Source organism: Bombus huntii, chromosome 11, assembly GCF_024542735.1.
Source record: "Bombus huntii isolate Logan2020A chromosome 11, iyBomHunt1.1, whole genome shotgun sequence".
Classification (NCBI taxonomy): domain Eukaryota; kingdom Metazoa; phylum Arthropoda; class Insecta; order Hymenoptera; family Apidae; genus Bombus; species Bombus huntii.
The window spans coordinates 3788014-4012944 of record NC_066248.1 but is presented as its reverse complement, the minus strand read 5'-3'; the positions used below and the strand labels follow the sequence as shown (position 1 = coordinate 4012944).

General features: G+C 34.8%; 27 protein-coding genes, 3 long non-coding RNA genes and 1 other non-coding gene across 81 annotated transcripts; 17 read left to right on the top strand and 14 right to left on the bottom strand.

Annotated features, from left to right (window-relative positions):
* Nucleotides 1-1877: 1877 nt before the first annotated feature.
* LOC126870873 (protein aurora borealis) lies at nt 1878-4599 on the bottom strand. The gene is made up of 7 exons (XM_050628981.1): nt 4346-4599; nt 3908-4193; nt 3500-3788; nt 3351-3436; nt 3070-3270; nt 2756-2975; nt 1878-2648 (listed from the first exon to the last, which is right to left on the bottom strand). The coding sequence occupies exons 2-7, from the start codon at nt 4181-4183 to the stop codon at nt 2140-2142; spliced, it is 1581 nt and encodes a 526-aa protein (XP_050484938.1). The 5' UTR covers nt 4184-4193; nt 4346-4599; the 3' UTR covers nt 1878-2139.
* Nucleotides 4600-4779: 180 nt separating this feature from the next.
* Nucleotides 4780-9473, top strand: LOC126870865 (mediator of RNA polymerase II transcription subunit 25-like). Of its 3 annotated transcripts, none has more exons than XM_050628963.1 (15): nt 4780-4930; nt 5529-5662; nt 5751-5796; nt 5886-6013; nt 6096-6315; nt 6390-6981; nt 7066-7382; nt 7502-7686; nt 7750-7912; nt 7992-8177; nt 8251-8445; nt 8613-8798; nt 8894-8953; nt 9043-9156; nt 9253-9473. In XM_050628963.1, exons 1-15 carry the CDS (start codon nt 4928-4930, stop codon nt 9391-9393), a joined length of 2670 nt encoding a protein of 889 aa, XP_050484920.1. In that variant the 5' UTR covers nt 4780-4927; the 3' UTR covers nt 9394-9473. The 3 variants fall into 3 exon arrangements, with proteins under 3 accessions (XP_050484920.1, XP_050484922.1, XP_050484921.1); XM_050628964.1 differs by lacking the exon at nt 4780-4930 and adding an exon at nt 4937-5247; XM_050628965.1 differs by lacking the exon at nt 8894-8953.
* Nucleotides 9474-9695: 222 nt separating this feature from the next.
* LOC126870859 (phosphoribosylformylglycinamidine synthase) lies at nt 9696-16269 on the top strand. 3 transcript variants are annotated; one of them, XM_050628942.1, is made up of 20 exons: nt 9696-9849; nt 10502-10780; nt 10859-11000; nt 11070-11220; nt 11303-11693; nt 11768-11880; nt 11958-12218; nt 12296-12369; nt 12458-12614; nt 12699-13045; nt 13119-13355; nt 13452-13577; nt 13646-13873; nt 13936-14134; nt 14226-14491; nt 14560-14776; nt 14852-15031; nt 15104-15265; nt 15347-15628; nt 15876-16269. In XM_050628942.1, exons 2-20 carry the CDS (start codon nt 10512-10514, stop codon nt 16049-16051), a joined length of 3978 nt encoding a protein of 1325 aa, XP_050484899.1. In that variant the 5' UTR covers nt 9696-9849; nt 10502-10511; the 3' UTR covers nt 16052-16269. The 3 variants fall into 3 exon arrangements, with proteins under 3 accessions (XP_050484899.1, XP_050484898.1, XP_050484900.1); XM_050628941.1 differs by lacking the exon at nt 9696-9849 and adding an exon at nt 9910-10388; XM_050628943.1 differs by lacking the exon at nt 9696-9849 and having other exon boundaries at nt 9910-10780.
* On the bottom strand, nt 16163-19963 carry LOC126870876 (alpha-N-acetylgalactosaminidase). Of its 4 annotated transcripts, none has more exons than XM_050628994.1 (8): nt 19338-19963; nt 18797-18958; nt 17634-17808; nt 17385-17559; nt 17218-17312; nt 16792-17151; nt 16554-16718; nt 16163-16471 (listed from the first exon to the last, which is right to left on the bottom strand). In XM_050628994.1, the coding sequence occupies exons 2-8, from the start codon at nt 18955-18957 to the stop codon at nt 16283-16285; spliced, it is 1320 nt and encodes a 439-aa protein (XP_050484951.1). In that variant the 5' UTR covers nt 18958; nt 19338-19963; the 3' UTR covers nt 16163-16282. The 4 variants fall into 4 exon arrangements, with proteins under 4 accessions (XP_050484951.1, XP_050484949.1, XP_050484952.1 ...); XM_050628992.1 differs by having other exon boundaries at nt 19434-19962; XM_050628995.1 differs by lacking the exon at nt 19338-19963 and adding an exon at nt 19114-19330.
* A 1639-nt stretch (nt 19964-21602) lies between these two features.
* On the top strand, nt 21603-68247 carry LOC126870860 (uncharacterized). Of its 3 annotated transcripts, none has more exons than XM_050628945.1 (9): nt 21603-22000; nt 52438-52654; nt 54640-54743; nt 55104-55295; nt 56777-56919; nt 57377-57503; nt 58549-58721; nt 58800-58995; nt 59166-68247. In XM_050628945.1, the coding sequence occupies exons 2-9, from the start codon at nt 52486-52488 to the stop codon at nt 61803-61805; spliced, it is 3744 nt and encodes a 1247-aa protein (XP_050484902.1). In that variant the 5' UTR covers nt 21603-22000; nt 52438-52485; the 3' UTR covers nt 61806-68247. The 3 variants fall into 3 exon arrangements, 2 of the variants coding, with proteins under 2 accessions (XP_050484902.1, XP_050484901.1); XR_007691455.1 differs by having other exon boundaries at nt 21604-22000; nt 58549-58995; nt 59166-62010; nt 62084-68247; XM_050628944.1 differs by having other exon boundaries at nt 21604-22000; nt 58549-58995.
* Nucleotides 68248-68955: 708 nt separating this feature from the next.
* On the bottom strand, nt 68956-71616 carry LOC126870885 (charged multivesicular body protein 2a). Of its 3 annotated transcripts, none has more exons than XM_050629029.1 (5): nt 71476-71616; nt 70287-70485; nt 70046-70221; nt 69825-69959; nt 68956-69727 (listed from the first exon to the last, which is right to left on the bottom strand). In XM_050629029.1, exons 2-5 carry the CDS (start codon nt 70452-70454, stop codon nt 69523-69525), a joined length of 684 nt encoding a protein of 227 aa, XP_050484986.1. In that variant the 5' UTR covers nt 70455-70485; nt 71476-71616; the 3' UTR covers nt 68956-69522. The 3 variants fall into 3 exon arrangements, with proteins under 3 accessions (XP_050484986.1, XP_050484987.1, XP_050484985.1); XM_050629030.1 differs by lacking the exon at nt 71476-71616 and adding an exon at nt 71102-71207; XM_050629028.1 differs by lacking the exon at nt 71476-71616 and adding an exon at nt 70702-71047.
* Nucleotides 71617-71746: 130 nt separating this feature from the next.
* LOC126870867 (DNA topoisomerase 3-beta-1) lies at nt 71747-76254 on the top strand. Of its 2 annotated transcripts, XM_050628968.1 has the most exons (14): nt 71747-71895; nt 72036-72178; nt 72263-72457; nt 72532-72699; nt 72773-72901; nt 73003-73121; nt 73206-73406; nt 73476-73680; nt 73762-73944; nt 74020-74229; nt 74298-74515; nt 74599-74823; nt 74921-75182; nt 75280-76254. In XM_050628968.1, exons 1-14 carry the CDS (start codon nt 71805-71807, stop codon nt 75484-75486), a joined length of 2556 nt encoding a protein of 851 aa, XP_050484925.1. In that variant the 5' UTR covers nt 71747-71804; the 3' UTR covers nt 75487-76254. The 2 variants fall into 2 exon arrangements, with proteins under 2 accessions (XP_050484925.1, XP_050484926.1); XM_050628969.1 differs by lacking the exon at nt 71747-71895 and having other exon boundaries at nt 72267-72457.
* A 130-nt stretch (nt 76255-76384) lies between these two features.
* LOC126870863 (lutropin-choriogonadotropic hormone receptor) lies at nt 76385-114128 on the top strand. Of its 11 annotated transcripts, XM_050628954.1 has the most exons (15): nt 79553-79673; nt 80764-80911; nt 81018-81240; nt 103399-103470; nt 104572-104643; nt 104911-104979; nt 105781-105924; nt 106728-106868; nt 107445-107510; nt 107612-107755; nt 107835-107906; nt 108218-108510; nt 109868-110047; nt 110136-110330; nt 110517-114128. In XM_050628954.1, exons 3-15 carry the CDS (start codon nt 81152-81154, stop codon nt 111911-111913), a joined length of 2934 nt encoding a protein of 977 aa, XP_050484911.1. In that variant the 5' UTR covers nt 79553-79673; nt 80764-80911; nt 81018-81151; the 3' UTR covers nt 111914-114128. The 11 variants fall into 11 exon arrangements, 9 of the variants coding, with proteins under 9 accessions (XP_050484909.1, XP_050484911.1, XP_050484917.1 ...); XM_050628960.1 differs by having other exon boundaries at nt 104572-105005; XR_007691457.1 differs by lacking the exons at nt 79553-79673; nt 80764-80911 and having other exon boundaries at nt 80974-81240; nt 110517-112023; nt 112338-114128.
* LOC126870891 (uncharacterized) lies at nt 77038-78524 on the bottom strand. Its single transcript, XR_007691469.1, has 3 exons — nt 78377-78524; nt 77269-77394; nt 77038-77184 (listed from the first exon to the last, which is right to left on the bottom strand). It is a non-coding gene; the product is annotated as an uncharacterized LOC126870891 (long non-coding RNA).
* LOC126870889 (uncharacterized) lies at nt 98542-103389 on the bottom strand. The gene is made up of 2 exons (XR_007691467.1): nt 103105-103389; nt 98542-103017 (listed from the first exon to the last, which is right to left on the bottom strand). It is a non-coding gene; the product is annotated as an uncharacterized LOC126870889 (long non-coding RNA).
* LOC126870870 (stromal interaction molecule homolog) lies at nt 112917-131408 on the bottom strand. Of its 6 annotated transcripts, none has more exons than XR_007691462.1 (12): nt 131183-131401; nt 129563-129702; nt 129374-129493; nt 129181-129293; nt 128985-129100; nt 128735-128904; nt 128519-128662; nt 128273-128440; nt 127916-128180; nt 127634-127708; nt 114895-122188; nt 112917-114151 (listed from the first exon to the last, which is right to left on the bottom strand). XR_007691462.1 is itself a non-coding variant. In XM_050628974.1 (11 exons), exons 1-11 carry the CDS (start codon nt 131388-131390, stop codon nt 121656-121658), a joined length of 2052 nt encoding a protein of 683 aa, XP_050484931.1. In that variant the 5' UTR covers nt 131391-131408; the 3' UTR covers nt 114223-121655. The 6 variants fall into 6 exon arrangements, 4 of the variants coding, with proteins under 4 accessions (XP_050484931.1, XP_050484933.1, XP_050484934.1 ...); XR_007691463.1 differs by lacking the exons at nt 112917-114151; nt 114895-122188 and adding exons at nt 122773-123029; nt 123684-126608; XM_050628974.1 differs by lacking the exon at nt 112917-114151 and having other exon boundaries at nt 114223-122188; nt 131183-131408.
* A 413-nt stretch (nt 131409-131821) lies between these two features.
* Nucleotides 131822-137502, top strand: LOC126870869 (protein cramped). 3 transcript variants are annotated; one of them, XR_007691460.1, is made up of 13 exons: nt 131822-131876; nt 132225-132310; nt 132634-132696; nt 132803-133188; nt 133316-133579; nt 133646-133849; nt 133930-134120; nt 134219-134713; nt 134797-135102; nt 135189-135518; nt 135597-135707; nt 135781-136593; nt 137300-137502. XR_007691460.1 is itself a non-coding variant. In XM_050628973.1 (11 exons), exons 3-11 carry the CDS (start codon nt 132984-132986, stop codon nt 135883-135885), a joined length of 2211 nt encoding a protein of 736 aa, XP_050484930.1. In that variant the 5' UTR covers nt 132155-132310; nt 132634-132696; nt 132803-132983; the 3' UTR covers nt 135886-136111. The 3 variants fall into 3 exon arrangements, 1 of the variants encoding a protein (XP_050484930.1); XR_007691461.1 differs by having other exon boundaries at nt 135781-136672; XM_050628973.1 differs by lacking the exons at nt 131822-131876; nt 137300-137502 and having other exon boundaries at nt 132155-132310; nt 135781-136111.
* A 2484-nt stretch (nt 137503-139986) lies between these two features.
* LOC126870890 (uncharacterized) lies at nt 139987-142819 on the bottom strand. Its single transcript, XR_007691468.1, has 3 exons — nt 142685-142819; nt 140202-142586; nt 139987-140130 (listed from the first exon to the last, which is right to left on the bottom strand). It is a non-coding gene; the product is annotated as an uncharacterized LOC126870890 (long non-coding RNA).
* LOC126870882 (ETS-related transcription factor Elf-5-like) lies at nt 142424-146293 on the top strand. Of its 3 annotated transcripts, XM_050629017.1 has the most exons (8): nt 142425-142571; nt 143968-144123; nt 144189-144321; nt 144645-144899; nt 145052-145123; nt 145210-145296; nt 145374-145569; nt 145647-146293. In XM_050629017.1, exons 3-8 carry the CDS (start codon nt 144243-144245, stop codon nt 145756-145758), a joined length of 801 nt encoding a protein of 266 aa, XP_050484974.1. In that variant the 5' UTR covers nt 142425-142571; nt 143968-144123; nt 144189-144242; the 3' UTR covers nt 145759-146293. The 3 variants fall into 3 exon arrangements, with proteins under 3 accessions (XP_050484972.1, XP_050484974.1, XP_050484973.1); XM_050629015.1 differs by lacking the exon at nt 143968-144123 and having other exon boundaries at nt 142424-142571; XM_050629016.1 differs by lacking the exons at nt 142425-142571; nt 143968-144123 and adding an exon at nt 142839-142941.
* Nucleotides 146294-147460: 1167 nt separating this feature from the next.
* On the bottom strand, nt 147461-150315 carry LOC126870872 (protein arginine N-methyltransferase 3). Its single transcript, XM_050628980.1, has 9 exons — nt 150147-150315; nt 149948-150075; nt 149312-149665; nt 149057-149226; nt 148832-148990; nt 148576-148763; nt 148272-148498; nt 147825-148184; nt 147461-147749 (listed from the first exon to the last, which is right to left on the bottom strand). Exons 2-9 carry the CDS (start codon nt 149958-149960, stop codon nt 147640-147642), a joined length of 1581 nt encoding a protein of 526 aa, XP_050484937.1. The 5' UTR covers nt 149961-150075; nt 150147-150315; the 3' UTR covers nt 147461-147639.
* A 404-nt stretch (nt 150316-150719) lies between these two features.
* LOC126870878 (uncharacterized) lies at nt 150720-152846 on the top strand. Its single transcript, XM_050629007.1, has 8 exons — nt 150720-151122; nt 151257-151503; nt 151561-151686; nt 151755-151857; nt 151929-152052; nt 152127-152292; nt 152375-152503; nt 152565-152846. Exons 1-8 carry the CDS (start codon nt 151006-151008, stop codon nt 152738-152740), a joined length of 1188 nt encoding a protein of 395 aa, XP_050484964.1. The 5' UTR covers nt 150720-151005; the 3' UTR covers nt 152741-152846.
* Nucleotides 152847-152865: 19 nt separating this feature from the next.
* LOC126870871 (fidgetin-like protein 1) lies at nt 152866-155586 on the bottom strand. Its single transcript, XM_050628979.1, has 2 exons — nt 154833-155586; nt 152866-154749 (listed from the first exon to the last, which is right to left on the bottom strand). Exons 1-2 carry the CDS (start codon nt 154985-154987, stop codon nt 152952-152954), a joined length of 1953 nt encoding a protein of 650 aa, XP_050484936.1. The 5' UTR covers nt 154988-155586; the 3' UTR covers nt 152866-152951.
* A 129-nt stretch (nt 155587-155715) lies between these two features.
* Nucleotides 155716-159579, top strand: LOC126870884 (DCN1-like protein 5). Of its 5 annotated transcripts, none has more exons than XM_050629025.1 (7): nt 155716-155850; nt 155929-156021; nt 156250-156462; nt 156922-157057; nt 157189-157555; nt 157625-157832; nt 157913-159579. In XM_050629025.1, the coding sequence occupies exons 4-7, from the start codon at nt 156933-156935 to the stop codon at nt 157996-157998; spliced, it is 786 nt and encodes a 261-aa protein (XP_050484982.1). In that variant the 5' UTR covers nt 155716-155850; nt 155929-156021; nt 156250-156462; nt 156922-156932; the 3' UTR covers nt 157999-159579. The 5 variants fall into 5 exon arrangements, with proteins under 5 accessions (XP_050484982.1, XP_050484981.1, XP_050484984.1 ...); XM_050629024.1 differs by having other exon boundaries at nt 156102-156462; XM_050629026.1 differs by adding an exon at nt 156102-156161 and having other exon boundaries at nt 155796-156021.
* Nucleotides 159580-160081: 502 nt separating this feature from the next.
* LOC126870864 (protein unc-45 homolog B) lies at nt 160082-164995 on the top strand. Of its 3 annotated transcripts, none has more exons than XR_007691459.1 (6): nt 160082-160380; nt 160604-161035; nt 161172-161501; nt 161591-162031; nt 162129-163903; nt 164781-164995. XR_007691459.1 is itself a non-coding variant. In XM_050628962.1 (5 exons), the coding sequence occupies exons 2-5, from the start codon at nt 160613-160615 to the stop codon at nt 163755-163757; spliced, it is 2823 nt and encodes a 940-aa protein (XP_050484919.1). In that variant the 5' UTR covers nt 160082-160380; nt 160604-160612; the 3' UTR covers nt 163758-164477. The 3 variants fall into 3 exon arrangements, 1 of the variants encoding a protein (XP_050484919.1); XR_007691458.1 differs by lacking the exon at nt 164781-164995 and adding an exon at nt 164199-164477; XM_050628962.1 differs by lacking the exon at nt 164781-164995 and having other exon boundaries at nt 162129-164477.
* On the bottom strand, nt 163924-166518 carry LOC126870875 (cell division cycle 7-related protein kinase-like). Of its 7 annotated transcripts, XM_050628988.1 has the most exons (9): nt 166428-166518; nt 165990-166183; nt 165709-165916; nt 165541-165634; nt 165303-165445; nt 165127-165241; nt 164718-165048; nt 164479-164597; nt 163924-164351 (listed from the first exon to the last, which is right to left on the bottom strand). In XM_050628988.1, the coding sequence occupies exons 2-9, from the start codon at nt 166027-166029 to the stop codon at nt 164229-164231; spliced, it is 1173 nt and encodes a 390-aa protein (XP_050484945.1). In that variant the 5' UTR covers nt 166030-166183; nt 166428-166518; the 3' UTR covers nt 163924-164228. The 7 variants fall into 7 exon arrangements, with proteins under 7 accessions (XP_050484945.1, XP_050484944.1, XP_050484943.1 ...); XM_050628987.1 differs by having other exon boundaries at nt 164718-165241; XM_050628986.1 differs by having other exon boundaries at nt 164479-165048.
* Nucleotides 166519-166540: 22 nt separating this feature from the next.
* LOC126870886 (mitochondrial import inner membrane translocase subunit Tim22) lies at nt 166541-167887 on the top strand. 2 transcript variants are annotated; one of them, XM_050629033.1, is made up of 5 exons: nt 166541-166735; nt 166847-167162; nt 167235-167419; nt 167503-167575; nt 167644-167887. In XM_050629033.1, the coding sequence occupies exons 2-5, from the start codon at nt 166919-166921 to the stop codon at nt 167724-167726; spliced, it is 585 nt and encodes a 194-aa protein (XP_050484990.1). In that variant the 5' UTR covers nt 166541-166735; nt 166847-166918; the 3' UTR covers nt 167727-167887. The 2 variants fall into 2 exon arrangements, with proteins under 2 accessions (XP_050484990.1, XP_050484988.1); XM_050629031.1 differs by having other exon boundaries at nt 166819-167162.
* An 889-nt stretch (nt 167888-168776) lies between these two features.
* Nucleotides 168777-170937, bottom strand: LOC126870880 (septin-1). The gene is made up of 6 exons (XM_050629010.1): nt 170509-170937; nt 170152-170344; nt 169809-170067; nt 169364-169729; nt 169180-169284; nt 168777-169109 (listed from the first exon to the last, which is right to left on the bottom strand). Exons 1-6 carry the CDS (start codon nt 170530-170532, stop codon nt 168977-168979), a joined length of 1080 nt encoding a protein of 359 aa, XP_050484967.1. The 5' UTR covers nt 170533-170937; the 3' UTR covers nt 168777-168976.
* A 307-nt stretch (nt 170938-171244) lies between these two features.
* Nucleotides 171245-174519, bottom strand: LOC126870883 (eukaryotic translation initiation factor 4H-like). 4 transcript variants are annotated; one of them, XM_050629020.1, is made up of 6 exons: nt 174382-174519; nt 173525-173695; nt 173176-173426; nt 172891-172938; nt 172702-172830; nt 171245-172624 (listed from the first exon to the last, which is right to left on the bottom strand). In XM_050629020.1, exons 1-6 carry the CDS (start codon nt 174411-174413, stop codon nt 172479-172481), a joined length of 777 nt encoding a protein of 258 aa, XP_050484977.1. In that variant the 5' UTR covers nt 174414-174519; the 3' UTR covers nt 171245-172478. The 4 variants fall into 4 exon arrangements, with proteins under 4 accessions (XP_050484977.1, XP_050484978.1, XP_050484975.1 ...); XM_050629021.1 differs by having other exon boundaries at nt 173209-173426; XM_050629018.1 differs by having other exon boundaries at nt 172702-172938.
* Nucleotides 174520-174820: 301 nt separating this feature from the next.
* LOC126870861 (myb-binding protein 1A) lies at nt 174821-179567 on the top strand. The gene is made up of 10 exons (XM_050628946.1): nt 174821-175129; nt 175234-175431; nt 175503-175901; nt 175978-176564; nt 176668-176780; nt 176865-177388; nt 177456-178106; nt 178193-178441; nt 178517-178950; nt 179034-179567. The coding sequence occupies exons 1-10, from the start codon at nt 174953-174955 to the stop codon at nt 179452-179454; spliced, it is 3753 nt and encodes a 1250-aa protein (XP_050484903.1). The 5' UTR covers nt 174821-174952; the 3' UTR covers nt 179455-179567.
* A 272-nt stretch (nt 179568-179839) lies between these two features.
* LOC126870866 (CCAAT/enhancer-binding protein zeta) lies at nt 179840-183298 on the top strand. The gene is made up of 4 exons (XM_050628967.1): nt 179840-181496; nt 181568-182192; nt 182287-182697; nt 182797-183298. The coding sequence occupies exons 1-4, from the start codon at nt 180390-180392 to the stop codon at nt 183267-183269; spliced, it is 2616 nt and encodes an 871-aa protein (XP_050484924.1). The 5' UTR covers nt 179840-180389; the 3' UTR covers nt 183270-183298.
* On the bottom strand, nt 183259-185581 carry LOC126870887 (chromobox protein homolog 1-like). Its single transcript, XM_050629034.1, has 4 exons — nt 185455-185581; nt 184957-185064; nt 184636-184873; nt 183259-184547 (listed from the first exon to the last, which is right to left on the bottom strand). The coding sequence occupies exons 2-4, from the start codon at nt 185050-185052 to the stop codon at nt 184321-184323; spliced, it is 561 nt and encodes a 186-aa protein (XP_050484991.1). The 5' UTR covers nt 185053-185064; nt 185455-185581; the 3' UTR covers nt 183259-184320.
* Nucleotides 185582-186069: 488 nt separating this feature from the next.
* LOC126870879 (isocitrate dehydrogenase [NAD] subunit gamma, mitochondrial) lies at nt 186070-187711 on the top strand. Of its 2 annotated transcripts, none has more exons than XM_050629008.1 (3): nt 186070-186220; nt 186332-186560; nt 186722-187711. In XM_050629008.1, the coding sequence occupies exons 2-3, from the start codon at nt 186345-186347 to the stop codon at nt 187658-187660; spliced, it is 1155 nt and encodes a 384-aa protein (XP_050484965.1). In that variant the 5' UTR covers nt 186070-186220; nt 186332-186344; the 3' UTR covers nt 187661-187711. The 2 variants fall into 2 exon arrangements, with proteins under 2 accessions (XP_050484965.1, XP_050484966.1); XM_050629009.1 differs by having other exon boundaries at nt 186097-186251.
* A 1043-nt stretch (nt 187712-188754) lies between these two features.
* Nucleotides 188755-194979, bottom strand: LOC126870868 (probable ATP-dependent RNA helicase DDX10). Of its 2 annotated transcripts, XM_050628970.1 has the most exons (14): nt 194832-194979; nt 192934-193286; nt 192104-192303; nt 191844-192035; nt 191486-191758; nt 191224-191345; nt 190945-191146; nt 190709-190871; nt 190448-190631; nt 190194-190370; nt 189888-190102; nt 189617-189813; nt 189134-189531; nt 188755-189024 (listed from the first exon to the last, which is right to left on the bottom strand). In XM_050628970.1, the coding sequence occupies exons 3-14, from the start codon at nt 192197-192199 to the stop codon at nt 188892-188894; spliced, it is 2352 nt and encodes a 783-aa protein (XP_050484927.1). In that variant the 5' UTR covers nt 192200-192303; nt 192934-193286; nt 194832-194979; the 3' UTR covers nt 188755-188891. The 2 variants fall into 2 exon arrangements, with proteins under 2 accessions (XP_050484927.1, XP_050484929.1); XM_050628972.1 differs by lacking the exons at nt 192934-193286; nt 194832-194979 and having other exon boundaries at nt 191844-192004; nt 192104-192247.
* On the top strand, nt 193304-201754 carry LOC126870857 (collagen alpha-1(I) chain-like). The gene is made up of 18 exons (XM_050628938.1): nt 193304-193756; nt 194689-194895; nt 195010-195326; nt 195446-195940; nt 196080-196587; nt 196717-196958; nt 197038-197235; nt 197318-197785; nt 197846-197890; nt 197967-198425; nt 198516-198677; nt 198775-198936; nt 199008-199385; nt 199472-199741; nt 199840-200453; nt 200534-200742; nt 200827-201011; nt 201103-201754. The coding sequence occupies exons 1-18, from the start codon at nt 193618-193620 to the stop codon at nt 201460-201462; spliced, it is 5418 nt and encodes a 1805-aa protein (XP_050484895.1). The 5' UTR covers nt 193304-193617; the 3' UTR covers nt 201463-201754.
* A 410-nt stretch (nt 201755-202164) lies between these two features.
* On the top strand, nt 202165-202237 carry Trnav-uac (transfer RNA valine (anticodon UAC)). The gene has a single exon. It is a non-coding gene; the product is annotated as a tRNA-Val (tRNA).
* A 2364-nt stretch (nt 202238-204601) lies between these two features.
* On the top strand, nt 204602-220763 carry LOC126870914 (COUP transcription factor 1-like). Of its 2 annotated transcripts, XM_050629106.1 has the most exons (9): nt 204602-208254; nt 209535-209671; nt 212700-212842; nt 212994-213109; nt 214313-214498; nt 214631-214744; nt 214828-214991; nt 215081-215327; nt 215415-220763. In XM_050629106.1, exons 3-9 carry the CDS (start codon nt 212712-212714, stop codon nt 215642-215644), a joined length of 1188 nt encoding a protein of 395 aa, XP_050485063.1. In that variant the 5' UTR covers nt 204602-208254; nt 209535-209671; nt 212700-212711; the 3' UTR covers nt 215645-220763. The 2 variants fall into 2 exon arrangements, with proteins under 2 accessions (XP_050485063.1, XP_050485064.1); XM_050629107.1 differs by lacking the exon at nt 209535-209671.
* The last annotated feature ends 4168 nt before the right edge of the window (nt 220764-224931 follow it).

Below are 224931 nucleotides of genomic sequence, written 5' to 3'. Positions count from 1 at the left end.
GATAATCTTGTTGCATTTTATTCCTTAAAGCACTAAAAATTATTAAAATCTCCTTTGATCATTTATTTAAATTTGTTGTATAATTAACAAAATATATAATAATAATACTAAAAAATTTTTCATCAATCCTTTTACAATATTTATTTTCTTTTTACATTTTTTTCTATAAAATATGTACCTAGTTTTAGTTACATTTTGTTAATTTAGTCCCCTCATTTTTATTAAATAAAATGATTGCTACTTTTGTCCAGAACAAATATTACCAGCGCATCCAATATTGATACACGCTCTATGTTTTGCAGCAAATTTCGTATTGACGAAGACATCAGGCTCTTCTTCGACTAGTTTTTTGAACCCTCTCCGTCTTGCTCTATCGGCATCAAACGGAATTTCTTCAACGTATATATCCGGTATTTTCAACGGATAATTCGGGGGAATTATATTTAGAGGATATCCGTCTCTTTGTGATAATTCTTTACAAACTAATACTAAAGCAGCTATATTTACTGGTCTCGGAGGAGTATCCAATTCACTTTCCTCGAATATTTTTTCAGGCAAACAGAATTTTGTGCCCGTCTCTGCGGCTCTTCTTTCACTCTCATCCGGATATGGTACTTTTGTACATAAAAATTCATTAAACGAACCCGTATTCTTAAATAATAATTTCTTCTCAACAATAGAAAATGGATTGATCGTATATGTCCCGAAACATATCATTCTGAAGAAAATACTTATGTAACCAGTTGGTTTGTATTCCTCGTCCACGAGACCAAAAGTGTTTTTTATCTCATATGCTTTTGGTAAGTGAAATAGGTCGTTGTCTGGCATCATCACGTGGTCACAAAGGCAACCTGGTATTGGGATTACTGAATTTCCTAATGGATCCTTTAATACTTCCTCGGGGCAAATAACGATCTCTCTGATTTTGTATACATCCAGTAACAATGGTTTCGATCGCATTTTTTCAACCAGTTCGCCAGGATTCCTTGTGAACAGGTATACTTTACCGACGTTGAAGTTCACAGTATGCATCCCCTGCCCGCGAATTATTTCCTTCGGTCTATCCGGTTTGGTCAAGAGGAAGTTACTTTGAAAGATTCGAAACAATGGCATGTCGATAAATTGTAGATCGACGCCTAATTCATTCGGCGAAATTTTCTGCAATTTCTCGGCGTACAAGGTAACAGAATCGACGAAGACTTCTAGGATGTATAGCTTCTTATCTTTTACAGAAATGCAGGCTTTGAGATTCGCGTTCATGTTAAATTTGGAAAATATTTTATTTTCATGAAAGAAGTAGCACGAAAGTTAATTAACGGGATAGTTTCGAATTTATTTAAAATTTTCTACATAAAATCAGCTAAAATGTTTGCTTGTGTGTTAATGTTTCGATTAAAAAATGATGAAAACAATTGAACTGAAAAATTGATAATTCGCCACGTTTTATGTTATATTTCCATGATTAACACAAGCACATTCAGTTATTATGTACAATCATTATAAACATAATCGGTGATAATATATTTTACATCAAACTGATATTTGTCGTAATTATTTTCATGCAATGCTTTATATTTATCCTTCTCTATCTATTGGTTCCTTGATTTCGAATGGATTGTTGTGTATTTTAATATGGAAAATATATAACACGTGTATAAAACATGTATATATTATATGATATGATATGATTACATTATACATGTGTATATAATATGTATATAACATGTGTTAAATTTCTACCCACTTCACTCAAATTCTGATACTTGCAATGATAATACATGAAATGAAATATATTGTTATCATTTCATGAATTATTATACATAAATGCATTTTTGCATCCATGCGTAAAAAAATATGTTGTAGATGACACCAGGTAATGAAAAATTAAAAATTATATTAATTATTGTATATTAAAATTTTTACATTATAAATTTTAACTAAGAAACAAAACATATTGACATAATAAAGTAAGATTTTAAATATGAGCAATACAAATGATAATATTATCTTTGATTGTATATGAAAAATTGTGTCTTAAATTTTTTCTAAGCATTTGAGCAGGTTATTTTTTCTAATTTCATTATCAAAAATAAAAAATATTCTTGGATTATATATTTTTGCCATATAAAAAATATTTATTTAAAATATATGGGTATCCCTTTCCCTATTTGATCGTGATGGAGTAGAACTAAATATATTTTTCATGTTCTCTCTCCACTCGGGTAGACGAAGTTCATCGTCACTCATTAAAATTCGATCTCCCCAGTAAGCCTTTTGCTTAGTCGGAGTAGTGCTACAACTATCAGTAACATTCGCTGTATTGCTCATACTGCAAGTTTGATAACCAGTGTCTTGTATAGAATTCGAAACGCTCTGCTGATCAGAAATACCTAGCATCGCGTTAGTCTGTTGGATCATACAACTTTCGTTTGTACTCGTCTTGTACAATTTAAACGTGTTGGTAGCATTACTGTATTTAACATCAAATTCTGTAGTTTTGTTTTCGCAATTATGCTCAACGTGAATTGAGTTCTTTGCTAGGACTTTTATTTCTGTATGGGTATCATCTTGAGTACTCGCAGATTCGCTTTGTAAATTTAAAAGATCACCTGCCTTTTTGTCTGCATTTATTTTGCTAAGAGATTCATCTAAAAGATATATCATGTAAGTATTATAAACAATAACATTATTTTAGTAGTATTTTAGTAAAGGATAATTAAATATTAAATATTATTGATGTGGGTGAAATAATTACCTAAAGAGTAATTGTTTGATAGATCTTTAAGTTGCATATTAGATCGATCTATACTCATGTCCATACTGAAGTTCAGTCGAGTAACCGAACGAGATCGAGATTCCCCGCTTTCATACGACATGTTATTTACTGTACTGTGTATGGGAGATATACTAGGATGCGATAAATTTCCTGTGTCTATTTGCGACGCGTTGTAATGACAATTTTCATTTGGCGAGCACTAGAAGGAAAGAATTTGATAATTTTTGGCTTCAAAACTCACATGTGTAATGTGTGTAAGATAGATAAAGATAATTAAAAAAGCTGTAATTTACCTTCAATGATGTACCATGAATTAACATTCCACTTTGTGGAGGACTGGAAGATAATACTAAAGATCCATCCATTTTTACTGGCGACGATAAAGAGATTGAAGAATCTTCTTCATTATCTACACAATCATCAAGATTAGAGAATAACTTCCGTCTTAAAGAGTTGTTACTCGAATTTGCATCGTCACTCTCAACATTTTGCTCCTAAAACAAAATAAGAGACGTTTAAAGGCGGAGATTTAATATTTAAGTAGTTTAAATGATGACTTTAGCTTTGTATTTACTTGAATGAATGTAAGGTAAGGTTTTAACATTTCCATAACATGAGTTGGCAATTCAGATGGAAATGTTAATACTGTTTGACTCCATCCTAAAGCAATTAAAATCAAAATTAAACTATGAAAAATATTCCTTGATTAATTATAATAAATACCATCTTTTTTCAATTTGGAAGATTCTGAATTCAGTTCACTCGAACCCTTTATATGAGTATCTACATTAACTATTGTTCTATTCTCTTTCTTCTTTATCTCCCATGGGCTTGGAATTATTTCATTTTTATTAAAAAATTGATCAATAGCTGCTTGAGCTTTTATTTCAATCTCTGGGTCTACACAATGTATTTGTTGCATAGGAAATTCTTCTATTTTCGCTGGCTGTATTAATGCCAACTCATCCACACTCCATGCAAAGTCTGGTGATTGATGAGATGGATTTGAAACCTAAGAATGTTATTAGCAGTTACACATAATCATTAGGAAATAATATAAAAAATGATTCTATTAAATCATTTTATAAAGAAACTAAATCTTTGGTTTTAATAAAAAATTTAGAAAATTACCTTACTGAACACAGTTGGACTAATCACAGATAAATGCAGTCTATTAGTTAAATCAGTCTCAAATGGATTCCTTGCTATAAATTTTGTTAAACCTGAAGGGGGTGTAATGTGATTTGGAAGCACATTAAAGGAATTTATATTACTTCGATATGTTGTGTGCTTTGAACTTGTATTATACTGCTTTACAGGAGTTTTATAAATCACAGGACTCTTGGTTGACAAATTTTCACATTCGTTTCCATTCTTAATTGGTGTTGTCCACTTTAGATGCTCCATTCCAATATACCTATAATTATCCATTAAATTCAATTTGTACTTAAATTATTTATCACTATTATGAAATTATTGTTACGAAACATGTTTTTTTTATAATACGTATAATACGGAAACAATATTTTTATTTATAAAAGACATTTAGAAATTATTTGATAAACTTACTTATGTTAGTCTCTATCTTTTAACGTCTTTTTCAAGCTCGTTCTTCTAATTTCTGACTACAAGAACGTACAAATGGTACAAATATTTTATAGACTTCTCTTGTCGAAATATTAGATTTAATTTACGTATTCCGATTTTTACATTATAATAATATTACCCTAATTCGTAAATTTGTATACAGTTTGAATTATTTTAAAACGTACATAATCAACAGTCATGGATAATGTAAGTATATACTAGAAGATAACCGAAGTATAAACGTTGAATACCAAGAATAGTTTGATAATTTCAATTAAATTACTATGCTCTGTCCATGGACTTATCTGAAGACACGTAATCCCTACCTAACCCCAATCTAGGGGAAATAGGTTACATTCATAAGTCAGATTATTCTTGACATCGTTGCAGGAATTCTGTTAGTCTGCATTGTGTTAAATCACCTCCGTGAAATACGTATATATACAAATTTGAAGATTTTTTATTGTATTTAATTAAAGTGTTTTAATTTGTGTTAAATCCCTAGAATATTTATCACCAAACTAGTGAAATAAATTTGGGAACCATCATCTTAAAGAAATTACAATGGTTTGTTCTATTTCATGTTTAAATGTTCTGTACAAATCATTTAATAATAATAATAATAGTAATATTAATGTAATAATAATATGTTAACATATTTTATTTCGTATTGTATTTGTGATACATATAATGAAATTAATTAGTACTTGAAAAAATTATACATAATAAACAAACGTAACCTATAGAACTACAGACTTTGTTGATTGTTTGACAAATGATCAACTACAATATTGAAAAAATCCTGATTTTAATATTAGCAAATATTAGTAATGAATGTGAAGTGATATAATTGTTGATGTCAATATTTATCTGGTAAACTTGTTGTAAGTCTCACACTACATGCTATAATGCTATTAATGTAATTTGCAATTAGTAGAAGTAGAATATTAGATAAAGATTTGTATTAAAAAGGTCTCAATACATAATTATTGTGAAATAAATTTTACTATTTTAAACGTATCAAAGATAAAAATTGTGTTATAAACATATTATTTATTTCTAATGTGATGTTTGAAATAGTTATAATTTATGCATTATTTTTAAGTTAAAAATAATATATCACTTATTATATTCTTTTGTATATACTTTTTCTGATATTTTAAAGAGTGGAGTAAAAATGGTTGCTGGCCCTACAGAACATGGCATACAAGCTGATGTAATATTTGTGATTGAAGGAACAGCTGTTAATGGAGCTTATCTTAATGATTTGAAAACAAATTATCTTACTCCTACACTTGAGTAAGTTATGTTTTCTATATTAGATCATATTGAGTATTTTTTATTTTGTTTATAGATGCTTATTAATTTAAGACATTATATTATATAGGTATTTCAGTCAAGGTGGTATTGAAGATAGAGAATATGTTTCTGAGGTAAAATAATGATATTAACCATTTTTATAATATTTCTTACCTTTTTAATTTCTTTGTTCTTATATTTAATAATAAAAATCATTTTTTAGCAAAATAGTACAACGTTATATGGAATAGTAGTATATCATGCTGCTGATTGTTTACCAGCACCATGTACAGAGACTTTTGGACCATATGCAAATCCTCATAAATTACTCCTTGTATTAGAAAAACTAGAGTATGTAAAAAATGTATCAGATTTTTAATTAATGAACTTTTAATCTTATTAATGAACATTGCTGATATTCTTGTTTGAATAGAATGGTTGGAGGGAAGGGGGAATGTTTTGCCAATATTGGAGAAGGACTTGCAACTGGACTTCAATGTTTTGAAGATCTACAATTAAGACGTGAACCAAATACAGCATCGCAGAAGCATTGTATTTTGATTTGCAATTCTCCTCCATATCAGACAGTCATACAAGAATCATATAAATTTGCTGGACACACTATAGAACAGTTGGCTTCCCTCTATCAAGAAGTATATTGCAATTAATTGTGTGAATAGAAGTCGTCATTTAAGCCTATATAAAAAAATCATTTTTTTTCTTTCAGAGGAATATTAATCTTTCCATATTATCACCTAGAAAAATACCTGCCTTATTTAAATTATTTGAAAAAGCGGGAGGAGATTTACAATCGTCACAAACCAAAAATTACGCTAAAGATCCGCGACATTTGGTCCTCTTACGTAATTATAATTTAAAAGAAAGACCTGTCAGTCCAACAATTGGTGGAGCTGTTCATACTACACCAGGTACTGCTGCACAGATTCCATTGAGCCCGTTGCAGAGTAATGACAGTCCAAATACAAATCAAGTGCAACAGAATATTGCACAACCAACTCAACCTCAAGGTCCTCCATTTAGAGGTCAAACTCCTCAAAATATCGCTTCAGTTCATCAAACAGTAGTACCAATGGCTGCTGCGATGAACGCTGGTCGACCTCCTTATAATCCCCCAATATCCGCTCCGCCAACTTATCATCCTAATGTAACAAGAGCAGGTCACCCTAGATGGAGACCTTTCGTGACACCAGGGGCAACAGGTCCAACAAATACGCAAAGTAGTGCTTTAATAGCGCAATTAAATCAACCACCTCCTTCAATTGGGCTCAATGTAACTCCATTTGGACAAAGAATGGATGGTAAAAGTGATAGTACTTTGTAAAGTTTTATTACTTATCCTTGTTTCAAAAGTTAATGTGTTAATGTATATTTTATATCTTTAGTGACAAATAGCAATGTTATGGCTGCAAATGCACAACAGCAACAGCAGCAGCAACAACAGCAGCAGCAGCAGCAATTAACTCAACAACAGCTAAGATTAACAATGCAATTACAACAACAACAGCAAAATGTCCAGCAACAGGCTCAAATGCCAATAACAGCTCAACCAACGCACGGACAAGCAGGACCGCAACTCACAGTATCCTGCGTGAGCCAATCTATGCCAACTCAAGTACCACAAACAGTTACAGCTTCGCAGACACAGGCACCTGTATCGTCGGTTACTCAACAACAGCAAGTAACGCACTCTCAGACACAGGTATTTTAAGTTGCTTAAATTATTTATAAGGAGAGACTGTTTTAATGCTGTAATGTTCGAATGTTGATTTTGAAACGAAAGGAAAAGATATGAATCACATTAATATAACTGTTTTAAAGGGTAATGTAACAGGTGGTACAGTAGGACCAGGACCACAAATTAGTACACCACGTGAGAGACAAACGATATGGCAAGGTATTATTGAATGGGTTGAAAAAGCTAAAACAACTCCAGATGCACCAAAACAAACTAGGCATCTTCCATGTCAAGTTTCCGCAAATTCCAAAGATGGAGATCCAGAATTGTAAGTTTTTGTGGATGTTAATAATCATAAATTGTTATAAATCAATACATTAATATATTATAGGAAAGCTGATACGTGGCCTCAGAAATTAATTATGCAGTTGATGCCCAAGCAGTTAATAGGAAATATTGGTGGAACATATTTGAAAAATTCCAAGTCCGTTTTGTTTCATCCTACACCTTGCGAAGCGTTAGAATCGTTAACAAAAGTTATGAATTCGGGATTTGTTAGTATATTACACTATATCTTTTCAGTACAATAAAATGAAAAAAATATCTTTAATTACTGATAAAAAAATATTTCAGGCAGGTTGTGTTCATTTCACATTCTTGCAAGCAGCTTGTGATATAAAAGTACTTATCCTCCTCTACACGGCTGAAAGAAGAACCTATTTGGGATTTATTCCAAATGATCAAACAGGTTTCGTAGATCGTCTTCGAAAAGTGATTCAGCAACAAAAAACATCGCATGCTTCTATGAGACAAGGACAAGTAAGTAAAAATTTATACTCTAAGGTATATTAAATGTTTCTTGATATATTTACAAATATAATTACTATATCAGGCTGGAGCTGCTCAAGGAAACGCAATAGCTGGCACAATGCCTACTACAGGTACTTCTCAAGGAGGTATACTTATGTCACAAACAAATACTATAGCTATGGGAGGAGGCCAAATAACTCAGAACGTAGTTTCTACAAATGCTCCACAACAAACATTAACTTCATCTGCTGGCCCTCAGAATCAAATAAACATGCAGGTAAGGTTTACCACATGTATACAATGAAGTAAAATGGATTTAAAACATATATAATTAGCTTTATATATAGATAATATATTTAAAGAATTATGAGTTAGAAACAAATGCTATCTATATAGATATACACAGATATCAAAATGAAAATAAACCATTCTTTTTATTGATAGAGTGGTGGTATTACTGGTCCCCAAGTGGCTCCAGCTTCTGGTACGATGATAGGACAACAAAGACCACCATTTGATGACATAGAAATAGCTAGGCAACAAAATTTATTAAAAATTCAACAACTACGGCAAACGTTAGAAGCTGCGCAGCAACAGGAGGCGCAATATAAGTCACAACTGGAAGTAAATGTAAGCCAATAAATATAACAACAAAATACGGAAAAAAACAAAACACATATTAAAATAAATTTCACAGAATTCATATAATATAATTAACTTTATAGATTCAACAGAATCTAGAAGTAGCACAGCAACAGGAAATGCAATATAAACAACAGTTGGAGGTGAACTGTTTTTTAGAAGTTATCATACATTCTGTTGTATAGCTTCGCACAAATAGGGAAACGAAATAAACGAATAAAATTTGTTACAGGCTCAACAAGCCCAAAGAGCACTAAATCCTGCCGCTATGACGAATCAGCAAGCAAATGCTCCAAGGTTGATGAGGCCTGTCCCGAATATAGGTCTTAGGCATTTATTGCAACAAGTATGGATTATCATGTTCATTATCATAATTATGAATTGGTAATTGTATATCAGAGTTAAATTATATCTGCAATTAAAAATAATTTGGATTTTGTAGCCACAACCGCCATATAGACAGGTACTTGGATTACAGCAACAAATGGTTCCTAGAGGGCAAATGGCGACAAGAGCTATGGCTCCTGGTAATCCACAAAATCAGCAATTCGAGGACGTCTCTAATTATGATTTCCTTGGATAGATAATTTAAATAAATATTTTTTTTATGGAAATTCTACTGTAAATATTCGATTAGAATAAATTACACATCGAAAAATACAAGAGCATTTTAATGGTCTTTACTTCCAATATAAATTTTATAATATTTATGTATCTCTAAATATATACACGCATATAACAAAACAATTTATAAAATATACATATTCATCTTTATACGAAAAAGAGAAGTTACTACATATATATTAGGATCGATAAATTAAATTAAAATATTGAAATATTCTTTTATTACTTTAAAATTTTTATCTATATCAAAATTTTTAAAAGCATGTGGTAAGAAACAGCAAGGTTATGCATCGTTTCATTAATTCCGTAACACGTGGAAACCTGTTGCTTGAAAGATCAGAAAATAAAATACACTCTATTTGTATATATTGTATATATTGTATATATGTTGTAAATGAAATATCGTTAATAGCAAGTAACTTTACTTTCAACTATTATTTCGACGATATTTAATACTACATAATTTAACTTAAAATTCTATTGTGCAATTCGATTATTTTATTTGCGTTTAAAATATTTTTGACAATAATATTCTTCCATAGAACTTTATACCCTTGTTTCCTTTTGTTACATGTTTACGAAAATGTATTTTTCTTTTTGTTTATAGCTAGTACGATAACGTCTGTTTTGTAAAACATGACGTAAATATAATCCAAATATTATTATTAGTTTCGTTTAAAGATTTTAAATGGTATCAATATCTATATTTCATAATCAAAAATATTCAAAAGTATTTAATTTTAATTTATTTTTAACAATAAAAAATACAATTGAAATATATAATTTCAGTAGAAACAGAGAATACTATATTGAGTAACATGCTCTTTTGACCTCAACTCATATTTTTGATATTATTGTTATGATACAAGCATACTATTTTGCAATTATTACACTGATAAATTGAGATAATTCAGTGACTCGCTTGCCAGTTCACTCTAGGGGGTCTTAATAATTGTAATTAATTATCAGTTTAATATATCATATTATATTGTCACGTTTACTACTCTTATCCTTTTGTATTGTGTTTTTTAATTCTTTTATGTACTTTATCATTTTGTAATTCTCAGTTTTTAGATCATGGATATTATAAGGTTCTACAAAGTACCTGGTTTAAAGTCAGGTCAATTTAAAAGCAAATTTAACAGTCTTGTTCAAATAACAAATCTGATTAGTGGTTTGGAAACTGAATTGTGTTACTATATTGAAGTTAAAGAACCTCTGAGTGAAGAAGAATTGGCAATCTTAAAATGGATTTTAACTCCTCCTTTGGAATCACAAAGTTTGAAGAATTCCAGTGCATTTGATAAAAAATTAAATAACTGCTTTATTATTGAAATTGGACCAAGGTAAAATAAATGATAAAAAACTAACTATTTAACAATAATATTTAAAATTGAAATTAATTAATTTTTATGTTGTTACAGATTGAATTTTTCTACAGCATTTTGTAGCAATGCTGTATCAATTTGTAGATCTGTGTATTTAGACAAAGTAACAAGAATTGAAGCAGCAACTAGATACTGTATTAAATACAATGGAGTAATTGATAAAGAAATTGAAGATGCTGTGTGTAAATAGAATAGTATTTATTGAATATAAGAAATATACATCTCTTACATTTGTTTCTTTATTTAGATAACAGATGTACTGCATGACAAGATGACTGAATGTAGATATATGAAACCAATAGAAACTTTTGATCATGGATTTAGACCAGAAAATTGGTTTGAAGTTAATGTCTTGGGAGATGGAAGAATAGCATTAGAAAAAGTAAATTCGAAACTGGGTATGTATTCAAAATGAAATATAATAAAAGATAATAGGTAACTTAAATATCATTTTCAATATTATTTGAACATTTTATTTAGGTTTAGCATTTGACAATTGGGACTTAGATTTTTACACAGATCTATTTCTTAATAAATTAAAGCGCAATCCAACTAGTGTGGAGTGCTTTGATTTAGCACAATCTAATAGTGAACACAGTCGTCACTGGTTTTTCAAAGGTCAAATGATTGTTGATGGTGAAAAGATGAAACAATCTTTAATCGATATGATTATGGAGACACAAAAATATTCCAATCCAAACAATACGATTAAATTTAGTGATAATAGTAGCGCAATTAAGGGCTTTCAAACAAAAGTTCTACGGCCAATGAAGACTTACACATGTAGTCCTTTCTGTTTGGAAAATGTAGATCAAGATTTGATATTCACTGCAGAGACTCATAATTTCCCAACTGGGGTTGCTCCATTTAGGTAAATAATTTAGAAATTTCATATAATGTACTTCACTCTATGATATGTTTCATAAATATTATTTCAATTTACAGTGGAGCTACAACTGGAACTGGAGGAAGATTGAGAGATATTCAAGGAATTGGTAGGGGAGGATATTACATTGCTGGAACGGCCGGTTATTCCGTTGGTAATTTGCATATTCCAGGTTTGTACTTTATATAGCTTATTTACTTTTATAAAAATAGAAAAACGTCTTCATTAAATTGTCAATCTCTTTCTTAGGCTATAATTTACCATGGGAGGAAAAGAATCTACAATATCCCAACAATATGGCTTCTCCATTAGAAATTATAATTGAAGCCAGCAATGGAGCATCCGATTATGGCAATAAATTTGGAGAACCAGTCATATCTGGTTTTGCTCGTTCATTCGGTATGACGGATGAAGTTGGTGTGCGACGTGAATGGATTAAACCCATAATGTTTAGTGGAGGATTGGGTACCATGGATGCCAATATGTCTCAAAAAATTTTGCCACAGAAGGGTGAGTAGAAAATAAAATTTAAATGGTTTTTTTGTACAATGACATTAAAAGAAAAATTAAAAATTTTTGTATATCAGGTATGGAAGTCATTAAAATTGGTGGTCCTGTTTATAGAATAGGCGTAGGAGGTGGTTCAGCTAGTTCTATTGAGGTAATTTTATATTCCAAAGAATAATGTAACTGATTAATATACATTCTTAATGATCCATTAAAAATTACGAAATCTATTATTTTGTTAGGTGCAAGGTGATAATAAATCAGAATTAGATTTCGGAGCCGTACAAAGAGGTGATCCTGAGATGGAACAAAAATTGAATAGAGTTGTTCGTGCTTGCACTGAGATGGGACAGCAAAACCCAATACTTAGTATACATGATCAAGGAGCTGGAGGCAATGGTAAATAAACATTCTTAGAAGATCAGGATATAATTAGATCGTATATTATAATGTTGAATCATTAACTGTTTGAAATTACATTAGGCAACGTCCTAAAAGAATTAGTAGAACCAACGGGTGCAGTAATCTTCACAAAGAAATTTGACTTAGGCGATCCAAGCATTAGTACATTGGAATTATGGGGTGCCGAATATCAAGAAAACGACGCAATTCTTTGCAAATCAGAAAGCAGTAATTTACTTAACGAAATAGCAGCGCGAGAAAAGTGTCCCATAAATTTTGTAGGGATTGTCACAGGAAATGGGAAAATCATTCTTTCAGAAGAGGATAATTGTGATTCATCGAAATATCTAAATGAGAATTACGAATATAAATCGAGGCACCCAGTCGAGTTAGATTTAGAATTAGTACTTGGAAAAATGCCTCAAAAGGTGAACATGGAAATATAATAAAATAAATTAAATATAATAATGTTTAAGTAATAATCTTTTTGTACTTTTATAGTCTTTTAATCTGCAAAGACAAGTAACTCAGTTACCTGCTATCAAGTTGCCCGTAAATCTAACTGTACAAGGTATCTTAGAAAGAGTCCTACGATTGCCTTCAGTAGCAAGCAAACGATATTTAACTAACAAAGTTGATCGTTGTGTTACTGGACTAATTGCACAACAGCAATGCGTTGGTCCTCTGCATACTCCCCTTGCCAATGTTGCTGTGACAGCAATATCTCATTTCTCTACGGTAAAAAATATAAAAAATAAACAAATAAGAAAAATAAAATCAATCAAAGTTAAACAAAAATGCAGCAAACGTAATATTATGTGTTTTATCCTACAGGTTGGTATAGCAACTTCTATCGGAGAACAACCGATAAAAGGCCTCGTAAATCCAGCAGCTGGAGCCCGTATGACTGTAGCAGAAGCGTTGAGTAACTTAGTTTTTGCACAGATTTCAAATATACAGGTAATTTATGAGTATGTATTAATTTAATAAATTTTTATTCTTAGTATAACTTATTTTTATATATTTAGGACGTTAAATGCAGCGGAAATTGGATGTGGGCTGCTAAATTACCCGGAGAAGGTGCAGCTTTATATGATGCATGTTCTGCTATGTGTTCAATTATGAATGAATTAGGAATCGCAATTGATGGAGGAAAGGATTCTCTTAGCATGGCTGCACGAATTGGGGAGGATGTCGTCAAAGCGCCTGGTACACTTGTGATTTCTTGCTATGCTCCTTGTCCCGACATACGACAAGTAAGTTGAAATTACTTTTACTTTTCTATTTAATGTTATTTTCTATTATATTTTTATTATAGGTTGTAACACCCGATTTAAAAGCTCCTGCAGCTGGAAAAAATGGTTACATATTATTTTTAGATTTATCAAATGGAAAAAGTCGAATTGGTGGCACAGCTTTGGCTCAGGTTTATAAATCCCTCGGAAACGAAGTTCCAGATGTACAACGCGTTGACATGTTAAAGAATGCTTTCAAAGCTATTCAACAATTAATTGCAGGTGACTTAATAACTAAAGTAATTTATGAAATTTATTCTTTTATTTCAATGGAGGAAATTACTAGTATTTGAAATATTTTTCACTACAACAGAGGGAAAAGTACTAGCAGGTCATGATATTAGCGATGGTGGACTTATTACATGCCTGCTTGAAATGTGCTTTGCTGGTATATCTGGAATGAACGTGAATATTTCTCATAAATCAGGATCTCCTATTGAAATTTTATTCACCGAAGAAGTAGGATGGATACTAGAAATTGATTCAATAAATTACAATTATGTTTTGGAAGTATTTAACCAGTTTGATGTTCCTGTATATTTAATTGGACGATCGGAAGGATTTGGATTGTCATCGAAAGCATGTATTTTATACATTGCGTAAATTTACAAAATTATGTTTATGTAATAGATATTTTATGTCCTTAGATAAAAGTTCAAGTACAAGAGAAGATTTTTCTGGAATCAACAGTATTACCGCTAATGAGTCTATGGGAAGAGACGAGTTATCAATTAGAATGTCGACAAACGAATGTTGAATGTGCACTTCAAGAATTCAGTGGATTACAAGATAGAACTGCACCATGCTATAAATTAACATTTAATCCTGACGTTAGATCTACGGCAATTTACAAACATTTATCTTGTTAGTAAAGATTTAATTCGATGTAAAATCTAAAAATTGCTGGATCGTATTTATATTTGTTTGCCATTTTTTCAGCAAACATTCCAGTTGCTGTAATAAGAGAGGAAGGCATAAATGGTGATAGAGAAATGGCAGCATCTTTGATAGATGCGGGTTTCGAAGTTTGGGATGTTACAATGCAAGACTTGTTAAAAGATAAAGTCACATTCGATAGATTCAGAGGAGTTGTATTCCCTGGTGGTTTTAGCTATGCAGGTAAATTATTAATAGATTAATTTTTGTTTTACAAAATGGAAACGAATAAAAATTAATTTAAATTTATTTCAGATGTTTTGGGTTCTGCTAAAGGATGGGCTGCGAGTCTTTTATTCCATCCATCTCTTCAAAAACAATTAAAATCATTTATTTCTCGAAAAGATACGTTTAGTTTAGGAGTTTGCAATGGATGCCAATTAATGTCTTTGTTAGGATTGATAGGAAATGAAGACGGTACTATTGCATCATTAAAAGAACATGTTTATAAAATTATTAAATACAATTAACGTTTTTAATTGCTTTTTTGTGTTGCAGATGATATTAAAGAACCAGATATTTTTCTAAGTCATAATGTATCGGAAAGATTCGAATGTCGGTGGAGTACTGTTAGAATTGATAAATCGCCATCGATTATGTTAAATGGAATGGAAAATAGTGTCTTAGGTGTATGGGTCGCTCACGGTGAAGGAAGGTTTACGTTTAGAAATAATGAGGTTTTACAGAAACTAAAGGAAAGTCATTGCTTGGCTATTAAATATACTGATGATTATGGTAATCCAACCGAACGATATCCACTTAATCCTAATGGAAGTACAGGTATTATTTGATTAAATACTTCTCTTAGATTATATAATATTAAAAATAGGGGTTAGCTACATAACATGATTCGTCTTTAAAATCTTTCATGGAGTTTGTCTTTTTATAAATCTACAAAGATACTTTAATTTTGCCTTATATACAACTATTCATTTGCAAATAATACAAAAGAATAATAATAACGAAATTTTATCTGGTTATATACAATTAATCCTGTGATCTATATAATATTTATGATTAATTACAGAGGGTATTGCTGGTATCTGCTCTGCGAATGGACGACACTTAGCAATGATGCCACATCCTGAACGCTGTTCACAAATATGGCAATGGCCTTGGAAACCCTCTAATTGGGAATATACTATTTCGCCATGGCAACGCATTTTCGACAATGCATACGCGTGGTGTGTAACAAAAGATTGAGACAATAACTTTTTTTTATAATATCTTGCATTAATGCAGTCACTGTGTAAATAATGTAATCATATATTTTCTAAATAATCTATATCACGTTGTTTAACAAATCATAGAGTATTACAGATTACAAAATTCTTTATTTCCTACTTTCTTAACAAAGTATGGTAACGTTCTTTTATCAAATATTACAAAAAGAGAAGTAAATTACAGATTAAATTCGTTAACGCTTAGTTCGTATTATTTAAATGAGTTCTGTCTAACCTTGAACAATTGATTTGATGGCGTAAATTGCGAAAATTGATTTGTGGAGAAAATATCCTCTAAGTGTAAATCGCACCGTAATATCACAACTCCAGAAGGATTAACTTTGACTTTTATTTTTGTTTGCGGCGTTAAAATGCCATAATTCACATCTTCATATAGATCCTACAAATATGAATGGTTACCTTTAACATTTTATTACAAACGGTCAAGCGAAAATTTGTATTAAGTTTTTGTAATTACATACCTCTACATTGTATCCTCCAGGATATTGTAATCCGAGTTCTTTTAATGTAACGGACACATCAGACGGCGTACCATCCGTTCTTCTGTTTACGAACGCTATGGCGTAAGAGTAGTAATTCTGATAAACGGGAGTTATAGGTCTTGCCCAAATTTCAATACCTTTGTGCTGAAATTATAATAAAGTTCACATACATTCGAGTTTGGTGTCAATTATTCACATAAGAAATGAATTTACTAACTTTATAAATTCGTCGACCCTGTATACCTAACGGGTCTTGATCTACAGCAATGATTTTCCTATTTTGTAAAATAGCTTTGTACTCGGGCCTAATTGTTCGTAGATCAACGGACATTAATAGAGGCGCCGCTAATATTGCCCATAACGCCATTTGCGTTTTGCTCTGCTCATAACTTAGTCCAAAATTTCCAATAATTAACATATCAGGATCATTCCAATGGCCAGGACCAGCATTTGGTACAATTGCATCTTGATTATTTCCATAATAATCTATTATGGTCTCTAAACTATTCCACGAATCTTGTATATCATCAAAATTTCTCCATAAATTACAATGTTCTGTTATAGCAGTGAAATTTGGCTAAAATTTTGTGCAACTTAGAATTTTATAGCTTTCAGTCTACAATGATATTATATCAGTACCAACCTGCATGCCAGCATAAATTTGATAAACTGGCCAACTGCAGGAATATACCATTGGCCGACCAGTTTGGTTTAAATAGAATCCAAATTCAGGATATCCTATAATTTTTCATGAATTATAAAGTTAGATCTCTTTCAATAAACATGTAATTATTGATGTTTTAATTATACCTCTATCCATTTCTGAAGGATGTGAATAACATCCATCTAATTTTACATAATCAACATCCCATGATGCAAAAGTAAGAGCATCAGTTTCTAAGTACCCCAATATTCCAGGATATCCAGCACACGTGTAGTTACCAAAATCCTCATAAATTCCAAACTTAAGACCTTTTGAATGAATCTATATAACAGAAATACATAACAATAAGTTTGTAATTCTTGTGGCAAAAAGTTGAATGGTATATTAAAACTTACATAATTTGCAAGATTTTTCATACCATACGGGAATCTTTGCCTATCTGGCACCAGCTGACCATTAACACTTCTATCTTTTTCCAGCCAGCAATCATCAACATTGATATATTCATATCCAACTTCTGCATAGCCTTCTGCTACAACAATGTCTGCCATTGTACGAAAGAGCCGATCACTATAAAGTATAAAAATATATTCCTCAAAATTTTAAACAGATTCATTTCTGTTAAATTGTAATTTGCAATTCATTATATCTTAAAATATGCTTCACTTGTAATATATTAATCTTTTGTTACTAATAAAACTCCTTGGACTAAGATACAGATTTATATAATGGTTATAACATAGCTCTAAGTTAAGTTATTAAGAATCATTCTTAAGGTCAGATAACGATGAATCATATTTAATATCTTGCAATTTATTCTAATTGGTATCTTGTGAATTGAATAACTATAATTTCATGATTTCAGTATTTCCACCTTTGAATATTTTCAATATGATATTTATCTTTTTTTAAATGTTCTATTATTATTGATGTTGAATAGTTTAATAATGAATATAATAATAAACAAATTACTATAGATTTAAGAAAAAATATACAACTTTGAAAGTGTATTTGATATTATAAATAAACACATTACACAACAAAACAATTTAAATGTATATTAAATTAAAAATTCTTCATATGTATGTCTATAAATACAAAGAAGCTAAAAATTCCAATAAAATATTTTTGACATACGTTTTTTGTGACCAAAAGCATTTCAAAATGCAAAAGTATTATTGCATTATATTTACATAAATAATGAATAATATTTTATATTCAAAACAACATTAAAACAAAAAGAAAAGTTTCAATGTTTGTATATTTACAATCCAAAAAGAATTCATAAGACACTTATAGATCATATTTCATATTTTTTCTTGCTACCATTAACAATTAGAGTTTGTAATATTAATCTGTAGACATAAAGCTATATAACAAAGATGCTAATGAAGTTTCACTTTATCTTTAAGAATCACATTATAATGTTAAATATCATTCAGATAGAGAGTAGATAATGCTCCAGTGTATAACATACTCACAAATATTAATTGAAACAGGCTTGCGAAATTCAATTAAAAAAAATGTGCAGAAATAAACAAAAAAGAGCAACGCTTACCTGATACAATTATCTGGATCATTTTTGCAGTCTGTGTTACACCTGAATCGTTCCCAGGCAAGCCAGCCCATGGGCGGTGTTTTCACCAGACCATTTTCAAGGGCCAATGTCAAATCTGCCACTGACACAATCAAACACCATATCCATATAATCTGCGACATTCTGCAAAAACGAACACGTTTCTTTCTAACTATTTGAAAAGAAAAACTTTCCACCAATTTTTATAAAACACCAAACACTAAATTATCACTGATTTTATGACTCCGGTAGCATAATGCTTGGAAAATCTCGAATAATTTAACAAAAAGAAGAAACACCGTCGGAGTCTAAGTAGCAAAAAGATCTGATCATTAGGAGCAAAGCAGCATCGCCATCCACATCCTGCACGGCTGTTTGCAGACTGATCTGATATAAGACCTCCAAGCCAGGAGTACTTTCACCCAATGCCCCATTTCATTTTTACACACAATCACCGCGTGCTTCAGTAGTGTGAACATTGATTTCCTTTCGTACACATAACGAGGCGGCTTCGTATACTAACGCATTAAATCGCCGTTGTAACTATTACAGTGCAATTACGCCTAGCAAAGACAATCGTAGCTATTTTATGTCGCGAATCTCCTTCATTTTTGATTACCTCGAGCGATCGTTGTACTTTGCAAGTGCTATATGTAAGTTTCATGAGGATGAACTACATGATGCTGTTACGACTTTACAGTGGGGACACTATGATTCGGCACTCGGCAGCTTTATAGTTTTAACACGTTCCATGCCGCCATGAACGGCTGTCAGACGTCAATATTTCTAGCGCATGTAAAACAATTGACGGAATGTATCTTCGATGGTACACGTGGATTAATTTGAATAGTGCGACATTCAACATATTTAATAACAGAATTGTGTGAATGCGTGTACTGTATCCTTAAAAATATGTATGATGAAGTTATTAAATTATATCGCATAGCATTGTTGTTGCAATAAGATTGCCTCGCTTGTTTGTACCAGTCTTTAATCTTTCGGTGCACATATTCTATAAATTCTTTTCAACTGAAAATATTTGATTTTCAATTACAAATTATTGTTATATTGAATTGAAGGATGTATTTTTCGAGATATTTTAATGGGAAAAATCTATTTTGTGGAAACATGATAAGAAGTAAAGAGAAAAATAGTTGTTACGTAATAATCTGGTGATTAAACGGATGAATGGTTATTAACTTCGAGCCTCGAAGTTCGAGGAAGCTGACAAACGTTCATTCGAGAATTACAGCGGTTTACGACACTAGGAATGTTCGTATACGAGTTGCATACGCGAATATAAACTTGACATTTCAGTGACTGAGAGGGATAACGAGTAACGAGACATGTTGGATTCCAATATAAGGCGGACGCTTGGAACGTGCAACTTTAAGATTCGAGATTATTAGCTTGGAGAATATGTGAAAAAGTTACAAAAATGAAACATAAAGAGATGTTGTAAAGATTATATAAAAGAAATTGTTTGCCTTGTATGTATCTACAAAGAAATGTCATGTAGTTTTTTATCTATTATTTATTTTTTAATCATCGTGCAAGATAATCTTTTATGAAAAGCAAAAATGTGTTTAAAAAGTGATGGAGGCGTTATTTGGAGCCCAATTCTTAGTATCCACCGGTTTTACGGCAACTGGCAACGTAACTTTCCATACTTTCATTTTGATTATTTAATCGAATGGAAAAATCAATAGTAATAAGATGAATTCAGATATCCTTTTATCGACTGATGATATTGTAGTGATATCGATTTAAAAATATTTTCTAATTAAAATTCTGTAAACAAGAATATGAAGTAAAATAATGATCCTAAAAATTTTAATATTGCGAACGAAAAGAAAATTGTAAATAAAAAAATTATATGAAAATATGGATGCTTTTACAATCGTAATAAATCGATAACAGGATTGATTTTTAATACATATTCAAATGATAATCAGTTTATAAATCTTTTTAAGAGATTTTGATGATATATTAAATTTCTTCTTATTAAGTAAATAGTTGGATTGTTATTATATAACCATTATTATATGTGATCTAAATAAACTCGATTTAATAAACTCAATCAATAAAATCTTTGGCGTTTATTATTGATACTTATTATGTCATTTATATTATGTGTATCTTTGAAATCCATAGGATTACTGAATAACGATCTCAAAAGGAGCTTTTAATATTCGCCTTGGTATCTTTCACTTCACACACTTACTCGTTATAGCACAATGATTTTGACACAAAACGCATGTTTAGACACCGCGTATCGTTTATATACCTGGGAATTTGTATCGATAAGACAAATTCACACAAACAATTGTTTCGCTATCGCATAATTTGTCATATTTTGTAGATAACAAATTTTTCTATCGTGCTGCTATTTATTTCTTACAAAACGATAACGATAAGAATAATATTTGAATTTGTTTTGTTTCATTCATATAGCAAATAAATTATATTTATTTTTAAACTTTTCTAAATATATATCGAGAGGTTGATAAATCATTGCAAACACAATACGCGGTAGTTTATCAAAGTGAGAAAAATAATACCATAGATGTTAAAAAAATAAAACTTCGCATACTACATTCTTTTGCGTATTATACACATTCCGTATATTTTTGCTTTTTTAAGTTCCCCATAAATGTGTAAAAATCCGTAGTCTAACAATAATATTTTTCAAATTATTGGATGATTACGCGAGCGAGATTCGAATGTGGCGCCGCGGCGCGTCACACCCCCAAATTATTTATTGTCCATCTCACTCGCGCTATGCCTTTCTTTGTTTAACCTCTTCCTTGTTCCCGTTCGGTCGTTCCCAACCCCCAACAATCCCGCAGCCACCGTCTAACGCGGGGCTGCTGGAGGGACAGTCGGTTTTACCTTGTAAACGAAAACGTGCTCGCCGCACTCCGGTCGCGCAAATTTTTCTCGTGTCGCGTGTCGAACGTCAATCGAACCGCTTATCAAACGGTTCATCGGTTTAATCCTGCCGATGCGACATGTCATGTGAGTAACTCGTCGCGCGTTTCTGACGTGTTATGGCGTGGAAGTGGTGGCGAACCATTGCAGTGGCATCGTTCTCGTCCGACGACACCGGGATATATTACCGCATTGACGATCAACTGTGTTGAGCCTCCATGGGAACATGAAGATACCACCCCTGTCATGACCCAGGTACGCGTACATCTTCTGATTTTTCATCCTTTGTCAATGTATGCCGTTGCTTGCCAGATTTCGTAACAAGGGTTGCGTTTTATTTCGTTAGGTGCTTTTCTTTTTTGCGATTCGATGCTACATTGCAAATATATCAGGTATACAAGCTTCATTAAACGATTAATAAAATGTTTCGATATCTAAGATCGACGTTGATTAATTTGGTTTTCGATGGATGTCACAGTGACGTTTCAAATGTCATGTTGACAGATTTAACGAAGAAATGTGTTTTAAAAAGGTATTCAGTTAATCTTTAGATTATAAAAATTCATGGTATTTTAGGTTAGCTAATTTAAAGAAACTTTTTATGGTTAGTAATTATATGTAGATCGTGTGGTAGGATGCATCTGCAATCTGTTGGTGCATCACATAGCGTATAGGGGCATCTAGGAAGTGTTTCACGAGATCAGTGACTCAGGGATGGTGTGTTTCTGTCTATTATTTTTGTTGAATTCGAGCAATAGTCGGAGCTCGATGTTATGCGTTATCGTAAAGGGGCTGGGCGTTCTTTTGAATGGTAGATTTCGGTGCCATTGACGCGCAAGGAACTCGGACAAATCGCATGAATGGGTAATGGCGGCACCCCAGGACAATAATTTTAGGTAGTGACATAAGTACGTATAGCGCTGCGATCGTTCCATTGATCTGTGTTACATCGAAGTCCACATTTCCTGAGTCTAGTAAAACGTTTTGCAAATTTCCATTTCGCTTTACAATCTATGTATGGTTCGACTTTATGCTCGATTAAAATAATGCAAACTTTTTTACGATTTTATGAAGTTATACCGACAGTATATCAATATCGAAGTAAGAATAAAATAGTTACTGTTTCAGGTTATATTTGTGCTTTTCCATCGTCCAAAGATTTCTTAAGTTTGGAAGAATTATGAAAAAGTTGTTAATGCACAAGAATTTCCCGTTTCAATTTCTTTGCCGAAGTTTCTCTTGAATTTTTTCGTTTGTTGAAACGAGAGCGAGATTGGGACGTGAAAATTCGTAGCCGGTTTAACAATTACTATCGGTCAATTTGTCAACTGCGTAAAAGTTGGTCGCATTTGCTTGCAGTCATGAGCGTCCACCTTGAATTACTTTTTATTACAGTGCTGCGCGTGTGTGATGTACGTAGCACACGTATGACGTATGACTTTAACGTGGTACGTAATTCCTGTGTACTACGCGAACCATGTAAATTATTCAGAAGTAAAAGTAGCTTAAATATGGACGTATCGTTCATACTGGCAGAGTAATAGCGACCGTTCAACATGAATCGAACGATATTCTTTTACGCAGTAATTCAACAATTATATAAAATTCTTCTTCGTATCCGTATACTAACAATCTATTTAACTTGCGGAATATGCATTAAGAGGTTCGCCCTGAGTATTCTTGCAAAAGAATCTGCTATTCATTTTTTTCTATCATGATCCGGTTCTGTTCTACACTTTTTCCATGGATGATTTTGCTATGTTCGTATGTATGATACGTATTAAAATTCGAACTGTGGCGTTTCTGTATAATCGAATATGGAGAAAAATACTTGATAGCTGGACAAATAAGTGGCGTTATGCGCGATGACGTTCTTCGTTCGTAGCCCATTTCGGCTCACTATTTACCATATTTTATCTAGGGCGGCGCGGGTAAATCGATACGCGCTACTTTCATTCATGGCTGCTTCCCCTCACACGGTTAGCACGTTGCCTCTGCGTACCACCACTGACGAGCAACCTCCACAACCCCTTATCCCCACTATCGGTGCCACCACCACTATTTTGCCCATTAGTGGCTATCTCTGTTGCAGTGATTCTCAAATTCCTTCTCCTTTCTTGGTAGAATTCCTTCTCCTTGGCGCTTGATGACGTCATGGAATTTAGTCCTACGCTGTACTTATATATACGTATATATTCATGTATAGAAAGACCAACGTATTGAAATCGACGATTATAAGTATACAGAAAAGTTGATAATTTTTTTTATAAATAAACTAATCTATTGTATATGTTATTATTCAATTAATTTATATACTGTCGTGCATTTATAAGAAAACTATCAGCTTCTTTATATTACTCGTAGCTCATCATAATTATAAATTAACGAATTTCTAAGAGATAATTATACATTTCAAAATCGGATTTAAAACGATTTTTAAAATTTGAATGCTTAAACATTTGAATGATCATTTGAAGATTTAAAAATGGAATAATTATTATGGAAAATGAATTTAAAAGTTGTTTCGTGGAAATGAAATTGGAAAACAAAGGCACATCGTCTCTTCAGAATTTAATGAAAATGTCTTATGATTTTCACGAAGCCGATTCGGTCGGTTTGAAAATGCAACTTTGTTAACAAGCTGTTAGAGCGAAGCCAGCGAATCGGGTCATTACCGCGCGGTAATTTGTCAAATTACCTTTACGAACCAGGCGTGCTATGGATCGTAACGTTTCGCACATAAACTTTTAGTCTTTGCTATGTTAAGTGCACGTAATTCGTAGATTTTCACGGGCAATTTTCTTCAAGAAGAAATTAGAAACAAACCTCCGAGTCGACTAGAAATTAGATTAACTTTGAAAGTTCGAGCAATCGGAGATTCAGATGTTCGATTACTTGGGAATTCCAAAAATTTGATAATTCGTGAACCGAAAATTTATGAAACCAAAAATTTCCGAGATTTAAGAGCTAAAAGATTTCAAGATTCAACGATTGAGATTATCCAAATTTTGTTGAAGTAAAAAATTTGAAAATTTGCGAATTGAAAAATTTAGTAATTTGAAAGTTAAAGAATTTGAGATTTGAATGTCTCTCTAATTTTTGTAACCTTCTTCTAGACAGAAATTCTCTATACATAAATTCTGTGAATAAATTGTCTTTAAGCAATAATTCTCTGTCAATGGAAATTTTCTTTGGTAGCGTCCCATCGTGACGATTCCTAGTCACGAGCCTGTTTAATATTATTCGAAGGTATTCAGAGAATCAGACGGGCGGACAGTACGACCGAGATTATAGATTACATTTGCAGATTCTATTTGCATACTAGGTTAAGAAGGGCTTCTGTTAGTCTGTGTTCAATATCGTATCACGACTGAAAAGAATTATCCTTCGGTAGGAAATCTCGTTCTCTTCGATTGTCTCTTCTCTTACTTTTTTTCTTTGCGTTTATCGTTTATCCGAACGATATACGTAACAGGTAGCTTTCAATAGGGCTAGGCATTTAAACATCAGCTTTCAACTGAAACGTAGCGCAGAGAAATAAGAGGTACTTATAATGCTAATGGAATAATCCGATGCTTCTTCGCGAATTAGATTAAATCCGAGATTCCAAGTATTTCGAGTGTTCTCGTTAATCCCTTATTCTCTGTATCGATGTTCGAATAATTTAGTAGGTCGTTTACGAGCCAAATTATAAATAATTCTTGGCGATCAATATTTAACAATATTAATTATTTACTCTAATCGATCATATATTAACTTAATAATTATAATATAATTAGTAAGCGTGTAAATTAACTTTTTAATTCACTCTAGTTTTAGTAATTATTTGTAGTTCAAATATCGTTTCGTCTTATTTTTAGTTTCGCTTGCATAATTTCACGCGAGATAGCCGAATATAATAGAGATTATTTTTTTTAATTAAGTTTATATTACCTGACTTATAAAAGGAATTTCATTTCGTTTAAAATTAGTAAATTGCTAGTTTTTCACCAATTCGTATAGTAACGTAATGAGTAATAAAAGTGAATTGATAGTTGTATCCGCTCGGTAAAGTACAAAGTAGCAAGTTGAGAATCAACGTTCTGCTACCATGTTGATATCACTACCACGTTCACCACCTACGGGATCATCCTCGTTGGCGCATGGTTGCAAGAACTTTCCAGCACCACCTCCGCTACCATCGCTACTAACGATGAAGGTGATGATCTCGTGATTTCGAAGCTTGATTCTCTCGTATACAATTTTCAATCGCTTCCGACAGTTTATTAACGATAAAAACACATTATTCAAACGTGTAGCATATTTTAGTCGGATTATAGGTAAAATATATCAATAGAAAAATTAATCCAGAAAATCAGATTATCATCTAGTATTATTTATCGATACAGTAAAATTATAGAACGCTACCAAACTCTCAACGACGAATTCGTCAAGCTGCCTTACTACTCACTCTTCGCGATATTATTTTCGAATGATTAGAAAGTCTGTAATATCCGCACATCGTACTGACACATGTATATTATAAAACGAATAACAGACATAGTTCCAGATATAGCGAAAGAAATACGAAGAAAGACAGTGTTTCATTTCCATCTGAATAAACCTTTTGAGACTTATACATATGCATCGAGCTTTTGTTTAACCGAGGCCACGTACGTGTACGATATTTCTCTCGCAGATATCAAAACATTTTCCAATATCATCTGTCTTCTCCGACGCTTATAAAATACACTCTGAACAGATAAAAACGAAACATAAGAGAAATAATTATTCCTTGCCATGATCCTCCTATGTTTCTCATATTTCTTATCTGCCAATTACGCGTTTAATAACTTTTTCTTCTACTTCTCGTCTCGTATTGAACAACGATAAGACGTCTAATTTCACTTGTGTCTAACGTTATTACGCTTTTTAATCGTCACATTTTTAAGAGATATTGACATTTAAGAGATCGCTGCGGTCAGTTTGATGCTCCTTCAAAGAGTTCAAATAAATAATATGGTTACGTATGGACGAACAACGTGTCTTCTGTAACGAACGTAATCTTCTCTAGGGATTGATATGACTCATGCCAGGAAGTTGGCTCGAAGCCATCGCTATACACCATATCGCATCGCCGGGCTACCCCCACTATTCGCTACCGTCACCACGTCACTGCTGACGCCCCTTTACACCCTCGCAGCCGAGTATTTCAATCGTTCGTGGCTGGCTGAGTCTTCCACCCACCCATTCTCCCACCCTTCGCTCACCCTTGCCCTGACCCTTCTTCGTCTCTGTTTCCTCGTCATCGGATTACCACCCTCTATTTCCCTCTCTCTCTCTCTCTCTCTCTCTTATACGTTAGCTATCCCCTTCTCTGACTCAGTCGTACACGCGATTCACCAACGCTCTCTGTCTTCCTATTTTTAGAACAGCCCGCGCGGAATAAACGGCCCCATAACCACCCTGTTCTCGCTGGCTGCACGGGGGTAGAATCGACCGTTGAAACTTTGATTTTACTTCTACGGAAGTTTAGTAGTTGAATTATTGGGGCGGATCAGTTAAGCGAGGGGAAAAAGCAACGATCGAGATATAACGAACTTGAACTACTTAGGGTAGAATTCCAGTTACAGCTTATTACGATCGCTCTGGCATTTCTTGCAACTCTCGATAAGAGCAACCGGCTGATAACACAGAAATACACGGAATACACAGAGGATGGAAAGTTTCCATTGTCGAGTTCGATTTATTACCAACGATTACGATATCTGTACAATTTGTATCTTTCGCGAAAATGATATAACAAATTTATTTGAGAAAGGTATCAAGTCGCAACTCCTACGCGTTGTAACTGCTGAATGTAATTCAGCAATGTAATGTTACAACGCATTTCGAAGTTCGTCGCTCCGTGTAACGTGTGAAAGTTACGAGATAAGATAAGAAAGGTACGAATTTGCTGCGAACTCTTGTCCTTTCTCTTTTATCTATTGCTCAAGTGTCATGCTCGATATCAGCAGCCGTAGTTTGATTACAACAGGCGGATTGTTTTTATCTGTTTTCACTTCTAATTTCGCTTTTACCTAATTTTAACTAATTTCCTTTTGGGATTCACTCATTATCATAATAATAGGCGATTAACGACGTTATCCGTGATTATCACAACCAGATGACCAGTTCACTGATTCTTCCCACTGTCTGTAATTTGTTGTTGTTATAGCAAACGATAAGCCAAGTTTCGTTTCAACAAATAGAATTCGTGTCTTTCGTGTTGGTATCTTGGAGTTCGTATTTTGTGAATGAACGACGCGTGGGAAAGGTGTTCCGTTAAGGTTGGTCAGGTTTCTTTAATCTGATCTCCTGGTTTCCGTAAGAGCAAGAACCACGTGCGAGGGCAAGATACGGTCAGATTATAGCAATTAGCAATATAGCAATTTGAATCGAAAATTCAAACTCCAGAACGAGATGACGTTATCAAACAATTTTCGTATTTCGGTTGTTAATTGTGATTCGTTTCTACCGAAGTGATAACGATTTATTATAATATTACTGGAAATAAGAATCCCTGGCTGAAAAATATCTTACCGAAAGAAATCGCACGCAGAAAGACAAATTTGTTTCTCAGTGCGCATCACGCATACTTTTGAACTAACTTCTTCATGAAAGCAATCGTATCGAGCGTTGCATCTTGTTACTCGCACATCTGTATTTACATTGGAAGGGGGGGGGCGGATCTGGTGGGTAGTTTGCAATTCCGAATCGATTTTATCGTATCGCTATAATAACAGTACGTGCGTGCGTGAATCAGTTATAAATATAGAGTTGCCGTGTTCAAAGATTTCTCGAATGACCCTCGTGTTATATGTTAACTGCGTTCCTCCTTCTTTTCCTTTTTCTATTCTCGTAGGGCCATTGCGTGGGTGTAACATTCGAGGGCGTAATACGTTCGTAATATATCGCAGAGGGGGTGTTGGAAAAGAAAGACACGATAGAACACGAAATTAAGGATAATAAATGTGAAACGATCCGTTTATCAAATTTATCAAGTTTAGTCAACTATACATGATTCGCAGGATTTGTCTGACTTAAAGAAAAAAAAAAAAAAAAAAGAAAAATGTATTGCCATTCACCACAAAAAAGAAAAGAAAGAAACCAACCTTTCCATCCAGGATGTACTTCCGTTTACAGAGATAGGTTTTATAAAGCTACAATATTTCATTTTTTCGGTCGTTTATTCAGTCGCGATCACGAGTCGAACCCAGTTGCAGACTTTAATCTCGTCTTGAAACGCTCTCCTATTGTGCCTGGTGGGTCCGATTAGAAAGGATACTAGACTTTTTTCCTGTCGATTCAATATGCTCGCGGCCACGATGAAAATCTGATTGCGAGGCTCACCGTGTATCTAGTTGCAGCAGTGTCACCGCTTCCGTCTTTTCATACTTTCTATCGTATCATCTCGTTTCGTGGTTTTCGTCTACAGCTTGGAACAAGTACGCCGTGATGTCGAATCGAACGTAAAATTAACCATCGTCGGTTGGAACTGGGTAATTTTGGGGAGGAAAAGGGGACCATTAAGGAGGATGATCATCGTTAATGATTGGATTTACCAGACAGGAAATTGAGATTATCGGGAATAGATTAGATTGCTTTGTCGAATTGTTCCTCGATCACTTTCTACTTTACAGTCTCCGTTGGTTGAAATTGAAGTTACCGATCGATTTAGTCAATTAATTAATTTAATTAGCCACCGATCAAATTATCGATGTAGTTCCCGTTGCCTTTCCGTATTTCCATTATTATTATATTATTTTATTTTTCATTCTCAGCTAGCGAAGCATTCATGCAGAAACTCGTAGATCAACGAGTGATTAAATATAGATATTTTTATTTTTTATTCTACCAGCTCGGAGAATTATTTTTTAATACTCAGTTTTACATCTCGCATATTTTTGAATTTTTGATTAAGCGTCCAGACAAATGAAATTCGATAAAAAATCGTGGAAATTCGTTTCTAAAGCAAATCGGCGAGTAATAAAATTGATAAACAAGCTGAGTGGAAAGTACTTAAGAGTAAAATTTCCAATTCCACGGTACGATCTCTCGTTCCTGCCTCGCAATTAATTTTCTACCGAGCATCCAGACTAATTAAATTTAATTATTAATCGTGGGAAATGAGTTTCAAAATTCGTTTCTAAATAAATTCGACGATCAGATAGTCGCTATTCGTGAACTAGGAGAGATAGAGGGAGAACGATCGGACTATATCGTAACTACGGTCTGAGAGTGGAGAACAGTAGAACACGAGCGTTCGTGATCAGCCACATTGAAAGTGCCTCGCCTATAAAGGTCAATTCTCCTGCTTTGAAATTAATATCTTGAGCGAAGAAACGTAGCTCGTTGGCCCATAAAGCCAGCCTTTTTTCGAGCAATTTCAACATTCAGTCAAAGGCAACCTACATACCTCTGTACAATTTCAAAGTGAAATTTTCTTGTTTCGCTTGTTTGTCGCTTGACTCGGCTATACAGAGTTTCACGATTTCAAAGTGGCTTCGAGGAACAAAGTGAAGGAAGACAATGGGCACTGCCATATTTGGGACGTTGAATATCTGAAAAATCTGGTCGGAGAAAGACGTATAGATTGTTAGAAATTTTGTTACGCAACGAACATATCGGATCGTGAATTAATTTTGTATTATGATTTGCTACCAAATCTCGACTCTTTAGTACGTATAGTAATGTATAAGTAATGCCAGATTTGATTAGATAGGCGATCATTAGGCAATTTAACTAGATAGAAAATTATTCGTTTATTTCCTATGAAAGTATTGGTATTTATTTTGTACGAAAGATCGAAGCCACGTTATTTTTATTCGACACTGAAAATACAGCAAAATTGTTCTCTAAATCGGTCGGTTTATATTCTTTGTTATTTTATTACACCATCAGAAAATTAAATAACATTATCTGTGATACTGATAAAATCGCTTCGACGTCAAAGCTTACACGTTGAATCGGAACGAACGAATTGGCAGGAATTTAAGATAGCGAGCGTCTAAAATTTCAGTCACATCGCGTGAGTCATTAGTCGTTCTTGTAAAATGTACAATCTTCAATTCACCTCGCTATTTCATGCTGTAATTTGCCATCTCGCTATACGTACATAGTATGAACCACTATAGAATATGAAGTCTCATTAGTTAGTTTCATCGCTCGTTTACCAATGGAGAAAGTGATGTTACGAGCGATTACTCTTCTTTATGCCATCGAACCGTACAAGACAGGGTTTGCTACAATCTGCCAGTTAACGCACGTTAAAGACGATAATTAAGATCGTTCGAGTAACAGCTTCTCGAGTTGTACGAAGACGAGGTTCATCCTTTGCGAGGAATACAAATTGTACTGCAATCGTTCCAACGTTTCAATAGATATGTTTTATGAACGAAAGCAAATCCGATGTTACAAATATGGGAAATTACGCGTATAAGAATCGTATAATCTGCTCATATAATCCAAAATGCTGGAAGTTATCACTCGAGCGTTATTAAAATCGTTGTACAATATTTTAGATTTTAGATCGAGGTCGAACGCGTTGCGTTACATTCGTGATTGTCTCGTAATTGGAGGAGTTTTCAACATTTGAAGGTCGTCATTATGCTTCATTTCTCTTTTTTCATTTAATATGGAATCGCGTGATTTTCTGTACGTGCAACGGCAGGAAAGACAAAAACAAGGCCCGTGCAATCAAGGTTATTCTGCCAATTAAGTAATTGCTCGTGATTTCGTTAAGCTTAATCTGTCCCTCGTACGATTATCAGCAAACAATCTTGGCTGGATAGTGCAGAAACTCCACACCGTATTTGTGCATTTATATTTCCAAATACAGACAAGATATTAATCTTAAAAATGAAATCGCAACCAGATATTTAACATTTAAAAGTGCAACAGTTCGAAAAAGTTAAAGAGAGTCGTTAACGATTTTCCATTATATTTATCTCAGGCACGCGTGCTTCACTTTTCTAAATTACCTTTTACAGTTCATTTTTCTAAATAAAAAAATAAATAAATAAATAAGAAAAAGATAAATCGGTCGACAATGTTCTTTGATCCTACTTTATCTGTACACGTGTACGTTTAAAGTTCCCGAGTCTCTTCCTACAGTTCTCTTTCACAAGCAACGTAAGACAAAGAAAATCAGAAAATATCGCGATGATACCAACGCTATATAACATCGTGTACGCCTAATATTCCCGAAGAAGCAGAATCGATCCCAAAACATCGATCCTTGAACGTTATATAGGCCGAGGACATTCTTTTCCGAGAACGAAAGCAGTTTTTAGAGAGCGATCTATTCTTGCGCGTGAGCCGAATAGCGCCAGAGAAATTGTAATAATCTGCCGCCAAGTGTACCAACTGAAACAAAAAGGAGGCTCTACATCAATCGTGCAACGTTAAAGCAACTGCGTTTCAACGTTAGAAATAGCAGCGGGTATTTTTCAAGGTTCAAAACCGTTCCTCGTTGTTCCATCGATAAACGCCAACTAAATTAATTCGAGTGACTCTCATCCTACGCGGTTTTTATTTTTCCTTCTTTTTTTTTTTTTAGCATAACGAGTTATGACACGTGGAAAATGTCATGATCGAAATGTCCACCGGTATTTTTTTTCTGCCCCACGGTCGGTTAAGATCATTTTTCTGAGAAATTCCATCCTTTGTCCTTCGTCCAACGTGTTTTCGCGTTTCTTCGCCGCGGTTTATTAATAGTTGTAACGTCCACCGTGAAGTTTTTGTCGCACCATTCACGCAGACGACGTTGAAAAACATAGCGGACGTGGATCTCGTTTGGTGCATCGATGCATTGTTGAAGATTTGAGGGGGCAGCCTGACGCGTACAGTTCATCTTGACATTGAATTTCAATCAGCCTGGATCGTTGGCGAATTTGGAAATTTCAATTTCAATGTTTTGCCTCGCGTGTGCTTATTTGGATATTTTTACTGAAATATTTAACATCGAACGTGTAAATCGGAGGATTTCGACTCTTTAAACTTTGCATTTTAAACGTCGATTAATCGAAATAAATGAGACTTGTTTCTCCATTCGACTGTATATTTCGTAAAATGTGCCAATGTAACGTACGTTTATTCTAACGTTGCCAAATTTTAACAGAATTCCAGACGAGTCGCGCGTTACGTAAGAAATGGAAAGAGGGGAAGCTTTAATGAAGATTTCGTCTTATCTATCTATCGTGTTTTGAAATTTATTGCAAAAGATTAAACGAGATTTAGTACGGATTTTACAAGTCTGTTTTTAATGCAAATGAGAGAAAAAGATGTTACGACCTGACGAAAGAAACGGCTACTCACAGGCACGTGTTTCTCTTTTCCATATTTAAGTTGATGCTGTTAAATAACGATCAACCGTCTGCAGGATTCTGTATCAATGTTTGCAACACGCCTTAAAAATTCCAATGTATATCGTAATTTAGAAATTCAAAGTCGAAGATTTGAATTTAATTCCGATTCATTCGAATTGCAAAAAGTTATGTTTCCAGCCAACGTATACTATTTTCAATAAGAAGATATTTTCTAGAGAGCTGTCTCTCTCTAATTAATTCTGTTACTAGTCATTAGACGAAATACGAAGGAGCAAGAATGCACATAATCTGCAGAAATATATGAAATACCCGAGATAAATCACTCGTTACAATATCTACACACAATAAGTGACAAAAACTTGTATCTATGTTCGATCTCTTTAGCTACGTTTATGAAAATATGAAATTGCATAAACATTTGTAATCTCCTAATCCGCGATATCCAGCACTTAGATTAACATTCACGTATCGAAGCTTCAGAGGCTATAGTTTATATAAACAGAAAGAAATAATCAAGCTTCTTACGAAATTATTTTCTCCAGCGTAAAAAGATTAGATACTGTATCTAGCATGTTGCAAATTAGAAACGATCCACGAAGTATACCGTCATCTTTAGCAAATCTCATCTTCGTCGTCAGCCTTCGAAGTCAGCCGTAAATACACCGTTGTCAACCATAAAAATCCTACAAAGGAGGACGAAAACATCAGCGTCCGATCTTTTGTGACCCACTTGGTGGTGTCCTTGCACCTGCGATGGAATGTGGGTCGAGTCGAGCGCCTCGTCTGGATCCCTTCGAAATTCAATTGCCATTCGTTATTCCTCGGCTAATAACTATCCTACACGATGATTTCTCGTAGCCTCACCTCAGACGAAACCAAGATCGAGGAAACGGAACGAAAAAAAAAAAAGGAAAAAGGGAGGATCGGCTATCACTTCCCGCTGGGCCATCGCTTTACACCACGTTCACGGGTTCAACATACGTACTAATAATTTGTCGTCCTCTCAGAATTTTCAATTCTGCGTTCGTGCCTCGAAAAGAAGAAAATATTTATTTATTCTTTCGACCTGACAGCCTGGAAAAAGGAATTGGCTTACGTATACGTGTACGTAACTACCATTCATTTCCATGTGGATCTTAGCGGGTGCAAACATCTATCCACACTCTTACCCCATACATATATATCCTCTCTTACACCTGGTGCTACAAGTTAAATATATATCCTTATTTCTGTTCATCTATATACGTTATTTTTTCACCTAATCTGTCGTATACTATCATACATCTACCTTCGGCTTACAATTAATTCCTTGCCTATCTGCAGAATCTTCTTCCAGAATCCTGGCATTCTCGTAACGATAATAAAAGTAAGTGATTTCTATGATTTCTTTTTCAAGCTAACTACTAGTTACAAATCTAACCTTCTAATCTTCAGGCTAACTACGAATACAAATCTAACTTTTTTATTTCACTCGTTTATTTCGTTTATCGTATGTTATACAACTTCTGTGATCATCTTTGACGATGTAATCATCGTTGGCGTGCTGCACAGCATCTGCCACATCAGAGGCATCGGAATGCAAAATTTAAGAAATTTCACGAAGATGTTTACGTCCCGAAAAAGTTCTACTCCCATGTAACCAGTGGCTGATGCAAAAAAAAGGTCTAGAAAAATCTCTCGCTGTTGTCACACGAGAATTCCCTCTTTGAGCAGCCTCTTATCATCGTTTCAATTTTTTACAAGCATAACGCGTGCACGCGTTCCGAGATGCTAACATTCCTGAAAGGGTTCACTTGCTGTTTACCGTTTGTTCAGTTGCTCGTTCAGGTTTCTAGAACTGGAATCTGATTCCACGTTTCTCGCGTTTCGATGCAATTATTCCATCTGCCGATACACTGGGTGACCGTGCTTACAAGCGAAAGTCCAGTCCATTCTTCGCTTGTAGTTCGTTCGAGACGCTCCACCGCCCTCGTCATTCTCGTTCTCTCCTTTCCCACACCTCGCATTCGCCTTGCCTGCAGTGCATGTTTGTTTATTTAAACGAAAAGCAGAATAAATGCCTTTGCTGTATGAGACGACAAAGCAGGAGAAAGTTACTGTTAACATATGCACATATGTTACATATGGGTTTAAAGATACGGATACAGGCATAAGAATAAGTTAAGGTATACTTCCAGCGAGTGTTTTAAGGCTTCTAAGGGGACTAAGGTTCGTCCAGGTAGATTTACCGTCGCGTGGGAGGAGCTGGTACGATTTAGCACACGATTAGAGCAATTAAAATAACTATAAGTTGCGCGGCCTTGATTACATATAATTAGACAACGGATTGTTACGCATTCTTAGGTAATTTAAAGATGTAAATATGTAGAAAATTCGCGTGATTGTGACTATAGAAATTATTAGCGTTGCGCCTCCGACCAGTAGAATAACAATTAGTCTGTGGACATTTATAGGAAATAAAAGGTAATAAGGATACCAAACAAAGCACGGAATATGCAAAAATACGTGAGACATTGAAAACAAATTGGTGCTTATAATATCTATATAAATGCATTTATGTAAATTTTACAAAATATCTACAGTCTAATGATTATATGTATTTCTTTTTATTATTTTGAAATATGTACAGTGCTGTCTTGTTAGTAAATGGCCACGGGACGTGACCTTATCTGGCCAATTATAGAGGGAGATATTTCTAGGAAATTCCAAGTATTTCTCTCTTCTGGTGCGGTTCACGGTATACCTTCACCCTCTTGCACGTTAATTTACAAACCAATATCAGAATATTAACAAGCTGATAAATTACACAACTACGTTTCTCTTAAATTTTATAATTTCATATCAAACCTTCTCGACCAGGTAACTCGTAAAAATCACTATCCCTGTCAGTAAATTTGATAGCGTCTTAATAGAGAATCTGCTAATACCAATGAAATATTGCTATTATTAAATCGATCGTGCAAAGAAGCTCCGATATATCTTTTCATTCGACGTACATAATTTCGAAGGACGCTTTCACAAAATTTATTTCAAGAACAGACGGGGATAGAGACAGACAAAATCTTGGCCAATGTTTAACTCAGCGTTAACGTACTATGCTGTGTATCCAGTGTGGACGAATCCTTAATGGAACGGAGGTCCTTCGATTTTGCACCATGCAAACTCAATTTGTTCGCCATATACCGGCTGACCTAGTTCAATGGTTACTCGGATTATGCGATATGATATGTACATGCGTATAACAGTTCGTAGAAGTATACGCCCAGTTTGAAGAGAATGAGAATATCGAGCCAGAGAGAGAGAGAGAGAGAGAGAGAAAGAGAGAGAGAGAGAGAGAGAGAGAACTTACAATTTCTAATAAAGATTTTCGACGAAAAGATGGGCTAACGACGAGCCAAGGATGTTGTTGAAGATTCCTCTTGATCTTGTTAATCCTGTTACGATTTATTTATCTCTGTAATATATATATATATTTCGATTTATCTGTGATCAGTAAACAAGAAAGCTTTGTAATATTTTAAGAAGACGTCTAACATCTACGTTGAGACGCGAGATCATGCGTGTCAATAGAAAAGCATAATTGGATCGATAATTGGATCGAAATCGTAATAAAATTTCTGTTTTAAGAGAGAAGAGAATTTCCTGTAACTTCATGGTGATACTTAATACCTTAGGTGTTCTAATAAAAAGAAGCGAGATCGAGACAAAAGAAAGACTTTGCAGAGCTACATACAGCGTACAGCTTAACATAGTTTAACAGTTTAGTACGGTATCTGCTATAGAAAGTATTCGAGCTGGAAGAAATTGATCAGAGTTGTTGATTGATATTTAAAGAAAGGTATAGCGATTAAATTGAAGGATATCGTTTCATTTTACTGTGGCGTTGTAATTAACCGCGTCTCGTGAAACTGAAAGAAATCGCAAGATCGTGGGTGAAAGTGGCGTCGATTCTTGCGACTGTTGCGTGAACAAGCGGCCGATCGGTGAGGACAGGTCTGCTGCTCTCAAAGGTTTCTTCGTTGCATAACTTTGTAACGATCATTTACGATTACGTTTATAGTTGGACGAACGAAATCGTCCATATTTCGTTACGATTTATTTTCACGTACGCTTTCGCTTGCCGCGTATAAATCTTCTCTTTTTTTTTTTTTTATTCAATCTAACTCTTTCACTTTGTTCCATTAACTTAAATTTTCATCCAGTTTTTTTTTATTTCGTTTTATAAATCCAATACATAACGTAACGTATGTTGTTTCATATTGTCTGATCTATTGTTTTATTTTATTAACCTAACGTTTAATCTCCATTTTATGCGACCATTTCGATTTTCAATTCGGTTCTTCCATTCTATATCGTTGATTCAATTTCTGATCTAGTTCCATCGGTTTGTTTTATATTATATTCACAGGCGCTCACGTACAATTACGTCTTCTCATGACCTATATCTGGTTGACGTAAAATTACGTCATTCTATAAGACAGTAGAAAGATGTAAGGCAGGCAATGGGCAATTGGTAACCCGTACGAGCAATAAGATCCTCATCATGAACAATGGTATCGTAGTGGGGCAATCTGTGAGTGTAGAAACCACAGATCCCGTTGAAATAACAAGATGGCCCAGAAATGGAACGCGATGAGATGACAAACGTCAAACTTATAGAGATATTAGAGATTCCTCGATATTTTTCGTTTTTCCTACAAGAATGCAACGTTGTAGATCGATGCAGATCGTAAAGATCGATGAAAGGTAAATTGATGATGATTTATGAAAATTCAAAAAAAAAAAAAAAAGAACAGGTATACTTACACAAGTAATAAATTTGAAGAAAATACTTGTCTACGACGAGGAATTAATTTACATAAATTATGACGAAATGATTTAGTGGTGATATTTGAACTAAACTATACATAGATAGGAACCGACTCGAAAATACACAATTTAGATAGAAATACATTAGAATTAGATAATCTTTTTTTCTTTTTCTTTTTTCAATTTGAAACAATAGCTAGTTACGATAACGTTTGTGATTTGTATCCCTTTGTTAATAAGACTCGGTTAAAGACGACATAAAGTGAAACTTATTTCTCGAAGCATTCTAGTTGTCAACTATTTTGGCGCCGTAAAATGGTAGCGTCTTCTAGGGTAGTGGCGTTACGACGCTTTAACGCTGCTAATAAAGTAAACTTAACGATTCCATAGCGCTTTAACGCCTGTACACTGTGATTCACTTAGAACGCGCATAATTCAGCCGCCGTGAAGGAATATTTTACTATCGCTTAATCGCGTCGAGTGTGCCGTGATTTATCGTCTGTTAAAATTGTTGCCGCTTCGCTCGACCGAGGAAAAAAGTCTAAACACGAAGAATATTAATTTTGGTCACCTTGAATCAGCGTCGATTCAAAGGCGGCAGAAAAAGCAGAAGAAAAAATGAAACAAGGAGCGACGAATCGATTCGTTTACAGGGTGACTCAGGAGATGAAAACCTTTCGAGAAAATTAGTTTGTTTTTTCAGAAAAATAATCTCGAATCGTAAATTATTTCAGCAATAATATAGTATCGTTAAACGGACAATTTGTAAATATTTATACAAATTCGCATTAAAGAGACGAAGCTTGAACAGAGATTCCTTGGAAGATTTTTTCCTGTGAATTTTTTGGAACGTTTCTGTCGTAGATATAATTTCGGAATCTGCTGCATGATCTTTTTGCTAATAGAAAATACCGGAAGGTTCTCGTGTTTTGAGTGTTTTGCAAACTTCGAACGATCTTGAAATGTTCATTAATTTGATCACAAAGAATGTGCTATGTACTTTGAAACGTCTTGTATAGCTAAAAATATTCTTCCGACTGCAGCAGACTGTTAGCCAAACATCAACGTCTCGTCTGTCCAATTAACGAAAGAAAGGAACAGAAAAAAGTTGACAGAATCGATCTCTGAAAGAATAAATTTACACAATACATAGAAACACATTACCGGTTAAATTATTTAATTGCCAAATCACGTTGATCCAATAGTTTTTTTCCAGTCGGTAAATAATACCTCTAGTCACAAAATTGAAAATTAAATACCGTGAGTCAATATTAGGCTGATCCTTATTCTTGCGCATGCAAATATGGCGCAAAGTATTCTGAATACAGATATTACGACTTACAAAATCCAGAAATAGCGAATAAATTATCACGAATAAGATATTGGCAACGCTAGTAATAAGACGTATCTTATTATATTCTACATGGATTGCTATGCATATAATATGCACAGAGAAGCACAGAACAAGCAAGCAAACTCGAACGAACTAATAATATTCCATACGATCGTTGGAAACCACTTTAACGTTAGCTACGAATGTTTAGTCAAGAAACAGTTAATTATCTGAACCGTATTCGTTTTAATTGCACGAAAGATTTTGAATTATCGTATAAATATCATTGATAAGAAAAATTCGAGTTAAATCGTTGGAGCATCGATTGAAAAATTGCCGAACGACTGAAAAAGTGATCGGAGTAAAACGATAAATGGAAAACCGTAGGAAGGAGAAGAAAATCCGTCTCGACGTTGTGTAAATTGTAATTAGGTTAAAGTTGCAAGTCGGAGGCGTCTATTGCGTTGGAACTGGGACTCGATCGACGAAGGACGTCTATAGAAAAACGGGTAAAAAGGACCTCGATACAACTCCGTCGCGTAAATAGGTGACAAACTTGAAACTCGTCGGTGAAATCGTTCGGAAGAGACATACCATCTCGAAACGGATCTCCGCGAGATTTCATCGATCATTTTACCGCCCTATATTTTTCTACAATTTCTACAATTTCTCACGATCGTTAACATTCGCAGAATCTTTCAACTTTATCTCTTCGTGGACGTTGAATCGTCGAGAAACCCGAGAGACTCTGTTTCCGCGATGTGAATTATGGATTATGCTATAGTTACTTCTTCGTCGTAATAATTGTTAAGAATCGTAATCGATTCTCTCTCGTTCTGAAGTTTAAATTTTTCTGAGGAAATTTCGAATGTCCTACTTCTATTCTTCGCTTAATTTGATTGATTTATTTAACCGCGGTAGGAAAAACCACTTTGCTATCTTCGATACAGAGGATAAAAGTATAAGTTTCAAGACAAACCAAACGCAAAAATTCAGTAAGCGTGTTACAGAGTGTTTTAACGAACCGATGGATTGATCAAATAGATGAGTCGTCGTATGTACAGCGTTAGAAGGAATAGCTGTGCGATTTACGCAATTAAAATAGCCATATGTTATACGGTGTTGTTCAGAATGAAGCAAATTGTAATTCCTTGGTCTTCTACAAGCAGCGTTTAGAGGAAACAGCTGAATCACGTCAGGTCAAGGTATTACGCCCTTGAATATCTTACAATCGAGCAAGATATCAAACATCATCCTTCTACTGCTCAGTGGCTGAAGGTTCAAGTTGCTAAGAACAACGTCATAAATGTGAGAAAAAGGAGGTGCGGGACAGCCACGATGTTCAGCAGTGTGTCTCAGGAATTTATATATTATAGTGTTATAATATAATATAAATATAATACATTTATATTAATATATAGATATTTAATTATTTTATTTATCAATTATTATTGATTAATATTAATTATTTATATTATATAATATAACTATAATAAAACTTCTTTGTTTCGACAACTTTTAAGAATCTCGATAATTGCAATTTTTGTGCGAAATCCAATTACTTCAAGTGAAATAAATATTCGAATAATTTTATTTATCATAGGAAATTCATCTTATTTAACCGTGTTCCGACGTACAAACAGATTCGTTCTCTATAAAGAAAATAATCGGAGAATTACACCGTCGATCTTGAAATCGTGTTTCAACGTGGAGCGCGTGCCTGAAACGTTTTCCGCGCTATCTTGCTCCTATCTTCTCCTTTCTCCTCGACACTTTCACTATCACTTGCAACAGCTGCGAATTCTAGCTTACCCTAGGTATTTCTATTCACTGCCTCCGGACGTAATACGCGTCGTCGTTGCCGACGAGCCATTACGCACGCCTTTTGTCACAAGGAAACTTTTCAACGCGTTGCTTCTCCATAGCTGATCGACGTATAGAAACCTTACAATTATTGGCTTGGCAACTAAGTGATTGCGGATTTTGTCATTATCATCCAGTGACAAAGGCCGCAATCACTTAGTTGCCAACTCAATACATATCTCTGCTAAGATTGCTCGTGAATTTCATTCGAAGATTACTTACGTCACGTTTAATATATAAATCCCGTTATGGAATTATTTAAGTAGGTTACATTTACGTGAAATTCACGTGGAATTTACGTGGAATTACGTGGTCTCATCGGCGAGTTGTAATTTATTTCACGAACAACGTCCGTCCAGAAATCATTTCGTCGTATCGTGACGGTGAAAGCGTAAATGGAGTAAAAGCGGTTTTTCTTTCAAACGCTCGGGCTATCGTAGTGAGGATCGAAGCTCGAAGCGGATTGAAGGATCGTGCATGGAAATTGCGTGCGTGTTTCGGCCGAGAGTGGCCAATACAGCGTGCGACGGTGGTCCAACGTGCGTCGTTAAATTAGTTAAACTAGCGCACCAAAATTAACCCGGTTATGTGAAAGAGGATATCGAATAAATTCAACGCGCAGCCGCGTATTGGTGGCGTCAGTATATGCGCGTATGTGTGTGTGATAGGATGTATCAGTATACGTGCGTTAGTGACACAGAGCGGTGAGGAAGAGAGGAGAAGAGGAAGAATATCATGAATGAAGAACGGAGAAAGGCACACGATCACAGGCGAGTTAAACAAAAAGTAGAGGGGAAATAATCGAGAAATAAGATTAAGAAAAGGAAACGACCGAGTGGAAGCTAGTTAATAAAGCTAGCTGATAAAAAATAATAGAAGATTTTACGGCGAAAGACGCGAAATCGATAAGAAAAAGAGAGTGAAATGGGAGCGACTAGGATAAAAGGAAATGTTAAGGTAAAGATCCTATGGTAACCGGTTATGTTTTGTAATAAAGCCATAATTTAGTAGAGTACTGGCAGAACAAGCCCCGGAGATTGAAACAAAAAGGGCGTCGCAAGATGAAATGGACAAAAACGAGAACGAATAAAAAGTGTAATAGAGAAGCGGACACGCGTAAGGCGAGACAGGGAGTTTAGTTGATGAAATGGACAGAAGTAAGAGAGATTCATAAAGCGTAATGGTGGAACAACCGCGCAGGGTGGGAGAGGAAAATTCTGTTGATTGGATAGGTCACGGAAATATAAGATTACAAGCAGTGGCTGAAACCGGGGACGGTTGAACCCCAAGGTACTGTATTTGCTGGAATAAACTGGAATGAGAAGGAAGGTGACATACAGAGAATAGCAGAGTAATATTTTACTTGATAGAGCAGAGTGTGAGCTAGGAAAAGCTGCCCATAGAGGATAACAAAGAACTAGGAGCACCAGAAAGGAAGTTCGTGTACCAGAATCAGAAGAACTGTAGAGAGTGACAAGTAATCGCAGAAGCTGGAAGAAGATTTCGAAAAAGAGAATTTCCTTACTAGTATACGTTTCTCGCAAAGTCTAACAAGAAATCGACAAGACGAAGAAGAAAGAAATTTTGTAACAATTGACAGAATTTCGGTGCTGGAAACAGACAGTTCGACCACTGCATTATATGCTTGAAAATAAGAAAGAAAATCGCGTAGACGAAGAACGAAAGATTCTATTTCTACGGACGGCTTGAAAAAGACAGTTCGATTACTGCTGTATGTTTCAGAGTAAGAAGAAAAATCGCATAGATGTCAAGACGAAGGAAGAAGGATTTTATATCTAGAGAAACACAGTTTCGATTACTACTGCGTCCTGCAAAGTGAGAACGGTCTGTATAAAGAGTAACGTACGGAAAATCAGGAAAACTGAAAAAAAGGAAGATCTTGATATAACATATTGTTGGTGCAATGAGAGATTCATTGTTGGTACAACAGAGAATCGTTCAGCTCTGTTCCATGCGAAGCTCCATTTTTCAGCATGTGTCTGCACAGGACCACGATGTCTCCGATAAAGAGGGGCAGAGACGCGTAAAGCAGAAGCTGGCCGTGGGTTGGAAAGAGATCGAGTATAGGCGGCAGTGAGAGAGACAGAGAGAGCAGATAGATAGAGGGAGAGAGAGAGAGAGTGAATAGCGCGGTCGAAGCGAGGGAGCGACAGAAAAGCAGAGAAACGAGGCCTCCTCCGTTCCCTTTGAAGGCTTGCTACCACCTGCTACCACCGCCGCCTCTATCGGTGGCTGTCTGTACAGAGAACAAGCGGGGGCGGCGGTGCAGCGTCACGAATGGAGAGCAGTGACGCTGTTCACGGTTCCACGGATTGATCCTGCCGTTCCCTGTTCTTGGAAACGGGCAAGTCGAGGAGAACTCGAGGAGAAGCAAAGTGTGTACCGTTTACCTTTCACGGCGGATTTTTGTGATCCGTGCACTCGTGGTGCGCCGCTGCATCGATTCCGGGGATCTGCCTCTCTGATTACACGCCGACAGTGTAACCGGCGGTTTCGCCAACCACCGATAACGTTTCCGTACGTCAGAGATCCGATCTGCCCGTTATTTCGTGCAGAGTATGAGCAAAGGAACGATTCGTTGGACGAGGCAGCCTCCTTTCGGTCGGTTTGTCGTTGACGTCGAAACAGGAAGACAGGCGACCGTGAAATCAAAGACGGACGATTCTGGAGCGTGAAGTTGTAAAATATATTTCCATATATGGTAGCGGATAGGAGCAAATAGTAGCAAGGGGAAACAGATTCCAAGGAAGAGTCGTAGAAACGAGAAACTGGAAGGATTAAATAGACGCTGAGATGATAAGAAGAAACAATAGCTACGGTGAGAGACAAGTATAAAAAGAATGATAAAAGACAAAAGATTGTAGGGTGAGGATGAGTTATAAAAAGAAGGAAATATGAAAAGATTAAGTAGAAGCAACCGTAGTAAAAATAAGTGGATTCTAGAGGGAGAAGATGCTGTGAAAAGGAGGCAATTGTAATAGAAGATAAAAGATCGTAGAGGAGCCGTGGCAAACTTATGATTTAGTAGAATACTAGTGAAAGAAACGCGAAGATTGAAATAAAAGGGGACTTCGAAGATGAAACGGAGCAAAATGAGAAGGGAATCCATAAAGTGTAATAAAGAAGCGCGGGGATTAAAGAGAAGAGTTTTTAGTTGATGAAATGATATCATACGTGTTCAATAAGGACACCGTTGAGTTGGATAAAAATCGGATTAGATTTTTTACTTGCTTGGATAAGAATTTATCTCTGTTCGATTTTAGAATCGAGAAGTTGTTTGATGTTTAATGACATCTGTTCGTCGAACTGTCGACCGAATCAGCGGATGGGTCTGTTTGAACGTTCCACAGACTTTGATCGATGTGCAGACAGTAAAATGCGAATTTATCGGTACGCGATAAGGAGATGAAAATACTCGATGTTGATCAAATATCGGGATGTTTGTATCGAACTTTTGTAAATAGTGGATTCTTACGATGATTACATTAGGTTAGCGACGAACCTCTGACGAAGATTTTACTGAACATTTAAAATATTGGATGAATGGAAACGCAGACCAATTAAAAATCGTCTGAAAGATGATTGTCTTTTAATTTAAACCTTAACTTTAAAAAAAAAAGAATTGTTAGGATCATGAATTTACTATCAACTATGAAACAATTACGAACTATTTCATTTATAAAAAGCCTTTAACGAAGATTCCATTAAACGTTTAAAAGATCAAAGAACGCGATATCAGCATTTTCTCTAAAGCGCATGAAAAGGAAAGAAAAATTCACGAAATTTATAAAGAGTTAACTGAACATTCGTAACACCAAAGCCCCTTTAAAAATCAATTCAAAGTCGTGAAAAATCTATTAAAGAAAGGTCGCTAATTCCAAGCGATCATTCGTTGCAGGTGCTAAAACATAGGATAAAAGAAAAGAAGAGAATACGCGAGATTAAGAACAATAGAATTTTTCGAAGAAAGAAGATTTTCAAAACGATCGCCTACTCATCGATGGGGAAGAGCGTCGTCGACCTGATGATGTTCCTGGACGTCTGCCAGCTGTACCTTCAAACGAAACGGAAGTCGCGGAACTTGTGCACGCTTTGGGCCATCGTCACGTTCATTCGCACGGAAGACACCGGTGAATTTCTACGTTGGTGCCGAGCGTACACAGTTCCTTATCTACGTTACAGGGACAACTATGTCAGTTCTAGCGCCAAAGAAAAGCAGAGGGTCGATAAACTGATTCTGAAGGTTCTGCAAGAGTTGTTCTATTGCGGATGCATACCACCATCCGATATCGGTCTATGAATGAAATTTTCTCACACATATTTATAAAAATGTTCTACCGTACATGGTGGATTATTTTAACGAAGATTTTCCTGCTCGGTATCTTCTTCTTGGAGATGTAAGTGTGTACGTTTGTTAATAGCCATTTTTCCCGAATTTTTCTGTTTTACGAATTTTACCAATGATCAAACTCTAAATAAGAATCGCGAATCCAGAGAAAGAGAGAGAGAAAGAGAATGAACAGGTAAAATGTTCACGAAGGAATCGTTACACGATGATTATTATTTTATTGGTGGTAGTTTGCAACGTCTTCGTATCGCATCGTCGACGATAGACTCATTTAGACCCTTTTTGATTAAACTGTGAATGGAATTATTTCATATCGGTTACTTAAGACCACTCCTTTTTTTAATCAATGTACGCTTACGAATTTTCCTAAGTATAATTATTCAAAGACTACTACGTATCTTAACAAATATATACATAGATGCATAATCGTTTCATAATATTTCATAAATGAGAAACGTAGTGCTCAAGAAGGCAGGATAGTTGAGATTGTGTTCGATGCACGGAGAGCGTCGAAGAGCAGTGTCGCTCTCGATTTTAATCCCTCTGGAGGATCGATCTACCTGTGGATTGCTCTTTCAATTCGACGTTTCTCCCTTCTCAGCTGTTATTCTTTTCTTGCGTCGTTCTTCACGTGCTCGTGGCTCGTACAGCCACGAGCGGACGCGTCTTGCAGAATTCCTCTTTCGTTAATGGAAAGACCACTCGACCTGTTTGTGTCGTCCATGTTGACAACGAACGTCGACGACGACCATTTCGACGAGGGTCCTCCACCGTTGCCAGGAACAGAAGCTTTAGAAACGTTGCTCGAAGGAGAAGAAGTTATTGTTCGATGGTCGAGCGTGGTAAGTTTTCACTAGTGGCGCATTCACGCGAAATACGAGAGGAACAGGCTTAGCATGTCTTGTGCAATTATGCGGTATTTCTGGCTCATAAATGGCCACAACGATTTCAATTAGGTTTATTATATCAGATTTATATTAGATTCGGCTATTGGATTCTGAAATACTTGGTCCTTTCGTAGTTCTATATTTTACCTGATAAATATCATCGATGTGACGTTTACGATACTCGATTACATTTATTACAAGCACCGTATCGGTATCGATAGAAATACCAATAACAATTAAATATTATAATTCGTAATTATATGTATAATTAATTAACAATTACATATACATAATTATAAGTTGAGGTTTTATATCTCAGAATAGAGAGACTAAACGTGTGGATGAATGTATTATAGAAATTTTTTATTCAGAAATGTTAGAACTTAGAATTTCCAGTGGTTTCTATCCTATGTGATAATACATTGATAGATGGATTTATTACAGTGGATTAAACAGAAAACGATGATTGTTTAACTTGGACTTAATACAGTAGCGCGATATGACAACTCTCGGTTAACGATTCTTGACTCTCGTCTCTTCCGGTGGCTAAGTGAACGATCAACGGCTGCGTTGCCGAAATATATCGATTGAAGTTTTCCGACCCTTTCGGCTTGTCGCCATTTGCGCTTTATCATCGATATTGTCTGTATGTCGGCGATCTTTTCGCAATCGCTTAGTTGCCGACCCAATATAACGGAGGAACAGCTGCAAAGAGAATCGTCGTGCCAAAAACTAAACACTAGAGAAGACGTAGAGTTTCCCTAGAAGTGAGACCCACTTGAACAGATATGATTTACGAATAACGTTCAGGTATAAAGTATTTGAACTATAACCGAGTTATTAGAGTCTCGAAGAATCTTTGGAAGCTATTAATTATTGTTACGAGTATTACGTTAATTGCTCGCCTTTCGTTAAACGAAGTACTCTAATTGCCTCGTATTCCTCTTTTCTTCGAATTCAAACACCTCTATACAAACTTGATTGAACGTTCGCCTAAAGTTTACATGGCCGTTTATTCGAAAGAAAGTACAATTAATCTCCACTGCGATCTAATCTTCACAATGAGATCTGCTACGTTATTTCTATATAGCTGTCGTAATAAATTTAGCTGTTTTGTTGTCCGATTCGCGATCGCAGAAAATGTTACCACGCTAAGATATTTAGATGGAGACATTGCTGCAATTACGAGATCTAGAATACAGTTTCACGATCGTTCCAATCGTCGTCCTTCCTTTGGACAAACTAATATTGCACGCCTGGGGAAACTCATAGGAAAAAACAGCGTTGATTGATCGATGGATTGACGTATATGGAGCATTTCTCTTTGGACGCGATAAAACCCGTTCGTATTCACAAGCAGATATACTCTCGGTATCTCGGTTTCCCTCCCGTACCTTTTGTTCGGTTTGTCAAACAGCCAATTATAGATAGTCCGATCGATTTTTCAAATCAACACTCTGACGCGTTGATGATGATTCCGTTCGACGAAGTTGATTGGTAGAGAGCCGAAGAGTAAGATGATTTTATCGCCTGTCTTCTCTCCTCTTCTCTTCCCTCTTTTCCTCTACACATTTATGGAAAATTTAAAACCACGAAAGAACACGTAATACCGTTTATCGTTGCATCGATTATTAGTAATTTTCTCGATTCTTGATTTACGACTAGACAGGATTTGAATAAAGTTCCATCCATCGGTAGCGACGCTATGGAACGCGTAACTAAGCAAAGTCCTTGCCATACGATTCATCGATTCTCGATCATCGTCAAACCGAGGAAACTAAGGAGGAAAATAAATAAAAAAGCAGAAAATAATACACGAGGCGATAGTAACAGGCGCAATGTCGCACGTAGCGAAGAACCTCACTGCACGCGATCACGTGGCAATATCAATTTCGAGCGTGGATATCAGTTTGGAACGTACGTTTAGTCGAACACCTCCTCTTCTCTTTTTCAATGTCCAAAGCTATTGTTTCGAACTGGATTCGCGACAGCTGTCGACTGATAATCTCGTGCGTGCAGCTCAGTTGCACTGGTCAATACGCGATTCATTAGGATGTAGGCCAACCAGCGACGATTAATTAGGTCGAACGTGCTACCTGTAGATTCTGGCCCGGTGTGTTCCGCCAAAACGCTCCACCGACTATTCCCAATTTCACGGTTTTCAATTTTTGCGAAGCGACGATCGGAATAGAATCGCTTTTTAACACGGTTGCAACAGTCGAAAAGTTTAACGACCATAATGGGCGTATTTTTATTCTCGTTTCGTCATTCTATGATTTATGTGAATATTTCGTTGCAGTTCGTTGGAAAGGTGAACGCGTTTTGGTTACATCAAAAAGTAAGATCGATTAGGCTTTGACCGTGGATGTGAACGAAAGTCGAGGACAGATATGTTCACGGATGATTTTCCTTGAATTCGATGAAAGAGCTTGGAGGCTCGGCGTTTAAAAATATCTTAGGTCCTCTTAAGGATGAACCTCCGGTGAAACATACACGGAATACGGAAGTATTTGGAGCTGTTATTTTAGCGTTAACGGAAGTACTTGCAGACGACTATTTTTAACCCTCCTTTGCGTCGTTCTTTTTAAAAAAACGCGCCTCTAGACTCTTGCTGGCATTTTTAAACTTTAAAGCCTTTTAAACTTTAACCTTTCCGCCGGCTCTGCCGCTTCACCGCGGAATATTTTATACGTTACGTTGCGTTTCTGTATTACGTTTTAATCGGCAATCTATCGGAAATTTCAATTGTACGTAATAGGAAGCGTTTAATTTGATAAAAAAAAAAAAAAAAGAATTTAATCGTCCTTGGATTCTCATGTGAAACGATTTCCATGCAGAAGATTATACGAATATTTTACGAAGATTATACGAACATATTTTTTCATATGTTCAATTGTTTCAGAGGCACGATAAACTCCAGTAAAATCGCGTTTTCCGAAAGTAACGTGTTCCAAGCGATCGTCGCTATGTCGACTTTTATTTTCTACGTTTTATCGAATAGGACAATATTTTAAAAACAAATAACGTATATACGAAGTTGATTAAAAAAAAACATGTTATTCATGTATGTAAAGAATGTTGTATTTCATTGAAATTTAATAAAAATGTAATTATACAAATCCACGTATTGTGTTCTTGAAGATTCTTTTTAATTGAAAAATACTTTTACGATCTTCGTTATCAGTCATCGTCGGAATCGTCGCAAATCGCGTTGCAACGTCTTCGTTTTCATGCAAGTAAATATTCATTTTCAATCGTTGAATCACGTTCGATCTTTTCAACGAATCTGTTGCTTTGTTACGCGTATTTGCCGCGTTATATCATATTCGCGTTGCAAAAACTCGCGTTATACGACGGTTTACTGTATTTGCAATAAATTCCTTACGAGATATTCCTCGTACAGCATCGACGATCTACGATACGCGACTAAGTAATCAAGTTTAAGCGGATTAATAATTCATTTCCATGCGATTCAATTATCAATTGAACCTTTCTAAACATAACTTGAAACGATGATGTTGATATCACGATTGTTTACGAGTCTATCGGTATATCAAAGAGAGAAATATTCGCCACGAAATCACGAGGGGAACGACGTAAGATACGAGAATTTATTGGGAATAAGAGTGGTCGAAGGATGTTAATAAACATCAACGATTTCCTCACAACTTATCGAGGTGGAACCGTGTAGGGAGCGCTTGGTAAATGAAAGTGACGAGAAAGTACGAAACCGGTACCTTTGAAAACCGGAATCCATCGTCGGCCGCCGATTATGGAATATCAATGGATGACCAAATAAAATTAAAGCCGTGCTTCGCACGACTGCAGCACTGAAAACGAAAGCGATCCCACTCGGAGGATTCGAAAAAACTGGCAGATTCGTAGCTGGACAGCAGAGGAATGTTTATTATAAATTAACAGAAAAGACAGTACGATAAACACAATATTGCAACACTCTCACAAAATCGAATATAATATCGCGCTTCACGAATTCGCTTATCACTATTTCTACGTCACAGCAACACGATGAACTTCTCTCGACCACGATTAATTCAACTCTGACAGCATTACCACGCTCATTTTTCCCTCAACAAACCTTGGTAACGCTCACAACACTCCTTGACAACATTAACATACCTTAACAACGTTTATAAACAATCAGCCACGTCTTTCACTAACGTCACACCATCGCAAAATGGTATCTTCTTTGTTCCGGTCGAAAAAATTGATAGGAATTTGACGAATGTTCGGGACGAAAATTCCGACGAAACGTTCGATCAACGAGATCAAACTTCATTTCTTTTCCTAAACAAAAATTCCCGTGGAAAATATCCGTAGAATATTTAGAGGCGTGGCGAGATACGCGTAGCTGTCCTGCGCTCGAATAATTTAAACCGATCCTTTGTTTCCATTCATCGTAGGTGATAAGACGGAAGACAATGCGACGCGGAGGATAGTTTTGGCGAATAAACGTAACGAGCAAGTGAAAATGCACCGTGACACGAGTCGAGAAACCCGCTGCGCAGAGTTTCCGAGCTTCCGTGTTATGAGAAACCGTCGCGTTATTGTTAACGTGGGACGACAATGATAAATTTCGTACAGAATCGTCGCGTGACCTTGCGTAGGTCTTTTATCAGATTAAAAAAAAAACGCAGAGGATTAGCGAGGTAAAATTAGTTGCAGCGGTTTTGGGTTGTGTAATTCAAGTTCCATCGTAATTAGAAATCAGGATCAGTTTTATTTACCGGCGGTTATCCGGTCGCTGCCAGTGACTGTACAGACCGTTTCAAAACAAGCGTAACGTGAAACGACAAGTAGAAAACCACGGCAAGAGCAAACAGTCCCTCGCCTTTTGCTGTTTCCTTCACTCTGTCTCGTTTAATATCGATCTACATATTTTTTCAATTTGAATTCACAGCTTATAAATTGTTGAGGTTATTCGATGTGTAAACACGTGGATAAATTGCAAGGCAGAAAATATATTTAAATAGAAGCGTAATTATAAGTAAGGATACAATTTGAGCTGGTCCAGATCCGCACGCTAGTGTCGCGTAATTTTTAGGGTTGGTTGATGAAAATAAAAATAGCTGAGTCGTAACACAACTATTAACTTTGTTTTAATTAAACTTTATTATGAATTCAGCAATCACAATGTAACACACACTGAATTAACATAAATCACAATTCACTCCAACCACGTTATGTAAGACTTAGTTACAACGATACGTTAAGTACGCCACTTATAAGGGTAGAGACCGGTATAGATATGTTGACTATTCTAAGGATATAGAATAAGTGAGCTTTTCTGGCAATACTATGTCTGAGGAAGGCTAGGGGTGGGTGTGTCTAAGGACAGGGGACTATCGGATTTGTTGATGACAATTTTGGTTAAGGAAGTGAGGGCAGTAGACACCGTCTCCGATTGGATAATAAGACGGTTGGTGGACCAGGAAGGGTTTTAGCCGCCCTCGCGAGAAAGTTGCTAACGGAACATACCAGATGCGAAGAAAATCAACTTTCTAAGCTAACACGTGGTAGACAATAAACGTAAGGGGAAATCTAAGACAGGAAATACTCGCTTGGTCCGAAGGACCTTAACTATGAAAATGCCAAGACCCCTGGTGGGTAATTAAGACTATTGAGGGTGCGCACCAAGGATATGCAGACATCTGGGTGCCATCCTGTTCGTGGTGTTTACCCGATAACTAAAAACCCCGAAGCCAACGTCGCCTGTCTACCGTTTATGGTCTGACTTCGTCGCAGTCTTTTGTCTACGCGCTGTCGATGGCTTCGGTGCTTGAGAAAACTAAAAAGACCAGACGTAGAGTTTTCTTATAAGTGGTGTGACCACTTCAACATAAATAATATAATTGTAATAATATAATAATCTCGCTATAATAATAAATAAATAAATACTATATACAGAGATATTTTCAATGGATTTCAAGTAGAAGCGTTGTAGGTTTAGTCTCAATTTAGTCTTTTCGTACAACGACGAAATTCCTTGCACTCTGTCAAGTTCAAGTAAAGATATTTTACTGTGAAATTTATGGATCGATAACGAGTGACGATTTTGTTTGCAGTTTCGCGGACACGCGTGTGGATGAGGGTAAACCATCTTAGCGAGAGGGATGTCTGAAAGCGACGGAGAGCAAGTAGCTCGGTCGGTGGCCTTGGAGCAAGCCTACGTCCACGAAGTTTACGAGCAATGCGCCGAAAAAACGGTCCAGAGTCGACACTGGCCACGAATCTATCAATTTCTCGAAGAATTGGAGCCGGGAGCCCTTGTTTGCGATATTGGTAACTTCACCGACTTTTCACACATCGTATAGTTTCCTTTGAACGAAGATATTAACATTTACCGTGTACAGGGTGTCCTACAGCTTTGTCGGTATAGTCTATGTACACGATAGAAGAAAAAATGTTATTATCGTAATCGCTGTGGTCGCTTAAACGTGTCGCTCAAAGATTCATTGAATGGTTGTATTTAGTAAACGAAGCAGGTTACAAGAAGCTCGGAGAAAAGTGAATAGAGAACGGTATATGGAAATAAACCGTTCGATTGAATTAAAATGAGGTTCTGGCACAGACAAAATCGGTAGGAAGAAAATAATGGGAAGTCAAATAAAAGAAGTAGCACGATGTACAAACGAAGAGGAACTGTGTCAGGTACGTGAGAGAAAAAAGTCAGGATCCTTCGAGCACATGCTAAAAGACTGCTCGATGTACGGTGAATCAAGGCCAGAGATACCCAGGAATAAAAACAACGGGCGAATCACGAAAGCGAGCATCGAAGAGGATGTAAGAAGATTCCACTGCTTCGTACAAAGCGCAACGAGAATTTTTATTTCTAAACTTTCATTTAGGACAATGTGATATTAATTACGCTGTACCAAAGAAAGATTGTTACCTATACATTTTTTCTTTTCTTTTTTTTTTTAGGAAGATTGTATAATTTGAATAACAAGTACAAGCATAACACGCACGAGGTGTTTCCTTATGAAAAGATAAGAACAAAACATGGAAGAAAATTTGTTCGTTTAAGCCTTAGTTCGAATATTTATCAAGTATACTTGACTGTGGCAAAATACGAAAGGAAAAGCAGCGAACTTGTGGTTACCACGCTATAAGACAATACTGGGACACCCTGTACAATTTACATATATAATTTAATGAAAATATTCTGAGATTTTTGTATCGGAAACGAACAATTTAATCTAGCTGCTCGTTGATCTCACGAGTCGATTCGCAGATTTTTCAGTCTTACCATAGCCGCGCCCCATGGAACGTACACATACACACACGCGCGTGCACAGCCCATTTATAGACGCGTGTCTTTATTCCTTCCTTTGGCCGCTTTTTCCCCGCCTCTTAACTCCGGCTACTTGCGCTTTCACATGATCAATTGACCTCCGCACGGATGTATCAACGCAAGTTCGTGTAAATCACGTACAGGTAACGCGTACGCTTGTCTAAGTTCAAATGCAATGTGGTCGAACGATATGTCGCGTAGCCACCTTTGAAATACCGTGGGATACGTTCTCCTTGGATTACACAAACTCATCGACCAGCGAACTTTGAGGCCGGGTTCGCGTACCGTGTTCCGCTTCTGAACCGCTTTTCGTTCATCGTTTCAACTACCGGTTTCACCCGTCGAATTAGTCATCGGTTTTCCGGTCTGTTTCTTACAGGCCGATCAGCTGATCGCATTACCAAACCGGAATTCCTAGCAAAACCTTTGATTTCGCTGGTAACTATATTGCGGATTTTCCTGCAATTTCGTATTTTTCTTAATTAAAGAAACTAGCGCGTAGATTCATTTCGCTGATCATATATAGCAGAGAACGTAGTTCACTCTGAATATTTTCCCTGTCTTTGCATGGTACGCGTATTTTTTTACGTTCTCAAATCTGCCGTTTTACGTACGTTTTTACGTTCTCAAATCTGCCGTAAATGCAGTAAAATCCCCGCGGTTCACTCGTGATCAATTTAATTTTATTTTCTTGCTGCCGCGCTCCTAGAATCTATACGTTCCGAATCTTATTTCCGTTTCAGCGAGTGGCAAGACTCGATACTTTGAGGGAAACTTCGTGTAAAGCTTGCCATAAAATTGATACACGCGTGTCGGTAATGACCCGTTCCATTTGTGTTCCATGTTAGGAAATTTCGTAGCGATAAAAACACACGTTTAATCGCAAACGACTGAAAGAACGCAGCTGCAGATACGTTTATTTGTGAAACTTTATTAGACATCGTTAGCTAACGAGTCGATCGCTCTTATTCAGGTTGTGGCAACGGGAAGTACCTGAACGTTAATCACAGCATCTTTAAGGTAGGAGTGGACCGGTGCAAGCGTTTCACGGATATCGCGCGTGAGAAGGAAAATGAGGTGAATATATCACTTTAGAAAATATAAATATCGAGAGTACATAAAATGGAACTGCAGTCTAATACCGGAAACAAACTCTTGTATCCGTATCCTGCCTCTAACGACCTGATTAAGCTCTAATCATAACGAACGTTATTAATTGTATCCGGGATAGGTCATCTCGCGATTATTATAATGTCTTTCTAATTAAATTCTATCTTACAACTGTACGTAATAATATTGACAACAAGCGAAAAACTAATATCATTGTCGCTAATAGACTGTGTCTATGAGGCATTTGAATTTTCGCAGAAATGTAAAAGAGAACGCGCGTAGTGTTTAGAAAATAGGCGAGATATTAATTCGTCGTTTACATTGCAGGTATTGATCTGCGATAATCTAGCTCTGCCGTTTCGAGATGAGAGTTTCGACGCGGTCCTCTCGATCGCCGTGGTGCATCACTTTGCCACAACAGAGAGGCGGGTTCACGCGTTGAAAGAACTCGCAAGAGTATTGCGGATCGGCGGTCGACTGGTTATATCGGTATGGGCTATGGAACAAAAACACAGGAGGGTAAATAAAACGTAACAAATCAAATATTTGTATTGTGTTGTGTTCGTTTATCGTATCGAGGCATACGTACCTATTACAATCTCTTGTGTACGCTTCCTGCATCTTGCTCCTATTAGGTTGACCCAAACAACTGTTGTATTACTACGAAATGGATCATATGTGATTCAATAAAATAATATAATTTGAATAGTAAGAGAACATTTTGTTCTATTACTAGAAAATGGATAATACATAATTGAATAAAATAATGTAAAAGAAAGAATGTCGTGCATCTATTATTTCCTTGTAAAAGGAAAGAAACTTTGGGATACCCTAATATATTAGTTTATTCCTTAGAGCCAACTCTTAACTCGTTACGCTATTTATCCAAATGTATATCTATATTCTGTGTTTTAATTTACTATACAGATTAGTATGTGTCTTCTACGTGGTCAGTCTTTGGTATTTCATCCCTGTTCATCCCCCTTTTGGTTTCTCTATTCGTTCATGCAGTGAACTGGTAACTTCGTGTAATGAATAAAATATTGCTTTTAAAATAAATAAAATAACGGAGATAGAAAATCAAACGAAACATTGGACGTAGGAAGGTAAATAATTCTTAACTATTTCTCATAAAAAAAAAAAAGAGAAAAATTACAAAGGGGCAAAATAATGCGATGCTATAATATTCCATGTGTAAATTTTATTTTATATTATTTCTTCGTATTTTTATTTTCATTTCAAAGTCCCGTATACCATCTGTTTCAATTTATTTTTTGTTTTACGTTTCAAGTTAAAAGCAGATATTTAGTGACACAAAAAGCTTCAAATGTATGGAATTGTGTATAGCACGTGGAGCGTGTAAACGCGCTTAAACTTCGGATTACAAGCTATTCGAAGGATTTGCGGATATATAGGCTATTCGATTCAGCTTAAAAATGTCGTCATCCGATACGATTGAATTCAAACGGTATTCGAACATGCCTATGAAATACACCCACGCCAAGCATGACGGTCAATCGATACGATTATTCCAATGCACATAGTCAAGGTAAACCGTTCGAATCTATCGCTATTAAATCTATTTTCCAGTCCAATCTTTCGTGCACGTACTTCGTTCATTTGGTTATGAAGCTTTTTAATTACCAACGCTGGATATCCTTTTATAATTACTTCTATCTTTATTAATATCCCTTATCCCTATTAATACTTTTACAGAGTGACCATATTAGCAATTTCTAATAAATTTAACCTTTAAAGGCTAGCCATGGGTAAAACTTCACCCTAAGTAAATTTTATCTCAACCACTGCAAGTAATAACTTTCTCTACTTTTGACCTACAATATAAAAGAAACGTATCAGGTTGAAATTTCACTTATAATAGCGTAAACGCGATTTCCTTTGACGATAACTTTCAAGGTGAAAGATACGTATCTTAATAAATAGTAGCGAGTAAAAAATATGAATATTAATAAAAAAAAATTCGTTCTTTTTGTTTGCAGTTCGAGTCTCAAGACGTGTTGGTACCATGGCCGAAAGCTTACTGCATGAACTCGGTGACAAATAGGTCGAAACGTTCGAGCGCGCCACACGCCACTGAATTATATTACAATCAGAACGCTCAAAAATTCCCATCTTCCAAAAGGTATCTAATCGATTCAACGATCCAAAGAGGCTAAAGGAAGAACGCGCATTGCGCTCAACTTAATTCGTCTCTTCATATTTTAGTACTTCTGTGCACAAGCTGAGTCGTTTACGTCACGTTGATCGCTGTTTTACGCTTCCGAAATATCCGCCAAAATTACTCTGACATATTCGTCCAATCCGTTGTACAATCGATCTTAAGTCAGAAGATGTAAAAGATCTTTGAGGAAAAATAAAAATTCCTAGAATCGAGAAAATTCACGAGCGAAGGTTCGCTCGGAATGTAAACGATCCAGGTTGCCACGAGTTAATTATTCGAAAACTTTGACAGTGCTGCCAGATTGGTAATTTACGAAAATTACATCTCCATCGTCTACCCTAGTCTTCCTCTCTTCTTCCGCTTTCCAGAGCCAACATGGTAACCTCGATAATTACTGCTAATGGGATTCTTGTTTCAGGAACAGCCAACGAAAATGCAAAAGCAAGAGCTATTGGATCGACCCGATATTCAGCCCATCACCGTCAACCAGCAGCCTATCCAGCCCGAACGAGACCTGCTACAGTTTTTTCCGTCGCGCTTTGCAGGTAACATAATCTACGTACCACGTTCGTGGCTGGAAACTTGGCTGCCGGAAGAGATATAAATTTCGTTGATTAGAACAGACTGCAAGATGTTCGTGCAAATTCATATTTTTATAAGTACAATCAAAACAACAAAATATACGGCAAAGAGTAATTCGTCTATTATTGTAACGAATATGTTCTATATTTGGAATATTTCTTGTATTAGATAAAAGCCACTTGTCTACTACTACTATACCGAGAACCTGTGAAAAGATGAAACGAAAGAAAAATGTATATTTCGCAGAAGAGCATCAAAGATGATGGGGTCCAACTTTCCAGCCACGCATTACGCTCACGTTTCCTTGAACAGTTCCCAGTTGTCACGTGTTATACAATCGCGTGCAAACGCTGAGATTGTTTCTCCTTCTCGTTTTCTGTATTCCTTTTTCGCCTGTTTTTTTTTTCTTTAAACTTTCCGCCTGCATGTTGTTGCGACACGATAATTTCTAGTAATAGGTGGCTAAATTGTTGCCAGGCCTTATCGATTCCGCGCGCAACCGTAACGATGCTCGGTACCGAAAAAAGTAGGCTAACTGCTTGCAGAATACGCTTCGAATGTAATTGGAACGGGCAAAATGCAGCGAAGATCGTTTGTCAGCGGGATGCCCGAGTAATTTTGCCTCTCGTTGTTTCCTCGTGGATGTTGGATAATCGATTGAACGAGATCTTAGGAAGGAATCTTTAAGGCGACTGTCTTCTTGTAATTTGGAAACCTCGAGCATTCCTGTTTCCTTGTTTTTTGAAAATCAGACGAACGATTCAGAATTGTAAATTTAATTAGTATCTCGTTTATTGAGATACGACGTTTCATGACATCTTTTCTCTTTTTATAGATAAGTCATTTCTGAGTGACCTGGGAAAGCCACTGACTTGAGAAACGCTATATTGAACGCTTTACAAACGGCTTTGTCTAATATACGCATCTGCTCATAAATATTAGAACATCATCGTACAAGACTCGATAGCCAAGCTAAATTGCTAACTGGAATTTCTGTTTTTTTTTTAGAAATTAGCAGGAAGTAGACGTGGATCTGGCAATCGACCTTGGTTTCTTGACAGTTGGCAGAGTGGCAGTGGGAAAAATCGTAAAGACTACGAGCAAGAAGAACCACCGGACGTGGACGAACTGCCCATCGAGTTACGCCGCGTAGAGGATGTTAACGTGACATTGAACAAACAGTCAGACTCTCTGAGTATTAAATCTAAGAGTCTGGGTGATATTTTGGAGATTCAGCGACTGGACCTTGTACGATCTAGATCCAGTATTCCTGGTTTGTGCTCCGTGTTGACGTCCGAATTGAATTTGGACGGGGAATCGAGGACGTCATCGTCGATGAGTGGCTCGAAGCCACGGCTAGTCAAGCAGAAGACTCACCTCGTGGACGACACCGGTTTGGAACATCCTGATAACACTGCCATTCAAGAAATATCTAAGGACATTCCAGACTTTCAGGTTCTAACCTATTTTTAGTTCTTATCGTATCAAGCTTTGATATTTTAATTTAAGTTATATAGAAAAAGTACAATTACGCAAATTTAGCTTAGCTATAAATTAATTTTTGTAGATTTCGAATTTTAACTACTGGCTAGAACATTAATATCTTTGTTTCGTTCGACACTCAGATAACACCTGGTCATAATTCGAAGCGGGGAAGCATCCTGAAACAGAGCTCGATGAACGAGGAACTAATGTCTATCGATAGGCTAGAAGAGAAAGAAAGGGTACGAAGGAACATAATGAAACAGGCGTCCCTGAACGAGGACATTATCTGCAAAGGGAAAACCTTCGAATCCCTTAGAGACTCTCTCTATTCCGTAAACGCGACAAAGAGATTTCAACTATTGAAAAGTGGCCTTACGAACAAGATTAAACAATCCACGACTAACATCGAGGTATCCGGTATATCGATCAAGAACGGATTCGTGAAGATCTTACAAGGATGGAAATCCACGGAAAATGAAACGAATACAACTAATACGTCGACCGACGAAGCGTCTAAGATGATGTACAATGACTCGAAGGTTCAGTCTGTAACTGTGCCGAAAAGAGAGACGGAAGTGATCGAAAGGCGTTTGTCTCGCGAGGACGGTTCGGATTCGTCGAAAGACAGTAGTTTGCAAAGCGACACAAGCGTCGATTCCGAGGACAGTTTCGCATCCGTGATTTACGTGCCAAAGCAGGACGCACAGCCAACGATAGAGGCTATTATTCCAGCCTCCAGTGGTCATCAGCTGGGAAGCATCTCAGCGCCCCCTTCACCACGCGTCAAACATCCTCCTGATACATCTAACTCAAGATTGAAGGTCATTACCATATCCCCATTGCTCAAACAGTTCTCAGCTACTAGCAAGTCTCTACCTCCACCTAGTCCACCTGGCCTATCCCCTTGTACTTTAAACCCCGTATTTAGCAGGCCACTCTTTGGTTCAACCACAGTCGCCAACCAGCAACAGGTATCTGGAGACAATACTGTTAACACAAAGAGGACGGAGGTTTTGAACAATGGCTGTCATCAAACAATCAATGGAGACTTGCAGGGTAATAAAAGGAATATCGAAAGTGAGATTTGTGGCAGGACTAATTTCTGCGAAGAGAAGAAACCTAGCTTGCAGTCTATACGCGCTTATAGATCTATGACTGAGAGTGTGGAGATTGAGGAACCGAAAACTGACAAGGACACTGCTCCACTTTTACCTACTGTTGATGATAGTCCTGACGTGTCTTTGCACGAGAAAAGTACCTTTGAAGTCAATAAGGAGGAAGAGAATCGTAAGGCCAGACTAAATCAGATCAAGGAATTGCTGAAACAGAAGCCTGGTTTTGCAACTCGAACCAAACCGTCGTTTCCTCTGGTTAGAAGAGCTTCGACGACAGCTAGTGGTCGTTTGGAGGCTGTTACCAAAGTTCTACCACGGTTGCTTTCGTTGGAATTATTCAATCCTGAGACTGATGATCTGGATAGCGATTCCAGTGGAGTGTCGTCGCCGGATTCGGTAGGTTCTGTGATTAGCGTAATCTCTGATGAGAAATACATGGCTAAGAAGGATAATACTAAGTCAGAGTGTACCGAATCCGAAGTGCTAGATAGCTCGGCTGAAAACGTGTCTGATCCCAGTGATGCGACGGCTGACGAATCATCAGGGTACGTGGCTGATTCCAAGGAGGATGAAACGAAGACAACAGGAGACAGTAGTTCGTCTCAGTCTTCTAGACTTCTAGAAGCTGCAGCTAACGTCGCCAATTCTCTGGAGGATACTGTGGAGACGGTCATCACAAAAACGCACACTAAATCGTACTCGACGCAAATAGCACAACAGGAAAGCGTTGAAAGTTCAGCTAGTAGCGAAACAAGAGTCAGAACGAAGTCGGATATTCAATTGCCAAAAGTGGAGGATACGTGGAACGAAGAATGTCGCAAGCATCTGATAGACTTTACCGAAAAGCTTAGTGAAAACTTGATGCATGAGTTGGACGAAAACAAGAACGATCAGAAGATTTTAGATAAACCATTCCTATCGAGGAAAGACTTGGACAAACGCAACTTTGAACACCTACCTCCTTACGACATTCCATCGTCGATATCTACCAAGTCGAAATACAACGATTTATCCAACACGATCGCATGGCTGAGTAACACTAATAATGGTTTCCATGAAGAAATGCATAGGAGCACTTCAGACGACATAATGGATTTCGTGATGGTCTCCAATACCGGGGAATTCATGAACGAGAAAGACACATCCTCTTTGGACAAACAATCTTCGGAGAAACCTTATCTAAGAAGCGCAAACTCCATAGAGTCTAGCGATATTGGCGAGTCCATCGATAATACGATCAGTTTCAGCGACGGAAGCCACGCGGAGTCCACTGGACGATTGTGCAGCAGCATGATGTCGCTATTATCAAACACCAACGAATACCCTAAATCATACGCTGAGAAACGAAGACTCCAATTACAAAGGAGGTCCGCCTCCGAGGAGACGCCACCTAGGTATCCAGACAATAGCAAACGCAGCACCGATTGTCTGGTAACCACGACAGGAAGTAACGATTCCCTGACCGGATCATCGTCCCAGGAATCTTTACCGTCCGATCGCGGAGGTGGCGCCATTACTTATCATCAGTACTATCACGTGTTCAGGGAGGGCGAGCTGGACCAACTGATCAACAAATACGTGGAGAACTTGCATATTATCTCGTCTTACTATGATCACGCGAGCTGGTGCATCGTCGCGGAAAAGGTGCAGGTCTGGACTATATGACTCGAGGCGGACGCCCCTGTCCCGTTTTCACGCGGAGCGTCGCGCCTCGTGCGTCGCCACGCCGCCGGTTAGATCGCTTATCGGGCAAGGATAATCAGTTCGTGAAGCTCGCTGAAACTTCGTGAAATGCTTCTCGATTCATTTTACGCGGGCACACGCGTTACGATGAAGAGTAGGCTAATTTCTTTATTATTAAAAGCAAGAGGTATGGTTGGTAGCTAATGAAAATACGTATACAATACTTAAATGAATTTATTATCGCTTTTCTTATTGTTTAGATCGAAAGTGATTACATTAGCTAGCCATGAGTTATGGTCGAGTCCAGATAAGCGAGTCACAAGTATATTAGAATTTTAAAATTGATTTGGAAGACTATGAGAAGACTGGATTTTAACCAAAAGAAACGAAGTATAACTTCTAAGCATAGATTTTTGTTTCGGCCAGTTAATCTATTTTTCATCTCAAATCTTACTCCTATCGAAGCATTGTGTATGACTTACATTGAAGAAGAGTATTTTGCTATTTCGAAGTTAAAGTTAATTATATGATGAATTCTATTGATCTGCAATTGATACCATTAGCTATCTACCAGAAACAAGAGAGGTTAGGGCAAGATGTTAGATAAAGCGAGTTATAAAAGATTTGGAACGAGGTGTAAATATGTAAAATAAAAAGAAAAAAAGATACGTTTCCGACGTAAGCGCACAGATCGGTAAACAAAGGATAATTCATCAGATAAGCAACACTACTAGAATAGCGATTTGTATCATTCGTCTAAGTGCTTGACCAAATGTTTCTTCTTTACTTGTTGGTTCATTGTTTTATCATTGGAAAAAAAGTCTCCATTCTAGTCTCGAGTTTCGATTACGTGATAATATGTAGCTTTAGTTTAAGAGTTAGATCTGTGGTTCCTAATCTTTTCATCGTTCAACTCGTCGGCCACTTGTGATCATTCTCCCATAAAAACGGACGCTATCTTTTCCGTTGCATTCTATCTCTATAGTTCGACTATAATTCCATTGTAGGCAGCAGCGTTGCTGTTATCTCTTGATTTATCTCTGATCATCCTTCTCTCTATTCAGTATTTTTTGTTTTTAGTATGATTTTATTTAATTTTTTGTATAAGTTCTTTTTCCTATAATATTATGGTAATAAAAGATTCTATTTATTTCTTTTTATAAATAAATTAAGTGTAACGCGTTTAGAGTTTTTTTAATGCTATTATTTATTGTCATGTCAATATAAAAAGAGAAAGGTGAAACAACGGCGGTAGGGAGAACTGCCCGACCTTGAACATACCAAGAACTGTTCTCTAGTGTAGTCATTCAATTTTCGTCACTCTTTCAGACGTGTAATGTTATCAGGAAGTCTTTCGCTGAATTTCATCTGTCTACAATTTCATAGTTCGGCTATTCCTTTTCCCCTAAGAATGGCATAAAAGATACTTCTGTGACGGAACATTTAATTATAGAATGTAATAATAAGTAGGCGCGTTCTAGTAAGGTTAGGAAAATGAAATACAATTATTCCGCCACGATAGTAATTCTCTTATGTCGTTCTTAATTTAAAAATAAACAAAAAAAAAAAGAAAAAAAAGATATGCGACAATTGCAACAATCATGGGAGACTTTCTTTTTACAATAACGTAAATAATGTAAATAACGACGATTCTCGTTTGACAAGTATTTAAGTATTCACTTCCAGGTATAAGAAACGACGCTTCAATAACGTTCATTTGCCACGCATGTCTCGTAGATAGCGACAAGTTCGTATTATGAAAACCGAGAGTTTAGGGTAATAAATTGTATAGGAACTGCTGTTCCAAAGTAAACGGATGTTATTGCGTTATTACCACGAGGAAATTCAGCTGACGAAACAGGAAGATACGCTGCTTAAAGTTATTGGAGAGTCATCCACTTTGATGCTTAGAAAGCTATTGGACGTTTAGTGAAAATCTGCGACTATTATGGGAACGGTATTATAATTTCGTTGTCGACATTTACTTTATTTTTGACACATTAGAGAAGCCTAACTCTGTTTAAGACTGTTCTCGGGAACAAATTAATACCTTCATTTTTGAATTTATATAAAATTATATAATTTATGTAAATTATTTTCAGGAATGCTATTACATATGATATTAATGGTATTACAGTGAATTAATTAGTTGTTTCAAACATTTAAAATATGCATATATCGATCATCGTGATATTTAATATCTTAAATATTACAAAATGTAAATATTTAAAACGCATGGTAAAAGTGAGACACCCTGTATATAGAAGCTAGTTCAAGATCTTTTTGTGGATAGGATTGCTCCAATTACTTCAAGCAGAATGTTTACTCTTTAAAGTAACAGACTATAAAGAAAAGATACGGTTTGTAAGTTTCAATTGTAAACAAATGAGAACAAATTGGATGAATATATTCGAAAGTGAAATTAAAGGAGAAACACGTACAACAGATGGTTCCGGTTCACTACAATTTGATATCAAGAAAGTCTAAGAATTTCGATAAAATTACGAGAATTTATCGTGAATGAGATGCTAATTATTAGAAAGTTACACAAAATACATACGTAGTTACTCATCGATATTGAAATCGAATTTCGCTAAGGTGAAATCTACTTTATCGACAGAAGATGTAAAAAAATTGTATAAAACAGGACCAAAGTTCAAAATATAGAATACGTTTGTTATTGGCATCGTAAATCGGAGTACAAAGTATTGTATGTTCAACAAATAGAAGACTCTCCGACGACTTCGAATTCACTAGATTCAAAAGGGTAAAAAAAAATGGGAAGCGAGAAACATCTCGGAATTCTGTGCATTTGTAATACCGCAATAACTATCGGACCATTCGAAAAAGAATATACCACGAGATAGCAGAACAACAGTTGACCCTTTATTTAGGAAAATTAGCGAAATCTAACCTTCATGATTCCTTGCTTTTTCAAGGATATTCACGACGGGACACGACTTCTAGAAACCAAAAGATTTTTCGCGACTTTTAGGGAAAAGTGTCGCGAAAGTTCATCCATAGATGCGTTACATTACGGAACAATTAGTAAGGAACAAATAAACGGGTTAAAATATCTCGACCCTATGATACGACCGGACTGTATATTCCATATATGCATATATTTAACAAAAACAGTACTGACTGCGAAAACCTTATAGCTAAAAGGAACAAAAAAAAAAGAAGAGAAGAAAGAAAAAATATACATATACATACACGTAGTTCGTGAAGTTGTTGACTTAACGTCAAACCAATTTACAAAAACGTTAAAAACCGTAGATATCATATAGTGGTATATATGATCGCGCACGTACGAAAAGGATTAAATAATTCTTAAAAAAAAGTAAAGTTTTACGGATCCAGTGATATTATATTTCACATGTTATGACGAGCATACTTTGCTACACTTTTTTTTGTAAATATCTTACTGAAAATACAAAACCAATACATATATACATAAATACGTGTATACATATATATATCGGCAATCTTCTTACAATTTTGTGAATGTTATCGTGAAAGGTACTGTCTTTAAATGTTAAACAATGATCAGTCATTCTTTTATTAAATATATTCTTCTCTTTGTTAGGAAACCATTTCATCGATAGGTTCACTTTGATTGTTCCTTGTATAAAGTTTGTATAATTGTAAATTGCCTTTTATTAACTATATTAAAACTGAATTTTATTGTCACAGTTAATGTTACGATTCTCAATACTTAAATGAAAAAAAGAAGCGTACAAAGATATTGTTTTGAAAGATGCGACATTTGGTGACACTAGCGCCATCACGGATCATAACTAGTGAAGCACAATCGATAAAATCGGAATTCTACGTAATTCGCGATTTTAATCGAAAGCCTAATTGTTGCTCACCTATGTTACGAACGTTCACGTTCATTTCCAGCAGTTATATGACGCGTTCTTTTTTGTTCTTCTTTTCCATAATATAGTTGTAATATTTTATTTGTAAGTTTAACCAACATAATGTACGATCCATATAGAAATGATATGCAAAAATAGATCTCGAAAGCGAATGGTCAAGTACATGAAGTAAGGTTGTAAAAAGGGACAGTTAAATCAATAATTGAAATGCGGATATGCAAATTCTAAAGAAAAATGAAGTTTCTTTTTCATCCATTAAATATTATGGCAAGTATTTTATTTTGAATGTTTTATATATTTTTGCAACTTTAAATTTTCCATAAATGTATAAACATTCGTAATTTAATAGTAATTGCTATTATAGATTGAACATGTGCGAATTATTGTTTCTAACTTATCGAAAGAGAATTCTATATACAAAATATTCGTATTTACCACGATCTTTAGTTAATATTTTCATATGTGCGTATAGTCTTCCTCAATATTATTATTATGTTATTATGCTCGAGCGATCAATTTCCGTAACGGAAATTTCTTCGGTTCGATCGAATCAAAAATATCGATATATTCGCACATGTCTACCAGTAGATAAGAAATGATTTTAGGTTTTCTATTTCCAGCGCAGATTAAAGAACGAACAAAAAAGAATACGAGGAAAACTGTCAGATTATAATGCTGCATCTAGAGAAGGCTGTGTTTGACATAGCTTAAATATGTATATATGTTACGTGCATGTATATGATATACATACACGCATACCAGTGCGTACACAAAAAGAACATTGCGTACAAAGGAGAAAAACATACATAATGCACAGATTACACACCGTATATAAGGTCTAATAATCCCACACTTATATAGTGAATATTTAAAAGGAAAAAATGAATTGTTCTTCGCGCATATTTATTCCCCTTCCATCCAACGAGAAGTGTATAATTATTATTGCGATAATAACATGAGGTTCAGTGTTGCATACAACTTTCTATTACATTATAGCATCTGGCGCATTATTCCAGTAAATACTACGAATCATTCTGAAAACTTTCCTTTGGTATCCTGGAAACAAGGAACAAATATGTATTTTCTATTGATACGATTTTCTTTTCAATTTGTTCGTTTCTTTTTTACTTCCTTTGTTTTATTTTAGATTATAAGATCAGTGCAAGATATACCATATTAAATCGTACTTTTAAGACAAAGAGCAGTTTGTTTCTTGTATCCTTGTTCCATTTGAAGCTTCTCAGATCGATTCTGATTAATACGCATTATAAAATTGTACTCGATGAAAATGATAACTATAGAAATGATGTTATTTACGACAGATCCGTAATTGCGTACCATGAAAGAACCACAGTTAGTAGTAGATGTACTCAAAGCGAATTAAAATTCCTGTTTTGTTTCCTCTCGATCATTTCCGTTTATCTGCACGAATATCAGGGTAATAACCTCACTACGTGAATTTTTCAACGGACGTCGATGAATATAATGGCAATGAACTTAAAATGATTTCTCGATTATGTCCTCTCGCATGATTCAATGTAATGTTGCTTGTGGAAAATAGTTTTTCCGCCAAAAGTTACTGATGTTTAACCAACAAACATTTTAAGCTCATGTAAGACATTCAACTATATATAAGCGAAACAGATCCATCCCCGACATTACGAACTTGCAAATGTTTTATTTTATTTAATACTTACTATCATCTTATTATTAAACACCTATTATCTAATTACAATACTTCATGTGACTATCGAAGTGTTAACGATGGGTGCGAATTTTTGAAAGCGTTTAATTCTAAGTGAACATAACGGGGAACGTTACAAGACATTTCTTCGGTAATTACGATTCTAGCTTGGGGTACGTTATGTTTGGGCGGTACCTCTGAGATGTTTAAAAAGATATTGACAATATATATACATGTGATTGACAGAAGGTTCCATCACAATTTTGTAAACTACATCGTATTTCTATAGGGTTTACCATTTGGAGAATGTAGGAAGTATAAAAGGGCGCGCGAATTTAATTAATTGCATCGAATTTAATCATTGAATCAGAGAAAGAGAAAAACGATAAATTAACAGTTTTAATAACACGAATAATAAGCTAACAGTTTATTGTAACTGTTTTAATTTTCAAAATGATTAATAATTGGGAAAGCTGCATGTAACTCGAAAAATTCGCGTGCCCACGAAATGTCCTTGTTCTTCCGCTTTAGTAATATCGTATAAAATAGTGTTTTCCTTTCTTTTCTCTTTTTTCTTTTGTCTCTCAATAACACCGTAAGTACATGCGGTCCAGTTACACGTTACATAAATACGTTTATTGAAACTTTCTATAACGATACCGAATTATCGATTCAGTGCACTTCGATCAATTAATTAAACGTTCGTATTCATTTTGAACGTCTAGCTAGGCCATGTTCGAAACCAGACCAGACTACTATTTTATACCTGTATTTCACGATCAAGATATTAAAATCATTATCCAATGCGCATTATTATGTGTATGTACATTTTGTTTAATAGAGATAATATTTCATATTTCTCACAGAATTATTGACTATGATACCCTTTGGAAATGAATACTACTCCAGGCGATTTTGAAAAATATTAATCCGTTTTGTGAGTTTTTAAATATTTTCAGTAGTAATACAGAAAAATTATTTTAATTGCTTTAATTTAGTTTAATTTGCCAAATTGTTTTAATTTATTTAAAATGGACTGTTTTCAATCTCTCTGACCGGTTGTTTTTAATAGTAGTTTTTAGAGGTAAGTTATAATATGTTTAATTACTTATATCAGCAAGGTATTAAAGAATGCATTTTAATTATGTCTTTCGTTTATTTATAATTACCAATAGTTTTAATTGTTGTTAATATTTTCATTATTAAGCGATTTACTGTATGTATATATATATATATATATATATGCGTGTATGTGTGTGTGTTATCCACATATTTAATACATCATTGCACAATCTTGTTTCACTGCATTTCTATCAACAAATTTGTTAATACATAATACAGATTACGTTGTTGTAGTTAATACAATTTATAAATAAATTTTATTAATACGGTTATTATGCCTGTGAACAATATATAATTTTTACTATTACATAATTATCAAAAGTAGATATATTATGAGGCACTGAAAGATTAAGTTTTGATAAAAGCAGTGAACGAACTTATTTATTGTACTCCTTTTGAATATGCGAGCATATAATTTATATGCTGTTTTTTTTCATATAAAAACTGCTAACATATTTCCTTTATTTACTTTTACGGTAAGTGTACAATATTTCCTAAAAAAATGAAAGCGTATATGTACATGTACGTAAATTACAAATTTCCCAAGTAAATCTATGTACATGCATTTATCAAAATATAATAAGTAAGTATCTTATCATAATATATTTGATAAGCATTTTAAGTATAAGTTATCCACTTTACAAAATTATCCTGTGCAAATAAAATATGCACAGAAACTTCAAGATACCATCTTAAAGTCCTTTCATTTTTCTTTCTTTTTTTATAAAAAAAGTAACAATACAGATTAATACATAACGAAGTTATATGCCTCTGTTTCTTCATCATTCATATTTCATGAATTCATAATTGTTTTAAGCGATAGAAATATAACATTCTTCTTATTTTTTATAAATCGATTATTTAAGTGAACGGATTGAAAAACAAGTGCTATGATGAAACATTCATATCTCTAACTAAAATCGTAAAGCAATCCTAAAATTAATGCTTATAAAACCAATTCTTTCCTTTACATCTTTTATACATTTGTCATCTATATAGAAGTGTGTTCTTATTCACGTCTTAAATTTTCAAGCCTAGCTTGCAGATCTGCATCCGCATCTGTCAAATTTCCACCTTCGTCATTCCCTGTCGCAGTCGCAACTGGTTGCTTGGAATTTGATACATTTAATGAACCGGATGCTTGAGGTAAACCTGACAATTGATCTGTCAATTGGAGACCCAATTCGTCCAAAACTTGCGACACAATGGCATCACTGTATAAACAGTATAAATACAATTGAAATATTCAACGAACAAAAGTGAATACTTTTTAGAGATACAAATATTTTTATTTAGAAATTGCAAAAATACCTTTCCTCTTCATCACCCTCATCTTCCATCGCGTCATCAATAGCATCATTCATAATTTCCTCTTTCATATCCATTATTTCTGACTGCTTTTCAAACTCTTGTAATATTTTTTGTATTTGAGGAAGATTTAATTGTCTGTACAATCACACAATTTTCATGTATAGCAAGCAATAAAAAATTCTTTCTAATTCTAATTTTAAATGAACAGGACAAGTACTCACTTGTTCATATTTTGCATGGCTCTTGTGACTCCCTTCATTGCTTGTGCCATTGTGTTTTGTGAACGCAATGTTTGAATCTTTAAAGAAACTGCTTGGATATTTGCTTTCATCAACATAAATTTTTTCACATAACGTCTAGTTCTTACAAGATCTTTAGCCATAATCTTCACTGCATCCTATCAAAAAGTAAATAAATATCACCCAATAGTATACAAAACAAATTCAAACAAGATCAGATTACCATTTGCCCATCTTTAGCAAGTTTCTTTATATCCACAATGATCTTTTTTTCTTGTTGTTCCATCCTCATTCTCTCTCTGTCAAGATCTCGCATAGCTTTGTTTAAAGCTCTCTGATTTTTCCTGAGCATCTCCTCAGGAGTAATACGTTTCCCAAATAACCACTCCATGATTACAGTAGAAATATTATTGCAACTTCACCTATTAAAATTAATATTGATGCATAAATCATAATGAAAGGTTATGATTACCTTTGAGCAAAAATAAGAATAATTAATATTTGAGAAAAAAAGACATAATTATAGAAATAATTGATAGAAGATGATTAACTTTCAAAGAATCGATTATATATAGACATACAGAGAAAATATATTAATATTTATCTTATAAAACAACAGCTTTTAATGCAAAAATTACCCAATTATATTAGAGACTATCTCGGAAGATATGAATAAAGAAAATTATAATAGAATGCTTGATCGTTTGAAAATGACGTTTTATAGGTTAGGAAGTTTATATCAAGATCAGGAGTTTGATTTGACAGACTGAATGAGTCACAAAATAATAAGTCACAGGTCAAATATTGTTACAAATACTACTGCATATAACTGTGTATTACAGATCATTTTGACTCTGACATTTTAGTTTTTCTTAAAGTATAAGAGATAATATAACGTTATCATGATATATCGCACGAATATCGTATGAATATGGTTATATGGAATTTACGCATCACTTCGCTTCGTAACGATACCATAGAATTACAAATATATGTAAACAATCTACGTATATTAAAATATAACCGCATGCAACTTACAAGACTGACTTTAGAATGTTAATTTGACAATTATTAATGTTATCATAAAGAAATTTTTTATTTTTATCCTTGCATTTTACTAATAATACTGTAAATTGTAAATTAATTTTTTTTAATCAAAAATAAAATATGTGGTATTTAAAGACTGTGCAAAATTAAAAATTTATTTAGGAAAAATTGTGGAATTTTCCTTGGTACTTTAATAGTTTTAAAATTGTTTTAAGTAGTTTTAATCTAATTCGTGAAACATAATGTATCAATATAATTATGTGAAAGAAATAAAATTCCAAGTTTATAATTAATCGAGTTAAACTGTTTCATAAACTAATGAAGTTGAAAAATATACAGGATGGCGCAGCTAAATGAGATCATACCTGATCAGTGATCATGTACATATTGCGTTGATAACTTCACTTTACATTATAAAAAAAATATTATTATGTGTCTGCTTATACTCTTTATCTTAATTATTGTTTAGAAACCGCAACTTTATTTCTAACTGAAAAGAAACGAAGTTATAAAATAAAAATAGTTAATTTAAAACATAATGTAACAATTATCAAAATATTTTGAAATGAATATCATGTCATGCGTACAGTGTCGCATATTAAGCATCTCCAAATGTATGATGTCAGAATCTCTTAGTTAAAGTTAATAATATTTTCTTGTAGAAACAAGTATAGAGATAAAATATTCTACAAAAATGAAGACGGCTTTAATGGTGGCTGAAAAACCATCTTTGGCAGCTTCGTTAGCCAATATTTTAAGTAATGGTCGGTGTACATCTCGAAAAGGTAGGTTATGTTTTTTTGAAATTTAATACATAGATATAATTTTATGATAAATATTATAAATTAAAAAGATAAAATTTACAATACCATGATTCATAGATACCTGTATTTCATAATGCACATTTTAATAAAAAAAAATTTAGGTTTAAATGGATCTTGTTCAATACACGAATGGATAGGTCAATTCAGGTCTGAAAATATAAATTTTAAAATGACCTCTGTCTTTGGTCATGTTATGACATTAGATTTTATTGGCAAATATAATAACTGGGACAAGGTTGATCCTGTAAGTAAAAAATGTTTAGTCTTGCCATTATATTTTATTATATTATTTTATTGTATTAGTAACATACTACTTGTTATGTTTAAGGCAGAGTTATTTTCATGCCCAACTGAAAAGAAGGAAGCAGTTCCTAGATTGAAAATTCCTTTCCTTTTAGCTAAGGAAGGAGCTCATTGTGATTATTTAATATTATGGCTAGATTGTGACAAAGAAGGTGAAAATATCTGTTTTGAAGTTATACATGCAGTCCAGCAAGGAATGAATAGGAGACTAAATCCAAATGTAAGTTTGCTTAATTTTAATCTAATTATTCATATTAATTTAATGAAACTTTATAAATTTTATATGTGTTACAGGATATTTGGAGAGCAAGATTTTCTGCTATTACGGAGAAGGACATAAAAGCTGCATTGGCAAACCTGGTAAGGCCAAATGAAAATGAAGCAAAGAGTGTTGATGCTCGACAAGAAATAGATCTACGAATTGGTTGTGCTTTTACAAGGTTCCAGACAAAATTTTTTCAGGTAGAATGATATTAAAGCAGTTTTTACTGTTCATATTATATATTAATTTAATATTTCTTTTTTTTTTTCATAGGGTAAATATGGAGATTTAGACGTGTCTCTTATTTCCTATGGTCCTTGTCAAACACCAACGTTAGGATTTTGTGTGCAAAGGCATGATGAAATTCAAACATTCAAGCCAGATCCTTACTGGGTTCTACAGGTATAGTATTAAAATAAGTGTCTTATCTTGGCTTATAACTTTCCCTTATATGTCAGAATATAATTCCTCTGAGGAAGAAGATAAACTTGAATGTATTGAAGGTTACAGTTAAATCATCCGATGGTCAAGACATTATTTTGAGTTGGAGCCGCGTGCGATCTTTTGACAAGGAGATAGCAAATATGTTTCTGAGTCACGTGAAAGAGTATGATCAAGCAACGTAAGTTTTAGATATTTGTATGTACGAATATTTCGTGTTAATATTAAAATAATGTAACAATGTTTATCCAATTAATTATTATAGGGTTATAAGCGTAGAAAGTACAGAAAAGACGAAATCGCGCCCTATAGCTTTAAATACAGTAGAGTTAATGAGAATAGCAAGTTCGGGTTTAGGAATGGGTCCCCATCACGCTATGCAGATTGCAGAACGTCTTTATACTCAAGGATACATAAGTTATCCTCGAACTGAGACAACATTATACCCAGAAAATTTCGATTTGCTGTAAGTCAAAAGCAACTTCAAAATTTATTTATATTTTACTTATATGTATGCAAAAGTATCTATATTTAGTGCAGCATTGAAGCAACAGCAGAACAATCCCGATTGGGGCGATCAGGTTCGTAAAATATTAGCAACGGGTATTAATAGACCGAAAAAAGGGCTCAATGTTGGAGACCATCCTCCTATTACTCCAATGAAACATGCTACTCGAAACGATCTCGATGGTGATACATGGAGATTATATGATTATATAACTCGACATTTTATAGCCACGGTAAATATGTATTGCTAATTGTATATCTTATATATAAATTTTTATTTACTTTAGAGAGCTTAAATATTTAATATCTTGCAGCTGGCTCACGATTGTAAATATTTGAGTACCACGGTTAAATTTGAAATAGGAATGGAAGTATTTACGGCGAATGGTCATAGTTCAATAGATCCTGGATATACTAACATACTTACATGGCAAGCACTTGGAAGCAACGATACTTTACCCAGATTTACACCGGGTGAAAAAGTTAATATACAAGAGGTAGTAAATGTAGAAAATGAAGAGTGCAAATACTTTAATCAAATAATTTATAACTGTGTTTTATAATTTTTGTAGATGAAGTTAGTCGAATGTTATACACAACCCCCAGATTATTTGACAGAATCTGAATTAATATCACTTATGGAAAAACACGGTATTGGAACTGATGCCTCTATTCCAGTACATATAAACAATATATGTATGCGAAATTATGTTAATGTAACAACTGGTAGAAAATTAGTACCGACATCTTTAGGAATTGTGTTAGTTCACGGATATCAAAAAGTATGTAGCTTTTTACATATATAAGGAATAATAAGTTACTTCTAGTAATATGTTTGTATTAATATTAGATAGATCCTGAGCTAGTTCTACCTACAATGAGATCCGCGGTAGAGGAGCAATTAAATCTAATAGCTTTAGGCAGAGCAGATTTTCACGCTGTGTTGCAACATACCGTTGAAATTTTCAAGCAAAAATTTCATTATTTTGTAAAAAGTATCGAAGCGATGGATCAGTTGTTTGAAGTTTCATTTTCTCCTCTTTCTGCGTCAGGAAAAGCTCATTCCAGGTATATTTTACATTCCAGTAAATATATATGATTACTTAAATATTTATTTTTTTCTTTTATTGACAATACTTTCTTATATTCAGATGTGGAAAGTGTCGACGTTACATGAAATATATACAAACAAAACCGTCGAGAATGCACTGCGCACATTGCAACGAAACGTACAATCTCCCACAAAACGGGAATATTCGAATTTATAAAGAATTAAAGTGTCCATTAGACGACTTCGAATTGCTCTCATGGTCCACTGGTGCACGGGGAAAAAGTTATACATTTTGTCCATATTGTTACAATAATCCCCCATTTAGGTAATTTTATTCTTGCGGACAAATAGGATATAGAGAACACATTCAATCTCGTATTATTTAAATACGTACTAACTATTGCATGAATCATGAATTCCAGAGATATGAAAAAGGGAATGAGTGGTTGCAATTCTTGCACACACCCGACCTGTCCACATGGCATGAATTCTAATGGTTTATCGAGTTGTTTAGAGTGTAATGCCGGTATACTCGTCCTCGATCCTTCGGCTGCACCAAAATGGAAACTTGTGTGCAATCGTTGTGACGTTATTATTCATTTATTCGAAAATGCTCACAAAGTGACGGTTGATACGGAGGTGTGCGACTGTGGGGCTCAATTAGTTACCGTAGAGTATAAGCAGGTAAAGAATAATCAACCTTAAACGTTACATTCTAATTGGAAAAGACATTTATATTCGAAGAATATTAAAATGAATTTTTCTTTTGTTTAAATGATAGGAAAAAAGCAAGCTTCCCAATGAAGCTACGGAGATGACTGGTTGCGTTTTTTGCACACCAGCTTTCATGGCTCTTGTGGAAAAGCATCGTGCAGTCGCCTCAAAACCGGTTACAACTCGTGGCCGTGGTCACGCTAAAGGTCGTAGTCGGGGTAAACCCCGTCCACCGAAAGATAAGATGGCACAATTGGCTGCGTATTTTGTATAATTGATTCCATTTGTAAATGAAGTACATAGATGACACTAATCCTTCCCTATTCACACTTTGACACCTTCAATATATCCCGAAAATAAATCGAACTCTATTTACTACCTCAACGACTCATACATTATGTTACTTTTTTTTTATAATCTTTACGCATTTTACAAATACGACATGATTTACATTATCACACAACAGTATTATGTTTTGGATAACAGATATTACGAAAGTAAAAATTTATGTTCTTATGAAAAAAAATATATATATTCGTGTTATTGAGTGTTGAAAACTTTTTAGACATTTTATTTATCCATGGAGGGAAACTAATTGAAATTATCGATTGCTATCGCTGCATGTTTTGATGTATAACGTAGAGAGGGCATACCATACATTTTTTATGAGTCTTCAGTAAAAAATCAAAAACAAAATAAATTATTATATAGAAAATACAAAAATAATGTATAAAAAGTACGTAAAGATTATTAAACAAGCATTGAACAAAATTATGCTTCCATCTATAAACATTTTCAAATTTTGCAATTTATGGTATCTATTGCCTATACTCACATATTGTATCTTATCTTTTGATAGCAGTTAACCCTTTTATATTTGATTTTATTCGGTTGTATATAATTTAAATTTCATTCCTTGAACATTATTTACTATATTCGGCAGAAAGAAATACGTACAACGTAACTCCTTGTTTTCCTTTAAATCTATTAAATCCACTTATGAATACTTTTTACGTATTTAATAAAATCTTTAACGCGTTGAGTACGCTTTTATATATAAATGCATACAAATCCTCGACCTATTAATTATATATTCTCCGAAGAAATACCACGCGGTATACGATCTTCCTCTTTCTATTCTGCCATCACCAGGTCAACATCCGACCATCGAGACATTCTCAATCGCCTACTCAATCACCCTGAATTTAAAAGAGACGAAATAAAAGAAAAAAATCGATCGGATCTCTATATACGGGAGATCACGAAGTGCCGATTGCCGCGAGTCTATTACAACTCGAACAGTATCGGTAGCGGCATTTTACGGAGAAAGTTGATTGGCTCGAGGCGACGAACGCGGTGATGGTGGGGGAAGCGCTTCCAACAAGAGGGCGGATTGGTTCTGTTACGCACGTACCCGCGCTGTCAGTCGGTAAACGTACGCCGTGCTGTACGGTTTATTCGTTTGTAATTCGGTCCTGGGGCAAGTGTTCGCGCGTGTTATCCGTTTCGCGAGCTTAAACACAACTAACGTAAGCTCCTCAACACGCCGCGCGTACTTACGCTTCTCTGTATGCCGTGTCGTTGTGTCCGTCTTTTCGCGCGTCGAGGGGATCGTGGTCCCAATGTGATAAATGTAATAATGCAGTCTGACAAATATAATGCAGTGAAGTGAAACGTGTCCTGGGCGCGGCGACTCCGGCAGAAGGAAGGAAGAGAAGCCTAGTAGAAGCTGGCCGGCATGTGCACGCAGTCCAGCCGCGGCATCACCACTGCTGCTGTCATATTGGCGATGTTCCTCTGCCGGATTTGCTCCGCCGAGGAACAGCCAGGTTCCTCTAGTGGACCCGGTCTCCTGGAATCTTGCAACGTCACTGCCGACGGACGGGAGTTCTCCTGCCGCGGGGCTGGATTCCTGTCCATCCTGGAGCCTCTCGATGTCACTGTACTTCCATCGACAGTCAATCTTACTAAACTGTGAGTATATACACAATACACATGGCATATGAATAAAAGAAATATAAGAGTTTTGCGAAGGGACAATTTTAAAATTCGGTACCTTGTCAACCACTTTCAGATCAAGACTGCATTGCCATTTGACTTTGAGACTGGTTAGTGAAAGTATTTGAACACTTAATCATAGAGAACTGTTATGTGTATATTGCGTGTGTTATATTGGACAAATCTGAAACAAATTTGAAAATCTACATAGAAACTATAAGATATTTAGTGCAAGCATATATTTTGCAACGGTCATAAAAGTATTTATATAACACACGTAATACATATATGAAAGTTTTACTATGGCAAATGTTTATACACTTTCGTAAGTTACTGTCCGGGTATTTGCATTGAAAAGTTGAAAGAAATTTTTTTTACCTAAATCACATTTAGGTTATTATTTCGCCGTAAAATAACTATAATAGATGATGCAATTATTCGTACAATTCTTTTTGAAATCAGTTTATAATTTATAAACATTTATATGTTTAATTTGTTAACCGAAGAGGACGAATTAAGTTGTTATTCTAATTGTAAATAAATAATTTCCTTTGTTCAGACAAATCTACGAAGGAAGCAATATTGTATAAAATCTGCTCTTAACCAGATTTTCGACGCAAATACGCTATTGAGGCATGTCTTCTCGCGTATCATTATTTTGACAACGATATATTTCGAAGCGTATCGAACTCGAACGATGCTTCCAAGATCGTGTTTCGCTGTTGTTTCCTTTTTCGTTGCGTCTCTTTCGTTCGCGCGGCTTTTCGAGTAGTGTGGTCGCGCGGTTGCACGGAGGTCCTTCGAACTTTTGCCTTGAGAGTTTGAAAGGTTTGACATCGGATGAGGCGCTGAGACCTTGACGCGTTAACATTTTGAGTAATTGCCAGGAGCGCTTTAAGGACTTTAATTTAAAATTCACGTTTAGAAATTGATATTAATTGATATCATTGGGTCCTTTGGAATCGTAACAATTTAGTATTACATCAATTTTAGAATTTCTAACTTCACGCAATTATATAATTAATATCTATCACGGAGAATGTAAGGTATAAAATTAAATTAAATACACCAAACTTCAGTAATCTAATACGATAAGTTGAATTACGATAAATTGAAATAAATTAAATGAAAATATAGGTTATGCGAATGTACTTTGAAACAATTACCACGTGACTGGTCGAGAAGCGCGCAATTATTCAAATGTCCAAACTATCTGTCAAAACTAAAACGTATCTTTCCAACTCCACTCTCTTCTCGAAACCACTCCCTTTATTCACGTGTTTTCGTGCAGCTAGTATCAAGTTTCAAAACAACAATTTGCCAACCGTCACGTGTCGTTATTAATTTTTCCTTTTTACTCTCGGCGCTTAAAATAGAGATGTCGCCATTGTCGTCGCATCTAGTATTTATCTGCACTTTACTTGTACTGTGCATACAACATATTCTTATAATTTTATATTAACCTGTTAATCTGAAATGACACGTTTCTATACGAGGTATAATCGAGAAAATTAATCGCATCTTTGAATACGGATGGGATTCGTACAAGGCGATCAGAAACGAAAGAATGAAAAAAGTGACATTTGCAGTTTGGTTGCGCGCAGGAAGCGAGAGAAAAACGAACAACGAGGTAATTGGAACTTTTTTCTGGCCTGGATTCCATCCGAAAGTATTCTTCGGGACAAGTTGGCCGTAGTTTTCCGTGTGTACAGTCGGAAACGTCTGTTCGTCTGACTTGCTACGCTGCATACTACTACGCGAGTCTATTTCCGTTTCGTCTGTTCGATCGTTATTGCTTCCATACTTTCATATTACAATTATTACTTCCATTATTGAAACTGTTCATTTAAGATTCCTTTGAGACATTTACCAAAGTAGTATTTTCGTAGACTGAATCTAATTGTAGCTATTGAGTATTATCGAAATGTTCATGGAAGATATTTCTGGGAAAGATAAGTAAATTAAAATTGTAATGGAACTGGCTGCAAGCTGACCTAGAACGCCACCGGAAGTGGAAGAAAATATAACTGTGCAGGAAATAGCGCACTAAAATGTCGATTTTATAGAGTGCATCGTAAATTACGTTACCATCAAAATAACCGACTCTTATCTACTATGTGTTTACTAAATCTTTGATCCAACAACTAAAAATTATTATTTACTGCCGACCAAGATAACTTAAAATTCACAGTGTCGCATAATTCTTGTCCTATATTTTCCTTTTCTACTCTTTGTAAATTATTAACGAATTTTTAACATCTAACCTCTAATTGATCGATCAAGTAACCTCTTCTACTCTATCCCTATATATTGTGTTTTGTAATTTGTTTTCTAGGTAAATCGTGTATAGAATAAAATTAAGTTGAATTCAGAGATTTCATCAAACTTTTAAGATACGGTAGAGGATAAAATAATAAAAATGGAACTGTGCAGAAGTAAAGATGCAAGGAAAATCAGGACAAGGTAAATGCACTTCGTCAGAAATCTAATATAAAATTCCCGGTACGGTAAACTACTTTGCAGAAAATCACTGTCAGGATGAAAACCTGCGAGAATAAGAATTCCCGGCAACGAACATCGGGATGACGTTAAGTCTCCAATCAACACGATCGAGGGAAAGGGCTTTCAACAGGCTTGTAGTGATTATGTTATTCAGAGATAATATTGGTCGATCGAAAAAGTAGAAAGTGAAGCGGTTCAGGGAAGTTTCTTAATCGGGCAGTTGCGTTAGCTAAATTAAAGCTTCATGCCGTGCATGCTTCTCATCGGTCACGCGAAGTTAGGCTCGCGTGTTGCGTGTGACCGCGGAATAACTTAGACGGGTACACGGCAAACAAATAAGGCTACAATAATTTCAATCTATTATGGAATCTCGGCGAAAATGAATTATAACGTTATTAAATCATCGTGATGCTTAATGTTCTTAAACAAAAACATATCTTATACTATATTTACTATATATACTATACTATATTTACTATATTTTATCACAGGAGGATGATTCTTTGATACTCGTTTTGTTAAAAGCTCTTTTAATATTCTAATAATTTTATGATCTAAATTTAGTTAAATCGTAAATATTAAGCTACGTAGAGAGTTTGTTTACGTTTTCTTGAAAGGACAACTGTTACCACTAGACTGCAGATTCTCATGCGTTCATGGACAATTTGGAGATACACAAATGCACAGAATATACATAACATACAGACACGTAAAAAATGTTAGTACGTATAGCGTTCTTCATATATATATATATATATATATATATATATATATATATATTTAATGGATAAAACAATTTTTTATCCATATTACAGTTTTTCAATGATATCCGTAAAGATGTGAATATAAAATTTGCACAAATATCTGCAGCCTGGTCGTTACTTTTATACGTAGACCACGAAGCAGGAACATGATAACTTATCATTGATAAGTCACGTTTCTTATTTCTTTATTTTACATACATACATATACATATATGTATATATATATATAGATTTTGAGAAATGTTTCAAATTGTATACCTAATCAGCATCTTCGTGCCTCGTTATAGGATCGGTGAAATCTCAAAGCGTTTTATACAATATGTACATCAAGATTTTCTTTGGCTAAATGTTGCAATACCTTGGCGAGTCACCGCAGATGCGACATAACGACGTTTGATGATCTTGTGAAAAAAAGCTAGTAAAACTTTAGTAAAGGTATAAATTCAACCTAATTATATAGCTGAATACACCGTGCATCGTATACTTGTCGTCATAATGCATCGAGGCAACGAGTGCTCTAGCCATAAAAGTCTGTCTTTAGGAGGTAAGATAAAACGAAGGAGAAATATAAACGAGAGAGAGAGAGAGAGAAAGAGAGAAAAGGGAAAGAGAGGAGAGGAGGAAAAGCAGCAGCGTGGAGCATTAAAAACGTCGTCCCGGTGGAGAGCCATAAAAATGAAATCGCACGGTACAATGACGAACGCTTCCAAGAATACAGGAACGTGGCATCAAAGGCGCGGGATAGCATCTTCTAAAGGCAAAAGGTATGAAGTATAATCCGTACAAGTACGGCTGATGATCGCCGACCTACATAGCTAGACGTTGATCCTTCTCGACTCGAAGACAGTCGATATTTTATAGATCGTGGTTTAGGATCAAGGAAACGGCGAGGAATCGAGGAAATGAGGAGTCGAACCAACGGAACTCGGCATTCACCGAGTGCCAATTCTTGCAGAAACTAAGGGATATTCTACGGTTCGTCCACGTTCGTTCGATCAACATTTTCGTTTGTGTGCTCTTCAAGGAGGAAGTCGTGGCCAAATTAAAAAAGGAGCTGCGAAATTCGCATTCTTCTCCAAATGCGAATTTTTTCGAGAACCAAACGGTGTACGTTCGTCTACGATTTGTTCTCTCGTCTATCTGTCCGCGTTTGCCCAAAATTTTCGAAAATTACGTGTGTTACACAACGAAAGAAACTTTTCGGACGATCTAATGTTAGCCCCCGCTATTATATTACATAGCATCACCGTATAGTATCGTTGTACAGGGTTCTAACATTTACTTTCTTATTTGTACTAAACGTCGTGTATCTTAGGTTCGAATGTCTATTGATAGACCATGATTAACAGATTTTCATACATTTATGGGAAATTTGATAGTGCGTCACTTTAGACACATCTATAAATCTACACAGCGTGAGGAAATATATGAGATGCAGGAAGTACGACGCTTTCTGTATTAGTTGATCGATGAAACAATTTTCTACAGAGTTTCAATCTGTTTAATTGTATTCTCAAAAACGCGAATTTGCATAAAAATCCGCTGTCGAGTTAGAAATTCGATAGATTCAAGATAAAGTCCTGAAGAATATTTTCCTATTCTTCGCTTTCTTCGAGATGTGTATTCCTGTTTCCTCGAAGTTCTTCTCGCGGAACATAGTGTACCATTATATCTGTTTTCAACTTTCGTTTTTTCTCTAGCGGAGTAGAATTTCCCATGCGACTTTCCACGATGAGATCTTCGTTTTAGACAGAGTCTCGGCGAATCTCTCTCTTTCTCTCTTTGGTTTTGTTTAAGACCGTTTTTATAAAAGTTTTCTCTACAAAGGTAAAAAGCGAAAGAAGTTTTCTCCAGGCACAGCGTTACCGGAGAGACAGGATTAGTTCATTAGGAGTTTTTCCCGCGGGCGAAACGAGTGTCTAAAGTCACTTTTTCCCTCCACGACTTTTTATCGCGTCTCCTCTTTTCACGAACAGCGGCGAGGAATTTTCTAAAATAAAATTTCTAAGCAACCTTCTTGCCATCGTCTTTCGGCTCCTTTCCTTTCCTATTTTCTTTCTTTGTCGTTTTAACGAAACGACTTTCCTTCTCTAAAAAGTTTTCGAAGGTTCCTTCCTTTCGCCGTGATTTTTTCTTCCACCGCGATCTTCTTACCACGACCGTAACTTTCTTCACAATGATTTGATCTTCTTTCAATTTCGCGATATTCTTCTTTTCCTTTCCCCTCCCCCGCCCCTCCTTTTTTTCTTTTCACCAAGGAAGTCGGTTGCAGGAAAAGGCCAGAGGAATAGAAGGCGATAGCGCGGAGAAGAGGCTACTTGAAAAGCGAAGCAATTTATCTTCCTTCGTCTGTGGAATCGCAGTTGATTAATCGACGCAGGTCGTCGAGATTAATTCGCGCTCTACCCAGGAAACCAGAGCTGGAAATTATCGCCAATTATTGATTGTCAGCAGTCGGTAAATCGACGGAGAAACAATGCCATACCTATTTCTGTATCTAGCTCTGATATAGCGATTCTATAGCTGCAGTTGTCATAAAGAAAATACAAAGATCACGTCTTTTAACCGTGCATCGTATTTTTGTATTATGACCAGATGTATCGTGACCAATAATATTCAGAATTTTTTCATTTTCCTCGTATTCTTCTTTAAATCTCGTTTCGTCTAAATTTTAAAAAATCTTAAAAAATCAAGTAACGCGTAGTGTTAAAAATTGCTCCATAGCGATATCATCTAACGACGAATTCAACGTATTTTCAGACATCTTTTTAAACAGTAAAAAATATAAAAAAGACTGCATGCACTCGAAGCTTAAGAAGCTTGCATTTTGAAGAGGAAAAATTTATATTATAATATATACAAATAAACAAACACGTGTACTAAGTATCCTTTACTCGAATAATACGACAGTATTTCGCTTACGAGGACTTTGTGGCTCCACTGGCGTCTGCGGATTACCAGTTAAGAATCGTTGCATTAACTTCGTATCCTCTAGTTTATTTCGTTTCGTTATCCTAAAATTTATCAGCCAAGGCGTCTGTACGTTTGTACGCTATAGCACTGTGCGCGAGTATACGTTCCCTTGTTAATAATTCCTTGTTCTTATGCCAGTCTTTGGCACTACGTTCCAGTTGCTGGCAAAGTTCTAATTAATTCGTAAAGTTCTTTAAAGTTCTCTAATTTACGCGTTCTTTAAGAAATCTGTCAATCGAACCATCTTTTGTGAAACTTCCATGGATAATCAGAGGAGTTAGAAGTTGATAGAGCAGAAATTCCTCAAAGTGCACGTTAAGAGCGTAGTCTTTACTTTCACATAAAATCGACCTGATCAACGTCGATCGTCCTTTCTTCGTGCCATTTCTCTGAATCTGTGTCCTTCAACTACGAACCTTTAGAATCCAGTCCTTAAGCGACTTTTACGCTCTTCCGTACACCGAACAGAGTCGAACAAACTCGTCGCTGGATCCAATAAAATTTCACTGTCCACGGTATCTTTCCCCATCCTTCGTCCCCGTGGAAACTCCAAATGCAAAATCTCCACTGTGTAAGCACCGACCAGCCAAACGTTTCTCTTAAATCTTCGAATAATCGATTTCGCAATTTGTCACCGGAATAACTGGTAACTGTGAAGATCGAGAAAAACTCGCAAAAAAAAAAGAGAGAGAGAGAGAAAAGTGTTACATAAATTTCCAACGAGGGAAAAACCCCCTGGCTGGCAATCGTTCCGCGATCAACAGTTGCTCCATTTATTACGTAAAGACGGTTCTACATCGGCTCTTTCAACGACCGATATCTCGGCGTGCAGTTAGGCGCCGATTAATCTCGTTCGCGCTGCACGAAAAATAAATCAGCGCCGTTTTTAAAAGAGAGAAAGAGAGAGAGCGCGCTCGGTATACGCCGCCGCAGTGCACGCTTTTACATCGATGAGAATTATTTATAGAAAATGAGAAGCAGGTTCGAAAAGCACAGCGTCGAAGGCAATGCCGTTTCATTCATCCTTTCGTCGAACGGACGTGAATCTTTTGCTCCGTTAATTACTCCCATTTAGTAGAGCTGTTCGTTCTAATTATAACGCGCTCCTCTTCCTTCTTTTCACTTTTCCTCTTCCTCTTTCTCTTTCTCTTTCTCTTTCCGCTTCCGTTCTTCTTTCTCTCTTCCTTTTTTCTTTTTTTTCTTTGGTCAACTAATGGAAGGTAAATAAGAAGCTCGGACGAGTTACGAAAGCGGAGAGACATTTGTGCGGATCGTCTCGTTCGTAATGCAACTGTTACGCATTTCGTTATTTATTTTTCTTATTAGAACAGCGCAAATACGCTTGCCACGATCGCTCCGGAAATTGCAATTTCTCGTAAGGAAAATCGGCTGAGAACGTTGCACAGAGGATGAGAAATCTTCATCGTCGGTTCATCGCAAACCATTCTCATGTTTGCGCGTTTCTTGCGAACTTTTCTAAACTATGCGATATCTCTTTGGCAAAGTTGTCGAGCGTTATCCGTCCTTCGCTTGGCGCTTATTAGCTGCTGAATACAATTCTCATAGTTACGATGCTTGTCGAAGTTCGCTGCTCTATGTAACGCGCGATAGATGAAGCATACGCTTCCACCAAGTCGCTAGGGATTCTTGTGTTTGTGTAAAATTTTACATTGTTTGTTTAAAGTTAAAACTGCGCTCTTTGTTCTCTTCCTTTCGTTCGAATTATTGGATTGGCAACTAAGCGATTGCGGATTTTGTCATTAGGTGGTATTGACACCAACACATACTTACCTTCTTCTTGCTGATTACGTATTCTGAAACATCGTGTATGTACGTTATACAGGGTGGTTGGTAACTGGTGGTACAAGCGGAAAGGGGGTGATTCTACGCGAAAAAAGAAGTGGAAAATATAGAATAAAAATTTTTCGTTCGAGGCTTTGTTCTCGAGAAAATCGACTTTGAATTTTCGGTCGGTACGCGTGCACTTCATCGCGTCTCGTTGTAACGGATCTCACTGTGGATCGTTGTCTCGATTGACGTTATTTTTTAAATTTTTTAATTTTTATTCCATATTTTCGACTTCTTTCGGCTACCACCAGTTACCAACCACTCTGTATATATTTTTATTTATTTATATTTATTGTTATTTTGCAGTTGTTTGGGAAATAAATGCGCTCTTACTTGTCAACGACTGAGATCCGAAGTAACAGTTGCTTTAAATACTTTTTGAGCGAGTGATTGAGCGGAAATTCAGTCTCATTTAAATGGAAACCAGTTATCGATGAATCCGAAAGAAACTTTCCAAAAAATAGTAATTTTCGATTGTTCCGATTGCGGATAACCATTATGAAGGATTAAAATGTTTTTTGCCTACCAATAAACGTTATCGACGACAGGAATTTCATTTCGGTTGCCAGTAATCGATATAAATGACCGGGATTTTTTCTGCTTCCCGGTGACCATTATCGATGGCCCGAATTTTGTTTTCGTTACCGATAACCATTATCGATGGCGAAGAATTTGTCTCTGGTTACCGCTGACCAATATCGACGACAAACATTTTTTTCTGACTACGTTCGATCGTCGTTAACGGTACTGATAATTGATATTCGTCGACAACACAGGAAAACTTGTATATTTTATTGAGCAAAAAATCGCCATGAAGATATAAAAAAAAAGGATAAAATCAAAAATATAGTTTAGTACAATATTTTTACTACGAACGACTATACGACAATATTTTTCACTTATAAATTATACCTATTTATAATAAGTATTAACTTATTGTAAATAAACAGCCATGTCACTACGCCATGCCAGAAAAATTACTGAAAATTCTCAACGCGAGAATTGATTGTAATTTCAACAAATAAATAAAAAAAAAAAAAATTCCTCTTTTCATACATTTTCATAGCATCTGCTCGATAACATATACAAGTTTCATAGTTAATTCTTTTTATATCGTAAATAAGTATATATGCTAATTCTAAGTAACGTTAACAACAATCGACAATATGCAGGAAAAATGTTTATCACCGATAACGGTTACCGGCAACGAAAAAATACAAAATTCGTTTATATCGGTTACAGTACGGTGACTAAAATCAAATTTCCCTCGTCGATAACGATTATCCGTAATCGTTTTGAAAAATTGTAATCGTTCGTAAAGACTATCACGGGTAACCAAAATTGTTTGATCAACCATACTAACTCTCGTACCGTAACATTGAGCATTTCTCTTGCAACAGCTATCTAGGTATCCGGACAATAAAATACTCGGATTAAAGGACTTGTACAAGCAGATACGAGGTTCCCTGGTAGAAACGAACGAAGAACACGGTTCTCTATCAGTCGATCAATCTCCAAAATTCGCTCCGCACATCCAGCAACTTGTAACTTTGGAAAATCTCACGCGTAATATTTATCGAGTTACGACAATAGGAACAACGATATTCAGTTGATGGTCGAGCTGATATTAAGAACGTGAGCGAACGTTAAAGGAAAACGTTAAAGGAATACGGAAAAAATGGAAGAACGAAAGGAGGAAAAATGGTACTCGCCGTTTCCGGTTAGTTGGTCGTTAGGATTCTCGCGTTGCACATGTATTTTCACGCCGGCGACAACTTTTTATTCGCCAACGACTTTCACGCTCAAGTGGCTGCTCCAGGTCGTGGAGTTCGCGTCGATTCACGACGCGGAAACGAATCTCGTGCAACGTTTCGGGTCAACAGCTCGTTCGCCTAAAATTGAACCTGAAGACGGAGACCCGTTTCCTCGATAGGAAGCTGCGAGGGTTCGTTAATTGGCCGAACGTGTTCGTTTGCGACAACACGCAATCCCACGGATAATCCGGGGTAGTTTCTCAATTCTTTCGTCGTTGAATATTCATCGAGTTTGTAGGAAACAATTCGTTGTTCGACGATCGTTCACGATGAAGGTACATTTCTGCTGACTTTTCGTTAATTGCGAATAATCGCCACATTCGACGTTGATAGATGAAGATCGTAGCGTCGTAGAATTAGGAGAAGTTTAGCGAAAAGCGAAGACCGCGGAGGAGAGACGCGATAAGTCAGATTCTCTGTTCTTTACAGGGCAGTGGTCCTGAAATACGAAATTACCATTTTTAGCTATTTTACGCGAGAATGTGCTTCGGCTCGCAGTGGAACGTCGCGCGGATTTTTCACATTATTATTAGCTCGCTCTGTACTTGTGTAAGCGAAATACGAAAATATGTAAATCGAACAGGCGTACGTGCATCTCGTATTAGTAGGAATCGTCCTGTTCCAAAGTCGCGTTATCGTTAGCTTCGTGGTAATCGATTAAATGTATATTCGCAGAGAGCGCAACGTTAGCCGTGGAAACGATGGGAAAAAGGAAAAAAGATTGCTCGATCGAAGCATCCAATTTACAAATACAATTTATAAAAGTCTCGAAATTAAACATCGCAAAATTTTCGCAAACACCGGAAGATGGGATAAGAGTGAGAAAAATTTCGCCAAAACTCCTCCGCAACTTCTTCTCGACCTCTTCTCGAATCTTCTCCGATCGAAGACTTGGAACATCCTCTTAAATACGACGATACGCGAAGAACAAAGGAGGAAATTTTCCAAAGTTCATTCAGCCGATAGTTTCCAAGAATATCCGGGAGAAAATAATGTTTATGAATAGCGGCAGCGATCGAACGAAAAACACTGACACCGGTGGGCAATCATCGGGGAGAAGTGGCGTTTCGAGCGCAGCGAGCGTGACCCAAGAAAAGTGATGTATCCGGTACAGATGTGACACGAATATTTCCGGATTACCGGCTCTCGATCGTCCGAGAGTCGGTCGACACGCCGAGATTCTTTCTCGTCGGGATCGATCCCTCTCTCCCCGACCATTTTATCAAGGGTGACAAGCCTCAAAGCGAAACGAAAATTCATTTGGCAAACGTCTGCGCGCGTTTCTCGCGGTCTTGCAATTTTTCTTTCTCTCTCTCTCTCTCCCCTCTTTGTTCCTCTTCGTCTCTTTCTTTCTTCTGGTTTCTTTTTTTCCTTCGCTTTTACCCCGTTTTTCTCTCGTGCACGATGGAATCTCGATAACCAGAGACGACGTTCGCTCTGACCTATATCGCGACTCGTCACCCCGATGGAATCTGGCGCAGAACGCTCGATTTCGAAGGAAATTCACTCTCGTAGGATCGCGTTCATTCATTAAGGTATTTGTAGCGCGACAATATCAAAAGTAAAACGTCGAGGGGCAGAGAAAGAGAGAGAGAGAGAGAGCGCAGAATTCCTCTAAGAAGAAATTCCTTGGCCGTTCGTATTTCCTACGCGCGTGCACTGACAAACACGTCGCGTTACAACGTGCACGTCGCTGCTTGGCATTGATAGCGTTACGAATAATTTCGAATTTGCTTCTACCGAATCAAGAAACAGGTCTACGTTACGTTTCCATTTTTACCTGTTGAAATTTGCTGTATTTATAATTCCGTGGGTTTTGCGTCACATGGCCAAATTACCACTTACACCGCTATCAAGCTGGCCTTAGTTCTCCACCAACGTTCGCTCATCCTTGGTTGTATCGCTACAAGTAGAAGGTTTCGTAGCGCTTTGGCGAATAGCGGTCGAACCTCTGCTATAAAATTTACGTGGCCACTGTCAATGCCAAGCAGCGACGTGCGATCGCGAGAAGCAGATACGGTAACGAAATTTTCGTTAGACGAAAGCGAAGCAACTGCGTTCTTCGACGTTGGTTCCTTTGCGCTGAGAATGAAGAATCGCGTCCAGAAATGGCGTAAAGATAATCATTCTCGAATATCTCGTAAAAATATCTTCTTGTCGTTACATGCGCCTCTTCAGGATAGTTTAATTCTGAGAAGCTGAGAAGATTTCTTTTCGTACGATCGTAAATACGTTGTTTCGTTGTATGACACCTTGTATTCAAAATTTTGCTATCTCTTCGTACTCAGACTTTCGTTATTTAGTTTCGTTGGTCGGTTTTATGCGATATCTCCAACTTGGTTCAACAGGAATGTCTATAAGTATGCATGGTAGTACATGTCTCAGGGTATATTGAGTTTCCAGCCTTATGTCGTCTGACATTTGAGTTCTGGAATTTGTTATATAGGTCAATACTGTCCACGTACGCTGTACGTACATGATATTTAATTTAGCTACGAGTAGGTATCGGCGTGGACGTACGTGATCTTTACTTGATTGGCAAATAACGTATCGTCGAGCAAGTGTTTCGACGAATTTAGTCGCTACGTTACCGAACGACTCGAGGTTTGAATATAATCGACGAATGAGAAATCTCTGACCGATCTTAGGAATTGCGTAACTTTCTGAGAAATTTACAGTTAATGTAACTCGAAGCAATTTTACTTATCATAGTTTTACATAATCTCTACTCCACTTACGGTTGACCTAATTTCATCACCATCTTTGCGATTAAATACTTGTTACGTAAATCTGCTGAATTTCTTTAAATAACATTCTAGATAAATAGTTAAGAATAACAAACAGAATAAAAATACATGCAATTACGATACACAATTGTAAATATAATTCAAAACGCAGCTGTTAATTAATCGTCTAAAAGACACTAGCCTCTAACGAGAACGATAAATTCTTCGGTATGAAGAATTGTTAAGAGAAAATCATAAGAATTTAAATCACGCGTTTAAGAACGCGTACGCTATCGGATACGAGACTTGTAATGAAAAGAAAAGAGATTCGATCGCGTAAAAGAAGAAGGAAAGTTGCGAGTACAACGTAACGAAAGTTTCGTATCTAATAAAATGAAACAAAATGAAATGGAAGGAAATAAAATGAAAGAACACGTTGTAATAGAATATAAAAGACGTCGTTCGTTTGACGAACTGCTTCTCCGATCAAACAACGAATAAAATATCCTTCCAGTTCGTTGGAGTGTCGATCGCGCAAACTCTCGTTCTCCGCTTGCCCAACGAAGCGCGCGAGTGACTGTAATCGAAGAAACAATAATCTCGAGACTCGGCTTTTACTTTCCCCTCACGATATACGTAGTCGTGCTGCTTTACAATATGAGCAATGGAGATGAGAGCAGAGAATAAAAAAAAATCGTATCTCGTTGTAGCCGAGAGGCGAAATTTATACGGGGGATCGTAATAAAATTTCTTTAAAAAATATTCCTTTTCCGTGGAGGTAAATGGGTCGAATTTGGCAACGGTCGCTGGAATTACTTTCACAATAACGTCATGTACACGCGATCCACGTCATGGACGTGACCGGCGTGATTAATAGTCCTTCACCGTTCCTTTTAGATGTTTACGCTCGTCTATCGACCATCTGGCCATAATAATAAATAATCTGAACATCAGTGGGCATTTTTTTTATTTATTTCGATTGATCGACGAGCCGATTCACGAACCATTAGCCCTTTCGTTGTGATCGATATACAGGGTGGTTGGTAACTGGTGATACAAGCGGGAAGGGGGTGATTCTACGCGCAAAAAGAAGTCGAAAATATGGAATAAAAATTAAAAAATTAAAAAAATAACGTCAATCGAGACAACGATCCACAGTGAGATCCGTTACAACGAGACGCGATAAAGTGCACGCGTACCGACCGAAAATTCAAAGTCGATTTTCTCGAAAACAAAGCCTCGAAGGAAAAATTTTTATTCTATATTTTCCACTTCTTTTTTCGCGTAGAATCACCCTCTTTCCGCTTGTACCACCAGTTACCAACCACCCTGTATATTCAGAAATATTTAGACACGTAGCGCAGTGACTATAATAGCCTTTTACATACAGTGAAAGTACAAAGTTGGGTGACTATAGTCACCTCTGTAGTATATCACGAATCGTCCGTATTAAATGATTACTGTCATCTTCGTTATACAACAACATACACTGGACACCGAACGACTATAACGATATTTTTATGCAGCGAAAGCACGCGGTTGAACGACAATAGTCAGCTCCGATATATTACGAATCGACTGTGTTAAATGATTACGATCATCTTTATTGTACAAGACACACTCGAGACTGAATGCCTTTAATCATCTTTTTATGCAGTGAAAGCACCTGGTTGAATAAGAATAGTCAGCTCCGCTATAATACGAATCGACTGTGTTAAATGATTACGATCATCTTTATTATACAAGATACACTCGAGACTGAATGTACAATCTATAATCATTTTTTTATGCAGAGAAAGCTCGTGGTTTAATAACAATAGTCAGCTCCAGTATATTACGAATCGTGCACGTTAAATGGAAGTTGATCGACTATAGTCACCTTTAGCAATAAAAGGGTTAAAAATGAGACAGCGTTTCTTTCTCTTTAATAAGAGGGCGAAGTGACATGCTTATTTAAAGGTATCGGATTGAAACTTTCTCGGCCAGTAACAAAGTGATTCGAATACCAGCGGTGAGGGCGTGACTGGAATATCAAACGATCGTTTGCACTCTCCTCTTTTCACTAGGGTCGTCCGGGATGAAACGTAAGATCTTTAGAGTTTGAATCGGGTTTGAGTTAAACGATTTTTTATTTTCTATTCCGAGATATCGCTCCCCTTCTTTCTTTCAATTTTTCTTCCCCTGCTCTTTTGTTAGAGCAGATTGGCAACGTTCGTAAGTATCGTTTGGTCGTAGCACGTTCGATGCAGTTTGAGAGTTTGCCGAGAGTTCGATAAGCAGGGGAAAAAAGAATTTTCTTCCTCCCTTTTCCTTTCTCTCGGTCAAATTAATGGGACTTTTAAGTATTTCCCTCTGCCGTGGTACGTTTGACATTGAGTTTGAAATTAATCGGCGAGGGAGAAGAAAAACGATCGTCGATCCTGCGTTCACGAAAGAGACGTATCGATCGATGCCTATCAACTGTCGTCGACGAAAAATTAACGCGAGGCGACGTTAATGAGTTTTGGCTTTCGCCCGTGAAAACTTCCAATGCCACGTCACTGCTACTTACCTGGCCACATGATTCATCCACATCGTATAAATAATCTTCTTACAAGGTTGTAACGTCTCTCTTCGCAGACAAGCGAATAATAATTAACGCAATTTTCTGTCCGCTTGCAAATATCGGAAACTTTAAAGGCACACGGTACGAGCAAGTTAGCGTTAGGAGATCAGCCTCGAAGATTCGTCAAGCGACGAATGGTATCGTTACGATTAGACGTTAGACGATTAAACATTAAAACTCGAAATTCGACCAAAATTGCTTTTCTTCCGTAATCGTCGACCTCGTTTTGTACAATTTTTTACGAATTTTTACGTATTGTTCGATACAACGGTGTCGATCCGGTGAAAATGACCGGTTCTACGATTTTATAAACGTGCCAAGCCTCCTTCAGCGATCACTGTGCCAGATGTATAATACATTTCGTCCAATAAAAACGTACCACGTACCGTGGAATTCCTTTTGCAAGAAAGTAATAAATCGATAAATATAAAAGTATTCGATTATTACGTATTTTCTAAACACCGGTGGTTCTTACCGATTTTGGAAAAAATAGCCTCGTCTCGACAATCGGTAGTTCTGGTGTTAGCCTGTCCATTCAAGAAGAAAGTACCAGTGCGTTTCGAGTATCCGTGATATTATCGCGAAATTGTAAATTATCGTAAAATTCAACTTTTCATCGTGCACAGATCGTCCCACTGGCCACTGCGACCAGTTCAATACGCGTCTACGAAGTCACGCGACTCTTCGTGGATCCTCTAATTCGTCCATCCGACGCGAAACCGATCTCCAGTAGATAGAGGAACTCCTGGTCAGACCCAGCGCCCGTTGTCATACGGTAGCTTTTATATCACCGCGAAAGTTTTCGAGTATTATCGTGAAAAACGACCGGTCATAAACAGAAGACGGATCACTCGGTCCCTGTCCTGGTGAATTCTATCCTCCTCCTTCTCCTCCTCCTCCTCCTCTTCTCAGACATTTTCCAACTGCTGTTACGCGTTTTTCTCTCTTGCACGATACGCGTAATCTAATATCTTGATCGTATGGCGTAATACGGAGGACCAGAATGGTTCTACCCGGTGTAATATAAGGGTCGTTATCGAGCGAACGTTGACAGTAAATTTAGAAGTCGGAACAGAATGGCGCATTAATTCTCGTGAGTAGGTTTTTTTTTTTTTAATTGTTTGATCCAGACACGCGCTTTCTCTGCACCCGGGTTTATTTCTCCTTAGATCCATATCGTAAATCACGCGATACTAAATTTACAGCGGGCTAACCCGAAACACGATAAATTCACAGTTAGATAAATCACAGACTTAAGAATCTAATATTAAATGCCTGGTCGATTTCGTAGAAATACTCGTTAAATCGTCGGGCTATGAATCGAATCGTTCGAGCTTCGTCGTTATTCCACACATTTTCATTAACGTTCATACTCGTTGTTTGGGAATATAATATCTCGCGCGAACGAGACGATCGTTGTTAGAAAAGTTGTTCCACGTTCCGCAGAATATATTGCGTCTGTTTACGAGTACGCGCGAATTATCCTTCGTCGAGATTGTCCAGAAGATTTATTTTATTTATAGGATAGTGTAGATCTGACGTAAAACACTTCTTAGATAGAACAGCGTAGATTTTCCTTCGTTCTACGTAAAACTCTTTTTTTTTTCTTTTAAATAGATTGGTAGAAATCCTCGTTCATTTTGTATGAAACTTTTCTTAGATAGAATAGTATAGATTTCCATTCGTGTTACGCAAGACTATTGTTTTTAAATAAAATAGCGTACAATTGTTCGTTCGTTTTGCGTACAACTTTTTCGATAGAATAGCGTAGATGTTCATTCATGGCACAATAGCGTACGTTGAAACGAGTTCAGTGATCAGCCACGTAAGGTCATTCGAACGTAACACATCGTCTTAAATTAGCGAGATCTCGAGTAGTTGTGTCATGTAAATCGCGGGTCATTCACTAGCGAAACCCGCGTGATTCTCGTACACGCTGGAACTAGATCGCTCGTTTATTGACCGTGAATCGTTCTATCATATTGACGAAGATAATAATAATAATATTTCAAAGCATCGAGGATAAATAATAACGTAATAAATAAATAACGTATGACGAACTGAAGGATGGTTCCCCTGGTAAATCGTGAAACTAACGTAACATTTGCATTAACGAATTAAAGTAACGTCGTATTAAAATCCAGGCAAGAAACACGACGAAATTTATGAAACGATCTATTCTCTAAAGCCTTTCAACAGTCAAAGCGACGAACTTGTGTTAATTCTCTTTATTTTATTAGATACAGTCGGATTAGGAATAGATGATTCACTCGCGTGATTTTCCTTACAGTCTTCGTATTGATCTCTGTAAGTTTGAATTTTCTATTTGAATCTTAATCGATTCATATAGAAGAAAAAACATATTTTTCAACAAGGAATCGATTTTGAATTTCACGGAGCTGTTGGCCGTGTACAGGATGAATTCGACGATCTACTACACTGTAACTTCGGGACGACCTGGAATTCGGAAATTTCGCTTCCACCAAACGAAACAACATCGAGAAAGTTTATCGATACAGCGTGTTTACCTATAGGTTTTCCACGGTGTCGACAAATATTAAACTAAAAGGGAACGAGTAAAGCGAATATCTTTCAAAAATGATAGCCGACTACGCAAGAATAAAAGAACAAAAAAAGAAAAGATACACGCGTTCTGCTAATTGTCGGAGATACGAGGTACTATACACGTTCAGATATTTTCAAGTAACTGATATCCTTGCCGAATTTACAGATATGTAACGTTTAAAAATAACGTAGCCGCGTACGCGCGCCGATTAAAAATTCTCTCAGTGGCGATTATTATACGTTCTGTAAGTACCGTGAACGTTCGATTACGGCACTTTTAAACGTCGCTTGTCGCCGCAAGTTCGATAACTATATCGGTTGCTTGAAATTATCCGAACGTGTACCTCGTATCTTGCTGAATGAAACTAAAGCATAAAGTTTATGTCCTGCCTTTTTGTTTTATCTTCCGAGGTTAGCGTGATCGGGTATCGTTTTCTTTTAAATTCTTGTTTCATTCAATTTACGGCGACGATCAGTCCGTGAATGGTTTAAATATCACTTGATACAGAAATATTATACCGACAATGGGCTTTCTGCTCGTGTCTTTTCTCCCTTCGCAGAAAATCATCGCTCCGTTCGACTCAAGCTACGATAACATAATGAAAAGCGGATGGAAAATCGGTATAGTCCTCGAGCCGGATAAACTACCCTCCAGCGATCGATCGTTCGAACACAGTAGGGGGATCATTTCCCTTTTACTGCAGTAAGCTCGTAAAAAAGACGGTGGCTGCATTATTTGTGGAACAACGCGACATACGGGAGAGAGAAAGAGCCAAAAAAAGACCGAGATAAACCTATGATGAAAAGTAGCGAGACGACTACGATTGGAATAACGATGACACCCGCCTCCGTTCCGCCTCCGAATGACCGATCCCTCGTCGTTCCCGGGTCCTCTTGTTCCTCGCTGTTCTCCTCTTTTTTTATTTTCGACCCAGTCGGAAAAAATTGCGATCGATAAAAGCCATTTTTCGAGAACGTTGTATCTAACGTACCGTTTTTATTGCCAAGCGTAGCAGTTACCATTTTCGTGGAAATATTGCCGCTCAACGTAAAAATTCTTCTAGGATTATCCGACAGCGATTCCACGTTTATTTCGATTATTTTCCACATTGTCCGCGAAGTATTTCGTCGAAGTACTTCGACGACGTAGCGTTATCATAGCGTTTTTTGAAATTCAATTAACTGCTGAAGCAGGCGTTTAAAGAGATGACGAGGAAGATAAATTGTCAGAGAAAAAGCAGCTAGTTCCGCGTAAACGCGTCTCTCGTTACGATAAACTCCTATCCGTGGCTCACCGCTGCTCCACGCTACACGAGACGCGCGAAAGAAAAGTTGTCCGAGCATTCGCCATCCATTTCTCTCCCCCGATCCGAGAAACTAGGATTTTCTCTTGCAAACGATCCCCTCCGCGAAACTTCCTCTTGAAAAAGTCATCGAACATTCCCATTGAACGCAAACAGCCTTCCTGTCCTCTTCGTGAAACTCCGCGAAACCTTTTCTTGGGAGCTAAAAAACTTTCATTACCGAGGCAAAGATGCTGGAAGAAAGGCAAACCTCGCAAAGAGTTCACGTTCTTTCTTCTCTCTTCCTTTTTCTTTCTTTCTTCTTCTTTATTCGAGCGACGTTCAGTCGACGCGAAAAATCAATGCATCCTTTTCGTTCTGCTTCGTTTTCGACGAGTCTCATCTCGAGCTTGCGTCGGATGGATCGATGTTTGCTTAGCCGAGCGTGAAACAGGTCGGATAAGAAGAGCCGACAGAATGATTAATTGGCGGCGATTATGAAAACGTACGACCATGGGGGCCGAGTCTTTTGAAATTCATAAACGTCGTTGTTCTTCGTGTCTGGCCATCGTCCGAACGAAAAACAGCCGTTGACGAGGAAGCATTACGAAGGAAAGTTTTCGGATCGGGCAATCGCTGGTTGCGTGTTACGCGAAATATTCGTCTTTTGCCTTTCTTCCTTCTCTCGCGAGCCCTGTCAGTAATAACATTCGCAAATGAAACAGTCATTTCGTTGCAACTTGACTCTATATTATAGCAGCCACGCGTACTCCGTGTTCGACGAGTATACTCGTCATCGCTTACTTCTCGCGACACGTTTTAGGTACACGTTTCTCAAAGTTTTCAAAGAGCTCGCGACAAACAACTGGTTAAACCGTGGAATCGCGTACATATCGTAGTATCGTAGACAAATGGCTAGGAGATATTGGGTGGGCCATAAACAATGTCGCGAGAAAGGCGAAGTGCCGACTGGTCCATCAATTTGTCGTCGGTCCTTCAGTCGAACAGTTACTCTGAGAAAGGACCTACGTGACCCTGGCCTTTGAAAAGACAAAGGGATGCTAAGCTAAGGGAAGACAAAGGGAGAAAGACGAATTAACGATCAGTGTGAGTTGAGAAGTCAAAGTGTTGTGAGCGTTGGAACCGTGATGACGAGAGTTGTAAATTAACTATTTACTTGTCTTACTTATAGCACATTACTGTATTTAGTCCACGTTATATAACCATCGTTTCCTGTTCAACCAACGCCTGTTTAATCCACCTTAAATAAATAAATAATAAAATCCTACAATATGAATTCCCAACCAAGCGTATACGTCAGAGTTGCGCTCGGTTACGATTCGCTGAACAAAAGGATTCGGAGAGTGTACCCGGCTTATTTCGCAAGTTTTTCTCGTCGATTAGCATAAAGATCCGATAAAACTCGATACTGCTCGATTCTTTGCATTCCATCTAACCTAGATTCGGCTTCGTGCTTGATTTTGGGCACGTTGTTTCCAGCGGAGGTAGCTTTTCCGTTCTACCATCTTAGCGTAATGAGCGTGACGAACGGGGTTAATCGCGCTATTAAACGCCAGGCAGCGAAACAACGTGCAAAAGTGGCGTAAATGTATGTTATTGTTTTGTCAAGCTACGAGACCGTATTAGAATAGATAGAGGAAGTGCAGCGCATTTGGAACACTGTTGGTAATTTCGAATACCAAACTACCTAAAAGGCTACTAACTTTATCCAACTCGTGACACCGCAAACGATAAGAGCGAACGATCTGTTAACCAAAGACATTGGCCGACGAATCGTAACTTTGATATTTCTTGAACTGAATCTGCAGCAAAAGGCCAATTTATGGTAAATTAAAAATAAAAGAAAATAACGATTTCGTTAGGGTAACGCAGATGTAATTCGGAACAGCGATGTTCCAATTTACCTTCGCTGTATAAGTTCAACCAGTTAACTGCGGAATTTAGTTTCAGAAATTTCTCGTGTAAATAAATATAAACGACGACGTGTATACTCGTCAAACGTTAACTGATTAAAAAACGAGATGATAATAAAATTACTTTCTCCTACGATTTAATCAGTCACAAAAATCGCACAACGTAGGAACTAGACTTGATAAGTATCAGTTCTAGGTCTTCAAATTTACTTGCGGTAGATACAGGTGTAACTTTTGCGCTCATTAACCAGTACATTCACAGTGTACTCACGAATTTCACAAGAAACACTGCACTCTTCGTCCCTTCTGTCCTCGTAATTTTTTTTTTTTATTTATTTATTTAAATTTTACAATTTGTCCAGTAGGACATTCCTCGTAATTCGCATCGCGAAAGAGGCCTACAACATCCTCCTCGGTAGGTTTCTCTTCGGAATTCCGAATTCGTAACGTTAAAACGAAACATCAAAAGCCTACAATTTCACGTCACAGTTTGTACTCTCGAGAGCAGTAGGAAAAAATTGTTCACGAAGCCGTAGAATTAATGCACGAACGGATAGATTATGCGATTTATTAACTTTGTAGTACTGACAATTATCTTAATCACTTAGCTGTTTTTGACGAGTATATTCGTCATGAGGAAACGGCAATATTTTGTAATTTTTCAATCGAACCAGAGTTTCATATACTTTTTGCTTTTCGCTGTTACCGAAAGTTTGAAACGTCCAAGTTTATTCATTTCCCGTATAATATAAATAAATATAAATAAAACGTGGTTTTATTCGTTCTTCCATCCTCTGCCATAATTTTTTACTCGTCTTAAGCAAGCTGATATTCCAAATATGCAGCACTTTCTCCATTATCCTAGAAGACTGCTTCGTAAATCAGAAGCACAGAGGGAAGCTTCATAATTCGAAGGAGAAGAATAGTTTATCATACTCGAATTCCTTCGAAGTTTTCGCTTTTGCTACTGAAAAATTCTGTGAAATATTTTTCCATTAAACATACCGACCAACTATGGGGAACAGCGAGTAATTCCAACATAGAAATTCTTCGACGATTCCAATCAAAAACTCTAAGATCTTTGATAGATGCACCTTGGGACCATCGGATTTGTTGGTGACGATTTTGGCTAAGAGACTGAGGGAAATAGGCTTCGTTGTTAATTGGTTAAACGAAGGTTGGTGGACTAGGAAGGGTCTTAACCGCCCTCGAGAGAAAGTGGTTAGTGGGAGGAAAGTTGCATCGTGCGTGAGAAAAACTAACTTTCCCTTGTCAAGCCGTAGTAGACAATGGTCTTTAGAAATGATTCGGAAAACAGATGTTCGTTGAGTCTGAAGGACCTTAGCTGGCAAATTACTGGCATTTATGACGGGTCCTTAAGAATATTGAGGTACGCAGCGAGGATGGGCGGACATCTGGTTCCCGTCTGGCCCGCGGTGTGTGACCTGGTCTAGGTAGAGTGTCGCCCCACGTAATAATTGATAATCTGATAATCGGTAACGCGTGTGTGTATGAAGTCATCGGATTTGTATCGCCTGGGATAAAATTCGATTCGTTTGAAATCCGACGTTATGGGATTTCTATTCACTTCGTTGGGCTCCAGCAACCATTCACGATATCCCTCTTTTTCTCCGCGCTCTCGTAAAACATCACTTTTGTTCCACTTCCATCTAAGATTTCGTACGATCGATCCAGCTTAACCAACGGGAATTCGTCTCACGATTTAAGCAATTTTCATATTATCCGTGCGATCTCCCCGATCTAATAAAACTTCGCTCCGCTTTCGGTTTTTCAGCAATTTCGACGGCAGACGCCTTGCTCGGCGCAGACACGCGTGTACGCTTCGAAAAGATTCGTATCGCGAACACAGAATCGACGAAATCGAATTCTCTGGAATGCCGGAAATGAAGTAAAGAAACGGATCAAGGGATCCGCAGGAAGTTTCATCCTGTTAAATAATATCTTTGTCTTGCATAAGTTTGGCAGAATTCGCGGATGCGCCTGCGTAAGTTAACTCGATCGATGTGTGGAAACACGCAGGCCACACGGAAACCACACGGAACAACGGAGCTTCGCTTTCTTTTGCGTTTCTTTTTCTTTTTTTTTTCTTTTTAATATTCGCTTTTTAATTGGTGCTTTTCAACGTTGTTCTTCGTTCGACGTTCGATTAAGAAATAGAGAAAATGGAAGAAGAAGGCACATAGCGTTTTAAATTCGTAAAAACATTTGAGCATGTGCGAACATCCTTTACGAATATATCACAAGCGTTATATGGAACATTTTGAAATTTTCTTAGCACCGCAACGAGATCCGGCTGTCGTGATTGTATCGATAAAGTTTGGGACAAATCTGAAAATGTACTTAGGAGGTGCGCAACAAGATATTTATATATTGTACGAGTGTAGCAAGTATACAGTATGTTTCCAGCGACTGGGACGAGCCATATAGCGTTAAAACGGTAGAACATAGGCATTTTCATTAGGAAAACTCGAACGGTTTCGAGTGATACGTCACGTGGCGCACGTGTTTTTTTCCGAAAGTGGAGGCGTTTCAAAGATTTCGAAATCATCTCTATTTTCTTATACGTTATTTTACATATCATTCGACGCATTTCTTCGTTCTCTGCCAAGATCTATCGACTTCAGTCGGTGGTCAAAGTATCGATGAAAAAAACCATCGGAGATTTGCTCGTTCTTTTGCTTCGTTTTGGAGAAAATCGGGGGAAAAGGAACAAAGATCTTGTCTTAGCTTATTTATTTACATCTATTTATTCGTCTTGCCATCGATTATTACTATTATTTATAATAATATATTATTAGTTATAAAATAGTCGTCTAGAGCAGTCATTGTTAGACGTAACGCTCGCATTGCTGCGACAGATCAGAATTTCGAACGACGATAAGACGAATAATTCGCGATTCTCTTTAAAATTTATCAAAAACCAGCAGATCTCTCCCCGTTTATTTTTCTATTTCTCTCTCTCTTCTTAGTTTATCGCCTTCACACGCGGTTCTAAAGTTCCGACATTTAAATCGGAGACACCCTGTATATACTTTCAGATTGAGCTGAAATTTTTCCAACAGCAGTAGTCGCGTCTCGTTGCGTAGCGCCGATAAAATTTCAAGATGCTTCACCTAGCGAGCACGATATTATCCACGTTGTATTTCATTTTCTGTATCTTCCTCACGTTGTGTCTTCCATGGTAACCGTTGGAGAATACTTTCGCCAGATACCGTCAAGCTTCGAATACGATGGAAATTAGCGAAAATACCGGCGTTGCTTCTAGCAGCCAGGACACTAAGCGCATAAATCGTCGAGTCACGCGTCAGCCATTTAAACAGACGGATACACTCGAACAGTCATTCTATATCCGTGGTGTTCAAGTGGCTGCGTGCTCGATATCGGCGAATTTATGCGGCCGTTAAGGGGTAACCAGCACGTAATTGATACTATACCGAGGATAATATGACCACCGTTCGTTGGAAAATCACTTTACGGCCGTGTAAAACGAACGATATTTAAAACGACGAACGACAGAATTTTCGCAGATTTGCTGTTGCCGCGCGAGAGGCTTACGCTTCGCCGAATTGTATCCAGCTTGCAGGTCGCCGTAAAACACGGTGATTGGATACGCAACGAGGGGGATGGCGTACAAACGTAATTGTATGGAAATTTCTACGAATTCTTATTTTTCCTACCCTATGCTCGCCATACGATTTTCACGCTTACTCTACGATATCTCTTTCGAGCAACGATTACGTTAGGTTGTCCCAAAGCTTTCTTTCGTTTTGTAAAGGAAATGTCAGTTGCATAACATTTTCTCTTTTGTTGAATTTATTATTATTATTATTTTAAAATTCATTATCATTTCATTGAACCATGCGGTGACCATTTTCTTCTATTACCCTGTTCCGTTTACGTTTCACAGATTAGGTTGTCGGATGAAGTAGCTGCGCGCAGATAGCGAAAGACACTTTTGGGACAAGCTAATAGTATAAATTATATTCGTACAATTTTCATTACGATTGACAGTAGCAGCGCGCGAGTTTTGGTAAAGTGATTCAAAATCGACGAGATACTAATAGCCAAATTGCAGATGTTTACGCGTATTTTTGACCTGGGGGTTTTTTTAATTCCCAGTTCCAAAAGTCTGCAAAACGCGTGTTATGATATAATACGTAGAAGCGTGTGAAATAATCAAAGTACAGCAAACTTATATTTAGTGGATAGAAGGAAATTTGTATCCTTGTTTTATCCTAAATTTTAATCCTTCGAGAAATCCGCATCGAACGCGTTGAACATTTCCTCGTATCGTTGAAGGTAACGAAGATATCGTTCTTTGACGGAAAACCGAAATTTCTATCGAAATTGCTGCACGCTCGTGCGTCACGACGTATCGTACGACGAGATACGTAAAAATTCGTTGGACCGACAATTGGCACGACGAAACGACGAAATACAACTGGTTTTGAGACACCCGGTATGTAGAGGGTGTCTAGAGGAGCGCACCGAAGTAGAATCGGTCTGTCGTAAACTCGGCGCGTCTGTCCTGTCTCGTGAGGTGGGTGTGAAATTGGGAAGGCAGCTAAGCAGAGGAGAGGATTCGTCAGGAACGTTTGACGACGGTTCACGCTTGAAAATACAGAACGTACGTGACGGCGGCTAATAAATTTTCAGTTTTACGGGTCCGTACTATTTGCATTTCTTTCTTCGTTCCATTACCCGTCTTCTCCTTCCTCTTTATTTTCCTGACTTTATATCTACGTTATATAACAGGGCCGGGACAAACGACACTAAGGACAAAAAGAAAAATTACAAACAATTCCCCTTATCGTTATCGAATATCTCGGCTAATCCGACTATCGAATTGCCATACATACGCTTTGTGTTATGCAAGTTCCATTTTTGTCGCGGATAACAGACCAACGAATAACGCGTTGGACGTAACTTCGTTAGATTTTCTGTTACTTATGTCGCTCGTAATCCGGCTGTTGTGTAATAATTACAAAAAGCAGGGAACAAACACGACGAACAATTCTACTCTTCTATTCCTCTGCTTGAAACGACAGGCTAACACGATCATTTCACTTCACTCGTCACTTTAACAATATATTTAATAGTATGTATCGATACAGGTGTTTGTATTCATTGTACCATTCGTTGGATTGTTGCAGAGACCTAACGAGCAACAACATAACAGACATTCCAGCCCGTGCCTTCCATCGAATTTTCAATCTTGAAGTGTTGTAAGTACAGAGAGGAAATGATAGATTTCCCTTATACATATGTATATATATCTGATACATATTATTAGACACGTGCACTATTGCAATATATATATTTGTTGAAAATGACAAGGTGAGCTCGTGCTCGCCATCCAAATGCAGATGCGCTAGTTACAATAAATAGTAACTAGAAGCTAGTTCCAGATACAATCGACAGATTTAATCGATAGGTTCGAGATGTTCTTTCGATTTTATCCCTAGTCCATGTAAGAAAGTGCGATAAAGGTTTTTCGACTCAGAACGGTAGATTTATCCAAAGAATAAAATAATAGCTATTGTGATCCTACCTCTGAATACAGAAATAACAACAATATTTATACCTTAATTGCAATAATCTTGTCCTAATTGCAATAGTGTACGTATCTAATACTATGTATCAGACTGCCCCAAAAGTGTCTTTCTTTTACAAATATGTCTTTTGCAACAATGCACCTTTCTACAAACGAAGCCTAATCTATCAAATGCTGTGATTTTTGTCTTATTGGGTTGGCAACTAAGTGATTGCGGATTTTGTCATTAGCTAGCAATGGGTTGGGTTGGGTTGCCAACCCAATAAAAGAACAAATGTGGTGCATCTATTATTTCTTTACGAAACGAAAGAAACTTTTGGCTGAACATAATATACCGAAAACTATCAAGCGCCAATAATTATCTAATTATTATTTTATTCGATAAGTTACGATAATAAGCAAATACGTGCATCATCATACGAACAATAAATGTAACGCCTAATTTCTTCAAAACGCTGAAACAACGCAGACATTGTCCATTTACGATTGTTAGAACGATAGAACAAATCTATTTAATGGGAATGCAACGATCGATATACAACGCTTCTAGAATAGAGTCGTTACAATCAAACGTATCCGCTAGAGTAAGTGAACTCTACTGGACTGGTGCGCGTCGTTAGACAAAAGAAACGAAAGTTCACGTAAGAACGATAATAAAAGAACAATTCGCTAGATAGGTCAAGAATACGAATATATCCACCGTTTACCCGACAACAATTTTGTCGCTTGTTTTTTTCACACATTTTTAAACGTATTTTACTGTCTTTTCCAGATTACTTCGACGAAATCATTTGCACACGATCGCCGACGATGCATTTACGAACTTAACGAGCCTTCGAGTATTGTGAGTGTTCCACAAATCGCACCAAAAATTCTTGCAAAAAAAGAAAAAGAAAGAGAGAAAAAGCAAAACGAAAAAGAAAGATTACTCTGTGTTCGTAAGAGAATTTATCGCTCGAATAATAAAAAGAAAAAAGACGGAGACCGGATGATCCGTTATGTGCTAAAAAAAAAAAAAAAAAAAAAAGAGAAAAGAAAAAAAGATAAAAAGGGATCACGTGTAGTGTCCGCGGATCTTTTTTAAAGTTGTAATTCTCTGTCTGCTTTGTAGGGAGCTCGATGACAATTATTTAACAAAAATTCCGACCGCGATCGTTAAGCTCTCTGGCCTTGAAGACCTGTAAGTGTGCATCGATTAAGTAAAATGTAATTTGACAACTTTTTTTTACATTCTATGAATACTACTTCCTTATCGAGCCGCGTCTCCTTCGACCGGATAGTTATATCATCGCGATTTTATCTCCATAATGAGAGATTTCCCGTTTTCTTAACGAAAATTGTTCGCCTAAGCGTACCAACCATTATCACTCTGCATTGCTGGGAAATCTTATCGGGACCGCACCTTGAGATTTAAATTGAACAATAAAAAGACTTCTAAACTTTTTCATCTAACTTCCTGCTTTATCTTTTGTCTCGTTTTTTAACTGAAAGTTTGTTACTGCGGCGAACAAACTTCCCTTCGCAAAGGAAAATAGGACAAAGAAAATGTCGTGTTTTAATAAAAAAAGAGAGGAAAAAGCGAATCAACGAAACTCGTTTCTCATCGGTGAAAAGAAAATAAAGAATCGTAATTTATCTGGAAGTCAGAACCGAAGAATGCTGGAACAAAAATTCAATGTATGTACTATCGGTAATGTCACGCGCAAAATTTCCAAAATTCATCCGAAACTAAAAAAACGATCAAAGCGATTTATGCAGAGTGATCATGATCGTTATGATTCCGTGGAATATCCTTTTCCTCGATCTTTCTGCTTTTCTATTGCCGATGTATGGTTAAGAAGATAATGACAAAATTTTAAAAATTGCTGAAACAAGCGAAACCGCGAAAGAGAGATCGACGCCGGTCCTTTTGTTTTCCGTTTTCACCGAAGGGAAGGAAGCCAAGAAAGTCGTATTCGTGTATGTTCCGTCGGTTCCGTAGGTCCCTGTCGAACAACCGGATCGAAACACTGGAGGAACACGTGTTTCAGCGTGTCACTAATTTATTGTCGCTCGATCTACGCGGAAATCCGATCAAGGAAATACACGGCAACACCTTCCGCAATCTATACAAGCTCCGTAAATTGTGAGTATAGATCTTTCTCGAGACGATTTGTCAGCTGTTAACCAGTTAGCCGTTGCGACTACTTTGGAAACTTTGAAAAGCGTGCACCTAAAACGTGTCGCAAAAAATAAACGATGACAAGTATACTCGTTATAATATAGAATTAAGATGTTTTATTCTTTAATTTTATTACCGACAGAGCTCGTCATAACACAAAATATTGCCGTTTCTTCACGACGAGTATACTCGTCAAAAACAGCTAACTGTACTTAAAAGTAAATAAATCTTATAGCGATTCTTGTGGTCAGACACGAAGATCCGACTCTTTTCCATCAGAGATCTCATAATTATAATAATAGATTCGGGGAATAATTGGACTATTGATATACAAGAAAATAAGTATCTATATTTTAAAAAATATCCGCGTATTGTCGGTAAAGAAGATAATTAAACTTGTTTCTCGAAGGAGAAGGACAATGAAAGAGAAAGAATTAAATGAATTTAAAAAATTAAATTTGGTATACGTGTGGGACAACGTGTTTGAGAAATAAATACAGATACAAATTTAGAAAACAAAATTTGCTCGAACTTCAACTTTCGACCATGTATTATAAAAGAAAATTAGAAATTTGATATACTTCAAAACGAAGTTAAGTCGAAAGCTTTTATATTATGCTTTAACAATGTAAATAGAAAATATTTCCTTTGGATCAATATCATGCGAATTTCCAAGTCGAGAATAACTAAGGTCTAAATCTGCCAGTTTATCGCTAAATAGAATCCAAGTCTGTTAAAAGAAATGTAACGTAGAAATTATTTTCTAGGATTCTTTCGAATCTGAAAGAATTACGGATATTCCCGAATCTAAATGGGACAAAATCGCTGGAGGTATTGAGGTTAGATCGAGCACAAGTGACGAGCGTTCCAACAAGTCTGTGCGAGCAGTGTCCAAAATTGAAAAGTCTGTAAGTGGATTTCGATTGTAACGCGAATGATTAATGCAAATAAACGTACGACAGGATGTAGAATATCAAAGACTGAAGTATAAATTCACCGTGGTAGTTTAATGCGGTTGAGGCAGCATTCTATTATAACGAATTAATTGCACGTCGATATAACTTGATTAATGGCAAATTAAATTATAATACGATGAGAAATTGATGAAGTTAAACTGGCGTATAAATTCGTTGTGCCGCATCAAACTGTCTGGTACGCATACATCGATATGGAAGAAATTACCATAACATAAAGTTATAATAATAAATTATAATAAAATTGTGTTATGGTAATTTATTTCATATCGATTTAGTCCGAGGTATCTTAAACGAGATTCCACTATAATGGATTGCCGTACTAATGTAAAGTGGGTAGAATATCAATCGATTCAAAATAAAATCAGATTCTATGGATAATTAATTCGTAATTCGACCTTGCACCGAATTCTCCTTTTATAAAAATCGTTCGATTGTTTATTTCAAAAATGTTATTTCTTCCCCTATCGAGATTGTTTATTTATTGAAATTTATTTTGACCGTTTCCAGCGACATGAAATCGAATTTTCTAACGGAGATGCCAAATTTACGAAATTGCAGCGAACTGAGGGTTCTGTAAGTATTGAGAAAGCAATAATTAAGTAGTTGGGTAAATACGAGGTTCGCAAAATTAAATATTTATTTTATACATAAAAAGGAAACATCTCTCTTTCCAGGGATTTGGCCAGTAACGTGATTCCTTCATTGCCAGATGAGCCGTTTAAAGGTCTGAACATGTTACACGACCTGCTTCTGTCGAACAACAAGCTGCAAGTGATCCCAAGCGACGCGTTCGTCGGGTTGTCAAGGTTGCAGGTGTTGTAAGTGTCGTCTCTCGCAATTAATCCCGTGTAGGTAGTTCACCGTTATCGTCTTGAAAAAGAGGACTTTATGTTTCAGGGATCTAGAGAGCAATTACATCGAATATATTCATCCCGATGCGTTTAAAGAGACGAAACATTTAGAGGATTTGTGAGTGTCGAAGGAAACCGCATTTTTACTTTAAAAACCATGACTGTATTCTATCTTCTATATACAATTCTATGTATAATTATATAGAGTAAATAGTAATCGAAGAACAGAGTAAAAATTTTGTTAAATTTATCCTTTCTTTCGTGATTTATTATATGAAAAAGAAAATTAAACTAAACGTAGGAAATTTCAAGTAAAAGCAGGGTCTTTAATTTTCTATAATTTTATTCTTTTTTAACACATTTCCTTAGTAGTATTTATTGGCTTGTTATTACACGTTATACATTTATTTTGTATTTTTTAAATTTCAGAAATCTCGGGAATAACGTATTTCCAGCACTGCCAACATTGGGACTGTCAGGTCTGTTACATCTTAAGACGTTCAACAACCCAGCATTAAGAGAATTCCCGGCTCCCGAAAGGTTTCCACGTGTGCAAACGATGGTACTGTCGTACGCTTATCACTGTTGCTCGTTCTTGTCGGTCGAAGTGGAGGATCCGGTGACCAAGTCCTCCGTTCAAGAGTCGATCCTGTTCCCAACTGACAACGATTTTGATATGATCCTCTGGAACTCGAGCTTTACCGATATCTGGCCACAGCTTAGTAAGTAGCTCAATCGACTGATTCCCCGGTTGAGATCCTTCGAGCTTTCATAGTCTGGATCCTTCAAGTTGATACTGTTCGACATTTCCTTTTGTTCTATATTTATCATTATTCTTTCAAGAAATCCTTTTATCTTTCTATCGACATTTCAATCTTTTTTTAAGATATTCGACAGAAAAATTATAAATACAAATCTATATAAATAGATTATATTTACCGTTCTTTTTTAAAACTTATATAAGTTTATAATTGAATTAAAAATCTATTTTTTCCTATTTTCTAGTTCCTTCTTGCCCCTTTTTGTCATCTCTGTATTTTTTATCACGGTTGCAATCTGTGTATTTTTGCACCTTCAAATATAAACACATATAAATATGTTTGAACTGCATCAATTGAAGATTCCTTTGATTATTTTACTCATTGCCACTAATCATCTTATCATGACACCTCTCACAACAGTATCAAAATACTTCACTAACAGATGAAGAAAGTAACAAGTTTTCGGAGATCGCTACCGTATTAGAACATTGTAACGGAAATGATGAAGATATCTACATCAATCTTGTAGTAATAAATGAATCGTAACAGCGAAACAATTCTATCCTGTTAAAAACTTAGCTTGTTACATTTTAGTTTATGAGTCGACCGACACTGAAATGCTGCAAAGCGCAAGCCGCATAAATTCATTTACGTTGTTTAAGACTGTTTCAGTGAAAATTCAAGCTGTACAAGTTTTGAGAACATTCCCAACAATCCACATGCGAACACCGTTTTTCCACATGGATAAACAAATTTCGACATTCGAGAATTAAACACTTCAAAGATAGAAATAAAGTATTCCACTTGAAACAAATTACATGATGTTTCGACTATCATCTATGGCGAATCTAAAATTCATTTTACAATTAACAAGGTTAAAATTGATGGACAAATTTTCCATTTTTCTGTGCTTCCTCTTTTTAACTCTTTGATATCAATCTTTCTATTGCTCAGAAATATTAATAAGAAACATAAATAATTATTATGTAATAAACTTTCCACCTATAATTAACTGCTATTAATACAGCGTATTTCTTTGTACATATTATTAACATTTTGTTTCAATGAACGTAAGAATATCTTGTAAAGCTCAAAAACATATACTCAAGCGAAACTACAATATACTCTATTTTAAATTCGCCATTAATTGAAGGTTCTCAGAGAATCGTTAAAAAAGGCATAAGTTCACGACAACACACATTCTGCTACGCGAGAAATCATCCAAATATCTCTCTTCGATCATCGATTCGTTCAAATCAAATAAAAAAAAAAAATGAAAAAAACGACTTTGCAGCACTGAAGTGATGACGTGTTCTAGATAACATGACCGACAAATTTGGCTCGCAAATAAATGAACTTTGGGCTAACTTTGGTTCAGATTTTACGTACCCTGGTAACCTGCCCTCATACGTTGAGGATTATTTTGAAGAGCAGAACAGCCGAGCTACCCAACCAGCTCGAACACTGCCTTCTCACGTACAGTGCCTACCTCAACCTGGTAATTCTATCACAAGCTCCTTTTCAGACATTCGAGAACTTTTTAATCACAGTATTACAAAAAGTCTGAAATATTTCGCGATTTACAGGTCCTTTTCTACCCTGCCAGGATCTCTTCGACTGGTGGACTCTACGTTGTGGTGTATGGGTAGTATTTCTGCTCGCCATGCTTGGGAATGGAACTGTAGCGTTCGTGTTAATATTCTCCAGGAGCAAGATGGATGTCCCACGATTTCTCGTTTGCAACCTTGCAGCAGCAGACCTTTTTATGGGCATTTATCTAGGTTCGATTAAAAAAAAAATACTGTAAAGAATGTAAAAATATCGTTCTATGACGTAAAATCATTTTCTACTTAAGATCACTGTGTATAGTATCTCTTCACTACGCCATCTGTGTAGCTTATTATTTCTACGCTATCTTCTTTTTCAATTCAAATTTATAGTTTCAAATATATATGTTACAATTTTAGGTCTTTTGGCGGTGGTGGACGCTTCTACCCTAGGAGAATTCCGGATGTATGCCATACCATGGCAAACTTCCGCTGGATGCCAGTTAGCCGGCTTTCTAGGTGTTTTCAGTTCTGAGTTAAGCGTGTATACGTTAGCAGTTATTACTCTAGAAAGGCACTACGCCATAATACATGCCATGCACCTGAACAAGAGACTTTCTCTCAAACACGCTGGTTATGTAATGATTGCTGGCTGGGGTTTTGCTCTGTCGATGGCAAGTTTACCCCTAGTCGGTGTATCAGATTACAGAAAGTTCGCTATATGCTTACCATTCGAGACCAATGGAAACGCGGCGTTGGCGTACGTGACCTTTCTCATGCTGATCAATGGCGTTGCGTTTCTCATATTAATGGGATGCTATCTGAAGATGTATTGCGCGATCAGAGGCTCCCAAGCGTGGAACTCAAATGATTCTCGAATTGCTAAGCGGATGGCTCTGCTGGTGTTCACCGACTTCGTCTGCTGGGCCCCCATAGCGTTCTTCTCGCTGACTGCCACGTTTGGGTTGCAGCTGGTGTCGCTCGAACATGCGAAAATATTCGCCGTGTTCGTACTGCCATTAAACTCCTGTTGTAACCCGTTTTTATACGCCATCTTGACCAAACAGTTCAAGAAAGATTGCGTACTTATTTGCAAGGCGATCGAGGAGTCCAGGGTGACCAGGGGGATCGGCAGATGCCGGCATAGCTCCAACTTCAGTAACAGGCAGACCCCTGTAAATACGAATAGCCTGGTAGATAGGTCGTCGCGAGAGAATCAGGCACCGTGCGCCTGTAATTCAAGATTACTTGAAACTAGCCAGTGTTCTGGCTATCGACGATGGGGCACCAGGATACTGTGGCCATGTGCCAGGGACACCAGGCCTAGACACGCACGTAGCGACCAGTACGCTTATCAAATCGCGGAGATCCAACAGAAGCAACATAAACGAGCCTCGTCGGTGTCCTCCAGTGAAAATTTCTCTTCGTCTAGATCGGATTCCTGGAGACAAACTCATCATTGCGGTATTCCATTGAGGTTATTGGATCCTAAACGAAGAGCTTCTTCGTGGTTGATCACCAGGAAACCGTCGCAAGAATCGAACCTCAGTTCCTCCAGGAACGATTCCTCCGGTTCTGCTACTACTGCCAGCACCAGCACCTGGAGAATTTCAAGGTCTAGTGCATCTTTAGAGATTAATGCGAGGAACACGCCTAGGCCAACTAGGTCAAAGCCACGACTTACCCGTCAGCTGGCCATCCAGGAGCCTGAACCACCCGGATCACCAAGCAGATTAGCCGTCAGGCTCCTCGCCACCATACCCTCCGCGGCAGAAACCAGTGACCAGCAAGATGACGACAATACGCCGCAAAATTGAACGATCTTGCACACACTTCAGTTTGTTAGAGATTATAGTCGGTTGTAATAGAGTAAAGACATGGGTCATGTTGCTCCCGAACGGTTTCAGTATTAAGTGTTCTCTAAGAGGTATGTGAGGAAGGAGAGAATCACTCCGTACATTGACGATTCTCGTTGTTGCATGTTTGAGGTGATTTGAGCGAAGAAAAAATTGACAATTTAGTAGATTCTTCTTTCAACGTTTGTGATTAAATACGGTGTTTGTAATATACGTATATATATAATATTGTTTAAAAATATTACGTCTTTATTTTTTGTTTTCTTCTGGATTGTTTCTTTGGTAAGGAGTCTTTTATATTGAAAGATCTGCAAGACGTTGAAAGAGGAAGAATATAACTATACTTTTATTCTCTTTATACAATTATTTATGCTAATTTCAGTAGAAGAGCGAACGATGTCGTAGATCGTTTGGACTAGTGGAAGAAACAGGATCAATCTACCTTTATTGACCGTCCGTTACACGTGCACGTAGGCAATTGCACCAAGTGCAACCGGTGAATACAATAGTCATATTCGTTAAATACTGCCAAGGATTTTTAACATGTTGACTGTCAAAGGAATTTTATACTTTTTACGAACATTGCATAAAATGATATTTCGTTTATACCAATATAAAAAGAAAGTAAAGATACAACAGCAGAGAATTTGCTATAATATTTTTCATATGTAATATTTATTTCTATGTATAAGTGTAATCTGAAAATTTATCACGTATTATAAAGTTTCACCAAAAAAAATTTCCAAGACAGGCAACGTGTTTATTTAATAGTATAACATACTAATTTAATTTGACAGAAGAATTCAAACATATGGAGAAACGTGTCAATTTCATTGGGTTTTCTACCATAAGAAGAGTTGTAACTTCAAATCCATGACGATGAACTCAACGTTCTACTATAGTTTTCAATTAAAATTAGAGCGTTGAACTATTTATTGATAACTTAAAAATAGGGCACACAGTATTCTTTCTTCTTCTCTTTTTTCTTTTTTTTTTTTTTGTGGAAAATTATTCGACTCAATAGGAACTCGAATGCTTCTTTATTCGTTGTTCAAAAGAAAATCTGTTTATCGCGAAATCAGTATTTCAAATCCATTGTTCGATTGTTAATAAGTATGCTTGTGTTTTCATAAGACTGATGGTTTATACAATTTGTCCTATAATTCTGGATTTCTAGTTGAAAATCTGAACACGTAATACGATTTCTAATCAAGTATCATGATACCAGTGACGAAATATCTAACGATTAATTTATTTGTTAATATCCAAGTTGGTCGATAAATTCTCAAATAAGTTGGATTACATTGAAATTTGAATGTACTCAATGAATAAATCCTTTTTATGTAAAAACATCTTTGTAGGGCAGGAAAATTGATCTTAGCCTGAGTCATGTAGCAGTATACAATTATTTGAGAATTTATAGACTAACTTGAAGCCAATGTATCCATTGCTGTGATCGTTAATCACAAAGATGAACGACCATAGATTTGTGCAGTTATAGTTAGTTGATCGTTAGGTCACAGTTAGACCATTCTAGCCTAAAGACTATTATAAGATCGTTACGGCGTGTGCAGATGTTTATACATGGTTTTAAATTAATGACAAAGATATTCGCTAGTATTAGTTACCGGACTTAATTGTTGATGAGTGTGTTATTTCGTTCTTCGCGCAATTGTTTCCATGTTTAATGCCGTTTGAGACCTTCAGATTGTATTTCTTGCCTTTTTGGGAGGATATTCTATAGTTACATCCAGTTTTATCAAATAGGCAGTACCTTTTAGACTTTTAATAAAACTTAGGAAAGAGAGAATAGAAATCAATAAAGAAATTATAAAATAATCTTATATATATTGTATTATACATTATATATAAAATAATTATTCGTAAGAAAAAAAAACAACACACTTGATCACTGCAACCTGATAAAACTATTTGGACTATAGACTTTAACATATTGTTTCAGAGAAAAACTAGAATTTACATCTGAAAATCTTGAACTGTATAAACTGTATGAACCTAAGCCACAGAAGGCTACAAATTCTAATTTGCTGCAACCATGTCTAATTTTGTCGGCAGTCAACATTGGTGTAAAACCGATGGAAAACATGTTTTGCGTGTGTGTCCGGTCCAAACTATTTAATAACGTTTTTCTAATAAAATAGCGCATTACGACCAACTGAGTTGTTGCATTGTGTTACCCTGGAAAAAGAGAGAGAGAGGGATAGAGAGAAGATTCAATAAGACTAAAAAAAGAAAAGAAGAAACAGAAATTAGCTGGGAGCTTCAGGCTTTTATGAAATTTCTTTATTTTTGATCAATTTCTCTATCACGTTACAAGGAAGACCTATCTCGCCATTAAAACAGGCGAACAATATAATAGTAACATAGTAGGAATAATTTACATGTTTATGTAAAATAAATCCAAGTTCGAATAGCCCGCGCTTCCCGCGCCGGCGCGTAAATACCTCGCCAGCTGGAAACATGTGACTTTAAGTCGAATTATTGTTAAATCGAATTATTGTCATACTTTATGGTACAAGGATAAAAATGAAACGTCACATCAATTAATATCCTAAATATTAACCTTTAATGAACATTTAATTATTGCTTTATAACGGCAAATTAGCTTGGTATACATTTCAGGTACTTTATTTAAATATTGAAAACGTTAAAATATGTGTTCTAATGGGATCTTTTAATATGTAAAAAGTAGTTACTTCTCAGAATTATATTTTATAAATATTTTAAAATCCATTAGGACCAAGAAGTGTTTGATTTATAAAATTACGAAGAAGCAGATCAAGAATTCTAAAGCAGTTGCAGGTCATTCCCTTTCGAAAGATTATGTCATTGAAGACAGGATATAGAGGCTAAGCATAATGTACAGTTCGAGTCTCATATTTTCAACTGGTAGTATATGTAACTTATGAAGTAACGCGTACCTTTGAACTATACACGTATTCTTCCTTTTCGCATCTCTTGCATTCTATCGTTCACTCTTCGTCTCTACCAATAATTAGTAAACTGGAGTCAGATTTCAGTATCAAGCGATATAACATATAACAAGATATACACAATCTTAAAAACTGTCCTTTATAAACATCACTCGTAATTATAAAATACATTTTGATCTGAAGTGTCCTAAGAAATTCTACGCACTGTGACGACCTTTTAACGGGTCCATTAAGTACCAGCATTTGTATGTGTTATGTTGCTTGAAACCTCCGTTTTCCCTAGAGTTTTGACAACGACTTCGTCACGTTTCATTACGCTTGTTTCAAAATTCTTCCTCGTTTTCTTTCTCTTTCTAAATTCGATCGTTCCAGAATTTATATGTTTTTTTGAATAATTTCGACTCTTATACCACGATGAGAAGCTCCTTAACTTTTTTACAACTTCTATCGCCATAATTCGGTGCTAATGACAAATGTAACGTCTCAAACGATTCGTTTGATATCAAGAATATTAAACACAGGAAAAGGGGACAAACGAAATTAATTATTACGGAACACCAGGGGAACAGATAACATAACGTTCCTGAGAAACTTATATCAAATTATTTTTTAAACGCTCGCTTTCCGACATATTGTTGCTGGGCTATCATATGAGGTAAGAAAGATTGCAGATTACCACTTGTATCATAGTACACACGCATACCACGTACGTCAGAAGAATTGACGAAAAATCGAAGAGAGAAAAACAGCCAGACTCTACCACTCAAGCTAACAATAAGTCAGTGTATACAACATAGTTTTATTTTCAACTATAAAGTACACATATTCACAGTACTTCGCTTTTAAGAATCTTCTAAGATATTCTCATCGTTTTAATCGCTACTATCTTTCCAACAAGTTATTACGAATTCTCAACAGCTATTAATTATTTGTAGGAATGGTTAACGTTATATTACGTTCGCTTAAGAACTACATAGAACAGTCCGAAGAGAACGAGAAGACTATTGAAAGGGGCACATATGATACATAGAATATTCACAACCTGGCAAACCATCTTAAAGCTGGTACTTAATGGGTCGATCACGAAGTAACACGTTAAAACGAAGCTGACACATTTTATTCTCACAGAAATTGTTAGTGATCGATGATGTATCTGCATAATTCTCGACGACTCTGCGTTCGTCCGGGTCTCTTGGAACGGAAACGTTGGAAGGAGAAGCCAACGAACTTAGTCGTATTACATCTTTCTATTATCATTCTATAAATTCATGCGAATAAATCGTTCTACGATCGCGTAAATCGTGCTCGATATTGCAACAGACGAGAAGAGAATCACGCCTTACAAGGACGGTACACGATTTTTCGGACGGCCTGTGATTTCTTTTCCCAGTCGAGAAAGGTTCCCAGGTTTCACGCAGGGAATACAATTTATAGTTTGCACGAGAAGAACGTCGCAAAGAGCTAGTTAAAATTGACCTTTGCTTTTATTCCGTATGTCAACTCTTACGATAAATCATACAACCATAAAGATGTCACGCGGTTTGATCAACGACTTAAATCGTGGGAGTGAGCTTCTTTCTTCTTTCTTGTTTCTTTTCATTTGGAGAACATAGCATCCCCGACAAAGGGAAACATGATTTATACATCAGATATTAACAATATTTCTTTTTCAGTTCTGCTGGGGAACACGAGTGTCACACGTGTTACATATTGCTATTGCAAGATTTTCTCACTTATTAATTCATTGCAGTCTTAAGTTTTTAATCGAACGTAATGCATCGTATACCTATAGGAAAATTGATTTCATTCGAAGATGAAACCTTTTCGCGGAACAATCGGATACAAGCTAAAGAAGAAAGATATTTTTGAAAAAACTTTTCTGCTGTAGAAGACTGCAGATGAATCAACGGATACACACTTTCTCAAATTTAACGCTACGTTTACCTAGCAGTTTCGTTATCTACATCTTTAAATATCGAAAAAGTGTGCCCTGAATAGAGTTTGGACCATTTACTCTCAAGCATTTTAACAACGATACTACTGTAATGATAAAGTTGGCAGATTTGTATAATTGGTAAACAGTGTGTTACGATAAAATTGATACAATTATACGGCTGTATTTTTACATATACGGAAGCCCTCGCAAGCTGTGATATCTCGTTCGAGATAAAAGTTTGTTTAAATACTTAACTACGACAATCTTCCCTGATGCTACTATTCTATAATACTATGATTGAGCCTAGAAGAACGTTCCAACTATCGATGCTTGCAACTATACCTCTTCTTATTTTTCACGTAACGCTACATAACGTTAATCGAACTTGGTCCATTGAACGTCAGATCGCTTCGCCTATTGCTCTCTTATAATACGTCCCTAAGTAACTCGTCCAGAGGGTCGCGCGATGTCTGTTCAAACGTGTGTATCTCTACAGATAGAGAGATGCCCCCGAAAAACACACTCGTGATCGTACTCATAATTAGTACGTTGTCGTGATCAGAAAAAGAAACTGAGACTAACCCTGAGATACAAATGTGTCAGTTTGCCAGTTAGGAGAGGAGCGAAGTAAGCGTCATCTGGAACAATAAGCTGGCAAGAGGAATGCGCGTCGCGTGAAAGGGAAAAGGAATAAGGGCGAAACAAAAGGAAGATTTTCCAGGATACACGTAGAAAAACCGCAAAATAGCGAACGAAATCCACTGCTCTTGAGTCAGGGTAAAGATGCACAACAAAATAAATATTAAAAACATCGGGTAGCACAAGAGAGAAGATCAAGCGAAAGTGGTCGATTAATCGTGCAGGCATTTTGGAAGAACAAGTGAAACAAAAAGGACAATAAGCGTTTGTTCAAACTCTCCGTGGTCTAGGTTCTCTCGAATTTTCATCTTCCTCAATTTCTAGACGTTGGCGTATTTCAATGACCTTCAAATTGTTAAGCTTCCAAGTTTTCAGCTTCTCGAACCTCCTAACTCTCGAATTTTCCGATTTCACGTGCCAATTACGAACGTAACTTTTGCTAATTAGAATTCGAGTCGAGCGCATCATTAAATTTCCAAGATAGAATTCCTCTTCGATTATGGAGAAACCGGCGCACGGAAAGTTAATCGACGCGAGGGCGATGACACTTATCAAAATTGTCTGTAACAGTAGCTTCGCATATTCATGTGATAATGGTCGATTTAATACTCGAGTTTAAATCTTATCGCACTATCCTTCTTTACATGGTATAAGTTTCAGAGAGTTCCAGCCTCACCGCTTTTAAGCTTCTACGTTTATATGTACACGGACATACTTGTGTGTGCATGTGTGTGTGTGTACATAATGTATATACGTACATATACAGTGTATATACATAAAATGAGAAAAATATGATAAGAAAGGAAGAAACCACTTCGTCCTGTATTGTATGTTCGTTGCCACGCGCGACAACTGTAGAGAATTATGCGTAATACGAGGAAGCGATAATAAGTTAATTCTACAGTCTGACCAAAAACAGTCAGTCACTTAAGGTCACTTTCTTAATTATAAATCATCGTACCCTTTCCTCCTTGCTAAACCTCTATCTCGATAATTTTTCAACGCTGTTACAAAGGGAGCTAGATAGTGCTTTCCATTCCGTACTAATAATATTCTAAGCTTTCAGATTTCTAGATAATCCGTGTAATAGCGTTCTCCACTATTATAATGATGAACGTAAATTTAGCGATGAACGAAATTCTAAAGTATATGAAACAATAGAGATTATTCGATGGCCTTGAACGACTAATTGATTTCAGGCAGACCATAATCGTTTAAACATTAGAAGGTGTCGCAATATTATGAACGAGTCGTTTGAAAAAAGAAGAAGAAAAGAAGAATAAACGGCGCACAAATTGAATAAAAAACGCGACGATAAAACGTCACGATTTATGTACTCTTTTATGATTCATGGAAGACTGCAAATAATTTGAACTAGAAATTCTCTATATGGTACAAGGCAAGCACAAAAGTCGGTTTTTACGCTAGTTCCCTTCCTCTCTCTCCTTTGAGATTCGTGAGCTTTATTCGTAGTGTTAAACCTAGTAATACTTGCAAACATTATCGTGTAAAGTCACGTATAGGAAGAAAAACAGAGACGTCTTAATGATTATTGCTTTTCAGCGATATTCTATTTACAAATCTTCATGAACCTCGAAGGATGAGTGTCCTAAATCTCTTTATGATTATTTGTTATTATGTCATTCCACAAGTATGAATTTTATCAAACAAGGAACTAATATTATGGTTGACTGCGGTTAGGTGAACAATTTTACTTCTAAAAAATGAGAATTACCCAAAATTCACATACTTTGGAAAATACTTGAAATCTGATCAACTGCAAATCCTCTTTCAATTGTTATTTGTGTTTTTATTGTGTTTATTTGTATTTAATTGTGTTCTTAAGAAGATAATATTAAAAACGCTACCTCACTCGTGGGATGACTTAATAGTTAAAGATATTTTAGGTATTCTCTTATCTTATTATCGCCTATTTCAGAACAGAGCTCTGCTCCTTACAGATATACAAAATTCAACAATGGAATCTGATATTCGTGCTATTTAACCGAACGCGATTAAATGGAAGATATCGTCATTAAATTTCGCAAGTTTTTCAAGAAATGAAGACACATTCGGATAAAGAAGGATATAATAACTCAGCGTAATACGAAGAAAGATAGAGGACAATTGTAATTTGCAAAAAGCAAAGCAAAGATAAAAAATGATAAAGTGTGTGAGATCGCGATATTTAAGTGTATATTAAGAAATCAAATAGGAAGGCGAAGAGGAAGAATTTGTGCTGGACCTGTACTGAAGGGGCCAAAAAAACAATGAATACGAAAAATAAAAGGGAGAAAAGACAAAAGAAAACAGAAAGAAGATTTACATTTAACGACTACCACTAGTTCATCGATTGAAAAAGAAACAAAAAAAGAAAGGAACGAAAGCTTCAGTACGCTAGAATTTCGTGTTTTTGCGCAAGAGAAACAAGTCACGATGGATCTAGGAATGAGCGATCGCTTTTCTTTTTCTTTAAATAAAAATCTATGTTGGAATTATAATACCGGACTCGTGAATTATAGTCAAGAAATGAAGAACTTGTTAAAGCAGATACGACAGAAACTTCTTTCTTAGTAGATTTCGCTTAATGATTACTTAGGCCGAGTATCGTCATGGAGAAACATCGGAGGAACATACATTTTTATAAATTGTAATCGATTATGAAATCATTCTAGAACTTCATTCATTGTTTTACTGGCGTTCGAAATAATTTTAAGAATGAAAATGCACGAAAGAATAGGAATGGACCAAGTAAAATATTTCCACTGCTTCAAAGAAGAGGTCAATACGTTGTTAGAGATTGTAAAATATCGTGTTCATTGTAGCTGTTCAAAGATCAATTTTCACTATCATAACTTACTACAAAACTTAATCCAAAGACAATTTATATTTATTATAAATATTTAAAATTGAGATTCTTTTATTTCAGAGAGACTAATCGAAAAGTGAACAGCTGCTGGATACTATTCAGTGGAGTACAAAGGCGAAATTAAAGGAACGTTCCAGCGAAAAAGAAGCTCAATTTAAATTACAATGAATGAGACAGAGAGCTGTCGGTATACAATTCTACCTGAAATTGAAAAGGAGGTACACGGGTATAGAGAAAAGATCGCCCATCCCTGAGCCAAAATATTGTCGTGATTAAAGAATTTCGCGAGGTTAAAAATCTAGCTGTCTAAATTGGACGTCGCTTGATGATGTCTGGTTGCGAACAGAACGAAGATTTGGCAGAACAGGAGACACAGCAGGGCACCAAAAACATTCTACACGACAGTAGCAGAGCGGAACATCGCTTCTAACTCTTAGAATTATCTATCTCTCCATCGTTGGCCGTTAGGTATGTTTTTCTCGTTTTCTTAGACTTACTTAACTAACGCTTCTTTAAACCGTGACACTACTATTATTGTATAATTAATCAGACACTGGCATAATCAATTTCGTTATGCGTCAAGCTCATACTGTACAATTCCTTAACAAAATCCCTTCCTTATGCTTGTATCATACATTAATGTACAGATTGCAAAGAGGCAGCTACGTTTCTCAAAATCTAATAAGATTTGAACGTTCGTAGCTGCGTTTGTTTGCGATATTTATACTACAAGGAGCTTCGACACCAATTACATACAGTACCTAGAAACTACCGAAACTGGATTGACTAAGTAACTAACCCCTAAGTCGTATTTGAATGCTCTTCCATCGAGAGTTTACTGAAGAGTAAGTACCATTTCCATAATTCATACGATACTTTCTAATTTCCCCTGTTTTTCTACGTGCCTTCTGCAATACAGCAATACACGATGGAAGCTCTCAAACTCGTACAATCAATTTCAATAGCATTGGGCTTGTATAGAAGCGAGATTAAATGCCAACGTCCGATTTGATGCAGACCAAAGGGTCAACGAAGGGAAGTCATCGATGTTCCGCCAAACTATACCTGTCCCTCTATTTGCGTGTACAGATAATGTGTGTCTGTATGTACGTATACGTATATGTACCGGCTGTATCTAATCGCTAATTAATGATCAACCGGTTCGCGGAGACAAGTCGTTTTCATCATGTTTTAAGTGCACGTTGCGGCTCGTAATGACACAATTAATCGATCGCAGGTGAGTTAGCGTTAAGTAAGAACGTTACAACACAGATATATAGTGTATGTTATGTTGACTAGCGGGCTTCATAACGTGACCTTGGTCTTGTTCCTCCTGAACGTGAACAGCATCTTCCGGCGTCGTTTTTTCGACTCGTCGTTGTCCGTGGTCGAGTTCGAGTCCGTCGATAACGTTTCGTCGTCCACCGTTGACTGTTGTTGCGGCTCCTTCAGCGCTTTCCTGCTACTGCTCGATATGCTCGTCGTTGTCGTGGAGTTGATGCTGGTGGTACTCGCGGTCGTCGCGAACGTTGGACCAATTTTTTGCTGCCCTGATCGATCTTGGCTCGACGAATCCAACGAATTCTCTGAATAAGACGATTTCGACAGGAATGGTGAGGTAGTCTTGTTCTCGACGGCGACAGGCATGCTCGTGTCTTGACTGTGGGAACGCATGATGTTGGACTTCTCTTTGCTGGATGCTCTGACGGGCTCGACGGGCCCATCGCCGACGGTGAAATGTACAACGTTACTCTCTGGTGGTGTATCCTTCCCGGTTTCACTGCTGGACGAGTCTGGAGGAACCGACGACTCCTTCCACATTAGGCTGTCTAGTGTACCTGTAGATTAAGATTGAACTTTGTTATGCTTTGTATGTATCTGCGGTGGCTTTTCATTTTATGATAGCCTTTTATTTCTGCAAGGGATTTTAGTACGAGTGATTGATACATTAGAATCACAGATTCTTGAAGATTATAAAAATTTGTTTGAAAATATGTAAGGTTTTAGGAATCTATTTGCTCGGTATTGGAATTGAGTTCATCAAAGTTGATGGAGAATGGATGGGCTAACCTGAAAGTGCATTTGAATCTTTAGTAAAACTGATTGGAAATTGGAATAGAACTAATTGTTATATGTATGAATAGATTAACGTTAATGTAGGTCAGGAACCAAAGAAACTGAGATTTTCTTGGAAAAATGTATTCCAATATCAGTTTCTTTGGTGCCTGTGGGATATTGATTTACTGATACCATTGGTATTGAAGATGAAGATATATTGAAATAACTATAGATACTATTTTTATTCGGCCAATTGTAATTTTCATGCACTAATTAGTTAGAACTGCTTTCGACAAACAGTGTCAGAGGTCAGTTCCATGCAGAATCCAGTTTGTGGAAGGAAGAAGAGAAACAAACAACACAATGGATGATACTCTTTTATATTCCACAGTAAATAATATAAATTTTGTCGCGATGCTTTACTGTCTCGCAAACATTAGTAGAATAACGAAGAAATCGTTATTTAAAAAGCGCAATGCATGAAAATTCACGATCTATGCGATAAAATTTATGTTTGTTCCTAAGAAGACTCTTCAAATTCGTGTCACATCAATTCTGAGAAAACTTTACATGCTCCTCAGATGCCATACTTTACCAGAGAACGCAGCTTGGTCCCTTGTTCTAGCGAAAACAAAACACACAAAATCCTTCATAAATTTTTTTTTACAGACAATCAAACATTTTATGAGTTTCTTGTTGAAAATTCTATTTTCATAGTGTTCCATATAAAAACGACGAAGTCAGAAGAATACAATAAATAGAGAAAAACGTCAATTCTTTATTGCTTCAACTGGGAAAGATATCTTTGTGTTCCTGTTTAAAGAAAATATTCTCTAATGACTTCTCTAGACTCAGTTATTTTAACAGCAATAATTCATAAATCTCATTGGTACATTTTTGGCGCATTTCAATAGGTATGTATAGCATTTAAGACTTACAAACTACTAAGGAGTTAACATACTAAAGCGTCTAACTTGAAACTTCGGTTTGCAGGTAACAAAGACAATCATATACAGACTGTTGTACAGATTGCAGTACAGCGTATCATTGTGCCAAATATGTAATTTTAATTCAAGTGAGTCACTCGTGAGTCGTACAATGTTAACTAGATTATTTGAAAGACAAAATAGACAAAAATAGAAAGACAAGATAGGAACTTGAAACATTCATAGAAACACGGCAAAATTTATACGAGTCCAGGAACGGATCATTTAATTTCAGGAACTAGCGTAGTTAACGTCGCTCGGCAAGAAGATTGAAATTAAAATTACATACTCGGTTAAGTAATTGGTCATCTTGAAACGTCTCATCGCAACTTAGATCATACAAACGAGGCTTGTACACGTCGGTTTCTCGCAAGTTGCTTGATTTATTAATTACGACCTTTGAATCGCACACAATAAAATGTCGAGAAGGAGACATAACGTATGCATTGCAACAATCAGACAAACAATGTACAGATCCTCCGCTTCTCGTCTCTTAATGTACAATAATGCACACGTTTGCCTATGTGCATTATATGCGGATACATATACGTATATAGCTCAATGCCGTTGATATGCTCGAGTTTATAATAGAAGGAAGAAAAGAGCCGTTTCGATTGTCACGTCTTTCGCATGAAATCAAACCGATTCGAGAATATATTTATTACGCGTCGTGGTGTAAATACGTGTATTGTACCTACGAGTTAAGTCCTCGGACGTATATAATCGCATCTAATTTTAATTGATTCTAATCTTAACCATGACGCGGATCTCCCAGGAAATAAAATTTATTTCTTGGCATCATATTAGGAACCAGGAATCCTCGATCATTCGAGCTTTTCCTAGTCCCTAGCCGCAGCCAAAGGTTTCCACGCTTAAGGCCACACTACTCCCACCAATTGATATAACACGATGATCTCTGCGTTTATTCTTCAACTATTTACCTCTTTAATCTCTAAAGAGGTTCCAAGACACCAATACTAGTAACATACGCCCAAACAATTATCCAACTCTTAAAAAATACACTGTAACATACAATTACGCAATTACCCAAAATTTTAGAGAATGTTTACTCCAAGATTTCGGATAATTGATTGCTTAATCATTAAGCGTGCTCCACAAAAAGATCTGAGGACTTATAGGTACTACAGTTTCAGGTATAATTATAGTTCAGAAGTTGATGGAAGTTCATTTTTTGCTACAAGAAATATCTGTATAACGGACAGTCGAGTATCAAGAAAACAATTTTGCTCTTTCTTAGATCTTAAAGAGCTGAACAGAAACGAGAAATCAGACGAAGGAAGTAGCGACGCCACCTCGTGGTAAAGTGATCTTGAACGACCGAAATCTTCCGCTCGGATTATAGTACAGCATAGATATGATGTATTTAATCGCCGGTTATAGCTTCAGCTAGCGAGCGATAATCGCGACGGGGAAAAAATTTGAAATTGCACACGACACGTAAGAAAATGGCACTTCCAGCGATGTAAACACGATCGTCGAATTCAGATAGGATGTTGTGCTAGCTTCTAATTCGAACTATTAATACGAAGATTGTTGTGCAACGCATTACTGCGGGACCTGGCAAAATTGAAACGTGCTCTTGGCGAAATAAGAAAACGCATCGACGATCGGTCGATTCTCATGAAATAACCGGGAAATCGTAAATGAAAAATTTCTACTTTGGTTTAACGTTTTAATAGGATTAAGCGATATATTATATTTTCGTATAGTAATATAATAGGTGATCGATCATCGAAACTTATTAAATAAAGTGATAATTAGATAGTTATCACGCTTGGCACTTGGTCGTCTTCGATATATTGCTACTAGATACGAAGGAACGAACTAGAAGGCTTATTATACTTGATGGAGCTTGGATCGTTGGACTGCGGATATGTACACACGTATAGGAAATTTAAAGCTGCGAGAATATACAGAACATATGGAAATATACATAACATATATTTGGAATACTCGTTATGATATTTAGTAGGTGATTAGAATTTAAATGAGACATTCGATACGACTTGTTAATTTTGTTCATAAATACATTCCCAGTCCAACGATCGTATGCCTTGGATAGACGAAGAATCGAAGTCGTAGTTGCGACACAAATTAACCTTTGCAAAATGACCATTAAGCGAATTAATCATTGCTGTCATTGAGTAGATGTTCCCTAGTTTTTCAAGGAAGAAACTTACATATTACACAGAATAGCGTCTCAAGAAACGTATAAAATTCTTTCCTGAATTTTTTCAAAGTAAATTAATATTTATTTTCTGACCTCTTCGATTTTCTTCATGGCTCAGATTTTCATTTCCTTTATACTTAAATAAAAATTTCTTACGAGAAAAGAAAAAACTAAAAAATTTGTATTTTGTATGTGGAAGAAAAATGACATTATTCGTAAAAATATCACATGCTTCTGATGTTTTCACATACACATCTTTGTAAAGATTCTGGCCTTGTTCGTTCATTCGACACATCATGAAAATTTTTGTACAAAAATATGTCATGTTCTTTCATCAAATTGTTATCCTAACGTTTCATAATCTGTACGAGCAGGTAGTTGTAAAAAAACAACTCCATATAATTGTACTGACAATACACTGTTCTTTGAATTATACTATAATATAATGTGTGTATGTGAGAATATGTGAGTGTATGTTCGCGTGTGTGTGCGCGTGTGTGTGTCTGTAAACTTACGCGTTAACAATAAGTTAAGAAACTTGTCATTGTTTAAATAATTAACACGCCGTTATAACTTGACAAATCTCGATTAGGAAAGGGGAACATTCCAATTTTCAATCCTCCCTTTTCCTGCACACAAATCCTTTCATTAAAAATTTTTACCAGATTTCACTGAAAGATCTGCTGATGCTCTTTTAACGCTACTTGCATTGTCACATGTCAGAGATAATCAAATTTCGTTCGTAAGCATTTTTTTGGTACAATGTACTTTTAATTACGAACATATTATTTATGTCACACATTACTTGATAAAATATATAAATAAATAATTTTTTACATTGATATGTAACTACTCGATAAATAACAATAACAATTTTTTCAACAACTATGACTTTTTTAAACTTTAAGTAAGTTTCTATACAATGTGCAGGATCAATAATATACATAAAAACGGGTTAGAAAGATTTGATTATGTTGCTTCTTTAATCTTTTTTGGAACCATTAAGTATAGTTTCTTCCACCCCTAGAATCAAATGATAACACAACATAAACAAACAATAACCTAAGAGAAACAAAGAATATCAAGAAATATTGTATCTTATCACAAGAAGAGCAGCTAAAATTGTTAATTCAATAATTCAAACATATAAAAATATATATACACTTTCTTTGTACTTTCTTTGAACAAAGTTTTATAAAATCGGGAATTAGTTTGAAAAAAGCACAAAAAATGATATAAGCAATAATAAACAATTTGAGCAAATTTTTCAACAAAAACAACGAGACAACAACATTTATAGCATGATTTAAACAACACTTTATGTAAAAGACACAAGACAATAACGTAATCAAACTTCACAATGTACAAAAATATATTTAAAAGAAAATGACCATAAAAAAAGTCGCTAATGTTTTTAATGTTTTAATGTAAAGCTTTTTTTAAACATAAATCTTTTATAAGATTTTTGTATTCTTCAAATATTTTCTAACATTTGTAGAAACATGACATTAGAACATCTTCGTAATGTGTGACATTAGCCATCTGCTTTCCTAGAACCAGTAACATCTTTCATAGAAATCATAGATGCATACGTTCGTATTTACGATTTGCAAAAACTACTTTTTTGTATCAAAATGAATCTTAAGGCATCGCGTGAATTTTTTAAATTTATATTTTAGTAAAAATTTGATTTCAAAATCTTTGATAAGAAATTCTTACGAAGAATAACTTATCCGTAATTTCATTACAAACTTCTTAAACAGTTAGCAAAGTACATATTGTAATTTAGTTTTCACGAGTACCTACGCTGGAAACCCGAAGGTTTGATTAAGAGAAATTAATGTCACAAAAAGAACCCAAACTACTACTATTAGGACGATAAAAAAGTTAGTAAATTATTGATCTCGAAAATATATCTACGTGCGTAAAAAGAGAGAATAGAAGATATTTAGATATTGTAAGTATCATATCAAAGTTACAATAGTATTTACAAATTGAGCATTGTTACTATCAATCTAAATGCTCGTGGAAGTCCGTTTCCAGCTTACCTGCGGCACCACATGTTGAAGGCGAGTAAACTGAACTTGCTTCGTCGTCTAAGTCATCTTGGCTACTGAGTCGACCTGTAAACATGAATCGCACGCATGATAAATTATTCGCGTTAATTTATTGTATCCAAATTTTTAAAACTGAAACTTTATACGAATATCAATCATCAATTAAACCAAGATTCACAAATAAAATACAAAAATCATTTTTAAATTATTAAATATTTAAAAGGTCTAAGCACTAATCACTAAACAATTTTGTATCGTCATAAACGTAAATACCTCTGAGTCCAAGACCTCGACCGTTAGGAGTTCCTCTGTATAGAACAGTTTCTAAATAACTTAGACCATTATTATTTATTATATTAAAGCCACATAGCAGCTCAATTTGCTTCCAACGATGTACTCTTTCTTGCAATTCTACGGTGACTTCGTTTAGAGCAGTTCTTGCCTCAACTATACTTTTGTCAACTTCATCAATCGATTTTCCATGAGTTGAAACAAACGCTCCTACTAAACTCGATCGTTTTTTTCGCAGTTTCTCGCACTAGAAATAACATTACGTACAATTAAATAATAAATAATGAAATTGTAATGATATACAAAAGTAATTTAATTGAGAAAAAATGTATCACTTACTGCTTCTCGTGCTTGTTGCAACTGTTTCTCTGCAGATATCTTTTTCTTGGTATATGCTTTATTTTCAATTTCGTGAGTTAATTGTAACCAATGTTGCAATCCAGAAGGAGGAGACCAACATCTGTCTTCGAGTTCGCCCTCTGCACGTTGCAATTCAACTTTTAACATCTGTAAAGTCCAAATTAATTACACTTTGAAGGAACCTAATCCTTAAATTTTAAATGTAAAAATTTATGGAATATTTACTTCGATTTCTGCCTTTAATTGAGAAACTTCGAGATCGGAGTAAGAAGCGTGCAATCCTACACTTTCGTCTTGTAAACGTTTCTCTAAGTTTTGTTTCTCAGTAGTTACACTTTCTTGTTCCATTCGTGCCCTCTCCAATTCTTTCTGTAAATCGTAAAACATAACATTAACGAAGATTTAATGCGTTACTAAGACTTTAAGAAAAGTAAAACATACTTGCAAGTCCTCCAATGCCAATTCTGCTTTATGTAAACTCTCCATATCCTTCATCATTCTGTGGAGATGTTTCTTTGAGTCTTGCCTCTGCCGATATGCATACCAACATCCTATACACACTCCGAAAAACAATGTTATTAATACCGTATCTTTGATGCCATGTCCAGTATCTATAACAAGATATTAAATAATTATGGTAAACCAGTCAAAAAATTTTTAACAGAAAAATGATCTTTTAATAATTGTTTACCCTTTGGTGGCCCAAAAAGAACTACATCCATAGCTTTTAAGGCAATTTTTTGTTTATGAATGGGATCCTTGATGCCTAACACATTACTTAGGTATTGCATATTGTTCACAGCCAATCTATACATAAAGTAATAAATATTTTGCTATTAAAACAATTGTTACAGTATCAAGATGATGTACTGTTTAAAGAAAGTGACCTTGGAAGTGTAGCACCAGTTACACGGTGTTGTATAAAAGTAGGAACATATTGTGGAAGATCTACACTAGAAGCTAACCATTCTGATGTTTGTTCTATAGTCCAATTATGAACCTATAAAGAAATTATTAATATAGTAAGATATCAAAAAAAATAAAAGTTATTTAAAGAAACAATTATATTTTAGACAATACCTCTGACCTTAGCCAGGCTTCCCAAAGTTCTCGAACACTAATATGCATATCATCATTATGATGGAAAGCCCTCTGTCTCCTTTCATACCCAGCTTCATATTGTAACTCTTCTCTTAAAAACTAAAAGAAATACAAATTGTTTTTTATATCTCATAATGTAGAAGGAATTATAAGTAAAAATTTATTTACATCATCTGACTCTGTAAGATCCACATTTCCATTGGCATCATCGTCTAGTTGACTGTGGAGTGATTTGATAGCTTCTAAACCTAGTCGATCATGAGAAGCCAGTGTAAGACAAGCTAGGTCATCGTTACAAGTATCGGAACCTGTAATAAATTAAACAGCCTACGTTTGATTGTATGTGTTTATGATTACATGTAGTTTGTTTACAAGTGCCTTTTTTCTTTAGGGCTATGATTATCCTGTTAACCACGTGTAAGAAGCTTTTTGTCCAATTATTATTAATGTAGAAATGTCAATTAGAAAGAAGTATCTTGTTAATAGACATAGAATAAGTTTACAATAACAGTTCGTTACTATTGAGTCAAGACTAATCTTTGAATGATTAGATCATTTGTGAAATTTATCATCTGCAATGTGAGCTTTTATCATAAACACATTTGTATCTCTTTTACAACAAAATCATCAAATTAAAGAAGAAGGCCTATTTTTTTAAGTAAGCTTTGTAAATGTAAATATCTTTAAATAAAATGATATAGCAGACAAAACTTATTTTCTTTTTTTTTTTCTAAAATTAAATATTAGTCATGCATATACATGCTGCCTATTTACACATACATACAAAAGATTAAAACAAAATATTAATGAAACAAAACAATAAATAATGGTATAAACTAATGGTTTAATTTCAAAGCAATTTGGAGTATCTTATAACTAATCATTAATTAACCCTCCAATTATCATAGCTCAGATTATAATGCAATATGAGAAATTTTTAATTTCTATCTTCATTAATAAACAATAACAGAAGAAAAAGAAGAACAAACATATTTCTCAAAAATATATTTTGAAATACATGTAAAAATTACTTTTGATTTCATAATAAAAAAATGGACATGATAATACAAATAGCAGTATATTACATCAGTATATAATTTCAAATACATATAAAAACTCAAATATCAGAAAAATATTACTAAACACTACATGGACCATATATAAAATGTAAACTGTACACATAATTCTTCTTGACATTATAAAGACAAGACTATGCAAGAAAGCAATTATACAACTAACAATATTATGACTGAACATATTAAAATAAATATTAAACTTGTCACCAGAATACAACAGGAACTATAAGCTGTCAATGCATTTACAGTGGCTCATAAAATATCTTGTAGCTTCTATATATATTTTCAGATTTATTTCAAACTTTAGCAGTATAATTATGATAGTCTGACCACATTGCTAATGAAATCTTTAAGTGTTTCAGTATAATAGCACATCTAATATATTCATAAAAAAATTTTTACAAATATTTGAATACTTTTGTGAGCTACTATAAGTTACAGAATAAATGAAGGATATTTTTCATGGGCTATGCATATTGGAGGGTTCAGACAACAAGAAAAAAACAGATAGCGGATTTTTATGGACGTAATTAAAGAAATAAAAGTTAATAGGGATTTATATTACCCGTTAAAAATTATAACGAATATTTCACTCTAGATATATCATACATTTTTGTGTATTACACACATTATGTGCATTTTTACATTTTCAAGTTTTTCATGAATGTATAAAAATCCGCAGTCTAGTTTAAATAATAGAAATAAAACTTACCAGCTTCGTGAGCAACGGCTTGCGCTAATCCATCGGTAAGTGTCGCGGAGAATGCCGTAACTTTGGAATGTGAACTTCCAGTTGAACCAGATTGAAAGTTCGAGCTCGTGTCGAGTGCCCCGCCGCTGGCATCTACCGTGTTCCAACACCAATACGACAAATGCAGTCCAAACAGTACAATCACATTGGTTATCACGGATGATCGCATTTTAAGGTTAGATACACCTTGTCACTGACACCTCGCGCCACCCTTGCGCAGTTGCTACGAGTCAAATTAAAAACCGTGTAGCTTTTGGCTCGTTGTCACCTTTGACGTAGACCCGCAATAGTGAATATAACCAAGGTTACAGTTATCAAAACCGGGATAGCAATGGAATTTGTCGAGTGCATAACACGCGTGACCGATTATGATGTTACAGCGGGCTTAGTAACTGAGTGATACACTGTCGTTATTTGCCCCATCAAGGCGTCGGTCAACGTCCGAGATCTCTTTAAAATAAATCAATTGATTTATTAATTAAGTACACTACGCTCCTCTGCTCTGTGCCTCGGGTTTTCCTATCAAGGCCACCGTCCACGAACAACATCATGGAAAATCGTTCATTTAGATTGGACACAGCAATGCACTTTTCTGCACGCAAAAAACTGAAAAATTCAATTGGTCCCGTGTGCGGTTATTCGCGTGATTTTATTGGTTAGACGTTGCACTTATGATACGAATTATTCCCAGCGCCAGCGCAGCGCGAAAATCATTTGTAAAATGTCTCTGACCAAAACGAGATGATTTATATGATATTAGCGATATTAATGGGCGTTTCAATCTCGATTTCGAATATTTTCGTAGCGATTCGATATTTTTTTAATACTGTCGAAATTCGAATTTCTTCGAATAACTGATTTGATATTTCAAATACTTGAATCTTGATAAGTCTTGTGAATCTCGATAGGATTCGTAATCTTCATAAAAGAATGAATGTCTTATATGTCATACTTTATATCTTATATGTTATATATTATATATTTTATATATATTATGTTTTAGATCTTAAATGACTGTCAAGTTTTTTAAAAGTTTTAAGTACCGAGTCATGTCTAAAGCAATTCAAATTTTTCATTACATGCAAATATGTAAGTACTTACATATTGTCAATACATGACAAGACAAATTTTTCGAAGTTCTCCCGACACGAGTTGATTAATTATTTTAATTAAATATAATTCTTTCGATGATTTTACTATATATATCTTTATAACAATGTAGTTAAATATTTATTAACTTTTAGATGTTAAGTACAGTAGATTTAAATATCCAATTTGCTCGAAAACTCGCTTAGAATTGTGTAGTTTGGAAGTAAGCACAGTGTGTGCATCTATCGTGTTTGTTGAGCTAAATATCGTTAGATTTTCATAATTACGTAATTTTTGCAATTACATTGCGTTTATGTTTACAGAAAAATTAAATCCTTCTTAATCACATTAATCAGCGTCGGAAAAGCTCGTGTTTACGTTCGAGCGTAAGTACGAAGATAATTACGTTTTAACGTGATTTAAACACATTAATAAATCACCATTACGTTTGTTTCTCGATAGCCTAATTATGTTAAAATACAATTTTTATAGAATTTCTCGACGGAGTTATGTTATTAACATCATAAATCGAAACGGAAATATTTTCGTCCGTAAATCTACTTCGATTTACCGATGTGCTACCTGTTCTAATGAGTTGTAAAATTCGTACTATCTAAGCGCCTCGAAACTGGTTAAGGTTGTTACCTAAAATTTGTCTCGTGAGAACGTTAAAATGGAAAATAACGCGAAAAATGAAGATTGTGAAATTCAGGGGATTAATATAGTGAGCAAGAAAGAAGACAGTTCATCCCAAACTGTACAAAATTCTTCAGACGCAAAAGTTCCCGTGGATTCTAAGAATACTCAAGTTCGTGTCGTCCGAGGAACAAAAAAGATAAAATTAGACGTTGGTGATGGTAATAACTTGGAAAAAAAAGGTTCGTATTTGTATAATCAATTGATCATATAAATATAGTAATCGAAAGAAATATTAACAACTGTATAACTTCTTAATTAAACTCCAATATGTTATATAGTTACAAAGATTTGTTTGTAATTTAATAGATTCCAAGGATGAAGAAAACAATACAGAGGTGAAAGTAAAATCTTTGAAAAGATCTTGTGAATTATGGTCCATGGAGGATAAAAATACCTTTTTCAAAGCTTTAAACGAGTATGGAAAAGACTTTGATGCTTTACAAAGTTATTTCTTGAGTCAGGGAAAGAAAAAAGGTTTACCAGATGTTGTGATAAAAAATAAGGAACAGATTAGGCATTTTTATTACAGAACTTGGCTAAAAATATCGAAGCACCTAAAATTTTCAGAAGGTAATTGTTTAATGTATTTTTACACTTTAGTTTTTATTTTAATAATATAATTGTTTTGTTGTACAGATGTAAAAAAAACTTCGCAGGAATTGTATGGATTAATTAATTATGGTGAACTTAGAAGAAAGTTACCACGAATATATGAAAAGGTACAGTTGAAATTAAATGAGTTGGTTTATTGGGGTTCAACACAAGTCAGACTTAGAGGAAGAACTATGAGAATTAAAACACCTATATGTAGAGCACTGAGAAAACTGAATCAACTAGAAGGTATACTTAATCAATAAAATGTAAAATATAGTTCATGGAATTTAATAATATTTCATATAACAATTATAATATTTCTATAGATTGGCAAGAAGAAATTAAACTTCCCCCTAGGATAACAATAGAATTAAGGCCCCGTAATAATATGGCATGGTGGCAAGTGCAAGCATCTTCGATGAATCCAAGAGTACGCACTCTATTACCTATACAGAGACGTTTGTCTAGTTTATTAATATTTCTGCAACAAAGATGGAGACCTGCAAAGTATAACACAGTATCCTTACTTCAAAATAGATTACCAATATTAATGTATCTTGCTTTGTATCGAATAAGAAAAAGAGTATTGAGAAAATTCCTATACATTTAATGTAGTTCCCCAATTTAGAAAATGCAGTTGCTAATGAAATGAAAGATAATCGGTTATTACGAGTAGCACCACCTGAAGGGAGCAAAATTGCTTTGCCAATGGTGAACCTTGGAGAGTATCTAACCAGCAACAGTGTCAGTTTAAATTCTTATGAAAAACGTCTAGGATTGAAAAGTTCCAGAATGGACCTATTAGGCTCAGAACAATACATAAAAGGAGTTGGAAAGAAAGGAATTAAGAAAAACAAAGTAGACAAAAAATGCATGAGCCGTACAGAGGATAACTGTACCATGCCGGACAATAATAGTGATATAGATGCAATAGAATCTAGCAGTAATGTTGCAGAAAGGCCGTCGACTGTTAGTAACACCGAAAAAGCTAATCCAGAGCAAAAAACAGAATTTAACAGATTTCCGGGAAGGGAAACTATTGAAAGAATTCGGAAGGGATGGAACATCGAGGAAGCAAACACCATTACTGTGGGGGACCTCTTTTTGATGGTACACGTGTTAACTTTTATCCGAGTTAGCTTTAAATAAAAGTTGAATACTCCGAGTTATCCTACATTTTTAAAATTTTTCAGTTTGGTCGCGAATCGAAAGTTACGCTGGAATATTGGTGGGACTGGAATCATCGGGAACAACACGTTGTAGAGTCTACATCAACAACTTTACGCGATGATAATTTGTGTCTTACCTTGCAAAAGCTATTATCTATAGCAAAACATAGTTATGGCACGAGTAAAGTATATGATAATACTTCTGGAAGTAATGAAACTGTGATTTCCTCTCGAATACTTTCGACGAAAGCATCGACCTTTAAAAGACCTTTAATTCCACAAACTTATCAAAAGATTGGAACACCAGATGCTTTCAAAACGCAGTTAGATGTTCGTTATCGTTTCAAATTCAATATTTCTTTAAGGAATTCAAAAACATTTATTATAAAAATGTGATTTTGTTTTTTTAAATGCAGAAGTTTACAACACGTTTCAGTAAACGAGGTAGAACCGTGCGGCAAAAAAGTCTTATTGTACAAAGAGTATTGCCAATAATATCTACTACAAGCAATGCACCAGAAGACGTAACTTCTAATAATCAAGAAGCAAATAAAATAAATGACCCTCCTATAAATAATGATGATCAACAAAATGATAAATCGCCATCCATAATTATAAATGTACCACAGGAAAAAAATTTTTTGGATGAACTTGAAGCAGCAAGAGTTCCGAAACCTACGAATTCCATTATAACAAGTGCAACGCAAATACTTAAAGAGGGAGAACATCAATGGTTGAATAGTGAGGTAAATTTCTAAGGTTGATTTCTAGAATTTTAAGCAAGAAATATTTTTTCTTTTACTAATATTGAAATTAAATTACAGGTAGCAGATTTTTCATTAAGTAGTTTCCTAGGTCAATTAGAGTCCCCCATGAAAATCTCACAGAGAAGTCAAAATGAAAATAATATAGAAGATAGTCGACCATCGTCCGATGTAAGTATATATAATAAAATTTAAAAAAGATTGATCTATTAATATTTTAATCTATATTAAGAATGTATTACAGGTCGTTTCACATATGCAATGCTTGATGGGAGAGAGTAGCGTTGATTATATGGCGAAATTTGCAAACCTTGCATCGCAGATAGCATCTGACGATAACAAAAAATAAAAGTATAAATAATTGACTAGTTTTGCACTAATTTTCATATGAGCAACTATCTAAAATTATGTAAATGTGATGATACATGGGAGCATGTAATGATATTTAGACTGATTAATTTATCTCTTTGATATTGGCTTTTACAGTCGACTGTTATAATAATACTAATACTAATAATAATGATAACGAAAATAATAATATATGGAAAATAAAGTAATTCATATGCATATACAAACTTCCTGTATGATTTCACTTTTCTATGATTAGCAATTTATAAAGTATGTATTATATATATATTATTTAACACTTTGTTCAGCATAAAATGCTTAGGCATATCTATTCTGAATATTCATTAATTTTTTATTGTATTTTTTTCTATGATACAGGATGCAAAATTAATTTATATAGCAAGTTCAAGTTCTTAATCTTGCATCAATAATTCATGAATGTTCATAAATATTTCATCCTACGTTTGATGCTAAAGGTTTATTGAAAACTGCACAAATGCGGGAGGAATACGTTTATAGGTGATATTTAGTATCCTTATTTAACCCACAAAGATGACGCGTCATCTGTTTATGGAATCATTTAGGCTAGTTCTCGTGTATGACTATCACTATTGCGTTGCAATCTCATGTAACTAATTAAGTATGTTGAAAGAAAAAAAACAAATCCCCGTTTATAACTTCCTTAACTAAAAGAAGTAACAAAATCCAGGTATATATAAACTCCTCCTATTTTTCTCGTATCATAAGTTCCACTAATTACGTATATATAGAATGTGAGAAAGATGAATGTGAGTACTTACATACTATTGGAATTTGTTTAACACCGCCTATTATTACGAACGGACAGCGTTAACCTTATACAGATTTTCCATTATTAGAAGTACTTTGAAATACTTAAAAATTTTTTTAATATAAATTTCCTTAACGAAAACAATATCCGCGAGTACTTACAACTTGCATTACAGAACTATGATCAAACACTGTCTAAGCTTATGACTTAACAATGGAAAAAGAATCTTTATCTGATGATGATGTAGGAAATAACGGTCATTATAATACTACTACAATCATTGTGATATTCTGAAATATGTACGAAAACGCTCACCAGCTGTATATTTGAATACCAAAATTTTAATTAAAGATTAAAGAGAAAGAATAGAGTATAGATCTATTATGATTGTTTATTAAAGCAATTTTTGATTAAATTGAGCATGCTTGAAAATATTGCAAATACGCGCCTAGGACATGATAGGAACGATAATGAGCCGAACACCCCAAGGAGACACATATTCTTGGAAACGAAGCCTATAGTGTTTTCGACGGCGTATTGCGAAACAGACATTGTGAATGATTCATAGTGCCCGCGTCCACGTGATCTTATGCGCACGCACCTATCAAGTATTTGTTATTTGCAGATGTGATTTTCCCTGGACGTAAGCACCTTCTTTGAGTGAACTGAACTGGTTTCACTCATCTCATCGATCACAGAAGAATAAATCGTTAACTATCTATGCTTTCTTTCCAGAAAAAAATGTAACATACAATTACACATAAAAATTCGCACACAAATAATATTTGTTATCTTTTCCTTTAAAGTCATAAACATAATTATATGAATGATTGGTATTGATAAACTTTAATTTTAAAAACGAGTTTAACCCAACTGAATTTCCTATTGGTTTTTCTTTTATCTTTTTTTTGTCGTACAACGTACGACAACATACGTAATATTTTTTATTTTGGAACTTGCACGTAGTCAATGACGTTAGTTAAGTACTTTTGATTTTTATCGACGTTAAAAAATTATGAACCTGTTTGACAGTCCGGAATGACCTTTCCCGTTTCAAAACACATTCAATTACGCAGAAGTACGAGTTATTACGCTCTACAGATTAAAAAGTTTACTATAAGACGTGAAAAAAAAAGAAAGAGAAACGATCATGTTTGGCTTTCAATCTTCTTTGTCCTTTTCATTGCGTGTATTTACGTCTATTGAATTACTGTAATTGTCATTGATATATGTTTTGTTTACTAAACGTAGCATTTGTTTAAGCCAATTTGCATTTTCATATCAAGTACAGATAATTATAAATATACATATTCAACATCATTTATATTCAAAGTCGAATAATGCATAAAGTTCACGTGTTTTCTTATAAAATTTCTTTTCGTGACAAAAACTTTGGAAAATGTTTTTATTCGCAATGATTGATCATATTGGGACGTTTGTACTTTTGTATGTTTGTTTTGTATGTTAAATTTGTAATTCAGAATAGGTATAATATATCGATATACATAAATATATTATTTAACGTTGGACTGTTTGGTGAATTTTTCGTATAATGATAACAAAAATTTTATATTTACAGGGCAGTGAGTATTTTCATTGAATTTGATATCTTAATACCTTCAAAAGATATTAATTTAACAGGACGTGAACTTTCGATAAGTGTTCACATATCGATGCTATTAAATATTTCCCAGTTGTGATCGTATGTATTGTACATGACTTGAAATTTGCATACAACTACTATATTCAAACAAGTAGATTATTTCTTTTTCGACATCCAATCATTTCTGATCCTAATATTTCGATAAATGGATGGACGACAGAATTTTTGCGTTTGCCGGTTAAGGATAACCATTAACGTGTAATATAATCATTTATAATTTTATTTTGTGATTTTATATAAACGCGGTGCGATGCATTACGATCTTCAATGAATCCTGCGCAAAAGCTAATCGCATAGAATTTCTACATATTTAATGAGATTGCATCAAAGTATAAAAACAACAATCAATTTTATTTTAATAAATAATCTTACTCTTAAAAGACTTCGTTCAGACGATTTCAATGACAATTCTAATACAATCTCATTCGACAATAAACGAAGGGGCAAAAGAACGAGAGATGCCCAAAATATTGACCATTTATATCAATACAATATTGCAACAGATGTAAATTTGAAATATTTGAAAATCTTCCGTTTATAAAGAAATGATTATTTATGTTATCTTTACGTGTCATGGACTTCTTCGTAATATAATAATTAAAAAATAATTGTAAAATTTTTAAATATCCAAGCTTTGTAAGTGACCTTACATCTCATTTCTAAAAATAACAAAGATTATCAAAGGATTATTGGGACACCTTATAGGTCTTCCTGATGTTAATCAACATCTATCTGGATAGTGGAGCAAACCGAGATACACAAAAACTGTAACCTAGTAAATGTGATCAGGGATGCTTTAACCTGGACAACCAACGAAACGACCATTTCTTATATTTCAGCAACAACTGCGAAGTAAGTATATACGTGTGTAGTATAAGTATATACCAACATCGACAAGATCGCAGTTTAATAAAATTATTAGAATTTAAAGAAGGACTTTACCAAGTAATACAAAGGATGGGAATCTCTGAGACCTTAGAAATTATATTCAGGTTTTCCTTAAGAAAATTCCATTTGTTATTCCGATTGAGTCTTTATCACAATTCTTATGATAGGTCAGTGATTCATCTTACGAGTACTATAGGCTATATTCGAGCTAAAAAACAAAGTGACTCGCAATTGGAAGAACAAGTTCGGAAGTTACTGGGGAATTTTTCAACTCTTCGGCATAAAAAATGAAAGAACGATTAAAGTGAACCACAGATATGTAATCCTTACATTTTTCGTCTAAATTTATGAAATAGACTGATTAAAATACCACAACTTCCTTAATTAACATCAGAACCGAAATAATCTTTGTTCTTTATCATTGTTGCCTTTTTCCTTCTTCGTTTACTTTATTCGTTGATTTTTCAATTTCTCTACAGGAAACAGAATGTTTCGAAAGAGCCGATATAAAATCAAAGCTCGGCGAGGTTTGCGCGATCACAGTTCCTCGAATCAGTTATTAGTAATCCCCAGGAGTTTCACGGATTGCGGTTATGATAAAAAGCGCGTTCTTCCCAGTGTAGAGACGTAATTGAAAGGAAAAGAAAAAAAGAAGGCGCATGAGAGAAAAAAGGAGAGAAAAGTACATCGTAAAATAAAATGAAGTCCATGGTAGTACCGACATGTTTACACTCCGATGTCGAGACATCGTGGCGTACTATAAATAAACGAGTCCATAGGCGCCGCCAATGTGAAAAGCTTTTTCGAATATTGCATTTTGTCTGGACGAATGCGATGGAAATATTATATGTATACAGGGTAGAACGTACGAATTGGACACATTAGTGGATCCATTGAAAATATTTCTGAAATGTATAGTACATGATACATACAAAGTTTAAAAATATAATTTCCGTATTATTGACAATCTATTTACCTCTACTATATGTAAACGTATTCCAACATTCCAGGAAAATTTGGTATACGTGCACATTATTGCAGAGTATCATTTTCTTTTTTTCTCACACTGGTTCTAGCTAGTCAATCTATTGAGAATTATGCGACGAACAACTTGTGTCTATTAATAACGCTGTAAGAGAGAAAAAAAATGGAATCTTCGTAGAGATCTTCAAACGCCTCAATGTCACGGGAATACCGACGAAGTCTTGTCGTACAGACGAATTTTTGTTCCTGGTTATTTCGTAACTGTTTCGTACGTTGAATCGTTGCTGATTTGCAATAAATGTTTTTTTTTTTTTAAAAAGATACTTCCAGGAAAAAATCGAAACCCGATAGCGATTTCCATTTTATGGAAATTAGATTAACCGCAAGACTCTGGCTTCGCGCAACAGCATATCGATCGACTGGAAATATTTGAAGACATTAATATAATGATATCTGTAAATACAGCATATAAGTCGCATGCATCTTTATAAAAGATTGGAAAGAGTGAGAATGATTTTATAAGATAATTAAAGCAGTCGAATTTAAATATTTCATGAAATTAAAATATATTTAACTAAATAGATTAATTATATGCTTCTATAACTGCATATTATTCACTAGAAAAATTTACCTTACTGACCCAAATTAGTATTATTATAAATCATTACATTAAATCATTGAATGAAATTCCATCTATGACAACATATTTATATCCGATAACTCTTTCATGCGTTGTTTAGTTAATGAAAGTATAAAGTATATTTAAGATATTTGTACACAGACATGCACACTTAATTACATTCGATCATTTCTTATCTGTTATTTGTTTTTGCGGAATCATTTTATATACAACCGATTGGACGTACAACCTTTTAACCTTAAAAAAGATTGATATCGTTTGGTTGATTTAGTAATTTGAACTGCGAAAACTCGAATCTTCGCCACACGTGTTCCTACTTGGCGGCAAACAACCTATGTATTTGTTTGGAAAAAACGTATTTTAAACGCCACATATGAATTTTTCATAACATATATTTGCCCAAATATATATTTAAAAAACTCTCTTTTTATATAAACCAGAGGATCTATTTTACATGTCGGAATTTTGAATAGTACACTATAACCCCTTATGATGCAACCCTCTTCTCTTCTACTTTAAGCGAGATATGCATTTTGTGTTTAAACGCTTGAGGTTCTTCTTAAAAATTTTCTTGGTTCGACGAAAGTCTGCAAGATATTCCGTTTCTTTTTCTAAACTTTCGCTCTTGCATTATATCGCAAATTGATTCCGCATTATCAAATTAATTCCAAATGATTCTAGTGGTTTAAAAAATACGTAACATTATTATCATTTCTACTTACAATAGCTAAAGAAATTCAATTCGAGCGATTATACTATAAGCGTAACAAAGCATTCTTTACAATTAATTTTTTTTACAAAAATTGGGATGTATCCTGAAATATAACAGGATGATATTTTAAGTGATACATGACATTCTTAAAAAACATGAATAAATTATAGTCCATTTTAAAATATTGTTTATCATAAGAGAGTAGTTGATACAACAATAAAAAATACGGTATATAAGGGCTGAGGAGACCATTATCAAAATTTAGCTTTATTTATTACACGTATGTATCACTTCAAAGGTGCAGAAATAAAATTTGTAAATATAATATTCCTGCTTTGGTTTTTCCTAAGAATGAAAATTTCACAGTTGAGGAAAAATTAAAGAAGATGAATTTTCGGCTAGATTTTCGATGATACGGATACCCCAGTGCACCGTCCGGTCGACCTCGTTGGATCGCAAAATAATGAAGCCACTTGGGGAATAACCGTCGCGTTAGCTATATTTTCGGTTGCGTTTTCGTCTCGAATTCTCCGGATCTCGGCAACCGCCGCCAATGGTGTGTATCCGCAATTATTGCGTCAGCTATCGTGAAGCACGTCGCCGATGATTGGTCAATTCCAAAGAGCGGGAAATCCCCGTTGAAACCTGCTCTTCCGCGCTATCCGTCCCCGTGATACTCCCGCTGACGTCTTTCGCGTCACCACATCGCCTGGCGTCTTCGTCAGAGACATTTCGGCGACCGGCGATCAGTATCGCGTTGCGGGACAACGCCGCGACCTCGTGTTTAGTTTGAAGTATAATTGTTTTCGATCTGTTTTCCAACAGACAGTGATGCGACTTGTTCACGCCGCGCTGTGACATACATTTACCTTCGCGTAAATCGTGACACTTCTCTGTAACGAACATATTGTTACGTTTGTACGACAGTCTTTGTATTTGCTTAGTTGAAGAATCGAATGAACTTAATAATGGATCCGTTCAGTAGTTACGATAGAACCGACTTAGTGGAGGTGAGTTACGATTACCTAAAAAAGTTGTAAAGTTGTTGTTTGGATTATTTGAATTGGTTTTAGTGGATTGTACGGTGTTTTTTGATTATTTTATATGAGTTTTACTTGTTTACCTGTTCTGTAATCTTTCTGGAGAAGGAACGCATGTGTGAGCCTTACGTGCTAGAGAGAAAAAGGTTTGTTAGTACTGCACCGCGTGAAGCGCTAGTGTGCTATAATGAACTTTCTAAAAAAGTACTGTGTTTTTCTCGAATTCCAGACTGATATTTGAGTATGAAAAACGGAAAGCTATAAAACGTTTGGGAAAACTATTTCGTTTAATTCATACGTGCATATCGTAAGAAATGCCATTAATGTACTTTAGACTAAGGTAAAGTGGAATAGAGAGATGAACAATTACAGTGTTAACTTCTAATGATTAATCGAAGATTTTTGTAAATTTAATGTAACGAATAAAAAGAATTAGAAGAAGTTATAAATAGAAAAACTGTTCGAAGTTTTTGACAACCGATTTACGAGGTATCAAACGATGTTTCATTTCTTTCTTTAGATATAATAAAAATTTAAAACATATTTCTATCAAGTTAGTACGAGAGTTTATCGTTCTGTTTGGAAAAGAGTTGAAAGATTGTAAAAATTGCGTTTCTACGAAAAGTGATGATGATCGGCGACGCGATAACTCGAGCGTCTATATCGTACGAGTATTCGCACCTAAGTGCGAAACAAGTGCATTTGTAGATTTAGTGAAATGATTTGTGAGAGCAATAAAATGTTGTCAATTCTACGAAACAGAACAATATTTCTGACAATGCTGTATCAATTGTATTGATACAGAAAATTATTGCGCAAATATTGACACAGATGCTAGTTGGAATTTTTTAATCGAAAAAAAGGCTATATGACTATCTACTGACCGTCGTTGTATCAAATGCTTTTATGGCAAACTATATATGCTGCATTTATACATATTATTAAAAAAAAAAGAAAATATATCAAAAGATATCAATAGCACTCATTACAGCGTCCAAATAAGTTTACACGGATTAACATGCATCCATACAAAATTTAATAATAACTTAAAGACTAAAAATTAAAATATGATACTTTCTCTATTGAATATTTGGAAATTATGAAGAAAAAACTACTACAAAGAGATGAAACACGACAAAAATAATTATAAAAATATGATACTTGGAACAATAATGTTACATATCAGTTAATTGCGGCTAAGCAACACTTATATGCACACTAATTTACTAATATAAGATATTATTATCATTTACCGCATGCTTGACTTTGCATAAAGCGTTCGAAGCCACGTAATACAAAATAAATAACATTTGAAACAACGATTTGCGGTTATTTATTGCAAATTACCGATATCCGTTTTATGTAGATGCTCTGCCCAGAATCGAGACGTAAATACATACATATATGTATATATCTTTGTCGTACGCATAAAAGCCAGTCCAAGGAAACGAGATTGTAGTGATCTCGTTTTTCTCAGTCTCTAGCGATAAAAAGAGACAAGACGGTTGAAGACGCCAACAAGGTCATTAACGTAGAAACCCGATTTCGTTTCGGATTTGTTTGTCATGCGATATGTTCTGTTTGCAGGTGTGCCCTTCGTTTCCTAATCTAAATGACGACGATGATCATTTCGTACTGGACATGGACTCATTGGTCACATTGAAAACTAATGCCCTGACCACGCGTAGTTACGAACCTCCCCGAAAAAAGTGTTACTTTGGTAATTCACCTATATTTTCATTTATATTAATAATGATTATATCTATACCTTCAAACGTCACTATTATAATTAGTATTATATTAATTCTATTAATATATCATTAACATTTTATTAATATACATTTTACAATATAAAATATTATTATTATTTATTTATATATCTATATATAGAATCATATAGAACCAGCTATTATGTAGTAATTATATTTTCCAAACAATTTGTTCTAAAAGATAATCTTGTTTTATGATGTTATAAAAGTACGTTTCATTTTATCTTGATATATTTTTCATTTTCGACTTATATCAATTTTTTCAATTCAACAGGTGATGAAAATAATGAAATTGATGGTACCGGTTGGTCTGATAAACCTATTAGAAACTGGTGTCAAGAAGAAACAATAAACTGGTTGATGTCTGCGGCATCTTATATCGGACAACCGTATAGTCTGATACAACATAGTCTTGCGGTACCAGGAAACGAGTTGGTCACCTTTACCAGAGACGATTTTATCAACCATGATCCTATGTACGGAGATCGACTCTATGACCTACTCCACTCTCAGCATATCTCGAATATACGTATGTAATTGTGATTACGCGTGAATGTTGATAACAAAAAATAATAGTGTAATAAACTACCATAATATTATTTCGCTGTATCTCATTGATAGTTTTTATTTAAGAATCAGTCGTCATTAGTAGTTAGTAAAAACAAAACTATGTAATTACAGTTCCACCATTTAATACCATCCATCCTCATTCCGAAGACGAATATGCGCGAATTAATTCCAACAGTACATCAGGTAATATAAATCCTTCGAATTTTTTAATACGAAATGATTATCTTTTTTTATAATAAAGTACGTAAATATTGTTTTTATCTTTGTAGATGCAGAATCAGATAATAATAGTATTGATTACCAAACTACCAAACGGCCACCAGGGAGGCCAAGGGTATTAAAACCAAAAAAAAGTTGTAAGCATTTTTACTTTGAATTAAAGTATATATTTCTTAATTCAATGATGTAATGATACCAATATAATGTTATATAGCTACTAGCCAGGGAAAGCTTTGGGAATTCATCAGGGACCTCTTACGTAATCGAGAAACGTGTCCAAGTTTAATCTGTTGGGAAGATTATTCTCAAGCGAAATTTCGGTTCGTTAAAAGCGATGAGGTCGCGAAACGATGGGGTTCAAGAAAAGGAAACACAAAAATGACGTACGAGAAACTGAGTCGAGCAATGAGGTAATTTTTCATTCACTTTTTGTTTAAATTATGTTTGGTGATTGTGCAATATTTTTATATAAAAAATATTCTTTCAGGTACTATTATAAAAGCAAAATTTTTCAACCTGTACTCGGTAGAAGATTAGTTTATCAATTTGGACCAAATGCAAAGGGTTGGCAAACTGATAATCCAAACTTCCGATATTAAAAATTTAGGATTGCATTTGTTATAAAAATTGTACAAAAAAGTAAAAGTAACGTTTGCGACCTATTGTGAATTTCGCTCACAGGATGTATCTTAAAATTGCTTTAAAAAGATAACGTTTCTACAATTAGAGATTTGTCAATGTATATTTTGATATTGAAAAAGGAAGTGAAAGTATTTTGTTAATTGAATCGAAACGTTTGAGCATCAACTTGCAATCAATAATCTAAATAAAAGACTAAGAAGAAAAGATCTAGTATTATAGATGATACATACTGACTAGATTTAAATAACGTAAAAAGCAGTATAAATGAATAAAAATGTCGAGGTTTTTATATGTATGACTGAATTTATAGAAATACGTGATAGCAAAATGTGAATACGAAATAATTTAAACTTGTAAGATTTTTTCAATTTATTTGATTTTAAGTATTAGCGTAATAGATTACTTATGTAAAAGTACACATATTATAATCAAGGAAGGCATTAATTCCTTCTGACTTACAATCAAATAAATTTACTATTACTTATTTTTTTATATCACAGAGTTGTATTACATACCTTAATCTGGAAGCATAAGTACTTTTTAAATTGACCCTGGGTTACAAATAACATGCCAGGCAATTTCAAAAGAGGGAACTAAATTTTTATAGGTTCGTAACCAATACAGTTCCACCATAAATTCTTTTCCTAGAATAGTCTTAAAGGAAATCGAGAAGAAGTATAATCACATTATTTTTTTTTATAAATTATATTAGATGAAATATCGGATTTATAATTGGTGTTAATTCATTTTCGTTTCATTAACGGTTAATTATTAAATGTGGATACTTATTCTACAATAGCACATGCAAGAAAGCTGGCAAAAATATTTGTATTTTTAAATAAATTCTGGACGATTCGATTAGTCATTAACAAGTATGAAATATTGAAATTCAAGATACATAGTATTGTGGCGGAAGAAGATATGCTGGTAAAAATAATGCATATCCCCTTTTTAATTCATTTGTTGAAGTTATTTATAGGATTCTTGGATTAAATTTAACTCGAAATCGTTGTTTGTGTAATAAAAGCGTAAAGTAATCCCGACTGCACTAATTAAATTTGATCATTTTTTTTCAAATACATTTTTCAAATACAAAATATTATTATTTAAAATGATCATTAAGAAATATTTAAAAAATTTGGAACTATCATTATTTGAATCAATAGAATATTTGTGCAACCGGGTATGTACTTAAATATCTTTTTTAACACCATCGTAAAATTTTTTACATAATTCGACAGAACTGTAAAATGAAACGCTATCATATCGTTTTTCTCGGAACTACTTAATCTTCCAAAATGTTAACTTTATGGTCAATTATAAATGTTTAAGTTTATCGACTATCAAAAAGGCACGAATCGTAAATAATCTCTACCGTAAAGTTCGCATTAATTGCGACGATATCCTGTAGAAAGCATGTGCGTTGTGATTATGTAAGATAATTTACGGAAACAATCAACGTATAATCTTTGGTTATATATATTAAAAAAAAAGTATATAATAAAGTAAAAAAATCTTATATATATAGATTGTTTATATCTATCTTCATCATTGCAGGAGTCAAACCTTTCGATCTATACGAGATTATACGATTTCTACAGTTTTACAGGGACTCAAAATGTAAATCACGATCCTATAAAAAATACGGATACTGAACGATTTTTCCTACGCTTTTTAAACCATATTTCATCTATTATTTAATTTTTAATGATAGTCATCAACAATTTTATAGCCAGCAAGCTGTTATGGACCCTATGTTATTTGTTTTTTCTTTTTCTTTTTTTTTCCTTTTTGGCACTTACGTCTATTAAGTAGACTTCAAAGCGAATATCATTAGATTATTCTAAGTAATAAACCTGGCTAGTATTCTTAATATGAATTGTAACCATGAGTCCTCGAATATCTCTAACATGTCTACGACAGACTAATTTACCACGTAAAATTTCCCCTATAAAAAATTCTTATATTTATTTTCTTGTATTTGACAATCAATAATTTTTATTTCAACTTTTATTTAACTTACCTTCGGTAATGCTAATAGGTTCATTCAATGAAAATACTGTTTGCTTCCAATGTGTTGGAGGCGAATAAGGTCCCGTACTAAAATAAATTGGATTGTCCAAGTCAAAGAAGATATCAAAATAGCCAACAATCGCAGTTAACGATCCAGTCTTTTTTACTTTAAATTCGAAAGGCGATGAAAAATTTACGCAATCTTTCGTTACTTTGTATAAATCGAATGCTTGTATCTCAACAGTGCTAGTTATTAATTCGTCGGCGTTACAAATCTCTATACTCGGTTCGCGTAAAACCTCCGCTTTCATACAGCTCATTTTAAAACCATACACGTTCGACCAATAATCAATAAGTTCGACATATCTCCCTACAAAAATTGATAAGATAAAAATAATAAAATAGAAAGAGTAAATTTAAAAATATTATATAATTCTATTATTTCAAAGATACATACTAGTATCTCCACTTCCCACAATACTGAGTGTGCATCTATTAGGAAGAAGTATTCCACCAGGAGTCAAATAGTTATCTCTCGCATATATCACTGTATCTAACATACCCTCGAATAGAAGGAAATATCCCATCCACTCAGACACAATCGCATCTACTTTATCTTCATCGAGATTAATGTCTTCCAGCCGACCTTTTTTTAAAGTGATAATGTCGCTTAAATTATTTTCTCTATGATATATTAAAAAAGATCATGTTAGATAAGAAAAACCAAATATTGAAAGTGCTATTTATTATACTCTATTTACCTCACTATATCGATTGCATGATATATTACATTTGATTGATCAACACTAATTACTTTGCGGCATCCAGTTTTTGCTGCAAACATAGACAGAATTCCAGTTCCACAACCAACATCTAATATCACACAATTACCAAATCTGTTAGCATTTGTTAAGAATGCATCTCTATAACTTTCGGTTCGTACTTTGTCCTGTAAAAATACTTGTACTCATTATTAAAGAATCATACTCATTATTAAAAAAATATACATATACATACTGTTAACATCTCATGGTGTATAGCAAAATGGCTGTAAATATTAAAGTAACCCTTATCAACATTACAATTAGAATTACCAGAAGAGCTGAGAGCATTGTTTTCATCTAAATCACCATCTAAGATCAATTTTTGTGCTTTTTCTGCCATTTCATCTATTTGCTAGAATTGAATGTTTTAATATCTGTTTTATTTTGTATATAGACATTAAGTTTTTTGTGTGAATACCTGTATTGCCAAAAGACATGCTGATTCACGTTGTTCCAATTGTGCTCTAAGTGTTTGTATTGTTCTTTGTAATTCGGCAAAATGTGCCTCAGATAATGTGACACACCCATTTTCTGAATTCACAGTATATGCAATAGGCTTCGTTGTCTTTTCTTCTAAATCTTCAATATCTTTGTGTGCAGAAATAATAAAGAAAAATCAAATATAATTTAAGAAACACTAATTTGTAATGAATTTAATTGTATTCATACTTACCAAACATTAACCAAGGGTCATCTTCTATAACAGGTCTTAAGTATTCCTCACTTTCCCATGTTTTTATGTTCAATGCATTTAGCTGATCAGGTAAAACATTTTTATGTCTAATAAAATTAATCAATTTAATATAGGAATAAGTATCTAAAGAATGTTTGATTATAAAGTTTTTTAAATCAAATCTATGTGAAGCTATTAGATGCTCTAGTGCTATAGAAAAGTTATTGGCAACTTCATTACAAAAAAGGCACGGTATAGATTCAAAATCTTCTGTCACTTCTTCCCAATCATCTCCGCTATCATCATCACTTGTTCCATCCATTTCATATTCATAATTATCTTTTGAAGAAATAGCTAAGGAATGAAAAACATTAAAAACAATCAACAATAATATTAAGTGTTATCAATAATATTAAAATTTAATATCAATAGAAAAATGCAACAGTTTGGTAATTCAGAAAATTACTGAATAAATTTTAAAATATTTATAAAATTTTTTAAATTATTATTATATTAGATATACAATATCAAAAATTTTCCAAATAATCAAAATGTAATATGTGATTGCTAGCTATAAATGTTTATTCTTAATTTTTATTATACATAAGTATATAAATGACAAAATATTATATATACCTTGATCTGTCATTTTGCAATTAATTATATAATGGATGAAGTAAATTTGCTACAGTTATTCTTATAGAGACGAGATTGTTTAAAATTTTCAAGGTTAGAGATTCCACTCATCCGTACACGTGCAGAACCTGGTAAAAGCTCTGGCTTAATGTCAAATCAATATTTTCTATGTCACATCACGTTCCTAGCCAATACAAACTTTTTGGCGTAGATGGTCCTCTTTAAACTATAATTTAATATTTATTGATTCGACTCGACATCAAATGCTTTTGACCTTTTTAAGCTTTTTTTATCCTCTTGATGAATCTTGCACTGAAACTGGAACACTTTCTCCGATATGTAACATACAACGGAACTTCGACCTACCCTACAAATTCTATAACTTCTATGTAGTTCTTGACATATGATGAAATAAAATGATTCTTCTTATAAACATTAAGCATTTTATGTAAAAGCTCTCAAATAGATTTAATCATACTTCTTCAACAATTATTAAATTTAGTAACATAAATGGAGTCACTCATCGGACAAATTTTGCGCCGGTGATTATGAAAGTTACTGAGTAGAAAATTAAAAAATCTCATTTATCATTTAGTACATATTACATCGATTTATGTTACAGTAACATAAAATATTTTCGTAAATTTGTTCAGCAGTTAAAAATCTTGTAATTAATTAAAAATTTTATCTAAAAAAGAATGTGTACTATAAAATTAAGAATTTGTCGTGAAATATTTTGTTTTATCATGAGAAAGTACTTTTACCCAAATGTAAAAGTCTAGATATCTAAATATCTTGAAAAAAAGAATATAAAACTTACTCCACTTTCATAATCATCAACGCAATTATGAATGGAAATTTCAGGAATTTTCAAAATTGTTTCGAACGCAACACGCAACAACATTGCGATGAAAGTCGATAACAATCGATAAGAACTTTACATACATTTATAGCATAGAACGTAGCAAGCAGCTAACAGGAAATACATATGTGATAGCTGAAAATCTTGAACATTTTTCATTTAGTTACGTTTAATTTGTTTGATTTATAATACGACAATGATTTTCCCTCCCGATATATGGGAACATATATTTTTGTACGTCGATCCACTAACACTTATAAATTTGAAAATAATTTGTAAATGTTGGAAGGAAATTATCGATAAAGTATTGCAGGTAAATAATTATAATTTTTACTACAAAGCTTGTGTGCTTTTAACAGAATGAGTATGTATACTCACATAATACATTATTATTAATACATATTCGTATTTAATCTCCCAATTATTTTTCTTACTTATTCGTTATAGCAAAGTACCCTGTGGCATAAATTGTGCAAAGATAAAATTCCTGAACATTTTTGGACCACTTTATGCGAAACATTGAGTCCAAAGAAATATACTAATTTTTATGAGAAACATGATGTTAAATTTTGGGTAGCTATGTATAAATTATGGATTAAATGCAAAAACATGAAAAAATGTAATGCACAAAGTAAATGTATTAAGCCATTAAAAGACCATCATTCAGAATATATTACTTGTATAGATACTTCAGGTAATACATTAAAGATACAAAATTGTATTTAGTATTCATAACAAATGTTTTTTGTAGGAAATCTATTAGCAATGGGGACATCTGCAGGATTTGTTTATTTTTACAATATACCTAATTTACGTACAAGCAAACATATAGTTGATCATATGGAATATATAGAAAGTGTAAAGCTTCTCAGAGATGGTATTTATAAATTTTACTAAATAAAAATCTGATAAGAAGGCTTCTAATTAATTATTTATATTTTATAGGAACAAGTATTGTTTGTATATCTAGTTCTATAAATAATCACATATGCTTTTGGGATGTGAGTACATTGAAGCCAATTGATAGAACCCATGGAAAGTTAATTTGGTATGATTTAAAGGACACACTATAATCAAAACAATCAATGTGATCATTACTAAATATTAAACATTTAATAGTACAAGTTACAGTTATTGCTATATCGCCATGCATAATATAATAAGTATTGTGGGATCAATACCAAAAACTGTGTATGAACTTGATTCAGATAATATTATTGCTATTGGTGCAGACAATAATAAAGTAATAATAATGGAGTAACTATATAAAGAAATTATAATTTCTTGATTTATTATTTAAATTAAATTGTGACTTAGGTACTTTTATATACAAAAGGAGGGTGCTGTGTAGATTTGACTTTGAATGCAAATCAAAAGGATTATACACTTATACATGTCAACTCTTATACACGTGTTCAACCACTAAATATAAGAATTCGTCGTTATTATGTATTTAAACCAAATATAATTGCCTGTATTGCAGGTAAGAAATTATATACACTAAATAGATATATAAAATAGTCATATAAAATTAATAAAATATTTCAATAATGCAATTATTATAGAATATGGATATGTGGGTTTTTTGGTACAAGGAAAAGAATGGAAGATCTATAATTTATTTCCTATTTTACATGGAACACCTACTGCAATTTTAATATATGCGCATGTACTCATTTTGGGATTGGACTCAGGTAATCTTTCTATTTAATATAAGATTATTTACAATTGTATTAAGTAATTACTTCTGTGCAGGAAATGTTCATATATATTATATAAAGGATTTTGGAGCAATTGATTTTAATGCTATTAATTCAAACAAATTGTGTCCTGACTCCTCAACTGTTATTTCATTAAATATAATGGTTAATATTGAGGAATATTTAATTATTGGTTACCACAAAAAGTTCTATATTGTTAAGTTTATGTAATATACTCTTTAAGCAAACCAAAATGTAATTATAAGACTAATGTAGAATTTTTTATAAATTAAGTTTTGTTTATAATATAATAATAAATTTGAGTTTTTGATTGTAATTATTAAGAAGTTGTTCACTATAGCTCAAAAATATTTTTATTATAAAAATTTGTACTGTACAAAAATACACTGTAATACTAGCATAAAAATGGTAAAACTATGTGTTATGCTTTATAATTCTGTGCTGTTCCAGTTCCATATATAGCATCCCATTCAACGTAAGTTATTAGACTTGATTCTGATACACTAGGACGTACATGTACCAGTGCTTCCTTGAAATCATCGACTGTTACTTGTCTGACATCTTCTTTTCTAATATTCTCTAATTGACTAAGTGGAATACTTCTAATTGGTCCCATGCTAGCTTCTTTACATAAATTCGACATATCGGCTCCGGAATATCCTTTTGTCTGTCCAGCTACATTATTTATATCTTCTTCAGTAAGATTATGTGGAACAGTTATTAATAGATTATTTATGATCTGTTTACGAGCTTGGAATTCAGGTAAAGGAACATACAATCTTTTAACCAGTCGTCTACGTGCTGCCTCGTCTAGTTCGTGTGGTCTATTTGTTGCTCCTACAATTAAAATGCGATCTTCATCTGCAGTTGTAGCTCCATCTAATTGCACCAAAAATTCAGTTTTTAATCTCCTAGAACTCTCGTGCTCAGTTTCAGATCTTTGAGTGAGCAGCGAATCTATTTCATCAACAAAAATCACTGATGGCTGATAAACCTTAGCAACAGCGAATAACGCTCTGACCATTTTTTCTCCTTCACCTATCCATTTTGAAGTTAAAGAGCTTGCAGATATTGAAAAAAACGTTGATTTGCTTTGCGATGCTATACATTTTCCTATAAGTGTTTTCCCTGTTCCTGGTGGACCAAATAATAAAATTCCTTTAGGTGGTCGACGTAAACCAGTGAAAATATCAGGTCTCAACATAGGATACACAACTACTTCCTTTATAATCTTTTTCGCGTATTCTAAACCAGCTATATCATCCCAACAAATAGTTGTCTTTGAATCCATTATTTCATTCTTAATTAGTTCAACCATTTTTGATTCTACATTTTTTAATCTCTCATCTTCCATTGTGTCACTTTCATTATTGTACGTGTTTTCCTGAGTTTTCTCTTTTTCCCTTTTAAATGGACAAACAAATTTAGAATTAACAGATCCCTTCCCTCCTAGAGTCTTTTTTTGCATTGGCTTATTAGCTTTCATTTGCTGCACATTTAGTTCATCTCTAGCAGTTTTGAAAAAACTCATTTTAGATTTAACAGTGTTAGGATCTTCTTCATTATGCTGAACAGAAACTTGTGTTTTTAATTTCATATTATTTCTGTGGTAATTCGATTGGTCCTGATTATTTTTAGATGCTTTAAATGAATCTTCTCTTGTAAATTTAAAGTTTGATCTAGATTCAAACTTGACAAGCCTTTGTCGCGCATAAATTTGATTTTCTTGATTGACAGAATAAGTCTTAGATTGTTTACTATAACTCATTTGTGTGCTAATACTTTCATCTGTAGAGCTATTGGATGAAAATAAAGATTTATCAATTTCACATTGCATGTTATTTTCAACTTCTTTTTTACTACTTGCATTTGAACTCTGACTAAGATTTGGTTTTGCTTGAGAACTTATCTTTCTATTTCTTGATTCAGTTTCTTTATTTTTCCATATATTAATAATATTCTCCACGTGTCTGTCATTAAATAATCTTGTATGACATGGCATGGTATTATTATCTTGGCAAGGTAAAGATTTTACAAAATTTAATGCCATATTTATATCGCATAAACCTGACTTCCATTTCTGTGGATTACTACTGATCTTTGGTATTTGTAACTTACATTGTTTCCAATAATTATTTATCCCATCTCTATTTTCCATTAAGTTTTGATAATCTTCCAAACTTCTTTGAAGTAGACAAGCTGCTACATCTTCTGATTCACTAAATGAAATAATTTATGTATGTATTTGATATATTGCATAAATTACTTATATCTGAATAGAGGAAAAAATTATACAACTTACCATTGTTTTGCTGTTAAATATTTCATAGCAAAACATCTACGTTCAATGTCCACAACTTCTGTATCATCTTTATCATTTTTTGAAAATTTTAGGATGTGATATGCAGCTAAGAAATTATTCTTCTCCTTATTAATTTCTGCATCAATAGTAGCCATATTTGTCTCTCAAAAATATTGTATTAACATAAATTTTATTTAATCTTCTATTATAATGTAGCATAAATAAACAGTCAGCTGTTAATTACTTTTTCAATTCGTCAATTAGACAGGAAGAATTAACAAAACATATGTAACTACTATCGATGATAATAAAATTTATAATGTAATTATTTATACAAATGTATAATTTCGATTTTAAAATCAACAACATTCACATTCATAATTTGGGATTTGGACTTTTCTGTCTCACTTTCTGAAATACCGATCGTGAAAAAAATCACGGAGATTTTTACGCCCCCTGTACCTTGACTGTCAATAACAAGATCTCTGTTTATTTAACGGTCGGTACTGCTACTTGACTATTGCTGAATCGGTAACGTTGAAAACAACATCAAAGTGATAATATTATTTGTGAACCTAAACTGTGCTACAAAAATATATATTGAATAATGCCCTTATCCTGTTGTTCACTTCTGGTTTGATTTGTATACATGTTATTTTTATTCTTAATTTATAAATAAAAGATTAATCTTAACATAAAAATGGCAAATATACGTAAATAGTGTATTAATATTTTATAAATTGTGTATGTTTTTTTTAAATTGTTAGTTTATGGTATCACACCGTATCACTTAAATTTTTACATTTTTAAGTTTCCTATACTAAGCCTTGCTAATATTAAAATAATACAAATTAATGATGAAACATCAATATTCATTTTTATTCCATAATTATTCATGCTAGTGGGAAATAAATTCTACATTTGGTATCCCTGCGAAAAGGCATGCTGTCTCAAAACGGCAATAAAATGAAATAAAGCTGAGCTGCAAAAAAATTTTATTTAACCGTACAGCGTTTAGGTAGTACAAAATATCCAAATTAATAAATTACTTAAATATTTGATGACGCTGGCACTATGTTTGATATTATTTTTATAGACTAAACTACAAAGCAAGTTTTATATTGATGTTGACTTTTGACTCTGAGAAATACATTTCTGGTACAATTGTTCTAGTGGTTCATTCAACAAGGTAGGGAGGGTCTTTTCAATTTATTATACATTTATATATTTCGTTATAATGTGATAATCATTGATTCATCTTTCTGCAAGCATTTGGTATTACGATACGACTCATGTCGCAGCAGAAAATAATTTGCATATATAAGCTCTGTAACTATTTAACTGGATACTTCTTTTTCTACATTAAAAACATAATTCAAGATTAGTGTGTCTGAAAATATATATTAATAACTCTTAGGTATTTATTTGCAACATCACATGTACAAAGCGGTTAAAGCTAAAGTAAAAAACATTGAAAATTACGATATACTGCAATTAATTGCCGAACCTAACCTCAAACTCGATCTTTTAAGACTGAAAGGAAATGTCAGTTTAGCCAGTATAAACCAGCTATATTACGGATCCTTTAAATCTTCTTAATCTTTTATATTACTTACATTGTTGCTGCGTGGTAAGTAATTTATTTATACTACTTCTTTTTATACTATTTCAATATATAGACAAATTAGTTATATGCCTCTTTTGATATTGACTTATTGTTGTTTTGTCAATTCATATTTTTTATTCTCTTAATGAAGGAAAATTGAGAGTATCTTTATAAATATATATATTACATATTTAGTTACTGAATTAAAAAATCAAAATTTATATAAATTAGATATAACAGTCTATTGTAATTAATGTCAGTTAAAAATATTTATAAATTATTAATATGTTATTAAGAGTTTCATTAATAATATATTTACTTTTGAGAATTATATACATATTCATTATATTAGGAATTTTAATATACTAGTTATTACATATTAATTAATAGGTAAGGACTGTGTATAATAAGTAAATAAATATATCAATTAGCTAATTGTTATATTTTATGGTAATTCATGTAAACGTTAAATTATTTTTTTAGTTAAAAGAGGGATGCCACGCAGCAAGCGTAGAGCGCCCTCTAGCACAAATCATCATACGCCTATTGAAATGTCACCTAGTGCTCATGAAGAGGGTATATCGAGGCATCCTTCAAAAAGACTTAGACATACATCTAGGTAAATTGTGTTAAAACAAATTTAAACTTATGTTATATGTATAAACCAATAACGATTTGAAGTTAAACTTTATAACTGTGTCACATTGTTGGATCCTTTTATGTTAAATACAATAAACATGTTACTTCCAGTGCAAGACGTTATTCAAAAACAGAAGATGTTCCAACTGCTTCATCTTTTTCCCAAAAACGTTGTATCACATGGTTTAGAGAATATACAACACCTGATGATTCAGATACTCTTGGGCCTGAAGGGATGGAAAAGTTTTGTGAGGATATTGGTGTAGAACCTGAAAATGTAGTAATGCTTGTTCTTGCATATAAAATGAATGCCCGACAAATGGGTTTCTTTACACTAAGCGAATGGTTAAAAGGTCTTTCGGACTTACAGTGTGATTCTATTAGTAAAATACAACAGAAACTTGAGTACCTAAGGAATCAATTAAATGATCCACATACATTTAAGGGAATATACAGATATGCTTATGATTTTGCTAGAGTAAGCATTATATTTTGTATGTATTAAAACTTTTGCAGACATGTATATGTATTATACACCATATTTTAGGACAAAGATCAAAGAAGTATGGATATGGAAACAGCAAGAGTTATGTTACAATTACTTTTGGGAAAACATTGGCCATTGTTTACACAATTTGCTCAGTTCCTAGATCAATCGAAGTACAAAGTGATCAATAAAGATCAGTGGTGCAACATTTTAGAATTTTCTCGTACAATCAATCATGATTTAGCTAATTATGATTTAGATGGAGCATGTGCGTAATCGCATAATGTCACTGACAAATATATTTTAATTATGTGCATACTTTACATTTAGTGCATGCATTTTTTACAGGGCCAGTAATGCTTGATGAATTTGTTGAATGGTTAAAAATACAACGTGGTGAAGAAGCATCTTCAACAGAAGCTAGGGGCAGCTGAAACATTCAATAATAATAGTCTACTAAAATAAAAAGAACTCATCTTTTCTATCACCATATTTTGTTAATAACGAAATTTCTGTTTCTATCATAACCTCGCAACATTTCAATTATCATCATTCGTACTACCTTTTTTATTAATCAATGATAATGTAAGTAGTCTATCTTAATATGATTTTACATGGTTCTAAGTGGACTCTGGTTACAAATTTTCTAGATTATTCTTAATTACTTATCACCATTCATTGCTAGTCCAAGGTTCGTCGCGGAAATTCTTGTGATTAAAAATAAATATATTTTCATATAAGATTTACTTGTGCAATTTATAAAATATAATTTCTATTATAAAATGGAAAAAGTAGAACACAGTGTATATTACCTATATAACTAAGCTTTGTATAAAAGAGATAAATTTTCTATTGCAGTTTTCAATCTTATTTTCATAAATTAATAAAATTGTAATAGCTTTATATTTTAGATATTAATAAGTATAACGAATTTTTATTTTGATTTACTATAAGTTATACAGTATAAAATTACAAGCGAAGTTATTCATAAATATATATCCAAAATTCTTTTTACAGTGTTTAAGTATGTTTCATATAAAAATGTTTACAAAATTTAGACATATGTGTATAACTATTATCACGAAATATTTAATAGTCACAAATGTTATTAAGTAGGTTCATAAATAAAATAACATGTATAGTATGTAAGTGCTATTACAATGTTTAATATCTAAAATACAATAGAACACATTGGTACATATTACTTAGCTCACATAAAATAATTCCTATACATGCCATAAATATCGATGTACATTAGAATATCGAATTTCTTATTAAATCAATATAACACTTATGAAATATTGGAATTAAATTTATTTCGAAATATTCGGTAAGATAATACACTATTATGTTTTTATTCAATGCAAGAAATTTAAACAGGATTGAGTATATCTTTCTAATAAAAATCAAGTATATGTATATTTTTAATCGGTTTTCTATAATTACCAGAGGTACAGTACGATCTTTTTTAAATATGTTTCTTGTCATAAAAATTTTTGCGACAACTAAAATGGATTAAATGTATGGTGATTGTTCAAATAATTTGTATTATATTTTAGCTCAATCAATTGCCAATTTTTATTAGATTTAATCGCGAGTAGTTGGACATACATCGTGATTCTGAATTTTATTTAATAAACAAATTTGTCTAGTAATAATAACATAGGAAATTATTGCGGTAATATTATAAATTAGTTCAATTATTACATCAAAGTTGCTTAATTATGTGTATGTGTATATTTTTTCCTGCATGAGCACTTCTATTACAACTAATGTTATCATTAATGATATAATATAAAATTAAATTTAAAATTCCGCTCATAACTTCCAAATTAATAGTAATCTTAATTCACAAATGAAAAAGTATCTAATGGAAAATTATAAACCCATACATCATAATGAAGAAATTAGAAACAAGAATTAAAAATCATCGTATATCGCTGCAATACAATTGCGATGTGGAGAATGTAATGTAATGACGAAGGTAAAATAAATAAAATACTTTTTTCAATAAATGTATATTTTCTTTATTTAAATAATGATGTTCTTTTTCTTTCTCTATCTCTCTCCGTGTGTATGTGTGTATTTCTCCATCCACACATTATAGTTTTTGAATATAATCAATTGTCTTAGATTTTAAACCTAAGTTAGTCTTCAATCCTAAATATAAAATTTAGGATTATAACCGATAAATAGATAGCTAGTGGTAATAATGTTAATGATGTTCTCTAATTGTTATATAAAAGTCTAAAATTATACTTTTCAATTTCTACATAAACAATTTCATATATCTAGTGAATGTATCAATGCTTTTATAATGTTAAGTGCTAGTGTCTAGCGTATTTAAAAAACGCGCCAATATTTATAAGCGCACATACATATTTATATATATTTGTACATACATGCTACACGTATTTGTATTTCAATTCAAATAGAAAATATGAAGTATTATAAACAAACATTGATGATTTAATACATTTAAACATGTTTTATATAGATATAATTTTTCATTTTTGTAAAAAGAAAATTCAATTAATATAGCAAAGATGTAGGTAGCATGATAACATTACTAACGGGTTTAAAAATTATTTTAACCCGGCAGTTTTATTTTTATTCGATCGTGGGACGAACACAGTTTAAAATAAACATGCAATAGTCTAGTGACGTCTGGATAGATCTGTTCCCTTTTTAATACGATGCAGAAGCAGTGCCAGTCTCAGTATTGCATTAGACTTTCAAAAGAGATATCGGCAACCAAACTTTTAACATTTAAATTTCTAATATTTCAAAGAAAATCATATAATATTTAGTTCTTGGTACGTATTATAGTGTTTTACATATGTGTGTATCGGTATTATTCATAATTTCTTCTTGACATAGCAATTGTGTATTAAGTATTATTTATTTAAAATTTAAACGTATGCTATGTAAATAATATACTATAATTTATTTAAATAATTGTTATGTTAAACTGTTTTATAACATGGACATTTTTCTGAAGCAATGTATAATTAATCTTTTTTATTAAAAAACGTTTAGTTAAACAACATGACAAAAACAACAAATTTGACTGCACATGAATGGAAGGAGGAGGGCAATGTGGAATTCAATAAAGGAAATTGGTCAGAAGCTTTAAGTTGTTATACAAATGCATTGAAACTTACAAATGAAGATAATTCAGAGAAAGCTATATATTATAAGAATCGTGCTGCTACATATTTAAAACAAGAAGAATATAATAAAGCAATTGAAGATTGTGATGAAGCTCTTAAAATATCTCCAAATGATCCAAAAGCATTGTTTCGTCGATGTCAAGCATTAGAAGCATTGGAAAGATACGAAGAAGCATATCGTGATGCAAGATACATTATTTCTGCAGATCCTGGCAATAAAGCAATTCAACCTATTGCTGCAAAGTTACATGAAATTGTCCAAGAAAGATATAGACAAAATTCTCGTGTTAGTGTAAAGGTTTGTATATTAGCATTCATTATATAACATGATAGATCAATTACAAAGTGTATTTTAAAACTTTTGCATAGTTGAAACTATAAAAATATCTTTTTCTATAATACACAAACCAGTACATGAATATGTTCTTTTAAAGGTATCACAAATGATAGATATAGCTTTCGAAATAAAAGGAGATAGTGAAAAACGAGAAACAGCAATGAACAATTTACTTGTTCTTGCTCGGGAAAGAGCAGGAGCAGAAATAATGTTTAATGATGGAGTAATCTCTAAAATAATAAAGATGCTTAAACTTGAGAAAAGTGAGGAAATAATAACAATTGGTGTTCGAATTATTGCAGAATTATGTAAAGATAACATTAATAGAACTGAAACTATTATAAAGCAAATTGGTATACCTTGGTGTTTAGAGATGATCAACAGTATAATTGCAGAAAGAGTAAATGCTGCTCAATATTGCTTACAGGCTAGTAAATTTAATAAATATGAAAAATTGTTATTTTCAATGTTAAAATGTATGTTCATTTTAATATCTTTTTAAAATTATGTTTGCAGACAATACTAAACACATATAGTGGAATGACTAACAAACCAGATTCAAAACCAAACAAAGAATTGTGTGATAAATACAACAAGGAGATAGATACTATTTTATCTTGTTTACTGTACAGTGTAACAAGCAGAACAATTTCTGGACTAGCTAGAGATGCAATTATAGAACTTATTATGCGTAACATCCACTATACTACATTAAATTGGGCAGAACGATTAGTTGAACTTCATGGTTTAAAACGTTTAATGGAAGTAGCTAGTGAGCTTGAAGAATATAAATATGAATCCTCAATGCACATTACATCATCTACTAGAACTATAACAAGTGTGTGCTTGGCAAGAATTTATGAAAATATGTATTATGATGCAGCAAAGGAAAAATTTAGAAATGCTATTGATGAATATATAAAAGATAAACTACTAACACCAGATATAGAATCTAAGGTAAATAATATATTTGTTTAATCTTTGGTGAAAGCTATATTATGAAAAATATAAATATATAACATATTTATTCATGTCATATTATTCTTTTAAACAGGTTCGTGTTGTAGTTGCAATAACAACTTTATTGCTTGGTCCACTAGATGTTGGAAATACAATAATTGCTAAGGGAGGTATTTTAGAAATGATACTTGTTATGGCAGGAACAGAAGATCTATTACAACAAAAAGTTGCTTGCGAATGTATTATTGCCGCTGCATCCAAAAAAGACAAAGCTACCACAATTATCAATCAAGGCGTGAATATATTAAAGAAGTTGTACCAATCTAAAGATGATTCTATTAGAGTACGTGCTTTAGTAGGATTGTGTAAATTAGGTAGTTCAGGTGGTACAGATGCTACAATAAGACCATTTGCTGATGGAGCAACGAAAAAATTGGCTGAAGCTTGTAGAAGGTTTTTAATTAATCCTAAAAAACAAAAAGATATGAGAAAATGGGCAGTGGAAGGATTATCATATCTTACTTTTGATGCTGAAGTCAAAGAAAAATTAATTGAAGATGTGCAAGCAGTTCAAGCAATGATAGAACTGGCCAAAACTGGAGATCAGTCTGTAATTTATGGCGTCGTTACTACATTAGTGAATTTATGTAATGCATATGATAAACAAGAACTTATACCAGAAATGATTGAATTAGCGAAATTTGCAAAACATCATATACCAGAAGAACATGAGTTAGATGATATAGATTTTGTAAATAAAAGAGTAATTGCATTAGCTAACGCCGGTGTAACATATGCATTAGTCGCACTTTCTAAAACAGAAAGCCAAAATAGCAAAGAACTAATAGCACGTGTATTTAATGCAATTTGTAGTCAACCGGATGTACGAGGAATTGTTGTTCAACAAGGTGGAGGAAAAGCACTTTTACCATTAGCTCTAGATGGCACAGATAAAGGAAAAAAACAAGCATCACAAGCTCTCGCGCGATTAGGAATTACAATAAATCCAGAAGTTGCATTTCCTGGACAAAGAATAATGGAGGTAGTTCGACCATTTTTAAATCTTTTAAATCCAGAATGCTCTGCACTTGAAAACTTTGAAGCTTTAATGGCCTTATGCAACTTAGCTGGTGTTAATGATAGTATTCGAAAACGAATTTTAAAAGAAGGAGGCTTCCAAAAAGTTGAAGCTTATATGTATGAAGATCATGAAATGTTAAAACGTGCATCCACGCAGGTTATAAATAATTTAATGATGTGTGAAGACACTATTAAGTATTATGAACAAGAAAACGATAGAGTTAAATATCTAGTCATTCTTTGTGAAGATGAAGATGTAGATACAAGCATGGCGGCAGCAGGGGCCTTAGCAATGTTAACATCAGTTAGCATAAAGTCTTGCATAAAAATATTTGATTCAAAGGATTGGTTAGAATCACTACATTATTTACTTGCTAATCCAAATTCTGATTTACAACATAGGGGGATTATAATAGTTTTAAATATGATGAAAAGTACAAAAGATGTAGCAAGTAGAATGATTGAAACTGATGTAATGGAAATTTTAATGGCTTTGACAAAGAGTGACACAGTGGAAAACAAAAAAATTAAAGAATTAGCAGCTAAAGCATTAGAAGCTGCCGCAGAATGGAAACTTATTAGGAAGAGTGAAAATGAAGAACAAGTACCGCAAAATACAAATAATTTGGAAAATATTGAATAAATATATACAGTATGCACTTAACTTAATTTTGGTGTGTAAAGAATATCTAATAATGAATATTTATCATAATACCACAAAGTGCCTAAAGAAAGATTATCAATTTCATCTTTCATAGCAAACAACACAATAAAATATTTAAGTAATACGTAAGTATTTTTAGACATAGTTAAATTGTAAAAATATTGCATTTATTAATATTCTAATATTATACATATAATATAATTATATAAAAAATATAAAACTATTTATTTAATGCCTAAAAATCTAAATTATTTAATTTAATATAAATAATAATATACTATATATTTGTATACATTTATGTATATGTACAAGTTTCATAGTGTGCAATATTTTCAGTATAACATTAAATGTAGTATTATTTAGCTATTCTTATGATATTGACTGACTTATAATATACTGTTTTACATCTGCCAAAAATAGATTCAAAAATTTTTAAGATGAAAATATACACTATAATTTAAAAAATGGATGATTTAAAGCTTGATCTGCAGTAAGACGTGTTTTATAATCTAAATCCAATAACCTTAGTAAAAGATGATAAGCTTCTTTTGGAAACTGAGTGTCCAATGATACCTTAAAATATAAATATTATTTAACATAAAATCTTTAGTACATTACATTACATATTATTTAAAAACAAAAATGTTATACTTAAATTCTTAATTATATTTATGAATAAATGTTAAATTATAGAAGATACCTTTTCACATGTGTTATGATCTTTATTATTTAATAAACCTTTATTTCTTTTTTGTAATTTCTGACATAAAGATACAATATCAACCCCTGGTATATCTTCACTAAAGATAACTTTTTTTCCTGAATTGTCAAAGAAAGGTTTAAAATATATAAAGTAAGCAAAATGATAAATTAGAACAAACCAAAGAAAGTAAAAGACTACAATATAAATTGTATTTAAAAAAATGATTTTTTTCAAACCTAATTTGCGTGCACACTGTTGCATTTTATTTGATCCAAATATAGTTGTTATTTCTGCTAAAGCTGTACAATCATCTGGTGAAAGAAAAAATGGTTGAGTACCACTAAGAATACAGAGCATCATTACTCCACTTGCCCAAATATCAATTGCTGGTGTTTGTGAAGGATGCTTTAGTAAAACTTCCGGAGCACGGAAACCTGGTGTACCAGCTCTTGGGGCTGTCTGTTCTGGTCTTGATATACATAATGAACAAACTTTTGCTTTACCAAAGCAGTAACACTTCTCTTCTGTACCTTTCCTTCTTCTATCGAGAGAAAGATTTAAACTGTTCTGTAAAAATATTAGAGAGTAACAACATACGTTTTTTAAAGAAAATTCTTCTACAATTGTAAATAATTGATACATTACTTCATCCGTTCTTTTCCTTTTAACAACTTGTGTTTCAGAATTAAGTAATTTAAGATTGTTAGATTTTTTCTCTGCTATATATTCTTGTGCTAATCCAAAATCAACTAACAAGTATCTATTAAGAAATACAAAATTGAGATAATATATTCATATGAATATAATTTATGCTGTTATACCTTTTGTTGCATCTATCATATAAAAAATTACTGGGTTTGACATCTCTATGTATAATATTAAATTTATGAACCCTTCTTAATGCAGTTAATAATGCAATCATATAATCTTTTGTTTCCTGTACAGTCATATCTTGTACATATTCCTATTTAATATTATTAAATTTTAAGATTATTAAATTCTTATTTATAATATTATGAAATTAAGATTAATTGAGATATAAGAAGTCAAGTATTTTACCGAAAATTTATCATGCCTCATATATGGCATTACAAATATTACTGTTTCAAAATTTCGTAAACATAATTCTAATCCAACTACATAATCTTTTCCTCTGAAAAAGAAATTATAAATATATATTTATATACATATTGTTTGCATTTTAATCAAGCTTAAAATATCAATTACCCTATCTGTTGCATACATTGTAATTCTCGTTCAATTTTTTCAGGATGTCTAGTAGGAACTAAATGTTTCAATGCAAATTTTTTAGAGCCATCAGATAGTTTTAAAGTAGCTAAGTACACAGAACTGAAAGTTCCTTCTCCAACTTTTCCATGTACATGAAATAAATCTTTTATTAGTGGAATTGTATTTTTAACAGCAACATTATTTTCTGAAATTGTATATTGTTAAGTTTTGATTTTTTTCTAGAATTTCAACAAATTTTTGTAAATAAAATCTTTTACCATCATCATTATCTTCTTCCATTTGAGTTTTTTCTTCCATGACTTCAATATATCATTTAGTTTACTTAATCGAATAATCAAACAATTATTTTAAAATTACTTAGTGTAAGAAATTAATAATTTCACCATTTAACATTAAGAATTTAGCTGTCACGTGTATGATAACCTATTAAATATTAGACATTGGCGCCATTCTAAATATTGAAACATGCACATATTAATGGTGTTTAAATAATAAAGTAAAATATCACATTAATAAAAAATGTATAGATTTAGAATCTAATTATTGTATAATGATAGTAATTATTGTATAATGATGAATTTTTAGTAAAATCTAAATTTTTATAATTGCGATAAATATTATTTGCAATTTTATTTCTCAAATAAGTTTTTACGCTTAATATGTAAAAATGTAATAATTATTTCAAATTTATATACCTATGCAGATTTATAATGTGTATAAATTTCTTCCAAAGTACATATTTTTTAGAATTAACACTTTTAGGTAATATATGTATATACATACTTAGAAATTTTTATGTGTATATATATGTACCAAGCAGCAAGCTGGTGTATTTATCGTTACAAAAAATTTCGGTTATATTTATTATTCTAAATGTAATATTGTTATATATAGTTAAACAGCAATAATAATTAATATTTTGAAAATATAAAAATTATTTTTTAATACATTTTAATACATAATTTAAAAAGAACTTTCTAAGTTCTTTTAAATAGAGGTTAAGGTAAGAAACATATTAATATTTTGATTGAATTGTATTAATATATTTCTATTTTGATTATATTTATATAAAGTTTTTTATTATAGGTTGCATAAATATAGAATTATTTTGCAGTTTAAAGATATAGAATTGAATTCAAAACAACTGGGACATTTCCTAATCTATCTGTTATAAGAAGTAAGAAATATGGAGAAAAATATGTTTAATATCAATTCATCCAAATCATCATCACAGTCATTAGAAATAAGTGAAAACAGAATGGGAAATGACATGAATTTGGATAACATAGCGCTTTATCTTATTGGTACTAAAGAAAGGTTTAGAGAAAATATTATAATTCCAAGAACTGTGGGACCTGTACAACTTAAAACTGATCTTCAAGGAGTAATGGACAGTTGCATCGGGAAAAGTATTGTTTCTTCTATTATAGGTATATTTATATTGTATACTATAAAATAACTATTATTTATATCAGTATAATTAAAAAAAATTAGATTCGTAGGGTATGGCATAGGAGCTGCAATGGGTTTATTCACATTTAGTTTATTTCCAAGTGCGGCAAGCATTGAAAAACAGCAAACTGTTCGTGAAGTTTTTATAGAAATGAAAACTACAACACTAAGTCATGCAAAAAGTTTTGCTGTATTTGGTTTTGCATGTGTGGCAATTGGATGTGCGATAGAATCGGTAATAATTCTTTAAATTTAATATAAAGCTGTAGGTTAATTTACATTTATCTATTTATCATAATATTTTACAATTCCCTTTAGTATACAGGAAAATCTAATTTGAAGATTGAGGCATGTGCTGGTGGTTTAGCAGGTGGAATAACAGGTCTAAGAGGTACTATTTTATGTTAAATTTAAATATAACTTTATATATTTATACTTGAATTTAATCTTGTGTTTTAGCTGGTGCGAAAGCAGGTTTACTTGGAGCAGCAAGTGGTGCAGCATTTTTAACGGTGGCAACCTACTATATGCATAAATATTAAACAATGTTATAAGTTACAGTAGATATATATTTCTATAAAAAAAGTATAAAACACTTCGAATATGCCTGTACAATACATATAAAAAGCACAAGAACATTCTTAGTATAAAAATGCATACACATAAGTACAATAGTTAAAAAATAAAGTAAATTCACATAATACATCAGTATTCATTGTACCTACATTCTTACATATCTCCGCTTTTCAACATAATGTATTAATTGATCTTTTTTAAGATACAAATTATAAAATGAATTAAATGGCTACTAGTATATATTATTAATTAAAAATAAAATTGATGTTATTTGAACATAATACTTTACATATTGCGAATATGTATGTAAACATGTAAATCTACATTTTATATTTAACACTGTTTATCACGGCAAAAAGTAAATGCTGTAGTGTTTGCATATATTGAATGATTATTGACAATTTAATATTGGCAGTCTTAAAAATTTGTTATATAAAAAAATATACATAGAATGTTGGACGATATGCAAATTGTATACCTTTACTAATATTTTTGTCAATTGTGTAAAATATCAATCTTCATAAAATGTCATTATATATATTTATCTATACAACAAATATTACTTCTTTATTATTAAATTCACATTGTACCTCATGAATCTTCTTTACCTGTTTTAAAATGTGATTTTCTATATTTTCTATATTACTTAAAAAGACTACGTCTGCTTATCTTTATGTATTATATTATATCAATACTATATGATATTTTACCGAATATTAGCTGTATTACATTCGTTATTTCAAGAAGTACAAATTGTTTTATAATAGCTTTATTTTATAAAAGGATTATATACTATTTTTGATATTTGTATTTTAATAATTAAAATTATAAGTTGTTTTATTAAAGAAAAATATGCAAGGCACTTATTACGCATTCTGTGTTGTGTAATTATGAAATTATAGTTACTTTATCTATAATTAGCTTTCTGTACTTTGAATTTACTTTACTTGTCGATTTTGTTAACACATTCGATTTTATGTCTAGTTAATTACCCATAGTTTTCTGAATCAAAAATATTCAATAAAAAACGTATATTTCTTGATTAAGATTGTCAAAAATAAATTCTTGAAAATTGTAAATTTATGTTTAAATTGTCTTGAATAGCATTAATTAATTAATTAATTAATCATTTAATACAACTTTTTGGCACCTGTAATGGCGAAGAATTAATTTTTCTTCACACATTTGTGCAGAAAGCATATATATAATTATATAATTAAGGTTGTTGTTGTTGCATTTGCGCCTGCATTACAGCCACTAGCTCCTGCATTCGTCGTAATTCAGCTTCTTTTTCTTGTAAAATACGATCCTTCTCAGATACAGAATTGCTTCTTTCAGATTCTGCAATCCTATTAGTAAAAGGACTGAATTAAAAAGTATGGTCCAAATATTTTCTTATAATTATAACATCATATTTACGTTTGTCTCCGAGGTGGTACAGGAGCTCCTTTTGCTAGTCTTTCACTGCGATAATTTTCATAATGTACCTCTTGAGTTACTTCTTGTAAATCTTGCATATGTGTGCTATAAATATAAAAAAACAATAAATAATGAAAATTTCCTTCAACACTTATATATATCCTTTTAAATAAATACCACATACATTAACATTGTCCTTAGTTTTATAAAATCACAATGATCTGGATTTTCAACTTCTACTACACCCCATGGATACAATCGTCCACGTACTTTTCGTCCTTTTACTTCTAACAAGGTATTTGCTCCACATACAGCAAATGGAACTGCTTCTTTTAGTTGTCTAACTTGTTCTTTGTAATCTTCATCTTCATCGCTATCACAATCTGGTAAAGGATAAATCTTTATACCACTACCTTCAATTTCTTCCATAACTCGTTTTTTTAAACGCAGTACTTCTTTTTTCGTAAGTACATCAGCTTTTGCAATCACTGGCACAATATTAACTTTATTATGAAGTTGTTTCATAAATTCTATATCCAAAGGTTTTAGTCTGGTAAAGATAAAAAGATATATAAAGGCATCGATATTTTATAAAGCAATAAAAAAAGCATGTAATTAATATATCTTACCCATGTCCGAATGGAGAAATAAAATAAAAACAACAGTGTATTCTATTATCTACTATATTCCTTCTATTTAAACCACTTTCATCACGTAAAAATCTTTCAAATTGATCATCTATATATTGTATGATAGCTCTAAAACTATCTGTATTATCAATTGCATCTCCATAACCTGGGGTGTCAACAACAGTTAATCTAAGTTTGACACCTCTTTCCTCAATCTCCACAGTTGAAGCATCAAGTTTAACAGTTTGATTAGTTTTCTCTGTTTAGATTATATTAATATATTGACTATAATATATGTGAGACATATATATAGTTGAAAATATATAAACAAAGATTAATTTACCTATGGCATCAGGAATTATACGTTCTGGATATAAATCAGTAAGGAACAAACTATTTACTAATGTAGATTTTCCAAGACCAGATTCTCCAACAACCATCAATGTAAATTCAAATCCTTTTTTTACTGATTTTCTATGGACTTGATTAGGTAAATTTGCAAATCCCACATATCCAGGTGTTTCAAGACTAGCAAACTATTAAAAACAAGGTAGAAGTTGACAAATTAAAATCGTATTTCAAATGCATATTTCGTAAAAAATTTCAGATTTAGTAAATAATACAAACATCTTCTTTTTCATAATAAAAAAGTATGCGAAAATATAAAAAAAAGTTTACGTTTCAATTATATTATACCCACCGTTTTTACGCTTTCACTAGACATTTTTTCGTATTAATTCAATCTGACGGTAAGAAGACGTTAATATCGTTGCGTGCTGTCTTTAAATATTATCGAGAAGGATCAGAAACTGAATTTCAAGTTAACAGGCGCCGTATTGTGACAGAAGGCAAGATACCCGAAATATACGCACATATATCATGAATAAGATGAATAGTAGGTTATTTGAACTTAAAATTTCCTGTTTTAATTGACATCACTTTCCTATTATCTGCATGCATTGAATAAGCAAACAATATTATATTTAACAGAATTAAACACTTCTATTATAGATTCATTGAATATGAAACAAAGATATTGCACCGACTGTACAGGAAATGTTACGGTACATAGGAATATTGTATATCTGTGTTAGGAATAAGGAGGGGTACCCTTAATAAGGGAGAAGTTTAGGCGTGGCTACCGAAATAAACTTTGGTATTCCATAAAACGTACTATGATTATAATTTTGTTTTTAAGTTACAAAATTCCTTAACATAAATTAATGTTAAGTATTTAATTTTAAGTATAATAATTGATCTTAATTAATTATAATCGTATATTCGCTTAATATTTAAAAGTTATATTAAAATTGAATATTAAATTATTTAATAATACAACTTACAAAATATTAAGAATGTTATACATTATTCGCAGTTCAAATTATACATAAATTTTATTTTCTGTTTCTTAATTTTCTAAAGATACATTACACAAATACAAGGCAAACGACTACTTTATTCAGGAAATAATATCATATACAAGCATAGTTTTATATAATATTTGTCATTAATTCAAGTTTTTCTTTACTTATTATCTCATAATCATCGATACCTTCTTAAATGATCGATATTTATTACTAGCATAATTAATTAATTCGTTACACAATAGTAATGCGTAATAATCAACACATTATCCTCATACCATTCAGTGATGTATAATTTTTTCAATCACTCAAATATTTTTTATTCTTTATAAATATTTGTTATTTCACAAGCGCGTAAATAATTGCTTAATATTTTTGATCATATATGACTTTTTATATTAAACAATTATTTATAAATCATCTGAATATGCTCATACAATGATTGGTGTTAAAGTGAAACATAAAAATTATAAGGAGGGAAATGAAAAGAGGGACAATGTTTCTTGTACTCCTTCAAACAAAGATTACGAGTACGATACTATTAGAGAAGATCAGTTTTTATATGGAATCAAATGTATGTATGGTGATAGTATATATTTGTAATAGTTTGTACACATACCATCAATATTATTATAATCTGATACAAATACCCAACATGAAATTGACGTGAATATTAAAATGTACTTTCCATATCACATCATTATTCACGTGTATACACATATATATACACACATATAATTCAAGTGTTTGTGTGTGAGCGCGCACGTGTGTACATATATATATTATACATACATACATACATACATGCATATATATACATATATATATATACATATACATATATACACGCACACACACGCACACACACATATACATACATACATACATATGTCATACGAGTGACCATATGCATATATATATATATATATAATTACACATAACCAATATTACTCAGCATGCATGGTGCACACAATTTTTACTTCACATTTCCAATTTATTATTATATTTTTTTAAAACTAAGAAGTTAGTGTAAAGAGAGGGGGGCACTCGATGAAAAATTTTTATTTTTAATTAAAAACGTCAAATACGTCGAACTTAAGAATCTCATGAAATCACTTTCATTATTATTGTGGGGAAGACTCCCCTTAGGGATAAATAAAAATTATTCCAATTTCATCTCAGAAGAGATTTTCCCCATTACATTGGAGGAAATTAGAGGATCTTGATTTTTGTTTTCAAATATTTTTGTTGGGAAAGTTCCTTTCCCTGAAATTTAGGGAATCAGAAACTAATAATGATAATGTGTTTACTTGTCATCAGTATTAATTTTTTCCTCCCGAGGTTTTGCACCACCATAAATTGAGCTTGATTTACTTGATTCAGCAATTGCATTTATCGGATCTTGAATTGTTCTTGGTGCTAATACCAGACGTTTTCTTCCACTTGTATCAGCTGTAATAACAATATTAGGAATTATTTTTATCATTTTAAAGATAAAATTTCAGAAAAATATTTATATACAGACAAACCTGGAGGTGGATCTTTGTGAAATGGTTCATCATGAAATGGTTTTCGTTCAGGTCCAGCTCCACGAGGAGGTGGTCTATTGCCATATGATTTAGATGATGCATTACGTGGCCATTCTCGACTTCCACCTCCTGTATCATCATTAAACTGACTATAGTTACCCCGGTTACCCCTCATGTCCCATGTACTACCTTGTCTACCAGCATGACCTTGGCCTTGGCCTTGACCTACATAGCCTCCTGCACAGTTATTATATAAAGTTTAATTTCTAATAACAATATGCCTTTGTGTGTATATATATACTTTGAGTATATGTGTATGCATACACAATATAAGAATTTATTTTAAAACAGTTATTTAAAATAAAATTTGAAATCTTGCATTGGAACTTTAACTACTGCTGTGTCTATCAAATTAGTTTATGAAATCAAACTTAAAATATTTATGATATACGTTATGCAAAGCATAACGCTTACTAGAATACATAGATTTGCTTCCAAAATCATCACCATATCCACCACGGCCACCATCTCTCCCTCTAAAGCCTCCTCCACTACCACCGCCACTGCGACCTCTTCTGTCAAATCCACCTCCTCGATCATTTCTTTTACCCTCTGCTACATCTATTTTGATGACACTTTTATCTACTTCTACTGCTCCATCCATCTCCAATGCAGCTTCTAAGTCTGCCAACTCTTCGAATTCAACATAACAAAAGCCCTTAAACCTATAAAAACAAAATAAGATAATAAGTAAGACAGTGATAAGATAACAACTTTAACATTACAGAAGATGTATAATATAATCATATCAAAATTAACTTACCTATCAGTTTCTTTATCTTTCACCAATCTGATTCCTTTAACATTAAGTTTTTTGAAAATTTTATCAACATCTCCTTGTACAATTCCATTTGGCAAATTTCCCACAAATGCGGTATATGGTGGTTCGGTTGGCAATGGTTTTCTGCCACTTCGATATCCACCCCCATAATCTCTGCATAAAAGCAATTTACATTTATACACAGAAATTTTGTCAAATTAAATATTGTTTTATAAAAACATTTTATACACTGAATTTTGTACAAATTTTATACAATTAATATTCGTAAAAGAATGTAGCACCACTTTTACGTTTCACTACTTTTTAACCTCATTTAATAAAAAATAACATTGAACACTTCAGAATTGATACATAGTAATTTAATATTTCAAAAAATTACACAAAGTTTTGTATTCACTTTCAAGTATTAACTAAAGAATAGCAGAAGTATGTGGAATTTTATAATTCTGGCACTCATTTAGGCACTAACTTTCTTAAGCACATATTCTAACAAACTATGTAGAGTTAATTACTTTTGTGTATTGTATTAAATAGTATTTCTAAACAAATGGGTTGTGTATATCGCACGAATTCTAAGTTAACATCTTCGTTACTAATGCTATGACTAAGATAGACTATTGTTTGGCCGGCCAAAATAAAGCCGCGTGTCGAAGGTACCATATCTGCAAGGTGCTGCGCTGCACTCTAATCGAAACTCACTTAACCTTAAAATCGTAAAATTATTAAAGAACAAAAACATTTTTTTACTGGTTCGATGTAATGGTTAAATATCACCCTTGCTCTATATCGAAAAATCTCAATAACTATCGTACACGAAAGAAATTTTACCCTATACTTGCCTTAAATCTTCGTAACCACCTCGACCAGCCATATTGCATACACGAAACTGACCGGGACCGCGCGGGTCGAGTACAATACTATGTTCAAGATGGCACTTCTCTAATCACTAAAGAATTTGAAATCGTGAATCTATGCAAACTTACTTAGTTCAGGTACCGTTTCACCTATTAGTATATTTTGACAATATTTTATGAAACGATTAAGAATTTGTAGTGGGGGATACAATCGCTGCTGCTTTTAATATGAATTTGTCGACTATTAGATTATGATAAGTCCTTTTTAGAAAATAATTTATTTATGTAGTTTAGTTGCATAATATTACTAAAAAATTTTATTTATAGCAATTCGACAGTTTTAGAAAGGTACGAAATTTTTAACGAAAACGATTGACAGTCTATGTAATTAAAAAATGAAACGTAAATTTTTAATTTCATATTCTATTCATTATGTGTTTCATTTAAATAACGATTATTGCAAGATTGTTAAAATATTAATTTGTTCGACTGTTTTGATATTTTTCTCATCTAGGTACTTATTAGATTAACATAGTTCTAGTTGAACTAAAGCAAGATGGCAGACGAGACTATGCACGTGGCAGAGGTTGGTTCAAATAACTTCGAAATGGAAGATATAAGTAAAGTAGATTGTAAAATGCTTGATTGTTTTACTAAACTTATAAATGAAGTAGAATCAGAAAGAATACATGGAGGGATTGCCTTATTAAAATATTTAATTCAAAAAAATTCAGTAAGTGTTTATTTAAAGATAACCTTAAAATAAATCGTTTTTGTATAGGATGAAAAATAATCAGTGTTTTAATCGATAAATTATTTATAAATATAATGTCTTAGGAACACAATGATAGTCAAGAATTTAAATATGCTATGAAAAGGCTTATTCGAAGCCTAGGCTCTTCAAAAACGAGTTCACGTATAGGTTTTTATACGACTTTAACAGGCTTTCTAACAATGAATCCTGATACGTCTATAGAAAACTTTTTATCTATAGTAGACAATGAATTACAACCAGTAAACAGCAATAGCAAAAGTGTAAGAAAATCAATTTGTTTTATTTTATCATAGTAAGTATTTTGTATTTAGTATCAACTATATCATTTCAGGAAAATGGTGACATTTATATGGGACGCATATTGGGATATGGAGCATTAATAAGGTCTAAAATACTCTCAAAAAGCTCTAGTGCAATACAATTACAAACTATTCAAAATCTTATCAGTGCAGGCAAACAACGTAGTTATTTATCATTTGTTTCTGTTTCATTTCTTGTTGAATTTGTGAATCAAGTTGATACTAATTGTATTAAAAGATCAATTTGGCCAATTATTGAAAAAGAATTTGGCAAGCCATGGGCAGAACAAACATTAGATTCATTTTATGTTTTGTTAGTAATAAAGAATAAATGTCCATCACTTGTAAATGATAAATTTTCAAAAACACATTTTGGTACAGAACATATTGTTACTAAAGAATCCATGAATGATATAGTAAAACTACTAATGGTAAGTATAATCTATAATTTGATTTATGCACATTATTTGTAAAAGGTATATTAATTAATGCATTATTAATGCTTAGGGCTTATCCAGAATTATATCATGTCATCATCCAGTATTCAAATTATTTTGTGAGAATTTAAAATCAACTGAACTCATTATCGATTTTTGGACTCGTATAGATCAGAAATTTGCAAAGCCATCTAAAACTGATGAATATTTAGTTATACAAATCCTGAAATTGATATTGTCAAATATCGTAGATAAATCTATACTTCCGTCATTATTGTCACCAAACTATGTGCAGCATATGTTAAAAAAATGTTCTGGATCTAAAAATCATAACAAAGATGAAGTACTTCTTGGATTTAAAGAAGTCTTAAATTTGTTAATATCAGCTACAAACAGTGATGATACTAAACTAAAAATACAAATTGCTGTATTAAAGAAATTAATATTGTATCCAGGTGATTTAATGATCGAAAAAAAAACAGGTACAAAAATAATTCAAATGCTTACTGGAAATTTGAACTTAGATGGTATAAAGAAAGTATCAAAAATATACAGAGGTATAATTGAAAATACAATATCTAGGGATAAATCAAATGTCCAAGCAGAATCTTTTTGGACAAATGCTGAAAGAATTTATGCTGCTCATTTATTAACAAGGTATTTGATATTTCGAGAGGTGGCATCTAATATGTTTTATCTTTGGTGCAGTAATTTACGTATATTTCTGAATATATCTAATTTATTTATTATGTTTTACTAGATTAATAGGACATCCTAAAACGCTTATGGATAGAGAATGGAGATTAGATCAGTTGAAGTTTTTATTTACTTATGGATTATGTGAAGTGCCTAATGTTGGGATAGATCTAGCTCGTAAATATTATTTATATATTTAATATTATAATATACGCATATATTTTTCCTTGTTTCTGTAAATTGTACCCTTTTTGTTTATAGCTCAATTTAAGGAAACATTTTATCGTGCACTAGATCATAAATTACCAAGGTTGAATGATCTACGAAGTATATTAAGTGAATTAATTCATTTTGTGAATATTAATTTGAAAGAGCAAACATTGAAATTAAGGAATCCACTAACGAATGAAGTAAAAAATTCGTGGGAGAAAGTTATACATTCAATAAAAAATTTAGAAAATAATTCGAAAAAGATAGAAGCTGTACCAGTATTTCATACAATGAATTTACACATGGGTTTACAATTATTCTCAGACCCACAAATGGCAATTATGGCTATTGATGAACTACAAAGTTGTTATGAAAGAGTATTAAAACAGACTAGAAAGCATAAAACTGGTAGTAATAAAAAGCTAAATGATGAGCCAGAGTGGGTAGAAGTAGTTGTTGATTTGTTATTGTCTTTTTATTCTAAAAATAGCCATTTGTTACGATCATTAGTGGGATGTGTGTTCCCACATATTTGTTCCTATGTGACGCCAACAGCTATACATCAAATATTAGCAGTATGTAAATGTTATAAATGTAGTTAAAAAATTAGTGACTCTTATATTTCGAATTTTCTATTTCTAGGTATTAGATGTAACAAATGAGAAAGGACCACTTGTAACAAGAAATAGTTATGATAATGAAGAAGAAATTTCATCAGATGTAGAATCGGATTCTGACAGTGAAGAGGATAATAAAAGTGATGGAGAAAATACTAATGATGAAATGGAGACTTCGTCGGATAATGACTCTGATTCAAATGAAGAATCAATGAGTGAAAATGAAGATGAGACATTAACTGATAGATTACGAATGGCAGTAAGTCAAGCATTAGGTGATGTTTCTGTTCAAATGGATGATGATGATATAAATGTAGATAACATCGGCGAGGAAGAAGGAAAACGATTAGATGAATCATTAGCAGCAGCATTTAGAATTCTTCGAGAAAATCGTCAATCGCGATCCAAAAAACAAGAAAAGTCAGCCCAAGCTTTAACCCATTTCAGAATTCGAGTCATAGATTTACTAGAAACTTATTTAGAATGTGCCCCATCAATGGCAATTGTACTTGATATGTTACTTCCTCTCTTTACCTTATTAGAATATTGCATAAAAGATCCGTATCAAAAACCTCTTTATAATCGAGTTCGATCTTGTTTAAAAATATTATCAATGGTAAAAAAATTTAAAGATACAGAAAATGTTGACGAAGAATTATTAATAGTAATATTAAAGGTAATTATATAATACTTCATATCAACTTACTTGAAATTATACTTTATATCAACATATAATTAGAAAAAAAAATTGTACGTTTTAAGGCTTTAATAGAGAAAGGAGAAAGAACCACATCAATTTATCACGAAATTAGTGATAAAATTGCTGAGTGCTGTACATTCCTTGTAAGATGTGCCCAGCAAGCTATTGTATCTACAGATACAATAATTAAAATTTATCAGGAAAATTTAACAGTTTTTTTTAAAAAAAGGGATTGTATACTATCCCCTCTATTATTTAGAAGCGTATTACAGTTACAATGGGAGGGTAATTGGGAATTAGCTCCTTTACTGGTAAATTTTTGGTTTTTATTTTAGTAGATTAATTAAGTTTTAAATAATAAATAATTTTAATATTTATTTTTATAGGTTGACTTTGCGTTTGATAGTACTGTAAGGTCTTTTCGTAGAGGGTATGCTTTGGAGTTTTTAATAGTTTTTTATAGTAATAGTCGATTAGTACATTTAGATACCAGACATTCTGATGTAAGAATGAAACTGGAAAAAACATTATGTAGCTGTACTATGGCTACACTTCAAGAAATAATTAATATGCACAAAATTGAAAATGAACAAGTTGTTACATCTAATGGCACTGCAATAGGGAAAGAGGTCAGACAAAGATATATTTTTCTTCTGTTAACATTATTGCGAAGCATCTACATGCATCATTTAAAACAAGCATGGAATTGGAACGACATTGGGAATATACTCACAACATATAGAGCTCACGTATCACTTGCGAAAGATACGAAAGTAGCATACAATAGATTAGCAGTGCAGATTGGAATTCCAGTGAATATGTAAGTATACTAATTGACAAAAGTATAACGTTAATTTTATTGTTATATAAAATTAAATAATAACATTCGTTTTATTATCTTAGGTCACAGAAAAAAGCTAAAAATAAACAAAATGCTATAGTAAATGGGGAGATCAAAAATGCTACAAATAATGTAGAGCAGTTTAATAATACACAAGAAAATGGAAGTATAAAAAGCGATTCAGATATTTCTACATCACAGAGGCACGAATTCAAAAAGAAGCAAAGAAATAAAAGTAAACAGAGAGATAAACAATTATTGAAAAAGGAAGCTCGGATGTTGCGTCAAAAAGTAACGTCTGAAAGTTTTGAACCTTTTAACTTCAGTTCTTTTGTTTTTAATGACCAACCAGATAAAGATGTATCACTCTTTGAGAATGGAAATTCTCAAATTGGACAGACTAGTTCTAATTCTTCGCAAAAGAGGAAAAGTATATCAAGTGGTAATAAAGCAAAAAAAAGAAAAAGTATGCAAACTGCTTGATATATGAAGTAAAAATGAATTGTTATTTTTATATAAGCATTTATAAAAGTATGTGTTAAAGAGTCTTCTTTGTACAGCTTTAAAATATATAAATAAACCTTTTACATAAGCTATTAACGTTATATTAATGTATTAAATTATATTAATGAATAAGTTTCCTCCACATCTTTTATTGTAAATTTTCATTTCGTAAAAAATATAAATTTTAAAATATAAATTTATTGTAGGGAATGGGAATGTATGTTAAAGAGTATATGAAATCATTTTTAACGTTACGTTTCATGGTATTTTAATGGTAGAAGAATTGCTTATTAACTGTGACTAATAATGTTACAAAATCATTCGCATGAATCCAAAGGTACGGTCTTAAACATAAATGTGACAATGAAGGATTCTATAGAGGGGGATCATCATTTTAATTTTAATACCATCAGTAACGTGTACTTTTGGAAATTTCATATGGTGCCGTTATGTGAGGAAATTAAAATACTGCGAGGGAATACTAGTAAGGGAATTAAAATACATCAAAATAATAACATCAATAACAACAATAATAATCAAAGTTTAAGTCGTGGGACTTGTACGTTATTGTCGAGACCTATTTATATACACGTGTATGACTGTAGCTATAGTCAAAACTTTCGAATTAGTGGATTTCTTGCCCCTTATACTTTCTGATTCTACATGTCGTAAACTACAAGATTGTAAAAAAGTTAACAATTTTTGGTTCTCTAAAATAACATTAATTGATATTTGTGTAGTAAATATTCTTTATTATCGTGAAAATATAACCTAACTAAGATTAAAATTAATATACTCATATCATATTGAGGTTAACCACGAGACAAGAATATTCCCCAACAAAGTATATATTGTTCATTTAATATTTCTAAATATATTTTTACGTAAATACTTGAATTTTCATCTGTAATAAGATGAAAAAGGGACTTAAAGAAGTGAACACAAAGAGTGCTAAGTGGTATGAAGAATATCCTAAAGAAGAGGAACCATGTAAACATTCAAAATCTGAAATAGAAATATCGAATTTAAAAAATGAAGCAAAAAGATATTTAGATGCAGAAACTTCTGTTTACCAATTAAAAGAATCAAAATGTACTGATTCAGAAACAGTATGGTTAAGAACAGCATTAACACAGGGTACAACCTCAGATAAAGTAGCAGCTGCTATCGTATTAGTGCAAGACAATCCAAAATACAATTTAACTCGACTTACAAAGCTTATAAATCAAGTACGAGTTGCAAAACATAATCAATGCAATATGGTGATAAAATCTTTAAAAGATCTGTTTTTATCAGATCTACTTCATCCTAAATTTAAATTACTGAAATTCGAGGAACAAAATTTAGATGAACTTGACAAATTTAGTTCTGGAGATGCACTTATTAAATTAGGTTTATCAAGAAAAAAACTAATGGCTCATTGGTATTTTGAAGATCAATTACATGAACAGTATGAACATTTTGTAATGTCTTTAGCTACTATTGCATCTGATACCGTGGATGCAAATCGTGATATAGCAATATCAACAATGAAAGATTTATTAATAGGAAATGTTGAACAAGAACATAAGTTATTAGAATTGATTGTTAACAAAATAGGAGATCCAAGTGGTAAAATAGGATCTAAAGTTATATTTTGTCTAAATAAGTTATTATATGAACATCCCAACATGAAACTTGTTGTATTACGAGAAGTTCAAAAATTATTATTTAGAAAAAATGTAGCACAACGTGCTCAATACTATGCAATATGCTTATTGACGCAATTTCTTCTAACTAAGAAGGATGAAAAGCTTGCTTCTACACTCATTGAAGTTTATTTTGCCTTTTTTAAAGCTTGTTTAAAAAAAGGAGAGCCAGATTCTAGAATGATGGGAGCAATTTTAGCTGGTGTAAATAGAGCATATCCATTTGCAAACATGGATTCAAATATATTGAATGATTATATAGACTCTGTATACAAAGTTGTACATATTGGATCTTTTAATGTTTCTTTAAATGCACTTAACTTATTATATCAGGTAAGTATGTAAATTATAATATATTAATTATAAGAGGTTCAACGTTTTTATTTCTTTTTTTGTTCCTGTAGATTACAGGTAAAGATGAAGCCCAATCAAACAGATTTTATTCAACCTTTTATCGGAAATTATTAGATCCACAAATTGGGGTGGCAAACAAACGTGCACTGTTTCTTAATCTATTATTCAGAGTTCTCAAAAATGATCGTAACAAACAACGTTCATATGCTTTTGTCAAAAGAACTTTACAAATCATATTATATTTTCCTGCAAATATGGCATGTGCTACTTTATATGTGATATCCAAAGTTTTACAGACAAATAAGGAATTAAAAACTTTATTATTAAAACCTCGAGATTTTATCAAAATTGAAAATGAAGATCTTGAATCTAAAGATAGTTCATTAAGTCCAGAAAATAAAAATATCTCTTATCCTTCTGATGATAGATCCAAATTAGAAGACTCCATTTTATTAACGAATGTTATATCTGAACACAATATTGATAAGGAAATTAATTCTGAAAATAAAACAGGAAATAACATAAAAATTGATTTCGATTCACATAAGGAATATGACCCCTTTTGTCGCAATCCCCTTTATGCTGGAATAACTAGAGGTCTAAATACAGAGTTCATAACATTATCTAAGCATTATCATCCAAGTGTTGCATTATTTGCAAATACTATTCTTGAAGGTACTTCACAGTATAATTATTTTCACATGTATTACTTGTATATAAAATCAATTTAACATATTAAAATTGTAACATATAATTTTTATAATTATAGGGAAACCAATCGATTACACAGGAGACCCGTTAGAAGATTTATCCTTAATGCGTTTTCTAGATCGTTATGTTTTTAAAAATCCAAAAAAGTTAGAAGATAAAAAAGTGCAGAGAAGGAATGACCCTTTAGCACAACGTGCAGGGTATACACCTAAAGGTATTAGATGTGTTCCAATTGATAGTATGTCATATCTCAATGAAAGAGAAGAACGCATTCCAGTTGATGAATTATATTTATACCGATATTTAAAAAAGAAAAAAGAATGTAAACACGAACTTAAAGTTGAAGATGATGATATAGAGAGTGTTAATAGCGAAGAATTTGACAACATGTTAGACAGATTAACAGATAATAAAGACTTTGGAGATTTAGATATTGCAGCTGATATTCAAAGTGGAAGAAAGAAGAAAGGTATGTATCTATTTTTTGTAATTTACTTAATCTAGAAATTATTTTTAAGATATTTCATATTATATGAAAACTAAAAATAAACATTTATTATATTTGTAGATATTCAGGAAGAAGATGAATATTTTGATGATAATAAAAGTGAAGATAGTAATAATTCTCACGATATACATGAGTTAGAAGAAAATATAGATAATGATAATACTGATGATGAATTACAGAATTTAAGTGATATTGATCTAGATGACGATGATGCTAGTGATTTGGAGTTTGATGAAGATATTGATGAAGCTTTGGATGATAGTATTCAATCAAAGAAGCAAAATAAAAATCCAAAAGGAATTGATAGCAACATATTTGTATCAGCGGAAAAATTTGCAGAAATGTTAGAAGAACATAGTAAACAAAAAGGTAAAACTGGTGGCACAAATGCATTTAATACTTTGGATGGTGCAAGTTCGAAACAAATAGATTGGGAGATTAAACGACATCAGAAACTCAGAAATTCTTTAAATAGAAATAAACGGAAAGGTTCCAAAATTTTTAAAAGAAATGTAAAAAGGGTTAAACATTAATTATAAAATAAATATATTTTAAAAGCTTTTATATAGCATGCATTTCTTGCCGTGTTCGCTGCCACCAGAAAAATTGTGTATGTTATACGTTAACAATCTTTCAATAGTAACAAACGTATTAAAGATTTAAAGCATTTATAAATTACAAAAAATGGATGCTTTAATTGATACGTTATACAAATTAAGGAACTACACATATACCTATATACTAAAACAATTTTTTACTTTACTTTCATAATTACTAGACACAAAAACATTAATCTACATTACATTGTTGATACTGAATGTTGTAAAAAAGATCATTTAAATCGTTAATAGACAGTTAACATATTTTCAATTTGATGCATTATGTAAAAGATTAATTTACAAAAACAGTAAAAAGATTTATTTTTTTTTTTTTTTTGACAGAAATATTCGATACTTCCACTATAATAACACTATTATCTTATGTAAAAGTATTTCATTATCATCAAAAAGGTTTTTACAAATTAAAAGATTATTTTCATTCATATTTCTGTACTTACTGTACACTGTCACGTTGTATTTGAATAAAAATAATCAAGCTTTCAACTTCTTTAGCAACAACCGCAACTATCGTATAATCACGCTCATCTACTTAAAAGTTAATTGCAAATTAAGCAATCAGAGGAAAAATTACATAGAAAAACACGTTACATTCGAAATACATACTGTTCTAATTTACATTGGACATACTAAACTTTACATTTAAATTAACAATGAAAAATAAACTTTTTATTGATCCTTATACAAAAATGTAACAGTTGCAAAAGAAGTTGCGAGTATAGATTTTATGGAAGTATATTTCCTGTTTTTAAGTTTAAGAGTAATTATATTTTGACTAACAATAACATAATAAGGATGGCCTATCTCTTAATTTTTAAGTTATCAATAATCGTAAAAAAAACATTAAAATTTATAGTATGACTGTGCAATGATCAATAAATCTTCATATTTTTCATTTTGTACACGCTATTTTTTATATACGACATATTCTAAAGCGTGCTGTATATGTATATCGGAAGGCTGAACGCTACTCTGCATCAGCTTTTACTGAACTTTCTTCGTCATGAGCAGGGCTATGCCATGTCAATCGTTCTTCATAAAACTTTATCACAATTTGCGGACATTTCTCATTGGCAATTCGAGCAGGAACTAAATCTGCATCATCTGTTCCTTTCCATTTCATTAAAAACATCAATTCTCCACTTGAATCTGTTGCACCAATAATTCGTTCAGGTTCCAAATTTCTGTCAAAACCTATGTGCAATTAAAGCGAAGTAATTAAAAACATGTTATATGTATATTATTTAAATATATTGTTTAAGGAGCTAAAAATAAATTTTACCTTCAGGTTTCTTATCTTCAGTCATTTTTTTCTTAGTATGAGTAAGTACAGGACCACCTGATGAACTTTTTCGTTTCTTTTGTTCTTTATCTTCATGCCGTTTACCAGTGGCAGCTGCTTCTTTCTTTTTGCGTTGTTCTTCAAATTGTGCAATTAGATCTGGACAATCAAGATTTTCTTCTGGTTCCCATGTATTTTCTTCATTGGAATATCCTTTCCATTTTAGAAAATATTCAACCTAACAATATGTAGTTAACAAACAGTAATCTTAACGAATATACAAGAAATATATATGTATAATATATATTCAAAATCACATACTTTTCCTTTAACCACTCTCCTATCTAAAACTTTTTCAACGCTGAATTCCTCTCCTCCTGCGCTTTCTCCAGGGGATGATTCCTTCCCTTTGCTCATTCTGTTTTAATACTGCAAATATATTTTATATATAACAAAGGATATTGAAATAAAAATTATACACCATATAACTAAAAAAAAGTATTGACATTGAATATACAGTCATAGCCAAAATAATTCGTTGTATATAAATAATAAATTCATACAAAAAATAACTTTGGAAAAATTATTTCAGTATAAAATAACAATATATTCAACAATTTTGTAAGAAAAAGGTTCAAAGATGCTAAGAAAAACGACCATGATGCAAAATGGCGGTACGACAGCCGGGAAGCAATCAAAGATTTTTCTTGTGAACTTACGGTAAAAGCTAATCGCTAATGAATAATATAAACTAATATTAATATTAATTATGATTACATCTATAACTGTCTGGCCACTATTTTTAATTATGATACTTACTTAGAGAATAGATACAAATTGAGCAAAGATGCAACTACGAATGATGCGGCGGGCTTTCTGGCGCTTTAGCGTCTTATTACCGCGTTGCCGCGAAAAATGACAGTGTGACCAACATATCATTCGCAAATGATTTTACAAATTTATTGTTCATTGAGGTAAAAAAATATTTTATGTCATTGACATTTCTTTATAAGTATCTATTAATTTAAAACGCAAAACATCATAATTATTACAAAAATGGCATTAAAATATAATACATTTTTACTATAAATAATGGTTTTTGTTGAAGTGTTAAACGTTAAATTCATTATACATTAAACTTTTCTTAAAGAATATCACTTGTTTGGTAATTTTTATATAAAAGTTGTTAGTAAAACAAAATATGAAACTTTTTGATTTGCAATACAATAAATATTTTGTTTAATATTGAAAATATTGAAGTTTGCTGATGTACTGCAATCATTTCTAAAATTAATTTTTCTAACAAATAATTTAGCCAAATAATTAATATTTTAAATCTTTTATAAAAATTATAATATATAATGTTATAACATGACGCATTATATACAGAATAGTATTAAAAAATATTTAACGTTATATAAAGTTTGTACTGTGCATGGTATTAAAGATTATTTTTGTAGATGGCACTATTATTTAAAATTTTAATATTGATCTTCCACTCTTTATAAAAGTTATGGATTAAACGGCGTTGGAAGTTTGGAATTTGGAGTTGGCATTGTTGGCATTGTTGGCAAGGACTTTCAAGGTATTGTTAAAATAGAATTTGTAAAGTAATAGTATGTGATCAAACCATGTAGTTTATTGATATTAAATAATTAATATTAAAATTTAATTATATTTTATAATTAATTCGCAGAATAATACTCAAAATGGCTGCCCGATCAGTTATTAAGTATTTACGTCCAAAAACTGTTGTATCTCAAATTCATAGATGTGCTTCACTCTCTGCATTTGAAATACAACATAAAACTCCATCTATTAAAAAGGTAATGCCTATACCAAAAGCTCACTATGGAGGACGACACACAGTTACTGTTTTGCCTGGTGCTGGAATTGGTCCAGAGTTGATGACCTATGTAAAAGAGGTACGACAAAATTTGTATATACCTTTAGTAAAAAATGATCTTTTAGGTATATGTCATTACTTCTATATTCTTTAAATTATTACATTAAATGTCCTGTTAAATTTTTAAACAATATGTTAAAGCAGAAAGTCTTATATAATCATTTTATATATTTTTTATAGGTTTTCAGTTATGCAGGTGTACCAGTAGATTTTGAAGATGTAGATATTGATCCAAATGCAGATGACAATATTGATTTACATTATGCTATTACATCAATTCGTAGAAATGGTGTAGCACTAAAAGGGAACATTGAAACTCGTAGTACAGAAGCTGGTGTACTTTCCCGAAATGTTGCTCTTCGAAATGAGTTAGATCTTTATGTAAATGTCTTACATTGTGTATCATATCCTGGGGTAAATTCACGGCATAAAAATATTGATATTGTTATTGTGAGACAAAATACAGAGGGGGAATATGCTATGTTAGAGCATGAAAGTGTACAGGGTGTTGTGGAAAGTATGAAGGTTATTACAACTACTAATTCTGAACGTGTTGCAAGATATGCATTTGAATACGCTAAGCGAAATGGAAGAAAAAAAGTTACCACAGTTCATAAGGCAAATATAATGAAGCTTTCTGATGGGTTGTTTTTAGAAACATCAAAAAGAGTTGCAAAAGATTATCCAGATATTACTCATAATGATATGATTATTGATAATACTTGTATGCAATTGGTCTCCAATCCACATCAGTTTGATATAGTGTTAACAACCAATTTATATGGGGCAATTGTATCAAATGTAGTATGTGGTTTATTAGGTGGTGCTGGATTATTATCAGGTAAAAATTATGGTGACCATTATACAGTGTTTGAACCAGGTACTCGTAATACTGGTACAGGCATTGCTGGGAAAAATATTGCCAATCCTATTGCAATGTTAAATGCTGCTGTTGATATGTTACGTCATCTTGGACATAAGCATCATGCTACGTTAATTCAAAATGCTATCAATAGAACTATTAACCAAGGTATACATACTCGTGATCTTGGTGGACAAGCTACCAGTAGAGAAGTTGTTGATGCTATAATGAAATATATTAAAACAGCATCTGATTAAGACTGATACAGTGTATCTTGCTAAACTTAATATGAGAGGGAGAGTTAAAAAGTAAGTAGTATTTGTATTAAAAAAATGAAGTATTCAGTATTTGAAATTAGTTTTTATTTGATTAGTATTTATTTGAAAATAGAATCTAAGTACTACTTTTTTACATAATCCCAATATTTATTGAGACACTTATCATATCACGATACCAGTTCTTCTATTGCATCGTTGAAGAATTGTCTTTCAACTTGCGATAACCATTTTCACGTCGCACTTCGACCTTTTTCATCAGAGCCGTATCACTTTGGAACATCTTTTTTTATTAGCCTGAAGACATCGAAGTCATAAGGGGAAAGGTCTGGGTCTAGACTGTACGGAAGTTGCTATACGTTTCACTTGAATTTTTCTAGTATATCTTCGTGGATCGTGCCGAGTGTGAATGTCCGATTCGACGAACGCGATATGTTTCACGATTGATAACAAATGAAAGGCAATCGTTATGTCGAAAATATCAATATAACCTTAGAACACAAGTATTGAGAAATGTTGTCACTTCGCTGCCAAGTTTCCTCAAGATATTTTTAATACACAAAAAGTTATAGACGAATGCAACTTACTTTTTGACTCACCCTCGTAATAATGTAGAACCATATATATTTAATTTTGCTTTTTAGAAAGAATATTCATTGTGTTTGGTATAATGTTAAAATATCATTGCAGTTGACAGTAGTAAATGTATTCTCTACTTAAAAGGAATTCTATACAATTGTGTAAATCGCACAAAATTATAACAATTTTTAAGTAAAATGACAAATTTGATATCTGTATTATAGTGATATTTCATGTAATATAAAGACATTGTAATATACTGAATTATTAATATTCAAAATTTGTAAAATATATGCTATAAGTACTAATATCAATAGAAATTAAATATTGTAATTATTCTTATAAAACGTGTTTGAGATGTAAATTTTTTTATTTACATCTGAAAATATTTCAGATGTAAATAAAAATATTTTCTTGTAATTATGTAATATTTATACATGACTTTAATAATTTTATGCTAATGATAATTCACTGAACAAATGATTTAGAGTACAATATATCCGAGGACTTAATTTAGTTTATTTCATTTACAAAATGTTTAGATAGTGAAAAATATTTAGTATTAACAATATTGTATTATAGAATATATAAAAATTATTAAAATCTTGATCAGTGAAAATCCTGATATAATAATTCAATTTTGTAGAAGTTGTAATGCTAATTCCTCATCTACTTTTAAATCTGTATTATCTATTTCATGACACGTTCTTTGTTTCTTCTTTTTCTTTTTATATTCATCTTGTGTTATGAGTTTTCTTTTAGATGATCTGTAAATGATAAAAAAATATGTGTACCAAATATAAAATTAATATTAAAAATAAAACAAATATATTTTTGTAGACATAATGATTTAATACAAGGTGTTAAAATGCAAACCTATGTATGCTGCTTTCTTCACTTTCCTGTGTTTCTGGAACATTCATAATTTCTTCATAATTTTCTTGCTGTTTGCCATAAATTTTATCTGGATCTGGTAACCAGGATAAATCTAAATCACTGTCTGCTTCCTCACTAGCATAGTCGTTTATAGTATTCTCAGTTTCATCTCGATCATCTTCATCATTTTTATCATTTATTTTCTTCTTGCTAGCTTTTAGTTTCCTTTTTTCTTCTCTATGTTTTTCTTTTATTTTTTCCCTAAAGCGTTGCTTATCAAATTTATCTTCTTCGTGTAATATCTGTTTAGCTATTTCTATATTAATTCCAGAACCTTCTTCATTTTCATATTGTCTAGCTAATTCAGAAACTTTATCTTTAGAGGGATTTAGTAATTCCTGTAAAGTGAAATATGTTATGATTGCACATTTGAGAGATTTATATTTATAATTAATGGAAAAAGCAAGAAAAAATGAATCAAACCTCTCCCCTATCATCAAAAGTAATTTTTTTATTTGGTACTATTTTTTTTCGAAGAATTTTTTTAGCTATTGCGGCTTTTGTAACGGCTTTCTTTTTGTTTACATTTTCGTCCTGTTTATCATTGATTTCAATTGGTATATCATCAAGGTTTATATTTTTTCGTTTCACAGTTAATATATCATCATCATCGCTATCATCTGTATAAGAAAATAAATATATTCATATAAAAAAAAATACATAATTTGATAAATTTTAACATTTATTTTTATACCAAGTGCAAAGTTATTTGGACTTATTGTCGGAGATCTAATTTCTTTTTCTTCTTTATTTTCTTTATAGTCACTTATTTGCTCATCTACATTGCAGTTTAATTTATCATTAGCAGTAAATTGTTTCATTTTTTCACTATTTTTATCAGATGGTTGTCGTTTTTGTTCCATTCTTTGAAGGAATCGAATTCTTGGAGGTATGGCTAAACCTAGAGATCTAAAACAAACAAATTAATTGCAAAACAATAAATCAAAAGTTGCTTATGTCATTAAAATTATTATTACGTGTATTTATATATATACTATACCTTGCAAATAAATCGGTATTTAATGCACGAACATTAAAGACTTCTTTATCTTTCATTAAGAAGACTGATTTTATATATGATACAAATCCTCTTTGAGCACTTTCTTTTAACAAAACATCTCTTGCTAATAGTGCTTCTATTTTACGTTGTGGAGATTGCAATTTATTTGGGTTAATTCTATATATATATATATTTTGAATATATAAACATTATGAGTTGTTTAATTATTTATTTAAGAAAGACTTTTAACTCACTGTATCATGGATATTGGAATTTTGCGTTCTTTAAGTTTTTCAATCATTTTTTCTTCAGATGGTAATAAAACCAACAAGCATTCACCATTTTGTTGAAATCTAGCTGTTCTACCAGCACGATGTATATAAGCATTTACATCTTCAGGACAGTCCATTTGTACAACCCAATCCACAGCAGGGAAATCTAAAATTTATCTAGATTATAAATAGCGATATTCAGGCTAATTTAGAACCACGTGAAGAATCATTCTTTTTCCTTACCTAACCCACGAGCAGCAATATCAGTTGCAAACAAAACTGCAGATTGTTTTTTACAAAAAGTTTCGTAAATTTCCATTCTTCTAAGTTGATGTAAGGTACCATAAAGTGCTAACAAACTTATACCAGGTCTCAATCGACAAAGTACTTCGAATATATATTTTACCTTAAAGATAATAGATACCATAACATTATTCTTCATATTTAGTTGAAATAAATTATAACAAATATTGCTATACCTGTTTACAACTGGAGAAAAAAACAATAATTTTTTGTTTTAAATGATTACGTATGAATGACCACAACATTGAAACTTTGTCTTCTAAAGCGCAAACAACATAACTTTGTTCAAGTGCTTCAGGTGTGGTATGTGTAGCATGTTCATGGACAGACACATACATAGGATCTTTCAAACTCAATCTGGCCAAGTCTCTTACGGACCTGTTAAAAAATTAAATAAACATAATCTAATAAGTATAAAGAATGATTATATTTTACTTCTTTTTTAATATGCATACTTTGTTTGTGTTGCAGAAAATAAAAGGGTTTGCCGTTTTGGAGGTAGATTCTCAATAATAGAATTCATGGTTTGCTCAAAACCCATATCTAAACATCTATCAGCTTCATCTAATACCAGTACCTACAATTGTGATAGATAAAAGATATATATAAATAAAAATACATTGTTATTATTTAATTATTATTTATCTGTTTAATGCTGATTAAGCTAATTAACATTTTCACATCAAATGATCCACTTATATTCCTGTATCTATTTACCTGCATATTTATACAATCAAATAGTGGATTTTCATCCATATGTTGTAACAAACGACCAGGAGTACATATAACAATATTGCATTGATCCATACGTCTTTTTTCAAATTTTAGATCTTTTCCACCAATGATAAGACCAGCAGAAATATCATGATGTCGACCAACTTTTCTTAGTGTTTCATATATTTGATAAGCAAGTTCTCTGGTTGGTGTAATAACAAGTGCACCAAGTCCATCTAATCTTGTCCATTGTTTGCAATATAATATCTCTAAGACCTTAAACAATTTAAGACCTTTATTATAAATTTTTGTTACAAATTTCTTTATTAAAGTACTACATAAATTTAATAAAATCTCTTACTGGAATAAGAAATGCCAAAGTTTTCCCACTGCCAGTTTTTGCTGCTCCTAATATATCATTTCCACGCAATGCTAATCCAATACTTTGTCTTTGAATATCTGTCATTGCAATATAATTATTTTCTGTCAGACCCTTTAAAGTTTTCGGTGAGAGTGGAAGATCTGTAAATTTTGTTATTTTCGTTTCATCGATCTGTAAACATATAAATCTTATAAAATCTTATAAATTTTACAGACTTGAAAAAAGAAATTAGAACTTACAGTATCATATTTAGATTGTAGATTAGTAATTATTTTTGTTTCAGGAAATGGTTTTTTCTTCGTATTGTAAATTTTCACTTTTTGTTTCTTTGGCATTGTATATTAGATTTATCTAAGGAACGTTGTATATAACCTATTTATAAGGTTATGTGAACAACTGATGCATATAATTACAACGCCACTGTACAACTAGGCGCTAACTGCAACAGTATTGCTTGACTTACTACAGATATGTGCATATCAAGAATACATATTTGAATATTTAAATAGAACAGCGAAGTACATTAATATTCGTATTTAAACTATATGCAACGAATACATTATATGTATTAATAATTTTCTTTAAAAGCGAAGAGGTATACGAAATATAAAATAAATAAAAATAATTATTTGAATTATTAATTTTCTTAGTAAAGTATATGTATGTATATATATCTGCTTTCAAGTTCTTAACAGATAGTACATATCATCGGTAATTTATCGATAGAATTAATTAAATGTTTAAGATAGTAATTGGCCTTATATTATAATATAAAAGTTGTAGTATCCTATAAGTACATATATGGTATTAATTGCTGCACAAATAATTTGAACGAATTTATTTATAGATCAATTAATTTTTAGCAGTGTGATAAACTGACAGAAATATCATAATTTAAAATAATTATTTCCCAAAATATTCTTAGCTTATATTATTGATTAATACATTATATTAATTAGCACATTAGGTTCGATCAGTGACCAATACGATTATTTTCGAAAGATTAAAAATAGATGAATCAATCTATCAATGAACAAATATACTTGTACATCACGTAAAAAAAAATTACCTTTTACTCGTTCAAATGCGTTGCGACTAATACTCTTTGACGTGATAAATATTGATTTCCATTCGGTCCGAATAGAGAACTCTTATAAAGTAACTTAAGTCGGGAAGTAGTTAATCAAAAGTATCGAGGAAGTAATTAATTGAAAGTTTCATAGTTAAACGATGACCACATTCGTTGGCGGAACAATTTCTTTTTTTTTTCTCGAACGAACTTTTGCAAGTATATATAATGTAACAGTACGACATTCAAGATAGAATTTCGCTTGTATTCTCATAAGAAAAATTTCGATGATGAAAAGATTCCTACCCTGGGTAGATCATAATGCACCACATTTTCGATGTGCCACGTGTTATCTGAATCAGTGTCAACAGAAGAAACGCGGGATTGTAATTAAAATACACATGTGTGGAATGCATGTGGATCGTTGCATCGGCGTTTACGTGAAAGAGAAGCGGGGAGATAGAATATTAGAAAGGAGGGATCGAAGTAGAAGAAGAGGAAACGCGTGGGGAAGGGCGACTGCATTGTGACAACGATTATATTCAGATAAATTTCTCGGGCTTTCTCGACTTCACATCCGATCGGTTCGTTAGTGGCTTTACCGATAGTGCGCGTTCTTTTTACAGTGATTGGTATCAGAAAAAGTTCCCTGTGAAAAACATGATTTGACGAAGAAAGGGTAGCATGCGGCGGGACCACGTGAAACAGCAATGGAGAACACTGCGACTGCCTCGCAATATCCACTCCGTTTCTTGGGCATTTTGTCTTCTCGTAACATTAGCACTGTATCCGGTGCTAGCCGATATTATCTTGCAAGACATGGGTAAATGTGCAACAATTCCTTTTAAATCACAATTTGACTAACTTAACAATCAGTTTGACTTTGTGTCCTGACGAATAAGTATACGATTTAGAACAGTAAAACGACAGGCCAAAATGAATACGCTATTTCAAAGCAGATTTTATGATCGTATGTCTGCATTTCGTAATTTGTAATAATATCTATATCGAACAAACCTGAATGAGTATGTATATCTAAAAAGAAATAATTCTTTAAAATATAAGATTCCAGTTATATAGGTTAAATGATCACCGTGTGATATGTACAAGTACACGAGTTGAAATAATCATTCTGTGAACTATGTAATAGCAAGTCCATTTGCTAGTGAATGTCTTTTTAAGTGATCTCTATTGCATTAATTGAGCCACTGTTCGTAGCATGCAAAACTGCGTGTTCCACTCAGGAAAAGAGGACTTGTTAATGAAACTGGTTTAAACGCGATGAGTTACGTCTTTCGAGATCAGGGGTTATTGGGTTTCTAGGGGTTATTGGGTTGTTCGTCGTGCCGTCATCGTACTATTATGCTTATTTAATCGCATCTTTCCCTTTCCTTGTAAAATCATAAGTTTCGGCTAAAACAGGTTCATTGCTAGTTAAGGAATTACATATGCTATATATATATGCTATCGCTATATCTATCTATGAAATGTATCTATGTGAAATTTTATTGCGATGCAAGTATGTTTTCGACGATATTCTGATCGCTGAAAACTTTAACATTGAAGAAAGTATACGTAAATTTTATTTATAGAAACATTTTCAAAATATCTTTTTTATGAAAACATGTCTAGAATTGTGTATGCAAGAACTTTGTTAAATAAGAAATTCTAGAAAAATCATAGTTTTGATGTTATTTAGGCATATGTTAGTAATCATTTAAAGTGAACGCGAATCACGGTATTTCACAATTTCAGAAAAGAATATCGTAGACCTGATGGATGGTACGGGAATACACCAAGAGCCCGTTGGAGTGATCGTAACCGAAAATCGTTGCCACAGAAATGATACAATAGCATATGACATTACGGAAAGCGCGCTACTGACGATCAATACGAACACTTTGTTTCCGACTGGTATACCGCGTGATTTTTCCATTTTAGTCGTCGCGAAGCCAAAAATCGGTTAGTACTCTCTTTAATTGATTTACATTTATCCTGATCGTACTTTTACGGATCATAGATTATAATCACATAGATAAGATAATAACCGATACAATTTAACGATCACAAAATTAGGATCCTCGGCTGCCACGTTGTTTGCGATCTACAGCGACAGTGGTGAGGAACAGTTGGTACTATCATTGGGCAATGATGTCACTCTTTACTACAGTACAACTCCGGATGATGAGGATAAACCAATTTCGTTTGGTATTGATATATCCGATGGAAAATGGCACCGTCTAGGAATCAGCATCAAAGGCGATACTGTCACGCTAATTTTCGATTGTACTCAACAAATTTCCAAAGAATTAAGTAGAAATCTTGACGAAACGATTAGCGTCAGCGGCATCATAATTATCGGCCAACAGATCGTCGATGGTAACATGTATATGGTCAGTGGAGAATATTCAAATTAATTGTGCTTGATTACAACATACGAGTTTAATTCTACACGAAATCTAAGACGGAATTCAGTTTAACGGTTTGTTCGTTTATTTCGAATTATTCATAGGGTGGTCTGGAAATGTTGAAGATTGCACCGATACCAGACGCAGCTTACGAAATTTGCACGATTTTCGCGCCAAATTGTAGAAGTCAATCGAGACAAAGTGATCGTTCGAATATGCGGAATTATAATTCCGTCGTGCGTACAACCTCGTCTACTTATTACGAGGGTACAAATATTGGCGACGGTCAGACAGACCCAAGTTCTAGTTCTCCGGTTAAACCCTTCTCAACCGCTGGATCGTATTATGAAACGAATTACGACAATCTGCACCCGCCTCGAAGTTATGGCAGAACATCTGAGAGATCTGGACCAAATGCTTCGTATAATGAGCAGGATGAAAATCTTGTAAAAGGAACGGAGGATGATTATGAGAACGGGAGTGAAGAAGGGAACGAGGATACCGAAGACAGCGACAACTACAAGTTAGCTTATAGGCCAGTGAATGCAACATATGCAACAAGACCAACTGTGGAGACGTTCCTTCACAATCAAAGTGCCGTGAGTTAATCGTTATAATAATAGACAATAAAACGTGTTCTTCATTTGCTTAAAAACATAACATATTGAACTTGAGAAAAATATTGGTTAAAGGAATATAAATAATGTTTTATCATTTATTAAATAAATGTTTATGTAGGTTTTCAACAACATCGATTCAGTCGAAGTAGATCGCTATCAAACGACAACGCCAGAAATTTCTAAAACTTCCGACAATTTATCTAGAGAAGTTCAAGGAGGTTTGAAATATTCGGAATCGTTGGAAGGATCGTATTACAATCCAGCTTATTATAGTAGTAGGGGTTCGCCTGGGCCACGGGGATTTCCGGGGCCACCAGGGGTGCCCGGGCCACCTGGTAAAAAAGGAGAACCAGGAAGAGATGGGTTAGCAGGTTTGCAAGGCACGGCTGGCCCACCGGGAAACGTGTTCATAATTCCAGCACTTAACCAGCAAGGAAACGAGAAAGGACCGGATACTCAAGCGGAAGCTCTGAGACAAATGCTTTCACAGCATATGTTGGCTATGAGAGGTGCCGAAGGTCCTATGGGTCTTACAGGTATTGCTGGGCCCGAAGGACCACCTGGACCTCAAGGTCAGAAGGGAGAACCTGGAGAAGTTGGCGAATCTGGACCTCGTGGCGAAAGAGGTCAGTTTTATAAATTCTTTTCTGTATACAGTCCCGAAGTTCCATTAATTTGTTAAGTTGGATATTTAAATGTTATAACAGCATAATTTGGACAAAACAAATATTGGAACATTTAATAAATTCATACAGGTATTCCTGGAAATACTGGCAGGGAGGGTAGACGTGGTCGACCTGGGAGAGACGGAGAAAGAGGTTTAAGTGGACCACCAGGAATGAAAGGAGAACAGGGTGTGCCTGGACTGCCTGGATTACCAGGAGATAAAGGCGAACGAGGATTTGTAGGTGCCACCGGTGAACAAGGTTTACCAGGTCATGAAGGAATGCAGGGTGATGATGGTCCTCCAGGTTTACCAGGCTTACCGGGTGAAATGGTGAATAACGAAAATATTATACAACAATATACTTGTATTCATATAAAAACGGAAGATCGTACTTTTGAAATTACTTTAGGGACCTAGAGGATTCATAGGCCCACGAGGTTTCCCTGGATTACCAGGGAATCCAGGTATTCCTGGAAGCGAAGGTCCACCAGGAGCAAAAGGCAATACTGGTCCACCGGGCCCTCCAGGTGTGCCAGGTTCTCCGGGTCCAATTGGACCTGTAGGACCACCCGGACCTCAAGGTCTTTTGGGTCCAACTGGTCTAGTGGTAAATTACTTAGATACAATTTTTTTAAAAAGTATTTGCTTTTTATTAAATCTTCTACGAAGTTATTTAACAATTTTAACAGGGTCCACAAGGGAAGCCTGGAATTCCTGGCCTGTCGGGAGCAGACGGATCTCCTGGTCATCCGGGAAATCCAGGCGTTCCTGGGATGAAAGGTGAACAAGGGCCTCAAGGACCGCAAGGTCCGATAGGCTTCCCGGGAGTCCGTGGCATGAAAGGCGACGAAGGCAAACGTGGATCGCCTGGTGAACGCGGAGAAAAGGGAGAGAGAGGTCCAGAAGGAGAGAAAGGTGACATTGGCGCGAAGGGAGAACCTGGATTATCAGGTCCACAAGGAATTCCTGGATTGGAAGGTTTAGAAGGACCAAAAGGTTTCGAAGGGCCACGTGGTGAAACCGGTTTAGTTGGACTACCTGGTGAAAAAGGTAAAACTGGTCCTCCAGGTTTTGTTGGATATCCTGGAAATGTTGGTGAAAAAGGTGATAAAGGTCAACCAGGAAGAGAAGGCCCTAGTGGAGATAAAGGAGAAAGGGTAAAAGGAGCCTATCAAGTAAAATTTAATACAATGAGATTTATCATTTCGTTATTTTAGGGTAACAATGGCGCGTCAGGAGAACGTGGTGAACCAGGACCTAGGGTACGTAAGGAAATACATAATAATATTAGCGATGATATTGTCACATAAAAGAATTAATAGAATATCTTTTACAAAGGGATTTAGAGGTGCTCGTGGAAGAAGAGGTGCCGAAGGATTGCCAGGACCGAAAGGTGATACTGGCCAGCCAGGCCCTCCGGGATTACAAGGAGAATCTGGTACGCCAGGAGTCGAGGGACCTCGTGGATTTGTGGGATCTCCTGGGCAAGCTGGTCTCAATGGTAAAGATGGAATCCCTGGACCTTCTGGTGAACGTGGACCAGTGGGTGATTCTGGGCCGCCAGGTCCACCAGGTGCGCCTGGTGTTATCGGACCGCAAGGTCCAGCTGGTGAACCTGGACAACCAGGAGAACCTGGAAGTCCAGGAAATCCAGGAGCTCCCGGAGAATCAGGTTCCCCAGGAGAGCAAGGCAAAGAAGGACCACAAGGACCACCTGGTTTACAAGGAAAAGAAGGTTCACCAGGTCCTGGTGGTCTACCAGGATTTCCTGGTGAACGGGGTGCAAATGGTTTACCGGTTTGTATTTGTCTGTCTTTCTAATAATATAATAACTAAAGTTTCCAAGGTAACGTGTTTTCATTAATTGAACTCTTCTCTATAAAACAGGGAATGCCAGGTGCAAAAGGAGAGATAGGACCACCTGGGCCGCAAGGTCCATCAGGCGATAAAGGTGCTCAAGGAGAATCTGGGAAAGATGGCGAATCTGGACCTCAAGGAAAGCAAGGACCTAAAGGACCACCTGGTCCAGTCGGATTGAAAGGCGACAGGGTAATAATAACATACAAGTATAAAAATAAATGACTAAAATGATAATAAAGCGATACCGAAATTATGAATCATATTAAATAATACATATTCTTATCAGGGCGAGCCTGGACCAGTCGGTCCTACCGGGCGAGATGGTTTACCAGGGCAACGTGGTTTACCAGGAGCTCCTGGCCCTGTTGGAGTGCCAGGAGAAGATGGAGACAAAGGAGATATTGGACCACCTGGTGAAAAAGGCTTTAAAGGATCTCAAGCGGAAACAGTAAGCGTAATGTAATCGTAATCATACGACAGCATAATAGTAAAATGTAAATTATGATTTACTTTTCACAGGGACCTCCAGGAGCACCTGGCGCACAAGGACTTCGAGGTGAACCTGGTGCTATCGGCTTACCAGGAGAAAAGGGACCACCTGGAGAAATCGGGAGGCGAGGACCAAAAGGCGAAGATGGTCCCGTTGGTGCATCAGGTCCTCCTGGTCCCGTAGGGCCACAAGGATTGCCTGGCCCATCAGGATTAAAAGGAGAAGTGGGGGATACTGGCATAGTTGGTCCTGTAGGACCGGCAGGAAATCCAGGTGAACAAGGTCCAAGGGGCCCTAAAGGGTCTGAAGGTTTACAAGGTCCTCCGGGAGTAGAAGGTCGTCAAGGAGCAAAAGGAGAATCTGGAGCGGTAGGACTTCCAGGTTTAATAGGTCCAGAAGGAAAACAAGTAAGGAATGATACTATAATTATTTCAATAAAAATTTATGGAAATAAATTTTACGTTATTATAACTTAACGAAACGTGTATCGTAGGGCGAAAGAGGCCCTCCAGGACCAAAGGGAGAAGAAGGTAAGAGTGGACCTCCAGGACCGCCTGGAAGTCGTGGTATAAATGGTCCGGAAGGACCAAAAGGTAATGCAGGACCACCTGGTTTCCCTGGACCTCCAGGAGAACCAGGTTTAGTCGGCCCAAAAGGGGAACCTGGTAAGAATGGTGAAGATGGAAAACCAGGAGATCCTGGCGCACCAGGAGAGATTGGACCCCCGGGAAAGGAAGGATTACCTGGCCTTGCTGGAAAACGAGTATACATTATTATAGTCTTGACAATGATAAATCTTAAGGATTTGTTTTAAACAAATAACAGTATTGAATTAGTAATGAAAATTAATTTATTATTTAGGGATCCGAAGGTCCAGCGGGAGTGCAAGGTAGTCCAGGTTTACCTGGTGAAAAAGGAGACATGGGGCCGCCTGGGGCGCAGGGACCTCCAGGTTCCATAGGATCTCAGGGTCTTCCAGGACCATCAGGTTTGCCAGGTGTAAGAGGATTGCCAGGACTTGCTGGAGAAAATGGTCCACCAGGGATGTCAGGAGCTGTTGGTGCTCCAGGAAAAGTTGGACCGGTTGGACCAAAAGGTCCAAAGGGTGACAGAGGTAAACGAGGAATCAAAGGGCATCGAGGTGAATTGGGACACGTTGGGGTCAAAGGAGAACAGGGTGAGAAGGGAGAACAAGGACCACGAGGTGCTCTAGGACTCGAAGGACCCAAGGGTAACCAAGGGCCACCAGGTTTATTGGGTTTCAAAGGAAACGATGGACCTCCAGGACTTCCAGGAATAGAAGGAGCAATAGGACCCAAAGGTAATGCTGGAAACGATGGACCAAAAGGCGAACTGGGCCCTCCGGGACCTCCAGGTCCTCCTGGACCACCTGCAGAGCAACCTATGATTCCTCCGGAGTTGTTATTCACGAGAGAACAAATTCTTCGAAGGAAGCGCGATATTTCGACAAATACGTAAGACCTTTTAGGCATTGTATGTTTGACTTTCATGTCTGTAAATGTACTACTACTGATGATGATACTATTATTCGCAGCGCGGAAGACGAGAAAGAGAAAGATTCAGAAACGTTGGACAAGGATGATCAAATCGAAGAGGAATTTGGCCCAAAATTCTTGGACATGTACAGTTCTATATACGCCATGAGACAAGAATTGGATCGAATACGCAAACCGATTGGAAGCAGAGAAAATCCTGTAAGGACTTGCAAGGATTTATTTTACGGCCATCCTCATTTTCACGATGGTCAGTAATTCTATTTGCTTCGTTCGGAGGTTACTGATTTTGTCAGTTGTTTGAAAACTTACGAAATAACGGTTACCAAAACAGGTTGGTACTGGATCGATCCAAATTTAGGAATGGCTGACGACTCTGTATATGTTTATTGCAATATGACGAATATGGGCGAAACTTGCGTATACCCTGATATTCACACGAGTCAAATGCCCAATATACCATGGAGGAAAGAAAATAATAAAACGGATTGGTACTCGAATTTGCGCGGAGGATTTAAAGTGAGTTTACATTCATCTAACGAGAAGTCCTGTATGACATATTGAAATATAAAATATAAAAATCTCTTATCCATCGTATGTTATGTTATAGATTACATACGAAGCTATTGGGGTAGTGCAATTAAATTTTCTGCGTTTATTGAGCCAAGAAGCTTATCAAAATTTCACTTATACCTGTATTAATAGCGTTGCTTGGTACAATGTTTTGAATTTTAATTATAATTCATCTTTACGACTGCTTGGTGCTAACGAGGATGAATTTTCATATACCGGTATCAAGCCACAGATCGTTACGGACAATTGTAAAATGCGTAAAAGCAAAGGAGATACAGTGTTCTTGGTTTACAGTAAAAAGCTTCAACAGTTACCATTGGTGGATTTTTACCCAGTCGATTATGGATTGCCGCATCAAGCGTTTGGTTTTACAGTTGGACCCATTTGTTTCAAGTAAATCAAATTATCAAATCTCTATTGGCAAGACTGAAGTATAATTGTAAATTATTCGATAATTATTTTCTATCATTTTTTCCTTGACACTGTAATATCAATCAGCAGATAATAATTTATTAATCATCTAAATTTCTCTTACTAAGACGTACAATAGTGAGGACTATTATATTTTTCCGTGTACTTATATCAATTATCATTATCTTTTCGGATTTAAACGTTCGAAAGAATAAAAAAGTGCCATTCAGAACTTAAGTAGAATGTAAAAGGTGCAATACAATGTATTAACACTGTTATTTATATATATGTATATTATTAATATTGTAACCACTGCCATAAGTATGTGATCTACATTAATTCTGTGCGATATACGCCGAATTTTCACATGTTTATAAATAAAATGCAATAATACATAAAATTGCTTTCACTTTATAACGTTATTCCCGCCTTGAAATATAATTTTAATTGATTCTAAATACGTACAAATCTCAATTGAATTTAATCCTTCATACTTATATACAATTTTTATCAGTTTTTATCTTAAACCCTGGTCTTGTCATTATCTAAATTGAGTGTTTTTTTCGTATTGTGCAATTAAATGTACTATTAGATATAATTAGTAGAATAACTTTTGTGAATATAAATAGAAATAAGGATTGTATATTATGAATAATATGAAAAATATGAAAAGAGCTTCAGACATGTCGGTTCCGTGGTGTAGCGGTTATCACGTCTGCTTTACACGCAGAAGGTCGCCGGTTCGATCCCGGTCGGAACCATTTATTTTTACTATTTTTTTTATGTCAATTTCCATTTGCTTTTTAATAGCTTATCTAATAATTTGATAAACGACCACAATCGACCACAAAACAAGTATCTATCTATCTATCTTTTTTATACATATTTTCTTCTAAACCAGCACGAAATAATAATATCAGAATGCGAATCTATCACTGACTACGAGGATGACATATAAAATTGTCAACAATGCGGAGATATAGACATCAAGAAAGACAGATTGATTGATAAGATTCATAGCTGCTCGACAACGGATAGAACGTGGTTAAAAATGACGTCCTTAAGTCACACGGTGTTTCCATTGAGTCCCCATGCATCATTTGCTCGGAACGAGTAGAGAGTGAATTAACTTGTCAGTCGAGGCTTACCACGAACAGAACTCCGTAGGAGTTGGCTGGATAGTTACGCGAACCATATCGATTCGCATCTGGGAAGGGCTGAAGAAAGTGAGAAGTGATTCAGGCCAGAAGGGATCGAAGGAATTCGCGAGAATGGCGCTATATGCGTGGGCGAACCGTGAGAAAGGGCAGGTGGTATCTTGTCGTGGTGGTCGGCGGTTCACACTTCCAGCTCGTTCTCTTCTCGCGACAAGAAAACCAAAGTGACGGTGCAGGGCCGCTTTTATCGCCACCTTCTTCGCGTCGTATCGGATTTAACTTCGAAGGATTCAGCTCGCTGCGCGTCGCAAATCAGTGATGGTACTTCTTCAAATACGTTCGTACCTACTTCTACTATTAAATATTTCGAACATCTGTGAAATATTTTAACGTATCTTGGCAGAGAGTATATTTCCGATCGAGTAAGGCGAACAGAGAAGCAGTTGCATAATTAATCGACCCATTAGAGGGAAAGATTCTGAAATATTTGTATTTTAGTTCAACGAGTAAAAATGTCTGTTCATTCAAAACATAAATAAGGCCGTCAATTGGTAATCGATGTTTAGAGAAAAAATAAAGTACGTAAATACGTTTAATGAAACTCGTGGCGTGCAGAGGGTAACTACTACGAGGGTGGATGGAAGCCGAGTTCTTTTGAAACGTAGCCGTCCCTGTTCCCGAGCGCTCGTCCAAGAAATGGTATGAGGGATAAAAGGTTTCCTTGTTTAACAAAATATCGTCTCCGAACCATTAGCCCGACCGTTACCACTTCAACGCGATTTTCTGCTCCTGCCACGTCGAGGAGGTGCTTCAGAATCCTACGGATCCTTCGACCTATCAAGTGCAGACCGCTTACTTTGCTCCGACAGAATCGCATCGACGCGCGACGCGTTGAAAATTAAGTTCCCTTTTTCTTTCTTTTTTTTCTTCTTTGATTCCTCTGTTATCGCGATTGTTCAATTTTATTGTATCTCACTCGGTAAAAATATTCGTTTAAGCAGAAAAATAATTCTTCTCTTTGAGACTATCAAGTTGAAACCAATGTTCTAAAAATAATCTTTTTCAGTTATTTATCAAATGGACTATCAAACACGAAAGATAATGTAATCTGTTAGAAGGTCGAAAAATGTGTTCACAGACTTGGAATATATCGTGAAACTACGATATTTTAGCAATGAAACGCTCCACGAAGAATTAAAAACTTTTGACACTAGTAGCGTAACTTTATCTCCACTTGCTTTAATTTACAGTACAAATCGTTTCCAATTCTGTTCTCGATAATTCGGATGTTCATTTTTCTTGTTATTCGCGCGTACTGTTACTATTTTTGATATTTTAGAAATGTTCAGAGACATAAAGTAGCCCAATTATGCAAATTAACGATCAGTAGATATAGCTATATAATACATGCAGGAGAAATGACGATCATTGATTTTCAAGCAATAATAAATAAAATATTCAACGATGGCGATGGTTATTACGACCATCTCTCGTAACATTGCCCGTACCGTGCGAAGCATACAGGTGTCTTTCACTAACGTTTCACCGCTGTCACTTTCCTGAAAACTGTATGAACCGGAGCTCTAGCTCGATGGAAATTTATTCACAGCTCATTGTTAGAATCATTTGTCAGAGTCTCCGCTCAAGCTAACTTAACGCGATTTTGAATTTCCATTCGTAGATAACGAGTATGAACCATTTGAATCTCAAGTGGTACAATTGGCAGCATCGTTCAAATCGATAATGCGACCAAAAGAAAAAAATCTTTGTAAATTTCGAGATCACCTTTGAACATTTCATTAACAAGAAATAGAGCCCAGACATCGTAACCGTTATAAGGCAGATTTTAAAAGTTGCGATGTGAGAGTTAATGTAAAAAAAGAAGTAAATATCCTGGTTAAGGATGTAAAGGACTTGTAGAGGATTGTAATGTAGAATAACGAGAACTTGCTGTTGCAACCCGTCGAATATATTTAAATTAAATAAATTAATAAATATAAATAATGTCGAGAGACGCTCGTACAAACACATTCGCTAAGACAGTGTATAATTGCTCGCTGATAACTCGTAGATACTCGGTATATACTGATTCGCTCGCGATCGCGTCTGTTTATTTATACCGGTCGGCAGACAGTCGGAAAATTCAAATTCGTCTTTGTTGCACGTAACGGTGACATTGTTTTATCTGGAGATCATTTATTATCACATCATGTAAGTCCTAACGATATTGATACTCCGAGGCAAAACAACAACACGATTTGATTTTTCCTCTAGCTCGTGTGCCGCTACAAGGATAACCATTTTAAACGATGAAAATTTTGTCGACTACCGGTGATCATTATCGATGAGAGAAATTTTATTTCGATTACGAACAGCTACTCGGTAACAAAGACAGAATTCGCGCCATGGAGAATAGTTACTCAGAAGCAAGCAAAATTTCGCGCATATACATTGATTCTTGGTAAACAAAATTAAATGCCCGTCATCGGTAATGGTCCTTTGAGATTTATCGATAACCGAGTTTAAATGAAAAATTCATTTTCGCTCGATCAGTCTGTTCACAGCACGTCCAGACAGTACCCGTGTTACTTTGTATCTCTGAAAGATAGCAAATGTCACACCCATCGAGCCATTAAATACCCGGAAAGTTATGGAAAAGCGAGAAACGAGGTACATGGAAATATGTTCTTGAATCGCCGCGAACCATTTCATCCCCTCGTGCTCCACGATCGCATCCCGCGTCAGATACACCTTACCCGTGACACCGAGTCGTCGAAGAAGCCGGGGGCGGGAGGGCAACGACAACGAGTCGAAGCTGATGGAGTTTCCTCGCGGCCACACGGGCCTCCGCCGATCCTCCGCTTCGAACAGACTTCGCGATTACGGGGGAAAACGCACGACGAGTTGACTTTCGCGCTTCCGGCGGCGGAGCTTACCCTCCGCCAAGGGGTTGCGACCCTCCGTGTTCGTACAACCACCGTGAGCTTCGTACGGTACGCCCCGCCTGTCGACCAATCGTCTGCGATCCTTGGCTACCCCCGATCGCGCGATTTCTCGATTGGCCGTGTACCGACGCGAACCCGATCAAAGGCGACGCGTCCTGGCCAGCTCACCCACATCCGGCCACCCCTGTAGCCGCGAACAGAGGCCAGGAACCGCGAGCCATAGATCACGCGTATACGTCGCGCATCTGCGGCGCCGTTAGTCATCGGCGACGAGGAACCCGTCCGGTTCGATTTCACGCGCGTTTCGTCGGCTCCGGTCGCTTCGACTTCGCTCCGATCTCGCTCTTCGGTTTTGCGCTTCGAGCTGCGACCAAAACGCTCATCGGCTTCGCGAGTACGGAGAACCGTTGACAAGCAACGTGGACGAGCAAGAGGTTCGAGTGATTATTATTTGGCACGGTGGTTGGTAAACTGGTTCTCGTTGATTACCGGTTTCATAGGTATGATCGGTTCGAAGATCGAGCAATTGATTATTTTGGCCCGTTGCTTGGGAGCTTTGGTACGAGTTTACCGTGTGGTTTGGAAAAAAGTGTAGAAATTTCCGGCCGTATCGTAGTTTTCCAATCGAGTGAAAGAAAGAGTTTTGGCGATACGCATTTATCCTTTAATCGTCATTTTATATGCATACGATTTTCTGTTCCGTTCGCATTCCTCTTTCGTTAAATGTTCGCGTTTTCGTTGGATATCTCGAGCGAGGAATGATCGTTGTATTAGCAATCTTATTTGTTTCCCTTAGCTTTAGTTCTTAACGTAGAACCGGAGTGACAGATTGATCGAACGTCATCGACGTTTCTCTTCCTTTTTCAAAATTGAATCGCTAAAAGTGCGCGATACGTGTTACTAAATATTTATGGTAAAATCGAGGATCGAATAGCGCAGAAATACTTCGTTTAAACGGTAAATCAAGAAACTGTACCGTTTCCACGAAATATGTACGTATCTTGTTTACTTTTGGAACAAGATGGCTACCGTCACTCGTTTCGGAATCTTAAGAGACGATGAAACGTTATCGAAGATTCGACTGTAAATTTCCACGACGTATTTAAGCCAGATCTGTACCGTCGATCAACTTTTAAGATCGGAGGAAATCCGCGATTCGCCAGTAAAAATCAGACGGATTATCTCGCAGGTAAGGAATCACTATTGATCGTATTTTCCAAAATGTTGCGTAGAGTGCGAAATTTTCTAGTGGACAAATAAGTAACTGTCGATAAAAATACGAATTTGTCGATAAAAATATTAAGAATGTGACAATATTAAAATATTCACTATTCTACGATGTTCGAATTACGTTGCCAAATTCTTTCGATCCGGTGTCACTGTTATTACTGCGAACAGCAGCTACTTGGAAACTCAGTATGGTTTGCATGATCCAATGGGACAACCGAGATTCGTGAAACAATTTCGACGACCGAGGGTTTAACTTGGATCAAACGACTTGAGTTTTCTTGAGAAGTTCAAAGAATTAGTTTATTGGACGTCGTGTCAAAGAAATTGCAACTGGCCAGAATCGCGAAGAAAATAGTAAAGGTCGCTTTTTACGATAAAAAGTATCGCCGACATTTTCGTTACAAGCTCGGATAAAAAAAGTCGTAAAAAAATGACTCTTACTACTTTCTTCGAGATTCCGAACAATTCCAATTTCTTGTCAAATTTTGTTACACTTCGTCGAGTAAACTAATGCCTTTGTCTTCTCTGAAGGCTCCAACTCGTTTGCTTCAATTGTGAAAAGTTACTCTGTTGTAAATGGCGTCCGAATATTAACTGTATTAACAATAAAATAAAATCAATGTTTCCTTCAGAACAGCGATACGTAGTAACAGCGCTTGAAAGTCATTCAACGAGAATATACTAAATTTGCATTTTGTCAATGAATATTTTACGACCACGATCCACCCATCAATTTTCGCCTCTCCTTTTCGTTCTTTCGTACAAATTTTACTTGTTTATTAATTATCCTAGAATTCGTTGATCGTCCTTTATGCTGTTTTATAACGTAAGAGAATTTCAATAACTTCAATTCTTTACCAAAAGAGTATGCTCTTACTGAGAGACTACCACATAACGTACGCTTAACATTCCCTTCCATTTAGTTTCTCATGGAAAATTCGGCTTCTTACCGCTTACACCTAACTTTATAGTTAGTTATTTATAGTTAACTAATAATCATACCATAGTTTACTAAATATTCCCTCCATTTTCCCTTTTCTCCTAATGTCTACGTTATATCTACGCCCTCCGCATCGATTACTTCCTCGTAGCCCTTTGGAGGCGACGATAAAACGACCGAAACTCTAGAGAATTCGCGAATTTCTCGTCGGGAGTTCACAGAGCGATTAGCCGTGGCATGTGCCGCTGTCCGACAGTTCGTCGATTACCCTGCGTAAACGCACCTGTAAACCCGGTTTTCCGTCGCTGAGCCGTGTAATTGCCCGTCCACGGCTCGCCTCTGTCGCCTATAATAGCTGCTGTTGCGCCAGGTCCACGCATATGCTAAAAACGCTTTCGCAAATGTGAAACCCCGTGTGGCGCCGGGAGCACGATGTTTTTTTGACCGGCGATATCTCGTAGTAAGCGACGCACCCTCGAAAACCATCGTGTCCATTCAGCAAAAATGTAACGTATTTCCATTCGCGTCGCTTACTTTGACGCTTTTATATTTATACCATAACCATAGGTATTACAAGTTTACCAGACTCGACCATACTTGGCAGTTCATCGTGTTCTCTCCCTTCCATGTATCTTTGTAACTAGCGTTATTTTATTCGGAATCGTCGCCATTCGTTCGATCGACACCGAACAAAGTTCAACGCGATTCGAATTGGCCAGGCGTTAAGTCCCTGATGGCTCGATATCATTCGTAGTTCGCGAGATATATTTGAACAGAAGGTGGAAAATGATCGTCAACGAGGTAGTTTTGGAACGACCATATCGGACGTCGCTCGCAAGCGAAACGTCTTTTCTTTTGTTTGATTCTTCCAGGAGATAGCGAACGACCTACGACGATGACCATATGCGATGTATGCATATAGCGATATCGTTACGAAAACTTTTAATTACCGACGCGTGACTGTCGTTCCGTACGAGATCGAACTCGTTGCCCCGTGTTCATATAAATGTTAAGCAATAGCGCTGCAGATACGGGAAGAATCGGAATAAAATAGCGAGCAGGGAACAGACGCGCACCAGTTGTTGGGCCGGTATCACGAAAACCAGAAAAGTATCTGTTACGTGAAATCACGGGTCTCCTGGAACCACTACACGTTGTAGCACAAGCGTCGTGCACGGCATGTACAACCGAATCACGCAATCACTGTCAATCGTGTGAAGCGGGGCACGTGCACGACCGAAACTAATCCTACGCGCCGTTAAATGAATTTAACAGTCGGATCCGACCTCCCGTTGGCTCTTTCCAACAATCGTTTGCCGATGGAACGCGCGTCGTCTAAAAATATCGCTTCGTGCAAATAGATCAGACAGATCAAACGATCCACGTTGTACCACACTTGCACGATCTTGTCACTATCACATTACGAAAAACAATTACGTTGCAACATCGAAGCGACGTACAAAAATATATCGCGTCGCAACGACACGATAAGAAAAATGTCGCGATAATTGCGTGGATCATAGACTACACAGACTAGCGTAAAAAAAAAAAAGAAAAAAAGAAAATGACGCGGTAGCGGTAATTGGATCTTCAACCAGCAATTGTATCGTTAATGTCGCTTCTAACGCGCGTAGGATATCGTTGCGTGCCGAAGGAACACACGACATACAATCTATCGCGAACTGACGAAATTGTTTAAATAGGCAAATGAGGCGACGTAACACGAGCCACGCTATCATTACGATTGCGATGCAACGATTAATTATTCAGAGGCTTCTAATTGCAGTCGACCCTTTCGGACAACAAAAGTCACGTCAGGGGTGGCATAGGCTAACGACACTGTTTACGCGGAACTCCTTAAAAATTGACGACAACCTCGACAGGGTGGAAGAAAAATGTTTCGCTACACCGACGAACTTACCGGTGAGCTTCTATAATTAAACGCTCGTTCGAAATACCGGAACGCCGCGGGAACCGTTGATATCGTCTTTTCGTTTTAAAAAAATCACAGTTTCCGACGCGCCACGGTTCAGGGGAAAAGGATATCGACGATTTCGTAGACACGAGCGGAAGGTCCAGGTGGAAGTTAGTCAGCAAGGTGTGACAGGCCACGTGCTTTTTTTCTCAATGAACCCCAGACCTTGCATCGTGCTTGGACAATGAAAGATATCGACGTGAGATTACCTGAACGAAATGACTGGAAGAGTCGTTAAAAGTCTTCGCCTTAGTAATAATGAAAATTTGGAATTGAAAATTAAAATCGCGTCTTAACGATGAAAGCAGATACTAACTTGCGGAACGACTTTAAATGAAATACGTAGCACAGCTGCAAGTTAAACGGATAACTCGCTGCATAACTTTCAGCGCGAAGCTGTTCGAAAAGCTATTTTCGTTAACTTCTTTCTAATAAATAGCCGATAAAGATCGACGTCTACGTATAAATTCGACGTAGAATCGAGAACAAAGATTTACGCGACAGAATTTCTAAGGAAATTATACAAATTATTTGCAAGTAAATATATACTAAAGATTGATAAAACTTGCATCAATGGAAAAAAGAAGAGAAAACCAGCAGGTAAAGGGGAAATGTTATATCATGAGCAGAGAAAATCATATTCCAGATTCGAATTTGATGAAACGCGATGCGAGAGAACGGTGTCGTCTGTTCGTGCTCGATCCATCAGCATTTTTTATGCGAAAGGACGCATATGACGTGACGAGGAAAAAAATTTGCATAGGAGCTTGTCGAATTTTCAACCGACCGCAACCAACTTTCGTCGCCTTGCACCGGGCACAACTATCGAAAAGTCATCGAGCTGACATTAACCCAGGTTGCAGCGCAACTGTGACGAGCTTATCAAAGTTCCAGTGATCGATGGGTTTGCATTAAATTGCTTCTAAAAATAACCCATCCTCCTCCTCATTGCCTCCAACTTTCAATTGTTTCGATCGTCCTAGACCCGATCTTGTCTTTTCTAACTTATTTCCTGTCCAAGGGTACCCACTTGCATATTAGATAAAAATACGTTCGCCATAAACTAGCGAGATATCTTGGAAAATTATAATTTCGTAGTCGTAACCGTAGCCTTTCTCCTTTACAGGAATATTATTAATTTAATTAACGTTCTAACGATTAACGATTTAACAACATGATTTACAGATATTGCTCGTTGTCGTTGATATAGCATACAAAGTTAGCTGTCCTAAGATTCGTTATTGATCAACCCATTAATTAAGGGCCAACGTTGCCCTTACGCAACATTCCATTTGCGATATCTTTTGTCGGTCAATGTACGCGATTCGGTTTTGCCTTTTGTTACTCGTCAAAGTTGTCGAAATTTTTGGTCCGCGTCTCTGGCGTACCTTCTCCGTCCCCTTTTTTTTTCAAAGCGCGTAATTTTCCACGGTTACTTAGCTTCCCCTATCCTGACGAGGAATGACAAAGTTTGACTTTCCGTAGGAGTACCAGATTGCTCGTGTTCAAGCAATGGTCGACATATGTTACCTGCGTGCGTAAACGCGATGGGTGTTCGTGCAAGCAAGGGTTAAATAATCCGCCCACGTGTAACAGCACACCGGCGAACCGATAGTTCCACTACGATATTCGAACTTTCGGTTGCGTGACAAATTTCATCGCGACGAGCTTCAAGACGTTTTAAAATATCTGGCCGTAGGCGGCTGAGTATCCAAAAATCTACTCTCGCACGTTCGTCGGCTATAGTTACGAGTCAAAGTACGTCGATTCAGAGACTCTGCTAGTCGGTAACGTAGCGGAACAAATCACGACGACCATCGATAACTCCGTTTCGCCAATTGACGAGAAAAGTTGGCAAACGAAGCATGGTGAATCGGCTACCATTAAAAATTGAGATTCGTCCGCGTATCGTGCAACTATGAAACGCTTCCGTCATGTGCGTCGCGAAAGTAGTCATCGGGCGATAAAAATATTATGGCAAGTTAACGCTCGCATGCGACGGCCAGCGTTCCTCCTGCCTGTCTATGGCCAGACTATTAAGAAGTCAGGCCACTGCACTGGCAGCAGATCTCTTTGAGGGTTGATGGCGGCAACGATAATGACGGTGTCGGTGAAACTGGTCTTCGGGACGAAGGGTGCGGCGAACCATGGCATCATCCACCAGGACTCTCTCGGTGGTTTACCATCGACGAGCCTGAGCGATGCTCCACGTCACCGATGCATTATTGAGCCTGGGAACCCTACAGGTGGCCGGGCGTCCTGTTAGAACGAGAAAGACCGTGGCAGAGCCAGGCCGAGGCCCTCGACAAAGAGGGAACTCTCGCCGGCGAAAGGGACATGGAGAACGAAGAGGTGGAGAACAGCCGTGAGCAACGCCGGGAAAGGGGTTGCAAAAGTCAACGGAAGCGTTAGGGATATTTTACGACGTCGGACTTCCCCCCCCCCCCCCCCCCCCCGACTTTCTGACTTTTGTACCGTTTCGTTTCTTCATCGCGCAAGCGATTTTCTTCCTTAAGAGTCATTATCAGAGCTCGGACGTTTGCGTGCGTTTACGGGTAATCTACGATCGCTGGTCGAAAGAATAAGAAACATCGCGTAAATAATGGGACGAGACGTTATCTCGGTGTAATATCGGTGAACTTGAGAGGTGGATAAGTCGCGAGCATTGAGAGAATCGAGCGACGTTCGACCATCGTTCAACATTTCATTAGGTGTTGCAGTATGCAAGGAGCCGTGACTATATCTTCCTTCGTTGAACGAGACATCGCGTGGAGAGCGGCGATGGTCGCAACGAAAATCGGATCGCAACGCTAAAAAGCAACGCTATCGCTGTTTATTGACGATAAGAACCAACGAACATCGTCGAATCTTAGGAAATAAATTTATAATCGAACAACGAGAAAGAAAAGTGTAATTCGCGATATCGGTTTCGAACAGTTTCAAATCTGACAACTTAATTGCATTTTCACGACTAAGTTTCAGGAAAGCATGGAGGACAGTAGCCGGGGTGAGAGTTTGTGCAAAGTTTGCGGCGACAAAGCATCCGGCAAGCATTACGGAGTACCGAGTTGCGACGGATGCCGTGGCTTCTTTAAGCGGTCGATCCGCAGGTATGCGAGGTAATTAACTTGCTGTGGTTTCCGATGTAACCGCGTCGCTAGCAAACACGAGGCGTATGCTAATATTTATTTCGCTATTAACTGTTGGTTTAAATTCAACGAAATCTAGTTGTGCAATTAAGTTCTATTAATATTCAATTCCATCGTGCAGAAACCTGGATTACGTCTGTAAGGAGAACGGTCGCTGTATCGTGGACGTTTCTCGTCGTAATCAGTGCCAGGCATGTCGGTTTACCAAGTGCCTTCAGGTCAACATGAAACGAGATGGTACGCTTCGTTTCTACGGTGATTACGTTTTTATTCTTTACTTGTAACAAATTCGACTCGACGCTCTTTCATAGGGCTCTCTTCGTACAAAATATGCTGCAAATGTCAGACTGTCAGGCGCGCCGAAAACTCGAATAGCTTTTCGTTCGTGTGCAAACGTAAGGCATAATTTAATCTCGAAGAATCACCTCGGTCCAAAGTGATTCGCTATTTCCACGTAATACCATACGAGGTTTACGTTCAGTTTCGAAACGTATCCGCTATTTTCGATACTCGTTCTAAAAGCGTCGTTGAAATACATCACACGTGGAACGAGAAGAAACTTACTGGAAAGTTAGCTTCGCCTTAACATACCCGAGATTCGACGTCGACACGTTCGTCAAAAGGTTTGCGGATGACAGGCGCCGATACGTCCCCCGTTATTGCGGCCGCGTACCCGCGCGAATGCACGAACATTCGTAGCCAACATCCAAAATATTACAATGCATGGTGACGTTCCGTTCGCCAACAAAGAAATAGGGAAGTTGCTCGAAGGGCTGGCGAGTAGAGAGAGAGAGAGAGAGAGAGAGAGGAAAAAAAAGGGTGCTCGCACCCACATGAAATTCTATATTCGTGCTTGCTCACGCCAGAATCCGGAAAGTTAGCCATGCCGCGAGCAGTGTCACAAGCAGCCTGACGTTCACAGGTTTTGTAAACACTTCTAGCCCGACCCGATAATCCAAACACTTGATTGCGCGGGGATATCAATTAGCGAAGGAGGGCAGGAAAGGTACCATTAGTGGTCTCCACTCTCATGGTTTTGATTATATCCTTGCCGATGCTATAAAAAAAGCATGAAATCGATCGCAGGGTGAAGCGGGATTTTGCTTTCGTATAGCAACATATGTGGGTAAGGGATGTTTGATTTTAAACGGGGGATAATTCGTTGGGGTAATTTATAATTTTGTTTCGTGCCAGATAAGACTTTAATACGAGCGTTAAATTGATAGAATTTAATCGTGAAGTTTACGATATATATTTCGTACGTGTGTACTCGAAATACTTGACGACTTAAAAAACAATTTATGCCTACCGAGGTACTACTTGATATTAAGAACTAAAATATTACAGTTAGGATTGTTTCGACGCCAATAGAATAAATTGTCTGTATGGCCACAAATGCATAACTGAATATGACATACTAAGGAATTATGATACTCACAGCGGTGCAGCACGAAAGAGCTCCACGAAATACCTCGTCCCTGGTCGCAGCCGCGAGAAGAGGTCCGTCGGTATTATATCCTGGAATCCCACACGTTTACCACGCAGCGAGCAACCCTTACCATCCCCTTTTGTATCCTGCGCTATTTCCCTTCAAGCCGACAATGTCGGCTTTTACACCATCGGTCGGTAAGCGAAACAATCTACTCTATTGTAAATATTAATCCTAAATTATTTCATCTTTAATGTTCCATACAAAAACGTATGGGAAATTATTTCACGTTGTACAAACAGTTACTACGATACTTTTTTCATTTGTAGCACATTTTTTGCCACGTTCACCGACAGAGCCGTTAACAGTGAACACAGCTAAAGAGGACGAGGTGACGAGTTCCGAGGAGGCTGGACCGATCGAAACGAGAATCGAACCAAAGGGTAAGAATTTTCTCGTAGAAATTTCGCTAGTTTATCGAAATACGTTTGTTTGTTCGAACGACGAATATTTATGAATTTTGCAGAGGAACTCGCAAGCGCTCGACTAGCACCGTCTGTTACGAACTCTGGAGCAACGGATTATATATCTAGCTTCTCTATTTTACCCACGGAGAACATCTACGAATTTGCGGCGAAATTACTCTTCTTTGCTGTCAGATGGGCGAGAAGCATCCATTCGTTCTTACAAGTAATCCGCGTGCTCACGCGTGATCTTTATATAAATGTAAAGACGAATTAGCATCGTGTTAATAAAAATCGTTTGGCGTTTCTTTCAAGCTGCCCTACAGGGACCAAACTATTCTACTGGAAGAATCTTGGAGCGAGCTTTTCGTGTTGACCGCCGCGCAGTGGAACTTTCCAGTCGAAGAATCCACTTTGGTACCGAACGATTTATCATCCGAAAGAAAAGAGACGCTCGTCGACGAAGTAAGGAAGCTGCGAGAGTTATTGGCAAAATGTGCTCTCCTCAGGGTCGATCATTCGGAATACGCCTGCTTGAAGGCCATAGTTCTCTTCAAAGGAGGTAAAAGAACTTTGCACAAATGTTAAAATTAATCGCACAAATGTTAATTAGAGAAATCGTGCGATAAGAATGTGAACATTTATTTAGAATCGCGAGGACTATGTGAACCAGGGCGGATAACAGCGTTACAAGAACAAACGGTAGCTGTATTCTGTGAGAGGGATGCACGGAGGGTTGGACGACTTTTGCTGCTGTTGCCGCCCGCACGCGCGCTTTGTCGATCTATCTTGCAAGAATTGTTGTTCAAGCCGACGGTAGGGGATGTCAGCGTGGAACGATTATTGGGCGACATGGTCAGTGCTCTCAGGCCGACATAACGCCAATTCGACTCGGTCGGTACGATGCTCTTGGGGCAAGCCACCAATTTATATCAACAATTGCTTCAAAGACAATTGCAACATTTTTGGAGGAACGATCGTTTCCAATGATCGTGAGATTTCGGCGTTTTATCGTTCGCTATTTCTTTTCAAATCACGAGGAGACGAGAAGTAATAGTACCGATGCATCGAACGTTTTCACGTCGATAAAAAAGGTTTTTCATAGAAATCGAAAGTCGACGGAATAATTCGAGAAGTATTAAGCGTTTACGTAAAATCTAGTCAATTCTTTCCTATGCGTATTGTAAATTACAATGTGACACTATTAAGTCTAATTGCGACCTGTACATATACGTATTAGAAGTAAGTGTTCCATAATATATTAGCGAAGTGAAACGTTGCTCTTTTATTACAAAATTGTATTTTTTCTTTTCTCCTTCTTTTTTCTTTTATTCATCTTTATCGATAAATTAAAAATATCTCGTTCGTTAATTTCCCGAACCATTTTCGACATATACAGGTAGATTCGTGAACATGTCGAAGATTGCGGGAAGACGTGGGACAGGCGGAGTTCATTCACGAACGAAGAAAATGTGTGAAATCGAAAGACATTGACAGATTGTAGGCGACGCGATTGTTCGGTTTATTTCAGCAAAACCCTCAGAATTTTTGAAACGTTTATTTCCACATCACAACAATAAAATTCGTTTACAGAGTGTATGGGCATTCGCGACGTTAAATAAAAGTTACTCTTATGGATGATCATCGGGAAGATTGGCATCAAAGAAAAAAAAGAGACACTAACGCACACCGTAATTTTTTTTTTTTTTTTATTAACTAGAATAATTTATTTTTTTTTTTCATTGTAGAAAAAGGAGAATGTATCTTAACTCATGGACTGCATTGTACTCATATATATATATACATATATATACAATTACATACAATCCTCAATTAAATGTTACACATAAATTCATTATAGATTGATTTCTCATTACTTTTTCGTCCTTGTGTGGCTTGCGTGTGTGTTCGTGTATGTAAAAAATATTCAACCCGAAAGCGACAACTGTCGCTTCTTTCCCATTTTCTTTTCCTGTTGTTTCATTGCCCGGAATACGTACGACGATAAAAAAAAAATTTCCCTCGGTTATCTTCTTAGATGTAGCTTGTAGAGTGGAAAAAAGTAGCTCCGAGTGCTATGAATTCGTTCGTTCTTTTTTTTTCAGTTCTTTTGCCTTTTTTTATCCGTGGACTAAGACAAGGACGGAGAGATAGCGAAATTGGAAGGTACGGGATGGACAGACAAGGGAAGACGAAAACAAGAAGTACAAGGTGGAAGGTAACGTTGAAGGTAACGGTAACGATGGAAGATCTCGTACAAATCGATCGAAGAACGATGTCGACGAACGAATAAAAATGGGAAAAAGTTTCGGATGTGCGGAAATAGAAATGGAAAAAAATGATCGGTGATTAGGAACTTCTTTGTTTTCCCTTTCTCTTTTTTCCTTTTCTTTCTCTGGATATTATTCCGAGATCGATAGAAATCGTGCAAGATGCAAAGGTACGAAAGAGAATTTCGAAAAAGTACGATCGCGGTGTTTCCGTTCTTTTCTTTCTGCGAATTCGAGATACGAGCTCGGATATTAAAAAAAAAAAAAAAAAAAAAAGGGAAAATTTTACACTGGCTACTCTTCGCTCTTTTTTTTCCACCTCCTTTCTTTTTCTTTTCTGACCGTCGCGTGAAACACGTTTGAACTATTTTTCCTGAACTCGGAGGGCATATCATCCCCCCCTCCTAACACGTTCCTTAGTTTTTCTTCGGCTTTTGTTTGCGGCATCTAAAAACGCGTAATATTATGCGCGTTTACGATGAAACTGGGGGACAAAAAAAAAAAAAAAGAAAGAAAAAACGAATGAAGAAAGTCCTTTTGCCTGCGTTGAAAAATCTATCTATTTTATGAAGTGTGTCCAGCTTTTCGTTTTCCTTTTCTTTTTTTTTTTTTCTATAGTTTACTCGTTTTAGGAATAACTGATAATATTTATTAGTAATACCGTTCTCCTTTCCTCTCTTGCGTAACGCGCTTACATTCAAATAGACTTTTATTTTCAGAGTTACACACAGTTAATAAAATTTCGCGATTAAGCAAATCGGTCTCGCTGCGTTTGTCGTTCGTTTGCGTGTGGGTGTGTTCTTTTTTCCCTCAATTCACCATTACTACTCCCTTTTTCTCTCATCTATAATATTACTTTATTTATCTTTATTTTTAATTACGTTTTATCATCTTTATTTGTGAGGAATTGTTCTCGTCGAGCGTATCGCTCGCTGATGATCACGGTGCATCTTCGCTCACGCGCGCGCTTCAACATCGATTTCTCTCGCTCTTCGTTCTCCGTAATTTTCTTAATTAATAATAGAATAAGAATAATAACAATACGAATAATAATGGTAATAGTAGTAGTAGTAGTAGTAGTAGTATCGTAGTAGTAGTAGTAAGTAGTAGTATCGTAGTAGTAGTAGTAGTAGTAGTAGTAGTAGTAATGTAGTAGTAGTAATAATGATAATAATTAAAAAGCGATAAATTTTGTGGAGATACGAAGGGAAGGAAGCATACACGAATTTTCCCTTTTTTTTTTTCTTCCGCGAAAAGCAAACACACGAAAAGTGATTTCTCTCGTTCTCTTGCGAACTTTCGAATTTCGATGGCACGAACAAAACGGCAGCTTTGTCCGCGCGTTTAGCCAAAAGAAAGAAAAGCGACGTTAGCTGGCGCATGAGCGTTACAAAATGAAAAAGACGCGCGTACATCGGCGTCTCGCCCGATTTTTCCTGTATCTTTTCAACCAGTAGCGCGAATCGAATTCACATAATATGCCCATTATTAATGTCGTTTCGTTTAATTTTCATTACCTTTTCAAAATCCATTTTCGTTTCTTTATCTTCTTCTTTTTTCTTTTTTTTTTTTTTTCATCTTTCCATTCGTTTGTTCTCCCGTGTTCGCGATATCGTCTGCGTTTATATTATACCCACGATGACAAAAATCGTCGATTCGTAATTACATTTACTTTTTCTTTTTTATCTTCATCGTTCTCTTTAAAAAAAAAAAAAAAGAAAAAAAAAGAAAAGAGACAAAAAAACAACACAACGGCATTTCTACTATTCCCATTCTATTTTAACGCTAATATGTAGGACAAAAAACTAACAGATTTCGGTATAATAACAAATCATCGTCCACCGAGCCCGAGACGAGTCCGCGAGTCGCCGAGCAACCGATCGATCCATAATACCCGTTTTCTTCTCTTTTTCTCTCTATCTCCCTCTCTCTCTCTCTCTCTCGCTCTTTTGTCTGCAAACTTTCGCGCGCCTAAAATCCACCTTCTCAGCGATTCTCTCTCTCTCTCCCCCTCTCTCTCTACCCTGTGTCTTGTTCTCGGCGGTTCTCTGGACGCTCTCGGGCAATTCGGCGCGACGAAATATAACAGGTTGTTTGCTCTGACGACCGTAGAGTGCCTCGTTTCTCGTCCATCTCTTCCGCTTCGACGATGGACACAACAGAGAAAAAAAAAAAGAAGTTAGAAATCTGTCGAAGCCTACGCCTCCCTATCGACGTTCCGACTCTCGTTGTTTTCTCTTCCTCTACGCCCGTAATCGATAATCACGCATTTACAATAATCCTGTCTTTACAGTTCTATATTATAGAATTATTAATATCTTTACTTCGCAGAAGTCGTATTACGAGAACCCCCGCTGGCTACCGGATACGGGACGACACTTTTTTATTGCTGTCGAGATGGTTTTTCGAAGGTTGGCAGTGACGCGTGCTAGTTAACGATTCCGTCAACTATTCCAACGGATACAGTTTCCATGCCCGATACTTTCGTTACGTCTCGTTCGTTTGAACGAATAAAGACGAGCATCGAACGATCGAACGATAGGATCCGTTTTGTTCGGCTCGCGCATCCGATCGGCAGGTTCTCGAGGCACGATGTATCAGGATATATTTCTTAACTGTGTACGATTATTTCGGTTTTCTACGGTTTGTTGATAAAAAACGGCGAAGGGCGGAGGGGGCGACGGCGTAAGAAGAGAAACAGGCAACGTTCAACGAGACTCGGGCATCTTCGTATCGATACGAGGCAAATCGTGGTTCGAACGCGTGGAGGGGATCGTACGAGAAACGAGAAACTCTAGCTACTTCACACTATGTACATTCAGAAAGGAGAGCCTCCGGCGAGCAGCAACGAGCGAGAATCGCGAAAAAATAAAAATGGAGGTCTCGCGCGTTGTTTCGACGAAGAGGCCCTCCGCCTCGACAGAGCTCGCGAATACAATAATTCTATTTCATAATTGTTTTATCATCGCTATTTCACGTTCAACTATTTCCTATTGTAGAAAGGGGGAGGGGGTCTGTGGATAGGGTTGGGGACATTTCTCTTGCTGGATTATTCCTTACTGCTTGCGATCGTTCTCTCTCTCTCTCTCTCTCTTTCTTTCTCTCTCTCTCTCTCTCTCTCTCTCTCGCGCGCGCACGACTTACTTCTCCTTTTCTTTTTATTATTATTATTATTAACCATCGAGTATATGTATAATATTATATATCTATATATATCTCTCCTATCTGCGCTGTTGCTTTCGAACTCGTCCACGTCCCATGCGAAACGAGCGAAGGAAACGAAACAGATCGAACAAAGACCGTAGAACTTGGGATTCGTCCGATCGAATCGATCGACGAGGATTTTTTTATATATATATGTAGAGCGACTGTACATGTTTACGATGCTATCTGTTTGCGAGACGTAAGAATCGAAATATCCACGGTTGAAATTCTCCGAATATAGATCAGTGACTACAACGCGGTAACGTTGTAACTGCGGTCTCCTCGTTCGCGTCGATTACGATCGTGCAAAATCTCCATGCGCGTATCAAACGTCAACGACACGATGCAACAGTTATATATCGTCGTGCGGATCATCGTTTTACACGCATGATTATCGGAAGAAAGAAATCTCTAACTGGGTTTTCCCTATGCGTGTGTGTACATCACAATGGTGTTGTAAAGATGGCGCAACAAAAAAAAAAAAAAAAAAAAAAAAAAAAGAAAGACACAAAAGATAAAAGAAAGAGATATATATCCGACAACTGAAACGTGGCTTATCGTCTATATATTCTTCCCTATATACGATTGTTCTTCATCCTTTATCATATCGATCGTTTCGTTATCTCGTATTTATCTGTTTCATTATCTTCCTTCCCTATGTTCCTGTCGCTGGCTAGTTTCATTTTTCTCTGCGTTCTCTATCGTATATGCGTGTAATTGAGGTACGGTAATATCTGCTTTGTAGCTCTGAAATTTGCGAGGTAGTAGTGTGTTGAGACGTGGCGCGACGGCCACCCCCGTCGCGGGCGTCGAGCGTCCAAAGGCGTCGCTTTCCTTTCCGTTTAAAAACGTTTCGTAAGGCCCAAATCTCTCGCGTCCTTCCAGACGGCTCAAGGAAGCGTTAGATGGACGAACAAGATAGGAATGAAAAGGAATAAAAAAAAAAAAAAAAAAAAAAAAAAAAAAAAAAAATATAGAGAAACAAAGGAGGAAACAACGACAACGAGATCAGGTGGTGGACACGAGAACGAAGAAGGATCGCGAGACGATAAAGTAATAAATATGCGTGGTGAGGGGAAGCGACGGCGAACGTTGCCTCGACGCCCTGTGACGTCGACGAGATCGGCCGGCACGGCGACGCCTTTCTAAAAATCCCATGGGTTCTATTGTAACAACTATTGCACTTATGATTTGTATATCAATGTCACGCTTTCACAGATGCGGCATACGTGTCAAATGTAAGAAGAGTACTGTGTTTAACAAATTCGTCCGATAACGGTGTTTAACTTTACAGAAAGAAAAGAAAAGAGAAAAAAAAAAAAGATAGTATGGAAAAAAGAAACGGTATCGGAGAAAAAGGTCGGAGAAAGACTCTTGTTGCATGGACACTCTTGCGTTAGAACGTTTTGCGTTAAACCTTACTATTATTAATAATAACTGTTATTTAATTAATAGGTACCTTTAAATGCCATCCGGTTTCCATTATTATTATTATACTATTATTATTTGCGATCTCTATCCCCGTTTTATCACCGCTCTTTGCAAGCTTCCTCCACGCTACTCTTATTCTCGCGTCTTTCGTCTCTATTTTAAAACGTCTTAAACTCTCTCCCTCTCTTTTTCTCGTATTATCTATTTATCTCTTTTTCTTTTTTCCCCTCTGCGAATATTCCCTCTTATATAGCTTACAAAAAAAAAAAAAAAAAAACAAAGAAAAAACTGACAAAATATATATGACGTTATTACGGTGTAGATATATAGAATAATCTATATATATATATATGTATCCGATATATATAATATAGCTTTTCTATGGTAAATCTGGTACGATAATAAACTCTTAAACGCTTATTACAGGCGGAGAGAATAGGTTCTCTTTGTTTCCTTTCTTCTTCTTCTTCTTCTTCTTCTTCTTTTTTCGTCATATTCTTCGTTATTCTCATCTGTGTATATACGTTTTCCCGTTTTTCTTCTTTCTTTCGGTATTTGCATTTGCATGCGCGACGGTTCTATTTGCGTGTATTCGTATGCACGTGTACGTGCGTTTTCCAACGCACACTGTTTGTCATCTAACCGTATGCAAGTGTGTGTGTGTATGCTGACGAAATATTCGATCGGAAAAAAGATGCGCGGTTTCCTTAGGAAAATTCTGACCTGTGCTAAGAAAACTGAATCTCAGCTTTCCTTTCGTCTATTCTGTTTACACGCACGGCTAATCCCACTGTTACTGTGCTCGTAAGAAAAAAAAAAAAATATTACCTTCGATTCCCTTTTTCCCAAATGTGTGATTTCCCTCTTCTCCACTTTCTTTCGTTCGTTTTTCGTTCACTTCGTCGAATTTGTAGTCCGGTTATGGTTTTCGAATCGTCTTTCTTTACGTTTTCAACGATACAGGGCAATTCCTCACGTTCACCTACTAATTTTTAAACCAAACTCGCTAGCGGATGCTCTCCCTCCAGAAAAGAAACGAGAAACGCAGCTACTTCCTCTTCTTCTCTAGCTTTTCATCAGCCTCTTCGTCGAAAGCGAATTTCGTTTATTCAATTTCGTTGTCCTTTCAGGTCGAATACAAGTTTCCTCGAGTGGAAAGTTTTTTCCCTTCCTTCGTTCCTCGATCGTTGGCTCGATCTTTCGAAAAGCAAGACACACGACTTTCTTCTCTCGATGTTTCTCTTCCTTCCCACACGATCGTCGGACTATCACCGAAGCAGAAATTTTGCATCCGGAGGGGAGCAGCCCGCTTAAATATATGTTTTTTTCCTGCCTTAATGTCTATGTACTTTAACCTCTATGCTTGATGTACTTAATGATTATCCATATAGTATTTAAATATTATCCACTAAAAACACCATAGATTTTATTTGTTTCCTTCGAATGATCGGAAAATGTTTTCTCTTAACGCGTTTCCTATGCGTGCATTGGTACGTGTTTTCGTGTGTGTGTATGTGATGGCGCGTGCACGCGCCCGTGTATGTACGTATGTATGCGTGTAAGAGTGTGAGTTCGAAAGTGAGTACGCGATTTCCAATGATTTATAAAAAAAACCATAAAAAGAAAATAACAGAATTTGTCGATTCTACCAAAGACCATAATAAGTAAAAGAAAAATCAAAGAAATTCGGGGAAAAAGGAGCTTAAAAAAATAGTAGGGCGACGATAATAATAATAATAATGATAAAACATAGAACAATACCACAAAAAAAAAGGAGGATCAACCCGAGGATTAGAACTGAAACGTGACGATGGAGAAAAAAAAAAATTTGATAATCGAAAACCAGAAAGAAGAAACGCGCGTTTATTCCCATTGGTCGAGAAAACGCGCGCCCGCCTGTCAATCGTATTTCCGTTTTACTTTTTTTTTTCTTTTTTCCTTCCTTTCCTCCGCGTTTTTAATTATCGAATTTCTTCTCGATTGAACAGGCCGTCTCTGCCTCTCGTTTTATCCTGACTTCGACAAATCGTTTCTCTCACTCCAAACGCGGCGCGCTCACGGGTCTCTGTCAACTGCGTCAACAATTTCGTACTTGCGATCAGTTTTTTCTTTATCGTTACCATTAGAATTAGCATTATTATTATTACTATTATTATTAGCATTAAGATTATTATTATACGCCATATCTTATGAGTCCATTCCCTCGTTTTTTTCTTCCTTCTTAGATCTCTCGTCCGTCGTCAAATCAAAATTTTACCAGCAATCCCTTTACGTCCCATCTAATGTCTAATTCCTTCCCGTTTTCGAATTTAAAAGAAACCAAAAGAAAAGAAAAAAAAAATAAAGGTGTGTGTATATATTATATATATACGCACACACATATATATACATGTGTATATATATATGTATATAGTGATAAAGAAAAAACATACACCATGTGCCTCGACGATACTACGTGATCATTTCAAATGAAAGGGAAAAAAACCTAGTAAACGGAAAAATAGTTATGAAATCTTGATATCCTGGCAGGCATTGCCGGAACGAGCTTCTCGGACCAAGAAAAAAGAGCGAGTTTTCTTTTTCTCTTATGGGGCCTTACGCGGAATTCACGAAAGTAGCAAAAAAATTCATCAAATCATTCAAGACGCAAAAATATATAGGCGGTAATAGTAAACCGTAGATAGTAGTAATAGCGTAGTAGTAGTAGTAGTAGTAGTAGTAGTAGTAGAAATAGTAGTAGTAGTAGTAGTAGTAGTAGTAGTAGTGTAGTAGTAGAAATAGTAGTAGTAATAGTAGTAGTTAATAGTAAAGTATTCCATAGTGGTAAATGATTATATAGTAGAAGTTTTTTTTATAGTAGAATAGTAGCAATTAAAGTAAACTAAAGTAGACAAAAAAATGAATTAATTACGGTGAAATTATCGTAACAGCAGGGCTTGCGTTCGTCGCACCTCGTCCATTGATTATTTCTCTTTCTCTCTTCTCTTTTCTTTTCACTAGATTTCTATCACATCCTTTAAATGTACGTCATTATCGGTCAACGATCGAAAATACAGATCGAGGCGATCGGAGTGACGAGGATCGACAAGCCCTGCGGTGGCGCAAATATTAAAACAAAAAAAAATAAAAACCATGATTATATCCAAATTAGCAAGCACGATGCAAAAAAATGCATGCGCGGAGGTTGTCTCCGTCGGCAATGCGCAACTTCTGTATTATTTTATTTTTCGTCAAGAAAATAGCGTTCTCTCTTTTTCTTTC

What these genes read in the sequence shown, in the direction of transcription:
- LOC126870873 (XM_050628981.1), bottom strand. Translation starts at nt 4,183, where the DNA reads ATGGAGCATCTAAAGTGGACAACACCAATTAAGAATGGAAACGAATGT. An exon ending in TTCATGGTACATCATTGAAG is followed by an intron (nt 2,976 to 3,069) that starts GTAAATTACAGC and finishes CTTTCCTTCTAG; the next exon opens with TGCTCGCCAAATGAAAATTG. An exon ending in ATCAAACAATTACTCTTTAG is followed by an intron (nt 2,649 to 2,755) that starts GTAATTATTTCA and finishes TATATCTTTTAG; the next exon opens with ATGAATCTCTTAGCAAAATA.
- LOC126870865 (XM_050628963.1), top strand. An exon ending in TGGCTTCCCTCTATCAAGAA is followed by an intron (nt 6,316 to 6,389) that starts GTATATTGCAAT and finishes TTTTTCTTTCAG; the next exon opens with AGGAATATTAATCTTTCCAT. An exon ending in TTAGGCATTTATTGCAACAA is followed by an intron (nt 9,157 to 9,252) that starts GTATGGATTATC and finishes TGGATTTTGTAG; the next exon opens with CCACAACCGCCATATAGACA.
- LOC126870859 (XM_050628942.1), top strand. Translation starts at nt 10,512, where the DNA reads ATGGATATTATAAGGTTCTACAAAGTACCTGGTTTAAAGTCAGGTCAA. An exon ending in GTTCAGCTAGTTCTATTGAG is followed by an intron (nt 12,370 to 12,457) that starts GTAATTTTATAT and finishes TTATTTTGTTAG; the next exon opens with GTGCAAGGTGATAATAAATC. An exon ending in TCAAGGAGCTGGAGGCAATG is followed by an intron (nt 12,615 to 12,698) that starts GTAAATAAACAT and finishes AAATTACATTAG; the next exon opens with GCAACGTCCTAAAAGAATTA.
- LOC126870876 (XM_050628994.1), bottom strand. Translation starts at nt 18,957, where the DNA reads ATGTCGCAGATTATATGGATATGGTGTTTGATTGTGTCAGTGGCAGAT. An exon ending in AAATTTATGCTGGCATGCAG is followed by an intron (nt 17,152 to 17,217) that starts GTTGGTACTGAT and finishes ACAAAATTTTAG; the next exon opens with CCAAATTTCACTGCTATAAC. An exon ending in CTGGAGGATACAATGTAGAG is followed by an intron (nt 16,472 to 16,553) that starts GTATGTAATTAC and finishes TCATATTTGTAG; the next exon opens with GATCTATATGAAGATGTGAA.
- LOC126870860 (XM_050628944.1), top strand. Translation starts at nt 52,486, where the DNA reads ATGTCTGAAAGCGACGGAGAGCAAGTAGCTCGGTCGGTGGCCTTGGAG. An exon ending in TGGAACAAAAACACAGGAGG is followed by an intron (nt 55,296 to 56,776) that starts GTAAATAAAACG and finishes TTTTGTTTGCAG; the next exon opens with TTCGAGTCTCAAGACGTGTT. An exon ending in AAATTCCCATCTTCCAAAAG is followed by an intron (nt 56,920 to 57,376) that starts GTATCTAATCGA and finishes TTCTTGTTTCAG; the next exon opens with GAACAGCCAACGAAAATGCA.
- LOC126870885 (XM_050629029.1), bottom strand. Translation starts at nt 70,454, where the DNA reads ATGGAGTGGTTATTTGGGAAACGTATTACTCCTGAGGAGATGCTCAGG. An exon ending in TTGCTAAAGATGGGCAAATG is followed by an intron (nt 70,222 to 70,286) that starts GTAATCTGATCT and finishes ACTTTTTGATAG; the next exon opens with GATGCAGTGAAGATTATGGC. An exon ending in GCCATGCAAAATATGAACAA is followed by an intron (nt 69,960 to 70,045) that starts GTGAGTACTTGT and finishes GTGATTGTACAG; the next exon opens with ACAATTAAATCTTCCTCAAA.
- LOC126870867 (XM_050628968.1), top strand. Translation starts at nt 71,805, where the DNA reads ATGAAGACGGCTTTAATGGTGGCTGAAAAACCATCTTTGGCAGCTTCG. An exon ending in AAAGAGTATGATCAAGCAAC is followed by an intron (nt 73,122 to 73,205) that starts GTAAGTTTTAGA and finishes TAATTATTATAG; the next exon opens with GGTTATAAGCGTAGAAAGTA. An exon ending in TCAGGAAAAGCTCATTCCAG is followed by an intron (nt 74,516 to 74,598) that starts GTATATTTTACA and finishes TCTTATATTCAG; the next exon opens with ATGTGGAAAGTGTCGACGTT.
- LOC126870863 (XM_050628952.1), top strand. Translation starts at nt 76,951, where the DNA reads ATGTGCACGCAGTCCAGCCGCGGCATCACCACTGCTGCTGTCATATTG. An exon ending in CTCTCTGGCCTTGAAGACCT is followed by an intron (nt 104,980 to 105,780) that starts GTAAGTGTGCAT and finishes TCGGTTCCGTAG; the next exon opens with GTCCCTGTCGAACAACCGGA. An exon ending in ACAGTGCCTACCTCAACCTG is followed by an intron (nt 110,048 to 110,135) that starts GTAATTCTATCA and finishes CGCGATTTACAG; the next exon opens with GTCCTTTTCTACCCTGCCAG.
- LOC126870870 (XM_050628974.1), bottom strand. Translation starts at nt 131,390, where the DNA reads ATGCGATCATCCGTGATAACCAATGTGATTGTACTGTTTGGACTGCAT. An exon ending in TCGAGGTCTTGGACTCAGAG is followed by an intron (nt 127,709 to 127,915) that starts GTATTTACGTTT and finishes TCATGTTTACAG; the next exon opens with GTCGACTCAGTAGCCAAGAT. An exon ending in TTCAACATGTGGTGCCGCAG is followed by an intron (nt 122,189 to 127,633) that starts GTAAGCTGGAAA and finishes CTTAATCTACAG; the next exon opens with GTACACTAGACAGCCTAATG.
- LOC126870869 (XM_050628973.1), top strand. Translation starts at nt 132,984, where the DNA reads ATGGAAAATAACGCGAAAAATGAAGATTGTGAAATTCAGGGGATTAAT. An exon ending in TAATAACTTGGAAAAAAAAG is followed by an intron (nt 133,189 to 133,315) that starts GTTCGTATTTGT and finishes GTAATTTAATAG; the next exon opens with ATTCCAAGGATGAAGAAAAC. An exon ending in ATAGTCGACCATCGTCCGAT is followed by an intron (nt 135,708 to 135,780) that starts GTAAGTATATAT and finishes AATGTATTACAG; the next exon opens with GTCGTTTCACATATGCAATG.
- LOC126870882 (XM_050629015.1), top strand. Translation starts at nt 142,518, where the DNA reads ATGAACTTAATAATGGATCCGTTCAGTAGTTACGATAGAACCGACTTA. An exon ending in TCAGCATATCTCGAATATAC is followed by an intron (nt 144,900 to 145,051) that starts GTATGTAATTGT and finishes ATGTAATTACAG; the next exon opens with TTCCACCATTTAATACCATC. An exon ending in TAATTCCAACAGTACATCAG is followed by an intron (nt 145,124 to 145,209) that starts GTAATATAAATC and finishes TTATCTTTGTAG; the next exon opens with ATGCAGAATCAGATAATAAT.
- LOC126870872 (XM_050628980.1), bottom strand. An exon ending in TGACCCTTGGTTAATGTTTG is followed by an intron (nt 149,227 to 149,311) that starts GTAAGTATGAAT and finishes CTGCACACAAAG; the next exon opens with ATATTGAAGATTTAGAAGAA. An exon ending in TGTGGGAAGTGGAGATACTA is followed by an intron (nt 148,185 to 148,271) that starts GTATGTATCTTT and finishes CAATTTTTGTAG; the next exon opens with GGAGATATGTCGAACTTATT.
- LOC126870878 (XM_050629007.1), top strand. Translation starts at nt 151,006, where the DNA reads ATGATTTTCCCTCCCGATATATGGGAACATATATTTTTGTACGTCGAT. An exon ending in TGTAAAGCTTCTCAGAGATG is followed by an intron (nt 151,687 to 151,754) that starts GTATTTATAAAT and finishes TATATTTTATAG; the next exon opens with GAACAAGTATTGTTTGTATA. An exon ending in TATAATTGCCTGTATTGCAG is followed by an intron (nt 152,293 to 152,374) that starts GTAAGAAATTAT and finishes CAATTATTATAG; the next exon opens with AATATGGATATGTGGGTTTT.
- LOC126870871 (XM_050628979.1), bottom strand. Translation starts at nt 154,987, where the DNA reads ATGGCTACTATTGATGCAGAAATTAATAAGGAGAAGAATAATTTCTTA. An exon ending in TATTTAACAGCAAAACAATG is followed by an intron (nt 154,750 to 154,832) that starts GTAAGTTGTATA and finishes TATTTCATTTAG; the next exon opens with TGAATCAGAAGATGTAGCAG.
- LOC126870884 (XM_050629027.1), top strand. Translation starts at nt 156,933, where the DNA reads ATGCCACGCAGCAAGCGTAGAGCGCCCTCTAGCACAAATCATCATACG. An exon ending in AGACTTAGACATACATCTAG is followed by an intron (nt 157,058 to 157,188) that starts GTAAATTGTGTT and finishes TGTTACTTCCAG; the next exon opens with TGCAAGACGTTATTCAAAAA. An exon ending in ATGCTTATGATTTTGCTAGA is followed by an intron (nt 157,556 to 157,624) that starts GTAAGCATTATA and finishes ACCATATTTTAG; the next exon opens with GACAAAGATCAAAGAAGTAT.
- LOC126870864 (XM_050628962.1), top strand. Translation starts at nt 160,613, where the DNA reads ATGACAAAAACAACAAATTTGACTGCACATGAATGGAAGGAGGAGGGC. An exon ending in ATTCTCGTGTTAGTGTAAAG is followed by an intron (nt 161,036 to 161,171) that starts GTTTGTATATTA and finishes GTTCTTTTAAAG; the next exon opens with GTATCACAAATGATAGATAT. An exon ending in CACCAGATATAGAATCTAAG is followed by an intron (nt 162,032 to 162,128) that starts GTAAATAATATA and finishes TCTTTTAAACAG; the next exon opens with GTTCGTGTTGTAGTTGCAAT.
- LOC126870875 (XM_050628984.1), bottom strand. Translation starts at nt 166,029, where the DNA reads ATGGAAGAAAAAACTCAAATGGAAGAAGATAATGATGATG. An exon ending in TATGATAGATGCAACAAAAG is followed by an intron (nt 165,242 to 165,302) that starts GTATAACAGCAT and finishes ATTTCTTAATAG; the next exon opens with ATACTTGTTAGTTGATTTTG. An exon ending in ATCATAACACATGTGAAAAG is followed by an intron (nt 164,352 to 164,478) that starts GTATCTTCTATA and finishes TTATATTTTAAG; the next exon opens with GTATCATTGGACACTCAGTT.
- LOC126870886 (XM_050629033.1), top strand. Translation starts at nt 166,919, where the DNA reads ATGGAGAAAAATATGTTTAATATCAATTCATCCAAATCATCATCACAG. An exon ending in TTGGATGTGCGATAGAATCG is followed by an intron (nt 167,420 to 167,502) that starts GTAATAATTCTT and finishes AATTCCCTTTAG; the next exon opens with TATACAGGAAAATCTAATTT. An exon ending in TGGAATAACAGGTCTAAGAG is followed by an intron (nt 167,576 to 167,643) that starts GTACTATTTTAT and finishes CTTGTGTTTTAG; the next exon opens with CTGGTGCGAAAGCAGGTTTA.
- LOC126870880 (XM_050629010.1), bottom strand. Translation starts at nt 170,532, where the DNA reads ATGTCTAGTGAAAGCGTAAAAACG. An exon ending in TATAATTCCTGATGCCATAG is followed by an intron (nt 170,068 to 170,151) that starts GTAAATTAATCT and finishes TAATCTAAACAG; the next exon opens with AGAAAACTAATCAAACTGTT. An exon ending in GTACCACCTCGGAGACAAAC is followed by an intron (nt 169,110 to 169,179) that starts GTAAATATGATG and finishes TTTTACTAATAG; the next exon opens with GATTGCAGAATCTGAAAGAA.
- LOC126870883 (XM_050629018.1), bottom strand. Translation starts at nt 174,413, where the DNA reads ATGGCTGGTCGAGGTGGTTACGAAGATTTAAG. An exon ending in AAGCAAATCTATGTATTCTA is followed by an intron (nt 172,939 to 173,175) that starts GTAAGCGTTATG and finishes ATAACTGTGCAG; the next exon opens with GAGGCTATGTAGGTCAAGGC. An exon ending in TCACAAAGATCCACCTCCAG is followed by an intron (nt 172,625 to 172,701) that starts GTTTGTCTGTAT and finishes TTGTTATTACAG; the next exon opens with CTGATACAAGTGGAAGAAAA.
- LOC126870861 (XM_050628946.1), top strand. Translation starts at nt 174,953, where the DNA reads ATGGCAGACGAGACTATGCACGTGGCAGAGGTTGGTTCAAATAACTTC. An exon ending in ATATAGTAAAACTACTAATG is followed by an intron (nt 175,902 to 175,977) that starts GTAAGTATAATC and finishes ATTAATGCTTAG; the next exon opens with GGCTTATCCAGAATTATATC. An exon ending in GGGAATTAGCTCCTTTACTG is followed by an intron (nt 178,442 to 178,516) that starts GTAAATTTTTGG and finishes TTATTTTTATAG; the next exon opens with GTTGACTTTGCGTTTGATAG.
- LOC126870866 (XM_050628967.1), top strand. Translation starts at nt 180,390, where the DNA reads ATGAAAAAGGGACTTAAAGAAGTGAACACAAAGAGTGCTAAGTGGTAT. An exon ending in CACTTAACTTATTATATCAG is followed by an intron (nt 181,497 to 181,567) that starts GTAAGTATGTAA and finishes TTGTTCCTGTAG; the next exon opens with ATTACAGGTAAAGATGAAGC. An exon ending in TGCAAATACTATTCTTGAAG is followed by an intron (nt 182,193 to 182,286) that starts GTACTTCACAGT and finishes TTATAATTATAG; the next exon opens with GGAAACCAATCGATTACACA.
- LOC126870887 (XM_050629034.1), bottom strand. Translation starts at nt 185,052, where the DNA reads ATGAGCAAAGGGAAGGAATCATCCCCTGGAGAAAGCGCAGGAGGAGAG. An exon ending in GGAGAGTGGTTAAAGGAAAA is followed by an intron (nt 184,874 to 184,956) that starts GTATGTGATTTT and finishes ACATATTGTTAG; the next exon opens with GTTGAATATTTTCTAAAATG. An exon ending in TGAAGATAAGAAACCTGAAG is followed by an intron (nt 184,548 to 184,635) that starts GTAAAATTTATT and finishes AATTGCACATAG; the next exon opens with GTTTTGACAGAAATTTGGAA.
- LOC126870879 (XM_050629008.1), top strand. Translation starts at nt 186,345, where the DNA reads ATGGCTGCCCGATCAGTTATTAAGTATTTACGTCCAAAAACTGTTGTA. An exon ending in TGATGACCTATGTAAAAGAG is followed by an intron (nt 186,561 to 186,721) that starts GTACGACAAAAT and finishes TATTTTTTATAG; the next exon opens with GTTTTCAGTTATGCAGGTGT.
- LOC126870868 (XM_050628970.1), bottom strand. Translation starts at nt 192,199, where the DNA reads ATGCCAAAGAAACAAAAAGTGAAAATTTACAATACGAAGAAAAAACCA. An exon ending in TTTTCTCCAGTTGTAAACAG is followed by an intron (nt 190,872 to 190,944) that starts GTATAGCAATAT and finishes ATTATCTTTAAG; the next exon opens with GTAAAATATATATTCGAAGT. An exon ending in TCCAAATAACTTTGCACTTG is followed by an intron (nt 189,814 to 189,887) that starts GTATAAAAATAA and finishes TTTCTTATACAG; the next exon opens with ATGATAGCGATGATGATGAT.
- LOC126870857 (XM_050628938.1), top strand. Translation starts at nt 193,618, where the DNA reads ATGCGGCGGGACCACGTGAAACAGCAATGGAGAACACTGCGACTGCCT. An exon ending in CGCGATATTTCGACAAATAC is followed by an intron (nt 200,454 to 200,533) that starts GTAAGACCTTTT and finishes TATTATTCGCAG; the next exon opens with CGCGGAAGACGAGAAAGAGA. An exon ending in ATTTGCGCGGAGGATTTAAA is followed by an intron (nt 201,012 to 201,102) that starts GTGAGTTTACAT and finishes GTTATGTTATAG; the next exon opens with ATTACATACGAAGCTATTGG.
- LOC126870914 (XM_050629107.1), top strand. Translation starts at nt 212,712, where the DNA reads ATGGAGGACAGTAGCCGGGGTGAGAGTTTGTGCAAAGTTTGCGGCGAC. An exon ending in TCGATCCGCAGGTATGCGAG is followed by an intron (nt 212,843 to 212,993) that starts GTAATTAACTTG and finishes TCCATCGTGCAG; the next exon opens with AAACCTGGATTACGTCTGTA. An exon ending in GCATCCATTCGTTCTTACAA is followed by an intron (nt 214,992 to 215,080) that starts GTAATCCGCGTG and finishes GTTTCTTTCAAG; the next exon opens with CTGCCCTACAGGGACCAAAC.